The sequence below is a fragment of the Mchenga conophoros genome, linkage group LG11 (assembly GCF_057382185.1).
Source record: "Mchenga conophoros isolate Kocher_MC1m ecotype Shallow Benthic linkage group LG11, M_conophoros_male_GT1.1, whole genome shotgun sequence".
In the NCBI taxonomy this organism is placed as follows: Eukaryota; Metazoa; Chordata; class Actinopteri; order Cichliformes; family Cichlidae; genus Mchenga; species Mchenga conophoros.
Window position 1 is genome coordinate 7,851,111 of NC_140536.1, and position 241,257 is coordinate 8,092,367.

General features: G+C 40.8%; 14 protein-coding genes across 30 annotated transcripts; 6 read left to right on the forward strand and 8 right to left on the reverse strand.

Moving 5' to 3' along the window:
- Positions 1–387: 387 nt before the first annotated feature.
- kcns2 (potassium voltage-gated channel modifier subfamily S member 2) lies at positions 388–46,166 on the reverse strand. 2 transcript variants are annotated; one of them, XR_014894337.1, is made up of 3 exons: positions 45,678–46,166; positions 35,733–35,903; positions 388–906 (listed from the first exon to the last, which is right to left on the reverse strand). XR_014894337.1 is itself a non-coding variant. In XM_085290676.1 (2 exons), the coding sequence occupies exon 2, from the start codon at positions 45,396–45,398 to the stop codon at positions 43,953–43,955; it is 1,446 nt and encodes a 481-aa protein (XP_085146802.1). In that variant the 5' UTR covers positions 45,399–45,400; positions 45,678–46,165; the 3' UTR covers positions 43,479–43,952. The 2 variants fall into 2 exon arrangements, 1 of the variants encoding a protein (XP_085146802.1); XM_085290676.1 differs by lacking the exons at positions 388–906; positions 35,733–35,903 and adding an exon at positions 43,479–45,400 and having other exon boundaries at positions 45,678–46,165.
- nipal2 (NIPA like domain containing 2) lies at positions 45,854–80,551 on the forward strand. The gene is made up of 12 exons (XM_085290680.1): positions 45,854–45,996; positions 54,468–54,742; positions 62,605–62,673; positions 63,667–63,835; positions 72,007–72,066; positions 74,359–74,480; positions 76,314–76,410; positions 76,650–76,785; positions 76,981–77,069; positions 79,541–79,604; positions 79,697–79,794; positions 79,980–80,551. The coding sequence occupies exons 2-12, from the start codon at positions 54,647–54,649 to the stop codon at positions 80,084–80,086; spliced, it is 1,107 nt and encodes a 368-aa protein (XP_085146806.1). The 5' UTR covers positions 45,854–45,996; positions 54,468–54,646; the 3' UTR covers positions 80,087–80,551.
- A 573-nt stretch (positions 80,552–81,124) lies between these two features.
- On the reverse strand, positions 81,125–96,779 carry pop1 (POP1 homolog, ribonuclease P/MRP subunit). The gene is made up of 16 exons (XM_085290675.1): positions 96,645–96,779; positions 96,319–96,448; positions 94,087–94,236; positions 93,547–93,722; positions 93,154–93,414; positions 92,962–93,049; positions 92,625–92,803; positions 92,227–92,489; positions 92,012–92,105; positions 91,812–91,920; positions 91,592–91,711; positions 90,020–90,141; positions 89,717–89,908; positions 83,640–83,794; positions 82,775–82,990; positions 81,125–82,126 (listed from the first exon to the last, which is right to left on the reverse strand). The coding sequence occupies exons 2-16, from the start codon at positions 96,443–96,445 to the stop codon at positions 81,430–81,432; spliced, it is 2,949 nt and encodes a 982-aa protein (XP_085146801.1). The 5' UTR covers positions 96,446–96,448; positions 96,645–96,779; the 3' UTR covers positions 81,125–81,429.
- Positions 96,780–96,978: 199 nt separating this feature from the next.
- Positions 96,979–101,498, forward strand: LOC146563527 (2-iminobutanoate/2-iminopropanoate deaminase-like). The gene is made up of 6 exons (XM_085290681.1): positions 96,979–97,136; positions 98,349–98,454; positions 98,882–98,936; positions 99,046–99,114; positions 100,903–100,958; positions 101,060–101,498. The coding sequence occupies exons 1-6, from the start codon at positions 97,072–97,074 to the stop codon at positions 101,117–101,119; spliced, it is 411 nt and encodes a 136-aa protein (XP_085146807.1). The 5' UTR covers positions 96,979–97,071; the 3' UTR covers positions 101,120–101,498.
- A 713-nt stretch (positions 101,499–102,211) lies between these two features.
- LOC146563528 (uncharacterized) lies at positions 102,212–109,515 on the reverse strand. Of its 2 annotated transcripts, none has more exons than XM_085290678.1 (4): positions 109,149–109,515; positions 105,456–106,604; positions 103,672–103,737; positions 102,212–103,431 (listed from the first exon to the last, which is right to left on the reverse strand). In XM_085290678.1, exons 1-3 carry the CDS (start codon positions 109,234–109,236, stop codon positions 103,676–103,678), a joined length of 1,299 nt encoding a protein of 432 aa, XP_085146804.1. In that variant the 5' UTR covers positions 109,237–109,515; the 3' UTR covers positions 102,212–103,431; positions 103,672–103,675. The 2 variants fall into 2 exon arrangements, with proteins under 2 accessions (XP_085146804.1, XP_085146803.1); XM_085290677.1 differs by having other exon boundaries at positions 105,453–106,604.
- A 235-nt stretch (positions 109,516–109,750) lies between these two features.
- LOC146563529 (matrilin-2-like) lies at positions 109,751–119,053 on the reverse strand. Of its 2 annotated transcripts, none has more exons than XM_085290248.1 (14): positions 118,910–119,053; positions 116,856–116,994; positions 116,189–116,761; positions 115,967–116,089; positions 115,433–115,555; positions 114,669–114,791; positions 113,904–114,026; positions 113,302–113,424; positions 112,770–112,892; positions 112,098–112,220; positions 111,596–112,006; positions 111,350–111,502; positions 110,851–110,943; positions 109,751–110,127 (listed from the first exon to the last, which is right to left on the reverse strand). In XM_085290248.1, the coding sequence occupies exons 1-14, from the start codon at positions 118,910–118,912 to the stop codon at positions 110,072–110,074; spliced, it is 2,289 nt and encodes a 762-aa protein (XP_085146374.1). In that variant the 5' UTR covers positions 118,913–119,053; the 3' UTR covers positions 109,751–110,071. The 2 variants fall into 2 exon arrangements, with proteins under 2 accessions (XP_085146374.1, XP_085146375.1); XM_085290249.1 differs by lacking the exon at positions 118,910–119,053 and adding an exon at positions 118,368–118,420.
- Positions 119,054–120,382: 1,329 nt separating this feature from the next.
- LOC146563530 (lysosomal-associated transmembrane protein 4B-like) lies at positions 120,383–132,610 on the reverse strand. Its single transcript, XM_085290682.1, has 7 exons — positions 132,339–132,610; positions 131,386–131,497; positions 129,417–129,490; positions 129,167–129,289; positions 128,969–129,067; positions 125,194–125,289; positions 120,383–121,575 (listed from the first exon to the last, which is right to left on the reverse strand). Exons 1-7 carry the CDS (start codon positions 132,459–132,461, stop codon positions 121,495–121,497), a joined length of 708 nt encoding a protein of 235 aa, XP_085146808.1. The 5' UTR covers positions 132,462–132,610; the 3' UTR covers positions 120,383–121,494.
- Positions 132,611–134,394: 1,784 nt separating this feature from the next.
- Positions 134,395–141,600, reverse strand: LOC146563531 (protein LYRIC-like). The gene is made up of 13 exons (XM_085290683.1): positions 140,949–141,600; positions 140,606–140,725; positions 139,898–139,979; positions 139,392–139,565; positions 139,119–139,169; positions 138,846–138,983; positions 137,695–137,778; positions 137,526–137,594; positions 137,261–137,406; positions 136,659–136,775; positions 136,429–136,527; positions 136,173–136,299; positions 134,395–135,413 (listed from the first exon to the last, which is right to left on the reverse strand). The coding sequence occupies exons 1-13, from the start codon at positions 141,276–141,278 to the stop codon at positions 135,349–135,351; spliced, it is 1,602 nt and encodes a 533-aa protein (XP_085146809.1). The 5' UTR covers positions 141,279–141,600; the 3' UTR covers positions 134,395–135,348.
- A 5,663-nt stretch (positions 141,601–147,263) lies between these two features.
- ubr5 (ubiquitin protein ligase E3 component n-recognin 5) lies at positions 147,264–177,812 on the reverse strand. Of its 11 annotated transcripts, none has more exons than XM_085290685.1 (59): positions 177,454–177,812; positions 173,482–173,526; positions 173,281–173,362; positions 172,680–172,756; positions 171,016–171,135; positions 170,114–170,381; positions 169,815–169,974; positions 169,405–169,554; positions 168,533–168,744; positions 168,213–168,329; positions 167,982–168,092; positions 167,652–167,806; positions 166,914–167,031; positions 166,392–166,576; positions 165,719–165,828; positions 165,132–165,244; positions 164,859–165,005; positions 164,613–164,724; positions 164,375–164,529; positions 164,077–164,274; positions 163,166–163,376; positions 162,348–162,474; positions 162,062–162,213; positions 161,431–161,526; positions 160,926–161,049; positions 160,709–160,806; positions 160,180–160,337; positions 159,931–160,022; positions 159,669–159,815; positions 159,375–159,493; positions 159,117–159,243; positions 158,798–158,927; positions 158,467–158,627; positions 157,369–157,608; positions 157,097–157,220; positions 156,772–156,883; positions 156,562–156,693; positions 156,174–156,206; positions 155,301–155,558; positions 154,947–155,215; positions 154,493–154,704; positions 154,155–154,400; positions 153,173–153,246; positions 152,886–153,058; positions 152,459–152,608; positions 151,913–152,130; positions 151,490–151,610; positions 150,819–151,191; positions 150,545–150,632; positions 150,321–150,465; positions 150,052–150,182; positions 149,823–149,883; positions 149,434–149,612; positions 149,220–149,304; positions 148,964–149,119; positions 148,644–148,757; positions 148,397–148,541; positions 148,205–148,290; positions 147,264–148,025 (listed from the first exon to the last, which is right to left on the reverse strand). In XM_085290685.1, the coding sequence occupies exons 1-59, from the start codon at positions 177,513–177,515 to the stop codon at positions 147,813–147,815; spliced, it is 8,577 nt and encodes a 2,858-aa protein (XP_085146811.1). In that variant the 5' UTR covers positions 177,516–177,812; the 3' UTR covers positions 147,264–147,812. The 11 variants fall into 11 exon arrangements, with proteins under 11 accessions (XP_085146811.1, XP_085146814.1, XP_085146813.1 ...); XM_085290688.1 differs by having other exon boundaries at positions 149,434–149,615; positions 168,533–168,726; positions 177,454–177,811; XM_085290687.1 differs by having other exon boundaries at positions 149,434–149,615; positions 154,155–154,388; positions 177,454–177,811.
- A 6,259-nt stretch (positions 177,813–184,071) lies between these two features.
- LOC146563533 (Krueppel-like factor 10) lies at positions 184,072–186,734 on the forward strand. 2 transcript variants are annotated; one of them, XM_085290701.1, is made up of 4 exons: positions 184,072–184,242; positions 184,734–184,880; positions 185,098–185,965; positions 186,131–186,734. In XM_085290701.1, the coding sequence occupies exons 2-4, from the start codon at positions 184,743–184,745 to the stop codon at positions 186,325–186,327; spliced, it is 1,203 nt and encodes a 400-aa protein (XP_085146827.1). In that variant the 5' UTR covers positions 184,072–184,242; positions 184,734–184,742; the 3' UTR covers positions 186,328–186,734. The 2 variants fall into 2 exon arrangements, with proteins under 2 accessions (XP_085146827.1, XP_085146826.1); XM_085290700.1 differs by having other exon boundaries at positions 184,078–184,242; positions 184,734–184,973.
- A 202-nt stretch (positions 186,735–186,936) lies between these two features.
- LOC146563534 (antizyme inhibitor 1-like) lies at positions 186,937–197,867 on the reverse strand. Of its 3 annotated transcripts, none has more exons than XM_085290698.1 (12): positions 197,662–197,867; positions 195,992–196,113; positions 194,728–194,938; positions 192,955–193,128; positions 192,070–192,242; positions 191,693–191,827; positions 191,440–191,521; positions 191,213–191,287; positions 189,236–189,401; positions 188,903–189,015; positions 188,217–188,437; positions 186,937–188,129 (listed from the first exon to the last, which is right to left on the reverse strand). In XM_085290698.1, the coding sequence occupies exons 3-12, from the start codon at positions 194,827–194,829 to the stop codon at positions 188,015–188,017; spliced, it is 1,356 nt and encodes a 451-aa protein (XP_085146824.1). In that variant the 5' UTR covers positions 194,830–194,938; positions 195,992–196,113; positions 197,662–197,867; the 3' UTR covers positions 186,937–188,014. The 3 variants fall into 3 exon arrangements, with proteins under 3 accessions (XP_085146824.1, XP_085146825.1, XP_085146823.1); XM_085290699.1 differs by lacking the exon at positions 197,662–197,867 and adding an exon at positions 196,954–197,180 and having other exon boundaries at positions 188,217–188,434; XM_085290697.1 differs by lacking the exon at positions 197,662–197,867 and adding an exon at positions 196,954–197,180.
- Positions 197,868–201,273: 3,406 nt separating this feature from the next.
- LOC146563535 (V-type proton ATPase subunit C 1-A-like) lies at positions 201,274–209,023 on the forward strand. Its single transcript, XM_085290702.1, has 13 exons — positions 201,274–201,432; positions 201,860–202,020; positions 202,607–202,674; positions 203,585–203,670; positions 203,861–203,955; positions 205,601–205,692; positions 205,915–206,013; positions 206,116–206,184; positions 206,386–206,478; positions 206,733–206,826; positions 207,521–207,618; positions 207,789–207,915; positions 208,359–209,023. Exons 2-13 carry the CDS (start codon positions 201,889–201,891, stop codon positions 208,455–208,457), a joined length of 1,152 nt encoding a protein of 383 aa, XP_085146828.1. The 5' UTR covers positions 201,274–201,432; positions 201,860–201,888; the 3' UTR covers positions 208,458–209,023.
- A 7,831-nt stretch (positions 209,024–216,854) lies between these two features.
- LOC146563536 (chemerin-like receptor 1) lies at positions 216,855–219,298 on the forward strand. The gene is made up of 3 exons (XM_085290980.1): positions 216,855–216,981; positions 217,810–218,839; positions 219,226–219,298. The coding sequence occupies exons 2-3, from the start codon at positions 217,824–217,826 to the stop codon at positions 219,296–219,298; spliced, it is 1,089 nt and encodes a 362-aa protein (XP_085147106.1). The 5' UTR covers positions 216,855–216,981; positions 217,810–217,823.
- A 2,988-nt stretch (positions 219,299–222,286) lies between these two features.
- Positions 222,287–224,048, forward strand: LOC146563537 (chemerin-like receptor 1). The gene has a single exon (XM_085290250.1). The coding sequence runs from the start codon at positions 222,287–222,289 to the stop codon at positions 223,376–223,378; it is 1,092 nt and encodes a 363-aa protein (XP_085146376.1). The 3' UTR covers positions 223,379–224,048.
- Positions 224,049–241,257: the final 17,209 nt, after the last annotated feature.

The following is a 241,257-nucleotide window of genomic DNA, read 5'->3' on the forward strand; positions in this document are numbered from 1 at the left end:
CAGTGGCCAACACCACGGTCCACCCTTTCCAGCCTCTATAAATCACAACCCAGCGTGTTCCCTCTTTGCTCCCAGATAATGTTATCAGAGCTGATAATGCCCCTGAGCCCCTCCTCACTTTGAAACTCTGGCATCCCCCACGTAGTGGGCCACTGGTATTCACTGGGGTGAAGGAGAAAGAGGTGTCCCCACCCCACCCCAGCCCATTTGATCCCCATCTATCCTTTAGCTCCCATGTCTGTCTGCACTGGCCAGACTGCAGCATCGATAGACCCCAACATTAAAGCACTTCACCACCACCACGCCCCAACTCAATCAGCCAGCGAGATTCCCCAGTATACACCCCCCCTCCCCACCCCACCCCACCCCACCCCCCACACACTCTTGTTTTGATAGCTGCTGATGTCATTCCACAAATTTTTTCATAAATTAGGGGGCTGAAATTATGGGGCCGCCTCGCCTCACTTTGACTCGCCATGTTGTGCCATCCCGACGGGAGCTTAATCCCTAATATCAAAGTCTGGCTGTTGGCTCGGGCATTGTCGGATTCCGTGGCCTCCATCCAAACCCATCTGCTCCCTCTGGCTGGTATGAAGTGACAGAAAGTTGAGTCTAAACTCCGGCAGCCGTGAGGGGTGGGTGTACGGGGACTTCGTAGAGTTGTTACAAATCACCAAATGATTGAAAAGAGTTTTGAGAGGGCGAGTTAAGGGCAAGGCAGTCTCAGGGACGTCAGTCCTGGCTGGCTGCTTTTTTCCGGGGGAGAGGGGTATAATGATGGGACATGATAAGATTACCAGGGGTTAGTGGTAGTTGTGGTAGTGGTGGGGCTGAAAAGGAGCAAGGATGGGTGACTGCTGGGGCACTTGAAACTTGCGTTCGTCATGGGGGAAAGCCCTTGGTTGCCTGGAAACAGAAGGGAAACATATGTAAATATAGCCATCCTGCATTCTAGATCTTACCGCTGATAGCTGACTATTTATGTGAATGGTATTCACTGTGTGGAGCACAAACTTTAACCGTGTGACTGTAGAATGACAAGACAGTTGACAATAAGGAACTGCAAAGGTGACACTAGGCACGTAATTTAGGGTGATTTAAAATACTTTAGATAAATTTTAAGGCAAGCACAAAGTACTGGTTAAGCCCCTATAACTCAAAATAAAGAGAAGAGTTCATGGCATAAATGTGACCACACTTCCCAGGAAGACCAATGACTCCTTGGTCCCCTGAAAGCCTGTAATTGCAGTCATCTTCAATATTGACTTTGTCATTTTTACAGCTCCTCTAGATGGTTCTCATGAGCACCCTGCCAAGAGAGCCTCATTGGAGGCAATGCAGTTAATGATTTGAGACATTTACTCTGTGTGCCCTGCTACACAATGTCAATGCCAGACCTGCCTGTGTGTATTGTGTGCCTGTCGAATGTGCATGTGTGTATGTTGGAAATGGCTGCCTCAGTTATTATCAGGGTAATCCTGAAATTGGAGACAATATTAGAGTTGGGCATGTCATTCTAGGGCGGGATCCCGCCTGTGTATTGACTACCGTCGCTTCCAATTAGACAAAACATTTCCTCAAAGCCTTGCAGATCGAGAGGACTAACACGCTTCATTTTTTGGATGTTCAATACAGACAAACAGACCTTAACCAGCTAAATGAGATCTCTAGGTGATTTCAGGAATACAGCTTTGTCCTGCCTAACGTCCATTCTTCTCATTTCCCTCTCTTCCCATCTTCACCTTTAGCCCAGGCTGTTTTTCCATGAATCCTCGTGTAATAGGTATGGATATTAGTCTGGCTGGCCAGTGTCGGGTGACAGCGGGCTCAGCATTGGGCTGTACAAGGCTGCAGGCCTGTCACCGTGGCCCTTGTAGACACTGCTGATGGAGTCATTTGTTTTTGCACATTAATTCAATTCTGTCCCCAGACCAGGGTCGGACACCTGCTTTCCATTGCGGTGGAACAGTGGGGGAAGGCAGAGAGGATGGGGCTGGTTGGGCCACCTGCCGATGTTATTACAGTAGAGAGGCACCCAGGCGAACAAGCGGGTGCATGCATGCACACACACACACACACACACACACACACACACACGCGCATGCATGCACACACTCTTGGCCGCTTTGGAGAGTTGTTTATGTGCTTGTCTTCATGTTTGTAATAAATCACCAAAACCTATGCCCAATCTTGGCTTATTGTGTCTTCATGCTGTAATTAAATTACAGAGCCATTTTATGATATTCATTAAGGCCTGTGTGGAGTGTGACAGACAGTCCGGGCTCACATATGTTTGGTTAACCTTTTAATTTTTCATGCACCACTGTAGCTGTGTGAAGTGGATGGATTTTATTTTAAAGGCGTGCTGAGGCTGCCTCACTCAACACTTTGCCAGTTGTAGAAATTCCGTTGGTGATTTCCGCTGGTGGAGGTGAGGAGAGCTCTGGCTCTTACACTGTAACAGTCAGTCTATTGTTGGACCCGCTCACCCATGTAGAGCTTGATGGGCCTTGTGGGTTGATTCAGCCCTACAATACACTGCCCCCCAGTGCTCAACATGCCCCTGTGCCAGTAAAATATGACAGAAAATGAGATCCATGGGCACCTCCTGTTCACTGATTTAATTATAATCATCACCAAATCTCGCTGTAGTCACCCACACACACACAAACACACACACAAATACACTAAAGCAAACACAAACACACAGACGGTTAAATACGAATGCTCAGAAATGTGAACCTGTAGGCTTGTTAGAAATGTCCACATGGCGGTGTGTGTGCACACACAGAAGAGACACACACATGCACACTGGGAGTCACACCAGGATTACCGCATCCATTTGCATCCATTAGATATGAATCGGCTCATCACCAGTAACCTGCAGCTAGAAATCCAATAGCCAGTCATTTGATTGAAATCTGGCAGCACTTAGCAGCCTGGTCCCAAGCTGCCCAACAGAGATGTGTATGGGTGTATACTTTTGCACATGTTCTGCAGTGGATGTATCTGTGATAAGTATTAAAACTTTTAAGGTCTCGTGCACGAAATGTCAAGAGACTGAGCAAAAGATGTGAAAGAGAAAGCTGCATTTTTAATCAAGCCCTCCACGAGTGCAAAACAAAGAAATGAATCAAGTTTAAGGTTAAACATCCACACTCATGAGGTGCTGAATGTGCGGGTAAAGTATTTCCAGGTTCCCCCACTTCATTTGTGTGTGTAAGATTCTGTATACCTGTTGTATATGCCTGCAATCAACAGATAGTTATACACACAAGTAAACTGCGGTTATACAAAGTTCCCCCATTACAAAATACCCAATACAGAGGAGCTATTCCGTCCAGACTTTACATTAAGGGGCCCAAGGACTATAATCAGTAGCATCAGTGACTGTGTGTAGTTTCACAGTCAAGGACACTGTAATTGAAATGCTTTCAGTCCGTCTCCCTGCCCGCTTACTTTGAAGTTCCTACAGTATATACCTTTCTCCTCTGACATAAGGTAAATAGGAAACCAAAAGCTGATGTAACGTGTTGCCTACTCTGCAATCAGCTCCCTTACTACTGGGACGGACCCAATCAATGCCTCCCTGTTGGCTTGCCTGCCGCCCAGATGTAGCCTCTGCCTTAAACCCCTGCTTGTTTAAGAAAGCCCCATCCTGGAAGGAGGTTTTGCAAACCAAGGCTTCCCCTGGAAATGACCAATTAGGGAGTAATATGGACCTGGTTTCCTCCGTGCCAGTTTGAATCGGTGTGCTGGTGCTATAATGTGATACGATCTGAGAGATACATGAATGGAAGTGGTTTGGAGTAGCATGAAATGGTTCCCCGGGCTTCTCTGCTTTCCTCTCTTTCTCTCTCTGCAGCCCCAACTCCCCCCTCTCCCCCCTCCAGGAGTAAATTGGAGTACATAATTACTGCAATACCATGTGAGCCTAATTGATTACTGCTCCCCCTTGGCCATTGGCAATGGGTTGTGTGCCTGAACAAATCTTTAGTGACCACACATTCAGTTGAGGCTGCACTGATCTTCCTCGGATGTGATTTCAGTTCCAAAGTTTCTTTTCAAAAACATTCCTTCTTCCCTTTAGGAAGTACAGAGAGATACCTGTCGTCCAAATAAAGTTGTGGTCAAAATGCGCAATATTGAATTTGGGACCAAACTTGTTTTTAAGAGAATAAGATGTATAATAATAATCATAATAATAGTAATAATAGACCCAAAAATCTCTTATGCTGCAAAACCAAAACTGAAAACCAGCAAGCATACAGGATTGGGTTGCATATTTATATTTAAAATGTCAGTTTTTCTGAAAAATCACGTTATTGAAAACATTCATAGTTCACGGTTGAACATACATGGTTCAACAGTCTGCACACCTTGCACATATCAAATTGTTCAGTATGTCAGCCTTTGCACAACTTTGTGTGAGCTTTAAGACAGATGTGTGTGTGTGTGTGTGTGTGTGTGTGTGTGTGTGTGTGTGTGTGTGTGTGTGTGTGTGTGTGTGTGTGTGCGAATGTGAGGAAACTCAGGTGGCAAGAGAAATGAGGTTTCGTATCCTGTCCCTGATTCTAACGACGTGGCAGGCATCTGTTCAGACCGTCGTCCAGTCAGAGCTGTGGTCCCTGAGCCCAAAGCGGCTCCTCGGCTTTGAGCCCAGCACCGGGTGAAGTCGGCTGGTGGCGCAGGCAATGAGGCGAATCTCCCCCTTCCAGATCTCTTACACTTACACACACAGTCATGACACGCACACTGATGCATGTGTGATCTAACAGAAGCACAAGCCTGTGTGTGTACATACACATGGGCACATCAGAGGCCCGTGGAGTAGCCACAGCTGTTTTAATGGGTGGGTGGGGGGGTGAATGCATGGGAGGTGTAGGATTTTTATCATTCTCAAAGGTATTATAATAAGGAATTTAGAGTTTTGACGGATTTCTGCAGCTTCCTGTAACCAGTGCAAGGCTCAAATATGTAGCCTCAAACAGTGACTGCTGTTTCTATGACGATGACATCATCAGGCCTGTTCTGTCATCCCTTAAGAGGTGAAATGAACTTCTTTTGTGAATCACATCAACCCAGCTGCGTGCAACCTAGCTAGCGTTACCCCAGTCCATCCCAAACCTGAAAGGCTGTAGCTCACTCTGCACCACTTTATTTCGACTCAGCCATTTACAGTTAGAACCTTTTCTGTCGACTCAGCGCAGCTCTGGCCAGATTATTCAGCTAAAGTCTTCTCAGCCCAAAACAAACAAAATCACTTTACCTCTGTCACCCAGTCAAAAAAAATACCAACTCATTAACCCAGGATCTTTCTTTGTGCATTTTTTTAAATGAAGCTCAGCCTCAAATCCTGATCATATATCAAATTCCAGGTCAGGTTTACCGTCTTGATCTTGGACAAACAAACTCAACCAACAGCAAACTATCTCCCGATCCCTGCCTCAACCACAAATTATGTTTACAAGGCAGATCTTCACATCTATAATTACTTTTACTGTCTGTCACTCTCCAACAGACTCAGTGAATAGTGCGAGCTGCTGCACAGTCAGAGTGTTTTCACACCCTGATTGAGTTTCCATTTGAAGTCGGATCCAAGCCGCCTAATGTCCTTTAAATGTTTTTTTCTAAACACAGCAGCAGTAGTCCGCGCCTCAGAACAACTTCAAACAGCTGTCAGCACAACCTTGTTGTTGCATCTAGTCAGGGGAGCAAAAATCCCCCTACTATCCAGAGAGGACATTGTGATTGAGGCTTGTGGCTGCCATATGAGATACGGGAGACAGCAAAGACCAGTGTGAATTTTGCTAAGCACAGAGAATGATGGTCATGTCTGACCACAGTTTACTGGATTAGGACAGGCTTTAAATCTGTGCTGAAATCGCCAAAACATTTGTGTGTGTATTTATGTGTGTGTGTGGGATTTGGTTGGGGCTTGATTGATAGGAAGGAAGTTGAGAAAAGCAAGGCAGTGGACAAGAAAAAGACATGTGGCATGACTGATTCAGAATGGACTGAATGGACTTGGTTGCACTAAATTGTCGGAGAGAATAGAAAAGGCAAGGAAAGTCCTGTAAGTCACCAATGCTTCCTTGTTGCATTTGTCATGTGAGAAATAAATCCTCATCCATATGAATTTGTAGCTCACAAAAACACATATAGTAATAGCAAGATAACAAATCCAGAAAGCCAGCAAGTGAGGAAAAGTTGATGAAGCAGCACTGAGTCAGAGTGGACAAGCAGTTGCTACTTGGATGAGACAGAGTCTGGTGACAGCAGCTAAAGATGATGACTTAAAGGAAAGTTTACCTTGAAGAACTTTGCAAGTCAGCATAGATACATGAAGGAAACAGCCTTGTTATGAACTTGTTTTGGAAGACCCTGCCAAAGGAGAGCCAGGAGTCAGGACAGGCAGGCACAGTTAACATGAGGAGTCATGGAAAAGTCACTGCTGCCTTTCCACGGCCCATTGGGCTTATGATGAAGTGATGCTAAATAGCTGCTTTATTCCTGTTGAAGTCATCATCTTGTTCTGGACACATGGGTGCTCACAGCAGCTGAGATTCTGGATGGAAAACTAGGAGGCTCAGTCATTTCTTGCTCGTGGTTCAGCGGCATATGCATGGGAGCTGGTGTTGGTCTATACATGGATTATCCAGGTGCAATTTCACCTTACGCCACTAGATGTAAGTGTTGCACCAGCTGTTTCTATTACCCCCACCCCACCCAATAATGTTTCTTCTGCCTAATTTGAGGTGAAGTGAGTTTCACATTTTGACTGTGATTGCCCCTTCCCGACTACGTTATGCAGAATCAGTGTTAAACAGCAGTTTGTGGGTGTTGTGATTAAAGCAGCCTTACAGCTGGAAAACAGAGTAAGGAGGATTTTAGGGAGGAAAACAGACAGAAATGAAGGTTATATTGAAGGAGGATAACAATTAGTAGAGGATCATAAGGGAAATGGAACAAGAAGGAAAACAGTGAGTAAGAACAAAGCTGGGACACATTTCATCTGTCATCACATCGTCATGTTACTCTTCCTTTGTTCTTGTCTGTTGGCCCACAGCTGCTAGCGCTGTAGGCGTTTCCTGACAGTGCTGACCTGACATGTGTTAGGAGGCTCTATTAAATGTTAAATAGGAAGTAGAGCGTGTTTGTTAGCGCCAGGTGTAAATGACCCATTTAAGCAATCAGTGTATCCTCGTAAGGATTGGATAGCTGCAAGAACACGACTTCACTCGCCACCTCTCATTTAGGAAAACAAAAGTTACCTCATGTTTCAGAAATGCCACCCACAACCACTCTACTAGCCCACATAATGAAGCTGTATGATTTGCAACACACACAACACAATGACTTAATTGTCCCGTTTGATTGGGGACTAATGCTAGATGATGAGAGACAACATGACAAGGAACAGAAGAATTTGAAAGATTTTGGTGTGTTGAGGTTGTTAGAAACAGCTGGATGACTTATTCATCAAGCAGTCAGTCTACCCTGCCTGATATGAAACTGGCCCTTGGACAGCAGCGTTATCAGTTTGTGAAAAAATGGACATTGACAAACTGCTGGAGTGTTGACGATGTGATGGAGGATCATTCTTCTGCATTCCAAAAGTGCAGGCAGTGTTTATTAATTGGACAACAGCTATTCACCTGGATTTGGCAAGGTCCGGAGAGACTGATTACTTGGTAGAGATAGCCTAATGAAAGTATTAATCATGCAATTATGCTTCAGGGAAAATAATTTTCCAGACTGTGTAGCGGCATGCAAGATGAGCTCAGTGGTAGCCTGTGAAAATGCCTCATGCAGACTATGTATCATGCGGAGGAATGTGCACACAGCCTTACCCTTATCTGATTATTTTGGCTTGTGAAATGCTGTAATTTTGATTGCAGCAACAAAAAAAAAGTGTCTTTAACCACTGATTGCAGTAAAACAAATTTATAAGTGGACAGCCATGTGCAGCATGCCATCAAGTAGATAAAGTGTTTACCATGTTCACCATTCTTGTTCATCGTTTAAGCAAAAAGCACCAGAGACAGCAGCTGCTGCAGACAGCAGTCATCAAATTCAGTGAAACTTTGATGCTGTATTAGAGTACAGCAAATTCAGTGACATACATTTCACTCACTGGAGAAAGGATTAGGCGAATCACCAAAGTTATCCTGATGAATCTTCTAGATCCATAAATTGACATATCTGTTCTTTCTATCTACGTTTTCATGACATGTAATCCAATTTGATCTAATTATTTTTAAGACATTTCAGTATAGATTATACTGGCAGACTTAACAATAGACTTGGACCCACACCCTCTGAAAACACCACAATTGGTAGAAAAAAAGCTGCAATTCATCATCACTTTTGTAAAAATAGTCTTTGAAAGAGGATGAATCATTCATGAGTAACATCACATTAGGCCAGTGTACCTGCTGTGATCCTCAGTCCCTTTAGTCAGGTACATCTGCCCAGCACATGTCAGTCTGTATCTGCCCAGCCCCTTTCTGAGTCTATCCTTTGGGAGAGGAGGGTGTTTCTGGGACTGTGGGCCCATTACATCCAGGTGAGGGAATCTCAGACCTTCATAATCGCCCTAGGACCTGTTAAAGCCACTCAGCTCTGCGCTCCGCTGACATATGCTAAAACTCTGGGGCCCCTGAATGGATTACCAGCTGGGCTGTTTATGGTTATGGGATTTTCACACACAGATGGCGAAGAGAAAGAAGATCCAGTTTTATGGCAGATAGTTTGGGTTATGGTGGAGCTGTTTAATTTGTGTTGTATTCCTTTGTTTTATTTCAAGTATCGCTGTTTATGTTCCAGCAATGTGAAGCGCATTTGGAGAGTGCGGTTTACAAGTTACTGGAAGAGAAGGTTTATGTGTTGAGGGTAAAATTAGACTGTACCCAAGTGAGAGAGCAAAATTACTGTGGAAATGTGTTCGTGTTGCTGACCGTGCTGCAAATACATACGATCATTTTTAATTTTCCCTTTTTTTGGATTATTGAAATCTTATTTACAAGACTCCCTGGAGAGATGCTGGTGAGAGTGTTTTTCATTCTGCATCCGTTAGTGTGAATGAGATGGCATCTGTGGATGCACACGCTGTGTGTGTAAGTCAGTGTGGTCGTGCACAGTTTCTCTTTCCTTTGCTTTATGTGTGTGAATACAGCTGCGTGTTCATTTATGCTCTTGCTGAAGAATCATCAGCTTTGCGGAGCCTCTGCCCTTGTGAGTCTGAGTCATCATTTGAGGTGCTCATGCCAAACGGCTGTGGAAATAATGTTGATGTTCCCTCTAGAGAGATTTGGTGCCCAGGCCAGCTAACACCTTCACTGTGGAGTTGATCCAGCCCCGATTACGTCACATACCCCCAATCCATTTCCCAGCTATCAGCAGAATTTTACCACATACCAGCGTTACCTCTATCACATTAATGATACCGTCACTGGCTGCTTCGTTAGGCACATGTGTCCAACTGCTCATTAATGCAACTATCCAGCCAGACACATGTTAGCAACTTAAATCATTTAGGGAAGCAGACGTGATCATGACAACCACCTCAACTTCAAGGCTCGAGTGTGAATTTGGAAGAAACGTTGTTTAGGTGACTTTAAATTTGGTTGTTGGTGCTGTTCTTAGTCTTTAGAATTTAACAACCTCTAGAATTTAAGAAGGATGGGCAAAAAAAGAAATTATCCAGTGAGTGGCAGTTCTCAGGGTGAAAAATGCATTGTTGATGGCAGAGGTCAGAGGAAACATTGGCTCAAGCTGATCAGAAGGCAACAGTAACTCAAATAGCCACTCGTCAAAACCAAGGTATGCAGAAGAGCATCTTTTAAAGCATAAGGCTCAAACCTTGAAGCAGATTGGCCGCAGAAAAAAAAGGACCACACGGAGTGTCTGTCCTGTCAGATAAGAAAAGGACAATGGGGCTACATTTCACATGGCTTCATCAAAATTGTACAGTATGAGATGGAGGAAAGACTGATGATTTCTGGTGTGACATTCAGTGTCAGAATTTGGATTAAACATCATGAAATCATGGATCCATGCTGCCTTGTGTCAACAGTTCAGACTGCTGGAGATGGTGTCATTTTAGGCTATTTTCTTGGCACAATTGGTGTACATTTGTTTACATGGCACAGTCTACCCGAGTATTCTTGCTGTCCTTCCCTTTACCACCTCAGTGAAACCATCACCTGATGGCTGCTCATATCATATTAAACTAGTTTCTTGAACATGAAAAAGATTTCCCTGTACTCAAATTTTCTCCACAGTCACCAGATCTCAATCCAGCGGGGCAAAGATATATTGATTTGCATCATGGATGTGCATCCGACAAATCTGCATCATGTCAACATGGACCAAACTCTGTGGAACATTTCTAGCACTTTGTTGAATGTTTTCCATGAAGAATTTAGACGGCTCTGAAACCCAGTGCTAGCAAGGTGTAGCTAATAAAATGCCCAGTGAGTGTGTATGTCTATACGATTTAACCAAGCTATCGCAAAGTCACAAGTTAAAAAAAGAAGGAAGAATTCATTTCAAACTCTTGTCTAAGTGTATGATTTGAATAAAAGTGCCAGATGGGTTTAGGAAAAGCACTTTTTGAGCTGCTCTCCAGCACTGATTTAAAAGCCAAGGTCAAGGGCAGTCTGGATGAAGAATGGTTCTTTAAAGCTGCTGGGCAAGAAAGAGAAACAGAATATTTATTATTCATTGTTATTTATTTGAGGACTTGGGTCTAGCTTTACAAACCTATCTTCAAAGCTAAATGGCCTGTATTTGTATAGCGCTTTTCTAGTCCCTAAGGACCCCAAAGCGCTTTACACAACCTGTCATCCACCCATTCAAGCTACATTATAGCCACAGCCACCCTGGGGCACTGACAGAAGCGAGGCTGCCGGACACTGGCGCCACCGGGCCCTCTGACCACCACCAGTAGGCAACAGGTGAAGTGTCTTGCCCAAGAACACAACGACTGAGACTGTCCAAGCCGGGCCTCGAACCGGCAACCTTCCGAACTCCCAACTCTTGAGCCACGATTACCCCCAATACATTTTATTCCATTATGTTACACATAATCTTATTCCATTATGTGTAATTAAAGTACAATGAAATTTTTTTTGCCCCATTCCTGAATTCGTAAATCATATATTAAATCATGAATTAACTGTGATTAAAAACCATTTTTATTGTTACAATAATTGGTTGAATTTCACTATCCACAGCCAGGCCCGATTACTGCCACACCAGATTTCTCGAATAAAGGAATCACTTAAATGTCTGACAAAGTGGAGTAGGCTAAAAGAGCTCAAAAAGCAACAAATCATGCCAGCTGAGAAACAAAGTCATTGACATCTATTAGTCTGGAAAAGAATACAAAGAAGACTAAGGCTTTGGGACTCAGGTGAACCATGGGGCGAGCCATTATCCACAAATGGAGAAAACCTGGAACAGCTGTGAACCTTCCTATCAAAATGACTCCAAGAGTGCATTGACGACACATCCAAGAGGTCATAAGAGAACCCAGAACAACATGTAAAGAACTGCAGGCCTCATTGCCTCAGTTAAGGTTAGAGTTCATGATTCAACACTAAGACAGAGACTGGAAAAAAATGGCATCAGTGCTGAACAGAAAGAACACAAAGGCTCGTGCCATATTTGTGAAAAATGTTAGCCTTTTTGGAAGATTTGTGTCCTGTTACATTTGGCATAAAATACCAAGAGTCAAACGTGGTGGTGGTAGTATGACGGTCTGGGGCTGCTTTGTTTGTTTAGGACCTGGAGGACTTGCTGTAACTGATGAAAAAAAGAAGCACTTAGAGAGCACAAACCTTACTTTGGAAGTAATAGTATTGTATTTTTTGACTCTTCTATTGTCATTTTCTTTTCCTTCTTCTTTTTAAATGTACTTTAAGAGGTTTGTAGTGCAATCAGATAAGGAGGTTTACTTTGATTACACAAACATTATGTAATGCATTGATTTGCAAATAACTGGGCATGAATAAATAGACTTCTTACCACCCTGATACAGGATTAGACACACGATTCCTGCCAGCTGCTCCATTGAAAACCATCAGTATGTGTTCCTAGAGCCTGAAAAACTTCAGATCAAGACATCAGAGATTTCCGATGAATTTGAATTCGATGAAACGAATTTGTTTCACCTCGATATAGATAGGCACAGATGGGAATCTACAGGTATAGCTGTGGTCTTAGCCCTTTGCAGAGTCACGTTTCCGTCTGTGCTGGAAGAGTCTTAGAAAGTGTGACATTCAAGTCCATTTTTCACTCTGTGACACACTGAGAAGCTGGGGGGAAATCCTGCACGTATTACCTAAATGTCACTTTTCCAGGAAAAGAAGTTTCTTTGTTTTAATATTGACAACTATCCATTTCTAGCTTTCTATAATGAGGTGTGCAAGGTGTTCACAGGCCCAGGGCGTTTTAACATTTTCTATATTTTCTATACAAGAACAAAGAAGAGGAGATACACAATTTTTACCTGACAGAGCAGAAAAGACATATTTCATTTTTTCCTTATACATAAACATTAACACTGACTTTACTCTTCACTTCAATCATCAGTTTCTCTTTTCTTGAGGCCTTTTGGGAGGTGTTGTGGCAAGTGAGACTAAAAGTTTCTGACTGGAAGGAAATGGGACTCCAGACAAATCAAGTCAAATAAAGAGGGAGTAGTGGAGACTGAGAGGAGGTAGGTGGGCAAGCGAGATTTAAATAGGGAGAGGAGACATGAGAACAGAGGGAGCACATGAGTGAGAGGGATCATGGGAGAGTGGTAGAAGAATAGATGTTGAAAGGAGCCATTTGTGGGGAAGAATAGACCGTAAAGTAGGCCATGGGTGGTGCTGGGTTTAAGGTAGAAGCAGGTGAGTCATTACATCCCTCTTCTAACCTCCTCTGTTGCAAAAAATACACAGCTGCCTCATATATACAGTAACCAGCACACTGCAGACCAAAGATGGATGATAACAAAAACAGCTAGACTTCAAAATCGGGTCAAACAGTAGGCATAACGTGGGAGGTGGAGTAGGAGACTGCATTACATACTTTCTATTTCCTTGACTAAATCTGAACCTGCTGCTTGCATGTTATCCAGGCGTGCTCTGAGGCACTTTGAAGTCGTTTTATAATTGGACATGAGAAAGAAGGCATAATTTTACTGACACCAACCGATCCACGATGTCAAATTTCTCAGAGGAAGAAATTCTGTTTAAGAACTACTTCTAGCATCATATTTACACAGAAGGTTTTATTTGGCAAGGATCTACAAGGCACACGAAACAGATTAATGATGTTTTATGATCACATATCCTCGGCTGTTCCCTGCTGACAATGCTGTGAAGGCCTGATAAATTCTGGTTTTGGAGTTGTTGTTTGCATAATTTGATGCCCACCTGTGAGTAATAGCAAGATTGTTTGTTTTCAAAATTTTCTCCTGACCTCATATAGACCTCTGTTGCACTGCTTTTGTTTATCTCACAGTTTTCCTTTGTGTTGTGCTTGAAAATCAGATGAGATAAACACACGTAATCAGTTATCACGAAAGTGTATTCCTCTTGAAGAGTTACAGTAAAACGGAATCTCTTAAACTTGCCTGTATGCACTATAAACTCTATTAATTTACACTTTTTCTAGATATTTACATTAAATGTGCCCTCAAAGTGTAATCTTTTCCTGTCAATGTATGCTTCTGCAGCAGGCCCACGTAACCCACAGATAATTTCTCTACCCATTTAAATGAGTTTATTAGGATAATATTATAACTGACAGTAAAGAGCAAGAGTGTGAGGCTGTTAGCTTGTAAAGCTAGTTTTCACTGTCAGACCTCTTTTCAGAAAAAAATACCCACGTTGAAATGATTGAGGCAGGTGGGTGATATGTGCCCATGGTGAGTTGTTTAGATTTGCTTAAAAGACTGGAAGCTTTTTTTACCATTAAATGAGAAAATGCAACCGAAAATACAGGGCTTACACAAGGGAACGACGAGGGAATGGGAAACAGGAGGGAAACAAAGCTGGGACTAATCAGACATTATGAGACAAGGGGAAGAAAAGGACTATCAAAGTAAAACAGGAAACAGGAGGCAATCGCAAAGACACAGACTTGACACTGAGACATAGAGACATGACTGACTGGGGAGACAGAACTAGAGTGACTAGACAAGGAACAGGGGAAGGCAAAGTAACAGAAAGCTAAATCCTAGGAACTGAGAATAAACACAAAAAGAAAACAATGAAGAGAACCAAAACCATGAATAACAATAATCAAAGGATATAAATTAACCCACAAACACAAAACACAGGGTCAAAGACACAGTACCATGACATTTCCCCATTACATTAATTAAAGACGATAAAACATGTTATAAGACGATGGACTGCTCATGCTGTTCATCAAGATTTCCGGCTTGAGTGAACGCTGGCACGTCTGGCTGCCGCTACTCACCGGTACATTTTTCGATTATTTGGATTTATTTGGATTAATTGGATTATTTGGATTCAGATTTGAATGAACAGGAACATTCACACTCAGGACCAGATCGATCTCTGCCAGGGATTGATTTGCAACGCTTGTCCGCAACTTCTGTTATTTCAGCTGAATGTGTTCTCACGTCTTCTGACCTGTTAACCACCACCTGTTCTGCCCGTTCACTTCGTTCTTCTTCTTCTATCCAGCTTACTGTACCTTCCTTCCGCCTCACCACCATGGGAAGCAGAGCTTTCAGCTGCTCTGCTCCCAGGCTGTGGAACTCTCTGCCCCCAGAAATAAGAAACACTGGTTCTCTCCCACAGTTTAAATCCCAACTCAAAACTCATCTGTTCAAATCTGCATATTCACTGTGAATCCACTGTTTGTTAATTTTATCTTGTGCTTTTATTTTATTGTTCTTATTCTGCCATTGTTTTACTAAGTGTTTTATCCTATTGTAAAGTGTCCTTGGGTGACTTGAAAGGCACTCATAAATAAAATGTATTATTATTATTATTATTATTATTATTATTATTATTATTATTATTATTATTAAAACATAGAAAATAGTCTTGTGTGGATTGCTCTGCATAAGAATACTAGACTGAACACTCGGAGGCCTGTTGTTCAGTCCATACAGTGTGCCCGTAATAGTGTGTTTTCACAAAGTGTCCTGTGAAATGCAGATAGTTTCATGTTTCCAAAACATAAAAAAAATTATATTTTACATGGACTACCAAGGCATTGTGCACAATAATATTTAATATTTAAATGCCATACTGAATTTCTCTTGTCTTTGGCTCTTGTGTCCTGAATACTCACCATCTCTAGCCTGTTGTTTTGTAGTGAGTGGGCAGTATGCAGCAGGAAATGTGTGTGGGTTTTGGTGGGCAGTAGTTCTGCTAATGCTCCTGTATATGTAGGCAGAATGAAGGCTTAATAAAATAACCTCAGCACTGCTAGTGTTGAGCATGATTGCCTCTCATCATGATCTGTTCATAATAACGCCCTCTCAGGCGAATTCAGTGCAGCATGGAACGTGGCATGTGGCAAAGACTGGAAACTGCTGACCGGGCTCTGTAGGAAGGCAGTGGAGTCTGGAGTCGGAGTGAAGACGGATATCAGTCTTTGGAGGCTACAGTGCATGGAGTGATACTGTTGCTAATTTGAAACATTAGAGGTCCTCGTTGCTTTTGTTCCTTTAGAGGAGCTTCTTACTGCTGTGCCCTCCTCCTCTCTCTCTCTCTCTGTGTGTGTGTGTGTGTGTGTGTGTGTGTGTGTGTGCGTGCGTGCGTGCGCGCGTGTGAGAGAGGGTGGGGGGTGTATGGTTTAAATCTGTTGCCTGTTAGCCTTTGTATTTCTGCTTCCCGCTGAGAAAAAAGTCCATCTCTGCCGTGATAGCCTTCAGCTAAGCCCTTCATTCTGCTGTGTGTATGTGCATGTGTATGTAGGATGTGCTATACGGAGTGTCTGGAATAGTTGAAAGAGCTTCAGTGGTTTTTGGGGCCACAGCCTCAGTGTCTGATGTTTAAAGTAAACTGATAAGAATGTGCAAACATTAAAAAACAGATCGGGCGCCTACCTGATCTGCATCTCATAGTATGTCTGCGTGTAAGGGTGGGACGAGAAACAAATCGATGGACTTTTCATTCAGTGAAATTTACTTAACTGGAGATAAGAAATGCGGTGATGCCAATTTCCTCTGCTTTGCAGTATATGTTCATTAAGCAGAATGGAGACATCATCTGCAGCAGTGAGTCACTAAACACCCACCTGATGCTACTGAAAGTATTCTTTGAGATCAACCTCATAAACCGTGAATCCTTTGATACACTCGGAGTTTCCCTGGTAACTATAGGGGAAAGAAATGAATGAGTTTCATGAATTATACTGCATCTATAATTTATTAGAGTGATCTAATTGTTTGTGGACACTGATTGAGAACCTAATTGAATATCAAAGCCATGAGGTAATGTTTCCATCTTCAACACTTGGGCCAGTCCTGCACCGATGGAGATGAATACACAGGAGAAGTGCACATGCAGCGCACAGTGACTATCGACTGTTGGCACTGTGATACTCTACAAATGAAATTAGTGCATGAAGAGATAAACTGATCACTGATTTGCAGAAAATTAACTGGCAACATTTTTTATAAGTGACTTATCATTTATTAAGTATAAACAAGAAAATATGACTTGTGCTATTTTCCGTAATCTTCTATAAGATTAAACTCACTATATCACATTTTTTAAAGCATTTTGAACAATAACCTTCTATGAAGATTCATGTACTAAGTGGTAACTGTGGTCTGGAAACTGAAAACAGACTATGAGCCAGAAGGCAACCCCCTTTTTTTTTTTTTTCCAGTTTTAGTCTTTTCAACATGCTTTTCATTCATAGTAGCTGAGATGACACAAAATCAGGATTGAACAGTCACAAGCGGCAAATGGAACAAATGACCTAAACAGGACTTTTAAAAGCTGTTAGATTACTTGCCAAATAAAGAAGAACAGTGTGTGTGCTGGGACATATCACACTGTGGTAAAGTACTTCCAAGTAATTAGTTTCCTTTTAAACAATGTCTCTAATCCTCTCCTCTCTTATTATTTTTACCCTGTTGTATACTCTCTTATTCCCTCTGCCCACACAGCTTTTTACACCTCTTACAGGGTAATTACCAGGACTATCATTTTATCTTTAAGAAAGAGGTAAATAGCAACATATGAGAAAAAGAGGAGGACTGGAACCTGCAACAAAGTGAGCAGGCCCACGTGGTACGAATAAAGTGAGAGCATGGTCAAAAAGCAAATGAGCGAGCGAAAACAAGGAATGGGCTCAACCACGCAGTAATTAAACTAGAGAAATTCTGTGAAAAGAGCTGCAAAAGAAAAGAGCCACAAAGGACAGTTCGTGAGACAGCTGACAATCGATGCTGTCATTTATTTGCTGTGCCACCCACTTTCCTATCTGCTTGGGTGTTAAAAGATGCTGCAGCTTTACTGCGCGTCTTTGATTTACACTACAGAGACATGCAGCTCTACACACTTATACGTTTAATTCACTCTGAAACTTTACATCTTTTCATGTCAGACTAATAGTCCAAAGCAGTGAATTCTCTTTCACAATCAGTGGACAAGGATTCCCAGCAGCCATCACAGCTAAAAGCCTACAGCGAGGCTGTTGAGGGGGTCATTCGTTATAATTACAGATGCTGAGAGGGGCACACAAGTACAGACTTCCATTTGTGAGCACCTGAATGAAGACAGATGAATGGAAGAGCCTAAACAGTTTACAAACATTATCTGCTTTATTGCCTGTGACGTTAGAAGTGAATGAATTAAGTGATGCATGCAGCGGAGGAGTGATTTTGTAACTGAATCAGTATAGATGAGCAGGTGTAGCAGGATAAAAGCAAGTCATGTCCTTATACAGTATTTAACCTCAATCCAAAGTTAGAGATCTCCATCCATCCATCTTCTTCCCCTTATCCAATTCGGGGTTGCAGGGGGATGGAGATTATCCCAGCTATTTTAAAGCGAGAGGCAGGGTAGACCCTGGCTAGATGGTGGGTTCAAAACCAGAGCCTTCTTGCTGTGAGTCAATAGTGCTAACCACTGTGCCACCGAGCTGCCCTTCCTTATAGATCTTATGTTTCAAATCTTAGTTGTAGGGGTCCAGTTTATCAAACTACTAATACGTCATAAAGTGCACACACCTAAATCTAGACTGAGATCTCATGCAGAATGTAAAGTGTAGGTGTAACAAATGGATCCCTCTAATAACAGTTGTTTTGTTGCATTAGGCCTATATAACCACATAGGACCCTTAACTGCATCCACTCTGTGTACAGCCACGCTCTGCACTCACCTAAGAGCATCTTAACTCTTTGTTGAACTGTTGAACACACAGAGCACATTACTACTACTCCCAAATGTTTTAGAGAAGTGTGAGACTGAGATGTGGGTGACCCAGAGTTCACTCTCAGCCGTTATACAACAGTTCTGTGGGTGGGTAGGCAAGGCCAGGCTGCATGAGCACTATCAAAGAGTGGTCTTATGGTATTGTGGGGATTTTACTTGGAGATATCCTCTTCTTTCAAGCTCAGGCGTGCAAGGCGTCCTGGGCTTTGGTTGACAGGACAGTTTAATGTTGGTCTGCACTCTCTTCTAAGGACATGAATTGTGTTTTTGCATTTTTAAAGACTTCAATATCTGATGAAACACAAGGAAATTGCAGAATTTTCTTTAAATATGAAACCATTATGGATGCATTGTTGGTTTGAGACACTTCATTATACAGCAGGTGTATAATTGACTAGATCTGGGAATAATTCAGTTTCACGTTATTCTCTGCCTCGTCCTTCCTTTTGAAGCTCGTTGTGCTAATTGGAACAGCCAGCATGAATGTTGCATGTAACATCTGTGACTGTGGGAAAAAAATGATAAAGATTGGTCTTGTGTTGGTAGGGTGTGATGGAACTACTGTAACATCATGATCGCTACTATAAAATGTATCCAGGTATTTATACCTATTGTCAATACAGATAGTTAAAATCCACAATTTGCAAGAGTTCCTCAGTACAAAAGAGGAAAATAAACACCGTGAAAAAATAAAACAAATACAAAAGGAAGAAAATTGATCCCATCAAAAGTGCCATCATTTGATATGGATAACAATGATGTCGTAAAACTGGGGGGATTAGTTTTAAAAGATAACATGCAGTATTTCACTTTTCTGCAGTCACTTTATATAGAGAACTGGGTGAGTGACATAGAAATATTATATTTCATTGTATATGTACAGTATCAAACGGTTCAAGTTAGAGTCAGGATTCAGAGGTCACAGCAAAAAGGTGTTGCTGCCTCCACAACAGCTGTGATCAGTGTTCATTTTGTTCATTACACCCTTCTCTGTCAGCTCCTCAGCACAGACCGCCTGAGAATCATATAAACTCTAATCATGTAACAAATTCCCCTAATCTTCACAACTAAAGTGAGTTTATTTCTGTATATATTTTATATTATATTTACATTTATATTGTATATATCTGTATATATTCTCTCTCTCTCTCTCTCTCTATGTATATATATATACATAAATATATATATATACTCTGCTTTTTTTCCCCTCACAAATGTTTGCTGAATTTGCAGGGGCTATTTGAAGCTTCTATGCTCAGCATTCTCCGTATGATTCATAACATAGAGGACATCCTGCTCACTGTTCATTGTTCAAAAATAAGACCTGTGTGAGTTGTAGTGAATAATAGCCACAGATCATTAGTCAGCTGGAACTGTGATGAAATATCGGTGAAGATTTTGGCAGATATGAAATACAGCAGCTGACCGTGTCATCTTAGACTTCATCCGAGCTCAGATACTTTTTTAGGCCCCTTATCCTGCTGAGTAACAGAAAAACATGTGCACATTAATCATCAGTACATCAGTGCTACGAGGTGCATTTCCATTAACACCATTAATCCATGTATAAAAACTGCAAAGTTTTTAATTTAGATAATGTTTCTAATCATTAGTAACGTTATTGTTGCTTTCTCATTAGTTTGTGTGATGTTTAACCTTTTAACTTTTTTAATCATATATAGCACTGTATAGTACTATACATATATAGTAAGTCTGTTTTACGGGCAGCTGACGCCTGTTCCCTTGTTATTTCATGCTGAATGACACAAACAGAAACTGATGTTGACTCTAATTTTAAATTTATACAGTCATGATAGAAAGAAATTATACCTCTGTCAGTTTTAAAGTTTCACATATCAAGACATAATAAAAAAGTATCCAGTCCTTATCAGGTCTTATGCGCTGTCTCATAGCTATTGAGAGAAAATCCCAATTCCATTTGGATGAGCTCAGCACACATAACATCTTAGGTGCTATAGAATCAAACCAGACGATAAGATCAACAAATAGTAAGCAGTGAGTCTAGACAAAACTAAAGAGTGAGCTAAACAGAGCATGCAGTGCAGAATCCAGTCCCACCTGTCTACTTTCATGTGGCGTGTAGCCAAAGCCACGCTTTCTATACTTCATTTGAGTGCTGAATCATTCTAAATTGGAAGTTAACCAATCGAGAGGTCACAGACTGGAGATGAACACTCAAGAGAAATATCTATGTGCTTTAGGAACCATAAGAGAATCTTTTACTCCAAGTGTCTGTTTGTCTTTCCACAGCTCTCTTCTGTTCTCTGCTAAGTGTAATATGACATGTTTTTATGTTATCAGATATACAGGAAATAGGTGATGACAGACCTGATCAATATTTGTTTTATCCAAGCAAAGAGCTTAAAAAAGTCATTCCAGCTAGCGATGGAGTGGGAAGCAGTTTCCTAGGGAACACGTCAGATTACAAGACTTTTCTTTCTGTGTATTGTGGGATGGTTGAATGTATGCAGCTGCAGTGATGAACTGACTGCCTCATGAACTGAAAGAGGTGCTGACATCCTATTTTTAAATGAATGAATGACCACTGAACTGGAATGCCTGTGGAGATCTACTGATGGGTAGTTGTTAGTGGAGGATGGGGCTAAGACCCAAAAGCCCAAAGAACAACTCTACGTACACATAAGTGTGCAGTATATTTTTGACAGGGCAATGTTGCCCTCAACTTGCCAGAAATGTTGTTGCAAAGCTTGAAAGCTACTATTCGTGCTATCCACCACATTTTTGGAATATATGCAACTAGAGATGGACCGATCCGATATTACGTATCGGTATCGGTCTGATACTGACGTAAATTACTGGATCGGATATCAGAGAGAAAAAAAAATGTAATCGATCCATTAAATATCAAAAAAAGCACCTCACAAAATTTGCGACAGGGCGTAACTCGGCTCATAACTGTAGCACGTTGCAGCAGTACTTGTCACGTGATAGAGCGGCTGTGTGTATTTGTAGCCTCGCTACCAAACCAGCATTTCATCTCCGAGGAAGTGATCCCAGAGAGAAGTAAAGCAAGTGTGTAAGTTTATCTCTGAATGTTTGTAAAGCATTCCCACGTTAAGCTTAACAACCGATATATGGAGCGAGTGCCTCTGTCTCCCTCCCTCTCCTGCTGCTACTTCAATCAATGATCAGCTGATCGGCTTTTCTGTCGCGAGTCCATCTCTCTTGTTTGTTTTTGGTCCACTTTGCACCAGAACGAGGAAACCAGCGGCTCAACAACAGCAGCACGTTTAACCTTGATGAGCTGTTGTTAGAATTTATTTAATATTACTTTCTACACCAGGATCTTTTTCTAGTAGCTGACGGCTGGTAAATGTGCAGGGGCGGATCTAGCAAAGTTTAGCCAGGGGGGCCGATAGGGCATGAACAGGGAAAAGGGGGCTCAAAGACATACTTTTCTTTCTTATTCTCATTTAAAATGTCTAGTTTTTAATAAATAATTATCTGAATCTTACACCCAAAGTTTTAATCTGATGTAAAATACAGCGGGGAAAATAAGTATTTGACACATCAGCATTTTTATCAGTAAGGGGATTTCCAAGTGGACCATTGACACAACATTTCCACCAGATGTTGCCATCAAGCCAAATATTGACGTCATACAAACAAATCAGAACATATAAGTATACAAGTTAAACCACAATAAATAAAGTGAAATGACACAGGGAATAAGTATTGAATACATGGAGATAACAAGGGGCAAAATGACATAGAAAGCCAGGAGATCACCTGAAATCTGTCAGTATTGATAGAGAAATCCTGTCCCCTATCAGTACTAATTGATATCAGCTGCTTTAGTCCTAATTGATGGCCTATAAAGGCTCCTCATTACCCAGAAGGCACACAGGAAAGACTTCATGATGGGTAAAAGCAAAGAACTCTCTCAAGATCTTCGTAATCTTATCGTTGAAAAGCATTTTGATGGGAATGGTTATAGGTGCATTTCCAGAATGCTGAATGTTCCTGTGAGCACTGTGAGGGCCATTATCCGGAAATGGAAAGTGCATCAGTTCACCATAAACCTGCCACGATCAGGTGCTCCACGCAAGATCCCTGTCCGAGGAGTCCAAAGAATAATCAGGAGGGTTCTCCAAGAGCCAAGAACCACTCGGACAGAACTTCAGGAAGACCTTGCATCAGCAGGTACTGTTGTTTCAAAGAAAACTATAAGCAATGCACTGAACCGCCATGGCATCCATGCACGCTCACCACGCAAGACTCCATTGCTGAACAAAAAGCATGTCAAGGCTCGGTTAAAATTTGCGCAACAGCATTTGGAGAAGCCTGTGGATTATTGGACGACTATAGTATGGTCAGATGAAAGCAAAATTGAACTTTTTGGCAGTCATTCTACACACCATGTTTGGAGAAGAAATGGCACTGCTCACCACCCCAAGAACACCATACCAACAGTCAAGTTTGGGGGTGGAAGCATCATGGTTTGGGGCTGCTTTTCAGCAAGGGGTACTGGCAGACTTCATATTATTGAAGGCAGGATGAATGGAGAGATGTACCGGGACATTCTGGATAAAAATCTGCTGCCATCTACCAGGAAGCTAAAAATGAAAAGAGGGTGGACATTTCAGCAAGACAATGATCCCAAACACAAGGCCAAGGAAACAATGAAGTGGTTTCAAAGAAAGAAAATCAAGTTGCTTGAATGGCCCAGTCAATCACCTGACCTAAATCCCATAGAAAATCTATGGAGAGAACTGAAGATTAAAGTTCATAAAAGAGGCCCAAGGAACCTTCAAGATTTAAAGACCGTTTGTGTGGAAGAATGGGCCAGAATCACTCCTGAGCAATGCAGACGACTGGTCTATCCATACAAGAGGCGTCTAGAAGCTGTAATCACCAACAAAGGCTTTTTTACAAAGTATTGAATAAAGTGTGTTCAATACTTATTCCCTGTGTCATTTCACTTTATTTATTATGGTTTAACTTGTATACTTATATGTTCTGATTTGATTGTATGACTTCAATATTTGGCTTGATGGCAACATCTGGTGGAAATGTTGTGTCAATAGTCCACTTGGAAATCCCCTTACTGATAAAAATGCTGATGTGTCAAATACTTATTTTCCCCGCTGTATATAGAAGTCCATTACTGTATATAGTAACTGTTAAGTCTAATATACCCTAGTAAGCTATAGTACTTTTTCCTTTGGGAAGGTACCATCTTTGCAGTCTGCAATTCTGTTGAAGAAAGATGTTGAATCTATTTAATTATTCTTGAAAAATAATTTATTTCTGTGCATTTTTTTCCACACTGCATCAAATTAAAGTTGATTACGTAGATTAAGCATCATGGGGCAGAGGGTGGGGGGTGGTTCCCTATTTTTTTTTTTGCTGGGAGTTTGCAACCCTATTAGTTAGGTTGCGTACTCTTTAAAATACCAGAATAGGAAGGATGGAGTAGGTTTAAGTTTATTAGATTGATCAGTATTGCTGAACTATGAAATATTTTGGGTGCAGTGTATTTTTTACATACAGGTATAACAGAATAGCTTTAGTGTTGTTGTTTATTTAAACTTGAGTATGAACTTATACAAAATGCAGCAAGATATTAAAAAAACAGTTTTATTGACTAAAAAACACACTATATCGGATTCATATCGGTATCTGCAGATATCCAAATTTATGATATCGGTACCGGACATAAAAAAGTGGTATCGTGCCATCTCTATATGCAACACAATGATCCTCTGACGACACATATTAGTGACTTCACTGCAATGAAGAAACAATTTAACCAGCATAAACACCAAATAGCACCACAAAAAATGTCGTCAGTGAGTGAAAAAATGGTTTGCTAGTTAGCATTGCCACCGGCTATAGCAATGTATCTTTTTACTGGCTTAAAACTGTTTAGTGGTCCCTCCATTTCCGCTAGATTAGCATCTTAGAAGAGTGCAGTATAAATGGTGGGATGAGAATTTGGTGGAAGAAATCAAATTAGCGCTGGTTTCAGGATAATCTTACTTGGGTAAAACTGATGTACGTCGTTCTGCTCTCACCTGCAGGTTTTGGTACTGGTTACAGATTCGGATACACCTTTGAAGAAGTGTGTTTAGCCAATGTTATTGTTCTTTATGGTCTTCAATGTTGTGAAATAGTTGACTGTGACTGTTTAATCACAGAGCTGAAGAAAATATCCGTGTGTCTCCGTACAAGTACAGCAGGTTCTGCCAGCCCCTCAGTCAGCCAGGACTGGTCAGGACACACGAAGTTATTCCAGCCAGAGGGCACAGATGGGCAGAGGCAGGCAAAGATAGATTTTAATAGCATATTGATTTTGCAGACCTCATCAAGCTGCTCTCCTCCGGTGCTTGTGTTCTGCCTAATTTGTTTGGAAACGAGGGATCAGAAAGTGACTCATCAAAACATACAGCGTTCTCTGTCTGGGAGCAGAGAACCACCACCCCTTAATTCATCCTTGATCATCATTTTCTATTCATTTCAGTTCTCTGTCTAGTTAAACTGTACAACATGCTAACAGCTCAAGCCGCATGTCATATTTCATGTTGTCATGATCAATATTTATCAGAATAACTGTATCTCAGGCACGAACAATCCAGCTATGATTCCTTGCAAATGCCCTTTTGCTAAAAAAAAAAAAAGTAGTATTATGTCACCACAAATTCTTTTTTTGTAAAAATCAATATTATAGGCCCATGTCCTTTGTGCCAAAAATGTCCTTTCATGCTCTCATTCCTGGTATCTGCATGCTTCTCTAACCCACAGGGAAAGAGGCTTCCCTACCTAACAATATTAAATCTTCTCAATTATATGGTTGGGCTGCTGCCGGTTGCTAGTCTTGGAGAGGGCCTATTGTTTTGATGAAAAATGTAATCAAGATACTGTCTTTCACTCTCAGCGGTTGCCTTCTTGGCACGTCCCTTTGGAAAAACTATGAAAAAAGAGAGGTGGCTGATTAACTGTCTTTCTGCCCTAACTGCTGCCAAGCACACGTACGAATTGCATGTGCTGCATTCTTGAAGTGCACACTGCATACTTTATATATGCATATATTTAGACCTGCTGGCCTATGCTCGTCTGGTTTGATTCTATGACCACCTCCACGGCTAGTCATTCTACACCAAAGTAATTGAGTAACAGATACACAATTAAATAACACTTTTCTTCACTGCAAACTATAGAAATTCATGTTGTTGTTCTTTTAATAATGTGTCCAAAAAAGAAGGACCTTTCTTGTAAATTAACAAAAACTTGATGATATAGGATTATTTTTCTGTAATTTTACAGATTTATTTCTTACAGTTTAAACCCAAAGAGTCATGCTGAAAGATTTCTTTCATGTACTACAGCAGAATTTCATTATCATAAGGAAAAACGGAGACAGACTGTTGCACTTCTCTTTCTCTTATTAAGATTTAAATGTATAATTAAACTTCTTTTCACTGACAGAAAGCAGAGCTTGACTGATCAGGCTCACTTAAGATTAAACTAAAATGAGTTTGGCAACCCTGCTTTCTCATATGCTTCTGCTGACATTCATACTTGCATGCAGATTTAAACAATGCCATACAACATATTAATGGCAACACAATGACAAATGATTATATTCATCCATCCATCCATTTTCTTCTGCTTATCTGGGGCCGGGTCGCAGGGGCAGCAGCCCAAGCAGAGAAGCCCAGACCTCCCTCTCCCCAGCCACCTCCTCCAGCTTGTCCAGAGGAACACCAAGGCGTTCCCAGGCCAGCCGAGAGATATAATCTCTCCAGTGTGTCCCGTGTCTGCCTCCTCCCTGTGGGACATGCCTGGAAAACCTCACCCCGGAGGCGCCCAGGAGACATCCTTGTCAGATGCCTGAACCACCTCAACTGACTCCTTTCGATGTGGAGGAGCAGCAGCTTTACTCTGAACCCTTCCCGAATGGCTGAACTTCTCACCATATCTCTGAGGGAGAGGCCAGTTAGAGCTAGTAACAAATATTTAAATACTTCTGTAGATGTATTTAATTTCTTCAGTAATTTAGTTCACTAGTTTGTATCAGTCATTTTACACCTTCTTTTATATGAATATATAACCGTGAATTCAGCATTTTTGGCTCACATGTTAGATTAGACATTTAAACATACAATGTATCAGTTTCATCATTGTATTCTGTTAAAAAATGAAGTATGTGTTACACAAAGTGGTGGCTGATATTGCCATTCAAGTCATTTTCAAGCTTGTTTCACCTGTTCACCTCCTAGGACCTGGCGTCCACATATGTGGACATCACATTTTGGGTTATTTAGACCAAAATACTCAATTTTGCTCTACAAGGGCCTGATATCCACTTACGAGGACATTATACTGCTACTGTTCTATCGAAATTTAAACGAATATTCTCATATGTGGCTCTCATTTTTCTTAGAAACAAAAATCAGCCACTGGCAGGGAGTGTGGTGAGGGGAGATAGGCCTCCATACCTCGGAGAGCCTGAGATGTACCCAGAGAGGTGGAGTCTAAGACCCAAGCTGACATATAGACACAGACGAACAGGCGCACGCAGACACAAACGTGCATTCCCACCCCCATATACACAAACAAATACTCAGCACTCACTCGACGCGGAGACAGACACAAATAGACACTGTGCACACATTCACACTCCCCAAACATACTCTATATCCCAGGTCTGGGTACCCCTGCCCCCAGATCGGCAAACTGTACTCGGACCCAGGAGATGTAACCCTTCTCTCTGGGGTGGAGGAAAGCAGACCACCTCCTTATCTGCAGTAGCAGGGAGGACCCGCATCCCAGACCCCAATCCGACGGCCAGCACCTCCTCCCAGCCCCCCAGCCCCAACTGATGCCCTCAGACGTTGGTGTGTTGATGGTTCTTTGTGTCTGGGGCTGGGCGCTCATGTATGTACCGACTCACTCCTGGTGGCCGATTGGTGGGGCCTGGCGCCTGTGGCCCGGCTGGGCCCCTTCCGGGGGGTAGGGTGACCTCAGGCCTCTGACCTCTGGGCCTGGGGCCCGGTCCTCTCTGGCACAGCTGGCTGCCGGCAGAGCCCGCTTGCACGTCACTGCAACCCTCTCTGGCTTCTGCTCCGTGGCTGCTGGGTGACCTCTCATTTGGGGTTCTCCTCAGCTCTTCCCAGGAGGGTGGCACGATTGCCCCCCTGGTGGTCCTCCTTGGGTCCTCGTATTCTGGGGCCTCTGGATGTCTGGGGCCTGAATCTCCTCCATACCTGCTTCATGCCCTGGGGGACGGGGCTATGGCTCCCCACACTCCCTAGCAGATCGTTACATGGAGAAACCTTTTGAATACAAGCGTGCTGATGCACACAGGTGTGCACACGGGTGTTCACAGACGCGGACTACACCTTTCTTGGCTGCTACCTCAAAGCACCTTGTGCGCTGTCGATCTTGCATACTGCACAATAACATATAATATTTAGTATCTACTGTTATCTACTGTTAGCTAGTTTATTGAGATGGTGTTGTATTTATTATGTTGCTCTTTTTTGTTTGTTTTCTCTTCTGTTTTTTCTTATCTCCATACAGGTGATCCAGGTGTTTTGTTTGTTTTTCTTTTTTCTTTTTTTCTTCCCCCCTTCCTCACCATCTCTATTTTTCTTTCTCTCCCTCTCTTTCTTTCCTTCTTTCTCCCTGTCCTATCCCCCAGTCATGTCTGTCCCGTCTGTAACAACAGAAAATCAAATCAAATAAATACATAATTATAATAAAGGTCAATCAAATGGATCAATATGGCAAGGCCATGATAATCCACTTGGTAAAGTAAATCTGCTTGGCATCTTTCTTGCCCTTCAGGCAACAATTCTGATGGCTAAAGATCCAAACAGGACAGGCAGAAAGAAAAAAGAAAAAAAAGAAACAAAAATCAGGTAAAAAAAATCTGGTAATTCATTGTTTTTACATTCATCGGGTCCCAATATCAAAGAGAAATAAAAAATGCATGCCGTGGAAGAGTTTGGGTCTCAGGAGGTTAAGGAATAATAAGTGATTTTTGTTAAAATAATAGTGGTGCTGGCTGAGGTGTTTCTGTGTGGAGTTTGCATGTTCTCCCCGTTTTTGTGTGGCTTCTCTGTGGGTACTCCGGCTTCCTCTCAGAGTCCAAAGACATGCATTTAGTGGGGATAGGTTAATTGATAACACTAAATTGCCCATAGGTGTGAATGTGAGTGCGAATGGTTGTCTGTGTGTTAGCCCTGCGACAGACGGGCGACCTGTCCAGGGTGTACCCTGCCTCTCGCCCTAAGACAGCTGGGATAGGCTCCAGGCCTCCCCCACGACCCTGAAAAGGATAAGCGGGGGAGAATGAATGGATGGAATAGTGGTGCTCTCTGAGAAGAGTGAAATTCTTGTCCAGGTTTATGGAGAGGTTGTTGAACAACCATTGGCTGATCCTGTGGATTCCTGTGTGGTTCATCTGTAAGCTGTGAAACAACTGATCAATCTCTGTGGATATCAGAGCAGCCAATTAAAGCCATGGAACAGAGATCCGTCCAGCTCTAGACAGCATGTCGATAGCTGTGACAAAGCAGTGACAGGCTGTGCCATTTTTAGGTCGATAATGCTCTAGATCTGCATGAACTCCCTGTGATAAAATGCTCCACATTTCTCCTCTAATGAGTCAGTCAGTCATTGTGTGTGTGTGTGTGTGTGTGTGTGTGTGTGTGTGTGTGATATTAGTAATATGCATTCTGACTTGTGTTGGTGCTCAAAGCCCTTCTAATCAATTCCTGTTCACATAAGTTGTTTCTAAATACCAAAATAAAAATAAATTACCTTTTTCTAATGATTTGACTTAAATCAAAAATATCATGTGGAAAGATGTGAAGGAGTTCTCAAGTAAAGAGAAACGTAGTACTCAGAAAATCAGACTGCACTTGCAATAGGCTCTTTAATAATTTATCAGTTGATGTTGTTGATGACATGACTCTACAGCATTGAAACAATGCAATTTTTTGAAGATGGACTACAAAAAGTGCATCTTAGGCTTCCTCACCTCATGTGTTCGCATTGGGTTGTTCCATGCGGGTCGTATAAAAGCATAAAAGAAAGCAAAAACCCACTTCATTAGGCTTAAAGTTAAATAAAAAAGTAATATACAGCCTGTAAGGTTAAATTAAATCCTTGTCACACTGAGATTAGCCCCTCACACTTTCTCTTCTAGCTGGAGTGATGATCCGGTGTAAGACTATGGCTTTTAACATTTGTGATTGAAGTCAAATTAATCAGTGATAATCCTAAAGGCTGGCAATACAGCAAAGCTCAAACTGGGGAAATAACTAATACATACTAAATTATGGTAAACCTTGAATTCACTTTGATCATTTTAATATAGCGCTTGATATTTATTCATGCAGCATTTGTACACAGAAATCTGTTCTTCAAACAACACAACTATCTAAGAAGCAGAGTTTATTACAGCAGCATAATGTTCAGAGTTCACCTGATGTGGCCTTTCACTGGAGATTCAAAACATATCAGCAGGATATGGCATAAAACAGAAAACAGATTACTAACTAATATTCAGTCATGTTTACAGTTTGCTTTCATTAATGGCCTAATAGTGCTTGTAATGGAGAATAGGGATTCCATTAACCTACATTTTTACTAGTTCATCAATGACTGATACTGGAAGCTAAGTATACACACATTTATTGTTTGGTGATTCTTTACTCAGTTTATTTGATATTCTGGGAGTATTAGCTTAGTGAGTTTATGGAAGGTGAGGGAGCAGAGGTGGACTGGCTGTCCCACCTGTGTTGGAAAATAAAATAATCATAACTCTTCACACGGTCTAATTATTTGTCTTGTAAGCCTAAATTCTATGTTACATAGTTTGTTGTGGAGCAAAAAAGTTCAAGGAGCTCAGTGTGCTAGCCGTATATCTTCTTTATTTTTATACAGTATAGTCCAGTGCATTTTATGTTTAAGAAAGTTATCTGTATTGATAATAATTTAAAATTTGCAATACTTCTTAAAAGTATTGTGTAATGGAAGCATGCACAAGGTTAAAAAAGCACCGGTCTTAGTACAGAACTTGGTGGAAGTCACAAGCTCTGAGTGACTTTTGTTTTCATGGAAAACTTTTTTTGTGAATTGTTGCAAAGAGCTACAGGAGCCTCCCTGAATCATGACCTTTTTCAGAGAGGCAGCAGTTAGCCTGCAGCATAATAAACAATATCAACTTATGTGGGAGTTAAGTCAACACAGCTGCCCTCCGTTGTATTGGCCTTTGTAAAGTTAATACCAATAGATTCTATTAATTTAAATGTGGTTGGTGCATTTTCAGGTGGGCATTAACTGTTATGTAATAAAATGCTGTCAGCATCTGCAACACTTTAGGTTCACCCAGTATATTTACAATTTCTTCATTAACACTGACAGGTTAGCCAATATGAATTATTCTCATTTAATTGTCCCATTTAACAGCTTCACTTTAAGTAGTGGTATTCATTTTCATTATGTTCATATGAATGACCTCTCTAGCTTAGGTGAATGGGGAGCAGACACAGTGTGTAAGGAAGCAGCTTTAGAGAATGCAAGTCTGCCTCCGTGTTGTCAGAGCTCACGTAGGTGGGATTCAGGCTGTCTCTCCTTTTAAACCAGGTTTTCCAAAACAAACATCTCAAATTGTCTCTGCATAACTGTCTGTGAATTATCTGTAACATTAAAAAAATGATCTGACACTTTAGATTTGACATGCAATTCAAAAAGTCACCAGACCAATTCGCTTACAAAAAGTGTGTCACTGATCATAAAATGTGGATTTTATGATTCACAAAGAATTAAGTGATGGAATGGTTGACCCCATTCAGTGGACTTCACCTTCTGCAGTACAACGAGTACGACCCCTACACCCCTCAGAGACCCTGATCAAATTTGTAAATGTATGACTTTTCACCAACTCAAGACATTGACTTTTTAAAAACTCATTATAGAATTTTACCCTCTGATACACCGCATGCTTTAATCCTCTGACCTTTTTGCCCGGTTGACTTGGATCTGTTCTTTACTCTTTCCATTCCTCCATGCAAAGTGAATAGTGTAGTTTGTAATTGTCTGTATTGATTATAGCATGTTGTGTCTGTCTTGCATGATAGGATTCTAATTATTCCCAGCAGCCTTGAGCTGAAAATTAGCACTGACACTGTGACTACAGTAACTTCAACTCGTAATGACTGCACTGTCTTGGAAGAGTGTACAGGTTGTGTGCCGTATTCATCTATTTATTCATCCAGAATGAGTTGACTAGTGCTATTTTGTAGCAGCGCCCTGAATTACACCTTGTGGGTAACCCCACAGCTGAGCATATTTCTAACGCTGTTTGATTTTTTCTAAAAGCAACTCTTTGACCATTAAGGTTGGCTTTGTGTCTGGTTATCACAAATTAGTCACACACTTCCAGATTATATTCAAACAACCTCACAATGAGAATCACTGCAACCCTTATGAACTGATAAAGCCAATGCTACTTTGTGTCAATTCTTCCCAGTGTTCTACTTAAGAAATCTTCAAAATATGCAGAAAACATCTCATGTTATTGTGATCAGGCAATGAAACATTAAGCTAATAGCACAGTATTATAAAGTAGCAAGGAATTGACCTCAACGGCTTTTATAGCTCAAAATTGTGTGCCTTCGAATGTATGCCTTCAACCCTACAATTACATGTAAAAAATTTAAAATGCAAGCTTAGGTAGTGGCTGAAGAGAAAAGCTGTCAGGATAATCTTCAGAGCATGCTGCTATAAACCCTGAAGCAGCGTCTTCTGCAAATGCCACTGAAAGCAGTACCACGGACATGAGTGTCATCCTCTCATTGGTTTGTGTAATTATTCTACAAAGGTGTCACATTTAATTTGACAGTGATACGACGGTGTTTGGGAATGCTGTGCACAACATCCAGAACTTCTACAGCTTAATTGCGGCTCTATTTATGAGAACATATTTGTTGTTACTAATTGCAACTCTTACATTTTAATTACACTGAGCTAAATTAGCTTTGCTAGTTGAGCTCATTGTTGTGAAAAACTTGTCATTCAAAGACAATATTATCTGCTCCAAAAGATTTTAAAGCTTGGTTGCAGCTGCATACTCGAAAACACTTTTCTGAAGCAAAATGGACTACACTGTAAAAGACTTCATATTTTATAAGCATTTTAATTATTACTAGGATTGTTATTGGACAGTAGAAATGAAAGGGAAGTCTTGGAATAAAAACTTGATAAATTAAGTAGTAACAATATTGCCTTGTAAATGAATAGAAAAGAGTGAAGAAAGTCAGATGACATAAAAACAAAGCCCTGTGGTTGAGCATTTAACGGCTATATACTTTTAGTCTGCTTTTACATTGTTTTAGTTTTATGTAAGTATTAAGTATTATGGCATGGGATATGCATTTATTTACTTTAGCAACTTCACTCATGTTTTCATCTGGTTATTACAGAATTTGCATGATACTGTGTTATGGCCTAGTTAAAAGTTTAATAAATTGAACATTTTTTTTATTTTTACTCATAAACATTGATTAGAGTGTAATTACTTCTTCAGACAAATTGATGCATTCTCATGAACTTAGAATTTATCCATTAAAAATACACAGATGAGGGCGCTGGTTTGTGGAAGACACTGTTGCGACGCTATCTTGAATACAATGGGTGAGATGGACGGCACTGTTCTGCCTAATTGGGTTTTATGTATGTGGCTAAATATTGAAAATTTGTAGTATGCTTGTAGCACACAAAAACATAAATAAATATAATATAAAAGTATAAATAAGTTATTTTAACCCCGATATTGTCGCAATTTTTTATTGGCAGCAGCTTAGATATGCAACACTCCCATGTCCGTCTCAATCTTCCAGGTAAGGAAATTCCAGAAATCCCATTTTCAGCTGGAAAATGCAAAGTCCAGATGAAAAGAACCAGCTTTCTTGGAGTCAGCTAACCAAAAATACCATCTGATTATAAGTTTTGTTAGGCTCAAGTCTCCTAAAAATCACACTTTCCCTTTAATAAATAGTGTGATTCTATGAGAGTTTGTTTGTTTGTTCAAACAAAGTTTTATTAATGCTGGCTAACAGTAGCTAACAGTGGCTAACAGTAGCTAACAGTGGCTAAAACAGCAGTGCTTACTGACATCGACGTTTAGGACATCCTAAACAACCCGTCTCCGTATCGATGGCATCAAACAGAAGTGACCTTCACTGACTTAAATCACCTTGTATCGATACTTTCAGCTGAAAATATGGTCACATACTGTATTGCTGATATATATGTATAGCTGAGGTAAACTGCTGACTGACAGCCTACACTCGTCACAGATGAAAGGTGGCCAGATTGTTTGTCCTGGAGTTACACTTTCAAAACAAGTTACTTTTGGCTTGACATATTTGAGGCGAGTTATTACTTCACACCACTGCGAGCCTTCAAACATCAAACCGATTTGAACCTTAGCAGTAACGCGTGCAATGCAATCCTGTTTGTGTATTAATCACCAGAGGATGTCACAAAAAAAGAGATGAAAGAGGCAAAACCTTGTACAATAGTCAAGGGTTATAGTAGGCTGCTTTTATTTTGTTTTATTTATTTTTTTGGCACAACACCGCAACAACCGCAGGTGTCCTTAAGTTGCAGTTGGACCACTCAATCAAAATTATTGTGAGTTGTGATTCTTTTCTCCACGATGAGCCATTTCAACCGATTTGAGGTATTTTTTTAGGCTACTCATTTTCCTGTTTAGAGTCAAAGTCACCCGCGACAATGCAGGAAACAGAAAATAGAGATTTTTTTTTTCACTACTTAGAATTAAAATTTAGGCTAAAATAAAATTTGTATTCCCACGTATTATATTATTTATCATTACATTAATATAACAAAAATAGCTGGCACCTTGAGACAACTGTTGTTGTGATTTGGTGCTATATAAGTAATTGAACTGAAATGAATTGAATTGAATAGAAGCACGTCCTCCGAAGAGCTACTTTTTACTTTCTTACTTTGAGTACATTTCATGAATCAGTACTTCAGCGTTTACTGGAGTATTTTTAAACACTCTTATTTGTACTTCTACTTCTATGTCTGTACCCCCCGATCCACACATATAGTGGTTACAACCTGCCACTACCAACTGCCATACCTTACATTTATCAGAAGACGCACATCAACTTGACTTACAGCAGAAATAGTGAGTTGTTGTGAAAAGACTGCTATATTTCTCCACAGGAACTCCCTGCCTGCCTGAAGTTTTTCCTTTTTCAGTGCGACAAGGAAAAGATGACAGAAAAAAAATGACATTAGACTGAATGGATGGGTAATTAGGTTCATGGTGAGGGTGTGTCTAGAAACCTTTACAGTTCAAGATGCAGCTGTTCAAGATGATGTGTTCTCTTTTTAAAAGGTTTTTGAAAGCATTGGCTGAGGTTTCCTGAAATGAGTACACACCTACTAAAGATTTGAAACCTATAACTTAAGTGTTAAAAAAAAAATAGTGAAATGGGAAGGAAAATAACAAAACGTTCTGAAAAATATGAAAAAGAAGAGGAATTAAGAGCAATACAAGTGATTTTATGGCTAAGTGTGTGACAATGAGTGAGAACAGCGTTTTTGAAAAGAAGAAAGCACAATTGCAGTGATGGGGGAATATACTTTAGATCCTTTCTGTCTTTGCTTCCTCCCATCACGTCTGAAGGAGGGGATGAGTCCTTAGCGGAGTCTACACCATATCAGCCGTGACAGAATGTCATTAACTCCACACCCACTCAGATGTCATTCGCTTTGTTGTGTTTTGAGCCCAGTGGCACCACCAGACAGAAGCAAATAGATTCATGCCCCTGGATGAAAGAAAATCTGATTCCTAGCTGACTGATGGAGTAAAGCCTTTTCCTGGCATCCACAACAAAGTGTGCTTTCTGAGGAAATATCAGCCATCCATCACCATCTCCACAAGTCTGAGAAGCTAAATTAATGGTGACCTTATGAGTGAATGCATGAGAGTCCTCTCCTGGGTCTGACTGGGAAAAGGTGTATGCGTGTGTGTGTGCGTGTGTGCGTGTGTGCGTGTGTATGCGTGTGTGTGTGTGTGTGCATGCGTGCATTTTAAGTACTAAAAAGTGTCCATGAAAGAATAATGAGCTCCTCCAAATGATGCATCAGTCCCCAGTGGCTCTGAGATACAGAGTAATCCAATCTTTTACGCAAGGAATATTGGTGTGACATTTCAGCAGAAAGCAATCGCCACCATCTGTTTCAAACAGACAGCATTGCTCCCACCTGTGGTCCCAAGAGCGCTGGTGAGAGCATCACGACAGTCTCCCAGAAGGTGGGTTGCTTAAAGGACTGCAGAGGTCCTGTTGTTGTGTCTTCACTCCACTGCACTCTCCTTAAGCCTCGACACAGGCTGGGCTATGGGTACTCAGTGCGTCGCTGCACACAGAGATGTGACTGGAATACAGAATACAACAGTGTTATGGAGGAAAGCTAATCCAGAACCAGAACCAGCATATTTAGAAATGTTGCAGTGGACACACCAGCTGAACAGCGGCGGTCTCTGTGGGATCGAGCTTACTTAGGTGTGTTTGCTCAAATGGAGTTGACATGCAGCCCAGACTAATAGATTAGAAGGGCCTGGGTGAGCAAATCTCTCTGTCTCTTTCTCTCCATTGCTCCCTTTTCTTCCCCACCAGTGAGCCTATTTGATGTGACAGAGCTTGGAAGTTTGGATTTTGAACTTGACTGTGTGACTGTGTCTGCAGTGCCAAGGACATTATTTTGCAGTTAAATAAAGGGACTTTTGCCCCTTTTATTTGGCTGCACACTCTCTATGACACATCAGTTCATTATGATTTGTAGCATATGGTTTATGTTGATTTTAAGTCAAGATAATGTTTATGAAGCAGCTCGTAAAACCACTTTAACAACTTTTATACTGTTACAACCTCCATAAAAAAATTCTAAAAGCACAATAAAATATATATATATGCATATACTATTCCACACTCACATTAGCAGTTACAGTATTTGGCTCATAGGAAGCTATAATGATCCATAATGGGAAGCTATCCATCTGTATTCTTCAGCTGTTTTCTCATATTCACACCCCTGTTGCCTCCAGTGGGATTGCAACGAACACGAAGCAGCATCTCCCAGCTGGTCCCTCTTTCATCATAGGTTGCTGAATCACCCACATCCACTGTAACAAAACCTTCTCACACTCATTATATCCCTTGTTTGTTGAGTCTGTATGTCCTCCACTTGTCACTAGATAGATAGATAGATAGATAGATAGATAGATAGATAGATAGATAGATAGATAGATAGATAGATAGATAGATAGATAGATAGATAGATAGATAGATAGATAGATAGATAGATAGATAGATAGATAGATAGATAGATAGATAGATAGATAGATGGTTGTGTAAAAAAACGTTGACATATTTGCCGTTGTAATCTACAATATAAATGTTTGTCGCACTACCCCTCAGAGCTAAAAACATCATTTAAATCCATATGCAGAATAATTTAATCACCAATTATGAAAATGATTTATATTATTCAGCAATAATAAATTATAACAACTTTGTAAGAGTGACTATACTTGCATATTACACTCTAATTTCCAGATATATCACTGTCATTCCAATACTATCATTTTCCATTACATCTAATTTACTGGGAAATAACTTTTCAGCTGTCTATTTGAAGTCAGTGACATTCAGTTTTGGGACAGCAAATAACTGCTAGCATCCGCTAATGTTCATATTAACTTAAATTAAACACATTCATTGCCTTGGGATAAAGAGGACAGTGTTTATTTGATAAATGAAGGTTTAAAATGGCAACAAGCTGTCTTTTAAAAAAAATAAACAACACAGAAACCTTTTGACCAACAATTGCCAGCTGTGACTAACATTTATTGGACATAAAGAATCATAGGGCACCTCTACATTTACCTTGGCACACAAACCACCTACACTAGTAGCTAACCTGAGATTAGTTAAAATGAAAAGTATACAGCCACTCCACCAAACGCAGAGAGGCAGGCCAAAGCTCAGTTTGTTTCTATAATCAGTCTCATTTAGCCAGCGCGGTCCCCACAGAGCAGCTGCAGCACAGTATAATTCTAACACAGGTGGATTTCAAAGGCAATTAAGCACACCAGACAAGTTACATCACTGCATTTATAACAAATCTGGCAATTATCACCATTCCCTAACATGATGGTGGGATGAATGTAGCCCTTAGTATTTAGCAAGTTGATGATCCAGTAAGATAGATGGAGCAAAACGGGTTTAAAAAGAGAAAAGGGCTGCCATACTTGTGAACAGAAATAGACTCATTATGCTATTATATTCACATCATGTCTCACAATATGCTATCACAGCCCCTGTTATTTTCAGGAAATCAGTTTTCATGTCGCACTCCTCGCATGTTGTGTGTGTTGTCTCTTGACAACTGCTCTGATGACACATTCCACCAACAGCTGAAATTTTCTTTTTGTCCGTGATCTGTATTCGTGTCTTTTTTTCTTCGTCTCCTCTCGTTGAGTCAAAACACATATTTCCTTGTGCCTGTGGCCCTGACTGACGTAAGTCATTCCACCATTTCTTTGTCTTTATTTAAAGTGAAGAATAGCTTTAGTGCCTCTATGCATCTTACAGATAGTTTTCACCACGCTGTCAAAAGCCTGTGGTTGAAGAAATCTCAGTAGCCATGCACATTCATTCACATTTTCTATCTTATTGATGCAACATTTTCCACATAATTGTTTTGTTTTTGTTTTTTCTAAAAGTGCACACATGAGATGTCAAGGTTTTCTCAAGGTGTTACTGACGTCATCCTGTTGGGCTCAGGTGGACTGGCACCCAGGCTCTCAGACACCCTCCTGTTCAAGCTTTACAAATCAAACTGTCTACACCCATGTCCTTGGCACGTCCCTGAGGAAATTGATTATGGAAGGAAGAAGTGGCACACGCATGCACGCACACAAACACACACTAACTCTGCACATACTTGAAAAAATACGTGGCCACACAAGCACATAAAGAGACACAGACAGAAAAGTAATCTATATGTATCTCCTCTGACTTTGAACTTTGAAAAAGTCCGATTGAGTCTGTCTTTTTGACTGGACCCCTTGTCTCCCAGATCCAGCTGTAATAATGGGTTCAATCTAACCCTGTCACCTACGGGAGTTGCTGTGCCTGAGGAACAGGTGTAGTTTAATTTACCTTGAGCTGTGTATGTGTATTGACATTAATGTTCTTGCATTTCTGCATGTTAGGAGACTTTCCGTTTCTATGTGTTAATGAGAATATTCATTGTCTTCCCTCATCAATAGCCATTGGGAGACGGTGCCTGCATACAGAGATGCCATCTCACGCTGAGCTTTTTTGTGTTAGCCATCGCTTTATTGGGTTTCTCACTACCAGGGCCACTGATTTAGCCACACTGCTACTGAAATGCAGTGTCGCACTACAGGCAGAGAGAAGTGTAGTGACATGTGTGAATTATGAGTCAACAGAAATTAAGGCATTGTCTGTGTGCCTGTGTGTACATGCATATATGTGTGTCTGTTTTTCCAAGACCTCTTTTTAGACCTGGATGATTTCATGCATGATATCATAGGTGTGTGCAGTCTATTACTGTGGTTCTCAAAGGCCTTTGGGGTAATTACACAGAGCTGCCTTCCAGGGAATCTGCAGCATATGAAAAATGATGTTCAGTGTGCTGTAGCTCTAGTAGAAGAATCCATGGCCTGGCTGGAAAAGTAGGGATGTGCGCAGATGGTCATATAAATGAAAAGTTTCTGGAAATATCCAGGAATGGATATAATAATAAACAAAAACTACAGCACCGCTAGAAGCCATATTTTTCCGTTTGGCTCTGTGAAATCTCTCAAATGTCAGATTTGCTCTTGAAAAGTCCTGAAATAAACAGCATGTTCTAATTAAAGTGTTTTCCTCTCAGTGCTGCCTCTGTGCCATCCTGGCAAAACTGCCAAGGTACACCATTACCCTTCTTGGCTGCGGAGAACAAAACTGCATTTACAGTCCTTTCAAGCTCTTTAAACAAGACAAGACATGAGGCTCCAATAAAAATGTGGGAATTGATTTTCATAACAGTCTTTGGTAAAAGGTAACACTCCCCGGGTGTTTGATTGGCCCATTTTGTGCTATTCATTAAAATTCAGTGGGAACACCATTGTGATTTAAATCCAGAAACATCTGTCTCTGTGGATGAGTCACTTAACAGTAGCAGACTGAAGACTCTGTTAAAAAGAAGGCACATTGATGGGTTGTCTTTCAGAAGTGGTTATTTTAGTGATTGAGAGTTTTCCGGTGGAGGACCAGCACCAGTTATAGTAGCACAACATTTTGTGTAAGGTCACAAATCGTTATGATGTTATATATTTTTCAGAAATGTTCATTTAGGCTTCAGGAGAATGAATATAATCCAAGGTTGCAACAGTCTAGAATAAACTGAAATAATCTGACTGACATATTTTGTGTGTGTTAATTACTCCATGTGGAAAAAGCAACAAGGAAGCTTAAAGGAATTAAGATGACAACAGTCGGTTCAATGCACTTAGTAAGGTAAGGTAAAGACGCTACAATAATACAGTGAAAACCCCAACTATCAGAGGACCCTCTATGAGCAAGCACTTGGTGACAGAGGGAAAGAAAAACGCCGTTTTAACAGCAAAAACCTCCAGCAGAAGCAGGCTCAGGGAGGGGCAGCCGTCTGTAGCGCTGCCTTAGTGGAGGTTTTTTAAACTGCAAAAAACCTAAGCTTTAACATATTTGTGATAATTTGGTGTAAACTTGGTGTATTTGTGTTGGTACTTGGTTTAAATTGTAGCTGGTCCATAGAGAGTCCATAAATTCACTACCAGTTAAATTCTAGAAGTAAGTCTACAAATTTTGTTCTTCAATTGCATTTTTTGTGGCTTTTTAGGACTCGACAAAAAGGAAACGATTAAAACTAAAATGTAGTCTCAAAATTAAATGTCAGCAGAGTTCATAATGCAGAGTCCAAACATGAAAAATATCTCCCTATTATTTCCCATAACCCCGAAACATCAGTTTGATTACAATTTCTAATCCTTTCATTAAAAAAACAAACAAAAAAAAAAGCAATCAGCCATCCTTAACCATTACCTGGGTTTGATGTTATCATGAGATCTGTATGTGATAATTAGCTATGCTGCGATCCATGTAATGAAAGATTATTTTTGGAGATGTTCACAGATCACACATGGTGGGAAGTATGGAGGGAGAAAGAAACATGCACGCAGAAAAGATCCAATCTTCCCACACTGTTTAAAGCAAACGGATAGTAGCAGATGGTAATGTGCAACAACACGGAACGCCTGCTTAGTAACAGAGTTTTATTTCACCAATACAGAGCAGCCTGGAGATGAGCCTCGTGCTGCCAGCTTCGATAAGTTCCCCATTAGACTCGCTGTGTGGTGTGTTTGTGTACAGTACGTTTGCACATGCACACTGGGAAGCACGTACACCATTTAGTTCTGATTCCCTGTCGGCGCTGCATTAATAAGCATAATATTCTTCCCAGATTTCCACAACCTTTTTTATGCTCATCTTCTCTTGTCTTTGTTCACAGCTCGTGTGAAAGGAACCAAATGAGCACGCTCATTTAACTTTATAAGAAGCTCATTTAAATCAGAAGTCCTTTGATCAAAAGGAACTCTTTTGATTTAATGATTAACATTGAAATAAAATAATAACCAAACCTTATTACCAAGTACACCTCTAAAAGCGTTGATGATTACATGTCAGACAAATTACAAGAAAAAAATAAATCTCCCTCTAATGCAACTGTTCCTTTCACAATGTTGAGTCACAGGTTTCAGTCACGATGATGGTTGGACTGGATGTTTAAGCTCTGCTGGTTACTGGAAATGAGGAAAGCAGATTTTATTTTGCCACGGTCGCCCTCTAATGACCTGAGCTGCCTCCTGTACTGTGAGCCAGGCAGGCTGGGGGCCTTTCTTACATCTATCACCACAGTCAGAGGGTAATGATACAGGCGAGCCAAGGGGAGGCAGCTGAAGGGCCAGACATCTCCATCTTCCTTCTCAGGAGTCATGCTGACCTACACACACACACACAAACACACACACACACACACACACACACACACACACAAACACACACATACAAAACCCAGACACTTGGATGACATTGTGCAAATCTACTCTCTTTATTACTGTTTCCCCTTGGCCCGCAGTCCTGGAGTACATTTATACATTTCAATTTTCTCTCAGATTCTATAATTACTTTCTTCTCCCTGAGATGGAAAAGATTGACTGTTGTTCTTATTTTGGGTTGGCCCTTTGTTGATATTTTAAAATGTCACCCGCTGTCACTGTGTACTCATTTACTGATTTTTCCATGCTGGTTGGGTGCTGCAGTGGCGTTTTGGATTTTGTCCCAGGGGGAAAAGTCTTTAAAGGTTTAGGAGTAAACAAAAGCAGACTGATATAATTGGACTCTGAGGGTAAATATTATTTCAAATGAGCTCCCCAGAAATCCTGGGAGAAGATGCTGGATATACGCAGGTTTCTCATTAGGATTTGAAATGTGAGCACAACTTTGTGGCTGAAATGCAGTGAAATGATCTCTGTGTCGCTCAGTTATTCTGCCAAATGTGTGCCATAACCTTATTTGTACACCTGAAAGCTCTTTGATATTTGAAGACATGTTTCATTATTTAAACTTGTACAATAATACATAATTCTTTAAAAAAAAAAAAAAATTTGGTATTGTTGGGATTATCCTTTACACCAGGTGATAGTGACTGAGCTGCAATGTGTGGTTTTTCTGTGCTCAGACTAATTAGTTATGAGCAGCAATATGTAAAATCCTTCTGCCTGTCTGCTCAAATTAATCTTGAGACAATGAATTTCAAATTATCTCTCTGCCACAGGAGCAAATGAGTCTGATTGTTCGAGTCACTGAAATGTGCATGCATGTATGAATTATTTGTACGATGAATAAAAACAAACAAAATACTGACACTGATTAAGTGACAATTTTACCAGTCACAGCTACACAATGATGTGGAGAGGATTCAGCTCAAAGCATTAATGATCATTTCTCATTTTAAGAACTGGTGTCAAAATAAAAATGGCCTTCAAATTAAAAAGATGGAAATCGATGCAGTTAACTGTTCTGAAATATGAAATGATGCAAAACTGACTTTTTCATCTGGTTTTATTTTTGTTTGTTTTTTTAAAGAGCTGCTGCCTACTTGTATCAAATAGCTCTTTACCCTTTAAACTGAAATCAATAACACTAAGTGAGTGTTCTCTGTTGAATTTCTGCTGCTGTTATTGCGTCCAGTGGGATAGCTCCTTATCGCAAATGCTGACCAGAAAAAGGGAGAGGGGTCCAAACAGCTGCATGCTCCCCCTGTGGGATCATAAAACTTGTTTTTATCTGGACACAGTAAGAAGAAGAGGGAGAAAAAAAGAAAGAAATATGCAGGTTTGTCACAGCCATTCATCTTCTGAGTTTACGGGCTGGAGACAAATTGCTTTCTTTTGAAAAAATTTATTGAAACGTAGCACTGAGATAAGTAAAACTAGAACTTTATCTCTATGGTGTATTCTCCGGAGAGCAGTGATAACCATAAACTAACTACTGAACTTTCTCTTCAGTTCTCCCTTACTGTGGACTAACTTCTATTTTATGACCATAGTTTTATAGTCTTTTTAGAACATGTACTGATTAATATTTTAAAATTGTCTCTTGGGAACTGAAATGGTGATGCCATTAAAAAAAAAAATCAAATCCTTAGCGAATAGATTTATTCAACATGTCAGCTCTGAATGGCTGTTGCCATGCCTGTCAAACTGTTTCAGATATTGTGTCAGTCACTTTGCTGCTATAAATCCCCCTTCCAACCCTCGGGCTTACATGTGTTCCCTCAATCAGGATCGGAGTTAGACCCTAACTCTCGTATTAAAAAAACAAGGAAGTATGTCATGTATTTTTCTGTTTGTTTGATTGTATATTTAATACACTTTGCTTTAACCACACATCTGAAGTACTGTTGCAACACCACAATTATACATCGAGACTCTTTTGAAAGAGATACAGTTACTTCAGACATACTTATACAACATGTATAGCTGGAAAGTGGACTACAGTGTGACACTGTAAACAACTACAGCATTCTTTGTCTTTTTCATCAGATGGGGTCAGATTTTTAGCCTGTTTGTTGAGCGGCCGTATTAGTGCACAGCGAGACGTGATGTTCAGGCTGTACATTTGCTTATTTTTTCATTGTGATAGACACAGAAATGAACACATTATTGCACTGAGCTACAGAGAGGCAAACGGTCAGACATCAGTGGAAGGAAGCAGGCTCTCAGTCCAGAGAATTTCAGCACTCTGGAGAGCTCCTCGGTAGGCCACATGTATTGAACAGCGTCACCCGACCTGACTGACAGAGTGTCCTGTTTCAGTGTATTGATTCGTTTAAACTCTGTTCACTGGGTGAACTCCGGCTCATGTTTGACAAGCTCGCCATGAGGGATTTGACTTTGTGTGCGTAATAATTCCTCAGGTTGACCGAGGGCACCTCTTTTATCCCCTCGTCGAAGTCGCAGCTTCTCATTGCGATCTCCAGCTGTTTCTGTCTCTTGTAGAAGAGGGAGAATTTGTTGAAAATGAGCGTAATCGGAAGCACAACTACTAAGATCCCGGCCAGGATGCACGCAGAGGCGGTTAGTTTGCCGGCAATAGACACCGGCACCACATCACCGTATCCCACGGTAGTCATGCTGACCGTGGCCCACCACCAGCATGCCGGAATGGTGGTGAGATCCTCGTTATCCTCTTTCTCCACCGTGTAGGCCATTACGGAGAAAAACGACACCCCGACTGCCAAGTAGAGGAGCAAAAGCCCCACTTCTTTGTAGCTGTTCCTAAGTGTGGCTCCCAGGGAGCGGAGCCCCGTGGAGTGACGGGCCAGCTTCAAGATGCGGAAAATTCTCATCAGCCGCAGCACTTGCGCAACGCGTCCTAGATTTGCCAGTGCGGGGCTGCTCTCCACCACCAGGTTTATGAGAAGTGTCAGGTAAAACGGAAGTATGGACACCAGGTCTATCACATTTAACGGATGATCGAAGAAGTGCAGCAGATCTGGCGCCACAACGAACCTGGCCACCAGCTCCAGAGTGAACCAGCCGATGCCAAAATGTTCCACAGATTCGAAACGTGGGTCCTCTGTTGGCTGGCCTTCGCTGTCCAGCAGGCTGAACTCACTCATACTGTTCATGCACATAGTGGCTATGGAGCCGAGCACCACCAGGATGGAGAGGATGCTGATGATGCGGCTGGCCACGGAGTAGCCGGGGTTATCCAGCATCAACCAGATGCGCCTCCGTGCGCTCCCGAACAGCTGCTTATCAAACTTGGAGGCGTCGTTGTAAAACTCCAACAGCTCGTCAAAAGATGAAGTGGTGCTTCCTTCATCGCTGCGGTCATCCCAGTCTTCCCGGTCCTGGTCCTGGTCCATTTTCCTACAGTGGTAGGAGCTGCTGCAGCAGGAGTCGATGAAGAACTCGTTAATGCCCCAGTACTCGATCTCCTGACTGAAAGAGAAGATGCACAACTCTGCCATGACGTGCAGCCGCCCCGTGTTGTAAAAATTCAACACGTAGGGAAAGAGCGCTGGGTTCCTGTCGAAGTAAAACTCTTTCTCCGTGTCGTCGTAGTCATCGCACAGTTCCAGGATGGACTCTTTAGACTGGCAGTGGAGCAGACGCGCGAGCCTCGTCTCGGGAAACCGGGAGAGAGTGTCCGACTGGAGACGTTTCTTGAAGCCGCCCACGTTGATGCGGATGGCGGCGTTTTCATCCGTGTGAGCCCCGCCGCACGGTTCCCCCAGGACCTGACCTGTCATATCTGGAGAGAGGAATACACAGAGACACACGAAACACAGAGAGACAGAAAGAATGGGCGACAGACGGCAGACACAAAGCGGAAAACACAAGAGGAAGTTTTTGTTTTTCGAACTGCAGTTTTATCAATTCACAGGCTAATAAACCTTGTTTTTAAATGTGAAAGACCAAAGTGATGAGCCTTTGTTAGAGCCACGTGGGTTCTATGAAATAAACGAGAAGAAAACAGGAAGGATTTCGGCTTTAGCCGCGCCGAAACAAAGACAACTGTAAGAACTTACTTTAAAGCGCGTCCAGTTCACCGAATCCTCCGGAAAGAAGACTCAACAGCATTTCAGCTCCAGTGATGGCACGTTTTAGTTTGTGGGTAACCTGCGCGCCTGCAACAAACGCCGAGACCTTTGTTCACTGGATTCCAGAGAAGCGGCTCTGTGCCAGGTTTATTTGGTAGAGGTGGACGCCTATTTCAAGCGCAGTCGGCGCGATATCAAATATAATTTCGCCTCCAGGCAAAGATCTTCAAATATACCCGAAGGCTTGTTGTAGATGGCAGCCCTTATATCCTTCATCCATTGGGCTTTCCCCCTCCTCCTGCTACAGGTATCGGCTACACTTATCACAGGAAATTCTGGGAACCATAGGAACTGATACACGCCCTGGCAGACGCTTTTATTTCTGCGAGGGAATTCCTCTCTCTCTCTCTCTCTCTCTCTCGCCTTTCTATCTGTTGCTGAGCAGCAACACGTAGCTCTCCCTCTGCACCGCCCTCCCGAAGTGATCTCAGCATCACTGTGCTGAAGGGCGAGGTGCAGATTCGGGTAGAGAGGGAGTAGCCAACCAACGAAGGCGCACACACAGGCAGACACAACATCACAATAACTGGAGAGTGGCTTTTTGGAGCCAGCAAATGTGGTAGCATATAGGTTTGATGTTGTTACCGTAATAAAAATAGACACACACACACACACACACACACACACGGTATTCATATCTTGTGGGGACATTTAATTGACATAATGCTTTCCCTAGCCCCTTACTCTAACTCTAACCATGAAAAATGGATGCCTAACCGTAACCGTAACCTTGTCACTAAAACCATATTTTGAGTCTTAAAAATCCCTTCAAACTTGTGGGGGTTGGATTTTGACCCCCATAATGGCTGTTGGTCCCCACAAGTATAGTAAACTTCCAATTTTTGATCCCCACACAGATATAAATACACGCTCACAAACACACACACACACACACACACACACACACACACACACACACACACACACACACACACACACACACACACCATTCAGCTAACATAAATGAAAAAACAAAGAAAACAAACAAAAATCTTTAAATGGCCAAAATATCCATAAATATGTCCTGATTTTTATGACTGCTATAGCTCCAGCCTCATTTCATGTGACTCGTTTTTGTCTTGCTAACTAGATAAATGCACACACCCTAAAATTCACTTTCCGATTTTGTAAGAATTCTCAAGGCCCAAACTGAGAAAGCCAAAGTAAGGCCTTCAGTTTCTAGTGCATCAAATTTCTAAAGCTCCATCAGCATCACAGAAGACACCAAAATAACAGACTGAGAAGAAACTATCATGATGAGTAAAATGAACTGGGTTTCCAAAATCTCGAGGCTGTCTGCTCATGTTAGGCTGAAATAGCCCTTTTTGAACTAGAGAGAAACCTTGTACGCGTCCTGAATGCCCTCTGTTGTTATTTTTGCGCAGATGTATGTAAGTAAGTAAGTAAGTAAAATTTATTTATATAGCACTTTTTAAGACAAAAACGCTGTTACAAAGTGCTTCACATGAAGACATGTCAAACAAACAATATAGCAACATAGAGGAAATATAAAAGCATATCAAACAAGCAATAGTACAATATAAATATAAAATAAAACAACATATTACGCATTAACATTACCCAAATGCCTGTCTAAACAGATGAGTTTTAAGCTGTTTTTTAAAAGAGGCCACCGTGTCGATGGTGCGTAGTGAGGAGGGTAAACCGTTCCACAGTATTGGAGCCAGGGTTTGAAAAGCGTGATCCCCCTTTGTTTTCAGACGAGTCCGTGGAATAGATAGACGACCACTATCAGTGGATCTAAGAGTCCGCTTCGGAGAATAGGGTTTGAGAAGCTCCGAGATATAGATGGGGGCCTCACCTTGTAGAGACATAAACGTAAAGGTGAGGATTTTAAACTTATATCTATACCCAATCGGAAGCCAATGCAAGGATTTTAGTATAGGAGTGATATGGGAAAATTTATTGCTGTGGGTTAAAAGCCTTGCTGCAGCATTTTGAACCGCTTGGAGCCGATTTAGTGAGGCCTTAGATACACAGGAGAAAAGTGCATTACAATAGTCTAGCCGGGAGGAAATAAAGGTGTGGACAAGCATCTCCAGTTCGGTTGTGGAGACAATAGTCCTGAGTTTGGCAATATTTCTTAAGTGAAAAAAGCAGGAGCGGGTCACGGATTTAATATGAACGTCAAAGGACAAAGATTGGTCGAAAATTATCCCAAGATTTCGAGCAGTGGCTTTTATTGTCGATGAAAAAGCACCCAGATGTTGACTAATTTGGGGCTTGATATTCTCTGGGGCAAGGATTAAGCACTCGGTCTTGTCTGCGTTCAGTTGCAGGAAATTGTTTGTCATCCAAAGATTAATTTCCTTAAGACAGTCCATAAGAGTGGATAGCTTGTCTAATTCCCAAGATTTAAAAGAAATGTATAATTGGATGTCGTCTGCATACAAGTGATAAGAAATATTTTTGAAACCGCTAATGATCCGGCCTAAGGGAAGAATATATAGTGAAAATAACAGGGGGCTTAAAACCGAACCTTGTGGGACTCCACATAGAAACTTCGCCACGTCTGATTGGAAGTTTCCCACTGAAACTAGGAACGTCCTGTCTTCCAGAAATGAGGTGAACCACTTTAGAACAGATCCAGATATCCCTACCATGCAATTTAAGCGATGGATTAAGATCTGATGGTCAACGGTATCAAAGGCTGAGCTAAGGTCCTTGCCCAGCATCCCTGGTTTTATTGATTAAGAGCTGAAGGTTTGGTCTCACACATGGCAGCATGTCTAATGAAGGCGATAGTGCCTGCAGAGAAAAAGCTGCCTTTTCTTGGGCGAATTCTTAGTGGTATACCATCAGTTAGGTCTTTGTCACGAGAGATTTTGCACATAAAAAAGGTTTGATGCAGGTAAATTGTTTGTGACTAAGCTGTCGAATCAATCCACAAGAAAAATAGAGCATTATTGGTTTGTGCTGTTTGAAGTTTTCCATCGCAGCACAAACTTATAAGTTGCCGCTATAAAGCTCTGTTGAATCTAGTGAAAGCTTTGACAGCATCTACTTCTCCCCCAGCTCGTGCCACTACCATCGTTTTAGCTTTCGTTCTTTCCAGCATCATTTACTGGCCATCTTGTTGAAGATACCGGGCCTTAGTTCCAATTTGAAATACATTTAGGAGCATTGGATGCAATTTCCTACTCACTGTATTGTATTGCAGCACTTGTTTGGAAATATAATGGCCACAGGCAGCACTGGAACTGTTTACAACTAAATAAGATCTTTCCCTGCCATATTTTTCCCCAAGCAGGCAGAACATTAATATTTCATCACGTTTTTTTTGCCCAACAATTGGAGCTTAACATGAGTGTGCAAACTCATGAGACTGCCATAACAGATTGGGTCTTTACAGTTTCTTTCATGCACTGCATTGTCATTCTGCTTTTAGGGTTTTATGAAAACCAAAAAAAGTGCTCTATATGACGGTATTATAGATCATCTTGTGGGCCTCTGCAGATCCTTGACACCCTCTCACAGCAGCTCTGCAGGATTTGGAAAGCTTAACAAGAGCCTAGAAAGGACAAACAACCACTCTCTGCTGATTACAATATTGCAAAATTACAGACTTTCTCTTTTCGCTTGTGGGATCCATCTGTGTTTGCATGGGAATGTAGTGCTGTGGGTATAATCCTATTTAGTCTATCATTATCATCATTCAGCAGGATCTCATTGACTGCCTCGGTATCATCCTCTGTTGACTGTGATTCCTTGTTTTTTGTAGTCTGTATTATTTGATTATTTCTTATAGTATTTCCTCTCACTGTGCAGGAGTGCCTTTTAAAGCTAATGTATTCAGCAACATGTCTTTGCATTTGGATGGCTTTAGATGTCAGCATCTTGGGATTAGAGGGCAGTCAGTTTTATTTGTGTGTGTGTGTGTGTACACGTGTTGGAAAAGGCCCATTTTCTGTGCAGGGTATCTGATTTAGGTGATAATATAGGTGCCTCCTCACTCTGCAAGCTTGATCGGTCTTGAATGCTATCTCCGACAGCACACACATACACCTCCCTGGATTTAATTAACGTTGGTGAGCAAGCTTGATGTTTGTAATAGCAAATGACGTTAGGACTTTGTTCAGGATTACTGGGGCGGTTTTGTGCTAAATTATTTGTGATAAAAGACTATCATCTGCCGATTATTCACCTTCTGCTTTTCATCAGAACAGGCTGCTTTTGGTTCATTTTTCACTCGCATGGTTGGGTTTAATGTGCCGCTTTTGTAGCAGATGAACTATTGCCCGTAACTTGTTCCTCAACAAGTCTCTTTAGATCTTCTGTCACGATGAAAGCAGATCGCACTTTCTAGATCAATCCTTAAGTCTCATTTTTCATTCCATGTTTGGTTTAGTCAGCTATTAGAAACCTGCAAAGGTGGAGGAAGTACTATCCACTCCCAGTACACTGAAGTAACGATACACAAGTGAAAAAGTGAACGATCTTTATTTATGAAAAGTATTATCAGAGTATGAAGTGTAAAATCTGCACAAAAAATGTCTCTTGCAGTTGCCTTACATCGGGATATCGGCACCAGTGCATCTGTGATTTAATAGTCTTTGGTGTTGTTGCAGATCGAGGTGGGAATTATTAGACCGCTGTTTACAGTTAGGCAGTTTAGCCTAAAAGGTCAGGCTGTCTCCAAAGGCTCACAAGACACATGAGAGGGCTTCTGACATGATTAATGACAGCACATCACAGGGACATGTTTGGGGATTTTTGTCTATTTGTTGCATTTGCTTGTAAAATGCAGAAAATGTGCTTTCATAGGCAAACATATTTTATAATCACCTAAAAAAGTTTAGAGAATTGTCTCCCTGACATCCAAAATATGTTCACCTTTTAGGCCTAAAAGGTCAGGCTTTCTCCAACGACAGCTACTTTTTTGGTAAGAGATAATGAGCTAAAAGGTCAAAATCCACTCATAAGTCTGTGATTTTATATGAATTCACATAAAATCATAAACTAGACTGTTTAAGAACTGTCAAATAAATGATGTGAGGTACATATTTTGCTCTGAAATGCCATACTCGGATAAATATATTTCTGTACTTTAAACTCTGACAAACAACAGTTCAAATATCTAGATACAGTGCACTGTAGTTAGTCAGCTGGCTCTTCAGGAGGAGCAAAAACTGTGACAAAAAACACATATATACACATATATGCAGGCCTTTGTTTTTCAAAGTCTCAATAAAATGCCTCCTGAACTTTAAATCACTCCCATTTTCATTCTGTGCACTCTTGGTGAGCTTTCATTCACATCTCATATCTTTTGATGGAGCTATAAATTTAATCATAAAATAATAGACAGCTTTATTTTTATGTCTTAACCAAAACAGCTGAACAGTAGATAAAGAAAATAAAATGTCCTCTGCATTAAAATGCTTGACAGCTTGAATTTTAAGCCACGACTTTAAACCTTTGAGACAATTTACAGTGTGTCTGAATTAAATACAGAGCTGTTAATCATTCTGCCAGTTTCAATTCTTCAACTTTGAATTTCATATTCAGTAATCATACCCACATGGTCGAGATGAGGCGGTACATTTATCTCCTAAGAGAGACATTTTCTGCTGCCTATTGGTAAGCGAGCTAATTTGAAGAAGATAAAGCAAAGTGTACATAAAGCATGCATAGAGAGGAGAGAATGAGAACGAGACAGACAACAAGGAAAGAAAAACATATGGCTGCCGTTATCTGTCTATTCTTTCTTTTAAAGCCTGAGGTGCAGGCTCAAGTGTGAGCGTGTAGGAGTTTTTGTGTGTCTGTGTTGACTAAATCTGCTGCTCCCTATCTTTTGCTTGGCTGCCTTTATCTCTCTTTCCTTTGCTTTCTTTCCCAAACCTCGCTGTTTTTATGTGTCTCTCTTAACATTTTATATCCCTCTTTTCCCCCTTCACATATATCTTTTATTCTTCATCCATATCTTTCCCCGCTTCAGTCTGCCAACATCTTTCTCTATTAGAGGTCAGAGTTCAACAGTGTGTTGACCTCATCTTTGACTGAAAACATCAGTGTGTCATCTGAAGCCTCGCTGGGCGGGGGGGGGTCAGCAACCACTGGGGAAAATGTCACGGCCCTGTATCCATGACAAAGGTTGTCATTCAAAGCTCACTCGAAATCTCTGCCAGCACTGATGGATAAACCAGCAGGGTCCTAGGAGATTTATGGAAATAGTAAAGAGGGAGAATCTATTTAGTCATGTTATTTCAACATGTGAAATAAAATGTGCTTTCAATCGTCTTCCACTTCACGCCACAGTAATCACATCAAACGGCTCTTGATTATTATGGCAGAGAGAGCTGGCTGACTCCGGACAGAGCGCAGACAGAGAAGGAGCAGGATGAATACAGATGGAAATCGGAGACGCTTATTCTTCTGCTCCCAGCTCTGAGAGTATGAGTGTAAGTTGAAGTCCAGTAACTATACATAAAACATATTAAACACATTACTAAGCCTGTGTCCATCTGGCTGGAGTCTACACGCTGAACATGGCAAGCACAAATTGGCTCAGGTATCAAGCATTAACATGGAATAATGTGGAACACTTGCAGCATGTTGACCTACATACAGACTCAGATACATGATAGTAATTGGAACAATAACATATTGTGCACATGGTAGAGGTCTGCCCACACAAGGAAATGAGTGTTTAGTGCACAGATACCAGTGTTTATTTCTGCGCTTCACCTTTATGTAGTTCTGGGTTTAGTCAGATGGGAGCTGGTCCACCGCATCTTTCACATTAAAACACTGACTGTCCTCAACCCTTTAATGATGTGGAGACTTCTCGTATTTCTATGTTTTCATCTACTTTGAGTCCATTACTAATGCTGCTCAGTGTTATACTGATGATAAACATTACCAGTAAACTACACAGGCTCTGCTCGGGAATCTGACCGGCCACCACAAATTACCAAAGTGAGGAGGAGTAGATAGTTGGTGTGTTAGTATCACTTATTTCTGTGTAAACCATTATTATTTCTTGACAACCAGAATACTTCAGAATAACTTTATAATACATCTTATTGAAACTGATTTGCACAAAAAGCTTCTAAGTTGTTTAATTGCCTTTAAAAAAAAAATCAGTTATAAGTGTATTGATACCAAGAATGAGTTTTTAAATTGTACATTTTATAACTGTTTGTAAGATCTGTCTCTCAATGCAAGTGTCCAGTACTGGATATCAAGATGCAAACTGCAGTAATTTGTCACTAATTGTGTCTGATGTTAGCAATGTGCCAATCAATATATGAGGTCAACCTGAGAGTTTTAAATGTGACCATAGGTGACCATATTAAGGATACCCGGTCTCACTGACATCACACAGTGAGAAAACCATGTCTGGAAAAGAGCAATCTTAAGTGGATTATGTTCAATATGAGAATCCATTATTTTAATAGTGTCTGTAAATGACAGGGATGAAAGAGAAACAGCATATTCAGTCCATTTTAAAGACGTTTTTGCAGCTATAAATATCATAGTTCCCTCTGATCATGAAAAGCATGTATATGTGTCAAGACAGACTGCTCATACTCAAAAGAAGGCAGCAGCCCCATCTGCACAAGCTAATTTTGTTTGTGCAGAGACAAACACTCTTCTCTTCACAGACGCGGATCAGAAAGATGCCACAAAAGACGACACAGCGATGTATCTCAGTTCAACCCTTTGACTGGGATGTGGAGCTACTCACAGCTGGACCCAGACTGAATAGAGATTAGATGCGGTCCTACTGATGTAGCCGGACTTGTCTGCATGCCCATTTGTTATGATGATTCTTATTTATTTAATTGGTCTTTCTTTCAGCTGCTGATGAGGTTTCCAAAGGGGTGATGAAGAGCGAATAGGAAGAGATTGCAAATTCAGGCACAATGACACACCTGTTGTCTGTAGGTGAGAACATTACCAGCCTAATTAGAAGAGGGACATCATGTGGCTCTAATCAGATGCGCTGTCGAACCATCTGCAAAACTGCCACTCTCTCTCTCTGTGTGGCCAGCAGGTGGCAACATGTTTAACAAAAACTGGAGCGCTGACATGCCAACTTGTTTGGATTTCAGGAGAATTAGTATTTCAACTTGTACCCCATCTTAATACACATTTCGACGCACTAAACCAAACAGGACAGCGGCTTGGTGTTTGTCTTCGTCAAACTTCTATCCTTTAACTAGAAGCTTGCGCATGGCAAGTCCCGATCCAGTGGGTTCAATACTACTGCCAAGCAGAAAGTTAAATTCACTTTTCATTTAAACCCAAACACTATAAATCTTCAGGTCATGGGGCCATTTCAGTCTAGCCTGAAACAAAAACAAACGAAATCTCTAACTTTACAATCAGTTGGATTCTGTTTACTTCCATTCTAAGCCATCTGATCGATAATGACGCTCAGTCTCGCATCAAAGTGAATGTGTCCCAGTATCTGTGGTCAGTGCGCTGCTTTGTGTGCGCGACGATAACTGCGGCTTTCCTGATGCCTACTTCAAGTCCACAGTTATGTCGTACATCAGAGCGTCTAACTGCCAATGAACATGAACGCAGCGGGGCTCGAAACAAACAATCTGCTGTTTGTCTTGCTGCTTCCAATCCCATCGTCACAGAAGTGATGAGCACAAGTAAAACATAAAAAAGATGCACATGTTTGTTTGCTTTTTTCTATGACTTTGTTAATTTAAGATTCTATTTTCCCGATCGTACCTGAAGCCATCACCAACTCCTGATTCCTGTCCTCAACAATGAAGAACTTTTACCCTCCGAGTTTCCACTGAAGCGACAAGGACGTGTGGGATGCCTGGGACGGGATGAGGTGAAAGTGAGATGTAACGCCAGACATGTGAAGAAGGAAGGAATCGCGACAAACAAGTGTTTCCTTTTTACGTGATATGGAAAAAATGGCGAATTCAAGTTCTTCTCATGTGTTTCCTTCCTTGACCCCGGCCCTGGCTCACCGCGCAGAGGTCCTGGAAAATCCGCTTCAGGTGAGTTTGTTTAACTTTGAAACGTTTTGGCAAGGTGAGATTAAAAACTAATATTTAAAAAAAAAACTTTCATAAGATGTATAAGTGACAAACTTACAGGTAACTTGTTCTAATTTAACAAAAACCTAAAAACACAGAATGCGTCGTAAATTTAAAAGAAAACCATTTCTTTTTTGAGCCATATTCTGTGCACCGTAGTTATATTTTTGCCCGCTTGTAATATAAATGATATTGAGCCTGTTCCAGCTGCAGCTGCGGAGATGAGAGCAAAACTTTTTTAATTTTCAGAAACTTCACTTTTTAAACTCCATTTAGAGCAGAAATTTGCACTCCAATATCCAAGAGAAGATTTAGTTAGTGCCTAAAAAATAATCTTGAAAGTCAAAGTATAACCTCAGCCTCTAAAGCTCTTTAGGTAATGAGCACTCAGTGTGGATGAGGAATCTAGACAGGGCAGAGATCTATTGGTGCTGGCACCTGTCACAACTATTTTTTAAAGCAATCATGACTAAATCATTGCGTTGAAAGGCTCTCTCTTTCTTTTGAACTTTTTAACTTTGTCAAGTGGGTTCGATTAATCTGTCCATTAAACAGAGTATGCAGACTGCGTGCACTTCTGTTTGTGTGTGATAATAAAAAGCAGTTTCCTTGAATGTGTGTGTGTGCAAACGTCCTGTTATGTTATGCCAGTCCTCTTTCCTCCCACTCTTATGTAACCACACATTCCTCTCACCCTCATTTTCCCCTGTCACTGTGTTTCGCCATGTTTCCTAAGTGTGACATTACCACTGGGGGCCAGAGAGAGAAAGGGTAGCAGAGGAGGACTGAGAGGCGTGAGTAATGAGTAATGACCCATTGGTGGGTTGTGAGAGAATAGATCTACTGTAAGAGTCCTGAACAGCTGGCTAATGGTCCCAGCTCCCCCTCTGTCCATGGCTACCCACCATCCCACAGAGCATCTCAGGATGGGGACAATATCTGTCTGTGTCACACTTTGACAGCGTTTTAGAAGTGAAAAAATGCTGCTGAAAAAAATGATGATGATTTGTCATCTTGGTTATACTTCACAAGTGAGACTTAGTCCCAGTATCTTTGAAAGATAGCTACTTCCAGTGACGTGATCCGTTACGTTAGGTAACAGAGGGTGGGTAATATTTCCTAAGAATTTCTTTACCAGTTTTTGCCTTATTGGAGTTAGTGTGGGGAATAGCGGGCAGCGGAGCTTCCAGGCTGATTCAGTCTATGGACAAAGCTGTTCACTTTAAGCTTATTCAAACTCGACAACTGTATTTTATCTTTGAAAATTGCAGAATGCATGTGCTGCTGAACTAAATACTGCCAATTTCTATTGGAGGTAAACGAGGTGGGTGATGGGAGACCTGTACAGAATCTGCTGACAGCAGATAGCACAGCGCAACAGTAAACCCAAAATTAGTGTCCAGTATACAAGAGATTAGATTTTAACAGATAGGACTTACACATTTTCTCCCTCAAATAATAAAAAAGAATACATTTTAAAGATCTAATTCCTGGACCTCTTCTCAGCACTATTACTTGCAGAGATCTATAGCCAGCTGTGTTATTTATCCTGGCTCTAGATCCCGATCAGAGCCTTTACTCAGTAAACATACGGTTTAAGGTTAAATATGACGCAATCCACAAATACATTTTGATAATGGTATTAAAATGTCTGTTTTCTTTCTACTACTGGTATCCATGTTTCTTCTGTACCCACCACTCACCCGGAGCAGAAACTGAAGGGCTGCATCCAGAGATCAGCCCATCCCAGTGAGGGACAGATCCCTATTGTCAGTGGACACAAAGGACCGTGCTGTCTGTACGTCTGTCGGTCTTTCTCATTGTTGGTCAGTGTCCTAGTGAGGAGGAGGAGGAGGATCAGTGCTATCAGGCCCTTCATCAGCCTTCAGATCCATTCAGATTTAAATTATTTTACTCAGAACAGTCACATGTAGTTTCCGGGTTCTGGTCTAATCCACTAATTGGAGTTTGCTCTGTGCTTATGAAACGTTCCTGAGCAAAAGAAGCTCAGGCTGTCTTATCTCTGACATTTAAGTAATGGAGTTTATACAACACACGGCCCACAATTGGTGGTAAATTCCCTCATTGTGTCTCGATGATGAATGTTCTCACGCACAGAGTTAGAGCCCACTTTTCCTTTTGCTGATAGCGATATTCACGATATTGCTGGACTGCTGCAGTGGGAATCCTTCTTGAGTTTGTGTCATTGTGACTTTTAAAAGCACAAGAATCTTTATTTGATGCTTTGCCTTTCTCACAGCCAGTATCAGTATCAGCTTATTGAATCCAGCCCTCACAATAATCGTAGCACTTCTTGTTAAATCTGGCAGCAACATTAAAAACTAAACATGCTGCTCAGGGGCTGCATTATTGTGTTGCTTGCCAGTTAAGTTGTCAGGTCTTCAGAATCATTTGCTCTGAAATGATGTACAATCGAATTCCTTGACTGTAACAAACAAATTACATTTTGAGGAAGCTAAAATAAGACCGCAGTAAAAGCAGATTTCTATTTTGGATGGCCTCAAACAACCTGTAATTACAGAGGACGGGAAAGACAAGAACTTCTGGATACCTGCTATTGTCCAAACATAGATGCAGTGGAAGGAGGCGTATATAGATCCTTTACTTAAGTGAAAATAAAAATACCAAAATGTTTAATTGCTCTTTTATACTGATAAAATCACAAAGACAGTCTTACTGCTATTATAATCATTCAGCGATGAAAACCTCACAACCATATCCTAGAATTCCTTGAGAGTAGCCCACTTAATATATGGACAGTACAAAAATACTCTGCTCAGAGGCACTGTTAATAAAACTCTGGCCAGTATAATTAAGCAGCTGATATTACTATTACCCTGCTGATAAACATCATTACCAACATGGGAACCCATCAGCCAAGATTTCAGCTCTTCCAGAAGAGATTTGGGCAAATAATTCACATTTTATGCACCCACTGTTAGGATATGTTTTAAAAAGCTAAATGGCTGAAACCAGATGATAGCCAGCACTTCCTATATGGCTGTTTTTCAGATGTTTTTCCTCTTATTTTCCCTCTACATTAAATGTTTAAACTGCTCAAACGTGATAAATCAGTACTGCCTGGACAAAAACAGAAACCAAAAGCCTCCAGTATCAAAAACTGTTCCTTGCCTACAAATTCTGCATATTTATGTGCAAATATCTCTTCTTAATGCACTTGGATATGAATGTAATACAGTATAAGCAGAGCACAAAATGGACAGGCTCAACTAAATTCAGATATTTTAAATAATGTAGTTGAGTAAATATAAGTGATTATTTCTACTTCTTTACGCGTTAACTGTCCTTATATTAAAATAAAGTAAGATGAAGAATGTGCAGCAGTTTAAACGGTGCTGTGGTGTGAAGTGTGTCGCTTTCCTTAAAGTGTGTAATGTTTGCTAAGCAAGTCAGCCAACAAAAGACGCTCCCAGTATACCAGCCTCGCCTGATCCAGCAGCTTTGTTTGCTCTTCCTCTGACAGGAAAAGTCTCTCCCTTTTAACCCCCCCTCCCTTTCTCACTTGCTCTCCTGCTTCTCTTCTCTCACACTCTCGCATGAATTTGTCTCCCTCGGTGGGAAGAGCGTTAGGCTCCTGCAGCCTTGAGTCTTGGCCTTGATTCCCGCAGTGACCACCTGTACCGCAAATGCACACCCTCCAACTTTACACCAACAAACGAGAGGAATGATTTATTATAATAAGGCTGAAAACACTTGCTGGTCAGCTTAATATGAAGTGAATGAATCCAATAGAAGTTAAGATGAATCCTTCCTCACATTTCAAATTGCTATCTCCTGTGTAAAGTCTGTGGAATGAACTGTCCTCAGGCTGCACATCCACCACCACATATTCTTAACACACTGTTTCTCACGCACGCACACACACACGCACCCACGCAAAGTTAAACACCCTGTTCTGCCCCCGGCTTCTCTCAGCATTAACCTGCAGCTTCCCCATGGGCTCAGTAACAGCAGCGGCAGGGAGCCACTCACACTCTCTCCTGCAGAGCTTGACAAGGTTATTGATCTTGGTTTAGTGTATAGACCACAGCTGCCTGATAGGTGTCTGATCATAAATTACTAGGGTCATATTCTTCTTCCGTACAGTCGGGAGTCACAGTCCACTCTCCCCGTCAGTCTGTATGCCATATCATTAGAGGACGCCGTCTATCACTTCACACCCACACACACAAGTTCAGGCTTTTTACCTATCAGTCCCCTAGGAAACCCATCAGCAAGCCGCCCATCTCCTCCCCTCCTCCTCCCAAATCCTGTTTACCTCTCCTACTCTGCAATCATCGTGCAAGTGTAGGAAAACACACATGAACTAAATCCGGTTTAGCACTAGCGTCCTCGCTGTAGGTTTCAGGTGAGTGATCTCATCCAGCTTGGTGCCAAAGTGAAAAGGGAGAGAGAGGGTGAAGAGAAGATGGGCTTGGAAGAGAGACGCGAGAGAAAAACTGGACTGTAATGTGGTGGTTTTGAATGAAAAATTACCCATAAGTCCCCTAGACTTCAATTTCTTATCAAGCTGGCGAGGAGCTGATATGCTGAGTTATGCAATAAAAAGTTGTAGTTTTACTTTATAGTGAGCTGCTGGATGGAATTAGGAGTGCCATGAGCAGATAAATCAAAACTAATTGAAAGTTGGCTGTAGGTTTTCTTATAGCTTCATATCTACTCTGGTGCTTAAAAGCAAGGAACACACTTTTGTCTTTTCCTTGTAGACTAACAGCTGATCAGAGTTTTCAAAGGGACCCATGTTGTAATTGACCAGTCTCATCAATATGGATTTATTATAGACTTTATATGGATTCACTTGACATTTTATTCAGACATCAGTGTCGCTTTAGGGTAACATTGCAGTATCAATCCTCTGGGTTTTCTTCAGGCGCCTTTACCAATTTAAATAGTTAATTTGCCCTCCAAAACCTCTCAGTGGGACTTTGCGTTGCTTTCTTACTTGCTCTGACTAGTGTATTTAACTAGGGTTTGCAGCTGTGAGTTGTACTGAACCTGACTGCTGTGTCAAGGGCAAGGACAGCTGAACCGCAAGGAAATCAGGTGTGTGAGCTTGTCGCCACATGTGTATCCAAGACACGCATCATGATGCAGTTCACTGGGAGTAGGAGTGGCTAATGGTTCATTAGATGGGCAGAGGGGTTGTCAGGATGATCGTGGAAATATCTGTGTTGCTCTACTGTTCCTGGTGTCATTATTATCTGTAATGTGCTCTGCGGTGTTGTTTACACGTCCACACTGTTATACAAATAGTCAGTATATGTGAATGATTACCGATAAGTGATGTGCATGAAGCAATTTAGTCAGACATTCCTGACAGTTTTCTGGTAAGTCGGACACCATTAATAGAGAAATGAAGTCCGCCAGTGAATTCCATGGAGCGAGAAACAGTTTTTTAAATTTATTTTTGTGCCTAATTCATTTGATCATAAGTAAAATCACAGTCAGTCTCCATTAGTCTTTAAATATATAAATTACACTAAAAAGGATGCTCTCCTCAGAGCAGCTGCTGTTGTTGTGTGAGTGCATTCAGTCTCAGTTAGTTATGTTTATCTGATTTTGGTATGAAGCATGATTCGAGGATGTCATTACACCGTCACTAAATATTTGAAAGTTAGTGATTAATAAAAGGATCTGAGCTCTATTATCTTGTTCAAATATTAAACTTAATGAACCTATTTCAGGTCTGCAGCAGGCTCGAGTTAAATCTTAGAAGAAGTGACGGTAGTTTAGGTTATTTGTTGTGCACACAGATAAAACTAAACCACAGTGAGCAGCTTTTCTGACAACAGAGCAAAGGAGCGCTTTGGCCTAAAAGATGCAGTATAAATTCATGCTCCACATTAAAACTGCAAACAAGCAGCATTTTATTGTCTTTGCTAGAATACAGTGTTTCTTATAACCTCGGCCTTTATTGCTAAACAAACATGAAAGTGTATGACTCATAATTGTGCTGGAGTCATATTATATATGATATCCCGTCGACCTTAACGCACCACTTTATGTTTTTATAGGATTTTTTATTTTTTGGTTTTGAACTGGATAGGTAGCACACTAAGGCAGGTAAGGAAAACATCATTTTAACCTGTATTTCGTGGATGTTTACTCTCATGTTTTCATGTGGTGCTCCTGTGTACGCTTCCGTGTATTCTCTGAGCCTGGCAGTAAGAGTAGAGGATTGCTGATATTTCCATTGTTTGCACGATGAATTGCGACTTATGCTTAAATCATCACAGCTATTCCCTCTCAGTCTGGCAAAGAGATGCTTCATATTGTCACTGAGGATTTCTAATGATGCGCACTGATGGACAATAGGCGACCTCTGGATCGTGCGGTAGTGAGCAGCTGTTTTTGGAGCTGTGTTTGGAGACCAGAGGAATTAATTTACACTCCATTCACTCCCGTGTCCTTTGACCACGGCGGTGTTATCTTATTGTCAACAACATCACATGGATAATACTGACAATAACCCACTGTCTGTCTTATCAGACAGAATGGACCACTGAACCTGAACATTAATACTTATTTCCTTTTTTTTAATCTATTGTTGCTGCATGTGATTAAATTTCCCTCTTATTCTCCACCTCACTGTTGTTTCTCATCCTGTTGTTTTAACTCCCATCACCATCCACCTTCTCCTTGTCCATCCTCCACCTCTCTTCCTTAAAGCAATTTCAAGGGATAAATGCTTGGCTGCACTTTCTTTTACTTCTTCAAGAGTGATTGAGTTCTCTTCTTTAGGTTTTATCCTTCACATTCCACCCCCACTCTGTGCTATCGTTCCTTTATAAACTTTGTCCACCCACAGCCAACGGTATGTTAATAACCCAGAATTCAATTTTCTTTTGGCAGTCATTTTCCTGGGATATATCAGGGACAAAACAGCCAAGTATACTGTTCCAGCACTTTAAGTGAATGTATCTCGTTTCTCCCTCCATCACTTATACACCTACTCTGAGGAAAATTTGCTACAAACATCTGATGATACTTTTTTTGTTTTAATTAAGGTTGCACTAAAATTGAATTTGGCTGTTTTATATAGCAGTTTTACTTTGGATGTCTCAAAATCTTTGTATTTAGTTACCCAAAAAGCCCTGCATAGTTTGAAATTATTGTATTTATGGTGTACAGTGAGACATCCACTTTTCCTTATTGTTCAGGATAAATTGCAGCTTTTGCTAAAATGCTAGTTTCTTGATGTGGATGCTATTTGCAAGTCAGAAAGTCCTAATTGCAGTATTTACAATATGAAATGAATCCTGGGAAAGTGTTACTGTGAGTATGTTGGTATGCAAACACTAAAGATGGTAAACATGATAGTTATAGTTGAGAATCTCCATTTTTGCCTTTGTCAGCTTGAGTGTGATATTCCCAGAACTTTGTGCGTTTATTTGTCTGAAGGTGTGCACCAGCCTACATCCAGATCTTATTGAGGTGTCAGATATTGTGTGAGAACTTGGATTGTTTTCATTTTTTGGCATATTTGTGTCAAATGTCTGTTTGCTGTTTTTGTTTTGTTTTTTTACTACGTGTGAGAATACAGATTTCGGTGTTACGAAGCCTTAAAAGCCTCTGTTCCACAGGAGTACAAACAATATCTACACACGCAGTTGTGCCTTTGAACACAACACCAATGGAGCAATGCTCTCTGTGGTTGTCATGGAAATGACAGATGCGACAGCTGGAGGGAAGACTTGCGAGAAGTATTATGGGGTGTTTGGAGTCGTGTGACAACTAGAGCGTCACCTAATCCTCTGTCTGTTTACTGTTTGTTTCCACAGACTTATCTCCTGGGAATCATCATCTCCATATGTGGGAATGTCCTCATCAGCATCTCGCTCAACATACAGGTAGGAAACACTGGAATCCAGCTGTGTGACAGACACTCAGCACAGTAGGCGTTTAGCGCCTGTAAAGTATTTCTAGACTGTCTTTCTCCTCATGGTTTGCTCTCTTTAGCAAACTCTGTGTGCTCATCAGGATTTTAGTGCGTGTACCCTCGGGCACTGTGGCTGTGTGATGTTCACAGCAGGCAGTGTGCATTAGAAATGACTGCATTTCATGACAGAAAAGCCTGTTTGAATTAAAACGAATAGAAGTGGGTGTTAAAATATTGCAATTCAGTTTTAATATAGTGCAATTAAGTATTCAAACAACACATTTTCTGCACAGTCTGGACCTGAGTAGGGTATTAATAAGCTGCCCTTAGGTTGATAGCTCTAATTCAGGTGAAGTTTTACCATTTTCTGAGCATCACAATGTTAAAAAATAAGGACTTCATTGATTAAATGTAATGTAAGCCTACAAGCGCTAACATTTACCAGTCTGAGAAGATTCATCTAAAAACATTATTTGTCTAAAGTGATCTTTTTTTCTGGGGAACTGATAATATGAAATAAAGTCTGCATGGCAGCAGCATGCAGAGCAAACTTGGATGCCGTGACAGCTTCAAGTAGATGTGAAAAAGTGCTAAAAGAGGTTGATAACCCTTACTTAGAAGCCAGTATAAGCTTCCAGAAATAGAATTGTTAATGATTATGAGGTATACTGTAGACTTGTGTTGGGATCATACAGCTTCTTAATTGGTGTCATGTCTCTTCTGAGATGAAATGGTAATCAGCAGAGAGTGTGATGCTGCGTTTAGAGTTGTGTGACAGTCGGTGTAATGCTATATTAAATTGATTGATTAATATGTTAAGTTGCACCTACTTTTTTAGGATTTGCACAGTGCGGTGAAGTTATTGTCTGTGTTGTGTTGCTGTAGTTTGTACAGCTCTGTTGGGCCCACTTTATCTGACTGTTCCCCTGGCTCCTCTGGCTCCCGTTCCCTCTCTTCCTGACAGAAATATGCCCATGTACGTCAGGCACAGCGTGGATCCAAACCCTACTACACATCCGCCACATGGTGGTGCGGAGTGGTTCTCATGGGTGTTGGGGAACTGGGAAACTTTGCTGCCTATGGCTTTGCTCCAGCATCTCTCATAGCCCCACTGGGCTGTGTGTCTGTTATAGGTAAATATAATCTTTTTTGTTTTTTTAGTGTCATGCATTATCCAAGTGTGAAAGCAAAACTAACAGTGGAAGGTGTTTCCATGCAAGGCCTGTGTTCTTTCCTTCTGATCCTGTTGACAGTGTCATGCCAACCAAAAACTAATGATGTTTTATCCAGTCATTTTCTATTAAAAAATTTTTTCTATAGACTTTATTTAATCTGTAGCACTTTATAATGCTTATTTGTATATTTTATGCATTAATAAAATTATATGTGCGAATAGTAGTCTCTTAACCAGAGGTGGCAAAAGAACAGACATTCTGTACCTAAGTACTGATACTAGTGTTGAAAAATACTCCAGTAAAAGTTGAAGTACTGATTCAACTTCTTTACTCAAGTAAAAGTTAAAAAAAAAAGTACAGGCTCTGAAATGTACTCTAAGTAAGAAAGTAAAAAGTAGCTCTTTGGAGGACATTTCTACCAGCTGTTTTTATGCAAAGCTAACTGAACCTTGTGCTTTATTAATGTAACAATAATATTAGAAGAGCTCTATTTTCTGTTACCTACATTGTAGAGGGTGACTTTGCCTCTAAGCAGGAAATGAGTAGAGAAGAGATTAAAGTGGATTCAGCAGATGGGGGAACCCTAAAATTAGTTGAAATGGCTCAGTGTGGGGCAAAGAATCACAGCTCAGTAATTTCTATTGAGCGCTCCAGTAGATTGTCTTATTGTACAGGCTGTGAGTAGCAGACCTGCTGCTCTTTGTGAATGTACACAACGTGTTACAATAAACACGTTACTGTAATCCGATTACTTTTTTCAAAGTAAAGTAAGGGATTACTATTGCAAAAATAATTACTTTCCCGTAAGCACACTGCATTTCTGCGTTACTAAACCGTGATTTTGTTTGTGAAAGGGTCTCGTGACAATGACGTAAACACATGCAACGTTCGTGGTAACAGATGTGTGCAGATCAACAATGGATAATATGGAGAGCAGGAGCGAGTACGACCATGCAGGGTTTAAAGCTTGGAAGTGCTGACATTACTTTGAGTTTGATTCTGTAAAAAGTGACAAAAACATTAATGTATGCTGTACACTCTGCATGGGAAGAAAACTTCTTTTTACCGTGAAAAATTAAACTGCAAATCTGAGCAAGTACCTAGCACGCTGCCACGGGAATGTGAAATTCACAGAGAAACCCCCCCGGATCCCCCCACTGACATGACCGGGCAGACCTCCACCCGCCCCACTCCTGCTAAACAGGTGAAAAAGAGCAACGGGACTTAGTGCCACTGAGACTTTGATTTTATTTATTTTTTTGCTGTGTTTTACTTGCATCTATTTGAAAGAGAGTGTAAACACAAAACATTATTTTATTTCATATGCTGGAATATGCAGAAAATAGGTTTAAATGTTAAACAAATTTCTTTCTGTGAGAGACTGTTGCATATAATTTAATTTTTGCTTGATGCAATGCGCATGAAGGTAAAAGATTAAAACTAATAAAACAAGTTTTAAAAAGAGATTTTTTCATTTGATTCAATTTTATATGATGGATTATGCAGAAAAAATAGAATTGGGCTGAAAGGTCTATTGCTTTATTACTATTCAGGTTATGTGTCATGTTTTAAAAACTAACTGGTCAAATGTGACCGAAACATTAAGTAAGGCGGTGGGGGTGCACACAGCCACAGGGTTAAAAAAGTAACTAAGTATCGAATTACTTTTGAAAATAAGTAATCAGTAAGTAAAGGGATTATTTTTTTGGAGAAGTATTCAGTAATTGGTTACTAATTACTTTTTTCAAGTAACTTGACCAACACTGTACACAGCTGAATTCAACCAGATGTCAGCAGATGTTTCATGAGTTGTCCTGGCAACACTGACAGTACGCTGTTTATATTAACTTTATTCTAGACGACCACTGTGCACCAGTCACACACTGTTCCTTTCTTTGAATCCATCACAGTACAGCAAACTAACCTGTTCATGCTACACTAACCTGCTGAGGATTTTCATGCAACCTTTAAATAGTGAAATACAGCAGCTGTATCTTTAGCTAGCAACACAGTGTGCGACAAACTGCACACAGACAGTTTGTGTGCTGAGCTCATAGAAATGCTGCGTTTGACAGTGACACCAGCTCAGGTATTTGGATTAGCATCCGAGTGGCTTCCAGATACGGGTTGGTTGATTTCCTTAGAACCATTATTGTTATATTTCACTGTAACACCACAGTAGGCTGACTGGGTTTATTTTTCCCACTTAGCTAGGTAAGCATTGATAACTTAGCTAACATTACCTCTATCACTATATTAATGGGAATATGAATCATTGTGAGACTTACTGCTGGTAAAAACAAAACAAAACAGCTTTCTTCTTTTTGGTACTGGGAATTAAATCTTTTTGCTCTGTCTTTATTACTTGCAGAAGAAATCTCCTAAGAAACGTTGTAAAATGTACGGTGGCAGACCTGGGTAAAGACTTGTGTGTTTCACATTCATTTTTATTCCAAAGTTGACGTTTGCTGTTGTTTGTGGAGCATCTGAGAACTGCAAAGACTCTCTAGGATTTAATGTATATTGTTTGCAAAAGAAGCATTTGATTCAAAATAGGAAATAATAATCATCTTAAAATAGCTTGCATTTAAACATACACAAGAAGACTTCACGGCAGTAATGCAACTTATCGATTATACAAATTCTTCCCCACATTCATTGGCTTTCAGTTTTAGAGGGATATATAATAATATATAATATTAGGGCCTTTATAATAAGGATGCAGAACATATGATGTATTTTTTAGATTGGAGGCATAATATTGGCCTGTATTATTTATTTATATGAGAACCTTAACTGAAACATGTGAAATTCAACACATAGACATTAGTTAGTAAAGGTTTAAAAGTGACAACAGAGCTAAGTTACTTAGGTTTAGTAACTGTACTCCTTTTATTAATATTTTAAATGTAGAAGCATTGCAAGGAAGTACTGAAAAAGTACCTTAATCTGTTTCTATAAGACATTGTTTTTACAGAATCACGTAAAATCTATTCTTATCACGTAGTAATGTTTCTTAATAATCATTATATTTAAGTCCCTTATTGCCTAATAACCATTACATATTGTAAGGACATTTATATTAAATGTCACAATACACTGGTACTTAAATGTGTCTATTATCCTATTATTTTGTGCTGTACTGCACAATACTAGTTTCTGCTCTACCCTTGCGTGTTAAATAGACCTTCATATATGGTGATATATATCACTTCATCAGCTCATTAGCTCAGCAGCAGTATGTTCAAGTGCAGGGCATAAAAATGATCTGTATGTATCAGTGAAGTTCTCCATCTGCAATAACAGTTTTATTTCTCTCCTGTGTTTCCAAGCTACACAACTGCTTATAACTGATGAGACTAACAGTCTTCACTTTATTCACTGGAATCTTCAAGCTTACAAACCATTCTTTGTTATTTAAGGTGTTAATTCAAAAGTAAATTTAACAAATTTTAAACGAGCAGAAACAGTGGGTCATTGTGTGAGAGTGGAAGAGTGGTGGCGGCGGGGGGAGTTCATGTGTCATCGTTTCAATTCCTACCTTATACCCAGCACTGAATCCAGAAGATAAATCTCTACATTTTAGCTCCAGAGATTAAATTACATAGGAAGTCCAATTATTCCTGACATTATGAATCTAACACCACACTTGAGAAACAATCATTTTTACGGCCCACAGTTGAGCTAAAGATGTCACAGACTAAGCCGGACTCATTAGCCAGTCAAAACAAAGCCTGCCCCATTGCTACAGCTGGCAGCTGCTCAGTGCAAACACTCTAAACGCAGGTTAAATATTGAACAGGTTCACTTCTTACCTTCCACCGCGCATCACTCACGGCGCTGGAGGTGGTGGTGACTCATGGATATTAATGACAGCTATTACCTCCACGCTTCCTATAGTCACGTCTTGCCAGTGGATGAATGGTTTGAATAAAGCACTAAGCGAAACCACAAATCTTGCTAAGAAGGCTGCACCTCTTGTTCATTGTAGTTTTGCTTGCCACTGTATTTGCTTCAGTGAGCACTTACCAAAGAAAAAAATGCTTTTAGCAGAAAAATAAAGCCTCAGTTCGGTGTTCTGTTAAGACCAGCAACCTCCAAATGTGTTGTCAGTGTGTGTAAATCTAACCTTGTGATGAATCTCTTTAAAACCACAACCATTAACAATTACCGTACTCATTTCCATTTTACTATCAGATCCTCGTGAAACCAGCCGATTGCTAGTGTTGCACTGGAGTTTGAATGAATATTATGCAGCTGAAGTGCGTTTTCAAGGAGCCTTTTAAATAATTAATGCATCTGAGATTACGAGGTGAAAGGAAGAGAAAGAAGAGGAAGATGTCTGCAGTCATGACACAGTCTGTCCTCAGCTACAGGGGAGAATCTGCAGGTTGGCTCCTTTCTTTGACTGACTGTACCCCTCAGCTCACACTGACTCACACGATATGCAAATGTTTAAAGCACATACATACACATACATAAAATTTATGCATAACTGTAGCGGTGTGTAAAAGGTCTAGAGGATTGTGTCGACTTGGGATGCTCCTCTGACATATGCACACACAACACACACCCTTCCTGCTGTGCTGTTGTGCCTGTTTTCCGAGAGCTGTGTGAAGGCACAGAAGGGGGTACAGACAGCAGGATGCCTTCACTGGGTAAACAAGAGGGAAGTGAGTGGCTGGCTTGGAGAAAGGCTGAGGTGAGAGGAAGAAAATTTCAAGGAAAGGAGAGCATAAGTATGTGAATGAATAAGACACAATAGGCAGAAGCAGAGGAGTAAAGGGCCGGGATCGAGAGAGCTGACGATGCCGCTGTCATCCGCCTGTCCGTGCATGTCACGCTGGCACTCGTGACGTTCCGGGGAGAGCAATTACTACTGTCCGCGTTCACAGAGCCCAGTCCTCTCTATTAGGAATGACAGCATCAGCCCAAAAGCTGTTGTGTGGAGCAGAGAATCAGCTCTCTCGTTCAGATACCGATGTCATCGCATGCAAAAGAGGAGGGGAAGCTGGCAGTGTGGAAATGAACAGAAACCTGACTGCATCACTCACGGATGTCAGACCTGCAGCACTGTATTATCCATTAGGATGCGGTGTTAGCGCAGTGTGAAGAAGTCAGGATGTAATGTAGATGTATAAATAACACAATGATTTTAAAGAATGACTTTACAGTGTGACTGTATTTATTCAGGGTCAGGACAAGATCTCATTTCAGATTTCAGAACTCCTTTACAACGTTTGTGTAATGTTTTCTTGAATAGCTTCTGAAGGACGGTTTTGATTCAAGTTATCAAAAGTTCCTGTTTGGGAAATTGTGAATACAACTTTTGTTTTCTTTTACAAATTACACGTGCACAGCTCCTATATTTGAGCTTCTCTGGGTGATGGCAGTCAGACTTTTGTTGCTTTCATCTTGCTCATGACAGATTTGTGTTGCACAAGAATGATTGACACTGTATGTTTCGTCCTCACTGGTAGGTACCCATTACTACACATCACAAAGAGCATGTATAGAGGTGCTGCGCACACAAGGACACAACGGCAGTGACAAAACTGCGTACCCCAGAGGTTCCCGTTGCCACATTTCTCATTATATCAAGCCGTGCGAAGCTCACTTTGTATGGAGTTGCTATGGTTACTTGTTAGATCCAGCTGGTCCCAGAGGCAAAAGAGTCGTCCAAAATGTGAGTGCGAACATGCTCTCAGTATGAAATATTTAACAACTAACTGTTTCATCAGAATATTAAGGAGAATCTTTATAAACTTCCAATTAGAGCGTAGGGTCCTTGCGGCATTGTGCACATCCATGGCCTGTTCTTTCGGAAAATGTGTGTTTGGAGATACATAGCCTATTTGAAAGAAAGTGTGGCTTTAAATCATGGTTTTAAAATGGCATTTTTGCTTATATTTGATTTGTTTCAGATAAACTTGCAACTATATATCTTTAATATCCATGTTAAGAACCTGTCACTGCCTGTCATCCAACACTGTGTCTCTGACACATTGAGCTGTTTACACTCTGTATCTAATCTCCTTATGGCGGAGGCAGAGCCCATACACAGACTCAAATGCTCTGTCTGTTTCTCTTCCAGTAATTTCCAGCAATTTCTTCCATTCAATTAGTCCCCGTGTCTGTGTGCCATCACCTGCTCACCCAGATTGCTGTCTGGCAGTCGTGTCGGCAAAACATAGCGCCCATAGTATGCTCTGCTGTGATATTGGTGAAAAATGCAACATCATAATTCCAACTGGTTATATAAAAATGAGCTTTCCACTTGTGTTGTTTAGTGAGGAGACCTCCAGCACGGCAGCGTCAGCGTGTTATGCAAACTGACCTCTTCACTGTGACAGGCCGCTGTCACTTGCATGTCAGTTTGCCTCTCTGTCCACTGGCCGTTTGTCTCGCAGTTTGTTTTTCTGTCTCAGCCAGTTAGCGTGCCTGTGTGGCCATCCATCTGTGTATCTGCCTGTTTATCGGCATGGCTGTGAAGTCTGCACGCATTTCTGCCCGCCTCGCTATTTGTCTCCGTGACAGCCGAATGCCGTGTTTCTCCCTTGGTTCGGTGCAGATCCCGGGGAAACATTAAGAAGATTAATCTGAGGCTTAGCTGATGTGAGACTGATTGCTTTTCAGTGTCGCAGTTTTTGACAATGATATTGATGGATGGGTTTGCAAAAAACGTGGCGTGGAATATCATAATTTCATGCTGGTGCTATGAAGTCCTAATGAGTTCCATTTATCCAAGCATACGGACCGATTTATGTTGGTCTAATATAAACATGTCAAGCATTGTGTACATGTATTTATGTGAACACGCATTTACATATAATAATATAGTGTCACTGTGTGAATATGTGCATAACTAAATACTTGTATCACTGCTGCTTGTGTAGACATAACACCTTAAAAAAAACCTAAAGATGGCTTGTTCTGATGTTAGTAGCCTATTTGAATATGGCTGCCATGAAGGGTGTGTAAGTGGTGGTTGGGAATGTTTAGGAAGGAGGTACATGTCAGTGAAATATCCACACGAATACCAGGACCCAAGGTTTTCCCTCAGAACAATGTCCAGAAATCGCCTTCCTTCCATAGTGCGTCCTGCAGCCTTCTGTTTCCCAGGTAAACCATGCAATCAACGTGATGTAAAGCAAAGCACAATTTTTTTTAGTATGTGCCTCTGTACACTGCAACAGTGGATTTTAAATCAAACAGTCAATGTGTGACTGAAGTGTAGACTTTGAGATTTAATTCAAGCAGTTTAGGAAAATTTTCCATGAACTGTTTGGGAATTACAGTCATTTTTATAAATCGTTTCAGAGCGTCAGGAGTAATTGGACAAACTAACATCATTTTAAACATGAGGATTGTTTTTAATACTTCGATGAAACTGCCTGAAGTCTCCAATCCGTGGACATCATCACATGCGTTGTTTACTCCCTTGAGATGTTCTGCAGTCACCCTTAGATGCAGCTTGTTTGTCAGTCTCTTCAAATTTGTATTTAATAACTAAAAAGCATGCTCTATAGGGTTGAAATCAGATGACTGACTTAGCTGTTGAAAAATATCACATTTTTTTGCCTTGAAAAATTCTTTCTTTGGTCTTGCAGCACGCTTTGGGTCATAATCCATTTGCTCTGTGCAGCGCTGTCTGATCAGATCAGAAACATTTGGCTGAAGCAGAAAGCGTAGCCCTGTACGCTTCAGAATCTATCCCTCTACTGGCCAGTGCATTCCTTCTTTGTAAAATATTAGTGATTTGGCAACTCCCAAAATCTTTGATATCTCTATTGATTGATTGATTGGTTAATTGATTGATTGATTACTTTATGCATTATGATTACTTGCATCAACATCTCCTTTGACTTCATATTGAGCATTCCAGTAACAACCACCAAAAACAACTCTATACAAATAATTCTCCTTCATTATTTTAAGACCTCACTGCCTCACAGATGCTTTGATGTGGTTGACGTGTGTGTGTCTGCAGTCAACAATGTAGACTACCTTCAACATTACTGATGTCATTCTTATGGAAATATAACTATGTTGGTATTTACTTTCATTGTAGTGGACTGAATGGTTTGAATTGCAGTTAAACTAAGAGACTTTTTTTTTTGTTGTTACAGCCAGTGCTATCATATCTGTGGTTTTTCTCAAGGAGACGCTGTGTGCCTCTGACATTGTTGGTAAGTAAGCATTCAGTAGCGATGATGGCACTTACAGTATAAGTGTCCTCTTGCGATGGTAGTTTGAGTTCAGAGCAAATCTGAATGTAGTTTGTATATATGCCAAACTGAGTTTACAGATGATAATTCAGTCACAAGAGAAAAAATATCCTGAATTCCAGTTATGTACTAGTAAAAATGCCCTCTTGCTTTTTTATCTTTGTAGCTTCGGGAAAGCGAAGGCACACTCAGCACAGACATATTTTTTGTTTTATGAAAAGCTTTTGTTTGTCATAACAATTTGGTGATTCTGCTGCTAAATGGCATAATTGTGATGACCATTCCTACTCCTGGACTGGAAATTCATATCAGCATCACACAGCTCTGTTTATTGTTGCTTTCTTGGATAAATCGGCTGCAATGTGTTTGCCATTTTGTTTTACAATTGCCGAATGCCATTATCAACCGCATATTGGAAACAGTTAAATGCATGAATGTTTTATTCATAAAGGGGCATATTAGTGGGAACAAGCTCTGTTTTTCTGCCTGTGTGCAGCCAGCGGCAGAGGTAAAACCTCGAAAATGATCATTTAAATAACAAAAATAAAGATGAATATTAAAAACCACTGCAAGAATGAACACAGTAACATTTTAGGCTTCATTTCAAGTTCATTTTTCAAGTTGAGTTCATTCTTGTGTCAGAAGTTAGGAACAAAAATATGACACAAAATGTGTTTTAAAGTGAAGCCCATTGGTAAGATATATAGTCACTGGATCATTTGTAGGAAAAAAAAGAGCATTCATACCATTTCAATAAATGTCCCGTTTATCTTTTTAGCAGGATGCCTATCGCAAACAATCAAATAAATGTCAGTGTGTGCTGCAGGGCTGTACCAATTTAAGGAATGGAGTGTATAATAAACAAGAACTGGGCCAGTTCTTTTCTTTTTCTATCAATCACTGCACTACTCATTTTGCATCTTGGACAGCTCTATCAAAAAATACAGGGAATCTCTATATTCACTTCGCTTTTTTAAAAAATGACATCAAAATGAAAACACTTCTTTAAATAGCCATATGCAGTCATGTGGAAAAGAAAGGAGGCCCTCTTTCTGTTGTAAGGTTTTACGTCTTAGGACAAAAAAAAAAACCGTGTGGTGAGGTGTTATATGCGACACTGTGTCAGTACTTATTTAACAAAAATGAAGCCAAAGTGCAGAAGCAGCGTGTGAAGAATTACTGTAAGTACGATCTTACTGTTTCCATGGGGATTAAGAGGGGAAGTGGCAGCCAGGTGCTGATAATCAAATTAAGTTAATTAACTGATCATCAGCAAGTGTGAGCGCTGCTAAAAGAAAAGCTTTGCCGTTTTCTAGTCTCAACCATTCACACGTGTTTTAACAGACTGCCAAGAAGAAGAGAGATCAGTAAAGATCTGAAAAAGGCTTTGCCCATCACTGCCCAATAGTATGAGTTATAAAGCCATTTCCAAACAATTAAAAGTCCATCATGTACAGTCAGAAGAACTGGACACAAGTGTAAAACATTCAAGACAATTGAAATATTCCCAGTAGTGAGCGTCCACACAAATTCACCCTAAGGTCAGATCGTGCAGTGCTCAGAGAAACTGCAATAAATCCGAGGGCTACAACTGAGACTCTACAGCTCTTAGTTAGCTGGTTGCATTTTTAAAGATCATGACATTACAGTTACAAAAAGACTGAACAACTATCACTTGTTTGGAAGGGTTGCTGGCAGCGTGACATCTGAACAATCCACATGACTTCTGGAATAATGTCTTTTGGAAAGACGAGACTAAAGTTGAGATGCACAGCGCTGCGTTCGGCATAACCCAAACAGTATATCAGCACAAACACCTCACACCAGCTGTCAAGAACAGTGATGGAAGGGCGAGGATTTGGGCTTGGTTTATAGCCACAAGACATGGGCACCTTGCAGTCAGTGAGTTGACCATGAACAGCTAAAGTCAGGTGTGAGGGCATGTGTCCAGCAGCTTAAGGCAAAAAATTGGCTGATACAGCAGGACAGTTTAAATGTTTACATAGTTGTTCAAACACTGCTTCTGCAGTATGGCTACATTTTAAAAAATTACACTGTAAAATGTGATGGGGGGGGGGACATAAAACCTGAAGAGGGTACATTTTCTTTCTCACATGACCGTAGGTGTTATGGATTTTAGCTACTCCCAGTAGTAGTAGCAGAACTACTTGTAAGATGAGGTCAACTGAGCTGTCAAATCAATATAAAAACCACCTCCAATAAACTCACCACTCTGCTGTCTTTCTTTCTTAGGTGGTACCCTGGCAATAACAGGAACATACGTCCTGGTGACCTTTGCCCCCCACACCTCCACACACATCACAGCCCATCTGGTCCAGTACTACACTATCAGCTGGCACTTCCTGCTTTACCTGGTGTGTCCTTTAAAATGCTCCCTTATAAGTCAAGTAATACACATTAATGTGTATTCGTTTAACAATATTTTTTATTTATCAGTAACAGAGAAACCACATGTAATCATAGAATGCATCATTGTGAGCTTTATTGCACAACACCGTGGTCATGTCACTGAAAATCCTAATGTAGCACACCACTGTTGGTCAAAGACAAGGTCACTCTTTACAACCAGCTGCTGCTTGGTAACTTTTTCCAAATGAGACGAGGTCTTTTCTACCACTACTCTTAGGGGTCGTTCCCTCAGCTCTGTTCTCTGTTGTGTGTCTCTGTTGTGAAAGTGGTCAAGTGGGAGAGAGTCCTTTTAAGCTTAGATAGCGTTTTCATACTCGGTAGTCACGAAATACTCCCTCCAACAAACAGGCTGTGAGTGCATTAACACTTACCCATGTACCCTCCTAGTCCAGTTTCACCTCAAGCAGCAGTGGCATAAACATAGCTGTTGCTATAGTGACCAATCAGAAGACAAGTACAGAGCTAAAACAACATTTTTTGTTTTTGTTTTGTTTTTGTTTTTTTGTCCAAACCCACTCATCACAAACGTAAATGTTGGCTCAGAGCTAGTCTTGATTGAAAGCACTTCTTAGACGCTTTTAAAGGAGCATTTCTGTAGACTGGGGTCATTCACATCCATCCAGCTGTGTCTGAGTCATTCCCTGACTCTCATGCACCTTGCATTTCATGTTTCAGGTTAAATGTCTCCTGTACCAAACACTGCGTTTTGTGCCTTTTAGCTGTGATGTCTCAGTTAGTAACTAGTAAGTCCTGAGCACCACATAAGACCTATAGGCTATCAAAATACACTGCATTTTTTTCATTTGTTTCCTATATTACAGAATATACCACAAATACAAAAACACTTTTCTACTGACGCTATCTTTCCAAATCCTAAACATTTAATTTACTTTTTTTGAACAACTTTTTTGAACAACTGCACATGATCTGTCAAGCTAAGTAGAAATAAATGTAAAACGATGCTAGCCAATGGCGGAGAAGGAGAACGTGCCCCAGGTGGCAGTGCCATCATTATTCAGGGCACAGCAGGTCACTCACGATTCTTTTTCTATTTAGTAAACCATTACAAAAAAAAATCCATGAAAAGTGCATAAGAAGATATTGGGCAAATACAAATGGATAACTAGAAACGCAGAGGCTACGCTGTTTGTGAATACTCATCAGCCTGCAGAGGAACAGCCTCCAACAAGTATGGGATTAACTTTAGTGGGTGATTAATCAGAGGGAATGAAATACCCATTGCCCCTTCTTCTTATTACCAAAGCTCATTCTGTTATCAGTTATCATCTGGAAGGACCGCTGTAATGTCAATCTGAACATGGATTGGGGTATCTGCCACAAATGCCTGAGGTCTTTGTTAATCCATTTTCAAATCATAATTAATCATTTTATTTAAAATACATACAGAGATACATGGATGATAGCTGGAGGCATTTTAAAGGTCAGCTTGCCCTTTTTCCCCACTTTATTCTGCTTTACACTCTGTTGTTGTTCTTTATCTACTCGAGCTGCATTAGAGGATCCTGGAACAGCTGAATGCTATTTGACAACCCCGAGCTCTTTTCATTTAAAACCCAGCAATTCATTTCATTTTTCCGCCATAGTCATTTATTTCAATTAAAGTGTCCTGCTCTCTGGCTACATGCTGCACTCTCTTCCACTAATAAGACAGTCAGTAAAAGTACAATTCAAGTGCAATTCAGATTTTCAATTTCTGTGCAGCTTCGAGGAAATGGAATCTGCATTAATGATTTGTACGTCTCTTTCTCTCTCAACAGTTTATAGAGATCGTCATCTTTTGCCTTCTGCTTTATCTGTACAAGAGGAGGAACATGAAGCACATCGTCATTGTGATGCTGCTGGTGGCCCTGCTCGGTACGAAAGAGTGGAAGTTGCCCAACTGAGGGCAGATGCTGTAGATTAAGTTGGAGGTTGCTTTTGTTGCTTGGCTACCGTATAGAGCTGTTATCATTTTTGAAGAGAACCAAGTTGAGAACAATAGAAGGAAATAATTCAGCGTGTTCACTAAATTAACCGCCTCCACGATTTAGCATGAACTTGTGAGGTGCTGCAGCTAAATGTTAAAGCGATGTCTTGCTTGTGTGTTGTTGCAGCCTCTCTGACAGTGATCTCAGTCAAAGCCGTGTCAGGGATGATCACAGAGTCGATAAAAGGCCAGCTGCAGCTCATCTACCCCATCTTCTACGTCATGTTTGTTGTCATGGTTGCTTCTTGCGCCTTCCAGATCAAGTTAGTCAAAGTTTTCTGTCTCTAGTTCTCATCTTTAAGCTTTTTGTCATCGCTTAGATCTCACGTTTGTCACTGGCTCGATGGCTGTTCAGTGAAGAGTGAGGGAAATCACATATTTTACATGATGACCCTGTACCTGCTGCATTTCATTCACCAAACTTCTCAAATGTTGCTTTGTTCTCTCTCTCTCTACAGATTTCTCAATCAGGCGATGAAAATGTTTGATGCCACAGAGGTGGTTCCTATCAACTTTGTGTTTTTCACTGCAAGTGCCATCCTTGCAGGTCTGTTAAACAGAAAGCTGTTGAACAGCTATGTGGCTAAATGAGCAGAACAGTTGCTTCTCTGGGCCTCAGGTTTACTCTGTGGTCCAAAAATCTTAATGACCTTATAGCACCATATCAGCCTATTAGAGCACTTCGCTCTCACACTGCAGGCTTACTTGTTGTTCCTAGAGTATTTAAAAGTAGAATGGGAGGGAGAGCCTTCAGTTTTCAGGCCCCTCTTCTGTGGAACCAGCTTCCAGTTTGGATTCGGGAGACAGACACTATCTCTACTTTCAAGATTAGGCTTAAAACTTTCCTTTTTGCTAAAGCATATAGTTAGGGCTGGACCAGGTGACCCTGAATCCTCCCTTAGTTATGCTGCAATAGGTGTGAGCTGCTGGGGGATTCCCATGATGCATTGAGTGTTTCAGTTACCTTTCTCACTCACTATGTGTTAACAGACCTCTCTGCATTGAATCGCACTTGTCAATAATCTCTGGCTGCCTTCAAAAGCATGTCTCCTATCCTGTCTTCCTTCTCTCTCCCTAACCGGTCACGGCAGATGGCCCCGCCCCTCCCTGAGCCTGGTTCTGCCGGAGGTTTCTTCCTGTTAAAAGGGAGTTTTTCCTTCCCACAGACGCCAAAGTTCTTGCTCATAGGGGGTCATATGATTGTTGATTATTGTAGGGTCTACCTTAAAATATAAAGCGCCTTGAGGTGACTGTTGTTGTAATTCTGCGCTATATAAATAAAATTGAATTGCATTCAAAAATGATTTAAAAGTGCAAGATTTAGCCACACTCGAGCCACAAAGTGACATATTCCTTTATGGCTCTTATCAGTGCCAGCTTTTTGTACTGTGGACATTGTTGTGGTGTCACGAACACTCACCACCAAACCAAATATATATTCATCGGTTGCTAGGAATTGCAACTGCATACTTCATTCATTATTTCTTAAAGCTACGGAAGCCTGTTAGACAGAAGTGTTCTAAACTGGACCAGTATAAGTACAGAGTAATGACCTAGTTTAATAAACCAACAACTTCCCTGGTTTTTTTAGTATAAAAGAAGTATTCTCAAAATGTTTGCATTTAATGTATCATACAGTGTGGATGTTGAAGAGCCTGAGATGGTAACTGTGTGTCACAGTAAATCTATGCACAAAGCCTTCACATGTAGAACATCTGGGAACTAAACAATAGCCCATTAATCCCCCTACATGTCAACATGTAGAAATACTCGTGGCCTGCAGGCTTTGTTTGTCACATCAGTTTTACTGCCATGCTAGCAACATTGTCTGCACTGGATAGATACTGATCACTGCAACGCGGGAACACCTCATGAAAGCAGTTTTGGAGATTGATTCCTACTAAAGAAGCAAATTAAAGGGTTTTAGATGTTTCATAAGATTTACTGGCAATAACAGACAAAGATGTGCTCCAGCACTACAATAGCTGAAATCGGGTACACATACATTACACACACAGGGCACGATCAAGACAGTGACTCACTGCTGTGAACCACTTAGGAGTCCTTGCTCAGCAAACGCTGCAAGGTATTTATAGTGTGTGTGTTCTGCCAGGTCAGGTTTTTAATATCTAATCAATAAACCAGAAAAACAGACAAAAGTTTCCCCCAAGTATTTTGGCTTGAAGAGAAAATCCAGAGTAAAACACTTCATCACAATGTAAAACCCTTTTTGGCAGGACACCTTGTGTTACAAAATCCATTTTCTTGTTTGCTTTACTTCTGGATAAATTGCCCGAGTGATGTCATTTCAACCCATTTGCAGCATGGCTTCAGTGGAGTGTAAAAGAAAAAAATGTTCCAGCAGTACAAAACATCAGGCTCAAACAAGATCAGCTCCGGTGTCGCTCTCATACTGCAAATGAACAGCAGCGTCTTTCACAACGCCGCCCAATACAGAGAGACGCCTGTGATAGAGGAGGCACAGGCACGAGATGAGCTGTAGTTTGAATTACTCTTTACTTTCTCCGATATTGCTCTCAGTATTACTATTGCTCTGTCCGCCTACACGAATAACCCACAATTGATTGCACTGAACAACAAATTGCTGATGTATTATATCTGGCGGTGTAAGAACATCCGTGGGCGGACTTTTACTTTAAGATTAGTTTAGCTCCACATTGAGGAAAAATATTGTTTTGGTCCTAACCCGGTGACGGTCACAGCTTAAGACAGTGAAGTGAGCACTGGAAAAATGAACTCGCTCTCTGAGCCAACAGTGGCTCTCCTACAGTCTCTGCACAGAGGACATTGTTTGTTTTTGCATTCTGTCAATATGCTGAGCAGTGTTTACTATTCATCTCTCAAAACTGCACCCTTTCACTTAATAATTCTCCCCACTCATTATCCCAGTGTAATGCATGCTTAGGGTTTTAGGGCCATGTTTCACAAAGAAAGCCGCAGAGGTGATGTGCATGTTTTGTTACTCTGTCACATTAAATGGACTTTTTCATTTTGCAGGGATTGTATTCTATCAGGAATTTGAAGGCTTGGCCTTGCTGAACATCGGTATGTTCCTGTTTGGGTAAGTGTTCAATAAGCTACCAGCCACTGCAGCTTATCAAATTATGCTTATTGCAAAATGTCAACAAACTTCTCAAACTGTTTCCCCCCCAGTTGTCTTCTGTCCTTTGTTGGAGTTTTCCTGATAGCCCGAAACAGGCCAAAGATAAAGCAGCAAGATCGCAATTTTATCGCAATGAATAAAATTCCTGGTAAGATCTATTTATCGTTTTTTATTTTGTTGCCTTAGAACCTTTTTTGGTTTTTATGGGTCACTTATTAGCAGATAGCTTTTGAATTATATCTAGTGGCAGTGATCCTGGAATCACCCAGCTGCTATTGTCTGCCACCCGGGCAGCAGACTCCATCTAATGAGCTGCACTGTCCATATTCACAGGGAGAAGGCACACAGACAAAGTTCAGCCTGAGGCAAAGACTACAACATACGGATCACTGGCAGCCAAACTTATGTGCAACAGATCGGGCCAAACAGACGATTCATAGGCCCAGCTCCATCTGTTGAGACTGTCATTTTGATGCGTTTGTGTGTGCGCGTCTCTCTTCTTGGTTCATTTAAAATGTGTTTATAGAAAGAAATGATGGCCATCAGTTAAAACCAGTGCCAGCTGAGCATCAGAACTGGTGGCCATATTGATTTTACATTTTATGCTCCAACTATTAAGTACCTCTCATTAGGTAAAATATCTATTTGTGTCTTAGCATCATTTCCCACACAGGTATCAGAAATACCTCAAGAGGAGTCACTCCAACATAAGGAAACACCTCAGGATGAAAGGTCAATATTAGATTGTTCACAAGCAACAATTTTTAATTGTGAGGAGAGTAGTGGTTGAACAAAAAGGTCCAGGAGGGCACTCTGACCGAGCCTATCAATATAACATAAGGTTATATGTCAATGAGCTGAATAAACCGCTCTGTGTTGTGTGTAAATAAATAAGGACAAAAAAAGTGTTCCTGTGGTCTGAGGGTTTCATTTGTTACAGAAAAATAAGTGCACTACTGCCCTCTAATGGTGGGGGAGGGACTCCCAAGAAGACTAGCCAGCCCAGTTTGTGCCATGTTGATCTGACATGGCCTAATTTTAAAATGGGGAGAGAAAAAAAAAAAAGTGCTTCAGGAGCCATGTTTTTAAAATCTTCTGTCACAATAAAGTGGCTCGCACCGAGGCATCGCTCCGAAAATCTGTTACCAATAAAAGCAATAATGTTCACCTCGAACTACATACTAAACTTTAATGTTGCCAAGCAACTATGCTCTTATCTTCCACCTACATATTATGGGATGTGCAGGAAACTGCTTTTCCTGCCAGTGTGACTATAAAAAGAATGAATGTTAAAGCATCAGTTGTTCTGAGCACTTATGTTGATTGTAGGTTAATGGCTGTGGTTTCCCACAACAGCAGTTCTGTTCAGTATAGTACGCCTATTTCATAGCATATACTCAAAACCTCTTCAATGCAATGGAAGCTGCAAACACCCTCTTAAACACAAAGTCTGTAACATAACTCATCAAATCCATTCATTCAGGAAACCCAAACTTAAAGTTTTAATCTTTCTGAGACAAACCAAGGCTCTCATTCATTTACAGTATTCAACCGATTCTTTTACAGATTACCTTTTGTTTTGTTTTTCTTAGTTAAATCAATAAAGATATATCTCAGAGTATACGATACTCCACTAAAAAGTCAATTAGTTGCTTGTTGTGATGCCATGCAAGTCAATAAATCTTCAGTCAAGGCACACAGATTCCATCAAATCACTGAACAAATGAAACATCAAACAATTTACTGAACTCTTGGCATTAACTTGCATAGACTAAAACAGACCTCAGACCTCTATGTTGATCTTAGCAAAGCGGTAGTGCAAGGAGGTGGGGTTCCGAAGCAGCAGCTTTCCTTTGTGTTCGCAGGTCTGATTGAGGAGGGTATTAAGGAGCCCAGCAACGCTCACAAATCCAAGAGCCTCCCCGCAGCCTGCAGACATGGAGAAGTCACCCTGAGTGACCCAGCCCACGGTCACCCGGGAGCAGTGAGAGGCAACACTGGGCAGAGGATCCGGCCACAGCCCTAGGACGAGGTCTGAGGAAGACTCCGAGAAGGATTTAGGGTCTTTGGATGCATTGGTGTCTAAGTCAGAAGCAAAGATGAGGTCTGCCTTCTTGCCATCAGGCTTATCAGGAGTTACAGAGGGTGTTGCAGCCTTCTTAGGGTCCTTTTTTCTGCGTTTAATTCTGCCTTTAAAGTGGTCTCTGTGTGGTGGCTCCTGAGGACCGCCAGTTCCTTGTCGATTTCCTAGCGCCTTTAGGTCATCTGGAGTTGGCACGCATAACATGGCATGGTACTCCGGTTTGCCCTTTGACGGCAGCGACACATGCACCCACACCAGACTCATCGCATGTGCTGACAGGAACGACGTCACAGCTTCACAGCTGATAGGCGGTAGCTCGCCAACACGGCATGGCCTCTGACCTTTGGATGTTGTGGGTCTGCACCAGGCAGAAAGCAGCTTCAAAGCCTTTCTGTTCCTAGGAAGCAAAAAAGAAATTTGTTTAAAAAGCCCCATTTAAATCAGGTGATTAATACTAAAAGGAAAAGTAGCATTTTCATTGGCCCCATTAGCCATCCTCATAGACCAAATTTTGTTGGAGAACATTTTTAATGCCTAATGTTGAAAACAAAAAGGGAGCCAATGGACGGTGAAAATCAATCCAATTTTTTTCCCATAAAGTCAGTCATTACTCAAAGCTTATGTGATGGTTTTATGAGGATAGATGCTACTTTTCCCCTCCACTAATCACAGTGATGTATTGCAGCAATTTAAGGCTGGATGTACTTTGGGTATTCTCATTGGGGACATTATGATGAAAGGGGGGTAAGACTGGAGAAGCAGCATGCATCAAAGCTGTCAAAAGCAGCGATTGTGTCTCTTAATAAAAAATACAAAGAGGAGGAAAGAGATGATTGGAGTCCACGGCCTCCCAAAAACACAGCACATTAATCTCAAGGGACTCTAAAAAGTCTGCTGCATTAATATTTCTAAAAGTGCGATTTAGACGTGTGTGATAAAGGCACTTTGGGAGCACCAGTGCGTGTATGTTAGTGTACACGTCAGTACTGATAAAAGTTTATCTTCACTCTAAGAAAAGAACACCACAAACGTTTAAAACATGTACCTCAGTACAGTGAATCGGCTCGGAGGTTTTGTTATGCTGATCGCCTGTTGTGATGTCCTCTCCTCGGTCACAGCGTCAGCCTGCGCTGTGGTTCGTGTCTGGGTGCCTCCTTCCCGCACGATGATCTCCCACTCCTCTGCCAGCTGTTGCCAAGGGCAACAGAAAGGAGCCACACAGCCATGCTTAATGTAATTGGTCCTCTTGGCGGGTGGATGCCTACGGAGAGGTCAAAAGGGCAAACCTTGTCAAACCATTGGGCAACCTTGCCAATTTATGCAAGACATCACAAGTGTCGAGCAGTGGATAGAAGGGGACAAGCGACTTTATTAGCATCTCATCTGCATGGCGACAGAGATCCGCATTATGAAAATTAACTGGGTCACATCTTTGGAGTGCTTCCTCTTATCAAAACCTCTAATCTACTGCTGATCTCACCACTCAGGCTGTAGATTATGAATATTATTACCCCCGTTTATGACTTTACACTAAAAACAGAACACGGCGAAGAGTTTTTAGTTCCAATAAAGTCTCATTATCACCTCAGCTAATGTTTATGTAACTAAAAATATTTTACCATCACATTTGAAAGATTGCTTTTAACGTTGCCAGCAGTTAATTAAAACAAATTGGAGAAACATATCCAACATGTATAAACGACTTTGAGATTCTGGGCAAGTTCTTAAGATTCTGTTTTCTGTCTGCAGGCTGACATAGTAGTTAGACGCCAGAATAATATTACAAGATACACAAAAGCTTTGGCAGGACAAAACGTCCCCACTGAAAACGGACCTCACCATGTTTGATAAAAATTAATCACACACTGCATTAATATTTTTCTTCCTTCCCTACTCAGTATCCAGCTGACCTTTTAAACTTGTTCAGCAGCTCGGCCTCCTGCTCCTCCTGAAAACGCATGCCTGCGGGGCAGTCTGGATAATCACGGGGAAAGTGAGGCGCTGCTTTGTTTTGAGAGTGTTTCAGACTCATATTGAGTCCACCTATGCGAACTCCTCTGTACACCTGCAGGAGGGAGAAACGACACAGAAGAGATGGATTTTTAGCCGACTTCAGAGGTAAAGCAAATCTGAGGGCTTCAGTCAATTCAACTTTATTTATATAGCACAACAGTCACCTCAAGATGCTTCATTTTGTAAGGTAAAGGCCCTACAGTATTATAGCATATCTTACCAACATCACTCTACATTTTCAATAAAATGAGGAAGCAAATATAAAGTGAAAGCCTGAGAATCTCTGATATCACCATCTGGCTTATTTGCAACCAGTCTAGGTGATCCAGCCTTAAGCAGTTGGGTAGTAGGTTATCAGATGAAGGTGGTGTTATCGACATGTCAAGTGTGCTTCCTTTCATGCAGTTTAGGTTATTTGGGGGGGTTAAACCAAGAAAAAGATACATTGTTACATTTTTCATCTGCAAACCAACAGACAAACAAGAAAAAGAAGAAGTGACCATTATTAAATGTTTCTGCTTCTAATGTGCACATGTATGTTCTGTGGAGTCAGGATTCAAGGAAAAACAACTGATTATTAACTCTCAGAGCTTACAGTCCACAACAACTTGATGGCAAACAAGTAAAGTGGAAATATAGTTACCAAGTGACCCTTTATTGTATTTTTTTTTTTTTTTTTTTAAACAGGCTAATTATAAGATCATTTCTTGAACAGCTGACAAGCAGATGTATTTTTCTATTCTATAGTTTTTTGATTTTATCATACACAAAGGGGGAAATGGTCATTTGATCTCCTGCAGAAACTGTAAGTTAGTTTAATTACAAAGAAATTAACAGCCTTTATTTTCATGGAGAGAGTTGGAACATGAACCAAAATCCAGAGGAAATAAATTACAAAAGTTATGCACCATTTTACTGATTTACGAGTGAAATAGATGTGAAGTAAAACAGAACTTGCTTACTAGGTTTGCACTCATCTTTACAGCAGCTCTAAATGCTTTACATTTCTTGGCTGATTCTTGGTAACTCAAAGCATACGCTTCCTCCACAGACTTCATATTGAGGATTGAGAACTGGTTAGCTGTGATCTTAATGAGCTTCTTTTTTAGCCACGTTTGGGTAATGGTCATGCTGGAAGACCCATCCTTTAGCCGTTTTCATCCATGATTTTTAAGCCAGAATTCTGGATCAAATACCATTTCACTCAATGACATGTAAATCAATTTATAACATATGTAATGCATTTATTCTTGATTTTTGGTTGATCTCCCTCCATTAAAATTAAACTTCCATAAAAACTGCTAGTACCTAGAAGACACAACTATGGTATCAATTTTAGATCCTATGTGGCCTCTGTCTCTCTTCCACAGCATGTCTTTATCCTGTCTTCCTTCTCTCACCCCAACCGGTCGCAGCAGATGGCCGCCCCTCCCTGAGCCTGGTTCTGCCGGAGGTTTCTTCCTGTTAAAAGGGAGTTTTTCCTTCCCACTGTCACCAAAGTGCTTGCTCATAGGGGGTCATATGATTGTTGGGTTTTTCTCTGTATCTATGAAGCGCCTTGAGGCGACTTTTGTTGTGATTTGGCGCTATATAAATAAAATTGAATTGAATTGAATTGTTGTCAAGTTACCACATTCACAAGATTGTCAGAAAACTTGACCTCTGAACTTGAGGTCAAGATGAGCCATATTCGAACTTGTCCAAGATTTTAATGGTATCAATTTATCGGATCCACACTGGCCACGGCGCAGGGTGATGACAAAATCCCATAAGTGTTTTTCAGCTGTGGAGGAACAGCAAAGAGAGCAAAGCTACAAATTCAGTATGGGATCAAATAATCATTCCCCCCACTGTATCTGCTTTTGCCCCACTCAGGGTTCATACACATTTTTCAGGGTCAAATTCAAGCACTTTTTAAGCACATTCCAGGTCAATTTTCAAGCTTTTCCAGCACATTACCAAAATAGAAGAAAGCATGTTTCACTTTGCATCACCTCAGTAAGACCTTGTAAAAATTTTAACAAATCATCTTAGGTCGACTTAAATGTCTTTTGTCCCCCTTTTGTTAAAAGAGAAAAATGCAGCACACAAAAATAGTGAAAGAGGAAACGGTTGCCTTACATGCATATAGTGCACAAACTCAAAAATCACATTCCTCTTAAAAATTAAGATGTGCAAATGTGAACAAATCAACTTGTTAGAGATCTTCATCTCCACTGTAAATAAACAACCCAGAAAACAAGAAAACTGCACCAAACACCACAAACACCAACAAATTAATGTCTTCTCATCAGATATTGAAGCTTCTTTCCTGTGTGACATAAAAAAAATAGGAGACAGATGTTTGTTTGTTTTTTTGTTCTTTTTAACTAGTTAAGCACCCACGCCCAGAAAAATGGTAAATGGCCTGTATTTGTATAGTGCTTTACTCAGTCCCTAAGAGCCCCAAAGTGCTTTACACGTTCAGTCATCCACCCATTCACACACACATTCACACACTGGTGATGGCAAGCTACATAGCTGTAGCTATAGCTACAGCTATGTAGCTATAGCTACAGCCACCCTGGGGCGCACTGACAGAGGCGAGGCTGCCGGATACTGGCGCCACCGGGCCCTCTGACCACCACCAGTAGGCAACGGGTGAAGTGTCTTGCCCAAGGACACAACGACCGAGACTGTCCAAGCCGGGACTCGAATCGGCAACCTTCCGATTACAAGGCTAACTCGTGAGCCACGATCGCCCAGTGGGGACATTTCATTTTCGAGCAGGAAGCTCCCCCTTTTTGTTATACCCTTTAGATCAGGGGGCGGCTCTTTAGTCCTTATAGTGCGGCTCCGCGTGGTTTGGGAAAATAAATTAGTATTTAGCTGAAGTGTATTTTATTTATGTTAGTTCTTTTTTTTTTTTTTTTTAAACTTGTAGTTCTAAATTGGAAGATTATTGTGATTTTGCAATATACAAATAAAATTATATTTTGTTATTTTTTCATAGCTCAAAGTAAGCGTCACACTCGCGGAAGCCGGGGTACCCGGTGAAACGCCGTGCATTTATCGAGACTTTCAACCCCAGATAGGCCAATTATGGATCTTCGGCTCTTTGGGTCTTAAAGGTTGCTGACCCCTGCTTTAGATGAACAGAGTTTTTTAATTAAATACATATTCTTTAATAAATGTTCTCTTTTATAAAAAGTAGGATAATTTAAAATAACTTTTATTATAGCTCTATTGCATAGAAAAAAAAAAACTGTCTTGTTTTCTGTTGTCTGTTATATAATATTAGGGATGTTTGTGACAATTAATTTCATAATCGGCTGGACTAACCAATAGTCCACAACTAGGAAACACTGAAATTTTAAGTTAAGTTTGAAAACAGTTTAAAAAACAGTTTTAAAAAAATACCCCATTCCAAAATGTCTTGTGACAATCTCATTGGCTTAGGGAGTGATGATTAGGGGTGGGTATCATTTAGGTTTTATCCGATACCGGTGCCAAACCGGTATTTTTGAAACGGTGCCGGTGCTTAAACGGTGCTCAAACCGGTGCTTAAAGAATGGAGAACACAAACTTTGTCCAAAAACCTCTCATGTTTAACTGTTTTCCACTTTTTCTTTGGTCATTTTAGCCTTTTTGGCCAGGGTGAAGGGAGTATCTGCCATCAAACAAGAAGACAGCCGTATGTAGCTATGATGATGTTTGCTAGTTCACCTTACATGCATTAACGTAATAACGTGGTTAGCCTACTCAACGTAAATTACACACGAACAACATTAAGCTACTCACGCAGAGAAGAACGGCTGCTGCTGCTACACTGGCAGGGCTAGGGGCCAGGACTCTACTCTTCGGGTTTTTGGGGGATGTTGCAAACTCCAGGTCTGATAACAGGCAACCCACGCGCAGTAGATGTGCACGGTGTGAGGTCTCGCAGCAAGCTATCAAATACGGCGCATTTCTCGGCTTTTAAAAAAAACCCGCTATGCGTCGCCAGGTGTTTCATCGGATTTGAGGTGTTACCTCCTTTGCACAGTATCACAGTATCAGCTTAAAGCACTTGTTGCAGGCTGCTGAGTTTGCATCTTTTGCTGTGAAGTACAGCCAGACTTTTGACCGCTTCGCCTTGGGCATTTTTAATCTGTAGCTCTGCTCTAAAAGAACGTACATACCTGGGCCCGCCTACTATCCTCGGAAACGTAAAATGATTGGCTAGAATCTAAAGTGTATGACATCTCAGGAAGAAAAAACACCGAAATAAAGCACCGAAATGTGCGCTGCTTTTCGGTCTGGTTACTACCGTTTATGACAGAACCGGACACCGGTACCCATCCCTAGTGATGATGTCATAGGGAGATCTTAAGAATCTTAGGTCCTTTGATGAGTTTCCTTATGTAGGGGTGAGAAACAGCAAGTTTTAGTTCGTTTTAGCAGCATCTGTGTTTGCAGCCTACAAACGTTCACCACAGAAACAAAGTCATCGTATTGAAACTCGAACATGTTTCCAAGAAAAAAAAAAAAAAAACAACCAATTCAAAAAGATTACGCCGCCTCTCCTTCCTGGCGTGGCCGGCCAATTTCCCCAAATGGCGTGTCATCCTTCCAAAGGGCGTTAGAGGAGAGTAGGAATGAAAACTACCTTCTCCAGAAAAAAATGCAACAAATTGAAGAAGAGAAACTTCAACTGGAGAACAAGTGTAGACGAATGGAAGCCCAAAATAAAGAGCTGGAAGACAGACAACAGCGCCAGCCGGACATAAAAATTATTAATGAGGGCTGGGGAATCAAGTTTGCTCAAACCCGAGAGCAGATTGTGCACCTCATTAAAGAAAACAGGCAAAAGAGTGCAGAACTAAAAGAAATGACCAACCAGCTCAAAGACAATAAAACGATGACTGATAAGATACAGTCTAAAACTGCAAGAGTTTTGTAATCAGCTGGAGGACAAAGCAACTAAAGTGGAAGAAGAAAAGGACAAACTGGAGAAACGCTGCTCACAGATGCAGCAAAGGATCGAGCAAAATGCGAGAAACAACTCAGAGCTCGTTAAGGGGATTTTGGTGGAATATAATAACTTGAAGCGTGAAAACACTCAAATGCAGGCACAAAAACAACAACAAGACAAAATACATGAAGACCTGCAGCTCACGCTCCAAGAAATCCAGAAAAGAAACGAGCAGTTAGAAGACAAGCACAAAGAAGTGCAACAGAGAAATGCAGACATGCACAAGGACAAGCTGATACAGGAGGCAACATCCAAACAACTCCAAGACAAGCTTGAAGAACAACAAGCAACATTAGAAGAGGTGGAACAAAGATGTGAGAGACTTGAAAAGCAAAACACAGAAACAATTGATGAGTTGAGAAATCTTATCCTGGAGAAAAAAAGCGCTCGTGGAAAAGTGCCTGAAAAAAAAGAAAAAATGGTTCCACTTGTTCCGGAGGAGAGACGCTACTGCTTCCTCACCTGATGTAGCCTCGTCTTGCTCCACCTCTGTTAACCCCCCCAACCAGTCCCAGCAGTTGACTGTCCACTCCTGGTTTCTGCCCGTTTAAAGGCAGTTTTTCCTCCCCACTGTCGCCAAGTGCTTGCTCAGAGGGGATTGTTGGGGTTTTCTCTCCTCTACCTTGTTTCTTCATTTACTTGCTTGTTTAACTTTTTTTTCAACTTATCTAAATAATAAACCATTTGAATTTATCCTTTGAGTATTTTTCATCTCATCTTTACAGAATTTTTCCAAAACACTTTCAAACATTCAGATCGGTCTTTTATTTTCTTCTTGAAACCTCCACTGTAACAAAAAATAAACCACACCACAGTGCACTGTGAAGCAAACTAAAACTCACTATATGAGTTCACAGTACATCAACCCAACAACACAGTAAATAAGTAAACGTGGCAGCATTCGATTTAACCAAACCAAGTAGTGTGAAAGCACCCAAACCACTCCAAGGAAAAGTAAAAAAATACTCCAAAACGTATTACCAGTGGGATCCAGAAGACCATCCCCCAGCCTTTGGGAAGCAACAGGTCCCATCCAGCACCCCACGAGCTCATCTCATGCCCAACTTGCTTGCCCGGCTGCTCAACAAGGAGAATGGGGACACGACCCTGCAGGGGAGTTGGGCTCAGCCTGGAGCCTGGCACCAGCACCTCACTCCTCATACGGTTCAGCTCCTGCAGGCGGTAACAGAAAGTGTAACAAGTAAGAGCCACATGTGCTCTTTCAGGAATGGAGAGGCTAACGCACGATACGACGACAATGCTAGTGGCGGGAGAATAAGCTACCTGCTCAGATATCTTGTTATCGGTGACATTGTCTCGCACAGACTGTTCCCAAATGAAACTCTGACAGCAAGGCTCTGGTACTCCCTCCAACATCAGCTTCCGCCTCTTCTCTTCGTCCACCTCTGGAAGAAACACACATACATGGCATACCCCTATATAACCAGCATCACTAATGTGAGGTGAGACAGAGTCCCTCGACCTCTGCTTTATGATCTAAAATTTTGATAAGCAGGTGATTTATCAATGATTTAATAAAAACAAAACAAAAAAAAAACGTTGTTACATCTGCAGAGTTTTCATTTATGCAGCCAAAGTCATGTTTGCATCTCTCACACTGGGTTTGGCCTTAATAGAACTTGATTTGCCAAAATAATTCAAAACACAGAGCATTAAAGTAATAACATATCACGCTGCAATGCAGCGCTCTGCTGGGAAACCTTGGGTCCTGGAATTTATGTGGATGTTACTTTAACATATACCACCCACATAAGCATCGGTGCAGACTAGCACACACCACCATGGCAACAGCAGGGCAGGTTGTTTTAATGTTGCAGCTGATTAGGGATGGCCACAGAGTGATCAATCATAATGTTATGCCCCTGTGGGTCCCATTTCACCACCGATTTACCAAAGAGAAGCAAAACACCCATCTAGTACAAGAAAATCTGTACTGTGTCTAGTCATCTGTATAGTCAATAAAGTCCAATATGAAGATTTAAACCTGACTTAGTTCAGATGCTAGACATCAAATATGCATTTTCTATAATAACTCAGTACTCCTACTGTAAAGCAGGATGAGGCAAAGAAAAATAGTACTGAGCAATATTACCCAGATATCACAGCAAACCTGTTTGTCAGAGCTCCACCCACATGAACAATAAAAGGTTCCCAATTTACACATATTACAGCCTCATGATGCTGCGAAGCCATTAAGGCTGAGGGAAAATATAAAGGCATAAATTTATTAGCCAAGCAGTTCTATTTTTAATTGTAGAATTTTCCTGTTTATTCATATGTTCACATATTTTTTGTTGCTTTTCCCTCACAGTCTGAAATATGCCTGATGATCAACTTCCTACTGAAATTTGATAAAAGAAAAACTAGAAACTAACAGCTTGATATAAGACATTGAATATCAAGTATAATAATTATGTTAAGATAACAAAAGAGACTTTTATTCTATTTTTCCATTTATGCAATGAGAATGGATCATGAATATGGTACATCCGATTTAAATCACTAAAGGGCCCTTTTAAAAACAGACCTCTTTCAAGCATCTTCTCATAAGTCAGCTGTTGTCAGTCACTAAGGGTGTGTTTCGAGTACAGGGTTCTGCCAGGATTCGAACCTGGAACATCTGCATGGCGAAGCAGAGGCTCCCCGGAGCACAGAACCAGATGTGTACTCACTGAAACAACCTCAGGACCAGAAACAACAGACTGACTCTCTGCTATGTCAGATTTTGCGGCAGGAGAGAAGCAACAGTGTCGATATACTGTGAGATGTACAAGTACTCGACTTTAAAACCCCTTTCCCCTCCTCCACCGTCATATCTGGTATATCTGATTTTACCTTGTGCCTGCTTTACACAAGGCAAAGCTTTAACTCTCTTTCTTGGTAAAGTGAGCCTCGGGTCATCCACAGTCAGACCCAGCACCGTGCCTGAGGGGAGCTCGGCGGTCGAATAGATGCCTATGTGAACGACAGTCAGGGTGAGACAGAAAAGCCTGGACACACAATCAACTAGCAAAATAAGTAATCAGGGATTTTAAAAAGTAGAGGAAAAACAAACCTTTCAGGATGTTAAAGATATCAGCTTGTTGTTGATGCAGAGTCATCTTGGCCTCATCTGAGCAGTGCTGAGGCCACCAGAGGGAGCACGTCTGGGATTTCGGCACTTCCTTGTTTACAAAAAACAAATTCAAGCATGAAGTGTAAATGAAAAACGCCTTTTGGGAACAATTCAAGTTAATAACATAGTACAGTTCTTACATCACAGCCTGTAGCAGCTTCTAAAGTGTCTACCAACACCGAATGGGACTGTGGTCCAATCAGCCGATAGCGTACAATCTCCATTGTGAGATCGCTGCACGCACACACACAAAGAATAAAGTGAATGAAACAATCATCAACATCTACAGTAAAATCCAATCTCCTAAATAAACGTTCAATCAAACGCTTCGGTTTGTTCCTGAAATGACACAAACTTTATAACTATTCCATTTGAGCTGGACCTCCAGCTCACTGGGGTGGAGCGTAATCTTGTTCCATCACCCAGGATCTTCTTTGCAGGGGGTCCAGTGGCATCTTTACAGCTACGCTTTCTCTTGGTTCCAGGTACCGGCTTGGCCTCAGGTGTGTTTTCAGGCTCTGACTCTGCCTCCAAGGTGGGATTAACCTCTACTGGTGCAGCCGGAGGTAATACAGCCTCACAACACTGACACACAGTTTGTAATTCAGGCAGAAGATCCTGGAAGGAGGATACCGTATATGGAATTAACAGTCCTGCTGGAGTCATTTGTAAATGTAATAATATCAAGTAAAAATTCGAAAGGCCAACCATAAAAATAATTTACAACCAGCAGACCTCTAAAACCAGTCACACCTGCTTAAGAGTGGGATGAGCCCAGATCCACAGCTGCCTGTGCACTGAGCCCTGTGTGCGGGGTCTCCAGAGGAAGGTGACGGGCCCCAGGGGCTGTGAGGGGTACCGTCCAGCTCTGTACACCATGACACTGCCCTGTCTCCTTCCTGACAGACACAGTGCTGCAGCAAACGTAGGGCCTAGAAAAGAAAAGAAAAGGCATATAACTACACTACTTAAACTAAATGTGTAAGCTAGCAAGAGTTGCTGATAAAAACCCGTCTGGTTCTTTTGCCATCAGAACTATTGTCTGAAGGCAAAGAGAGAAGCCCAACGGAAAACCTCAATTATTTCTTACCTGCTTCCTTGCTGGTCAGCTGTGAAAGAGCAGCTAGAAGCTTGTCTTCGTCCCCCTGCAGCTCTATGCAGCAGTAATAAGAGAGATCCTGAGCAGAGATAATGCAAAATGTAAGCTGATGTTCCAGACAGCGACATTACAGTACGTAAAAACAAATTATTCACAGAGTCTGTGTGAACAGCAGGTGGTTACCTGTAGGAGGCAGTGGCTGCTCATTGCTCTGTAGCAAGCCCGGTAGCATTTGTATGTGGGCCTGTCCCCGAGGCAGTAACCCCACTTTTTAACCATGTGGAAGCGCTTGGCGTGCCAAATGTGCGTTTCTAGCCAAATGTTCTTCCGCTGACGGCGATTGAACTCCAGCAGCAGGTTTCCGTGACGCCGCCGGGCCTTGCGGCTCTTGCTCTTTGCTTGCTCCTTCTTCTTTTTGGAGCCAGCCTGGAGGCCCTTCTCCCGCTGACAGAGGAAGGACAAGTGAGTGGACATGTCCCAGGTACTCAGAGTGGAGGACTTTGTATATAAAACAAGGGTATGGAGGTGTTTGTGAGACATTCAAGTGCTGAAAATAAAATACGTCCAGAAATTTACCATTCTGTTGGCCACCTCTCTCAGTCTGTGAGGAAGCCGCTTGGTGTTGTGGCTCATGGCTCGTCTCCTCATGTGTTTGGGCAGAGCTTCAAACACACGGCTGCTGCTTGTGGTCTTTCTGACAGCTTTCAACATGGCGCTCACCTCTGCAGCCCTGGCCCTTGCAAAAGCTCCAGCTAAGTGAGGAAGGTAAAGATGGAGATGGAAGTCATTCACTGGACGGTCTCTGTTCATGAATACCTTTACAATTCATTTCTTTCATGACTGTCTATGCTCTGAATTAAACTTAATATGTAAAAAATGGGGATAGGTTAATTGGATAATCCAAATTGTCACTAGGTGTGAATGTGCGAGTAAATGTGAGTGTGAATGGTTGTCTGTCCCTGTGTGTTGGCCCTGCGACAGACTGGCGACCTGTCCAGGGTGTACACTTCCTCTCGCCCTATGACAGCTGGGATAGGCTCCAGCGCCCCCCGCGACCCTGAAAAGGAGAAGCGGAAGCGAATGGATGGATGGATGTAAAAAATGTTGAGATTTTACCAGTGACGTATTTGGGCATCTCCTTAGTGTAGCCACCACCATCTTTATGATGTCCACGGACCCATCCGCTCTGGTGGGGAGTTTTCTTCTGCCTTTCTGTAGAGGGGTGCACCTCCGAAAGACCACCTTTGAGAGGATCAGCATTTTTTCCTGTCGGGGTCAAACAAAAGTGAGAGTGAGTCAAGTGTGGTCTGCCTCTACAAATGCGTGAAAACTCGCCCAACTTAATAAGGCATCTAACATCTTTGTCCTCTTGTTTATTCTGTTTTCACATGAATCTCATAGAAACAACCTTAATAAGAAGGGATTCCTCCCTTGGAAAAAATATGTTCCCTATATTCACTGTATGAACAACACATGACAGAGGAAGATGAGGAACTAGAAAGACAAAAATTTGGAGGGCACTTAAAAAAAGTTTTAAAGAAAAAAAAAAATCATAAGAACCAAGTGACAGACAGTCCATAGGGAAGACTCACAAAATCTTGAGATACTCCTACCAGAGGTGCAACAAAACAAAGCAACAGTAATAATTTTCTCGAAGGTCTCTTACACATGAAATAAATTCTTGCATAAAGTTATTAATGTCAATTGGAAAAAGCTATGTTAAACAGGAGGTGCTAGACCTGAACTCAGGTTATTTCACTATAAATGCTCTGATTTGTCCCAAATTAAGTGTGACCATGGACAAGGGGGTCCTCTAGATGCCCGAAATGCCCTCTAGATGTCCTTTGGACAGAGGCGGTGCCTTACGACACCAACTGTCTGCCATCCATAATCCAGTTTTGAGATCCCTTTCCAGACGCCCTAACGCCCACTCACATCCTTGGTCATCTGACCTCAGTAAATCACATGACAGGGTGGGGCTAGTTTTCACAGTGGGTTCACCCAAAACCTTGGCTGATTGTGACCCACACCCGTTTTCACACCTTGGCTCATGTGATTACGTAAAGGATTAATAGGGGGTCAATGACCCTCTTGGGGGGGGGGGGGGGGGGCACTCCCATAGGGCTTAAAATCTGGGACTCTCCACCATTTGACCCTAGAACTGAAAAAGCTTCTCAGATGAAACGTCTTCAAGAAACTTAAAGAAGTCCAGACGCTTTTCTTTCCAGGCTCCTTAGACTATGATGAGCTGGATGATTGAGAACCTTCACAGACAGATGCAGTCCTATAAATGCATACATGTACATAAGTACTCAAAGCCTTTGCTCAGGACTTTGTTGAAGCACCTTTGGCTGCAATTACAGCCTCAAGTCTTTTTGAGTTTAAGCTCTGCACACCTATTTTTGGGCAGTTTCTCTTATTCTTTTTTGCAGACCCCCAAGCTCCATCAGGCTGGATGGGGATCAGTTATGTTTGTTATCTTGGATGTGTGCTTAGGGTTGTTGTCCTGTTGGAAGATGAACCTTCATCCCAGTCTGAGGCCCAGAGCGCTCTGGAGCAGGTCAGCATAAAGGATGTCTCTGTACACTGCTGCACATGTACAAACATCCCCCAGCATGATGCTGCCACCACCATGCTCCACTGTCGGGATGGTACTGGCCAGGTGATGAGTGGTGAATTTACCACAGGTGGGCTCCAATCAGCTATGAAAACAGTCGATCAGTTGAAACAGGATGCACTCGAACTTGACTCTGTGTGTCATGGCAAAGGCTGTGAATACTCATCTACAAGTTATACCTTCGTTTTTAGTAGATTTGCAAGAATTTCAAGCAAGCTGTTTCACTTTGTCATTATCAGAGATGTCATGTACAATTTAGTCCATTTTGGAATAAGGCACAACTAACATGTTTTCATGAGTCTTCCATGACAACACATGGAACAAGTGACACACTGTGAATACTTTCTGGACGCACTGCATGGCAAGTAGCAGAAATATCAGATATGACATATATCCATTTACTTAGACAGGAAGAATGTTCTGTTGTGTTTGATATTTAATGTATAGCTATATCAGATACAGTCATGTATGACCTTATCTTTCAAGTATGTATGATACAGTCCAAGGAGAGCAAAACTGTTCAGTTCACCTTGGCTTTATTCTGCTTATGTGGTTCATATTATCTGCCGATTTAACTATTTTGGCAGTAAATTTTTATACAAGAATCCATTTCATACGTGGAAGAAAACACATGTGTGCTTTGTTCTGCATTACTGTAGGGGACTCGCTGGCCGTTCTTCCAGTTTAATATGTAATAGGCTACGTGAAATAACCAGGGAAGGCAAGAGTACCGGTGCCAGGGGCGTCTGCTCCATTCTGTGTGCTGCTCTCCACGTTAGATGAAGAAGATGGATACTGCACACTGGCGGGCTGATTTCTCATCTTCTTCTCCCGCATTTTGACTTTAGCCGCAGACATTTTCTGTAAGATACAATAAGACGCTTGAGACCTCGCTATGTGAGCACCTTCTAACCCAAACAGTTGAATGCTGAGCTAAAACGCAGGCTTGCTAGCAACGTTACCTGGCGTAAAGTTGGGGAGTTGTTTTAACTAACAAAACCAAAGCAAAAACATTTCTATACCAAACGTACAGAGGAATTACACTTCATAAGGTTACCTCAAGGTTCCCCAGTGTGATGTGTGTCAGAAACGCTGTTCCAGCTGCAGGGACCCTCTAGTTTTACGTTTAGCAACCATGTGAGGTTTCCTCACGCTGGTGCTGGTCTTGTTTGCTTCCGGATATGACGTGTTCAGGGGGCTTTGTAGAGTATTCGCGCGTCAACAAAAAAATCCAATAAAAACCAAGGTACGTTTTCGTAAGATTATGTGATATGTTGTCACTATTGTCTCTTACTTGAGTTTTAAAATGTCTGAAGTGACCAGTTTTGGAACTAAAATCTGTAAAGGCAAATGTGTTTGCGCATGTGATATGTCTTTTACGGTAAAGTAGCTCTGACGTCCTTCTGACATCAGCGCTTTTTCTGCTTGCAGCCTTCTGTTGTACAACTTACTTCTTTCACTTGGGCCGATAGATTTCCAGTGAAATGGCTGCACTAATCAGGAGGATTATCAGCACAGCTAAAGCTCCTGCTGCTATCGGTCCGTACAGGTGAGAAGAGCTTTGAATCATTGCCCTAAGGTTAAAGTTGCAGCTGGCACACACCTGCCGCAGCACCAACCTACATTACATTTGGACTGTTAATAGCACTGACTGCCAATTCATTGATGACACACCACGACTTTTTTTGCTTAATCTGGTAATACAGCTATACTGAGTTCACTGTTTCGTCCATAAGATTGCTGCTGGGAGAGGTGGGTTAGCATATGCTCTCAGAGCTTTTGGGAGCAAAGTTCAGATTTTTGGATGCTGCACTTTAAACTCTACACACCACTAAAATGTTAAACAGCAAACTGTGCCCGAGGTTTTTCAATACTTTAGTCTGCCATTAATTAAATTCAGTTTAATTTTATTTATATGACGTCAAATCACGACACCAGTCGAGTTTTTTTTATATTGTTATAAATGGTAAAGAGCCTAAAATAATACAGAGAAGACCCCAAACAATCAAACGACCCTCCTGATCCAGCTCTAACTTAAGTTTAAGCCTAATCCTAAAAGCAGAGAGGGTTTCTGTCGCTCACATCTGCACAGAGAGCTGGTTCCACAGAAGAAGGGCCTGGAAGCTGAAACCTGTGCTTTGAAACATTGTAGGAAACACAGTTATGCCAGTTGTCTGAGAGCAAAGTGCTCTATTGGGGTGATATGATACTTTGATACAATGATCAACTGAAGGCTTTTTAGGTAGTTTTTAGGACATCCATATAATAATGAGTTACAATAGTCCCACCTAGAAGAAATAAATGCATGAATTATTTTCAGCATCACTCTGAGACATGATGCTTCTAATTTTACAGTTACTGTACAAATGCAGGTAAGCAGTCCCAAACATATGTTTAATAGGGGCACAGAAAAATGACTTCAAGACTCCTCACAGGTATAGAGAGTGTTCTCTTTATCGAGAAAAGAAGCTGTGTATATATTATTAAAACAGGGAAGATGCATAAATGCAATTTTATGAATCTATTATTCAAAAGGAAATAAACGTCAAAAAACAACCCTCAGTTAAAACCCTACACATGGAGAGATAAGTGACGTAATAGTCAAGCAAACATACAACTTTTTTAACCTCACTTCCTTCATTATTAGTAAATCTTTACTTAGCAAAGATCAGCAGAAAGGACAATAAGATTTAACACTGTGAATGAAATAAACCCAGAGTAGCTAAGTCTTTGTCTTTGCATGTTTGTGTGTGTTTTCCAGCCAAGCAGTGGTGGTGGATCGAACCATGTATATTTCAGGACAGCTGGGAATGGACCCTGCCAGTGGACAGCTGGTGGAAGGTGGTGTTCAGGCTCAAACCAGACAGGTGACACTGGAATCCCCATCATCACTGATTCATTCTTTCATTCATTCATGAACATGGAGTACAGCGACACTTGAAAGCGATCCAGATATCAGTAGATGTTCCTAATTCCTAACTGCTGAGATAATTGCAATGGAGTTGAGCTCACAACCAAGCCATTGGGAGGCTGCTACAGTGTGAATAAATGCAGTCCATTATTTAAAAGAAAATCTAGTGACAATGCTTTTAAAAATAGTGCCTTTTGAAAAAACCCACCAGTTTTCCTGCGGGAGACCAATTCCAGGTTAATTCCTTAATTCTCTGTAATGCTGCAGAATAAATTTAAGACTGGTCTAACGCATCCTTCCTGCAGGCTGAATGAGGATCTGAAAGTCATCCCAAAGTGAGAATTACTTTTGCACAATCGTGTACATGACTTCTGTTTCTTCAGGCTCTGGTGAATATGGCTGAAATACTCAAGGCTGCTGGGTGTGGTTACACCAACGGTGAGAGAGCCTTGCCTTTCTTTGCATGTGCACAGGACAATTCTTTCAACTTTTCAACCACAGACCCGATCATGCACTATTTTCTTTCTTTTCTTGTTACTTCCTGAAGTTGTCAAAACCACAGTGCTCTTAGCCGATATGAACGACTTCACCAGTGTCAATGACGTGTACAAGCAATGTGAGTATCAATGATTCAGTCATTAACGTGTATCAGTATGTGTTTGGAGTTATCTGCTGCTGTTGGCTTTCATTTTGCAATACAACGTTAGCCACCAGGTGTCAGCACAGTCCAGACGACGTACAGCGCTGCTGCATAACAAGCAGATTTTATAGACTCTTTAATTTTCCAGTAATGTATTCACCCAGAAGGCCTTTACAATAACTCAACTAGGGCTTCAATTTGCCTCTTTATATTCTAAATATGCTGTGGAAACTCCAGAGCAAGTTGAATTATGAAATAAATATTCAGAAACACAGGGGCAGAAACACTCGCAGGGAACGCTGACATTTGCTGAGTCACTTAGCAGAGTGAAACCTGAGCTTCCCCCACCAACGGGTCTTAATCTTAATCTAAATGTCAGACGACAGACTGCCACATCTGACATTCCATAGATTAAATTTAAAAAAAAGTTTAAGTCTATTCACAAAGCCCCCATATCCATTTCATTGTTTAAGTAGTATGGTAGAAAAGATAGCTGGGCATTTTTCTAATGCCAGTTAATTCAGGTATTGCTCCTACAATCAACTGATCCAAGCACCCAGGTTGATGCACTCTGTGTTGAGTCCATTATCCGTGATTACATCAGTACAGTCAAATCAGATTATTCTTTCAGTCCACCTCTGTCTTTAAAGGCCCTGCACCAAGTCACAGGTGTTTTCACTTTATTCTGGTTGATTAGGCTTTTGCTATGGTTGAAGTTGGGTGCAGCTATGCTGCTGTTACATGAACCGACAAGAACAACAATGGCATAAATTCTGCTGCCTGAGCAGAGGCCTGTACTACAAAACAGGAACTCATCTTATCCAGGTAGCTTTGGGGTTAACCCCAGGTTTTCTGTACCACAAATGTGGTCACTTCTTACCAGGGTACATCGCCATGGTAACTTGTGCTTCCATATTAGAGGTCAACAGGTATGAAATCACCACCTACTGACCAGTCAAGTCTCCAGAAAATAGCGTCACCATTACTTGAAGATCCCTCAGACCTCTGAGAATAGGAGTGTCTAAAGTTTTTTAATAGCATCAGTAATAAATACCTCGATCGGGAAACCCTTGGTTAACTCAGTGAGTGGATAACCAGCTTTGTGATCACGAGTGTTAGGTTCAGTGAATCCAGATAACAGAGAGATAACCAGAGATAACTTTGTAGTGCAGTGCCCAGCACAATCAAGGACACTCTGTAGTAACTCATTAATGTGTCTTAATTATTGCTGCGGCTTTTCATTGTAATACATTTCCCATTGTGCATCTAATAATGTGTTGTTTTGGTTTTTGTACTGATGAAACTGTGTGAATATATATGATAATTATACACTGAATTTTAGATATTTGATGTATATTGTGTCTAATATGTGTGAACATAGTTAAATTGTTGTGCAGATTAAAATTGTCACAAAGACAAATGTTCTGTTGATTCAGTGCTATTTGCAGGTTTATGTAAATCCAAAAGTGTAACTAATAAGATGAATAACTGCTTGTTCAAGCTGACTGATGATGACGTAGAGCCCTGATTTGTGTACTCGCACACCTGTGTTTCTCCTACTCTGACAGTCACTATAAAGAGCTTGCTTGGTTTATCAGTTGATATAAAGGCATGTCAGACAAGGACAACACTATAAATGCCAGGTACCAGTAGTTAATTGGCTGCTTTGCAGTCCTGTAAGCTTCTGTAGATTCTGTATCTGTGAGTCATTGAAAGTCTGTATGTGTAAATGTGTTGGTGGCCTAACTCAGCTGCTTTCTTTAGTCTTTAGCACCAACTTCCCAGCCAGGGCTGCCTATCAGGTCGCTGCTCTCCCTCGAGTGAGTACTTGACAAAGACTTTTTATGCAGTTATTCTTTTGTGCTTTGAACCCAACAGAAAACCACAATTCTCACCGTACTGATGCTGTCTCTTTCTCCAGGGTGGACTGGTTGAAATTGAAGCAATTGCTGTTTTGGGCCCTCTGACCGACACTTCCTAACAAGTACATTAAACAAGCAAAAACTAGAAAGAGCTAAAACCACTGAAAAGTGTGAAACTGATGTAATTATAGGTCTAGTATCATCAGCGATTTAGCGCTGTTTTAACATGCCACAGGTCACCTAGCAGACTAACAGCAGTCAGGTGTGGAGCACTTTCTCCTCCCTCACTGACAATGATGAAATGTATTTGAAGACAGCACTGCATTTTAAATCCACTCTGCTCACATTTCACTTACAATAGCTGAGAAGTACCTAAGCTTGTTTGTTGGATTGGATTACACTACCGTCCTGTGTTGTCATCATGACAGTGTATCCTCTCTCTTTGTACCAGGTGATAGATGATCGAGCATAACTGAATAATAAAAGGTTTTAATTTTCCTTAATTGCTTCTTAATGTCAAGAAAACCGCCTGTAGATGATCACTGTAATCTCACATTGTCTCATGTACACTAAAAAGTCCTCAGCAATTCTGCAATAACTATGAACAGAGTTTGTTTAACAGGGTTAACCCATGCCAGAATGGGTTGTTTATTTGCAGGCTTGCAAACCCATAAAGAACTATATGATTTGATTAACTCCTGTTGGATTAATGTGTCTGAATCACTCAGTATACTTTGGGGCTAAATAAAAACCTTCAGCCTGTTGGAACTGCACAACGCAAACTGATTTTTAAAACAGCAGTTCAAGTCTTCATGTGCATACTAAGTATTAAATATTCCAAAATAATCATTTTATTTTCAGAGAGACTTAGCTTCTCATTCTGGTACTCCGTGTTCACATGCTTCATTACATGCATGGTGCAGTGTGTCAGCAGGTGAGTCAAATATCGGTATGGGGGGGAAAGAAGAGCAGCGAGCAGCTCGTATGCAAAGCCTGAATTCATTTAAAGGATGTAGTCGGACCAGGGCGCATTTTATCCCCAGCGCCACACTCTAATACAGCAACAGAGTATTGTGACTGTTCAGATGTCTTATGCTTGAGTGGTTTTAAGTACGTATGCTTCTCTAAACACACTACAGTATGCACTGAGGTCTTGGAGAGACTGTGGTCACCATATACTAAAAGCCAATATAATCTCCAGTCACAATTCAGTTACAGAGACAGAGTATTAGTGAGTAAAACTTTATTCTGTACACTAACAGGTTAGCAGAATCATAGACACGGTCAGAGAAAATGAATATATTACAGGGAGTGAGAAGTAAAATGAAAAAGATCAAAACAAAATTTGTTCCCAAAGCATCATCACATCTTATGAGGTTGCAGTAATTTTCTAATGCCCTTACACTTTTAAACTCAGCATGTAGAACTAATTAGTTACATATTCTGCCCACTAGGCAATGCAGTGTAATGCCCTCAATCTAAAACTGACAAGCGTATGACATCAGTGTTACCCCGAAGTTCCTTTTGTTGGAAGGTTCATTACTTTAAGAAAGAGAAGTTCACAAACACCCACCAGCTACGGAGCAACCACAGAAGGGTTTCATAGAACAGCAACATGGCCTCGTCTGTATCCTTAACCCGCCAACGACTGATTATAAAAGTATATATAAGTGCTAACCCTCTGCATACGTGATCTTTGCCCACTTTTCATTTAAGCAAATCAAAACACTTTAATGTGAACCAATTAAATGTTGAAATATTGAAACCATGTGTGCCGAGTTACTCAACACTTATTACTGTCATTCCTATTGAATAAATGAGCCCCTTTGGAAAGGCTGCAATTAATGTGCAAACAGTTAACAAAAATATATGGTTTAATGTCAGAATTATAAACTAGAAATTCAACCAATTACAAATCAGTTTAATACAGCCTAAGTACAGTGTACACCTAGCCAGTGTGTGTCATTCCAGGTTTGTATTCTTGTCAGTTTTGAGTTCTTTAAGTTTTTTTATTCACAGCTGTATTCCTCAGAAGCAGCTTCTTTAAATAACCGAGTATCCTTCCCTGTATTTCAGCACACCGCCATTCGAAACTCAAAAGAGTTGCTAGCAAGAGTTGACAGATTTTACAGAGGATTGCACCCTCTTGTCACAGGCCACATGTGTAGTACGTGGATCCAGAGACTTGATTTCCCATTAAAAAACACATACTCCTCCCGTTCCTCTCCTGAAAAGGTTTATATACAAATATGGGAAAGATTCTTAGGAAAGCTTTTAAGGCACAGTGAATATTAGGAAATGTGGTGTTTGGTGAGTGCTGATGAGACAAAACTGAAAATCAGTTGTTTTATTCTTCTGTTTACTTCATCTTGTCCTCCTTCCAGTAGGTTTACAGTGGTAGCTTTGGGCGTTTTGTTGCATTCTTTCCTCTCTAAAAGGAAAAGAAAAAAACATGTCAGCACTTCAGCATCTGACTCACACTTTCACTCTTCAAGTTTATCTTTGTAACTGAGTATAAACAGAATTCAACTTAATTCTGTTTTTTCTACCAAAATGCATCCAGTCCACCTGTAGGAGACTATTTTTTACAAGTATGCACTGACTGCAGAGAAAAGTCTAATCCTTCAGAGTTTGCACTGGATTATAGTTTGGTTTGTGGCTGTGCTCTTACCAACTCAGTCCTCCTTTTTGGCTTTCTCACCCTCTGTATCCTGAGACACCTCGCTTGCAGACTCCACTGCATATATATGTAGACACAAACATTAGCATGGCATTTTCATTAACTATGATAATGTCAAAACTGACTGGCTCTGAGGATTTATAACTGCCAAATTTATAACCAATACAAAACAGCATGAGTCCCTCTGAACTCGTTTACAAGTTACTACAATGTACACACACATTTGCTTCTATATCCTTGTGGAGGGTATTCAGTGAAATAATGCATACCTTAGTGTCTTACCCTAAAACTAATTCTTAACCATTAAATAAACAGCTTTTTTGTGCTTTTATTGTCCTTACAGCCCCTCTCATTCTTACATGTGCAGTTAGATTGAAGTCCCAACCAGGATATATAAACGTGAAACACAGAAACTAGTACATAGCCTCGAGCAAAAAATTCTCATAAAAATTATGCAGTACAGCACGTCTTCCATACCAGAAGTCCATTCGTCTCATGCTGCGTGGAGGCTTGTTTCTATCCTGAAAGTACAACATGTTCTCTGAACATAAAGAGTCGGGTGACGGTCAAAAAAGAGATCGTGTGTGCAAGGCCTTGCAAAGCACTGGTGACAACTGGAGGTGCACATTATGATTTAATATGCAAGGTTACCCAGTAAAGTGTAGAGAAAGTGTAGAGATGTAAAGGCTTACTTTCTGAAGTTTTAACTCAGTCACTGCACATTGTAATGAAATGTATAGGTATAAAATCCTGCTTGTTAGAGTGGAGCAAATCACCGTGCATTCAAAATCAAGTTGACTCAATTTTTCTTTCAAAATGAGCCCTTAAAATGATTTTTCTTCACAAATTTGCAGGATGAACTTCAGTGTGTTTTAATAGTCGTATAATTGAAAGCAGCAGGGCATGATCGGTCTGTAGACAGTGCATAACAGAGCACAATGAGTGAGAGTTGCCTGACTGGAGCTGTTGTGCAATAATTGACACTCTCAAGACGAGCCTTCATTTCTCTTTCTGAGTGTGTGTGCTTTCTGTTTCTCACACTGCACTATCTGTTCGGCCTCACAGCCCAACAATAGCCCGCTGATCCTGTCAGCTCCAAGCAGTCACATTAGTACACAGAGGAGTGTGTGGACGGTTGATTAGAATATGGAGAGTTTGGGGTTATTAACCACATGTGTGTTTAATTACCAGAAGTCTCTTGCTTTGGCCGAATGTGTTGCAACAAGATAGATCTGGTGTTTGACCACCTGACAGACCGTTAATTGTTTACTTGGATGCAAACATACTCTTGTCCATTTGTTACTCATTACCAGGTTTGTTTCTGCTCAGCTTTTTCATCCCCCTCTGAGCTTGTTCCTACATGCTCAGCATCTATCACATGTTTGCATAGAGTTCTGCAGCTATTTCAACCGGCAATAATGCTGCTGCGCCTGACCTCCACCCAAAAACTGTCTCCAACATCAGGATGATGGGTTGACGTGAAATTTAGCGTGACAGGTTAATCAGTGAAACAACTCTGTGTTTAGTCAAGTAAATAAATCAACAAGAAAACCTGTCATTATAAACTCCCTCAAGAGGCTCAGTGGCAGCTATCATCCTCTAAAACCCAGTTGTAATCCTTCAGCTCTTATTAGTTTTACTCTGCAGGGCATGTGGCCGTGGCAAATTGCAGAGTATGAACTGTGCCAAAACTGTGCCAAAAATCTGTTTTGACAAGTAAGAAAGAAAAGGTAAGTAAGAAAAGGTAATCTGGAGCCATTAATGGTCCATACCACCTGGTGAATCTTCAGGAGCTGGATCGGTAGATGGGGCTGGTGCTGAAGGTGCTTCAGTTTCTGTAGGGGTGGGCTCAACCACAGGAGCCTCCACTGCTGCTACACTGTCTGCAGTGGACTCTTGGGTGACACAGGCTGGTGGAGCTTCTGAGGTTACCCCAGAAGGGGTTTCTGAAGCAGCTGGAGCAGGAGCTGGAACCTCTGCATTCTGGACCGGCTCAGTAGCAGCAGGTTCAACTCCTAAAGCTGGAGCAGGGGCATCCTCTGCGGTGCCGGGTGCCTCTGCTGGAGCAGGAGCTGGAGTAGGTTCTGTCGGCTCCTCGGCAGCAGGCTGTGGCTCAGCTTTGGTCTCATCTCTGACAGAAGGTAACGCTGGCATCTCTGGGATAGTTGCAGCAGCAATCTCTGTGTCTATTACCGGCTCTGCAGCTTCAATAGGCACCGAGGGTTCAGCAGGTGGTGCAGCTTCAGTTGGTTCTGAAATTTCAGCTGGTGCTGAAGACTCAGCTGGTGTTTTTGTTAAAGCTTCGCTTGGTGCAGGTAAAGCAGCCTCTGGTTCAGAATTGTCTGCTGAGGCCTGCACAGGTGCAGCCACTTCAGCAGGCGCCCCCACAGCCTCGGCTGAAGCCTCTTCTGTAATAACTGGGTTCACAGTTGGCTCAGATATAACCGGTTCAGCGACAGGCACTGCAACCACCTCCTCAGTGATGGCAGAGGCCTCTGCCTGCACCGCTTCAGCTGATGATTCAACAGCAGGGGCCTCTTTTGCAGTCTCAACAGGAGCTTCAACCTCAGGAGGGGCTTCTGCCTCTACAGTTTCTACAGGAGCAGCTTCTTCAGCCAGGGGTAGTGCCTCAACAATTGCTATAGCAGCCTCAGGCTCAGCAGGAGCAGGAGCAGAAGCAGGAGCAGAAGCAGCAGCCTCTGGCGCTGTCTCTTCAGTAGCAGTAGGTTCTTCCTTTACCTCAGAAGCAGCTAGAAGGTCCTCCCCAGAGCCAAGGTCCTCTTGGGCCTCCAGGGCCACTAACACAGCCTCAGCTTCATCATCAGCACCCCTCTGAAGATCATCGGGTAACGCAGTCTGCACAGGAAGCTGCATCTGGTCCTCGATGGTTTGAGGATCTTCTGCAATGATGCCGTTTTTGACTGCTGTCAATGCAGAGATGACAAATGAAGAACTCAGTTAAGACTTATGACTGACACAAGTTCAGCATTGATCAGCAGGCTCAGCTAATGATTATCATGTTAGTGTGTAACACTGAATTCATGACAATACTGAATAACAAAAGAAGGACTGTAGAAGGTTCTTCAGGTAGTTACATGTTTAATGGTTCTTTCCCAGTTGTTTTAGTCCCACACAAAAAATGTTTTGTAAATGTATTGCATCTATATGTGGACCACTAAAACTGTAAAAAACCCTAAACCTATCAATAGAGCAAAACTTTTAAATCAAGTTAACATGAAACGCAGGGGAAAGGAAATTAGCAATAAGGGGCACACAGAATGCGTGCTGAGGAAAACTTCCTTTCATTTCCGTAGTTGAGAGCTCGTGTTTGTCTAGAGCCCTGAGGACACGCACTCTCAGAGGAAGAACAATACACGCGATGATGATTTGCTGAATTTAAAGAGATGTCTCTACCTTTAGTCTCCCTCCCCAGTCTCTGCTCTTCCACACACTTTGGGTGTGAACAGGCTGCAGTATGCAACAATAGTGGGCTTGAATACTTGGACTCAAATATCAGAAATGTCAATGCACATCTCAGTTACGGGACTCGCAGAAGCCTAACAGCTTTTGCCCTGTCTTATTTCACAGCTAAAACACGAAAAGGATATTGTTCACAAGCAGAAGGGTTCAGTTAGCTGAATGGGTGGATAGTTTGGAAGCTGCAGCTTCCTGATTTTATTTGTCTGTCAGAAGCACAAAAAGGGCTGAGAGTGATGGGTGGAAGGGAATGTGACGGCCTGGCAACTTGAATGAAAATGAGCCAGTGGAAGAACACGCAATGCATAGAGGTGTTTATGTGAGCTCAGTGTTGTTATTAACATGGTGACTGAGGGAATAGTGTAAAACTGCATAAGAGTGAAGGTGTTTTCAGATATTTTTATCGGTTTTCCACCAGGTCCTACTGTTTAATCAATGGCACCCACTATCAACAGAGACTAGAAAGCTGTTGTCCGGACAATAACCGAGAACTTGTGTTAAAAAATATGCGAATGTGTGTGTTTGGGTTGAGACAGACACAGCCACTCCAGGCATGGATGACTTGTGTGTCAACATGATTTCACAGCCAAAGATGACAGAGATCCCAGTCAAAACAGTGCCATTAGAGGGAGGAGGGGGGCACACAGACCAGGGGCCCAGACTGGGGATGGGACCATTGGTGGCTTGGATGGTACACAGCTGGTTTGTCAGACAGACCGTATACTGTACGATTTAAAACCTCCACCCATTCAGACACATTTAGAAAAAGCCCGCCCAGGCAAGGAGCACAATAACTGGTTTTCTTGCCGGAATGATGTAAAAGCCTGGAAAAGAGACCCATGCTTTTCCAGGTGACTCAAGCTGGTTGGCAGGAGAGACAATACTGTGACACAAGAGCAGTGCAGTGGCACTGGGGAAATGGAACACCTCACAAAAAGAAACTGTGGCGGGCAGGAATATGTTTAGAACATTTCAGGTTACTTCCTCAAAAGTGAGATTACATCTTTCGACTGCTGTCACACTCTCTAACAAGGCCTGCGTGTGTCCTGCTGCGTGTGTGTATGTGGGGAATGTCAGTGATAACATGCCGTACATGCAGCTGTGCTGGCATGGCCAAGACATGTCTCACAAAGTTGTACGGAGCCGTGAATGAACAATCATGGGCTGTGGCAGGCCATTTGATGGGTTTCTGCACAGGCTTGAATACGGAGCACATATACTGTATGCAAAACCTGTCAAACCAAGGCAATTACACAGAGAGCAGGACTGCATGTTTTGGATGCAAAACTTTTTAAGAGCTCTGCTGTGCAGAATATCAGAACATCAGTGTCCAGGCTTGTAAAAGAGCAACTTTCAGACACTCCTTAATTATAACTGAAGTGTTGCATGTTTTGATAAAGGAAATTTTTAAACATCAAGCAATCATATCTGTTTGATTTTATTTCTTTAAACTACTGTTTGAAATATCAGTTAAAGATCCCATTACAGTACAAAACTGTCTGGATTTGCCTCAGGCTGCAAATAGGCCTCTAAACACTCCCAGCTGGCTTTCACACAGCGATATGCTTTAAGAGCTGCACTCAACCCCCGATGGGTTCAAGCAAATCTAAACGCTGAATTATCTTTAGGGAACGCTTTTTGAGGATTTCTCAAAATTTCTCAGGTCACATTTCAACAATAAAACATAGTGATGTTCACTGTTTTGTCCTGATACATTCAACCATCATTCTGATGAGTTAAAAATGATTCAATGAAAAAAGAAATAATAACAACCACTTATGGGTTTGATAAAGTGGATAAGCGTGAATGTTTCTTCCGTGAGGTACTAAAGTATGCTGCCTAGCAGAGTATAAGTGAGAAAGCACAACATGTACTAGAGCAACCAGCAGCAGCACCCCTGAGCAAGACCTGACTGAGTAAAGTAACAGAGCCTTGGAGCAACCACTGTATACATTTTATGAAATGCATACATACTCATGATCACTACTTACCCACTGTGTCTCCATTGCTCTCCTCAGGCTTTGTGCCTGGTCTTTTTTCTTGATCAACGGTCTGTGCACTGGATGAGGAGCACCCCATGTTTGAGGGGAAAAATGGGTTGAGATGAATCAAAAACTTGGAATAGGAGCAAGCAAACACGAGTCTCAGCGCTTTCTGTTTTCAGAGACTGTTTGGCAGTGAAAACGTGGAACGCTGAACTCTCTCCAGTTCCTAAGAGTAACTGAGCACCATTATATCCCCTTGTCTGTCTGTGTGTTCATGCATGGCCTGCTGCCCTCTTGCCCCAGACAACGATGTGTTATGACCATGCAGCTAGGCAATGCAGGCAGTACTGCTGAATGCTCCCTGACTGCCTCCTGCTCACAGTCACACTATTCATACAGGAGGAGGAGGCAACATGTGCATGAAATGTGTGTGCGTGTGTCCTCCCCTCTATAGGAGTGCCCCCTCTCGATGAGATCCACCACCTTGTGGTCATGTTTATAATAGCAAATTCTTAATAAGTAGATATTTTTTTAGTTTTATTGTTGTAATATTTTTCGTCAGCAAAACCAGCAAAAGTTTAAAAATGCTGAATGAATCCATTGCTTGCTTTTTTACTTTTAGTCAAAAGTTTAAGTGCCGTAGATGACTGCTTAGAATCGTTTATGGTGAAAATATCATTTTTAAAAAGCCAAAATTATGAAGTGTAAAATGTTTATTTGTCAGTCTTCTGTACAAAGAGTTAATTATGCGATATTCCATTACATAACATTAACAATACTTCAGAAGGAATACACTGTAGTTTTAGAAGAGCTTATAAATATCTTCAGTAAGAAGAGCTGCATTTGCATATGTTCCATCATAGCGTGTTGAGCAGGATTAAAGGGATCCTGGAGATGCCGCAGAGTAGAGACTGATGAGTCTCGACCTTTCATTTATGCACAAGTTGATTCTCAAGAGTCTCCAGCCTCTTTGACATGGCTGCAAGTAGGCATGTTAAGGAGTTACTTATACCTCTCTGGCCAGTGAAGTTTTAGACCTGTTACTGGGAAATGATTGGATTTCCTGATGTAGTGTAAGTAAAATGCATTTGCCACCCTTAAAGCTGTTTATACTGTCATGTCATCAGTGTGATTGAGGTAACTGAGAAATCAGCTGACAGATCTGGTATTTATCAGCCTCTGCCTGCTCCTAATCAAAGTTTTAAAACCTTCTATGAAGCAACAATTATGCTGATTACCTGCAACAATAAATTTAGTCTTTTGATCACAAGTTATATATGTATATAAATTTGATCTATGCAGACTTTTCCCAAAAGGCTTTCCCTCTACCAGCTGCCGTAAGATGAAAGGAGGGCTACACCCTGAAAATGTTGTCAGCCTATTAGAGAGCTCCCAAGTTTAATATGAGTAACCAGGGTCCCTTTAAAAATGTGTCATAATTGAAATTTTTGACGCATAATGAGAGTTTTCTGAGATCACAGGACAAAAGAGACATCGTGGGATTAACCAGCGTCTGATCCCCACTTAACCTACATTTTAAAACTTGTCCTTAAGCGAAAGTGAGCATCAATGGAATAATCCAATTTAGCTGCAAACTGTGTTCAAGGTTTTAAAAAAACACATAACAAAACACATGAATGACACATGAAATAGTTTGTCAGTGGCAATCCTGAACATTGGTATCTGTGCAGTGAGCACAAAAGGATATTATTCTGAACCAGGCTCTTCAGCTTCTCTGTGACTTGGTTTTGAAACATTATCATGTTTTCACACTGGCACATGTTTTCATCAGATGGTTTATCTGCAGAAGAAAAGTTGATAGGTTGTGAAAGACTTTCGGTCCCTGGATTCTTTTTCTTATCTCGTCCTTTCTCCCCTAATCCTTTTCTGCTTTCTTGTCTCTGCCTGTGGAGAATGTGAGGGACATGCAGGAAGGACATATGACTGCAGAGCATAAAAGACTGATGAGTTACTTGATATAATACAGTAGACGGTATTGCACAGAGTGGCTGCTCTGCTCACAGGTTACCATGGCAGCAGCAGATAGGTGGCAGTAACGCTACATTTTTTCACCAATCTGCCCTTATTATAGCTCCACTTTACCTGAATAGCCTCAAACATAGCATTAGTTTCATCTATTAAGAAAGATCACACATATTTTTGAGACCCTTGCAGGGATTCCTGTACTTCTGCCTTGTGTGGAGTACCTGCACATATCCTGGACTTGAGTTTCTTTGTAATTTCTGCCATTTTTTCAAAATCCTCAGCGTAATACAAGTGCTTCTCATCTGGCTCCGACGCAATTTCTCTCAGCTCCTGTTCGATGGCTTTGCCAACTCCCAAAGCGTATATCGTGATCCCTGAAAAGTATCAGAAAGCATCATAACAACATGAAACTTGTATTAGGAAGAAGATACTCTGAGGTTGTCGTACATCAGGATGACTAAAAATACCGGAATTCTTTGCTTTAGTGGCCCATTCAGAAACATCATCTTGTGATCGTCCATCAGTGAACACGATGCTGACACGGGGAATGTTGAACCTGCCGCCTTCTTTGGTTGAAAAACTAGACTCAAACATGTGGCGCAGGGCTGAGCCAGTCATGGAGCCCCTTCCCATGTATTGCATCCTGTTCACGGCACTCTTGATGTGTTGTGCTGTGGAGTACTGGCCCAAGGTGAACTCTGTGCGTACCTTTGTGGAGTACTGAAGAAGACCCACATGAGTGCCCATCTTAGAAATGTCCAGCGAGTCCACAATGCTGTTTACAAACTGCTTGACCAACTCAAAGTTGTTGGGGCCCAGACTCTTGGAGCCATCGATCACAAACACAAGATCCATGACTCCCTCGCTGCACTCGGGTTCTGCCGGAAAAAGAAGGATATTTAAAATATATACCTTTATTTATTTCACATTTTATTCTCAAGAAAACAGTCCATATAAGAGTAATCCTACTTTTGCAGCTCTTCCCATCCTCAGCCAGCATGAATCCTTCAAAACATCTACAGATGTAGGAATCATTGGTGCTGACACACTGATGCTCACAGCCATGGTGCACTGTCTGACACAGATCCAGACCTTTCAGTTTAATTACACAGAATCAAAGATTACCATGATGTTGCTGTAGCAATAGTAGTGTAAGTGTATGGCAGAATTAGCATTTATATGATATATTGTGAGGCTACAAATACAATAAATGGTCTAATAACTCTCTGACATTATGAATGCTGTGTGGTGGTAAACAGAATATCCCTTAATCCAGGGGAGGGAAAAGATATATCTTTTGGTGAGCCATGGATTAGCACTGACCTCATAACTGGGTTCAAAAACACACTCAAAGTTATGCAACACATAAATACCCAAATAGGGGACATAAACAATCATAGAAACATTTGAAAACATGCAGATGAAAAACGTCACACTCTGAATTTGGTTTATTTTTGTCTCGTGTTGTGCATCATGTATGTGATGTTCACTTAACACTTACCCCCAACAATGATTCCGAAGTATTTCGGCAATCAGTGTTTTCACATTACAGTTGTGATTCATGGGTCACTAGAAAGTGTTAAACAATTCTCTGGTGGAGAAACTGTTATTATTTATGACACCGAATGAGCTCAAACTCACTCTGACATGTTTTCCCATCAGGTCTGAGTGTGTAGCCTTTCCTGCATTTGCACACACAGCTGTCTTCAGTGCTCATGAACTCCTGCTCACATCCGTGGGTGCCATCGGCGCAGTGATCGATCTCTGCAGGAGAGCAGTGCTTCCATTATTGCCAAGTTCTTTTAATCAAATTCAGATAAAGCTGAATTCAAGACTCAGTTCAATGCAGTGAATCTATAAATCTGTAATTAATCTCTTGCTGTACTCTTACTATAAGTGATGAACGGTGGAGGATAAATGTGTTGCATCATCATGACTACAGCCTCTACTGTTATCAGAATGTGAAAGAAGTTTATTCAAGAGTGGGTAACCCTAATTATTACATTGCTTATTGTGCTTTAACAACATTTTTACAGAGGCATGTGGATGTCAGTTTGCAGCATAACACATGATATAAATCATTCAAGTGTTGCCTCACATTACAGGTATAAGCAAAAGTGTTTTTGTGACAAACCACAGCAATGACGCGGAAACACAGTTTAGCTGCACTTACTTTTGCAGGTTTTCCCATCAGGTTCGAGTGTGTAGCCTTTCCTGCATTTGCACACACAGCTGTCTTCTGTGCTCATAAACTCCTGCTCACATCCGTGGGCGACATCAGCGCAGTGATCGATCTCTGTTAGGAATCGTTTTGACGGATCACAGAGACAAAGGAGAAATTAGGTAACAAGCAAAAACAGAAGGTTTTAACTAAGTGTTGAATTTTTACATGAAAAATTGTGGATCAAACTGGTTAAACTGGTTTCTATTATTTGAAAAATACGCAGAACATTTACATCTTGCAGTTTTTATGTTTGTTTTATTTTATTTTATTAGTGAACACAGAAACAGAGGTAAGTTCACATAACTGAATAATCCTCCCAGACATCAATGTGACACATTTCTATATCAGCCAGTCGAATTCCTTCCATATGCTGAAACATGGTTAGAATTATATGAGACAATAGATGCAAATGTACACATCATTAGACAAGCTATGAATCAATACTTGGGTGTTTTTATGCTCTATACGTATGAAGAATATGTGGAATAACTTTAAAAAAAATATGGATAAAAACAGCACCAATAACATGGAAACAGCTCATTTAAAATTACTTTTGCAGGTTTTCCCATCAGGTCTGAGTGTGTAGCCTTTCCTGCATTTGCACACACAGCTGTCTTCTGTACTCATAAACTCCTGCTCACATCCGTGGGCTCCATCAGCGCAGTGATCGATCTCTAGAGGAAGTCATTTTATCAGTACAAAAAGACAGGTAGTGATTACATTTACTAACTTGCAAATTTTGCATTAAATTGTAAAAATAGTTTCCGTTTTCGAAAAATACTGAGCACATAAGAGCCTGCTATAAAGAAAGAGCTCTTCAGGCTTTCCTGTATATTCTTTTATTTCTCAGCTCTGAACAAACAGAAGCAATCCAAAGACCCAAAAAGCTAGATAATCATCCTAGACCTCATGTGACACTTTTACATCTCAGAATCATCCACCAATGTGTCAATTTCTGTACACTCAAAGTTGGCTGGAATGGTATCAGACAGTTGTTGTAGATGTACAAAGCTTTACATGCGTTGTGCAATGTAAAACAGGCGGCTTTCTATGCTCTCTATATGAAGAAAATGTGGAGCTTTTTTTTTTTTAGTTAAATATGAAAAAGCACTAAATTTACTTTGGCACGTTTTCCCATCAGGTCTGAGTGTGTAGCTTGTGATCGCAGTGATCGATTTCTGCAAGGACGCATTGGGTGAAATTTATGTCGTGGTTGCTGTAGCAGCACCGTTTGAATGTTTCATAAGATGCTGTATATTTGCTGTGTTTTCACTTTATTTTGCCGCATTATGAATGATAAAAAAAAAAGTACTTACTGCTGCAGGTCTTGCCATCGAGATTGAGGACGTAGCCCCTTTTACATGTGCAGATGTAGGACTCTGGAACGGTGACACAGTTGTGCTCACAGCCATGATTTCCCAGGTCACAGTGGTCTATTCCTGGAGAGGATGAATCTCTTATTAGATATTCCACTTTTTCACTGGTTATTTTGTTGTTGTTTTTTATGACAAGACTTTTCAGATTAATAAAAACATGCCCAATACAGAAGAATAAGACTGCTAAATCTAATTATTTCGTTTAAAAAAAAAAAAATCCACTCTAAAGGTGCAGAGTGTGAACCCACTGTGATGATTGAACTCATTCTTGTTTGGATTGGGATATACTATGACACTCCAGATACACCTCTACATTTCAGCAGCTGCACTGCACTGATGATTGCAAAAGCACACTTCCTTCAGGAAATCGCCCCCACTTTGCTTTTTGTTAACATCCACCGAAGGAGCAAAGGGAAAATTTTCCATCAGTGGGTTAACAGACATCACTGGTAGGAAAAAAACTTCTCACGGTGACTGTGCCTTTGGGCAGTGTTGGCTTCATGACGCTGAGTTCCTTTATCCAAGACCAGATAAATTATTGTACTTTATTCCTACTTGCTATATATGATGATTTAAAGCCAACACTTTACTCCACAAACACAACATTGTGGCAGGAAGCAAGTTGTGTTTCCATTATGACTCTAACAATAAGTCATGAAATTTGAATAAAACAGTTTCTTATGAGTAAAAAAATGTAATATTACTGTTGCACGTCTTCAGGTCTATGGTGAGTTGATATCCTGGACGGCACAGACACTCATAACCACGAGGCAGGTTTGCACAGATGTGTTCACAGCCGTGATCCACCACAACACACGTGTCCTCAGCTGCAACAGTGTGGAGAACAATCACCTACAGTTCAGTGTGCAGAAGGAAACCTGCAGTAACCAGTCAGTCAGGGACAGCAGAAACTAAATATAAGCCAACGAGTGAGACTTTTTAAACTGACACTCCCATTTTACTTTGCTTTGATCTGAGTGAAACTCATGAGTCACAAGTTGTGTCAGTCTGGTGTAAAAAGGCAACATGAGGGTTTCAGTGATTGTTTTTGCAGCCAAACCGTGAGAGTAAACCAAAAATGAAAATAAGGTGGCCAGATGGGCAAAATCTGTTATGCAAAAGGTCACGTGATCCATTTTTGGTCCTTAAGCCATCAGACCATCATCAGGTCCTTTGTACAAGTTTTGGGCAGCGTTAAAAGACTGTAGCTATGTAAATAACAGAAGGGAGGGGGTTACCTGTGCACGTCTTGCCATCAGGGTTTAGGATGTATCCTTCCCTGCACTTGCACCTGTATGAGGCAGGGCTACTCACACAGATATGCTGACACTGATGGTCCACCACCTCACACATGTCTGAACCTAATACACGCAAAAACATTCACAAACACTCAAGCATGATTAGACACATATGCATTTTAGAAATAAAGAGAGACATTTAAAATAGACGGGATTATTCACCTCCACACAGTTTGGACTGGAACACAGAGATCAGGGTTTCTATCTGGCTAAAGTTGGCCACCAGATGCACATGCTCCGAGTGCGGCTCACTCCCTATGGCCCTCAGTGTGTTCATATCCACCCTGCCTACTCCAATAGCAAAAATCTGGATGCCAGCCTGTCTTGCCTGAGCTGCAATCTCCTCTACTGTGTCCTGAGGTCTTCCATCAGTCACAATCATAGCAATTCGTGGGATGTGTAGGTTCATTGGTCGGGCTCCATGTTCCTCGGTGAAGGCTGTCTCCATGGTGTACTGGATGGCCAGACCCGTCATGGTCCCTGTGGCGAGGTGCTCCATATTCCTCACTGCCTGCTCTACCTCGCTCTTGGTGGTGTAGGTGCTGAGGGAGAACTCAGGCTGGACCACGCTACCATACTGCAGCAGACCGACCCGTGTTGCATTATGGCCAATCTTGAGGAACTGAAGCAGGTTGATGATGAAGGTCTTCACTTTCTCATAGTCATTGGGACGGATGCTTCTGGAGCTGTCAATCACAAAGATGAAATCCAGCGGGATGGCTTTACATGGATTCTCTAAAATCAAAGACAATGAGGAAGTTTGGGATGAGTTTGGGATGAAATGGCAAAACTGATACAGAAATGCTGTGGTAACCGACTAATCACCTACCAACTGCTTTGATTGGGAAAGTTGTGTTGCTTCTTGCTGTGATGGGTCTGGGGCGGCGTCTGTACGTCTGCGCTGCGTTACAGCACAACAGGCAGAAAAGGCCAAGAGCCAGACACCTCATTGTGATGAAAGACGACAACTGCAGCAGAGTGACGTAAGCACAAAAACAAGAGCTGATCCAGAAGAAACACTTCCACAGCGCAAGTAGGGTACAAACCTGATCACCAGGGAGCAAAGATGGAGAAGAGAGAGAGAGAAGCTGCCAAATAGAGGAACCTACTATTTATTTTATATATGTTTGTCTACATGTAGAAACATGGCAAGAAATCTGCATTATAAATGGACTGGTTCTTATAAAGTGCTTTTCTACTCTACTCGAGCACTTAAAGCACTTTATATTACACACGTCATCCACGCATACATTCATACAAGCACTTTTTCTGTGTCTAAGTCCTCTCTATCTGACATTCTCATTAACACTGAATGAGATGCAGGGATCCATATCTTTCCCGAGGATACTTTGGCATGCAGTCTGGGGCAGCAGGGATCAAACCACCAACCTTCCAGTTAGTAGATGACTCGCTCTGCCACCTGAGCTACAGCCACAGCGTTGTGTTATAATAAACACAAAATCTGACACATGACTCGCACACATGACGGTTGGTTGTGATTAGGTGAAGCACCTAGTATCTGGGAATGATTTGTACTGGGACCAGCTGCACACGAAAGGTAAGGCTGATTGCAACTGATACATTGCACGTTGAGTAATTTCAGTTTAATGCAGTTTAAATCAAATAAGTTTTGGCATAAACTTACGATATGGCAGAATGAAAATGTACTTGTTACATTTTGTGACATTTGCAATACATTTGTGGAAAGAGTGTCAACAAGAGAATAAAAAACAATTCCACCAATATTCTGTATAGTGTTTTGCACTTTATATTCTTCATATGCTTGTTATCTAATTTCCTTGAAATATGGAGATTGTTCTCAGATATTCAGCACTTTAAAATAGCATCATCTGTTCTATAAACTCTGTTTAAAGATGTGGGCTGTACAGTACACCAGTGTTGTGCTTCCTAAAGCATTCAAAGAAAGTCAGTGAGCTTCTGTGAATGAGAATGCTTTGCTGCATAGGAGGTTTACAGTGATTTAAGAGAGGCTGAAAAACACCAGACTGCTTCCCTATCCCCTCCCCAAGAGACCCACTTGTTACCCGTCATATTCAGACTCCAGCCTTTACTACTGTCTTAGAAATATCTGTGATCAGTGCAGAAATTACAAATATATTCAAATTTGAAAAAGGAGAAAAGAACAATACAGGAACAATCTTACGTGAAGGCAACATAAAACTTTTGTTTTGGATTCCCAAATGAGAACTTCAGCAGCTTCCGTGTGTTCAGTTAATAAAAAATCAACACTTCTACACAGAGCCAGGTTTATATGGTTGACCTGAGACCTGCAGAGGTCACACATGCAAACCCTCATGGAACACTTGCCCTCTGAACTCACATGTGTTTTACGTCTCTCTGCCGCCACCCTGATAGTGTTTTCATCTTCAGATGGCAATCCCAGCAGCAAAGGTAAAATCTTGTTATGTGCTGTAGAATTTCATGACACTCCACAGCGTCCTAAAATGTTTTTTTTAACTGGCATTTCCTCTAAACACATGAATCAAAGAAATGAAGAAAGTTTAGTAATTACAGCATTTTGGTTATTCCACAAAAGAGCAGCTCCTTTCATATTTCCCCCCGTGAGTGGAAGCCAAAGTTGTGTGTTTACTATGAAACACAAAAACATCATGTACTGAGCAGCATTTATGACACTGTGTCTGTTTTGCACATCCAAGTTCTCTGATGAGTTTTCATGATGCAGGTGAAAGGAGCACAGGATGTGTCCTAACGCAGATAAGAAGTCAACACCACACAGGTGACTGGTGGTGATTACTCTTTCTACCCTGCTATTAAAACGCTAAAGAAAAAGGATCGGTTCTTTTAGAAAAGGGAAAACCCACAGTATAGCATTTTCAAGATAACAATTTGAAATCTACTCACCATTATATAAAAAATTATTTTGGAATTTTTAATTCAGCGAATTAAAATCTCTGAAAATCCAAAAACTGAGCCAACAGTTGAGCTCCAGCAGGAAAAGTCTGTCAATGCCTTAGCTCCGCGTTGCAAATGTACATATATCCCAGTCCTGTCTCTATCTCTGGAGGCTATTGCATTGCCTAGTCCCTTACTCCATCCACTATTTCTCTGTATACTCCCACTCTGACTCTGACTTTGGAGACGCCTCTTGTTCTGATCAGTCTGCTGGTAAAACAATAACTATGAGTGTTTTATTCCCATTCAGATCATCTTACTCATATTTATTCCAGATAAGTGGAACTAAACTCCCAATTTTACATATTGAAAACACTTTAAACATTTATTATTTGGAGGAAAGTAGAGACAACGTAAATGTTTCATGTTGTTCTTACATTAAAGTTTTAGAGACGTGTACTTGGTCAGCCTGGCTCCTGTTTTCAAACTAAGGAACATGAGTAGCTCATCAAATGATAGATAATAATGTAATGGAGTCAGACTGTCAGAGGCCTGATAGATTTAAAGTCTAGTGTAGTCTAATGGGTCATCACTGCTCTGAAAGAGGCGGATTGTACTTTTACAAATTATGCTCAGAAGAATTGTACAAAGCCACAGCAGCAGTTTATGGAAAGACCTGGTAAGTAAAAGTCATCACAATTCCACTCTGGGGGTCCCTGCCTCCCACACAGTAGACACATTTATACACAGACATGTCTGTGAAGGTTCTCAGTCATCCAGCTCATCGTAGTCTAATGGGCTTGGAAAGAAAAGCGTCTGGACTTCTTTAAGTTTCCTTGAAGACGTTTCACCTCTCATCCAAGAAGCTTCTTCAGTTCTAAGATCAAATGGTGGAGAGTCCCAGGTTTTAAGTCCTATGGGTGTGTCCCTCTTAAGAGGGTCATGGACCCCCTATTGATCCTCTACCTAATCACACTAGCCAAGGTGGGAAAACGGGTGTGGGTCACAACCAGCCAAGGTTTCAGGTGAACCCATTGTGAAACCTATCCCCACCCTATCATGTGATATATTGAGGTCCATTTGACCTCAATAAATCACATGACCCTCTTGGGGACACTCCCATAGGGCTTATAATCTGGGACTCTCCACTAGTTGCTCTTAGAACTGAAGAAGCTTCTCAGATGAGAGGTGAAACGTCTTCAAGGAAACTTAAAGAACTCCAGACGCTTTTCTTTCCAAGCTCCTTAGACTATACAGTCACTGCTCACTTCAGTGACCAAATATATTTTTCGACATCACATCTTCCATTTAAGCTAGAGCTTAACTCTTAATAGCAGAAAAAAAAACCCTAACCAGATTAATTTAAATAATTCCTGCAAACACACACACACACACACACACTGAGCTCCATTTGACCCTTGAAACATGTCTGCTCAAGTTCATATACATGTTTGACAAAATAAAACACACAACATCTATCAGTGAAATTGGATTTTAATAGATAAATATATGTCACATCTTTGTTTTCCATACAGAAGGTTTGACATTTGAGTCCTTGCAGGACATTTTGTGTCCAGGGACGAGTGGTTTGCCAGTAACTCCATCTGGTGGAACAGACTTGTGTAATGTTTACACAGACAAGAAAGCTCCCATTAGGCTTAACTGAAAAAACACAACCACAGTCCATATTTATTGGGCTCCGAGTCCTCTGTCCAGCAACCAACTTATAGTGACTTCAAAGAGCAAGCTGATTCCAGATCAGTGCTTCTAGATAAACAGCAATCCAAGACATTTGTCATCAATCAGTAGAAAGACACAATTACATTAGAAAGTTATGAATATCAGTCAACGCAAATCAACACTCCTAATTTCTAGAACACGAGACCGTGATTATGTCTGTGGTAGAATACGCTGATATGTTTGATATACACTAGGTTGCTCCTTGATCATGTCAGAACACAGGCAGGTGCATTTCTTTGGGAAACTTCCCGTCAAGGTGACACTTCACACGTGGCTCCATGAAGTGCACCCCATGAGAGAGAAAGCTATGAATGAAGGCAATCCAACCCTGATCACGAGCTCAGACGAGACAAACAGGAAACACGCAACGGCTCCTCACTCGTTAATGTGAGCCATGCGTTGGGTTTTTTGCATTTCTGCACAAGTTAAATATGTTTGTGAAAAGGTAGGACCCACAGAATACGATTACAGACACAGAGAGCATAAATAGAATTAATAAAAATATATATCATCTATCGAACTTTCTAGTGCTTTTGTCTTGTTTCGCTTCAAATGCATAAAAGTGCACATCGTTTCTGGATGAATACTAAGACACAGAGATACACAGAGAGCTACAGGAGAGAAATACATAAGAATAAGTAAATAACAGGAAGGGATGAGAGGTCACGGTGGTGTGCGTCTGTATATCTGTCCAAGGTGTTTTTGTACATATGCGTGTGAATGCATTAAGAGAACGGTAATGTGTGTGTAGCTACAATATATCCAGAAATATACTGTACAGTGGAGAGGCAGTGTGGTGCATCAATTCTGCTGTGCTTTTATCAACAGCAGTCGGCAGGATCCCGGGAATGTTTTCATGCTGTAACAGTGGTGTAAGGTGGAGGAGCCTGCTTGGGAGGGACACTGACACTGTCATCATAAGGAGGTAACAGCACCTGGAAGACAAAGAAATGAGGACATGACTCAGAATAAACACCATGAAAATCAGTCTGATCAATATGAACATGTTTTTGGTAAAGTTGCATAATATTACATCACTTTTGATGTAACTTGAAACAGAAAAAAATGAAATATTAAAAATGTATTTTGGATTAAGTGAAATATTTGTAAGCCCAGAGAGAACAGCTTGCACAGAAATCAGTCTGATTCCCCAATAAAATAGGCTAAACTGCAGGGCTGCAGTTAAATATGATTATATAACATGTAAAATGCAAGTATGGCAAGATGACCAGTCTTATTTGCACTGCACATTACATAAGCAGTTGGAGCGGTTGATTGGAAGCCTTCTTAGACAAAATATTAAAATAAATGTCATACATAAGAAAAAAAGGCATGCAAGCAGCAGGCTGTACTTCAGCACAGTGCGGCTTTGACCTATATACTACCATGCTTACAACAGCAGTGCTAACATGTAGTAGCCATCAAGCTTCCCATGCTCATTTTTGAATTTATTTGCAGGACTTTTCCCTGTTATTTTATGTAAAAAAAAAAGTTTTTTAAATCTACTACTGAAATACTATTACTATTATATCAGGAAGGAAATGTAGTACATGAAGCAAGTGTCCTAAAATTGTGCCACGTGAAAATCAAAAGCATCTGTCAGCAGCCAGATTTAGTTTAGAGCTGTATACAGATAACTAGAGAGGACAGATCTACTTGTTCATCTTTTATTATTCATCCCCTACACCAAAAGTAAAAGTAGGATAAGTGGGGAGTTCCAAAATAAATTTGGCTAATGGTTGTCTATATGCATCACATAAGGCACAGTCTTAGCTGGACTGATGTCTCCACTCAATGCTGAGTCCCGTTATGTGATATGAAAAAGCCAGAATTGAGGTCCCACCATGAAGGAACTTAAAAAAAAAACCTGATGAATTTTAAGGCTGTATAATGTTTTCCTGGATCTGAAAGATTTCTTTCAGCATTCCAGCACTCATTCTCACAACAGAAATGTGGGCTTCCTCAACAACGCTATGTGTTTGACCGGCATGTGGTATTAAGTATTTAACAATGAGTCAATGAGGGTACAGTCTTGCCTTTGTGACAATAAACTTTAATGATGTTGAAATAAATATGTGGGATATTAAGTAATCAATAACTTCCTTTAGGCCTGTACTTGCATATATTAGATCATTTTAAAGAGTTTCAGCACATACTGAAATCCTTTTAAAGTGCATACTGTAGCATGTGGTATGCATATCATGAACTTTAAGGTTACTACACAACTTCAATCATCTGTCTGTGCCCTGCTGTGACACATGTGACATCATCTGTTGTCCAGAAAAAGAACAGTGCATTGCATCTGGTCACATCTGGTGCATTAGATTATAAATAAAAAAGAATTGACCGAGTGCAGGAGAGCCAGCACAAGAGTCGGCGAAAACAAAGTAATTCAATGGAAACAAAACACACCATATATAATTTAAGGGAAAGGAGAAAGAAGGTACAGGTGGATTCAACTGAGACAATTGTGAGCTGCAGAAAGGGAGGGTACTAAAATAAAGAGAAAGGAATATAAGGATGCTAAGCCCAAAATAATAAAATAGGAAGCAAACTGACAGAGAGGGAAACACAGGAGTCAGGATTACAACCGGAAGCAAGCAGCACAGGAATCACTATGGCAATATTGGGGTATAATAAATCTTCTGCTGCATTGTGTGTGTATTGGAAAGCATCTATGGATACACAGTGGATCAAATCTAACAGTTGCTATTCTATTCTAGCTAATAAATCCCCAGTCTGTGTGCCATGCCTGAACGACACCGTGATCTGTGGGGAGTGGGGCCAAGCAAGAGTCAACACCCACACCAACTCCATGAAGAGAAATTAAGCATGCTTTCTTCTATGATGCATTTATTTATTGTTCCAATAAAGCACCTGTGTGTAGGTGTCAATTACTTTTCTTTATGCCCAAGAATACAGTTCACATGCAATGCATTAGTGGACCATCTAGACCTAACCATCATATAATTGATGTAACACCATGCAAGCTGCTAACCAAAAGCCACAAACCCGGCTGTGGTATGTGGGGGAGCTTCCATTAAATATGGCTAGCTCTAATTGAAAAAGCATCCCTGCAGACGTGAGGCTGATGTTAGGAAATAAATGGCTGCTGATATTCTGGCACTCCTCACTGATGATGTCAGTCAGCTGGAAAGTTGCCTCCTGGGTCTCTCTTTACAGCCCACGTGTTTTACACATCAGGAGCGAGTGGAACTACAGCGCGTAGACCATCAGGTGCTGTTTTAAATTGTGTGCAGTGTTACGCCCTGAGGGGTCCTAAGTTGCAGACTGGGAGCACAGGTTTTGTCAAAATACTTGTGAAACCCAATATATTGCAAGGTCAAATATCAGTCCTGATGGGGCCAGTTACTGGCAGCTCCTTATGTGTTCAGACCGAAAACCACGTTTTGCAATAGTCAAAACAGTCATTAGTGTTTCTATAGCTCCATTAGTCTTCTCCCCTCTGTCAGAGTCAAGCAGTTAGCTGTGTGGGCAGTGGGGTAACAGTGAACTGAGAGCCAGGTCCGGTCAATAAGACACCAACATGAGGCCCTAAAAAGAGCTTACTGTACCCATCTAATGACTTCACCAGCATGGATCCTCGTCTCTCTTTCCAAGTCTGTCCATTCATCCATGCTACTGTAGCTTCTGTAAAACTACGCGCTACTACAGCACAGCTTTAAATGTTCTTTCTCCCATCAACATAGTGACTTTATGGCTGCCAGACTGGCCTGAGCAGAGGAAACCTACGCAGACGATCCAAACGTGACCTGCAGTCTGGATTGCACAGAAGCTGCTTTTCTACTTCTTGGAAAATTTAGAAAAACAGCAAAGATCAGAAACTGTTTAATGTTAGTTCCCTAAATGATGATTTAGACATGAAAGAGGGTTTAATGGACTTTGAGTATAATATATTATACTTATATTTGTATAAGTTTATTCTTATTTGTCATACATTAATAACTGCTGACTTGTAAATTACAAGTATTTGGACAGCTGTACACTGCACGTGAGGAATGAGTGCATTATTAGTGTTGAAGCGAGAACCCTCACATGTCTGGCGAGCTCTGCACACAGGCGTTTGTAGCAGCTCACTGGAAACATTTGCACAGGTGGTCTGACAGCAAAATAAAGTGCTGCTAAAAAAATACTTTTTTCTTCTGCTAGTCTGATTTATTTCATTCTTCTGTGCTGTAGAAGTTCAGTGTTGGCTAAAACCCATTGAGAAAAACACATAACGTTGTGTTTTATGACCTTAATTAGCACACACAATCATTTACTCTGGCTCAGTCCCACAGAAAGTGTGCTGCTGTTGCTGTGAAAATGTTTGGAGTGCCAAATATATATTAATTTCCTGTTGAAAATAGTTCCAAACAAATGCCAAACAGACCACTGTATTTGTCGCAAACTGTTACAAGTACAACTGGAAAAAGTGGGCTTGATGCTAAATGCTACCAATATGCATGGAAAAGTCCTGAACGGACATGATATCATGACATCACCAGTCTTATCATTTAAACAAAGAAGTCAGCGTTGTTCTCAGTACTTACGGTGGTGTCATTGGTCGTGACGTACAGCAGGATTTCAGAACTGCCCCGTCCGCTCACATATCTGTAGCAGTTCCACACGCATGCTATCAGGTATGCCTGAGAATGGGAAGAAAGAAAACATAAACACATGTTAGACACATGGACTACGTAACACAGTTATGGTAAATAACAAATCATAGACAAATTATTATCAGCCCCGTTGGTAGCACGGCTCAGTGGATGCTTGTATTAAAGCTTTAAGTCAAGCAGCTTCTCCTCGTTACTATGCAAATGAATTTTCCAAGGTGTTCCAGATATAACTGGGTCATCTTGCCCCCAGAGAATTCTGATGGCATCACTGTCACCAGAATGTAAGGCTGGAGTAAAATTGTTGTTATTCTAAATAAACTCTCGCTCTTCTTTAGATTCAGATTGTGTTTGCAGAATCTGTCTGACGATTAGACGTCTCTTTATAGTAGCAAGTTCCTGTTGTTCTCTGTCATCCAGAAATCATCTGGCTCTCAGCAGGCGGCTTGCTACTGAAATGCCTCGGCCAAACACAACACCATCTGCTACATCCATCCGCTAGCAGGAACCAAAGCCAGGCTGAGCTCTCAAACATTCTTACCATAAGAACCAATTAAGTATCAGCCCTAATGCTCTGACAGCTCTGTTATTCAAACAACCTCCACAGGAAGGTGCAGCAATCGCTTAATTTACTTCATGGTCCACTGCAAAACCATGCTGACAGTGTGATAATGATGCTGATTGTGCAAATCCAGTTATTTGAATCAGAAATTATTCAGACAGTGGTGCTGATTAAAAAGATGGATTTGGGGTAATTACATGGGGTTTGCAATCTAAAAAGGCCCTGATCGACTATAGTATGAAACATATGAGCTTCTATTAACCGTTACAGTTTATTTTATCTCAGTTTATCTCAGGGTTAACCTTTTGTTGTTAAAGACTACAAATGTTTTGGTTTTAAGCAGAATCACAGCAACTATCTGACAGAATTACTGGCTTTAGATACATAATACAAACAAGTTATTTTTTAGGATTTTTCTTATGTCTTCATGGCTTTTTAAAGTACTTTGCAACTTTTTTTAAGAGGCTAAATATTGCACTGACGCTAAAGCGCCCTTTACCTTACACAGGTTTATGTCAGAGCACAAACGTCAACTGCATCTGGACCACAAATTAAACTATCTTTAACCTGCTCTCAAGTACAAAGCCTGTGCGATGTCCAACTGCACCCATGTAAGAATAAGGCTGGTGAATGTGCAGTGAACTCACAGTGAGCATATGAGCATCTTGTGTGACACCTCGTGCAAGCTCTACCCAGGCAGCACGCTCACCTAAGGTGAGCTAGCTTGCCCCTCCTATGTGCTTAAAGTGAGAAATGTCAGCTTTGGACAATGGCCTGACCTGATTCCGTCCGAAGTTCATTAACAGCTCAACTCCACAGGATTTAACGGGTGCGCCCACACTTTGCAAGTGGCCAAGTGCCTGCTTGTTTTGTGCACATTTCCAACTGCCACACTGCCCAAGTGACCATTAAGAGGTTTATTCTAGAGCTCCCAGGGACACACTTGGATAAATAAGGAGTTTGCTACTGCAAACACACTTAGTGTGCATGGCACAGGCCAACTTAGATGATGCAAGGAAGTAATTGGTTGCCTTGGAACCATAAATGTTTGCTTAATTTTACTAAACAGTGTTCAGTAATTGAGTATCAGAACACACTGACCCTCAAAGAGCCACTTTAATAGTGTGGCTGAAAAAAATTAATAAAAAAAGAGGAAGTAACTCGTCCCTAGGGCTGGTCGATTATATCGGTATACAGTTTTACATGATAAAAAAAATATTGCAGCGTCAATGAGATTGCAAAGCAAAGAGTTTACGTTTAGGCACAACAACACGACAAGCCCAGAACCTTCTGGAGCGAGAGCCGTATGTCAGCCAATGATGATTTAGTAAAAAGTGAGCTACTTCAACAACCTTCATCAAACTCTGCAAAACATGCAAGAAAACTCTTCCTGCTCCTGGTTGAAAAAACAAACTTGTTTCACCGCTACAGGTTTAAAACGGCCCAATTTCTTGATTTATCGGCTATGGCAGTAATCAGGCCTGGGTGCAGCTAGTGAAAGTGAACTCCTTTCCAAAAAACTGATTTAACAGGGGGAGAATTACTTTTTCACGCAGCACCGGGTCGGGTTGGATAGGTCTTTCCCCTTAATAAATGAAATCATGAATGAAAAACTGCATTTTGTGTTTACTCAGGTTATCTTCATCTAACATTCAAATTTGCTTGAATGTGACAAATATGCAAAAAACTAAGAAATCAGTAAGGGGACAAATATTTTTTCACAGCACTGTATATATGAGTTATGCTGTGTCACCACTGTAGCTGCTGGCACCTCGTGGGAATAATTCATACTTTACATTGCATAAATAATTAAAGCTCATTGGAAAAGAAACATTAAACATGCCTCCTTGTGTTTTTTTCACTGCAGTCACCACATTGTTCAGCCTTTCTTCTGTGTTGTCATAAATACCATCATCACAAATTTCCTAGAAACACTGTAATATAATTTTGAGACTACACATATGTACACTCCTACACCCGACTCTGACTTTAAATCTTTCAGAAGGAAAGCTGAGAGTAAACCTTATATTACAAGTATAGTACTACACTTCTTCCTTCTCACTTTGACATATAAATAATAAAAGAAATGGTGTCTGAATTCAGTGTAGCTGCTTTGGGGTTCTGGTATTGTGCTCTCCGCTTTTCCTGCTGTGATAAATCAAATATGTCTGCTGTGAAAAATACAGTCCCATTTCCAACAACTGTTGGGATCATGTATAAAATGAACCAGCAACATTTTTCTAAACATTTGAGACAGGGGCAGGACTGCATGAGCAAATTCAAAATAATATACTTAAAAGAGAATCTGGAAAATCTGCCTGATTACAGTTTTTTGCCATCAGTGCCTGAGTCCTAACGGGATCCCATTTTTGGGCCCGATCTCAGTCAGGCTGGACTGAGACTGTGGTCTGATGAACCAGAAGCTAAAATTCTTTTTGGAGCTTTCAAAATGTCTAAATCCTCCGTCAGAATGAAGAGAACAGCTAGCTTATTATAATAAAGTTCAAAAGCTAGCATATGCAATCGAATGGAGGTCCATTGGTGCACATATTATGTGAGGGCATCATTAATACTGGATGACAAACAAAGTTTGGAACAATAAGAGTCCAGAGTTAGGGGCCATATTGGCCTACTGAGAGTCCAGACACATTACTCACTGAAAACATTTGACACAAAATACAACAAAGGAGGCTTCAAACTGTTGAGCATCTCAAATCCCACAACAAGGAGTGGGAAGCACTTACAGAGTGGTGTAAAACAAAAAGGTGTCCAGACACTGAAAACGAGCACAGTCAAAACAATACAAAATGTCTAAAGTGTCAACATTTGACATGTTGTTTTGAAGGTTTGCAAATCATTGCATTCTGAGTTTTTACACAGCTTCTCGGCTTTTTTGGAGCGAGGTTTTATCCACAGCACGCTTTCAAGATTCATTCCTGGGCTCTACTTTACCTAGAACCAGTGAAAGCTAATCAATTTCCACCTCACTTCAGTCACATCACAGAGCCACATGTGAACAGAGGGTTACGTAAAAAGGCAACAGCCTGTGTAACAAGGTTGCATAATATTGTCAGCAGACCAGGAAACATTTCTAGGTGCTGCTAAGCATATGAGACAAATATGTAAACTGGGCGCAGAAAACTTTACCTTAAAGCCGAGAATACAGCCGATGAAGAGCAGCACGATGACGACCAAGCACACGTTACTGAGAGCAGCAACTTCCTCTTTGTAGGGAAAGTTCTCAGGCTGAGGAGGAATCAGAAAGACAGCAGTGATGTTTTCATTTCATGTCAAATTATAAATGATGAGTAAAATAAATATATACATATATCAGATGTTTCTCACCAGTTGCTGCAGGTAATCCTGAATGGTGTTTGGGTAAACTACGATGCTAACAGCCACCAAGGTGTTAAGGGCAAAGTCAAATATTTGGTAGCAGAAAAAAGGGATGATCCAGGCGGGACGTAACTGAAATAAAGACCTTAACGTTAGATATTTGGGACACAATGGCTTATTTATCAAAGAGCAGAGAATCAACAGGGAAACAGCAACACGTGAAATACAATTATGAGAGTAAAATAAATGTTTTTTTTACCTTGTAGGCACCATATGTTGCCATCCCACAGATAAGTATCATCAGCAGAGAGATCGCTGAGGCGATGCACATGTCTGAAGCAACAGGAGAAAAGGTAGAAATTCAAAAAAGCTGTACAGATCTTTGCTTTCTATTTAATTCAGGCTGTAGTCACATTGGCTGTGGCGCAATCAATCCTGAATTACATTTATGAAAATGTTTAGAACATGGTGTCATCAAGGGACCACAAATGGAGAGCAGAAGAAAACAATGGCATGATGCATCTGTCAACTAGAAAAGGATTTAACCTCTGCTCTGGGATACACATCGTGTCAGCCTGACCTGAAATCAACTCAACAGAACAGAACTAATCATTCTGTTACATAAGCGCAGGGCCGAGCAACCTTAAAATAAAAGTGGCACTACAGGGAAATAATAGTCACTTCAATGAAACGCCACTTTTTTTTCCTGCCTGACCCATTATTTTCCATATTCTTTTAATAATGACCTGACAATCAGTGTTTCACAGCTCTGAGTCACAGGATGGATCAGATTTGTGGTTTAAAAAAAGAAAAAAGACAACTCAGAAGTGTGACACTTTATTCCCAGAATCTAATTCAGGTAAATGGCAAAATACCAGCATAAAAAGCTTTTTGATTTAATGCCATCTGGGGCAGCAGAAACAATTTTGCCGCCTGGTGATGTTCACCCCTTTTTGTTTTATTTTACCAGCTAATGAGTAAAATATCTGGCAACAGCTGAATTCTCCATTATGTTCACAGGCTTGTTGCTAACCTTCCCTTCTTGCTATTTGGTGGTGAATGCTTAAGCTATTATACATTTTACACATAATTTCAGAATATAATAATATTTTGTTGTATAATGACTGGAAGCCAGGAAACTGTGCCCCAAATCGATATAGCAACAAGTATAAAGCTCATCCATTAGCATGTTATATCTTGTCTTTAAGTGCCACCACAAAACATAAAAATGTGGCTAAACGAAGGTTAGCTAGCAGAAAGACTAGCTTGTCTTTCTTCCCCCAACATTTATAAATATACCCAAACATTGATTCTGTTTGGTAGATTATAGCTAACCAGAAAATTTGAGCTTAAAATCTATCACAAAAGCTCAATATTTATATCATATACCTCGTGTTTAATTTGGCCTAAAAAACATTAAAATGTGACAAGCTAGTTGTTAGCTTCAGCGTGTTTATAATAAGCTAATGAGCTACGGTAATTCCCCTTCAACTCCAGTTACACGCTGAAAAAAAACAAATGGAACCAGTAGCTTTCTTCTCATCTAGAGTCAAAGCCCTAAGGATAATGATGTTGTTTTTCTCAGGGGAGAATTATTTTACTAAGAAAAGATTAAAACAAAAGATGTTTACTGTTATTGCACAAAAGCAAGCGTCAGTGCATGTTACTGAGTGAACTGATACTTATAAACCTCAGAAATCTGAACATTCTATGCATGTGATTGTAAAACTGCAGTGGCACCGGCTGGTCCAGCATGTACTAATGGGTCACAGGACAACGCTCATCCTCTGGAACTGGGACAATAGTCGTTCCCAATCAGAGACTACCAGCACCATGTGCTGTGAGTCACCCCTGGTCAGACTGTTCCAGCACACACCTGGTGTGTTAAGAAGGCTTTTCAAATGCTCTGCACAGATGGACATTGGGTTTTTGGGAGGCTGTGGCTTTGGGTGTTTTTACTTATACAGAAATGAAGACTGTCACTTTAGACAATGTCTGAGGTCCTTATAATAACACAGTAAATTATTCCATTAGTTACATGACGGATCTACCTACACGCAAGAGTTTAAGAAAAACACCACAGAGCCCACTGGGTTTTCTAGCAAATCTCCATCAAGATTTAACCCTCGTATACAAAAAGATACATGGATGTAAAAACTCCTAACAATAATCTACTTCATAACTCTTAGAGACAACTTATGATACATTTACTGCAAAACACTACTTACTGGCATCATCCATGACATCCAGGTCATTAGCCAACTCTGCACTGGTCAAGTGGTACTGCTCAGGATCGTTGAGGGCAGTGAGCAGGATGAGTAACACCACAGCATTGATGAGCTTAGGGACAGAGAACATATGGACAGATGAAGGCAACAGTATGCACAGATGGCGCACCAGAAATGTAAACCTCTTCACCTGACATTCCACACATAATTAATAATCTGCAGAGCAGTGTCTGTTAGTGCTCTTTACATTACTTAACTTTTTATCATCACAGACTGCAGCCAGTAACCATCCTTAAATTCTTAAGTCTTGGCGTGGAGACAGTGCAGCTATGTTAAATGAAGTACCTACAGTAGAAGTCTTTGTTTTGCTCTGGCCAGCACCTCTCATTATTCAGGTGACTCATACATCCCCATTGATCAGGTGAGTGTAATGGAAAATTCTCCACAGTCAATTGGCAGCCTGACACAAAACCCTACCTGAAGAGGCCCACTGCTTATTTATTCATAGGGAGCAGAGAGAAGCTTTTTCCACATGTGGTGTTTGGTTTAGTCAGTCTGATATACTCAACTACACCAGCATTAATTCACAGACATGCTCCACAAGAGCTTAGTGCCACAACACAGAAAAGACAGAATTGTTTCATTAATCAATTTTAAAATACTTGATTAAAGTGTCTATACTATAAGTAATTTCTTAAATTAAGTATTATCAATAATCCTGTATTTACAAATAAAAGTTTGGATAAAGTAATTTAAAACAATGTCATCTTTATATTTTGATTCCAGCTATATAAATATCAAAAAGGCAAGTACAGATCAAGTCTGACGTGAAATGATTTTAAATGACAGATTATATACTCTTAAATCCTGTGCTCATATCATGTTGTCTCTGGCTCTGCTGTTTCTTGAAGTCTACACGCATGCAGTGAGTGACAGAGTTAGGCGATGCTCACCATGTACCAGACCCCCAGGATGATGGTTCCCGTGCGGACATGGCAACACAGGCAGCAGCGCGTGGAGTACCAGCGGTCCCACGGAGAGGCCGTCATCATCATCTTTTGTGTGTCTGCAGGCATTTACAAACGGTGTCGGTGTATGTGAAGGAAGAGTCCCCGCTGTCCTATCGACGTCTTCACCGAGCAAGAGTTGACGAACAGCCTCTGACTGCCCCTGACCCGTCCGGTACTTATCACGGTGAGCAGCTTAGCGGACCAGAACGCGACAAGCCCGCGTCACAGTTAAAATCACGACTTCCGTTTTTTCAAAATTAAACACCAGCGGTCTCACTGTGCTCTTTAAGGTGAATATTTATTGCTTTATTACAGCAATATTGCAAATACTGATGTATTTAGCAAATACATCACCATTTATTTTCCTTAATCTACGGATTCAGTAATTTCAATTCATTGTTCTTCACTGCGTTAAGCCAGTGTGAGACATTTACATTATTTTAAAGGAAGACAAACTCTGTCCCGCCCAATATGTGTGTCACATATTTTAACATGGATGTGATTTGATGTACATTTTGTAATGATAGCGATGACATACGGAGCAAATAGTTCCAGATTAGTAAAATAAGATTAGTTTGATGAGTAATCAAATCAAGCGGACCAAATTCAATTTGTCAAAGTCATCAAATGGCAGGCTAATGTGTGCTTGTGAAATCAGTCGTATAAAACTTTTTCCTCCTCTTTTCTGCACACTACCCGAATGACAACTTGAGCATGCTACTATTTTGAAAGGAAAAGGATCCCGATGCTTCCGGTTATAGTCTGATCAGCTTTTCCGATCCGCTGCAGAAGGATGCATTTACTCGTCCTGAGGATGATAAACACTGGAGCGTGTGACAGATTAGATCGGATCAAATCCGATGATGTAACCCGTCATTTCCAGAAAGTTATACAGCCGGGGATTAAAATAAGTACTTTAATCTGAAAGTTACTGGTCGCGTCTTTAAAAAGCACCACTGCCTTATGCAAGGGCGATCGTGGCTCAAGAGTTGGCAGTTCGTCTTGTAATCGGAAGGTTGCCGGGTGTTGTGCCAAAAAGTGATTGTCTGCCAAAAAGTGATTTCCAGTGTTTCTGTGTATTTTTTATGTGTAATATCTTTACGTATGTTCGTAAATAGACTTCGGTGAACAGGGGATACAAAGGGGTTACATAAAGAATTAAAAAATTATCTGTTTTTTAAGTATCTTTACAACTTGTACTTACATTATAACCAATCCGGTCCTTTATCCCCACTTAAAATATTTTTACAGAACTATTGTAATATTTGCTGCCATTTCTGCTGTCCTGTTGGGCAACTTACTCTTACAAAATACATTTTTAATGTTAATGAGATTTTTTTTTACTGCATAAATAAAGGTTATATAAAAGTCGCTGCCAAAAACTGATTGCGGCTTGTATCTTGCTACACGAATGTTGTTTGTGGCTCAAGATGACTTTATGTCATCCATAAGGGATGCATTTGACATATGTTTAACATATTATAGCCCAACAAGTTACTTATAGCACTTTAAATATGAGCAATCGCTTTTTGGCAAATACCGGAAATCAGTTTTTGGCAGACAATCACTTTTTGGCACAACACCGGTTCGAGCCCCGGCTCGGACAGTCTCGGTCATTGTGTCCTCGGGCAAGACACTTCACCTACCGCCTACTGGTGATGGCCAGAGGGGCCGATGGCGCGATATGGCAGCCTCGCTTCTGTCAGTCTGCCCCAGGGCAGCTGTAGCTGCCTCCACCAGTGTGTGAGAGTGAATGAATAGTAGAATTGTAAAGCGCTTTGAGGGTCCCAAAAAGCGCTCTATAAATGCAGTCCATTATTATTATTAAGGAGAAACCTGGCTACTTTTGATCCTTGCAAGTCCACTTTTATTTTTCCACTTCCACATAAAGTGAATCTTCTAAAGGTGAGGTTGCAGGCCTGAGGCCTGAGCTCAACAGCAGTAACACTGTTTCTCAGAGTGATGGGACAATCCACACTGTGCTATGAAGAAGCCCAAATGTAGAAAAACTGGCCTTTATTTAGTCTTTTTACATATGGCTTAAGCTTTTCTTTTGTTACAAACAGGTTTTACAAAAGGTTCTGAAGACTTCGGAATCACTCACTGGTGGAAAATCATGAGGAGGTTGATGACACTGCCGTGACACGTGTACGATCAGAGGCTCCCACGCGGCTGCGCTCCTAAGAGCAGTCACAGACAGTAAACACGGCAAGGAAACTGTTGTCTCGACACACTGCAGTACAACAACAGACAGGGGACAGACCAGATGGAGAGTGTGTCCATGAAGTGTTCAAAATTACATGGAAAAAAAAAAGTAAAATAAAAAATACAGTGCGGCTCATGAGTCCCTTTTCCATGGTCTCACAACGCTCACAGCTCATTTCATGTCACAAATGTTTACGTGCCGTCGAGCCCAAACCGCTGACACAAACATTTGATCTTCCTGCTCTTTTCACCGGTGCCACAGCTTACAAACATCAGAGCAATTTAAGAAAAGAAAAAAGAAAAAGAAAAAAAAAAGGACAGCAAAGCGAAGGCCTAGTGTCGTGTAACCTGATGCAACCGTTTGCATTCTCTACACAGTAATTCTGCGTTCGATAGCCACCACGATAACACACTTCTAAACATGATCAGTAATTTCTACACGTCTAATTACTACAATACAGCTCCTTCAGTTATTGGATTCAGTGGAATTAGAAGACACAATCAGTATCAAATGCATACTTAAAAATCATCAACACCGCATTACATTAGATTGCACTGCATCTAGTTTCAGTTTTCAACGATGCGCCTGCTGACACGTGGATGTGTATAAAAGTTGTTTCGGTTTCCACACGTTTTCAAGGTAGAGTCCATCGAGAAGATCTTTGTTCAGAGTTCCTGCCACCAAAGGTGTTGCATAAACAGAGTATCAAGTCTCTTGCATACAGAGGCCTGCAGAGTGGACTCCGTCTCATGTCTCTCTCCTCGCCTTCTTCTTCTTTGCTGGTTTGGGCGCTTGGCTCTCCTCAGGTTTTTCTGTGGAAACACACAAAGGTAGGAACACCTTTAAACATCTCTTTCAATGAGCATAACCCCACATCTGTTTGATTCACTGGTGAGAAAAAGAGTTTGACTTCCACTGACAAAATTTTAACCCATCATTCCCAGAAAAAGATGGCGTGGGTAATAGAAATGAGCTGAGCACAGATTTAAAGAGCTTGATCAAAGCATACAGTATCAAGAGCAAATGATCCAAGTTGTTGCAGATTAAATTTCCTAAGATTATTAACAAGCTTAACCTTGAAACACACACTTCAGCATTGTCACATGAACGTGATACTTGAGTAACAAGTTTATAGAAAATGTGATTGTACTCATTTTTCAACGTTATAATTACTGGAGACACTGGACACCAATAGTTGTCCCAACTTCAGCAACGGATCTACTTGTTTTTTGTTTGTATAAAAAGTAACATAAAAAAAAAAGGTTTAGACAAAAGTAAAGGAGAAAAGCTTTAAGACCCACATCTGGATTTGGATACAGATTTGTTAGTGAAGGAGATTCAGTTTGCTTTATATTAATTTGCTTTACATTAATAGCACGCTGCCAAACTGCTCAGAACCTGAAATTGTAAATGCTTCAAAATATGCAGCTTATGTGCATCTGATACTCCAATACAAGTAAATCAGAGTTAACAACTAGACAACTGGGAAAGTCATATTTAGCTGCACCAAATGCCTCAGTACCAGCATGCACAAGGTTCTGGTGTCACATCTGACAGTGTTTAGCGCTTACTTTGTTGTGTCGGAGCAGGAAGGTTGTTCTGCTTGGCAGTTGGTTCTCCTTCATTTGGCTTCAGTGGCACTTGTGTGACAGGGGATTTCTGGGATATGTTGTCTTTCACTGGACGCTCTGCTCTCACCTGTTAGGAAAGGGAAAACAGCAAGTTAAGAGCGAAAAAGAAACAGCTGCAAGGCTACGGGTCAGAGAACAGAATAGCCGCGTTTTTCAAGATCATCTTTGATTCCTTCTTGCCCGTCAGCCCACTGACCTCGACAGCTGCTTTGACAGGCTGGACGGCAGCAGCGTTCTCCTGAACAGGTGGCTGCTTCTTCACCGAGGCTGCAGGTGCAGTTTCCTTCTCCGGCTCCTGAGCCAACAAACAAACAAGTGGAATTTAGACAAAAAAAAATATCCAGGAGAATGAACATCTCACCACTCTTTGTTTTACACCTTTTAAGGTTACTACACTCAGCGGTGCATTTGCTCACAAGCTGTTACCTGACCAGCTGTTCCTCCCTCCTCAGCAGCCTTCTTCTTTTTCTTTTTCTTCTTTTTAGTTTTAGCCGCTCCATCAGCAGTGGTCACTCCCTTATCCTTCTCATCGTCACCATCCTCCTGTGAACCCATGAGGATAAAACATGACTTAAAAACGCAGGAACAGACACTATATTAGAAATTCTAGAGCAAATGGGAATGCTTTGGTAATTCCTTACTTTTCCACTGTCTGTTGGCAGAAGCAAGGCACAGTAGCACATGACAACATGTCATCGCATCAACATTTAAGTAAACTGCTATTCACTGCAACATTTATTACACCTGTGTTTGTCATACTGTAGAAAAATGTCCGCTATGAGAAAGGCCTTTGAAGTCTATATGATCTGTACACATCCACATACTGGTTTCAAACAGCCGCCATAATATGATAAACTATGTTGTCTATTCAGTCTACTGTGTTGAGCCACTGAGCTGCAGGGTCACAGTCAAAAGAAAGAACGAGGACAGCTCATTGAGTCTAAGCCCTGATGACTCATTAGTTAATGGGTTGTTATTTTTAAAACTTCTATAATGCTTATTTTTGTCCAGAGCTTGGCCACACTTACTGCCACTCCGATCAACAGATTAACCTTGGCTGGCTCAGGGAGGGGCTGCTCCTGTGCTGGAGGAGGCTCGAGGGTGGGCTCTTCATAGTTGCCCCATGCTTCAGAGGGGGCGTTCCAGTCAGAACTGGTGTCCACAGAACCACCGTCTGAGAGACAAAAAGGGTGTCACGAGACATAAACGTGAAGGAGTACCACAACAGAGATGACATCAAGCAACATCAAAATTAAACAGTGCGGTGAAAGAAAACCAGTAAATGGCACTTACTGAGTCCAGACCACTCATCATCTAGTCTGGGCTGACTGATCCACGGCAGGTCGTTCACAGGCTTGGGCTCTATGGAGACAACAATTACCGCGTTAATACAACCAAATCTGGGCAAGACAAACAGTGCCATCTAGTGGCAGGACTCAGTTTTGCTGCAGTGTATACTTACCAGCAGTACCAATTCCCAGACTCGGTAAAGACATCAGATTTACCTGGGTTGTTGGCATTCCCCTTTTACTCACAGTCCACGCCTCTGAAAGACACATTTCACAGAAGTTGTGTCATCACTGCTCAAAACATTGACCTTGGGGATTCTAAATTGTCTGAATGGGGCCTTTAAGCAGCTGTATATTTAAAGTAATAAAAAATAATAATTCAAGAGAATTTTACTGTCAAACTTTAGACAAAAACCTATCAAAAACAGATTTAACGCCGTCTGTGCGTAAATTTTTAAAAACATGTATAGCACTATCTTCTGTTAGTACAGAACGTGATGTCATGTTGTTGGTTGGTTGTTGCTAATAGACCTACATTAGCTTATGTTGGCTAACTAGTGACAAAATCGATAACTCAGGGGAAAATAAGGACTGGGTTCACTTTTGTGCTTTCCCTGGGAGCAACAATGAGTTTTATGTTACGAAACCAAGGATATATTGTCCACTTTCACTCTGTCTCTTTAGCAGTAAGTGGCTCTGTTGTTTGACCAGTTACACTCAAACGGGAAAAATCCACCTGGCAGCTGTAATGTTCTGATTTGTAAAGCACTTTATGAATGAGGACTAATGTGCCCTAACAGACTAGTTGGTACCGTTGGTACTGAGGGTGAGTTAATATTCAGTAAGCCATTTTTAATATGAAGCTCTATTACACTTAGTTTCTTTTTCTCCCAAACACAACAAATCTAAAGATGTGTTCAGGACAATAATGAAGAATTAATTGTTTTTTGGAAAACCCAATATAGCAGGAGCCAAAAGGAGAAAGAGTAGACTGGAATCAGGTTCAAACACCATCTTCAGAATTTACAAGAAGTTTTACAAATTCCCAGCCTTTTCTCTAAGCCCTACACTTTCTTTGTTCTGTCTCAAACTCAACGATTTATAGATCGTTTGCTAAAGATGAAATGTTTTCACACTTGTCTTTGCACCTGCTTTGTATGCACCTGCACCATGTGAAAACTTTGCTTTGTTTTTGATCTGAATACACCATGGGGGATATTTTGTAGATGTGTGACTTTTTAAACGAGCCAGTTAATTGTAATAATTATTTTAAAGCACTATGCTTAACAGAAGTCAAGATCAACAATGAAGAGTTTAGAAGTACCATCAATCCCCGTCTTCCACAGTGGTGGTTCCCTGCTGGTGGTACAGGAGGCAGTCTTGGGAGCAACAGTTTGAGCAGGAATCTTTACCGGCACATCAGGTACAGCAGAGGACACCTCCACCGCATTGTTGCTGTTAACTAATACCAAGAGAGAAACATTTGATTCCACTTGACAGGCTAGCGGCACATCAACCCAGACTTTGCTGTAATTTACTTCTAGTACGTACTAATATCAATGTGTGATGTCTTTCTCAATTTCATACTGATAATTACCTTTAGAGACAACAGCCTCCACCTTCTCAGGCTTCACTTTTGTGGATTCTCCTGAGAATAAAGAGCAAGGTCAAGAAAAAACACTGCAAAAACAATTCTGAGAAAGCTCACTCGAGACTCAAATTCCCATAATGCCTGTATTCATAGACTGTTTTGGCCACGAGAGACCAACGAAAGGCAACAACAATGTATACAGAAACAACATTTGTGCAACTGTCTACAGGATCTTTAAAAAGAACTCTTCAAATGCAGAAAGGACACTTAAAAAGCCACCTTTTTTCTTCTTCTGGTTGGTAGGTGCAGGGGCTGTGGAGGCCTTGGGCTGCTCTGTGGGAACACTCACAGGTGTTCCCCCTCCACCGGGGCTGGCTGAGCCATCGCTGGAACTCTTATCCTTCTTGCGCTGCTCCCGTTTCTCCTTGTTGCTGACCTTGGTTTCCCATGTGCCTGAAAGGTAGCACTAAGTTCAGTGTAGAATTTGTCACAAAATACTGCAGGAGTTCATTACAGGATTAGTGAGGGGGGAAAAAAATGGTACAGATTAAGCAGGGCGAAGGACTGGATGTAGACTTGAGGCTAAGTGAATTTTACTAAGACACCGATTGCATGTAACTAAACCCACGCTGTTAATTATTCCCTTTGTGGTTCACTGGTCAGGTCACTGGGTATGTCTTCCTTATGAGGTAAGCTAAACAAACTAAAACAGTCAAATACCACAGATAATACCAGAGTATCACTTTGAAAACAGCTAAATGATGACAGGACTCAGAACATTTTACCTTCTTCTGGTTCTTTGCCATCTGTAGTCACTGTCTTGGTCTCCTTCACAGCCTGTTTGGCCTTTTTCTTTGACTTCTTCACCTGGAAAACAAAGAGCGGACATAAAGTTGCAAACAAAAGCCAGTATATTTGACAAAGACATAAACACACAAGGTTATATGACAGTTTACAGAATCAGAAAGATGTTGATAGTATGCAGAACATATGATTTATTAAGGAGGGGGAACGCGACCACATGCTGAATGAACCATGCTGCACAGCAGGCTCAGGCCTCGTCTATTTATAAGTGAAACTACATCCACTGTACCTAAATCTTCTACATGTACTTTTCGTGAGCACTACTTTATCTCCTGCGTGATTCCACGTCTGACTGCCGAACCTTCCGGGTCACCAATACTTTTATATTGTGGTCTTTAGAAGATGACACTATGTGCTGTGATAAGCGGACATCTCCACATTTGTGCTGCATATGACAGCTGAAGACTGTAACCCAACACCAGTGGCCGGTTGCATCATTAAAGAGTGAAAGGGCGAAAATGTTCTTTTTTTTTTTTCTTCCTTGACTACATTCAGTGAAGACGTCAAAGTAGTAACGCGAATGATAGAAAATGCTACAAAAGACAAGCATTATCGTAGATAAATTAAAATAGAAAAATTAATTGGTTTGAGTCCTAACAGAGTGTGATTCTGGCACGATTTTAAATTACCTCAGCAACCTTCTCCGGCTTGACTTCTGGTGGGGGCGGTTGGTGATGTGGCACTATCTCTTCCGACGCTATGGCTTCTTCCTGTGGCTCAGCGATAGCTCTCCCGTTTGGCTGAGATTTCTGGAAAGGTCATTTAAAATTCACGAGTATCATTACAAGTTATACCGTTGTTACTTATGCATAAAACGCCAACCATTAACGGCATAGCCGGACAGAACACTAGCCTGAAGCTTGTTTTAGCCATGACATGAGATTTAGTTGTCACCGTGGCGTTAGCCTGACAGCTAGCCCTGCTAGCGGTATAGGGAAAAGCTGGAAATAAAACAGACTTCATTTTACGTGCCTTTTCCGCTTTCTTTTTCTTTTTCTTCGGTTCCTCGGATTTGACGGGTTTACCGACAGTTCGCTTTAGTTCAATTCCGTCGTCCGCATGGCTCATAACAGGGCGCTTCTTGAAGAGACCCCGACAGACTGAGGCCCACAGAGCGACCATCAGCAGCAGCCCAGTACCTGCCAGCAAAAGGATCATCCATGGCGGAATGAGCTCCGGCTTCAGCCCCAAATCCACGCCGAGTTCGGAGCGCAGTAGCTCCAGACCTCTGGACAACAGTTCATTCACACGATCAGTAAGCAGGCTGACCTGCCGAGAGGCCGCGTCCTGCCACTGCTCCATTCCTCCGGTTTCTGATAGACCGATTAGTCACGCTTTGCTTACCACTATTAGCTGCGCTAGCATGCAGTGCTAGCTAAAAATAACGGAACGATTTCGACATTATGAAAAACAACGAATTCATCCGCCAGCAACATCAGCCAAGCCGATCAGCCAAGCAAGCTAGCGAAATGTTGTAAGCGCTGCGGTGGCTAAACAAATTAGCTAACTGATATCATCATAAGATAATTTGCTACCGTTAGCTGACCACCACAATGAGTCCAGTGTGAGGAGCGCGAGTAAAGCAGGTTCACCTCATATGGCTCCGTTCTGACTGGAAGAGAGACACGCTGCCTTCACGACAGTCGTAAACCTGAGTTTCCGGGTTGTGAATTACAGCTACGTGTTATAGCTGTCTTAGATTATTTATCAAAAAATACATTATGAACTTGAATTGTTTTGATAGTTTTTTTTATTTCAAGTACAGAGTTGCACACACGTACTGTGTGCATGGTGTATTATTTCTATACACTTTTGTATCATATTTTTGTTGCCTTGGTCCTACAAATGACAGATCCTGATGTTGATACCTAAAAGTCTCTGGTCAAATTAACAGCTCACGAGTTTTTATTTTTTATTTTTTTCCGCACATAAAATCATTGGAAGAAATAAAAAAAACGGGTTATTGCAGGTCCGTTGAAATAGGCAGGGCTACAACTTTCTCCATGCTGATTGGTCAAAATTCTTGATTCAAAAATGTTTCCAGTACGCCTTTAACACAGACCTGCCCCACCCCCCTTGTACAAAGATTATCAAAAGGACAAAAATTTTAATGAAAAGAAACAACAACAACAACAAAGTAATAGAGGAAAAATGTTAAACAAAAATAAGTTAGTATATATATATATATTAGGGCAGCACGGTGGCACGGTGGTTAGCACTGTTGCCGCACAGCAAGAAGGTCCTGAGTTCAATTCCACCATCAGGCCGGGGTCTTTCTGTGTGGAGTTTGCATGTTCTCCCCGTGTTTGCGTGGGTTCTCTCCGGGTACTCCGGCTTCCTCCCACCGTCCAAAGACATGCAGCTTGTGGGGATAGGTTAATTGATTAATCCAAATTGTCACTAGGTGTGAATATGTGAGTGTGAATGGTTGTCTGTCCCTGTGTGTTGGCCCTGCGACAGACTGGCGACCTGTCCAGGGTGTACCCCGCCTTTCGCCCTATGACAGCTGGGATAGGCTCCAGTGCCCCCCGCGACCCTGAAAAGGATAAGCGGAAGCGAATGGATGGATGGGTGCAACGATACTTGTATCGATATTGAACCGTTCAATACAGTGCTTTCGGTTCGGTATGCATATTTATCGAACAATACAAAATTTGTAATTTATTTTATCAACTTTCCTTCTGACGATGCTGTCTGTGTTGAGCGCTCAGTGAATCTGCGTTCGACTACTCCGCCTAGGCTGCACTGTCGAGCGCAGATCCACTGAGCGTTCAACACAGACAGACAGCATCGTCAGAAGGAAGAGCGCAGGGCAAACTAGCGAGACAGAAGTTAAGCTCTCCTTGCAACATGGCAAATTGAACCTCCCCCACCCTCATTCAGATCTGGCGTTTGGAATTATTTTGGTTTTCATGTGACATATGACCCTGAAGGTAAGCGCGTCATGGACTAAAGTAAAACAGTATGTTGGATGTGCCACGCAATGCTCAATTACATGGGTGGGAGCTAGTGTGTTAGCGCAGTTAGCTCGTTAAGGTGTTGGCCGCCGTGTTGTGGCGTTAACGTCATTTCAACGAGATTAACGCTGACAGCACTAGTGGGAACACAACGAATATGACTGCACATTTACACCGACATCATCCTAGTGCAAAGACAAGTGGAAGCAGACAAAAACAACAAGCATGCATGCTACAAACTTTACCCGAGTCATTTAGACAGCCGTTAGCACATGATTCTCCTTATGGGGATCTGATATGTTTAATATTGTGGCGAGCTCAGACAAGGAGGAGACGGAGGTATCGTTTGTCTTGCTTCCCGTGAGCTAGCCAGGGAGCACAGCCGTTTATTGACATCTGCAGAAGAACACTGCCGCTAGCTAACTGCTCAGCGCGGCAACCGCACAGCAACAACAACAACACACAGAGCGCCCTCTGACTCCGGAAGGACACACCGTTGCAGCGAGAAGGCGTCACCCGTCACTATGGCAACATAAACAAAACATAACTGTACAAACAGAACCCCGAACAGCCCTGACCCGCTACATAGCCCCCACCTAAGGGGTCAGTCATCCCCGACGACCCCATTACCCCACACAAAGTCCTGCAAATGTCCAGGTGCCTTCTTTTGGCGCACCGGCTGGTCACGACCGGCGGGGGAAAAGTCACTCGGGTCAGAACATGGGGTGCCACCATCATCCCACTTCTGACACCAATGTGGCGAGCTCAGACAAGGAGGAGACAGAGGTGTCGTTTGGTCTTGCTTCCCGTGAGCTAGCCAGGGAGCACAGCCGTTTATTGACATCTGCAGAAGAACACTGCCGCTAGCTAACTGCTCAGCGCAGCAACCGCACAGCAACAACAACAACAACAACAACAACACACAGGGCGCCCTCTGACCCCGAAGGACACACCGTCGCAGCGAGAGGGCGTCACCCGTCACTATGGCAACATAAACAAAACATAACTGTACAAACAGAACCCCAAACAGCCCTGACCCGCTACAATATGCTGCTGGGAATATAGCCCAGAAGAAGCGGATAGTATAGCTTTTATTTTGGAAAGAGCCATTTCTCTGTAATAAACTCTCTTTTCCAAAGGTGAGTGATTCAATCAGATACAGGGCTCGCAAAATCGCTAGCCCCACGTCCCGGGGCTAGCGATTTTTCCAGTCGGACTGCCAAAATCTATCTCTGCCCTGCCCGTCGGGCTATTGTAGGAAGGAAAAATATATGCCAATGCTTTTGCATTCTTTCAGAAATGTAGCTGGGTAATTATGTCATTGGCATCGGTGAGCCACTGTCAATATGTGACATATTGAAATCGCGTTTGAATTTGCGCTTGTTTTTTGCTTTCACTTTGCAATCGCGCGAACTGTGTATAGAGAGCAACAGTACTGATTGGTGAGTGATGATAATTTGCGCACCAATTCCTCTGACATCGTCTTATCAATCGTTAGCTTACTATGCAAACATGACAAGTGAAATCTCCCGCAGCAAGCTTAAACATATGAGAGGTTGATTGAGCAGAGAATCGCTGACCGTTATGTGTGTGTATGTAAAAGCAGCAGGATATATATTTTAGTTCTGCTGAGCCAAATAAGAGAGGTCAGGGTGAAGAAGTGACAGCCAAAGAAAAGCTTACCACAAAACGGAAAAGTTATGACAAATCAGACTATAAGGCAAAAAGAAAGTGCAGCTTTATGGTTTCATGGACAAAAGAATTTCTGTGGCTGCAATATGACGAGCTAAATAACCAGGGCTGCACATAAGTGGTCCGCAGGTGCGCATTCGCTGTCAAAATAAAAAACGCGCACAAGATATGAAGTTGCAACGCGTGTTTGCATACATAAGATTTTCTGGAGGAGGACAGACATTTGTTTAGAACTCTTAAAGATGTCGAAGAAGCTCCTTTAAGCATTTACTTTGGTGTTCCTCCACCTCCAAAGAAATGTCAGAAGGAGTCCGAACCACAAAAGAAGCGCGTATTCTCAGAAAAGTGGTTGCAGGAGGTGAGCTGGCTTCAAACAAATGATGAACGCACAGAGATGTGGTGCGGAATGTGCCGTGAAAATCCCACTCTAGCGGACAAAAACAGTGCTTTTTATATGGACGCAAACGCGCGTTGCAACTTCTTATCTGGTGCGCGTCTTTTATTTTGACAGGGAATGCGCACATGCGGACCACTTATGTGCACCCGTGTAAATAACATAATGTTCTGCCGGGTGTGTTGTTGGTTTTCTCTCGATTTCTGAGTCGACAAGCGCCTTTGTTACTGGGACCAGTCATTTTAAGAAAGGCCCCCATTAGAACCCATGAGAAATGCAAGAAATGCATTATTGCTCAGTCTGCAATATCTTTCCCAGAACAAACACCAATTGCAAATAACATACTAAAAATAAACCTGAAAAATCTGTTTAGAACAGCGTACTATGTTGCAAAGAGTGAACTACCACTGGCAAAATTTAGCAGTCTTTGCAAACTTCAAAAAGCAAATGGCCTCGATCTTGGTTCCACTTGTCTCTTACCCGTGACTTCAGCGGAAATTTCAAAGTCAGGATCTGACACAGACTGATTCATGTCCTACAGTTCTTACAAGTTCATAGAAATTTCTGTTCAATTAGAACCAAGTATTTGAGTTGATGATTGTAATTTTTATACAATGTTGTAATTTGTTTTTCAACATTTTTTTGATTAATGTTTTGTTTCCTTTACAATATTATACTTTAATGTATAATATTGTAAAGGAAACAAAACAGGAAACAAAACATCAATCAAAAAATTGCTCTCTTTTTTTATTTGGGCTACTTACATTTATTTTGGGCTACCAAAAACTGAAGAGTCCCTGCCCGAAGGGCTACCAGGGATTTTGAAATTTTGAGAGCCCTGAGATATATTTATTTTTTAAATTACTTTTGTTTCAGCAACATTAAATTTAAAAACTGTACTTTTGAGTTAAAATATATATTTATAATTTTAATAAATGACAAATTAAAAAGGCATGAACATTTTTTTTGTATCGAAAAAATATCGAACCGTGACACCAAAGTATCGAACCGAACCGAACCGTGAATTTTGTGTATCGTTGCACCCCTAATATATAGCTATAATATATATAAACTGGTATGTATTACAGGTATTAACACACCATTCTGCAGCTCTGTGCAGCTGGACAAATACATAGTGGATGAGATTGAGAGCTCCACTGCTGGCTCCAACAAATGAGTTCACAGAGGCCAAGAGCAGATTCATCCACCTGATGGTAAAGAGGCCAAGTAAAACCAGTGACTGAGGAAGGTTTTTTGGTTTTTGTCCCACAGGAGCTGACTGGAGGGTAAGTAGTTGGATTAGCTGCACCTGAACCTGAAGTCGCTCACATTCACACTTACTGCCTGGTTGAACTGGCGTATGTTATTGTGTTGTAGATAACTGCACATTCCTTTTTAATGACATTTTTGCAAGTGAATATATCCGTTATCCCTCCTGTTGTCTTACAAGCTTGTCTTCCAAGCAGTTTCTGGATGGATGCAAACTGCATTTCTTTGCTTTGAACTTGTGACATGTGCAATGAAAATAAAGTTCAATTCTATTCTATTCATACCTTGTCACAAAAAGAAAGGAAGAACACTACAAGGATTTTGTACGATTTTTCTGTATATATTTTTGAATCCATGGGTGGGGAATTCCAGGCCTCTAGGGCAGGTGTCCTGTAGGTTTTAGATCTCACCCTGGGTCAACACACCCGAATCAAATGATTAGTTCATTACCAGGCCTCTGGAGAACTTCGAGACATGTTGAGGAGGTAATTTCAGAATCAGAATACTTTATTAATCCCGAAGGAAATTAGCCAGTAATTCAGCTGTGTTGGATCCAGGACACGTCTAAAACCTACAGGACACAGGCCCTTGAGGCCTGCAGTTGGACACTTGTGGAATATACAACTTTGACACTTTGTGTTTGCTCTTCTCAGGTCAAAGCCCTGAGAAGAGCATGCTAAGTTTAATAATTCAACATTATAACGCATGCGATAAATTTTGTGTTTTTACAACACTGCATTATACATTCTTTTTTGGGAGAAGTTTTCTGGCATGTGGATTAGTATGGAAGTATCATTACTGGAACATTAAATTTTTTGCTGGTGTTATTTACTCTTTATATTCCTATACTTATTGTGTACACCCCTTGGTTTGTAAGCTCATCAATCTATTAACTACTACTAATAAAATGTATTACCTGGTAGTCTATTGAAATAAGTAGTAACATAACTAGAGACCACACACAAACAATGACAATGTATTTGCATCCAAGTTTATTTTGAAATTCCCTACTCCCCCTGTACAAGAAAAAATGACTTTCCACAAAGGCAGCAGTGAACTGTCAGTGATAGTACGTTTCTAGGGAAGGAAAAGAACAAAACAAAACAAAAAAAACTTATAGTCACAGTGTGTCTTAAATATTTCTACTGCTGTCATCTTTGGCTGGGTTTTCGGCAGACAGCTTTTCTGTCAAGCCAAATTCCTGGGAAGCAAAGGTTTAAGCCAATAGAGCAGAGCTGTGGGCTTTACATTTTACAGTGCCAATGCAGGAATGTTCTGGACCGTATACCTCTTCTTCATTAACACAAAAGAAAAATAAACAATTAAAACTGAAATAAAAATAACAAGCTGTTTGTGTTCACAACACAAACATATTACCGCCCGGGGAGATGGCGACAGTATGTCGAATTTCATAAAATCGTTTAGACAAAAAATAAATCTACAAAAATGGAGCTAGGTAAATATTACACAACAGTAAACATGTTTTTCTTCTTTTCCTTTTTTAAACTCTTCTTTGTTGAACTTCTACACAAAACCAAAATTCTTGGTCTTAATGGCTAGCAGGAGTTTCTGTTTGAGTATCTGTTTTGAAGAGTAGAGTGGCACGTAGAGACGGGAGATGCAGGTGTTGGCTGTGGGGAGGTGCTGGTCGTCTGGAGGCCGGATCGTGATGGAAGGCATCGGCTGGAAGCCCTCCTCGCTGGCTGGCAAAGATGGGCTGGAGGTCCAGAAGTACACCTGAGGAGTACACAAACGACTTTTTTAATCCCGTGTCTGATACACAGGAAACCAAGTACTTGTACACCGAGGCTTTTTAATTTAAGACTGGTGTCTGATCAGTACCCTGTATCAGCAGATACCCACAGCCAAGGTATGGAAAAAGAAAGAATTCCTAATTATGATGGGAGCAGACTTACCAGATCTTGTCTCTCAGTCATGCTCATCTTCTCCACTATGGACCAAAACCAGCGTTTAAACTGGAGAAGTTTGTCTGCATTTTCCCCTGTTGAATGAAGAAGTCTTGAGTCAGTATATGACAGTCAAATGTACAATAGTAAATCCTTTACTGATTAAGATGGACATAAAGCGATGTAGACAGATCAACATACCAGACTCATCGTTGAAGGAGGTGAAGCTAATAAGCATCTGGACATTGACTTCTCCACAGCCGTTGACCAGCAGCCTGAAGTCTTCAGCTGTCAAGTCCTCTAAGGCGTTCTTGGGCAGTACATCGAGCAAGCCCTTCCTCATTGCCTATGAAAGACAGCCGGTGTGAATACACATTTTGATAAATGACAAAGCATTGATCTGCATTCACACAATTTAAGGTTCGGTAAAATTGCCGTTTATACTTACATGAAGCGGCTGCTCAGCAACCACCAGCATTCTGTGCTCTGCGTACCTCCTCACATATTCGTAAACATTGAGGGGAGTTACTGGCATGTTGACCCCTCCAGACAGGAGCTCAACCTGAACAAGGCAGAATGAGATATAAGCTTCACTTAAGTCACCACCTGCACATTAGTTAATTTAACTTGAAGAGAATTTTGAGATGTGCTGCCGCGTTTTTCACCTTGCATCACATACACATTTGCCAGCGCTGTTTTTCCATCTTAACAGGACAAGTGACATCTGATACTGCTCAAGTTTGACACTTAGACAACCAAGTCCATTACCTGTCCAGCTCCTTCCTCTTTGCAGAGATCAATGGCGAAAGCCAAATCCATGGCAGCAAACACTGCTTCGGCTTCACCAGCCTGTGAATGGCGGATTAGCTGCCGCAGGCTCTCATACATAACCGGGTCAAAGAACGCAAAGTCGTGCCAGTTCACCTGCAGTAAAAGAATAGTTAGCAATTGAATTATTTAAGAACCAAGCATTATGCAGCAGGTGCATTTTTTTTTTTTTTTAAAAGGCATATTTTCTACTTACCTTCCTACCCAGCAGCACCTTGATGACATGTCTGTTCAGTGTGATTGGACAGAGTTCATTCTGCAGCAGACATAAGCCCAGTATTCTGCACAGAGAAATACATTGTTTCATACTCTGCTAAGGACACAGCTGATTTCACAAAACATTTTCCTTCTTGAATTTCATTTTTATCCAACCGAACATCATGTAAATCTTTGATTTTTTTTATTATTACCTTCCAATATTACGGAAGCAGTTGAGTCTGGCCTCTGTATTTTTGCCGGGTCTAGGGGAGTAGAAGCCTCGTTTGCCAGGCTGGTAGAAGAGAGGAGCGTTGTCGTCACCGTCATCTGGGTCGTCCAGCTCCATGTCAACCACACTGCGTGTTGAACCGTGACGTTTGCGGTTCTCCTGCTGCTAAAAATGATTGAACGGAGGAGGGGGGCAGTGTTTATAACAACTTCGTATTAGGATGATCTGTGTTGTGCAAGTGTTTCTGTTAAGTGTCAAAGTCATTTTAGTGTGTCGTGGTTTAGCACACTTTGCTAAAATATGGCTAAAACATTTTTAGAAAACAAGAAACTAGTTAACAAATAATGGAAACAGGTTATATATTTTGTTCACTTGTGATTTCTCTGGAGCCTCTGGGAGACCGAGGTCCAGAATACTGTCAGCTCCATTTTCCCTGGGAAAGATAAACAGAATATAGTTAGTTTGCTAAATGGCACCGAGTATGAATATGAAAAAAAATACTGTTCTTAATGGATGTATATTCATTAACAGGTACTTTTTTTGCCAGCTAAATGAGCACTTTATTGTCAGAGGCACCCGTGGTGTTGGTGATTTGTCTTACCTTCCATGTGCAATAAGTAGCTCCATGGCCTCTTCTACTCTGGCTCTCAAAGAATCCTCACTAGCTAGCAGCAGCAACAGCTGGGCAGGAGACAGCTCCAGCAACATGCCGGTGATTTTACTGGCGAAAGCCTAAAGACACAAACACAACTCCCCTCAGTATGATCAAGGAAAAATTATAAATGCAGACAAGGAAGCAAAACATTATGGATCACTCAAGTTCCCTGTCTTAATGAAAGAAAACAAACAGATATGCTGATGGTTTATTACCGGCTGCATTGCATGGACTCGTGGATAGAGCCTTTCACCCAGGGCTTGTCTGTGTGCAGGCAGAGGGTCAGGCTCATCACTGGGGTTTCCCTCTGATGACGGCCTGAAAGGCCTGGTGTCTATGGACAGCTGCCTCCTAGAGTCTCTGTTAACATACAAACAGGTTAGCAGACATTTTCTCTAAATATAAAGAAAGGTCATATAGGCTACCAAATAGAGTTTACCTGTCTCGGTCTCTCCGAGATCCTGCTCGAAGCCCACCACTTCTCCTCTCCCTCTCCCGGTCTCTGTTCCTGAGACGCTGCATTAGATCTGCACAAACAAATCGACCAGGGCAAGTTCATTTGTGTTGAAAATATTTTTTGTCAAGTATCTTATATTGTTGCTACTTTAATGATTTCTTCCATCATCACAAAAACAAAAAGCAAACATTTATTGTAATAATGAACACAAATGTCATAATATGCAGTATGCAGTAGTTTCTATGTATTGTCATACTTGAATTGTAATCGTGATGACACGTACTGCTGGCCTGCATGCCCTTGCTGACGCTCTGAACACAGTCCAGGTTGGGCAGCTTTTCATTGGAAAGGAGGGCCAGAGCGATGGCCGTGTAGAAGCTGCGGGCCACGCCACTGCCCTCTCCAGGCTCATCTTTGAAAGTCACTTTCACCCGGTGTACCGCCATGGGTGTGGTTGTACAACGCCTGCCAAAGTGTGTGTTTAGCTGACGCATAGTCTGTTGTATTAGCTGGTCTCGATCACGGTCCACTTCCAGCGCCAGGTCACGGGACTGCAGGTTCCTCAACTTCTCCATCTCTCGACGGAACTTGGATTCCTTCACCTCAAAGCCGCCAAGCTCTGTGAGGATCTGGTTCAAAACAATGAGGGAACAACAACACGGTCAGTTAAAGCTACATTAAGTTTCATATGCTATATAAATACAGGCCATTTACCATTTACCATAGCAGCAGAGGAGTGTTTTAATTTCAAAGTCTGTATGATTCATTCTGGCTACTCATGGCTCATCGCCTCACACAAGCTGATTTTACTCTAAGCAGCATTTCATTTAAGAAGCCATCAAGTACAAAAACGTACAGGGACGAACTCCATTTAAGTATTGAAGTATATGTTGAAGGCATGTTAAAAAAAAATAAAATATTTTTTACCGATCCAGGCTCAGCTCCAACATCCTCCATGAAGACACGACCAAAAAGCTCCAGTGAGAGGCGCCAGCGGCCCAGCAGCATGTCGTGTGAGATCATCATCCCCATAAAACTGCAGTGAGGTCTGGACAGAGGACACAATAAACACTATTTTAAACTTTTCCTCATCTTCATAAACTCTTTATCTATAATTACATTTTCTGTGTTTGAGAGCAACAGACAGTTTTCACAGCAACCATTCTGACTGGGAAACAGGAAGAGGTTACATGTGCTAATAATGAAGGTTCTAATTAATGCGAGTACAGAGGCTTAATTAATGGGATGACAAACATCTATAGGTGATACCATTTCATATCAAGCTGCTGAGATCAAGGTCAGTCCTCTCTGCAAAAAAAATCAGCCCCACTAAATGCAATGACTGGTTACCTGAACGATGGGAGAGGAGGGCCATCACTCTCAGTGAGGCCAATCTCAGCAAGCAGGCTGCTCTTTAGCTGGGCAGCAAGGTCGTGGGGTGATGGGCCAGGTTTGGAAGCCTCCAGCTCCTGCTCTGCCAGCGACTGGTTCTCGGTGCTCCGCTGGCCTGTCTCCATGCTCATCACATTCTTCAGGTTAGCTGAGTAAGACATCTTAGTGGGCAGGATCTGTTTGAGCAGGAGTCAGAAGTGTCGTTTAGTAATGTGAACAAGTGAACTTCTAAAGATGATAGCAGTGTGGCCACAACAGAATGGAAATGGGACACCGAATACAAACTGTGCTCCAATATCCACACTCGTGTGAACACAAGAACACGACCCAACCTACCTGTCCTTTCATAAATCAAATAGCACGAAGAGATAATGAATCCTTAATAGTCAAGTTATTTTAACTGGGAAAATGCTGCAGTACTTTATTATTTCAGGGAGATTTGTTATGCATGGATATTAGAACACAACTACCAGCGTGATAGCACGGTGTAGAGGAGTGGTATACCTGAGAGGGGGAGGGTAGAGAGGAGCCCATGTTTACCTCCAGGCAGTTCCTGTCCATGGTTGCCTCAGCCAGGCCTTTGGTTGCCATGTAAGAGGAAGAGTACAGGCCCTGAGAGGGACGACCAAACAGATCTTCCTTTCTGGCATTGGGCTGTTGAAGAAGAAGCAAAATGTATTTAAAATCACAAAGGCTGACTTGCCATTCTATAATGTAAAGACAGCTAAATGTAACAGTTCAAGTGTTTTACATTCTCTAAATAGTGCTGTGATTTTCTTTGCTGCCAAATATCTCTGGCATGTAGTGATACTTGAAGGAGTTCGCACAGAAAACAAGATGAATAAAAATGCAATGCCACAAAGCTGAGATGACTCATAAAAAATACTTAGTATGACACGTAAGGAGGTTGAACATCAGCAGCAAATCTAACCTGCAGGAGGTGGGGCTGGTCTGCCAGAGGGATGGCCTCAGCCAGAGGAACATCGAAGGGATTTGGTGGGATGCACCCCAGGAAAGTCATCGAGTCAGAGCGACGGAAGAAGGGGTGGTTCTGACCCGTCTCAGCTGGAACTGGGTCCTCATCCTTGTCCTGCAGTGTTGAACCTGAAGTGAAAAAGAAACACAGCAGATCTTAAAACAACTATGTAGTTCTTTGATATTTATTATGGACTGACTATAGTTTAGTTGTCATTTAGTCGTTTTATTTTTTTGCCTTACTCTGATTGGTGTCCTCATCATTCTCATGCTCAGAATCTTCATTGTCCAACCCAAGCTCCAAAATCTCTCGATTCCTACAAGTGAAAGTTACGGAGGATAAACATCGTGTTAAGACTCACATTTATTCTGAAGGCCCATAAAACAAATGTAATTACCCCCCTGTTGTTTGAATGAACTGTATTTTTTGCTCCTAACAGCAGTTTATTTAGATAAGCTTTCACATAGGATGTGGCACGCATGCGCTGTGCTCTAAAAAACTTTGATTTCTATTGCTTGCGTGCAATGGTTTCTTGCTGCGCTGAGCAATCGTGCGACCAGTAGAAACAAAGCCTACAGCTGCACTAAGTTCAACCAAACGATGAGCGAAAACATTCCATGCGTGTCCAAGTTCGGTGAACTTTTTGACACAAGCTTACATGCATATACAGGGACCTCCAGAGCCCTTAAGCCATTCAACGGTTCTGTGGACCTCAGGAGAAACGCAATGTTGTGGAAACAACACAATCTTCACTAATCGGGATAATTAAAAGCTTTCTTTATGAATGTGCAATACATTTTTTTTAATTAAACATTTTAACATTATACAACACAAACTCTCAGAGGGGATGTCAGAGACGTGCATGTTTTTAAATGACAGGGAGCAGGTGCATCTAATACACGTAGAGTGGCTGCAAAAAAAATTGCGTATAAGCAGAGCGGAGCAGCCAGTGCAACACAAAATTTGTGTCCTTCGCTCTACCTAGTGGTCAGTGCAGCACATGCTGTGTCCATAACCTAGCTAATTAGCATCACTTAGGTTTATTTCAGCTGATTTTGCTACAAGTTACTGAAAGTCACACTGAAGCTAGTCTCTTTTAGTGTGGATCCTGTGAACTGTTTAATTAAATATTAAAACATTTACTGTCTTATGATTTAATAAACAAAGTATGCAGCCTCTGTGTAAATCCTGAATTGGCATTTTCTACTATTTTTCATCATTTACCTCTTTCTATCCATCTGTGGCGTGTCCAGGGTGGTCTGCTGATTCATGGCTTTAATCCAGTAGATGAGAGCCTGGAAAACGTAAGCCACATGCTTCAGCGAGCACACGTCCAGCACCGGAAGCACATCAGAGTGCTCATCATTGTGGGAGCGCATCAGTGACAGGGCGTAGTTCAGGAAGTCACCACGTGCAGACATCATTCCTTGACGAGCCGTTAGCAGTGTGGCTGCCCTCCTAAAACAAATACTAAATTAAGTGTGGGAAGCAATCATTTGTTTGCATCATGTAAGAGTAAGAGTTCAATTAATTCATTGACCACATTAAGTGAAAAAGCTTACCTGCGTCCTTCCAGAGTGCGGAGGCTGGCCTCCTCTCGAGCAGTCATGCGCTCCCTACGAGCTGAGTGCTGGGAGGCATGGAGCGGGTGACTGGGGTGACCGGGATCTCCAGCAGATGACAGGGCTGAGCCGTATCGCAGCTGAGCCTCAGTGGAATCCATGATGGACACCATCCAGTTCCAGGTGGGAATTAACTTTTCTTCTACATAGTTCTGGTTCACACAACAAACATTTCACTCTTTGCTCACATAATCAGCTTGATTCCAAATTTTGTTTTGCATTCCTTTTAAAAAGCACTAAATAGTATTTGTGGTAGGGTTGAATATTCTATAGTTATGCGTTATGTAAACTATTGCTCTTAGCATTGCACTGTTAATAGTGGAGACTAATCAACATGAACTCCTTCTGCTGAAAACACATAATGCAGATCTTAAAAGACTCCAAGCCATTATACCTGCAGGTTGACAGCATCCTGGTAGGTGAGCTTGACAGCAGCAGGATACTGGGAGTAGACAAGATGGTTATATTTGGGAATCAGACTCATGAGGTCTGAGATCTGCCTGATGACAATGCTGTAGGCGCGGGCGAGACTGCTGGCAGACGTCAGGTAGCTGCTGGAGTTGCTGGCCTCCAAAGCTGCCGCCGCTGCAGCGGCACTAGAGCTGATTGCACTTGAGCGCCGCAGGTTAGTGGGGTCAATATATATCAGGCCCGTGGAGCTTGCTGTGGAGGGGGGAGGGGAAATGTTAGTTCTGAGACAGTTTAAATTTTAAATTAAAACTGCAGAAGCAGGTGGACATTTGCTGACCGGCTGGTGTTGAGGTGCTGGAGGGAGCGCTTCCCGGTGCCCTTTGGCTGGGAGTGTTTCTCACAGCCCACTGCATGGAGCGAGGAGCCTGAGCTGCACTGTTAGCATGTGACGCATTAGTTGTCCTTTCCAGAGGCTCATCCAGCAGAAACGTCTCCTGGTCAACATCGTCACTTTGGCTGCTGCTGCTGTCTGAGTCACTGGAGTCATTGGACTGAGAGTCATCCTCTGAAAAGAAGGCAGGGACACTGCTGGCACCTTTAAAGTAGGGATGAAGAAAAAAAATAAAGAAGACCAGTTTAATGTTCTCGTATTCAATTTGACCTACCAGTCTTTCGCTTTCACATCAGACTTATCCAAGCAGGAGTGCGGGTTAGTGAATCACACCACTACAAGGCAAAACACCACCAATACGAAACTGGACACACTGAAACACCGAGTGAGAACAAAACTGGACACTCTGGTGTTCAGCTTGTGCTAAATCATACATGGTTTCATTTTCTAAATATTTTCAAGTAAAAAAAAAAAAAAAAAACTATTCAAAGAGAAAGAACATCAATCTCTAACTTGACAGAATAATCTACAAGAAAGTTTAACATCATCGTTAGTAGCAAATACACTCTTTAGATGACCAAGCAGGAAAAAACCCACACCACTTGGAAAAGCTACAAGTTGATTAGTGTGTTATTTGGATAAAAGACCAACAAAGCTACACTTGTGATGAGGCATTAGTTAAAAACGGCAGACAACAACAGAGAAATGTGAGAAGGGGACGGACTGAAGGAACTCTCAGCAGGAAACTGTGTATGCACTTTGCAAATTCACTCTTGCCCTGATATCTGTATATGCATTAAAGTAAAGAGGAGCTCATACCAAAAATAGGAAATGCCAAGGACACCCTACTGCCTGCAAATGAAATACATTTGGTATTCAGCCAGGGACCACTTTTCCTTCTCTGCTGTATCATTATCTCTCCAAATATAAAATCCCCACAATCCACAACGCTGACTGTCGAGCATTGTGACTCTGACTGATTTACAAACAAAATTTATTTTTGCAAGCGATTAGACCAAATTAGACCGATTCAACACAAAAATGGTTACGATTTCAGTCAAAGGGAGTGACAGTTTAAAAAAAAAAAAAAAGAAAGAAAGAAAAAAGGGCGGGGGTCATAAAACATTGAGATTTTCAGGGGGTTTTTTTTAACGCAATTAAGGTATTAGGTAAAAGGTGATGGTTTACATAAAAGCAGTTGACTAACCTGCTTCAGAACCAGCAGTAGCTGCTGTAACAACGCTCCTGCGACCGCTGGCGTTGTCCTGATTGCTGTGGTTGCTTTCGCTGTCGCTCTCCGTTTCAGCTGCTGCCAACAGGTCCAACTCCATGTCACTTCCTAGAAAACAGACATGACCCCATCCTAAACTCATCTGACTTTGATTCATAAAGATGAACAACTCCAACTATATCTTACCATCCTCATCGTGCTCATCGTGCTGGCCTTCTGCTTCAGCATTTTCCTCTCCCTGCTCTTCCTGGTCGTCGTGATGGTCTTCCTCCCCAGCTACACCCTCTACAACTTCAACCTGTTAGACACACAACAGATTGTCAAATAAAAAAAACTTTGTGGCAAGACATACCTGAAATTCTACAGTAACAGGAGGACAGAAAAAAAAATACAAATATGAATAGAGTAAGCTTGTGGGCTTTAGCCTCAGAAACAGTAACCAACATGCAGTGCACACATGCACATCCAGAATTCATTATGGCTCTAATGATTTAATAATGAGGCTCCCCACCTCTTCCACATCTGCTGATACAATGTCATCCTGCTCCTCATCTCTTCCTCTGACAGGCTGAGACTGGCTGCTGCGCCGGGGCTGAGGGTTCCTGATGATATAAGAGGCAGCTGTCTGGCTGGAGCTGGAAATGTTAAACACAAGCTCATTAAATGAAATAAATAAGGAAAAAAAAAAGGAGAGTGGATTCTAATTATCCATAATTTAAGTACATTTTACAAACTACTTTATCACTCCACTTGCAATGAGACAAAGTCAAGAAAACCAATAACCTGCTGGACTGGTCAGGTGAGGGTCGTGGTGGCAGCGGTTCAACAGAGAAAAGCTCCTCGCTGCCCTGAACAGCATCAATGCTGGTGCTGGCCAAAGTGAAAGGAGCGGTCGGTCTTGCAATACCCATTCGCACTGGGACAATTAGTGACTCTGCTACATTACACAGCTCCTCCACAGCATAGGGCAGCAGAGCCTGGAAAACACGCCGACATTTCCCAATGGGCTGAGGGATGAAATTGCTGTATGAGGAAAAATGGAGAAGAATTGAGAAATGGTTGTATTACATAAGAAAATCTTGTCTAACTGGTATCAAGTATGTCAGCAAATTATAAACAAGCTTTAGCCTTGGGCCGTTCTTTTCATTTGTTCTGGTATAACCTTAAGTGGGATTTATGCTTCTGTGTTAAGTCTTTGCTGTAGTTAAGTCTCACGTGGAAACCATTTAGAAACCCTACACCATAATTTGTGCTGAAACCTGATGTGCACCTCTCTAGAAATGTAACTAGATGTTGCATCGACGCAGCCCGCAACATCTGTGATTGGCGTGTTTGGTACCGTTGGACTGGAAATGGAAGAGAATGAATCATCTCAAAGGGAGAAAGTCCACTTACAAGAGATGTGTTGGCCATGACAATGCAGAGCAATTGGCACAACTATAAATGCTGGCAATATCACTGGCTACTTGTATAGGCCATTGGTGGCTCTACATAAATTTAACACAGACATTCACATTAGTCTAAAACTGAGCTGTTCTCAAAAACCTTAAAGTCGATTATCCAGTTCTTGACCACTAGGTCAATGATGACACTAAAACTGTCATAAAAGAAAGCAGGGACTTTTAAATGCAACTTCATCCCCGGCTTTTTACAGTAGATTACTTCAATGTTAAATCCACGACAGAAAACCCTTCTGAAACCCTAAAGCGTAACCCAAAGTGCTGCTACCTGCAAAATCAAACCGTACAGGTATAAATGCTGGTAACAGCTGCTTGATGGTCATGGATTCAAAGCAGAATTGTAAATTAAACAGATTAATGTAGACAAGAGAATTCTTTAAAAAGAAAAAAAAGAAAAGTGTTCGGCAAATTGTGTTCTTACTTTTTCTTTTTTGATGACGCCATCTCCACACTGAGGATGACAAAAACTCGGGCCACAGAGCGCAAGAACCTTCTGGTGACGTTGATAGCCTCCTCTCTCCGACCGGGTGTGTACTTGTTCTGCAGCTCCTTTACCAGAGTACCCAGTAACGTATCTATGAACTAATACAACAGGGAGATAAAACACCCGATGAGGATTGTCGTGCATGAATACAAGTCAGTAAGTTACAGAGTGACCAATCCCAATAAAATATGTTACCAGGGTTACTTATTTACACTGAATGTGAATTTTACACTGTGTGCACTGGAAACGGAAGACTAACTGCACTTACAGTGATGTCAGGAGCACACTTGACAATGAGGCAGTGAGTAAAACAGTCAAGGCGAATGGTGCCACTCTGCTGATTCAAGTAGACCTGCTCTTCAGGTAGGAGGTGAGCAATTCTGCTGCTGGCACTAAGTCTGGGAAACAAGAAATACAGGATTGAGATACAAGCTACACAAATTACTACATCACAGCTATAGTTGATTGAATATTTGATTTGGATTATAACACACCATTTAAAATCGGGTCTGAATAGTGCAATTAGTGGATCAGACTTGTTCAGGAAAAAAAATGCATTCTCAAACTCCAATGCTTCTGATACTTACGGGTCTTTATTCTCCTGAGAACCAAACATGATCATTGACTTTAGGGCATTCCAATCCTGCAGGACTCTCTCCAGAGCCAGCTGAGCAAAGCGGGGAGGTTCTAGATCGTGGTCTGGCATGTCAGAGTCTGAAACAAGAACACGACAGCTTTCTCTCAGGATCTGTGTTCTGCTTTCAAATGAACTCTTGTAAAATCTCTAATTAGCATGGACCTAAAGTTAAAAAGGTGGGTAAATGAGACAAAGGTCTTGAACCAACCTTCTGCATTAGCAGCCTTGCGGTTCCTATCTTCTCTGATGCGCGGTGGTCTGTACTGACAGTGCTCAACACTCTGCCTGGCAACAGTCTGCACCAGGAACAGTAATATATGCTCTCCCCTGCAGATAGAAACAAGTCAGACAGACCTACCACCTCTGCTCACTTATGTAACACAATGGAGCTTTAGCAGAGTGGCAAGTTAAATTCTAAATTCATTTGCCAACTATAAAGAACAAGAAGCACTTCTATATGAAGCAGACAAATTAAAGCCTGGGGCAGAGTTCACAGGCTCACCTGCTGTTTGGTGTTGTAACCAGGTTTGTGGTGGTGAGTAGCCTGTACAACAGATCCAGGCGAGCTGCCTTCTGACCAGCTATGAGCGTTTTACACTTGCATTTCTCCCAACAGTCACAGTACGCTGTAGGTGAAGTCCTTTTCAACCTGGGAAAGAGGATATACAAAGTCTAGTGACTTAGTTTCAAGAGCTGGTAACAATGGTAAGAGAGACGAGCATTAGCAAGGAGTGAAAAAGCCCACACTGAAAACTAGGACTTACTTGCAGTCATGTCCTTTGTGACACACCCTTGCACATTCAGTGCAACAGCAGAGGGACTCCAGCAAGCCACATGTTCGACACTCAAAGATATCCTAAATACAACGCAAGTGTCATGAAAAATGTCAACATCTATAGAAATATATTCGCAAAAGAGTTTGGCCATTCTAAAAGTAGACCGCTTACTTTCCAGACACACAACACTTCTTCTAGCGAGTACATTTTAGTGTAATGGGATTGTCACAGGCTGACCTGGTTAATGTGCTCAGCTCCAGTCCATGTAAAACTGCAGGTGTCGTTGCAGCAGAGAACATACAGGGGAGAATCATCTGGGTTTGTACCCGAGGGGCAAATCATTTCCATGAACACCGAATCAGCATCCTCCTTCTCTGTGATACCCAGGTCACCAACTGTGTTCAAGACATTTGGGGAACAACAAAAAACCATGGAAACACGGGAATGCCACTTATAACACTTCAGTTAGCTGCTGGAAGCAGGGCACCAAAATAGGTCAGGATTCACATAACTCATGGATAACCTCCAATGTTCCAGCTATTTCCTAACCACTTACAATGATATCAGATGTACTAAAAACTCTGCTGCTTTCCCAGAAACTGTTCAGAGATGGCAGCTGGTTGGTAACACAATATTAGTGCAAATGTCTCCATGCCTGCTCCGTTTGATTAGTGTGAAGATGTTAATGCAATACATGTTCTTGAATTTAGACACTTTAACACAAAGGTTTCCAGCGAACCAGTTCTCAGGCAGCTTGTTAACTCACCCTTGGCCATTTTCTGTGCAGCCTCAAGCACGGTGATAGCTGCTGGGTAAGCTCTCCCACTGACAGCTAGCATGAACGGGGTCATTCCTCGGGCATCCCTGTCAAACAAAGGCAACAATATGCATGAGCACTTCCAGGAGAGCACCTGAGCAAACGATAGCAGGGGAGAAATAAGCAGATTTTCAGTCAATTTTAATGCAGTAATAAAGACTCTTACTTCGCAGAGAGCAGCTCCCGTAAGTGTGGCCTCAGAACAACGCTGTCACACATCAGCTTAAGGATAAGGTGGGCATTGGCCTTCCTGTCTTTAGACTCAACCACAGAAGGCTCAGTGGACGGCCCTGCTCATATGGAAAACACATACAGTTAGTCAGTAGGCGTTACAAGATTTAAGCATAGAGCTGGCAATTCTTTTATATGATTTATTTATATTTATAGTTCTCATTGATACAATCGTTCTTCTGGTTTGAATTAGGCGGATGCTACTGTTGTGCCGTCCTTTTTTGTTAGGCGGTCACAATGTGACTTTATCCCCGTTCCTCCAAACACCCTGACACAGCATGTTATAGGTTTCTACGTTTCTAAGTTACCAAAGTGTTGGCTCCACTGCTACACAAGAATTTCCGGCAAAGACTTGGTTTTCCAAGTGTCAAAAGGTTTTCTTTTTAAATTTACCAAACTGCTTTAGTGGAAAAGCGGCACGTGATAAAGAAGGTATGCACCTGGTATTGTGGAGGTGCTCGGTCCCTGGCTGCTACCAGTGGAAGCAGTGGTGAGTGAACCCACAGCTGGTGCTAAAATGAAGTCGATGTCTCCATCTTTTCATGAAAAACAAACACAGTTTGTATTTTTAATAAAATCAGGATTATGAAAATCAAAAGACGGTTGTTATTGTAATTCTATAAAAGGAAGGGAGGGCACTTAAATTTTAAGGCTCCACTTTCCAGTAAGGTGGTGCAAAACTACCTCACTGATTAACAACTATGGTAAAAACAAAAAAAAAGACATTGCACTGGTCTGGGTGGATTTCTACAAGTACAAGTGAAAAGACAATCAAGAACTCCATAGTTGCTAAAATAATAAAAAACGCCCACACAATGAGTCAGAAATCTATTTATTTGGAAATCTCAAAAATGATGACTGTAAATTAAACAGCAAAATAACTTCTGCAATATTCTACAAATGGCTACCACTGTGTGTTTTACATTACATTGAAAAAAAATATCAAATTCGATGTGTTGCTGGAGAATGGTTGTGTCAGAAATAAAGATGCATTTAATTTATTTTTCTTTGTTCACTTTAAACACCACATAAAAATAATCTAACTCTACCATTTTTTTCAGATGCACTCACCAGGGTCCATGGGTGGAGGGTCAGGAACCCAACTTGGTGGAGCAATGGGTGGGGACACAGGATCCTGATGGTCACTGGATGACGGGCCAGATTCATGTCGACCAAGACCTGCTGCTCTTAAAGACCTCCGCATCATCTCCCTAAGACGAAGGCTAGTGACAATCCCCCCAAAGACAAACGAGTCAATAACTTAGATCCTGTTTCGGTGGTACTGCCAAAATGGACAGCCAAAACATTTCTTTGCTGTAGGGCATTTTTTGTTATACATTCTGTGGAGCTCATTTACCCTCTGCTGCTGGAGGAGCCGGTCCTATTTCCAGAGCTATTGCTTGAGACCACAGAGATGGCATTGGCAATCGCCTCCACAGCAGACAGACGCTCTGCAAATGTGTTCCTCTCTGACCTTTCAGCTTCTGAAATGAAATAACATGGTCACTGAGCGTGGAAAGGAATTAGCTGAAATACATATATTTACATATACATATATAATACATATAACATATAATATCTATATGTTGATGGATTAAAATACTTGCTTCATTAAAAAAATACTGTTCCTTACTCTGTGTATTTGTATATAGAAACTGCATGATTGAGGATCGTTCATGAACGTACAGCGTGTTTTTTAATGCATGGAAACTGCCTGCAGTTGCATGTTGGATTACATGTTACATATTGTTTTAAGAGTCACCACAGGGGTTAAAGTCTTTACATCTGGCAAGTTTTTAATTTCCTATCAGCCTCACTTTTCCCATTCTACTACATTAACTGAGGTTGAAAGATGGTCACAGCAGATGGCAGAGGAATCTTTCTGGACATTTGCAGGCTACTTCCAAAGAACATAAAAGGCGTAAATCACTGCAAATGGCAGGTGTGGCCATTCATTCTTTTGAGGTAAAGTATTGCCATGACTTTTCGGGCATTTCCAACTCCATTTCTATTTTTACTACTTCAAGTCCCTATTATTGATATTAATGTGAGCGTTCGAGTGAAAAGTCACCTTGCTATTGTATTTCTAACAGTTCCAAATTGGCAGGGGAGAATCTGATCGATCCTAAAAGACTTTTTTGTCCACACAGTCCACAACCACACACACCCGCTTACCTTCCTCTTCTTTGGTCTCCTTGTTACTAACGGGGAAGCAGACTGAGACGGCAGCATGGAGGATGTTGCGGTTTCCATCACATCGATGACCCAAAAGTGCTCCGAGGGCTTGGCTGCCCTGATCTAACAGGAAGGCCTGCTCAAGGTTGACCAGGTACTGCCGACACGCCTCATAGTCGCAGCGCAGCACATGCTGCATTAGCGTCTGCTTCTGAAAGTGAAATAACTTGTGTGAGTACTCGTTATAATCTACATAGCATTCTGGTCTTCTATAAAGGAGGAGAGCAGGGGCACAGAGCAACACTGATCACATTGACTTGTTCTACTTGGTCAAGTACATGTTAATGTTATTAGCACCCGAGCACTAAAGTTTATTCAGGCTTTTTGAGGGGTTTAACATACTCAAAAACTCCTGACATTTTGCACACAAAATGAAAATCGGAGTATTTTAAAACAAAATTTGGTAAACACGTGTAAAATGCCAAAATGGAGAAAAAAAAAAAAAAAAAAAAGTAAATGGGACCCCAACAGGAAGTCCACCATTTTGAGTTTAAAATGGCAATTTTGCAATTTCCAGGCGATGTAATTATGCAAACTCCTCACAGGGATTTTATCAGATCAACTTTATATTGTGTCCATCTAAACTACAGAACTGGGCCATATTAAATCGCAGCGCTTTTGAGCTTTGGTTGCAGGTGGCGTCTGTGATTCGACCATTTGTCATGAAAATTTAATTTCCTCTCATTCACACATAATGAATGACATACATCAGAGTGACAATTGGAAACGTTCAGCAAAGCTTGACCGCAGCATGCTCTGACGTACGCCAGGGTCCGATGGGCATCTCATCGCTGCTTGAAGCTTAAATTTTTTTTGTTTTCTATGAATGAATTAATAAAGGTTGCGTTTACCTCGATAGCCATAATAATAATAGCAGCTTTCTTTTTAATGGTGGAGTTTGAAGGGAGATTGGCCAGAGAGTGCACCCCCATTCCCAGGCTGTTTATAGGTGGGAGGTCCAACCAATCAGGATCTCGAATTCCACCCATGCAGTCTTTGGCCATAGGGTAGATTGTGCCATTTCCATCTCGGAGGATGATGGGAGACTCCTTGATAAAAATTAAATATTAAACATTTAAAGTGGAGCATTGGGTAAATATTTGTACAACGTGTAGTGAAAACATGCTGGTCCTCAATAGCCTGTCTCACCTGTCCTGCAGTAAAGATAGCCACATTGCGCTCATTCTGCCCGAGGAAGGCCAGGTTACTAGTAGGGAAGTTATTCTCCTGCTCAGCTTTGCCTGTGGCCAGGTCAAAGATGCAGTACCTTACCCAGTTACCAGTTTTCAGCACTGCGTGGACTCCTAGAAGATGACGAGATGATTAAGGTCAGGAGATATTGCAGATAAAGAACTCTATAGAAGGCTGACCTTCAGAAAAAACTCACCTTTGGAGTCAACATTTACAGCCAGAATCTCAGCCTTTTCTGGGATACAGAGCTTTTTAGGTGTTCGCTGAAAACAGTCTGGAACTTTTGGAGTGCCACCAGTTTTAACCACCTGTCAAGCAGATGGAGATGACAAAGTCAGTGAACCAAAATATCTGTAGATCATCAGTCAGATACATAACTCAGTGACTGAAATTAAGTTTCATTTACTGGAATGAAAACAAGCTGTGTTGAATCAGTTAATACCTGTAGCTCATCTATTCTGAGGAGCCTACAGTCCTGCAACAGTGATGACGGGTCTGAATCAGGGGGAGCGGCAGTGCTCTGGTTGCTCATGCTGCTTGATGTCCCAGGAAACTTGACAGCAACATATGCGCCATCGACTTTAAGCACCTACGGCATAAATAAAAGTAATAAATTGTTAAACTGAGATGCAGTTAAGGAAAAGCAAGAGTCAAAAAAAAAATAATCAAAGTTTGACCTTCTCTGTATTCAAATATTTGCTTCAGATGCACTTACCTTTCCCACAGGAACATTTTTAACATCTTCCACAAAGACTACCTCTCTAAGAGGCCACTGCTCCTCATTGACCTTTTCTTCCTCTTTGGGAGCTGGTGTGGAGCGTCTTCGCTCTACAAGCGGGACAGCACATTTAATTTTAGTCGTTTTATCATTGTATATCATTTACATTAAGGTACTATAAGCAGCTCAGAAAAATACTTCGAAATAGGCCTGCACAGTACAAAAGAAAAGAAAAACAAACAAACAAAAAGGTGAAGCTTTAGTGTGTACTTGTGAAAAGTAATTAAAACTGACAGTTTGCCACATGGTTCATGTGATAAGCAGTTGTAAGAAGGCAACCAGATATGCCACAGTATATAGTGCGAGTTGGCCACATTTCCTTCACAGGAAAACAGGCGGGGGGAAAAAAAAAAGTTGCTGATAAAACCGTGTGCACCATCTGTTTCAAAGTCAAAGGGACTAATGAGAGCACAGAGAGAGGAAGAAATTGGTTCTGTGCCTGGGAGATAGGAAAGTCAAGCCTTGGATGTTGTTGATACAGCAAATAGTTAAAGAGAGAGATGGTATGAGACAAGATTACATACTGTAGGGCAGAGAGGCACTGCTAGCAATGGAAGAGGTATCACTGCAAGTAGATGCTGGGGAGGGAGGAGGACCCATTTCAGTCTTCACCAGCTCTGGCTTGCTTTCAGTCCTATGAGAGGAGACCAAGACAAATGGATTCATTTTCCTGCTGTTTTTTTGAGCATACTACTCTCTGCAACGGCATGTGTATTTCACTTATTTCTATTGACACAGAATGAAAATCTTATGATCAAGGTAAAATCCATCTTGCCAGGCTTCAAGCTACACACCTGTGGCTGGCAGTTAATTCAGGTCTATTACTATCCTGACAAACTACTGACTAACAAAGCTGCACCAAGAACATACTTTCAGGTGCAACAGTACATAAGATATAATTCACCCAATCACCTACCAAGTCCTTTTCCCCCAATTTGACTTCATTTTAATAGCAAATTTTGCTTAGAAAGATGCCAAGAATTGTCTAATGATGAGCTTACTGCACAGCTACCGCGACTACCTGCTTGGTAACTTTCAAAACTAGCATATGGTAGACCCATCATTGGCTTACTGAACTAAGTATGTGTCCTTTTCCAGGCAGTTACCAACGACGACGTAACATAACAAACCATCTGCTGAAACACTATTCAGATCCAAACATGTAAAAGCTTTCTGCTAAATAAAAATGAAACTGACTTGATTTCCTGGGTCTTAGTGGTCTTCTCCATGTTCTTCAGGCTCTCTGGTGAGCGCAGCTGGAACCTGCAGCTGTCGTTCATGTTCCAGACAGACTCCAAGAGGACACCCACTTTGGGAATTCCAGCACTGACAGAAAAGGCCACTGCACCGGCATGGTAAAGGGGATTGTTTCTCAAACACACCTAAGGAAAAAGAAACTCGTGAATTGATCGGTGCCTAGTGTTTATTACATACTTTAATTCGACAAGCTATCCAAGTATATTTCGTTACTCATTTTAGCATTTTTTAAATATTCTTATTTGGTAAGGTAATTCCAGAGCTAAAGCTAGAGTAAACTTTGAGATGGCAAATTAACTGAGGATGAACTTGGGTCCCCATTTCCCCCCCCCAAAAAAAAAAAAAAATAATAATAATAATAATAAAGAAATAAAATCTCCTCAAAACAAAAAAGCTAAAAAAAACAACAAAACAAAACAAAAAAACCCAACAACATACAAACAAAAACAAGTTTCTTCCTACCTGTGTTCCCACAGTGATGTTGGGTATTGAGGAGATGCCAGCACTGGATTTTGGCTTTTTGTTCTTGGCTCTGGCCTTTTCAAGCATCTTCTTCCTTTGACTGAAAGGCACAACACCCCTGCAGAGAGATGGAAGCAGTAAACTTAAAACAAAAACAAACAAATAAAAACAAAAAGCAAAACACTTCACTGACATCTACACTTTTCCTATGATACAATATACAATGCTCTCATGCCGACTGTGACATCACTTGGTAATCTTTGCATTGTACCAAAGATTACCGAACTGTGTGACTCCTTTGTGTGTTTTGCCATAAGACAGAGGTTACTGAAGTTGATGTACAAATTTTCAGGATCTTTTGACATTTTAAAAATATCTCTTTAGCTTTTTCTTTTTTTGTGGGGTGGGGGGGTTAGCATAGAAAAAATCATTTCAATCAAACTATATGAACAGGGAACACAAGGTGTACAATTTTCAGACACAAAAGCTGGAAAAAATAATACATGCATCACTGGTAGCACTTAGTAATGTTATGGCACGTAGACAGTAAGTGCTACAACTAACACGGACAATTCTTGATTTAACCTATTGTTCTGCTCGTAATGAACAGTCCTGGCTCGTAAGACAAACTGAGTGGTACGACAATGTTATGGGGACGCTTTCAAGCGAATGTTGCCATTTCCCGTAAACAACTAGAAATCAATGTAACTTCACAGAAAAACAACATTTTCTTCTCACCACCAGTAGAGGCTATTCTCCAGCTGTGCACATGTGTAGAGTGCACAGCAATGCAGCGACACCATGCGTTCCCCCTGCAGCTCAGGGAAAGCCTGTGCACTGTGCTCCAGCTTTGAGGCTACGGTGCTCAGTGTTTCGTCCACCCAGGTTGCCACCTGCATGACATCCATACAAACATCAGCTAATGAACAGATGATTAAATAAATGTCAATTGTTAGAATAGTTCATGAACAATTAAAAAAAAAACCAAAACAAACAAACAGCAATAATTGTCTCAAGGCTGCACAAACAACCTTGTTCTAATGTAAAGAAGAGCAATTAAAAACCTACCTTGTTGGTCTCTGTAGCTACAGTGGCCCTGATGCTATTGGCAGACAGTAAGGTAATCTTCTCATTAGCCAGCCCCAGGAAGGACATACGTGGGTGATGAATAGCAGGATTCTGATGTGACAAATACCAGGAAGTTAGTGATTTAAGCTCTTGCTACAATAAAAGATACATATATATCTTATTTCACTAGATTTTAGTTTTTCTTCCAGTAACACGGGTTGAATTCATCACCTGTGGATTCCTGTAGGGTTCGGATTCACTCCACTTCCACTGATACAGTTCTCCTTTGGAGCTCACAGCTACCAGCTCTGAGAACATTGCTCCAATGCTCACAAACTTCACACCATCCTAGAAAGGAAATTGAAGATCTCAGCAAATGTAGGATCAAGAAAAACTTCAATCCAACTCAACTCCAATCATGATGCACAGACACCAGACGAACAAAGAAAACAGGTGAAATCTCCACTTGCCTTGCAATAATGACGCAACTTCCTGTTTGTTTGTTTGTTTTAAAAAGACAATCTCTGAACAGTCTTCTGTGCTTTTCTTACCTTGTCAGGCCACCACTGGAGCTCCTCTCCCAGGGAAACGGGGCTCTGCACAGGGATACTCTTCTTGTCAAGACTTTGTTCCCCCTCACGGCTGGTGGAACCGCGCTCCGTGTCAAAAGAGGCCCCGTCGAGCCACCGACGCTCACGTAACCTCAATACAGACTCACGTTCACGCAACAGCTCTGAGTCACGCTCTAAGGGAAGAAGGAGAACTGGTATGCAATAAGGTCACACCAGTGGGATAGAAGTAAGCCACTCTCTGGGAAAGACCCGTCAACATCGTTTTAAGAATAGAGAGAGAAAGATAGATTCTTTAGAATCACTATAATGAAAAATCAATCAATTTCAATACTTGAGATTGAGTGGGAATCTAAATTATACTGTGGTGAGTCACATTGCACGCTCATTAAAATGCGAGACAGAAGAGGAAGTGGATAGACAGAAAGAAAGCATGCATATGGGCTAAAAGTGGGCTAGGGAGGGTTTTAAATAGACCCTTGAAGGGTCCTTGTTAGGACAGGTGGGCCTAGCGGGCCTTTCTCAGAGAGCTCACAGTATGTACTACAGCCATGCAGCATAAAACACCAAACATTCATAATATAAACTCAGCTAAACAAACTAAAGGGAAATGTACACTGTAGACCACGAGAACCATTTCGCTTTCACAAGCTTTACAGAAACACCTGAACGGTGGTTAACTGTAAGTGCAGTATTTGGCATTATACCCACAGTCGCCTTGATTTCCAGCTTTTCAGTAGTATTCCCTTATAAAGCCATCCCCAGATGAACAAAAGCCATCACCAGTGCTGCCACCAAAGCCTTTAGAACACCCTGCCTTCCCATCACTAGTCAGAAGAGAGTTGTTGAGTTACCTCTGGAGGATCCCAGACGAGACAGTGACGAGCGTCTAAAAGAGGGATAGCCAAAGTAACTAATGTCCTCAGAGAACATGGCATCAGCATCAATGATGACGCTGGGATGGGCTGAATGGATATCTGCATCCAACAGGGACATCAGATCCTCTGTACAAGGGAAGCACACATAAAATTTCAAATTTTAAGACAGAATCATAAAACCCCTCAAATCTTTTTTTATGATTATGGTAAAACAATTTCAATTTACAATGATCAGAATTTAAAACAGCAAAACCTTTTGCCAAAAGCCTACTTATATCTTAATGTGCTGCACTCAAATTAAAAGTACACTGTTTCAGTGTTAAAGAGTAGTGATTTCACAAAACAACGTCATTACATATGAGCCATTTGCCATTTGTGTGACAAACCTCCAGGGAGGTAAGACTCGCTGGCAGTGTCATCGCCATCATCTCCATCTTCATCATCCCGGCTCAGCAGGTTATTTACGGCGAGGTTGACATCTAGGTTGGTTCTCTGGAGCTCCCTAATGATCACACTCCTGGATTTCCCTTGAAGAACTACCTGGGCCTGGGGAATGTACAAGGTCACAAAAGTAAAAAACATTTCTCATGAATATCACTGTTAATTACTGTAAAGACAGGATTAAAAGAGGCTACAAAAACATTCTTAAGAGGAAGGGTCTGTGTAAAGGCTGAGCGTGCTGTACCTGAGTAATGAGTTCTTCGGGGATGACAGAAGCAGGTATGACAGGCTGAGGCTGGCTACTCAGAAGTCCTGAGCCTCGGTCTCTTCCTGTACGGATGACCCTGGTCTGTCGACGGGAGTCGCGAGCTGCTGTTGACGACCTACCCGATGTGCCTCCGCCTCCTCCGCCTCCTCCTCCACTGCTTCCACCTCCTGCTCCACCTCCTCCTGCTCCTCCTCCACTTCCACCTCCACCACTGCCTCCATTTACACCAGAGCTCCAGCGACTCCTGTTACATACAGTTTAAAGCCACAATCAGACACAACCGCAAAAACACACCACCTGACTACAAACACGCACACATCTGATTACAAAGGAATTTGGTCTTTGTGACAGCAGAGACGGGCTAGTCCACACTGAGATGGAATCAGCAAGACTTAAAAAAAAATTTAAAAAAACCCCACAAAATTCTGATTAAACTGGTGCCCCTTTTCCTCATTTAATTAGGCAAAGTGAAAGAAAAAAATTTCATTGTAGAATAATAGCATATACACAGATTAATTTCCTCCAAGAGGAAGTAATAGATTTGTTTATTTGGGATGTTCGAAACCATTGTTCCTAGGCATTGAATTGTATTAAGGTCTTACAACAACAATATTTTGTAGTAGCAAGTGGTTCTCCAGTGGTCACCAATATGAAAAGCAGTAAGAAAACCACAAGGATAAAAAAGCTGATGCTTTTTGATGCGTCCGCTGGGGATACATTTATTTACATTTTACAACACCCTAAAATGTTCTCACCAGAATGTGTGGCAGTGAAAAAAAAGCAAGGAAAACACCACTAACTCACTGCTGAGCCACTGTTAAGCTCTATACACTGAGCTTTCACAGGACCATTCGACTGTCAGCCCTGCCAGAACTTACCCAAGGGTGTTGCCTGCCAGTCTGCCCAGTGTGTCAGAACCAGACAGGAACCAGGGTGGATCACTGGTCCTGCCTGGCCTGGAGCTCCTTCCTGTCCCTGAACCACTGCTCAACTTTGAACTGGAAACAAAAGATGGGAGATCAGTTACAAACCTACAGATGTCCCAAAAGGACTAAAAAACAAACAAACCAAAAAAATCCTCTCGCTTTTTTATATATATATATATTTTTTTTTTAACCTTTATAACCTGGGTTAACAAAGTAAATTTACCCCAGGTATTAGTTAATTTACACCCCTTGGTTCAGGATTCATTTTATTATTAAACTATGAAACAGGAGGGGGTATTTTGGAGACTAGCATGGCAACACCCTTGGGAATCAGAATTGGCTGCAACTCATTCCTCCATCAAGACTTTCCATTTTTAAAAGTTCTTGGGTTTTGGGGCTGCGAGTGCTTTCTCCTAATAATTGAATAATGTATGAGTCTAAACAAAAGTAGTTTGCTGCAATATTCCTAAGTGATGTGTTGTACATTTGTATAATTTGTCTTTTGAATGAAAGAAAAAAACCCTTTAAACGAAACATAATCAGGTATTACTACACTGTTACAGAAGGAAATGCAATACAGAAAAGGAAAGTCAAATGATTCAGATATAATAGAAGCAAACAACAAATTCAATCCACCAGTCAACAAACTGACACAATCCATTACAATTCAAAACCACACAAATGTGTTTGTTGAGTATGCTGACAAACTTCCCAAAGACAACTTGTCAAGGCTCTTTTCGTTGGGCTTCCCAACAACCCACAATAGTGCCAAATGAATAGCTAAGCCATGTCCTGTTGTTCTGCGAGTCTGTGGCAGGGAACGAAACATATGCTCTACAGCAAAATCTGGAGCAGAGGGCTCCTTAGTCTCTTACTGCCCAACTCGCATGCATATTGAACAGCTAGTATATGAAATCACTGTTGGATGTTGGTCTGCTGGCAGGACATCAACAACTATCAATGAGACACTCACCAAAATACATGTTCATAGCCAACGAGAAACAAAGCAGCTAGTGAAAAGGTATTTTTATAGAAACATACAAACAAACAAACAAAAAAAAAAAAAGTTGTGGCAAATGGCACACACTTGCTCAGCCAAAAAGGGAACTGGCTTTCAGAACCTTACAAAACAATTTTAGGGCTGCTATGTTTTTAGTCTATTGGTGTCAAAAAAAAAAGAAAAAAAAGAAGCTTTTTCTTTTTATATTCGAGGTACAAAAAAAATTCCTAAGACAGAGCTATACTGAGAAGATTTGATTTGAATTAAACTAAAACAAGAGCATCTGATATTCAAACAGCAGTTTAGGTAAGATAATGTATAGAAATACATGTTTACAGCTATAGATTTAAGACTTTGGAGCTAATCTTTGTTGAAACAGACAATACCAAAGTAATATGCTAGAAATGAAACCATGTCCAAATGTGTTATACTCGCCAAAAAGGGCATAAGTATTGACTAGAATTCACATTACAGCAACCAAGATCCATGAGCCTGAGCATATTCGCTGCATCTTGAACGAGACGTCTCCACAAGCAATCTGTTTTCCAATTCAGTGCCAAAGCTAAAAGCTAAAAAGGTTTCCTGGGACAGATCCCATCATAAACAAGTCTCTCACCCATCGCTGCCATCCGGCTTGTTGAGCTCCAGGCGATCCGGCTGGACAGCAAAGCTGATTCTGCATACACGTCCATCCTGAAAGAGTCGCAACAGTGACTTTTAATGTATTACATTAATCAAAAAGGGAAAACAAATACATTTACATTAATTTATTACATTAGGAAATGAAAACAAAACTGAGTAAAATACAGTCTTTTCTTTAAACTATTTTTCTAAGCTAGTTAATTAGCATGTTAACTACACCATACCAACTCATTTATCACAGTGCAATCTATAATTCAACATCATCATAATGTGGCATCAGCTTGACATGAATAAACACACTCAACACTTCAGCTAAGCATCTTTCACCCACTTGCAATATACAAACTGAGGTCAACTAACTAATGACTCTTCACTGCAGTGTTCAAACTGAGCTGCACCAACTGCAGAATTATGACGGATATTAACAACATATTTAAAAAAAAAAAAAACCTAGTCCATATCTACATCTATTGAAGCATATTATCTCATGTTGTACAGCAAAGTCAGAGGGCATCTGATAACTGTGACCTGGCAGCAGATCAGCAGCTGTTTGATTTGATGACTTATAGCATTACCTCAAGGAGAAATCCGGCATGGTTTGGACCGACAACACACTGTTTTAGGGTGGCCTGCTCCAGCAGACTAAGGTGTGGATGACTGCATTAAAGGAAAAAGAAAAAAGTGACCCAACACAGGACAGCAAGCAAAATAATGTTTGCAATAAGTGATCACACTGAATAAAACCACCTAAAAATACAACGCAGATACACACTCACCTGTTATAACTATACTTGTTGAGCTTCTCTGAGACTTCACGGAGTCTGAGAAAAAAACAAAACAAAAACAAACTACATTAACATATCACCCAGACCAATTTAAGACCTCAATACAGGTTCCTGTGTGAGAGTCAAAAAAGCATACTGAGAGAAATGCTGTAACATGAGTTACTGTTTATATACACAAGCCCTTTTAATTTGCATACAAATTACTGTAAAACATTTTTAAAAGCGCAAAGAATATAGGTGTATTTCAGAAGGCTTTAACATATATGCATCTTTTCAGTTTATCTGAATGATCATAATGATCTCAGGACAACTTGTTAATTCAATTCAATTCAATTAGGAACTAGGAAAACAAAACCTCTTTTCTACCTTATAGCAAGACAAGAAAGAAGCCCACGATAAAAGATGACAATGTTAAACACTTGATAATGTTTTGCTTTTAAAAAAATGACATACAATAGGTTGCTGATAACACACACAAAAAAATAAATGTTCTTGATCAGCACTGACGAAACATCTGTGGGAACTTGTATGTGATGATGTTTGTGCAGCAAGCATTATGAGCCTGTTTGAGTGTGTAGAGTCAATGGAATGACTCAGTGTTACCTTTTAAATTTCTCACTATTTGAGAATAAAATGTATATTATACTTAAATTAATGAATGGTTACAAACTGGTAAAAACTCTCTCTTATAGTTCTGTTGATTTTTGTTTAACTGTAGCTAAAAGGCTCTTTGTTAGGCTCCAAAGTTTCCTCTAAGAAGGACGATCCATAGGAAGATATCAGTCAGAGGCACAAGCCAGAGTTGTAGTATGCATTTGAAATACCTTGCAGCAAGTTCCCAGACATGGTTTAAGTCAATAACCTTCATTAAAAAATAAGTTTATGATCTGGGACTAAGCTTAATCCACGCCTGGAAAACTGGGCCTCAGTCAGTTTTTAATGTACTATATAGTTCAAAGGTTATGAATCCACAACCCACCATTACTGGCAATGTGGAAAAAATTACACTTCATTGATTTTCACTGCTTCATGCCTTTTATCAAATAGACACAAAGCAGTTTAAAGAAAATATAAAATAAATTATAACAGCTCTTTCAAGCTTTGCTTCGAGTTGCCCCAAGTGTAAAGTAAACTATTTTTGGTCCCTTTTCCACTTGACAATCCTGACAAATGTGCTGTAAGATTGCCTATATTAACATTTAAGATGAGTCATGACCACCATCCAGCTGTCTGCAGGCAACTGAATCTTCTATCTGCAACTCTAGTAAGAACAATGTGAGGATGGTATGAAAATATCACATGCTTAGCCCTACATGGTGTCAACGAGAAATTGAAATGGTCCAAATAGAAAACAGATACTGATTTTTTTTTTCCCCAGAACCACCTGACAATAAAAAAATAAAATAAAAATCTTCCACTGACACAATGAAAAGCAGTTGTCTGTCTTGCCAGTCCAAAATAATCGTTTTAATTGGTAAAAAAAAAAAAAAAAAAAAAAAAAAAAAAACATTCAAGGATTGCTGTAAACTTTTAATACTCTGTTTTATAACTTTCTGAAATAGGCAGCCTAACTCTGTGCTTCTGCAGTCCACTAAAAATCAGCACAGAAAAAGAAAGAAAGAAATTAGACATCAACTTCCATACTTAATTTAGAATATCAGTCTCTTTTATGAAGAAGTGTCCCATGTCATGAAACCCATTTGCACCTCACACACTCAAGGAAATGCAGTTATCCAATCATGCTTCAGCACACACGAGGTCTGGATTGCACAGTTTCCTGAACTCTTAAGTGCAAAAGATCACTGGTGATGTGATGAGTGACCTAACTCAAAATGCAAACTCCAAGATGTGAGAAAAACAAAAAGCATCACAATGTACATGTTACTGTCAAGGCCAAACATGCAAAATCACATAAATCTCACTACTTAGACATACAAAAAAAGATATGTATACTAAAATAGATGCACAGCCTATGCAGAATGTCAGAAAATGCCAGTAAATATGCAATCTAATTCCACCCTTTAGAAAGCAATCAAATGCAAGGTAGAATATAAACAGGAAATATTTTTAAATTACATCCAATGCCTCTAAACCACTGGGACATAACAACAGAACAGGCAGAATTCTCATCAGACACAGAACATATTAAAAGCTCATGCCTCACTCCTAACACTGCAAAAAAGTAAGAGAAAATGACTCACAAAGCATCCAGGTCAGCCATTCACTACCCTTCCCATCAAACAAATGGTAGTACCCTAGCACAGACAAGTCTATTCCCTTCAATGAGCCATTTAAAACTGTTTCACCGCAGCAGAAAAAACCCCCACATAAAATATCCATCTCACTACAGGGGAATGCCATTTGCCATTTCACTGTCCTAAATGAATGTGTGCAAGCAAACCTCAGGTCAAACAAAGAAATCTGACCAGATATTCATGCTAGGCAAGCTGGACTAAGCCTTTTTATGTCAGATAGAAGCACTTATCTGCTTTGACAACTGCAAATTCATGGAGGAGAAGAGAGAGAGAGAGTGAGTGGAGGAGGGGGGGAGGGGGGGCATAGCACCACATGGTGACAGCAGCATGCAATGACATGAATGCCTGGGGATCGAAAAAGCCTGACCTCTTTTAAGGAAGGAATAGTCCATACAATCAAGATGTTTCAGCGGTGCCTCTGACCATCAAGAGCAAACTGCGCTTTCCTGTCAATCAGACCAAAGCTGATCCCCGCAGATTTGGACCGTACATCAACCAACAGAGGATGTTTAAATCCTCCCGTGCCCATAACCAGTATTTAATCTCAAGGTCATTCTAAAAACACTTTGACTTCTTGACCTCTTTGTCTTTAAGTAGTGCAGCTCATTAATCAGTTAAGTCTCAATGGGTGTTATAAATAGTTTTATCATAAATCGCATGTTCTGCCAAAAAAAAAAAAAAAGGGTCGTAAACAATCTCCTGGACACCCTCGCTAAACCCACCGATAAGGGACCGCTTCAGTCCAGAACTAAAAATCCATAAAGTCAGAGTGATGCATAACAGCACTTTGTTCCAAGCAACAATGTAGTATGTGGCCAAATACACTGTGCAGTGCCACATTGTATTAAGGCAACAGTGAAAAGACTTAAAATGTCGCGTGTGAGCACTCAGGGCAATTTAGAATCCAGCACAGACCGTAAACTTTAAAAGCCTTGGTTTGCCACCTTATTAAAGTCAATAACAAGATTAATTTGAATGCGATGGTGCTAACAGTACTTCGCTGCATATTTTAGATATTTATCTCAGTGCGCAATGCTAAAAGCAGACAAGCGGTGACAAAATTTCAAATGATGTTAGTAATTAAATGCTTAATGAAGCGTCAAGAAAAAGAAGACCCTTCCACAAACGCCCGGAAATGCAAATATTTGGCTTTCTTAAGAGCGTGGTAGCGAATTAACTAGGTTGCTAGCATTAGCAGCTAGCTATCGGTAAGCTGACGTTAGCCGCTGCATAGATCACGGTAAATCAACAAGACGCTCGCAAAGAAAACAATGACACTTGTCAAAGAGCGTATATGGTAACAGTAAAAAATTGAAATCTTTTTCGTGTACAAAGCTGTGTTTTACAACCTTTAATACCCTCTCTTTACCCCATCCCCCAACCGCGGAACTTTGACTAAGAGCCAATCCATCCAGAGAACCAAGGAAACCGACAGCTAGCGTTAGCTATTCGACTGAAAGCCAGTTAACAGGTTAGCATGTTAGCAAATGACTCTGTTTAGGTAGCAGCAAGCTAACAAGGATCCCTCAAAATGCCGGGCCTCGTTTTACCCCCCGAGTGGGGGGGTCATTTAAATAATTTAAACCCGAACATATTCACATGACAATGTCAACATCGAGCACAAATATTACCTCGAATACTAAGCAATGCTGCCCGCACATAAATATTGATTTCAAGTCTTCTTTTTCTACGGGCCGCAACAAAATACCTGTCATTGAGCTGATCCTCGGTCCCGGGCAACGGGTGAACCACGAAGTGTATAGATGTCATTGGGCTAATCCAAAATCACACCGAGACGTGTGGAAATGGGTACTCTTTCGATTACTGTATATATGAGGATTCATAGGAATCTTTTAAGGGCGAAAAAGCTCGAGTTAGATCCCAGCCTCCTCACCCACATGCCGCCATCTTAACTCTAACCAGCTTCTTCTGTGTGTGTTGATTAGTGCACATGCACTCGCTCCGCTGGTTGGACCTCTAGCACAAACAGGAAATAAAAAAATTGGATGGGGCTGGCCTCGAGAAGAAAGACATCTGTAACAAAAAGCCAAGCGTTGCACTTCCACACTCCGAAGGCTTTGTTCTAATCCAGTGCACCTATTGCATCTTAGTATGTTTTGTCTGTTAGGCAGTCGAGGTGTTCATATGTTCACTAAAGCACTATGAAGGTCAAAGAAAGGGTTAAATTTTGCGAGGTTACCTCTTTAAAAGCTGGAACAATAGAATAGAAAAAGATGAGACAATTGGTTTTAAAATAGAATATCAACGAAAAAGAAGCAGTACAAATTTGTGCCTTTTGTGCAGTTACAAGCGGTATAGTTTTTTCTATTAAGAATTGCGTCATTATAATCTAGCTTTATTGTCTGCTTCCAAGTCAAAATGTTTAATCATAGATAAAATATTCTTTCTAAAGCCATTCAGTTAAAAAAGGTATGTACAATGCATAACACGGTAACTAATCAGTGGTAAGAAATGTATTAATGTCAGCCTAAAATGCTAACACGATGAACTGGACTGCTGTTGTTATAATAATGTTTCACAGCTAGCACTATTAGCTTTAGCGTTTAAGCTACCCAACTTGAATTCTTTGCTACCGTCCACTGTACTGTGGCTATTTTCTCCCTGTGAACACGTGTGGTTATGCAGGCCTCTGTGCGTGTCTGTAACTAGTAACTGAATTGAATTCTTTGCTTGTATGTTGTTTGCGATTTGCTTTTGCTCGCCTCTTTGTAAAACGATATTTATGAATAATAAAATATTAATGAAGAAATTAATGACAAGTATACTTTGCCCCTACTTGCAAAATTTCATCCTTGAGTTAAATCAAATGAAAGGATGATGAAAAAACAACAAAATAATAATAATACTAATAATAATAATATCAGATGTCATTCTGCTAGACAGATAAACTGTATTATATAGAGTGATAGCACGAGGTGTGAAAGATTTCCTGTTTCTGTAATAGGTGTGTATCTGAATCAGCTCCTTGAAGCCCCTCTGCTTCCTGTCTAGTTAAGTGCTGCAGTCGAGGATTACCTAAGACTGATAATAGTTTGTTCAGTGATCTCCTCACCACCACAGTTTCAAAAGAGCCAGCCTCTCTAATCATTTTATGCTACCATCAGAGGTAGCATCACCACCTCTGATGCTACTCCTTCAGCCGACCACACCAAAGTACACTGCACTTGCCAGTACAGACTGATATCTCGAACAATTTGCTGTGGACACTGAAAGCAAACAGAGCCTCATCATCCCCTTTTGTATATGGCCTCTTTATTGGTCTTCCAATTCAGTCTGTTGTTTATGTGGATCCCCAGATACTTGCACCCTGGCACCACACCAACGTCTTGTCCCAGGATTGGGTTGTGTGGCTGTCCTCTTCCTTCTAAACTCCATCACCATCTCTCGGAAGCAGATGATTCCTCCCAGACCACTCCACAAAACCGTCCACTACTGCTCTGTACTCCCAATACATCCAACCACTGCTGATGTTTCTGAAAAATGTTTAAAATTGTGATTTGTCCTGTTAATTTACCGTCAGCTGGTAAACCAAATATTATTTGTTGCAGATAAAGTAAGAGCAACATCAAAATCTGAAAATAAAATTATAATTTTTTATATAAGTAATTATTTATTACTCAAAAGTACTTGCAATATGGCGACATGGGGATTGTTGTTGGGTTATTTGGGGCCTCTTAAAAAGATTACGCATTTTGATTTATAATAGCAAAGTATAAATCTGTTATGACTAAAGTAAAATTATGACTAAATTAAAAATAAGAATAATTATTATATTGAGATGCAAAACTACATTTTAAGACCTTCATAAATTCTGCTCAGGGATAAAAACAAAATCAGATTATACTCTCAATCCATTTGGAAATAGGTATATTTAATCCTGTGTTTGGTTTTTCATTTTTTTGCTATATAACAAATATCCAAAACAACAACAGCAACAAAAAAACCCAACCAACACTTACTATTAATCCATTATTTTGGCATATAATGAACATTATTTGTAATAAAAGATCAGATGTACTTTATTCATCCCTAATTCTGGGCAAGATCATAAAACAAGACAGCTCCTAAATTAAAAAAAGAAAGAACTCAATTAAAAATAAAGATGAAGAGCTCATTAACTGACAAATGTAAGTAAATAAGTTAATATGTATTTATTTAAGTAGTATCTAAGTAAAATTAATAAGAATACCCATCTCACTACAGGGAAATGTCTGTTATATAATAAAGTAAAAGTAAATATACATTAAAAATGTATTCATTAATAGCAATAATGTTGATAAAAAATGCAACTGAAATATATCAAATCAAATGTTTTTTGTTTTTTTTTTAAATATCTAATAATTAAGAAAAAATATGCTTGGTATAAACTGAATGTACACCAATCAAGTAAATGTCATTGTTCTATTATCATTTGTACATTGCTCTTATGTAACAAAATTACTTGTAAGATTTACATTATATCAAATTAAAGTCAGCATTTTGGGCATATTTTATTTTTGAGTGTATAAAGCAGGAACTCCACTTTTCTTCTCCTCATGCCACAATACTCGTATCTGTATTTGTGGCAGCAGAGATGAAACAGATGTTAAAAAAAGTGAAACAAAAAATCATGACCCTCAGATCATTGCTGCTATTCTTACACTGGTTTATATTTCAAACTGAACCGCCTAAAACCTGAGCTCTATAAATGGAAGACCACTGGGAGTCTGTGCACAGCTGATCTCCCTCCCATAGAAAACTGTGTTAGTGCGGTATTCCCAGTCTATTTAAGCCCTGTTGAGTTAAGGAAATAATTTTCTGTTGTTTGAAAGAAAGAAAAAGTAGAAGACTCTAATTTAAGCACAAGGTTACCATTATAACATTGTCAAAAGGAAACTCTAGTTTAAGCAGAGCTTAAAACTTGACCCATGCATGTCCTGGATGTGAGCAAAGGAGCTATAGTCAAGAGATAGCCATTTGGGAGAGGAGGGGTGAATGAGCCTCTGTTCAGTGCATGGTGCAAATGATAAGATTAGAATTTTCCAATTTCCTGAAATACAGATTTTGTGTTTCCTGTCCCCTCCCAAAAATTGCATTGTTAAAAGACAAATAAATAAATGAAAACAGCCTATACAAAACAATGATTTCCTACTCATATTTTGGTTATACACGTACAATCCCCCGAAAGCTGCAGTTTATCTCACCAGTAGGTGGCATGGTTTACCTTTGATAATAATGTGAGACAGTTGTAGTGATGACAGCTGTCCTTCCTGCGCTGCTCTTCTGATTATTTGCCAACACAAAAATGCTGCAGAGTTTTTTCAGGATATTTATGCATTCTGATAAGCTCATGGAGAGTTGCCCTTCAAAGCTGGAACTGAAAATAAGAGTTTGCACTTCTGCCCCAAGTCAGGTTCCTCTTTTATCTGCAAAGTACAGCACAAGTTTCCACTCAGCTCTAGCAAAGAGAAATGCAACCATCTGACTCAAAATTACCCACATGGATGTTACTGCATATGTAAGTGAGCAAATTTTCACTAGATTATTCGATCATACGTTGTTCTTCAAGTTTGTATGCACCACATCAACCAACCAGATGAGAGAAGAGCGTAACTTTTATCTGTGTTTACTGAATTCAACACAGAGGTTATTTAAACCAAGGCCATTGCTCCAAAAAAAACACCCTGTACCTTTTTTTAAGGGAGTAGACAAACAAACCAGAGCTATTTTTAGGTAGGAGGGTACTGGGTTATTAAATGACCCCTGGAGTTCTTAAATATGGGTACAAAGAGTCAGGGCCAGAAAACTGCATTATCATCAGAGAAAGGTTAGCAGGTTTGAGGATTTAGAAAGTGTGCACATTTTAGGCTGCAAATTTAACTCAATGAATAAAGTTTTATTGCACGCAGAGACACCAGAGACAAGATATCCTACTCGGTATAATCAGAGGTTTTCCAGTTGTTACACCTTAAAACTAGACTGTTTTCATCAGTGAACCCAGACAAGCTGCTGTCAGTCAGCCCACAATCACTTCAGCCCATGTTTTACTGACTGGGGTAACATGATCAATAGCTGAAGAGTATGAGTTTAAAATAACTTCTCTTAGTGCTGGCAGAAGCATATCTTTGCAGGACTAGGGAAGGACAGAATGTAGCTCTACCTCTTAACATGCACTCGCCTGCACAAACCAAAAAAAAACTATATAAAAAGAGAGAAAGAGCATTCAGCCAGTCCTGAAATGTAATCTATGAGGAAAATCCCACACCAGCACAGATAAGATGGTGCTTTATTTGGGGCACAGTCTTCAAACTATTTTAAGCGGTTTTCACCTGATTTGACTGGCGACTATTAAAGTACTTTATAATGGTTCAGAATAACTGCCCATTAAAGGTTTCAAGAAGGGTGATGAGCGGTGAAGGACTTTGCACAAACTGTGTGCACAACCTACATCAAATCATAGATTTCTGCACAGCTTACAAGGCAATATATTGTATATGGCTGGTGAATAAAGAGATGTAGTGAGTAGTCTCTTTCTGGACATAGCAACACATCCATTTCTGAAACAGCTAAAGAGAACCCAAAGTCCTTGGTAATCTAGTCGAAGTGGAAACAAGCTAACAAGCTCCAGTTATCCATTTGTTACTTGCCATCTAGGGGTCAGGTCATAATATGAATGAAGCACTGGTCGTAACACATTGCACAACTGTATACACATGTTGTGAGGCTCTGCTCTAAAGAGCTATTCTATGATTGGTCCAATGCCACAGGATCCTCTTTTATGCCATAACCTCTCACTTAAGCTGAGCTGTTTTGCAAACCAAGGATGAGGTGGAATTAAACTGCATGCTCATGCAGCAGCTGCTTGTCAATCACAAAGTACACCCACCTTAGAGAGTACCACATTTATCATACATTTCTAATATAATGAAGACCCCTGTGTACAACAGGGGTCTTCATTATTTTTCCTCCTATCTTTCATCTTTAAATTGTTTGCAATAAACTCAACATGCAAACATGATTCATGTAGATTTATGAGCTGCGGATTGGCCAGTTGCAATGCACTATAAGTTGGATTACTGATCAGAAAATACTTAATTCATATTTTTTTATTAGTTCTGAGACACTGAATGCAAGTTTCAGGGAGCTTGATAAAGTTACAAATGAAATCTTTATGCATTGCATGGTCACACTTTTATTCTGTTCCAGCAAATATGCTTTTGAGGAACATCCCAACAATGCCAGACACAGTCAAATGGGCTGTGTGTCTGTGTGTGTATTTCCCCATTGTGTGTCTACAACCAGCCTTTTGTCCCGGTTCTCTGTGCTGTGCAGGAAGGTCTAGACAGCTGACACTTACCTAATCCAGAGGGGTGGCTGAACCCATCTCCTGTTGGCTGACCTCTTTCCACAAAAGACAAGGGTCTGCTAATTTAAACACCAGTCACATTAATATATATCTATATTGGGGGAGATTTTGAGAAGAAATAAAAAACCAAAAATTACTCAAGAGATGTAGCCTATTCACATTATTCACTGGTAGCATTTAGTATCTTTAATATGTGAAATGTATTGTTGTTGCTTTAAGCACCAAATTATCTGAACCTTCTTCCTGTCAGGTGAAATGATTAAAACACAGCTGCCTTGCAACAAAGTGGGGGACGAGATTTACACACAAAACATTGGCACTAACAAAATGTAGTCTGGTTGCAACTCTGAATGAGATTAATGGTAATGAATAATAGTAGAAATTATTTGGTGTTATTTCACTTTTGAAAAGTAAAGGAGGATTAATTAATTGCAGTGAAGGGGTGGGGGTATTATACAAAAAGGGGGTGGGGGGGTCTGAAGCACTTGTTCACATAATTTCCACTAATGGATGAATTAAGAAGATATATTAGGAAATATTTCCACCACAGGTCCCCCCCTTTATCCATGGCCCTGCCTCTCTACTTTAATTAAATAGTAGCTTCATTTAGATAGATTTATCTGAAGATTGTTAAATAGTAACAAGTGCTATATTAATTACCTACCTGTTGCTATCTCATAATGAGCATCTTTTCTCACTGTCTTCACTCCAAGTGTCATAGTGATGATTAGCCAAGACAGATGGTGAGCGTCTGCTCGTCAGGGCAAAGTTACTCATTAAAAACGCCAGTTATTTGCAAGGTGGGTGTGTGGGTTGGGGGGTGGGGGTTTTTCTCACACTCCCTTGCTGTTGTGTACCACGCAGTCTCCACGGTGCCTTCAGCCCCTGATCACGCACGGTGCCCCCGCACCATTGGTCTACCCTAAAACACACCTTTGCGTCCCATTGGGCGCGGCTTCGGGCCACGCCCATCTGTTCCCCCACCGCATTTGAAACGATGAATGGAAACGAGGCTGTGGAGGAAATTAGGAAACATACTTGCCTGGTCTTAAGTTGTTCGCACGAGACTTGTGGACGCGCGTCTAGGGATTAAACCTGTTTCCTGAACACTTGACGCACTCATACATATATGTAAGTACATATTAGCTTCGTCATATTTACGGTTTAGCATAGTGTTTTCTTTTCTTCTTACGTGTTTAATGTTCGTGTAGAAACACGTTGATAAAGTGGTTGTCAGCAGCTAATTAGTCAGACAGTCTGGTGGGCTTCATCAATAGTTATTGAGGAGTTTGATTACGGGTGCAGCTTGTGTGTGGTGATCCGGGCCTGGGCAGGGAGGAGTTCTTACAGTAGGTGTTGTGTGTCTGTTTTGTAACCACCACACATGCTGCTTTTGTCCCCCAGCAAAGTAGGTGAAAGGGCAACCGCGCTGATGAGCAGCAGCTGATCATGCTTATCTCTCATGCTCTTTGGCAAAATCTTTAAGGCCCTGAGATAATGGTCATAGTGTAAATTTGATCGTAGGTGATGTATTCACTTATTTTTAGTGAAGGCTATCATTGTTGGATTACGTTGCGTGAAATGTTATGAATTTAAATTACAGTTAATTTGGTCTTTGCCAGAGTTACACTATGAAGTCTGAGGAGCATCACTGTAACATCTCAGACGTCCAGGGTGAATCCCAGCCAACTGACATGGGTGCAGGTGATATGGAAGCTGTGCGGGCTCTGATGTCCATGACTAAGCACTGGAAGTCACGAAACTTCAGGGTGAGGCACTACAGACCTCTGTCTCCCTCCTCAGACTCCTCAGAGGACGACCAGGTCACCACCAGTTCTGCTGTGCTGCAGGACTCTCTGTTTGTAAGGGATCCTTGTTTAGGATGAAATGGTTTCTATGTAACTGCGTGATTCTAGTAAATGTAGATGTATTGGGACAGAAGAGAAACTTTATTACTGACTTTGATAATGTGACTTTTCTTCTCAGTGCATGACACCACCATACAGCCCGCCCCACTTTGTGACGGCCTGTCCAGGTCCAGCTCTGAAGCCTCACCGACCTACAGAAGTGACGTCTCTGCACAAACACGCTGCTCAGCAGAGCTTCCAGTGCACCAGTGTGATCCGTCACACTGCAGATGGCCTCCACTGCTCCTCCAACCTTAATCGTTCCTCAAAGGAGGAAGAGGTCGTTCGGGTTCACATGCTGGACTCTAAAACTGATGTGAACTGTAAAGATGAGCCGAATAGCAGAGACTCTGAGGAGACTGTTACAACACAAGCTTACACTGAGACGTCCCCAAATGTTGTTCAGTCTGGAGACAACCCAGGAAGCCTTTTAGGCTTAAATGAAAATAAAAATACGCCTCAGTCTGTCCCAGCTGGAGATGCTCTGGTCTCGCCTGTGCCTGTCTACTGCCACATTGTTCCTGTCTCTTCTTTGGCCACCCTTGTGCAGAACGCTGTCACAAACTCGCACAGTCAGCAGCAACACCTACTGCCAGCAATCACCATGGTGCACACGCCACTGCAGCTGCAGCACAAACAAGAAGGACACACGGCTTCTTCTGCTCAGGTCTTCCTTGTAGGGGGTCAGGTGGCAAAGGGTCCCGTCATGCTCCTTGTCCCTCAGCCGCCTGTTCCTCCTGTCTACATTCAACCAGCACCGGTGACCAATGGTGGACCAAAGTTCGCTGCCATTGCCCCGGCGCCTCATCGCACCTTATCGGAGCAAAGATGTGTCCCACAGCAGCCAGAGGTGGCCCGCGCACGCAATCACGTTTGTCCCCGTGAGAACTGCAACAAGACTTACTTCAAGAGCTCTCATCTCAAGGCCCACATGAGGACGCACACAGGTAAGAGATAAATGAATTAAATGTTAATATAACGCATATGTATTTGAATGCTATGGCAGTTTTTAAGCAAATGGCACAAGTGTGATCTTCTAGTCATGATAGCAATGTTTTACCCGTTGGAGTATGTTCAGAAAAGTCCTTATTCCTGCCTCCACTATCCAACAGGTGAGAAACCTTATAAATGCAAGTGGGAGGGTTGCGAGAGGCGTTTCGCTCGCTCCGATGAGCTGTCCCGGCATCGCCGAACCCACACAGGAGAAAAAAAGTTTGCCTGCCCAATGTGCCTCAGCCGCTTCATGCGTAGTGACCACCTTGCCAAGCACGCCCGAAGACACCTGGCAGCGATGAGGGGACGCTGCTGAACTCCCTGCATGCAGTATCGTCTTCAGCAACAATAACAAACAAACCCCACTGTGAAACCAAATGACATGCTCTACGCTGTTGAGACTGACTCACACAAGACTGTAATGTTTTTTACGTCACCTTATGAAAGGGCTATTGTGCAAACTTTGCTATACTGCTGTTCTGTAATCATTCTAATTGAATATAAACGAGGTAATCAAAGTGTTTACATTTAACTACTGCATTAGCATAAGCTGAGTAGTTAGGTATTTAAATGTTACTGAGTTTACTTTTTTGTCAGTGATATTTGACCAAAAAATGTTACATGTTGTTCTTTTGTGCCATGACAATCAGTATAAAATATTTTTGCACTTTTTCTTGCACAAAACACAGAATTCCTTAATAAACCTAAACACATTTTTTTTAAGAGTTGTAATTTAAAATCTTTTCTGTGGTTCCCACATGCTTCTGATACCTGAAAATGTATCCCACTTCAGCTCATCACATGATAACTGTATAAAATTATCAGGCTGTGAAACTGAGGGGTACCAATTCTATCTATGCATACAGCTGGAGGAAGTTACAATTTACAACATTTGTGCATTTCTGATAAGACACACACACTGGGATTTACAGTCCACTCAGTGGGGTGTTTATTACTCTTCATTTAGACAAGCACAGCTACACGTTAAAAGCAGGCAAATGCCTGATAATTTATCATGCCTTAAGACAGATTTATGACAGTTTCACAGATATGATACACACAATGCAAGTATACTTGGTGTCAGGAAATACTGCTATATTCTATCAACACAGATGTTGGAAGAATATTTCAAACTATATGAGTAGAAAAAGAACTTGCAGTAGTCTTTTAAATCATTTTTTGTAAAGAAACAATGTCATTTTCAGTGTAAGTCGATTCATTATCCACCAGCACTTCCTGTGTTCCATCTGCAGCACATGCTGTCTAATAAAACCTGCTTGGCTGTCAGGTAGCAGAGCACTCACCTGCCAGTCTTGGAAGCAAGACGCTCAGCACTTTGGAAAAGCACGCAAACACCACCTTATTTAAGGACACTCACCTTTTAGCTTTCAAATAATTTTCAGAAACTGACGCCACGGTGATGCCAAACATTTTGTATGTACAGCAAAGATATGCTGCAAGCTCTCAATTTAATATGAAGATGCCACTTTTTAAATGTAATAATGGATTCTAGCCTTTGTGCACACACAAAAAAAACCTACACAACAAATTAAAATACAAAATACAAATCTTTTGGCAAAACTTTCTATATAATCTCAGAAGTGTTTCTTTTTATAAATACACTGCTTCAATCAGGGATACACATAATATACAAGACTGACAACAGCAAAGGAGATATGAATAATAATATCTGTCAAATATAATCATTTAAAAGTATTATATGTCTACTGTAGGGGTGTAAACTGTAGTTCAAGAGGAGTCCCCAAACTGTCTTTTCTGGACTCATCCATTTTGTTGCATACTAATTAACACCTACTTAGGGTTTCCAGGGCTGACCACACAGAAGTGCAGTGCACTGGGGTCTGTGAGATGAATATGGTCTGGTCCAGGCAATTTCAAGCACTACTGGGAGAGTTGTCCCCAGGGGAATGTGAACCAAAGGAAGCTAGCAGCAGAAACAAGTGAGAAAAGTGAAAAGACTTCTGGTCCCAGTCAGATGTTTCCTAAGCTGGGACCGACAGTGCAGCCTCTGTTTGGCAGGAATTGAGGAAGTACGGGACCAGGGAGAAGTTCTTAAGCATAGCCTCGTTGGTAACACCAGTGTCCTGCATCTCAAACCTGGTGAATGAAAATAAACAGGAATCAAGGACCATAACCTCCACATTCTTGCACAGAAAAGATTTTCTCCATCACTGCCAAACTTACCAGTCTCTAGAGGAGATGACGTAGTACACAGGGGGTGGTGGTGAGTCAGTGGGGGAGCACAGTGGTTGACCCAGACTGTAGGAGCCAGCATGTGTGAACATGAGCCAATCTCCAATGTTGAGCTCAGGTAAAAGACAGTGCTCCAGTACCTGGTCCAGATCATCTCCAGAGGGACCCCACAAGCTGCTGCTGAACACCGGTACATCCAGGGAAGTGTTCTGCTAATAAGGCAATAATTATTTTAGTCATTTTACAATGTGTATATGTGTGGGCAGTAGCTGATTAAGATGTTGTTCCTAATTTAATAATATAGTCCGTATACACATTGAGAAGTATAGAGAAAGTATTGTGTGTTGTGGTTACACATTCAACTGGCCCTTTGTTAGGTAAAGGTCCTTTGTTGGCTGGCTGGATGGATGCGTCCGTCTCGCTATCCATCCATCCAACAGAGGACCTTTGTGGTGGAACAGATTTGCATTATGAATTTGCAGCCAACAGATCTACAGAAACTGCTTGCTGCGATCTTGTCAGTGTGGCCCAAAAAGTCTTGCACAAGTTTCAAGCACCTTGTTAAATCTATGCAACAGTTTTGTAGATAAAAGTAGTCCAACCTGGTACTGCCAAAGTGTACCTATTAAAGTGTCTAGTAAGTGTATACTGATCCATTGAGAATCTTTGAGACTCACCTTGTGAACAGATGGGGCAGATATCAGTCCTTCAGAGAGTTTGCTGGCAAACGATCCATACACTCCTTCGTTCATAGTGTACTGGAACGCTGGCTCTTCATTGGGAGACAGATCTGTTCAGAAGAGGGCAGAAAAGTTTCTGAATTACATTTTACTGTTTGATTCATAGCTGCACTGCTAATTCCCAGTATAATAATACATTTCATGCTGTACAACACTGGTTTCTGCATGAAAATGCATTGTGTACTGCTCGAGTTACAGCTGGAATGCAGTTTTTACAGAGTATGTCCTTAACAATCATTACCGTTCCTAAGTGAGTATCTTGCCACTAACCATGATCCTGGTCCTGGGGATCACGTGCCACCACCTCCTTGGAGATGACATTGACAGCTAGTGTGAAAGCAGAGGACACGAAGAAGTTACCAGGCTCAGCAATGATGGAAACTCCTGAAGATGGAGGGAAGTATAGGTCCACCATAGACATGACTGCACTATTAATCTGCAAAAGAGATGACAGAAGCCGTTACAATTAACATTAAGACATTCCTTCCTTTTCCCCCCACATGCCTCTGAAAAGTAGTTTAAATCCAGCTTCACAGTGAGCAGCTAAAGCATGAATCTATATTAGAATATTCTCAACATTTAAGACAGACACTTTTATCTTACTGTTCAGCTAGTGCTTACTACAGCTACAATGTACAAAGCTTGTCTTTAGCACCCATATGGAAAAGAAATAGTAAAAAGATATTTGATTTACTCATGAAAGTGGCCACTTTCTCATTACTTTCATATATTTTTTTAGTAAGTATACAAAACATACAAGTTTCATTATATAATTTTTCAAGGGATCTTATACACTCAACAAAAATATAAACGCAACACCTTTGTTGCTGCTCCCATTCCCCATGGGATGGACGTAGAGACCTAAAATTCATTCCAGATACACAATATAACCATCCCTCCCAAACAGTGATCACAAATCAGTCCAAATGTGTGGTAGTGGGCACATCTGCTATATTGAGATAATCCATCCCACCTCACAGGTGTGCCACATCAGGATGCTGATCTGACATCATGAGTAGTGCACAGGTGTACCTCAGACTGCCCACAACAAAAGGCCACCCTGGAATGTGCAGTTTTGTCTCACAGCAAAATGCCACAGATGCCACAAGCAATGAGGGAGCGTGCAATTGGCATGCTGACAGCAGGAATGTCAACCAGATCTGTCGCCCGTGCATTGAATGTTCATTTCTCAACCATAAGCCGTCTCCACAGGCGTTTCAGAGAATATGGCAGCACATCCAACCGGCCTCACAACCGCAGACCTCGTGTAACCACACCAGCCCAGGACCTCCACATCCAGCAGGTTCACCTCCAAGATCGTCTGAGACCAGCCACCCAGACAGCTGCTGGAACAATTGGTTTGCACAACCAAACAATTTCTGCACAAACTGTCAGAAACTCAGGGACGCTCAACTGCATGCCCGTCGTCCTCATCGGGGTCTTGACCTGACTCCAGCTCGTCACCGTAACAGACTTGTGTGGGCAAATGCTCACATTCGATGGCGTCTGGCACGTTGGAGAGGTGTGCGCTTCACGGATGAATCATGGTTCACATTGTTCAGGGCAGATGGCAGCTGAGAATGTCCCAGTTCTTGCATGGCCAGCATACTCACCGGACATGTCACCCATTGAGCATGTTCGGGATGTGCTTGACCGGCGTATACGACAGCGTGTACCAGTTCCCACGAATATCCAACAACCTCGCACAGCCATTGAAGTGGAGTGGACCAACATTCCACAGGCCACAATTGACAATCTGATAGACTCCATGCGACGATGTGTTGCACTGCATGAGGCAAATGGTGGTCACACCAGATACTGACCGGTTCTGGGTCCCCAGACCCCCAATAGCGCAAAAAACTGCACATTCCAGGGTGGCCTTTTGTTGTGGGCAGTCTGAGGTACACCTGTGCACTACTCATGATGTCAGATCAGCATCCTGATGTGGCACACCTGTGAGGTGGGATGGATTATCTCAATATAGCAGATGTGCCCACTACCACACATTTGGACTGATTTGTGACCACTGTTTGGGAGGGATGGTTATATTGTGTATCTGGAATGAATTTTAGGTCTCTACGTCCATCCCATGGGGAATGGGAGCAGTAACAAAGGTGTTGCGTTTATATTTTTGTTGAGTGTATGTGTTTTCATTCTTGTATGCTTTTCATACAAGTCAGATAAAAACTTTATAAGATTTATATATATCTTTTCCATATGGGCAGTATCTGATAGAAATGCACTGACCAGTTCCAGTTGGGCCTCAGAGCCACTGAATCCGCCTCCAATGTCCAAGATTTTCATGCTGAAGCCAATTTCCTCCTGAAGCAGACAGAAAATTGTTAATAACTTGGGTCTATACAAAGTACCTTGTGTTTATGGAGCATCCAAAACATAAAATTGTATTCAACAGAAATGCAAATAACAGTCATAGAGCTGACTGCAAATAAAATGCATCATTTAACACCACATACCCCCATATCAAAGACACAACGGGCATCGGAGATGGCATGAACATACACCTGGTCATCGTCACAGGAGTTGGAAATGTGAGACCTGAGGAGTAGAAGAGGTAGTCGGTGATCAAACTGGCAACTTAACGTTTAAATTTCATTTGCAGACAAACTGACTAAATAATTTGTTCAGGAGAACTGTGCCATCCTTGCAGTGGTCTAAGTACAAAACCTGGATTTGCATTTCTCTTCATGTCCTTCCTGTAGTCCTTACCTGACCCCAGCTACCTGCACACCCAGCTCCTTAGCACTCTCCAGCAGATGTCTGCAGTCCTTGAGTGAGCAGCCAAATGTCATGCTCATGTCATCGTCCGGGTTTGACGCTTCCGTTGACACCTGTAGCAGCAGCCTAAATTATCACAGAGGAAATAGATAACTTGGTTACTGTTTTGGGGAAACAATCGATCCAGATTAATCTATGATATAAAACCAGAGCAGTAAACTACACAGAACCAAACAGTTTTGCAGGTAGATTTCTTATCAGAATGACGGTCGATAGTGTAACCAACAGATAATTACTATGGACTGATAACATGGTCAGTTGTTTAACATATTCACTGGCACTTGGACTGATGCTTATCAAAAACTTACTTGGCATTGGGGTGGCAGCGAGAAATCTTGCGCAGCTCTGCTTCATTATCACACACCAGGAGGTCAATGCCATTTTTAGCAGCATATTTAATCTGGGAAACTTGTTTGCAAACACCACTGTAGATGATATCTTCAGAGGGAATACCATGGCTCTGCACCAATTCCAGTTCAGACTGAATTACAAAGATACACAGACAAAGCAATATTCCATTAAAGGGAACCTATTATGCTTTTTTGTCATCTTTTGCTTATATTACACTTAGTTTGAAAATTTCAGTGTATGTACAAAGAACTGTGAGCTAGAAGGTCAGTCTCTAAGCAGTTTTTTTCTACTCTTCATAGGATATCCTTTAAATGATCATCTCAGGATCATTGCTCTGGCTGTAAGCATAGAAATCTAATCCACCTGCTGTCCCAACCTTCCATTTGTAAGGGGTAGGGAGCCAATCCTTTGTCAATCCATTGCCAGACGGCGGCTTAACAGTGGGGCCGCACCAAAGCCAAATATAAGATAAATAAGGATTATTTTCAACTTTGAATCAGCCAAAGCTGCTCTAGAAGAAAGAAAATAGAATTTGAAATAAGTGTAATAGATCTCCTGTATCTATCTTGCAATGCCCATCAGGCAGATGCATTAGAGACAAATATTTATTAAATAATGTTTACAAGGTGGGCATTGACATGTGGTGACCACTTGGTGGTGCTTTTAAAAATATTTAAAGATCTTGGAAAGACACACATTAAATAGCCTTGGGGTGAATTCGTACCAGGGCCTCAGCCTTATGAAACACGGGTCAGCTTGATGATCAACACTAGTGCTAAATGTGCTTTTATATTTAGCAGAGAAAAGCCCTAATGACAAAAACACACACTGTCAAAGAGTACCTTGTTGGTGCATATGAACCCAGTGCCAAGGGCAGCAAGGACTTCAATCACAGCTGGGCTGCTATTGCACCTGACAGCATAGTATGGTCTGATCTGGGACATGTGGGTCCGCCAGCGAACATGCTGCCTCATTATGACTCCCAGATCTGCTACAAAGAATGCATTTTTCTCAGACTGGAGAAGAGGGAAACAAACAGGTGTGGAAGAGTCAGAAAACACATTAAGATTGTATATCCATTAATCTACAATACAAGCATAAACAAAAGTGTGCCTGTATGTCAATTAACAACCTTTAGTTAACAATGCATTATAATTAGAGATGGACCGATCCGATATTACGTATCGGTATCGGTTCGATACTGACCTAAATTACTGGATCGGATATCGGAGAAAAATAAAAAATGTAATCCGATCCATTAAATATCACGAAAGTACCTCACAAAACTTGCAACACGCCGTAACTCGCCTCAGAACGTTAGCACGTCGGAGCAATATGCATCACGTGATAGAGCGGCTGTGGCATGCGGGACCTGTCGGTGGTCTGGATAGCATTTGGAGCTTCGCTAGCAACCTGGCATTTCATCTCCGACAAAGTTATCCCGAGAGAAGTAAAGCAAGTGTGTAAGTCCATCTCTGAATGTTTGTAAAGCATTCCCACGTTAAGCTTAACGAGTGACTGCCTCTCGCTCTCCGGCTGCTACTTCAATCGTGAAACTGCTTAAATCAGCTGATCGGCTTTTCTGTCGCGAGTCTCTCTTGTTTGTTTTTGGTCCACTTTGCACCAGAAAGAGGAAACCAGCGGCTGAACAACAGCAGCACGTTTAAGCTTGATAAGCTGTTGTTACAATTTATTTAATATTACTTTCTACTCGAGGATCTTTTTCTACGGAGCTGACGCTGGTAACTGTGCAGGGGCGGATCTAGCAAAGTTTAGCCAGGGGGGCCGATAGGGCATGAACAGGGAAAAGGGGGCACAAAGACATACTTTTCTTTCTTATTCTCATTTAAAATGTCGAGCTTTTAATAAATAATTATCTGACACCCAAAGTTTTAATTTGATGTAAAACGAATAGAAGTCAATTACTGTATATAGTGACTATTAAGTCTAATATATATACCCTAGTAAGCTATAGTACTTTTTCCTTTGGGAAGGTACCATCTGTGCAGTCTGCAATTTTGTTGAAGAAAGATGTTGAATCTATTTAATATTTCTTGAAAAATAATTGATTTCTGTGCATTTTTTTTTCACACTGCATCAAATTAAGGTTGATTACGTCGATTAAGCATCATGAGGTGGAGCGTGAGGGGTGGTTCCCTATTTTTTATTTATTTATTTTTGTTGTTGCTGGGAGTTGGAACCCTATTAGTTAGGTTGCTTAATATTTACGCTAAGTACTCTTTAAAATACCAGAATAGGGAGGATGGTGTAGGTCTAAGTTTATTAGATTGATCAGTATTGCTGAACTATGAAATATTTTTTTTGTATACAGGTATAACAGAATAGCTTTAGTGTAGTTGTTGTTTTAAACTTGAGTATGAACTTGCAGACTTGCAAAATGCAGCAAGATATTTTAAAAAACAGTTTTGTTGATTAAAAAACACTATATCGGATTCATATCGGTATCGGCAGATATCCAAATTTATGATATCGGTATCGGTATCGGACATAAAAAAGTGGTATCGTGCCATCTCTAATTATAATACAATTGTTGGTTTTGAGACAATATTAAAACATTAAGAAATAGTACATATTATTAAAGATGAAGCCCATACCAGTGTTTGCTCATAAATGTGATTGTCAATAACATCACAGAGGGCCATGCCTCCTTCCAGCAGGTCAACAGAATACTGCGGTTCATCAGCGATTCCTTTCATCCTCTCAACCGTTTTCTTCAAATCCAACAGGCATAAAGAATGTGGCTAGTGCGAAGTGGTCTTGCTCGCTCCCTCTCGAGCCCCTGGGGTCCTAGACTTATGCAACAAACTGTACAAGGAAAAGAGAAAAGCCAACATAAAGCACCAAGTTCAGCACCAAAAATCACTTTTGGATAATGCATATTCCATGATGTTCTCTGCTGCTGAAACCTAAACGCCTCTTTTGAAATCCTGAACTGAAGTCATTTTCAACTCAACGGGCATCCAATCAGAGCAGAGAACAGGTTCTGCGTTATGGGATAGCTTTGTGGAAGAGGCCTATTCTTCCTAAAAGCCGCTGTGAAAACACATAGTCTGGGGCACAGGGTTCATTTACTTTATCATCAATTACCCCTTACAATCGCCATTAATCCCTGAGCCGGTGACCCGAAAATGTTCCGTTTGATGGCATTAACAAAGGTACAATACTGGCGGCGTCTGTGCCACAACTTTACTTTCAGTACTGTTGCACAGTACTTCAACCAGTCATGGTAGTTTGGACCAGACCAGATGTAGAAAGGTTACATGGGGAGACTAGCAATATGCCAACAATGACTGCTGTGGTGTACAGTAAAAAATAAATACATTTAAAAAATTTAAATAAAATCACTGCTCAAACACTGGTTAAAAACACAATGGAACAAGGCTGAACACTAATATCTCTTTGAAAATAAACCAAGACCTTATGTAACTTAGAAAATGCTTAACTGGGTCACTTGTTCTATCTTCACAAAACATACAATATACAATGCAACCCAGCTTTAATCTCAAGGAAAATACATGCATATTAGTTGGGTTATAGCTCAGATTATTTCTCTCTGTTCCTGAAAACAAATCTAACAGCAAAGCCAGTGCAGATAAAAGCAGTCCTGAACAGTGTCCTGTTATTTTAATACAAGTGCTGAAAATAGATCTGAAACAGTAGATCTAAAATAACTGAGTGATCTGGGACATGCTGAATGTTTACTCCTTTTGTCAGGACATGACAGTTACCGTAGAACTGCAATAATTCTTCACCATGCAAACACAAATACTGTACCACACATTCAACGTTTTTGCTATGAGATTTTTCTCAGCCCTCCAATTAAAGTGGATACATAAATTCCCCAGCTAGTTTACTCACATGGATGAGTCCTGGGATGAACTCCTCCACTATCAGCTAGGATCCCAAGGTGGCTCGGCGTTGAAGTCAAATGGCTCTCGGTATAGAGCTGCCCCTAGATCCTCTGGGTAGTTGTTGTACACCTGCAAAGGGGCAGATGAGGACGTGAGGCACAGCAGATTCAGTCAATGATCAGTCAATTGTTTCCCCTGCTAACACATGTTCCAGTGGTACTCCAAAGTACAATCAAATCTGTAAATCTGTAGAGGAAACTGGGTTTTTTCCTGGCTCCAAATGGATCTTTGGGTTATGACTACACACATTAGCACGATAATCCAGAATAGAAAGGCATTCCCTGATTTCCATATTTTTCGCCATTTGACAAAGACGAATTGTAAGCTCGAGTTAACGAATACCCGCATAAAGCACTGATACAGAAAACAGTATTTACATGCTGTACTTAATATGTGTTTTTTAAGGTGGTTTTTAATGTGTGAATTGTTAGTCTGAGTTACTCTGAACCAACCACCGGAACTGATGCAATGATGGCCAGATTAGCAGGTTTGAATAAATTAATTAGCAATGGCTACAACAACACTCTTGCCCCGTGTTATTTATCATGCTGCCCCTTATAACCACGTTTAACTACAACTTAACATTCATTACCAATTACTTCAGAGTCAAATTTCTTGTTACTGTAACAGCTTGCTTTCAATTCATGGAGCACATTAGCATTAGTGTCCGCGGTAGTTACACAGTAATATACGATGTATTCCTTACGCAGTAATATACGATGGATTCCTAGTACCAACATGTTTTATAAAAACAAAGTTTTTTTTTAAGAATGCTACTGACAACAACGTTATAGCTAGTGTGTTTTATTTAGTATTTAGCTAGACAATGACACGTTACTCAGTGCATTTAGCTAATAACATGCTAACACTCATAGGAAGCTAACAGCGCGGTTAGCTAACGTTACTTACGTCCGCTGAAAACCCAAAAGAGGGGACAGAACGCTTTTTCTTTTTAGGCGGAATTTTTAAAGAGTGGTGGGGAGACTAGAAGAGAAAACGATATTTGCCATGGAGTAGTTCAAGTTATTGTCGTTCGACGTTTTCTCGATGGCACCTATAGCGGACCATTTGTTACAACCGAGCAGACGACAGCAGCGGAGGGCGAACGGCAAGACCGACCCACAGACAGAAGCGTCATATTAATGCTGACACATCCGGTTTAAAATGTCAAAATAAAACCCACATTAACCGTCATATTCGTTTTGAGTAACGGAGAAACCGTCAGAGTGAAATTAAACAAGAATTACAGCTTTTATTAACATTTTCCGGTTTGGCTCAACTGAAGTATGGTGAACTTGACAAACACTTGCTCGGAGCTGTCAAACCCTCACGCAACGCGATATTAGAGCTCGCATAGGAAGATGTGGAGCATTTATTAACATAATTTAAAAAAATCATTACTGACCTGCAACAGCCACAATAATAACAGTTAAAAAAAAGATTATTTTTTTCTATGCTGCAATATTTTGTGCACACAATTTGAAGACATTCTAACCAACTGGAAAAACAAAAACAAAACAATAAACCCCACAACTTTGTTGATCTTAGACTATATTTATAACAGAATAGCTATAAAACCTATGCTCCGTGGTAAATAGGTAATTTCCCAAAAATTACCTGTGTTATGTCTTCACTGGATCCCCCATGGTTCAGTGATAAGGACAAAATATTGTCCAACAAAGGTGGCACAGTCCTCCTTATTTTCTCTAGTCTCAGTCAGCACTCGCAGACATAAGCCCTAGACGCAATGGCTAGATGGAAACATGCATTTTGTCCTAAAGTTCAAGCTCAGACTATACTTTCCCTTCCTTTTGCCTTTGTTGTTGTGAAGTTGTGAAGTTGTGCCTGACTCTGAAAACGCTTGGTATGAGGCAGTTTTTACCCCCTCCAGGAGATAAATTTGCATGTCTCCCTCCTCAGAGCTGAAGGGGGAGGGTGCAAAGAAAAGCTCGGCAACTGTTAGCTGAAGGGGAAATCTTTTTTCTGGGGCTGTTTGGACTCTGTGCTTACATTAAACATAGGAGAAAATACCCCTTTATCATTCAAATATAAAGTGTTTTACTGCACAGTATCAGCATTTCAAGGCTTTGGGATTATGTTTGCCATTTCTAAAATAATACAAATAGGTTATAAAAATACAATTGATTTTCAACTATGTTCAGAAAAAATAAAAACAAGTATAGGAAAATAATTTTCAAATGCAATCCACTAATGTCTGTCTTCTACAGTAAAAGCCCATTTTCTGCAGCATCTCTTCAGTCTGTGACCCTCATAGTTTAATTTTCACTTCATTTTTACAGAGTGACATACAGACACAAGTTCTCCATACCTGCTGTGAAGTTTAGGATCCAGGAATTTGTGACCTAGGACTACTGTTCTTGTATGAAAACCCTGTTTACCAATTACAAAGCATTATCCCTTAAATCCCCAGCACCCTGGCTGACCCACATCATATTTTTCTCATTTCACAGCAGTTCATGATGTCTTGTTGTTGTTGGGATTTTTTTCTTCCACATATCTATAAAATTCCTCAGAGTGTTAGATGAGAGTTGAGTGCTCCTCAGGGAAAAAATAAACAATAGCAGTGCCTGTTTCACTAATAAACCTATTTCGTGGAGTCCATTGTAAAGGCTGCGGAGGCGATGTACTGCGACACAAAAAAGTTGTTCCGTGTTTTGTGCCTGTTCTCTCTAACACTACACGAGTTATGTATATATAAGGCTAATCACACATAGCATCTAAAGTGGCTTCCAGTAACGCACAATGTTTGATTTCCATTGTTTGGATCATAATAGCCATCGCTGCCGTTGGGTATGCGACAGGGAGACATGTGTACCACCCACTGTGAGGGCAAATACTCTAGTGGCTGCATTGTGCAGCAGGAATTCTTATTTGCAAACATTGCAAACAGATTACATCAATGGACCGATATAGAAAGACCCTGAATCACCCCTGAGTGACCAAGGCAGGCAAAAAAAAGGAATAAACAACATGTTCCAAGAATCAAAAGGTCAGACAATTACATACAGCCAACAATATTGATTCCCTTCATTTTTCAAACAGAAGAAGTTGTTATGGGTATTTGTTTAATGAATATTCGTAAACAATTTGAATTTGTTAAGAGAATATACACATTATCTATTAATTTTCCATAACAAGCCATGTGCATTTTACAATATGTAAAATGACTCATGTAAAATACACTTTTCTAGTGCTCAGCTCCACACAATTACAACCCCCATATATACATATATATATATACACATAGCATATAAATAACTCATCTTCAGTGAGGCTGTGCAATATTAACTCCCAGTCTTATATAGCTGACAGCTTTCAAATACCTGTCAGTAAATGAGTTTAAATATTGCATTTATATTATGTCAGTACATTTATGGTATTTAAGCCTTTTCTTCTTCTTTTTTTGCACCATGTGAGTGAGTGTTGTCTGTTATGCTTGTATAATCACAATGACAAGTCATAAATTTACCATTTTGGTGGACATGAATAGTTGTTTAAAAACACCATACATTAGTCGTATGCAACAGGCACTTGTTAAGTCTCTCCCGAGTGGTTTCCCCTCTTTTTTTTTTGCCAAAGAATGTTGCTAAGTAAAAAGAGAACTCCAAACAAACTTCTCCTCACACTGACCTGAATGTTAAGCAGGGAAATATAAAGCAGCTGACTGCAGGAATATAGCAAATATTCAACAGGTATATCTTTAGAAGACTTAAAGCAGCAATATCAGATTAATAAACACCCTGATACTCCTTTTTTCATAAACACCACAGCCTTAGGTCTCACATAGCACCAAGAGGACCCACGGTAGTCTTATGAAGACTAATAGATACTTGAGAAATGTTAATGCACCCAAAAATAAACTGGAAAAATGGCTCCATATTTCTGTGATATGCCATGAAATGGGAATAGTCTTTATCACTGGGCTTTCCCAGGACATGTCATGTATAACAATAGTATCAAAGAGGTGGAGAGATACAACGCGATACCATAACGACTAAACAATAACAACGCCCAAAAAAATGATGCACATTTCACCCTCATTTCCCTTCTTGCAAAGATAGATTGCACAAAAATTATTTATCATTGTTACAGAACTCTAAAATGACTGGAATACTTTTGAAGTGCATTGTTTCTGGGGAAACCAAATCATCAGGTAGTTCCCATGAATGACACTAGAAAAGCTGCTTATGTAAATGCACTGAGTTTGGTGTGTGCATGTTAAAAGGCTACATGGTACAAGCACACCTGTAAGCATCAGTTACTTTGGACCAAGCCGAAACAGGTGATGTGGAATGTACAGTACACAAAGCATTTAGAGAGAGACCTTCATCCTTCACGTGTAGTTCTACGACACACTTGTGTGGCCTGTACTGTTAACATGGTTTTTATTATTAGCATTTTCTAAAGAAGCTGAAGGAGGGCAAGGGGAGAGCAACACGCTTGTTACAGGAGTTTTATGCTTCTATACTTTATCACTTGCCTCTGTTTCTGAACCTCCAGAGATCATGCAGCTGAATCTAAGCAGTAGCTGGCCTTCTGCAGACTGGCTGATTGTGGTGTGTGTGTCCCCTGATAACATCCAGGGAGACTGGCCTCTAGCCAGCTATGGGCAAACTCAACCCTGTCGTTTGATGTTGAGGGTTGGCTCCAGGCAGACCAAGCATTGTGTCCCAAAACAATGAACCCCAGACCCACTGAACTATAAACATGTCCCTTTGGGGGGCGTTTTCCTCAGTATTCTGTACAGGAGACACCCAAAGTCAGGAAACCTGACCCAGCTTTCCTAAATTTAGTTACTCTAAAGGCTCAAATGCTGCTGACTTGGCATCCAACATTGTCTGCCTTCTTGTCTAATAGGGTAATAATGAGTTTGGAATGTTGACCCAGGATCAAGTCTGAGATTTGGGGTTTATAATTAAGGAAATCTGTTGAAAATCCATTAAAACAATTATATTTTTTCTCATCAAAACTTACATTAATTTTGTTTGCTGTTACATAAGTGTCAAACAATCTTGGTGTTTTATTTCAGAATGTGGCCTAGCTAAACACACTCTCTTTTATCCGGATTATAGTCTAAACTATCCACATAACTCAAGCGTTTTTGAGCCTGAGCACCACCACCAGTCAGGGTTTTTGTGGGTTCAAGCTGAGCCAGGCTGCAGTACTCGCTCACCGCCAGCTGGGGTCGTTGGTGGGTCTCCGCAGCGTGTGTGAGAGGCCTTCCGGTTCCTCTTGCAGATCAGCTGACTGGTACTGCTGTCAGGAGCTCACGAACTGTACTGAATGGCAACTATGAACGCTGTCAAGCTATAGAAACACTATAAACACCTTTATTTTCACTAACAACTGTAACGTTTTAATACCCCGGTGAGTGAACAGTTAAAACGATATCAAAAAGTACCTGAGTTGTTGCCGTTAATAACAAAGCTAGCGAAATGGCTAACGATAGCTAATCCCAGCTGGATGCTGCTTGACCTTAACCATGTTTTTGTTTTGCCAGCTGCGGTTTATGTAACATATTGCTTATTTTTTTTTATTTACGGTATTGTAACGTTAGTTAGTTGTCGGGGAGTGAAGATATGGACTGTTGGTGAAAGAGAAACGTCAGCATGTAGTTGTCTTGAATGAATTGAATGAATTGTTGCTAGTGTAGCATCACTTGTTTAGTGGGGAACGGTGTCCCTGTAAGCAAACAGTCTTTTACTTGTAATCAGACAGACAGTGTTGTTTAACTAAATGCTGAGGCTAATAATATTAGAGAAAGCACTAGTCTAAGTCTGGATTTCCTTTCCAGCTTTCTCGAGCTGCACCAGTGCTGGAAACATGACAGAGTTTTGGTTGATCTCTGCACCAGGAGATAAGACCTGCCAGCAAACATGGGACAAAATGATGGCAGCCACCACGCGTACCAACAACCTCTCCACCAACCACAAGTTCAACATCCCAGACCTTAAGGTTAGTATGGGTTTATACACTTTTCAGGACAGTGTATAAACCCTGTGCTTGCCACGCTGTCCTGCTGTTCCCTCCAGTGCTGCAGCGCAGAGCTGTTACACTGTAGTAATTCATAATGATTTACCCCATTCATTTCAAAAAGTCATTTAACAATCGTTTAACAATCAAAATCACTCACCTTCTGCATCCACTGTCAAGAATAAACCGATTCTGTGTATCGGAAGCAGTCTGTACACAGATCTGTTGCCTTCATGTTGAAGCAGCGGGTAGAGGAGTGTTTCATCCACAGAGCAGCTCTGCTTTTCTGAATTGGTCACTCTCCGTGCAGAAGGTGAAGTAACCCCGCTGACCTTGGTGCTACGCGGGGTTCTAATGTCCCACTGCTGCTGTTAGCAATGCACGAACGCCTCTGGACAAAGAGGCGCCGTCCAAAGCGCACAGGGGCCCCCTGGATGTCACTGTAGGCAGACTGAACCCCAGACGTCCCTGTTTAAACACAACCCTGCTGACACTGCTGAAAAAGACCCAAATCTCAGCACTGATAACTCAAAACATGTTTAATTTTTGTTTTTGTGTCCAAAAACAGGTTGGGACACTGGATGTCTTGGTCGGGCTGTCGGATGAACTGGCCAAATTAGATTCCTTTGTTGAAGGGTATGCAACCTGTTAATTTCTGATTTGTACCGAACATTATTTTTCTCATTAAAAAGTTATTTTCTGTTTATAATGGCTCTTACTATTGACCTATTAATGAGAGTTGAACACAAAACCTGCATTCCCAGTCCTCTGCCACTCTGTAATCTTTCCTCTACTTTGTAACAATGAGGAATTTCACAGGGACCTGAGGCTAGTGGGCCCTGCAGTCTAAACTTGGCAATTTACAGTTGGGTGATACACCCGCAGCTCCTTCTGTAGTCATATTTATAGCAGATGACTTCACTCTCATGAGTATGTTCGACTGTAATCTCTAGTCTTTTGGAAACATTGACATCCAAAGCTCACACACAGCTCTTAGTGCCTGAGCTCTGATATGCTTCCTCTGCTGACTGTGGGAAAGGCCAACCTTGCAACACAGTTTCACTTGTTTGCCTACAGCCTCTCTTTAACCCAGTTCCTTTTTGATGTTTCTGCACGCCATATCTGAAAAAGAAACTGCTAAATTCTTAATTTCTTTCAGTTAAAACGTTAAGTTGATTTTTGACACTTGATATTATAATAACATTGCAAAATAGATGGGTAAAAGTTGAACATTAGTGGCTGATGTAGTTTCTTAGGAACTTTTAGCCATCAAATGTGACTTGGCTCTTGGTGTTTCCATGGCTTCATGGCTGCTCTGATGAGCCATGGAACAGCGTGGTTAAAAATCTTGAGGACTGAAAGTCTGCTGTTTTATAAATGACCTTGTCAGGAGATTATCTTTACACGAATATGTGAAACCCTTTGATGTGTGCGTCAGTTTGTGTTAAATCTGGTTGGGGGAAATCAGTTCCTGGGGGTCATGTGATGCTTAGTGCATGCAGTTTGTGTTGAGATGGCATTTTTGCTCTCTCCTGGGTGTTCACAGTGTGGTGAAGAAGGTGGCTCAGTACATGGCTGATGTGTTGGAGGACAGCCGGGACAAAGTGCAGGAGAACCTACTGGCTAATGGAGGTACGCTGATGGTTACAACACTCTCTGTTCGTATTATGTAAAAAAAAAAAAGGAAAATATAACTGTATTTTTGATTGGGGTAATGCAAAGAATGGTTAGCTGCAGAATAATGATATTAACTTTAGGCTGCCGTGAGATAATAAGCAGGTAATAGTGTTGCTTTTACAGCTTTTGTTTTCTTTCCCTTTAGTTGATCTTGTCACCTACATTACAAGATTTCAATGGGATATGGCAAAATATCCCATAAAACAGTCCCTTAAAAACATCTCTGAAATCATCTCAAAGGTAGGTCTGTCACTTACACTTACTTACTTACACTACCAGTCAAAAGTTTGGACACACCTTCTCATTTAATGTTTTTTCTTTATTTTCATGACTATTTACATTGTAGATTCTCACTGAAGGCATCAAACGTATAAATAATAACATATGGAATTATGTAGTAAACAAAAAAAGTGTGAAATAACTCAAAATATGTTTTTTTATTTTAGATTCTTCAAAATAGCCACCCTTTGCTTTGATTATTGCTTTGCACACTCTTGGCATTCTCTCGATGAGCTTCATGAGGTCGTCACCTGAAATCATTTTCCAACAGTCTTGAAGGAGTTCTCAGAGATGCTGAGCACTTGATTGATTGGGTTTAGGTCAGCTGACTCTGGAGGCCAGGCCATCTGGCGCAGCACTCCATCACTCTCCTTTTTGGTCAAACAGCCCTTGCACCGCCTGGAGATGTGTTTAGGGTCACATATCCCCCAACAGTGTCACCAGCAAAGCACCCCCTGACCATCACACCGTTGGTGGGAACCATGCATGTAGAGACCTTTTCTGCATAGTACAAAGGCACGGCAGGTGGAACCACAGATCTGAAATTTGGACTCATCAGGCCAAAGCACAGATATCCCCTGGTCTAATGTCCATTCCTTGTGTTTCTTGGCTCAAACAAATCCCTTCTGCTTATTGGTTTTCCTCAGTAGTCGTTTCTATTTGGCCATAAAGGCCTGATTCGTCTTCTCTGTACAGTTGATGTAGAGATGTGTCTGCTACTGGACCTCTGGCATTTATCTGGGCTCTAATCTGAGGTGCTGTTAACTTGCGGTTTCTGAGGCTGGTGACTCGGATTAATTTATCCTTAGCAGCAGAGGTGACTCTTGGTCTTCCTTTGGTCTTCATATGAGCCAGTTATATCGTGGTTCTTGATGGTTTTGGCAACTGCACTTGGGGACACATTCAAAGTTTTTGCAGTTTTCCAGACTGACTGACTTTCAGTTCTTAAAGTAATGATGGACTGTCATTTCTCTTTACTTAGCTGATTGGTTCTTGGCATAATATGAATTCCAGCAGTTGCCAAATAGGGCTGTCAGCTGTGTACCAACCTGACCTCTGCACAACACAAGTGTGTCACCCAATCCCATTAAGAAGACAAGAAATTCCACAAATTGACCCTGACAAGACACAACTGTGATGTGAAAACTATTTCAGGTGATTACATCATGACGCTCACTGAGAGGCCAAGGGTTTGCAGCGCTGTCATCAAAGCACAGAGTGGCTGGTTTGAGGAATCTAAAATATAAAACATATTTAGAGTTATTTATCAATTTTTCTTTGCTACATAATTCCACATATCTTGCTTGCATATATTTGATGTCTTCGGTGAGTATCTAAAATATAAAAAGTAGTAAAAAATAAAGAAAAAAATAGTAAATGAGCAGGTATGTCCAAACTTCTGACTGGTAGTGTATGTATTGTTTTATTTATTTTTTTTAATTTTATATACTCATGAGTAGCTGCAGAGTTTAATAATATCTTCTCACTCATTTAATCGAGGTCCCTCACTGCAGTTATTTTATTCTGTGGTCTTTTGTTGTATTTTACTTTGTCTGTCATTAATATTTTTTGCCATGTTTTTTTTGTTTTTGTTTTTTTTTTACAGCAAGTAACTCAGATTGACAATGACTTGAAGACCAGAGCATCAGCGTATAATAACCTAAAGGGAAACTTGCAGAACTTAGAAAGGAAGAATGCGTAAGTTACTCACATGGACAAAAGTGCACCTGTAACATTACATGAAGGCTGCAGTGCCGACCTGGAACATCCTTTAGGATGACCGTTCGCTTCCTTTATTTTCCTCTACCTCATTATGCTTTACCTTGACCTTGTCTGTATACTCTGACTCCAAAAAGCTTTTATCAACAGCAGGACCCTCATATGAGTCTGTGTTGTTGTAATGCTATTGTGTGCCAACAGGGGGAGCCTGTTGACCAGGAGCCTGGCTGACATTGTCAAGAAGGATGATTTTGTACTTGATTCAGAGTACCTCATCACTTTGCTGGTTGTCGTACCAAAGTGAGTCAGCCCCAAGTAAACACAGCTATGTCCTGATTGATTTTGTATTGAATGAGAAGGAATATGAGCATTAATGAGTTCTGCGCTGTTTTGTTTGTTCAGGACGGGATACTCTGACTGGCAGAAAGCATATGAAACGCTTGCTGAGATGGTGGTCCCACGGTCTTCACAGTAAGTCATGTCATCCATGAGACAGATATTTTGTTAATGCCCTTATCAAGCATCTATTGTTTAAGTTGCTCTTTGTGACAATTTAATTTATTTTTGTTCATATTTCTGACCACAAGTATTTAGAGACTTAGTATGCGATTAATTTACATTATGAACTTCCTATTATTATATCACTAAAATAGTACCTGACCTTTCTTCTAGTCTGCTATTTGAAGACAGTGACAGTGGGCTGTTCAGTGTCACTCTGTTCAGGAAAGCTATTGATGACTTCAAACACAAAGCTAGAGAGAACAAGTAAGTGATGGCATTGTGTTATTATAACCACCATTCTTCCCAGTGAATATAAACAGCTCTGTGTATATAAATTATATACGTGTCACATATCTAAGTGATTTTCTTACGTATGTAGATGTGTCTTGCATTATGTTCTCACAACTGATCTTCAGACATTTAAATATGTGAAGGATATAAGCTGGTGTCTCTACACATAAAAATCACTTTCTCGTTAAATGAAACTGGTTTTTGTGTCCTCTTCACGATGTTCATAGGTTCACGGTAAGAGACTTTCAGTACAATGAAGAGGAGATGAAGGCAGATAAAGAAGAGATGACACGGCTCTCCACAGATAAGAAGAAGCAGTTTGTAAGTTCTATAGTTTTTTTTCCTCTAATGTCATGTATTTGTTCTATTTTGTGTTTGCTGTGGAAGTAATAGAAAAGTCAAAAGACCCAAATGGTTTGGGATGTTCTAGCCCATGAGGTGCTGTTCACATAAATGTAGTACTTATATGTTGAATTATTAGCCTACTGTGCGATTCTGTTTAATTTACTGTCGTCCATGTGGTTAAGAAAAAGGTTTGGATGCTCTGTGTGTGGTAGACTGATAAGATTCTACCAAATATCACACTAATTTGTATTTGTATTGTTTATACTTGTTTTCGCTGGATTGATCAATATTATTGTATGCATATACAATCTTTTTCTTTTTGTTAAGCCTGATAACTGTGTGGATTTCCCCCCACTGTGTTCTGTGGAAGAAAACTTGAGTGTGTGCTTGCATCACAAACAACCAATTAAAGGCTGAAGCAGTTCACAGAAATTCAGTTATTGTGCAGCCAGCAGGGGTCAGAAAGTGCTGAGTGCACACGCACCCAAAGAAAGTTTGTCAGTGGCTACAGAACACAGCTGTTTAGGAGAGAAAGAGGATCTGTCAGCAGGACTTTTATAAAGCACTTTCATTAAAAAAAACAGATATTTTGAAGCACTTACTGTGAATGAATTTAAGATTCATGACTCTGACACATAAAACTGATGGTTACTGTTGTTCATCTCTGTAGGGTCCACTTGTCCGGTGGCTGAAAGTGAACTTTAGTGAAGCCTTCATTGCATGGATTCACATTAAAGCACTACGAGTCTTTGTGGAATCTGTTTTAAGGTAGGCCTCTTGAATAAACATCGCAGTGCCAACAAAACCAACTATTACAAAGAGAAAAATAAAAGCTAAAACCTGACACTGCTTGCCTTGTTTTTTCCCCACTGATGACCGTACTCGTAGTTTAAACATTTTAAGTCTGAAAGTGGAGTTGAACATGTTCTGGTTTGCAGATATGGGTTGCCTGTGAATTTTCAAGCCATGCTCCTGCAGCCAAACAAGAAGACCATGAAGAAGCTGAGGGAGGTGCTCAATGACCTTTACAAACATCTGGACAGCAGTGCAGCAGCTATCATTGATGTGAGTGCTTCAATAATCCTCAACACTGAGTAGGAAGGGAAAGTAGATGCTGCAATCTCTCCATCCATCCTTGTGTCAGGTTATAACAGCTGCTCCCTCTCATGGCAGGAGCTGGTTACTGCAGATGGGATATAGGTTAAGTTGTGCAGCATTGTTTCTGTTTGTGTAATGCATTTATAATGTGACAGTGGAAAAGAATAAAAAAAAAAAATTCTTCTTAAATATTTAAAATCTAAAGTTTCATTTGGTCAAACCTCGGAACAGGTAAGTAGCACATTTGGTGTAGCTGTGTCGGTTCCATTCCATGTATTTTTTTTCCAAGCATTTGGATTGTGAGGGCAAATTGGATTTGGTGTAAAGTTTCATTATATGACACACACACACAGATATTGCATTGGCTGCTCACACCCACTAATATCCTGCTTCTTGTGTTTTCTCTCCAGTCTGCAATGGACATCCCAGGCCTGAACCTGAGCCAGCAGGAATATTATCCTTACGTCTACTACAAAATCGACTGCAACCTGCTGGATTTCAAAGTTTAACACTTTAACTGATCGTTTGTCTTTCTGAGTGTCTATTAAGTTATGTTTTTTCTTCATCGGTCAAACCTCCGCCTCCTCCCACTCTCTCTCTCCCCTCCCTCGTCAGCTGCTTGAATGACAGAGCTGCATGTTCATTCCTTGTGGTGAAAAGGCTTCAACCACTTTTACAACCAAGTCAAAAAAAAACAACAACAACTTTTGAAATGTTTTTGTTTACAGTTTTTCTTTTAAAGGCACGCTGATAATTAGCTTTTTCTCAACGTGAAATCAATTAAGGAAAATGTACTGGAGAGCTAAACGTATTTACTGTGTCATTCCATGTGTGCTGGTGTGAAGTGATTGCCATCTTCTGTAGCTGTGTTCAGAGATTTGTGTTTACATTTGGGCGATTTCATCATTGTAGCCATGGCCACCACATCTGGTATATGTTTCTGAGATTCTGCACACGTTGTGAAACACAAATGACTGTATGTTGTCGTCTCATGTTGTGTATTTACTGTAAAACAAAAGAAATCTATATCTGAGTATTGTGTAAGCCATTGATTGAATAAATGTGATGGAGACCACAGCATTTCAAGTGATAGAGACAGAAATTACAGGGATGGTCCAGGGATGGACAGACACACCAGATGACACCGGGATTGCGGTAAGGGTTTATACCATGTTTTTGGAATCTCTCCCATTGACTTTATGATTGAGGTTCGAAGAATTCCAAGGAAAGTATCCCCTTCCAATTTCATACATTGGTGGGAATATGGAATTTGGAATCTGAATTCCATTCTTACTCTACCTGAAAATCTTGTACTGGGACGAGGTTACAATCCTCAGCCAATCACTGATTGTTACAACCCGTCTAGGGGCCAGGTCCTAGCATGAATGAGGCACTTGCTGCCCCCAAGACCCAAACAGCCACAGACAACAATCGCTTGTCATTACACGCCGTTTATTTACAAAGTAGTGAGGAAAGCAACAAGACATGAGGGGTGAAAGGAAAAGTCGTCTACAAAACTGTATATGGTTGCACTCTGTGCCCATTCATCCTTAATACCATATTGTGTGAAAAGCACTGACTGTACGTACAGATGGATGGCACAACTCAACTTCATCACACTGTACAAAATATCAAGCGCAGCCATCATTTTCTTGTAACTGAATCCATAGTCTGCACAGCAGTCGTCACGTAATGGAGCAAATCATACTACTACATACTGGAGTATGATTACAATGAACCCAATAGAATTCTATTTGAACACTTCATCCCATTGTCTTGCTCCTCACCTTAAGCCTCATCCTCTAAACTGAAATTTAAGGCTCTAACATACAAAAACACTGGTAAACATGCTCCTTTATTCACAATATTGTCGCAATTACCAGCAGATTAGACACGTGGCACTTTTCCCTCCAACAACAGCTCAATATAAGCTTTACATTATGTCAACTGATGTTAGTCTGAAGTGTTTTTCCCCGTGGTAAACAATTTGATTATATTCTCACATTGTATGAGTTTATTCACCAAGTTTCAATAATGACATCTAACAGCAGCTAAAACAGTGCTTTCAAAAAGTACATGGGGCAATCCAGATGTTTTAGTTTTGTTGTAGTCATTTAATCCATGTTAGTTACAAATATAACATACCTGATGCTGAGGAATATAAAGAGGAGTCTTTCCACATCTCCTGCACTTCCTCTGCAAAGCAGTGATATAACAAAAAGCAAACTTCATAGTACAAGACATTTACTCTGAAACAAAGAAAACTGAGATCAATCTGGATTTGATCCAAGCTCATTCCATTGAAGTCTGACAAGCGGGCAGCCTTCTTCTAGAGCAGGGGTCCCCAATCCCAGTCCACGAAGGTCGGTGTCCCTGCAGGTTTTAGATCTCACCCTGAGTCAACACACCTGAATCACATGATTAGTTCACTACCAGGCCTCTGGAGAACTTCAAGACATGTTGAGAAGGTAATTTATCCACTTAAATCAGCTGTGATGGCTCAAGGACACATCTAAAACCTGCAGGGACACGGGCCCTCGTGGACTGGGATTGGGGACCCCTGTTCTAGAGCAATCAGCCCTTTTGTTGACTTTAGGCCAACTTGATAAAGCCGGTTCCTTTAGGCAACCTATAATACTGTCTGTGGACCCAGATATTATGGCCTAGAAAATTTGCAAGAATGTCCATCACATTATCTTTCAGGGTTAGGACTGTAGACAGTGTGGATACATGCCTTCTCAACTTGGTTGAGGACAGTGTCTCTCGATGCTTGGCTCCACATTCCCTTGTAATCTGTCTGGTGGGACCCGATCCTCTTAAGTGGGTCTCCCCTTCAGGTCTGGAGAAGAAAAAGGGATTTTTATCAGGCACACCACAGGCCTGCCAACGTGCAACCAAGGCTTCCATTGAGGAAAGCGTCCCAGGCATTAAAAGGATAGGACCTTTCCTATTCCTTTTTCCTCTTATATGAATGTGCTCAAAATGTTTTTGCTCAAACTGAAAATCCTACTTGCCAAATCCAAATAAACTCCCAAAGTGTCACATAGACTGAATGCAGTCATTGGCATTTTTGATACCTTACCGTCTCTCCTGTGGTTAAACAGGATTACTTCACAAAGAGTCAAATTGGCCAGCTTGGACCGGTTCTTCTTATTGGGATCATTGTTAATTTTGTTTTGGTATTCCTTTTCTGTACTTATCAAGATGCACATGTATGCTTCTCTCTTTTAGAGTCTGTAGAGGATGGGATGAGACACACACATCCCATTTCATCTCATAAAGACCTCTGCTTCTGTCCAGATTCTTAAGAAATTCCTTGTTGTCCAAATCTAACATTTTGCTTTGTGCTCAAAAATAACTGCAATCTTCTTGAGGCTATGCCCCAATTTTAAAGGCAGCGATGGAGTTTTGTAGATGTTTTTGTCTTCATCGAAGCCATCTTAAATGGGGATTCATCATAATCTTCTTTGTTTAAAAAAAATAAATAAATAAATTGTTTTTGTTTTCTTTGTTTTCTTTTTTCTTCTGTTATCGTTTTTGAATTTTGTTTCCTTTGGTGTTATTTTCTGTAATTTTGAAGTTAAAATATTATAAATAGACTTTTTAAAAAACAAACAAAAACGAAACACTCAAAGGGGGAAACCCGATCCAGGCACGGGTCCGCCCCGCTGCAGTTCTTGGCCAAGTGATCCAGTGGGCCCACTCCACAAAGTTCTCCTGTCACCTTGGTAAGAACCGCACCTGCCCACTTATACAACACTTCTTCTGGTGGCCATCTCTGGCTCGAGACGTCCAGGAGTTTGTGTCTGCTTGTCCCAACTGTGCACAGAAAAAGGTGTCCAACTCCCCGCCAGCTGGTCTCCTCAGACCACTACATGTTCCCTGGAAGCCCTGGTCACACATCGCACTGGATTTAATAACTGGACTGCCACCATCTTCAGGTAATTCTGTCATTCTCACCACTGTTGATTGCTTCTCAAATGCTGCCCACTGCCTTGGAGAATGCGAAGCTGTTGACCAACCACGTGTTCCGCCTACATGGCATCCCAAAGACATTGTGTGTGACAGGGGTCCACAGTTCTCGTTGCGGGTGTGGAAGGAGTTCTGCTCGGTATTGGGAGCCCAAGTCTTTCCTCCGGATTTCACCCTCATACAAACAGACAGACTGAAAGGACCAATCAGGAGCTGGAGGCGATGCTCCGTGTGTTGTCCTCAAATCAGTCCCAGTGGGGCTCTCAACTGGCGTGGGTGGAGTACGCACACAACTCGATGACATCCTCAGCCACGGGCCTATCAACCTCCTCTTCCTTCCATCTCTCACGAGGTTCCTTTCACCCAGCACCATGTCCGTCGCTGCTGGTGTATGTGGAGAGCCACTTGAGCAGCCATCCTCCAGACCGGGGAGCAAAACAAAACAATGGCCGACCGCTACAGGATTGCTGCTCCACCCTTCGCTCCAGCTCAGAAAGCCTGGTTATCCACTGCTAACACGGAGTCAAAGAAGCTGGCTCCTCGCTTCAATGGGCTGTTCTGCATTGACACTGTGATTAATTCTGTGACGGTTGGGTTGAAATTGCCTGCTAAGAGTCATAACGTGTTCCATATCTCCCAGCTGAAACCTGTCTGGTCGAGTCCAGCCGTGCCTGGGGCATAATCACACGCATCTGCAGCTGATCAGCCTCATCTTTGGGAGCTACTTATCAGAGTAACTGAGCTCCCATCGACGCTGCACCAAGCACTGCCACTTGTTTAATCAGCTCATTTTAACCTCTACAGTCTTTTCTTTTTACTTTACTAAACTCTTAAAATTCAACAGACAGCTGGTGCTTAGAATTTCTGGACAGGCTGGAGTCTTCATGATCAACCTGGGTGGTTCAGACGCTGCTCCTCTTGGTGGATGTTGCATCTTCAAAAAATAAAAATACAATAACTGAGACTTACAATGAAGTATCGTTGCAACTGGTTCACTGAACCTTCTTTTCAGTGCATATACAGAACAGGAGTATCCATTTTCTACTGCCTCCTACAGGACACACTCTTCTTCCACTTCCTTACACATTAATGTAACACAGAACCACTACTGCCTCTCCTGGCATTACCATTGTAACAACACACTCATTCTGTTTCTTTCAGATGAATAACAGGAACTTAGGATGTAGGTATCTATGAATAATAACTATTATGCATACTCATATATTTATATAACCACTAATTTCTTGCGATACCACAGTGGAAATGCGCATTTCTCGTTCCTCCTTGTATAAACAAGACTTTTTATGTTAGTTTTAATTCAAAATTCACAGTTAAAAAAATCAATACAGCAGGGTTTGCTGATTCAGGAAACAGTGAACATTCAACAAACAGAAATATAAAAAATTTTAAACAACAAAATTGTCTATCAGCTAGGACTGAAATATACAACAAATCCAAAAAGTAAAAAGATAAAACTCTAGGAACAAACTAAAGGACAAGGCCACTTTTATATATTAATACTGTCCCAAAGCTTTGTGGAGCAGGCATGACTGGATGGAAATCTAAAAAAAACCCCACAGCTTTATCGCTTGAAAGAAAAAATATCAAACTAAACAAGGAGAAACTCAACATTACACACACAGAGGAAACCACAGCCAAAAGGGTGATCAGGACAACAGGCAGGGGGGAAGAGAGGGCTTAAATACATAAGGAATAAGAGGGAGAACAAGAAACAGGAGGGAATAACAGCTGGGGCTAATTAGACACAACAAGACAGAGGAAGCAAAACTAAACACACTGAAAATGGAACACAACACTGTCACAATAAAACAGGAAACACTGAAACGTAGACTGACACACCAGCTTGATGTTACAGGCCCCACTATGGTGGGCGCATAGCCAAATTACGATCCTGTAAAACATGAGAGAAAGTGAACACAGGAGACACGCTGCTGTTCGCCAGGTCAATCTTGCCAGAATGAAACACCCAGTCAAATGACCCAGAACCTTGACAAATAAAGACCAAAGAAGAATACAAGATAGCTGACAGGAAGAGGAAAAGAGACCAAGATTGCAAAACAGGATGCTGATAGTAGGACCCTGCTGCTATGAAAAGATAAAGATGTTCTAATTCTGGATTTTAGATGTCTTTTGCTAGTACAGAAATTACCCGTCTCCCTCTCCCCGTCTCTTTCTCTTGCTTTATAGGCAGTTATATTAACCAGTCAGTTTGATCAGACATTATGATGCTACTAAGCTTAAATTAGCAGTTGCTTTTCTTTCTTTTTCTTTTGTTTCATAATAATAATAATAATAATAATAATGGATTGGATTTATATAGTGCTTTTCAAGGCACCCAAAGAGCTTTCATGACCAATGTCTTTCTCCCAGTTATATATCTTCACCTGTATTGTACAGTTGTAAATACATTTAGAAATAAATGCATAACACATCTAACCCTGAATAATAATTTATCATTATGAAATACCCAATGACAGAACACAGAGCACATGCATTGTTAATATAGTCGTAACCTGTAGGGAGAGGTGTTTTACATAACAAACACAGCAATATGACAGTAGTCATAAACAAAGCTGCACACTGCGGCAACATTTAATAGATTTAATTTAGCAAACCTTACGGCAGACATGAAGGCTACAAATCATTCAGGGTGCTTTCTTAATCTCTTATTCTCCATTATGTGCTAACTAGACAGGCAGTAATGAAATCCTCTGTTATTCATGAAGCATAAATATCTTTGGTAAGAAGTACATAAGTGCACAAGGGTGTAAAAAAAAAGAGAGTGCTGATAACGTGAAATAAGGTATTGATATTAAACCTTGTGAGTATGACAGTGTCAACAAGTATGTCAGGTGTGCTGTGAATGCTGGGGTGCTCTTGTTCTGGATGTTAGACGCTCCCAATATGTGTTGGTGGTGGGAGTCAAAGAGGAGGTACTGGTCCTTGTGTGTGGGCTTCCGGTAACTTCAATGTTGAGGTTTTGATTCCCTTCAACAGTCCAGCAATGGCAAACAGTTATCCTTTATGTCTTCCCTGGTGAACTTTATGTTTTTATCCCCAGTGTTGATATGAGCAGTGAAGGATTCTACTTATATTTTGCATGGTTGGAGCTTAACAAGGTTACAAGTAGAGCTTCAACATTCAACAAGAAGAAATGGGAGTTAACAAAACATTATTTTGAGCACGGGGCTGCAGCCTGTTTCATTTCAAGCACTGTTTTCAATAAACTGCATGCTCAAAATAATGTTCTGTCTCACTCCCATTTCTTCTTGTTGCATGTTGAAGCTCAACCTGTAACCTTGTGAAGGTCCAACCATGCAAAATATGAGTTTTTGCCCTTTTTCAGGTGGTCTTAAAATTTTGATAGGGACTGTGCTTTCATTAACAACAGCAGCCATCTGCTCTGCATACAATTTTAAAACAATTAAAAGAAAAAGATTTAAAGTTTTCAAAAAAATGAAAAGACAAAAACATCAAAACAGAAAAACAGTGATAGATGATGCATCTGTTGATGAACTGTGATTTATTATATACTTTTGTTTTTGGTAGCAATCAGTCAGACCTAGTAAAACTTTTCTTTTCTTTTCTTTGTTTTCTTTTCTTTTCTTTTATTGATTTGAGAAAACATCTAGTTTTCCACTCAGTGAAATAGAGTTACCCGTCCACTGCACAATCAATAAAATTCATCTTCTCACCCAGCATCAGACAGCCACCATTACCGTGTATGGCACTGGCCACAAATAATTTCATATTGTAATCCTTATTTCTTTATTGAACTGAAAACCTACTTTTATGGTTCCGTCAACAGAATGAAACAAAACTGACAACGGTACAGGTGCTTCTCCAAAGGCTACAATATTGTAGTCTATACTTCCTCTGCCATACTGTTCAGGTAAAATTTTACCAATTTTTATGTTTGACAGTAGTAAAAAAATACTCTGTCATTCTTTTAGGATGAAATTTGGTTACTTTTCTCAACGTGACTCAAACACAGTGACTTAGCAGAGTATCTACACACTATGTTCCCCCCAGTCCCCAAAAATCCAGGCACCTGCCCATCTTTCAGAGATCATGGGAGAATCTGATACATGATGAATGATGATACATGGTGCATGAAGAAGAGAGTCAGAGAATGGTTTTAGAGTTGGTGGCTTAACACAAAGCACTATCACTGTCACGGTGCTGAGTCTTTGACACAGTGTTTGGAGTTTTGTGTGGATTTATTATTTTTCTTTCCTTTGCGTTAAGATTATTTAACTGTACAAGGCTTGTCCAGTTTAGTTCTTTTGTTCTCTGACTTTCAAATAAAACTTAATACTTACCACACACATGAAACAACAAAATAGTTGACCTCAGAGTTTCACAACTTTGCAAAATTCTGACAGAGTCATACTGTTGCAATACAAACTATATACATATCCAAATTTAGTCATCTTCAGCCTGCAGAGAAATTCAACAGTCTTTTTTGTAATGACTTTGTAATGATACAGTGACAACAACAGTCAACCCCCCACCCTTTGCACAGAGTTATATTAACCTGTCAAATCTTCATTAGGTATTTTTCTACAATCAGTCCATCCAAAACCAACAAGGCAACTTTACTTAAGGTACGTAACCTTTGTTATTTTGCTGCAGGATCTGTTAGGCAAAAATGTTAACCACTAAACTCTGCAGATACAGATATATTTTGATTACCCGTCTCCCTCTCCCCGTCTCTTTCTCTTGCTTTATAGGCAGTCATATTAAGCAGTCAGTTTGATCAGACATTCCTCTGCAGGGAATTCCTCAACAACTATTAAGAAAAAGGTACATAATGTTTGTCTGTGACGGTTCTCAGTCATCCAGGTCATTGTATTCTAAGGAGTTGGAAAGAAAAGCGTCTGGACTTCTTTAAGTTGCTTGAAGACGTTTCACCTCTCATCCGAGAAGGAGAGTCCCAGATTTAAACCCAGTGGGAGCTTCCCCCTATTTCAGGATTGTAAAATCATTGGTTATTTGCTATGGAGGAATTAACCAGCGCTGGATTTTAATTAAATTAAGGTAATTTATTAAAATTAAGGAAATGAGTTAAATTGATTTATTTAAGTGACAGTACTGCTTTTGTCTGAAGTTATGGAGTAATTCATTGTATATTTTGTCATAATTCTAATTTACAACAAAACTCTGGTTAGACAGTGACAGTGTAGAAAATGTTATGCCTTTGCCTAATAGCTGTAAAACCGCTGCTATAGCGTATTAAGGTGCCCTCAAAGCAAACATGAAGCAAAGTTTTAACGCTTGCATATTACAGAATAGGTCAATGTAACGAGTGGGCATGATGTAAAAAGAGGGCAATGTGAGTTTGAATTCAAATATTTCAACGTCTGCAAATAAATTGCATCAAGCTGCATTATAAAAACGGATCAACTGTGGATTTTTAAAAATAAATTCACATAAGCAATCATTCAGGTTGGTTTAAAATTACATCTTTTAAATCTTTTGAAAAAACCGCTGGCAACCAAATTATGTCTCTTTTCATGCTTGTGTCTACTTGTTTGGAAAATGAATGCTTTGTTTTTATTTTCAAATGCCTCTCACCGATAACGTTAGTAGTTTAATGAGTCACTAGATCAACAACAAGCATGTCCCACACGTGGCCATTACTTTATAGTTAACCCTGTATTTATATTTTATTGTTTATCTCTACATATTAAAATTTCTGATAGCTTAATTAAAACCAAGTGCTGATATGGTTAGTCTTAAGTTGTGTTGGAACTTCAGCTCTACTAGACATCAAGGAGATATTTCATGGATTAGAATAACTATAAATGACAATGCATTGAAATTGTTTGTTTGTTTGTTTGTTTGTTTGTTGCATGGCTACTGCAGGTCTCAAGACAATCATGGAGATGACTACTCACTATTTTGATCAGAGAACTACAGCTACTGCTACTCATGGAAATGACTCTGAAAAAACTGATGACTACGACTTGAATGACTTTGCTCAGTTGTTTCAGTCATTTGATGCCATGTCTATCGCTGTTTTCTCCCTGGTCTCTGTTCTTGGCGTGCTGGGGAATGGAGTGGTTATCTGGGTGACCGGGTTCAAGATGAACAAAACTGTTAACACAGTTTGGTACCTCAATCTTGCTGTGGCTGACTTTCTCGTCGCAGCATTTCTGCCCTTTGATGTGACTTTCTTAGCTTTAGGGTCTCACTGGCCCTTTGGCAATTTCATGTGCAAGCTGAGCACCACTCTAATCTCTCTGAACATGTTTGTCAGTGTCTACATTCTGCTGGTGATCAGTGTGGACAGATGTGTGTCTGTGGTGTGGCCCGTGTGGGCTCAGAACTACAGAAATGTACGCAAGTCATCCCATGTGAGTCTGTGTGTTTGGATACTGGCTTTGATTCTCAATGCTCCGTACCTTTACTTCATGGACACCGAGCAACATTCTGGAGACAAAATAATCTGCTTTGACACTCTTTTCGACTACAACATACGATTTCAAGCCATTGTCATCACCAACTTCCTCCTAGGATTTGCAGTCCCCTTCACTGTCATTGTCTCTTGTTATGGTGTCATCATCCATCATGTCAGGAGAAACCGCAACCTGGCTAGCCAGTCAAGTCGCGCCTTTAAAATTATTGCTGCTATTATCATCTGTTTTTTCGTGTGCTGGGCTCCCTTTCATATTATAGGTCTAATTGAGCTGGTTATCTTCACAGCTGATACTGAGAGTAAAACATTACTCCACATTATTGCTATTGGGATACCTCTCAGCAACAATTTGGCTGTTCTACATAGTTGCATGAACCCACTACTGTATGTGTTCATCAGACAAGATTTTAAGGATGAAGTCAGAAAATCCATTCTAAAAAGTATGGAGACTGCCTTCGACGAAGAGAAGACACACCAGACAGAGCAAACAAAGCTTTGAATCCTGTGGTATAAGGCAGACAGTGATGTAACAAAACTATTTTACAAAAATACAAAACGGTAAATAATATTTAAAAAAAAGATGTCAAATTGCTTTTGGCTGTAAATATTACTCCAGAGTAAATCTTTATAATGAATATAACAATTAAACTGTTCTTATTAATCTAATGGAAATGGCTAACTGTACAAATGCTGTGATACATTAGATCGGTGCTGTCTTGCTTTTGGTGTCTCTTTGACTCACAGTGTGGATTTGTGTGTTCTTATATGAAACTAAAAGGATTTTCCAGCAATTTCCTAATGTTGTAAACCTGCTCAACATTTGGCAATAAACCCCTTTCTGATTCTGATTCTGATTCTGATTTGGAAAAAGACGTAAAATCAGCGAACACCAATCATAGTAAGGAGATGTCCCTTTTGAATACTGAGGTGAAATAGTATGAGATAAAGAAACAAAAGTGTAAGCAAAATGTGCAATTACTATGTTGTAAGTATAACTTATTTAGTCTGTATATACATTTTCATAAGCTGAATCACCCTGCTGGCACAGTGGCTAGCGGCGCTGCCTCACAGTAAGAAGGTCCTGAGTTCAATTCCACCATCAGGCTGGGGTCTTTCTGTGTGGATTTTGCATGTTCTCCCCTTTCTAGGTATTCTGTAAACAATAATGCAGTTAGTGGGGACATGTTAATTGTTGACTCTAACTTGCCTGTCTGTTAGCTCTGTGGCAGACTGGTGACCTGTCCAGGGTGCTCCCTGCCCCAAGACAGCTGGGATAGGCTTCAGCCCCCCCAGACAGAGCCAATCACCCCTTGGTGCTTTTTACCGATATCATATAAAAATTCACATTTTATCCAGCAGTCTAGCATATATCAATTTATAATCATTATGATGCTACTAAGCTTAAATTAGCAGTTGCTTTTCTTTCTTTTTCTTTTGGTTCATGACCAATGTCTTTCTCCCAGTTATATATCTTCACCTGTATTGTACAGTTGTAAATACATTTAGAAATAAATGCATAACACATCTAACCCTGAATAATAATTTATCATTATGAAATACCCAATGACAGAACACAGAGCACATGCATTGTTAATATAGTCGTAACCTGTAGGGAGAGGTGTTTTACATAACAAACACAGCAATATGACAGTAGTCATAAACAAAGCTGCACACTGCGGCAGCATTTAATAGATTTAATTTAGCAAACCTTACGGCAGACATGAAGGCTACAAATCATTCAGGGTGCTTTCTTAATCTCTTATTCTCCATTATGTGCTAACTAGACAGGCAGTAATGAAATCATCTGTTATTCATGAAGCATAAATATCTTTGGTAAGAAATACATAAGTGCACAAGGGTGTAAAAAAAAAGAGAGTGCTGATAACGTGAAATAAGGTACTGATATTAAACCTTGTGAGTATGACAGTGTCAACAAGTATGTCAGGTGTGCTGTGAATGCTGGGGTGCTCTTGTTCTGGATGTTAGACGCTCCCAATATGTGTTGGTGGTGGGAGTCAAAGAGGAGGTACTGGTCCTTGTGTGTGGGCTTCCGGTAACTTCAATGTTGAGGTTTTGATTCCCTTCAACAGTCCAGCAATGGCAAACAGTTATCCTTTATGTCTTCCCTGGTGAACTCTATTTTTTTATCCACAGTGTTGATATGAGCAGTGAAGGATTCTACTTTATATTTTGCATGGTTGGATCTTAACAAGGTTACAAGTAGAGCTTCAACATTCAACAAGAAGAAATGGGAGTTAACAAAACATTATTTTGAGCACGGGGCTGCAGCCTGTTTCATTTCAAGCACTGTTTTCAATAAACTGCATGCTCAAAATAATGTTCTGTCTCACTCCCATTTCTTCTTGTTGCATGTTGAAGCTCAACCTGTAACCTTGTGAAGGTCCAACCATGCAAAATATGATTTTTTGCCCTTTTTCAGGTGGTCTTAAAATTTTGATAGGGACTGTGCTTTCATTAACAACAGCAGCCATCTGCTCTGCATACAATTTTAAAACAATTAAAAGAAAAAGATTTAAAGTTTTCAAAAAATGAAAAGATAAAAACATCAAAACAGAAAAACAGTGATAGATGATGCATCTGTTGATGAACTGGCCACAAATAATTTCATATTGTAATCCTTATTTCTTTATTGAACTGAAAACCTACTTTTATGGTTCCGTCAACAGAATGAAACAAAACTGACAACGGTACAGGTGCTTCTCCAAAGGCTACAATATTGTAGTCTATACTTCCTCTGCCATACTGTTCAGGTAAAATTTTACCAATTTTTATGTTTGACAGTAGTAAAAAAATACTCTGTCATTCTTTTAGGATGAAATTTGGTTACTTTTCTCAATGTGACTCAAACACAGTGACTTAGCAGAGTATCTACACACTATGTTCCCCCCAGTCCCCAAAAATCCAGGCACCTGCCCATCTTTCAGAGATCATGGGAGAATCTGATACATGATGAATGATGATACATGGTGCACATGAAGAAGAGAGTCAGAGGATGGTTTTAGAGTTGGTGGCTTAACACAAAGCACTATCACTGTCACGGTGCTGAGTCTTTGACACAGTGTTTGGAGTTTTGTGTGGATTTATTATTTTTCTTTCCTTTGCGTTAAGATTATTTAACTGTACAAGGCTTGTCCAGTTTAGTTCTTTTGTTCTCTGACTTTCAAATAAAACTTAATACTTACCACACACATGAAACAACAAAATAGTTGACCTCAGAGTTTCACAACTTTGCAAAATTCTGACAGAGTCATACTGTTGCAATACAAACTATATACATATCCAAATTTAGTCATCTTCAGCCTGCAGAGAAATTCAACAGTCTTTTTTGTAATGACTTTGTAATGATACAGTGACAACAACAGTCAACCCCCCACCCCTTGCACAGGGTTATATTAACCTGTCAAATCTTCATTAGGTATTTTTCTACAATCAGTCCATCCAAAACCAACAAGGCAACTTTACTTAAGGTACGTAACCTTTGTTATTTTGCTGCAGGATCTGTTAGGCAAAAATGTTAACCATTAAACTCTGCAGATACAGATATATTTTGATTTAAATAATAAATGACGCTAATCAATTAACATTAAGTAACTTGACTTTGTGAAACTTCTTGCTTGTAATACAGTAAAATACTGTAAAATGTTGGAATTAGGTCTTTCTTTAAAGCACTTTGGAATGGATGAAATAGTTGAAAACATAAAAAAAAGCATTTTACGTGATCCGAGCACATATTTATCATGGTCCAGCCAGTGCAAAGGAGCAAAATGACTAAGGTGCAAGTGTTTCATTTAAATATTAAACATCTAGTTGTAATTTATTAATATAAAAATTAAATATAAGTATAACATGTATAAAAAATTAAAAATGACTTTTAATTACATTTATGTCGTAGGTCTCAAGACAATGATGGAGTTGACCACAAACTCCCTCAATCAAATCAATTCAACTGCTGTACCTGATGGAAATGGCCATATATTTAAGTATCCCGGGTTGAAGCAATCTCTCAACACCATGTCTATCATTGTTTATTCCCTGATCTTTCTCCTTGGTGTGGTCGGGAATGGAGTGGTTATCTGGGTCACCGGGTTCAAAATGAAGAAAACTGTTAACACAGTTTGGTACCTCCACCTTGCTGTGGCTGACTTCATCTTTGCGGCATATCTGCCTTTGAATGTGACATACAAGATTTTGGGGATGCACTGGCCGTTTGGTAAGATCATGTGCAGGCTGAACACCATGGTGCTCTTTCTGCACATGTTTGCCAGTGTCTACATTCTGGTGGTGATCAGTGTGGATAGATGTGTCTCTGTAGTGTGGCCTGTGTGGGCTCAGAATCACAGAAATATGCGTAAGGCGTCCTGTGTGAGTCTGTGTGTTTGGATACTGGCTTTCATTCTCAGCGCTCCATGCTTTTTCTTCAGGAACACTGAGAAAGTGTTTGAGAAAGGCAAAATCCTCTGCTTCAACAGCTATGCTATTTCTGATAACTATGAATTACCATCTGTTATTCAGATGCAAAAGTTTCGTCATCAGGCCATGATCATCACCCGTTTCTTCCTGCTTTTTGTTGTTCCCTTCACTGTCATTGTGTCCTGTTACGCTGTCATCATCAAGCATCTCAAAAGAAACCGTGTCCTGGCCAGCAAGTCAAGTCGCCCCCTCAAGATCATTGCTGCCATTATCATCACTTTTTTTCTGTGCTGGGCTCCCTTTCACATCATGAGTCTCATTGAGCTGGTGAAATTCAGAGCTGCTGCTCCAAATGAAACTTTAGTCTATGTCATTGCTGTTGGGAATCCTCTTACTAGAAGTTTGGCATTTTTTACCAGCTGCCTGAATCCACTGCTGTATGTGTTCATGGGACAAGATTTCAAGAAAGAAATCCGCAAATCCATCCTGAATTGGCTTGAGACTGCCTTCCAGGATGTGGAGGCACACTCTCACACTTACTCAAAGACCGAGGACACCAGTCAGAGCAAAGATAATCAGATTTGAATATTGACATGTGAAGCTGTCACCGACATGATACATTATTCATGTTATTTTTGGACTTAAAAAAACACATTCACACATCAAACCTTTTGCATAATCTTACAGTTTAATTTTAATATTAATATATTTAATATTGTTCTTTTCAATTAAAATAAGTTACCGTAGAATAACAACAGTGAATTTATCCAAAACCATAATGTTGAAAATTTACTGGGTAATTTGCATTATGATATGAGATTTGAAAACAAAAAAGATTGTACTTGGACTTAATATTTGATGCTAAATAATAAAGAGTGCAAAAGATACTGACAGGAGTAACATCATAAGCTTGACTTTAAAACTGTGTATTATAATGTCTCCTTCAGGTAGAGAGAAATGAGTTATTGATGACTGCAGCAGCTATTGTGACTGCCTTAGAAACAACAGCAAAACCGAAGGTTTGAATAACATAACATCTTGCACATTAACCTTACAAACTTGAGGGGTTATGTTTTTTTTGTTAGCAATAGCTAAATGTTCTGTATTCAAAAAAGTGACTGGGGTATACTCCCTTGGCATTTTAAAGGAGTGGCACTCCAGTTAAAAAAAAATGTATTGTCATTTTAAGGATTATCTCTAGCTATTCAGACCTATTTAGATAAGAATTTGTTGGTTAAATTTCATATCATTTTTTAAATCATCATCATCATTGTTGTTTATTCTAAGTGATATTTGATCATGTTAAATCTGTACTTACACAAATAAAACCTTAAATATTGCAAAACCTGTGTTTTTTTTTTAGGAAAAGCTTAAAGTTCATTCCCAAAAGGTTGATTCTGTTCATCTGGAAGTCGCGTTTTTTGTGGGAGAAGCGTTTCGTCACTCATCCAAGTGACTTCTCAACTTACTGCAGGCTTTTCCAACCTCATAAAGAGTAAATTGACACAATAACTGAAACTAGCCCACTGAATGAACATTGGGCTGTGAAGTCAGCTGCTTGATCAAAAATATGCACATAGCAGCACTGACAAATCCAAATATCTATAAAACAAAATGCACATTTCTTTGTTTCCATTAACACAGATTTGGGAATTTTTCCAATTATGGCCTTCAGAATCAGTTCACTTTCACACTCACCGGTGATCTTGAGACAGCGCGAGAAGGCCTGCAGTATACTGCAGGCCTTCTCGCGCTGTCAAAATTGGTCATTGTAGCAGTTTGTAGCAATCGTGGTCTTAACTTTTGATCTGGACTCTCAAACTGCTACAATGACCAATTTTCAAACAAAAATAAAACAACATTAAGAAGTAAAAAAAATATGTTTACAGCATTTTATAGATGAGAATCTAAATTTACTTCATTACAGATTGACAAATTTGCATTTGTTAAAAGAAAACCTAATAATATTTCCATTAAAATATTAAAATGTAAAATAATCATCAATCTTGCACAAAATCCCAAAAATCTATTTATGCAATTCCAGTTGCCTTTTTCACTTCTAACACAAACTTCAGAGGGCGCTGCTGTTCACTAAACGGAGAGAGCATCAACAAATACAGTCCTGATCAGAAGTTTCAGATCAAGCGCTGTTTTTTTGTGAGCATTGCATGCTCACAAAAATGTTTCTCTTTGGATGTTGAAGCTCTACTCAGAACCTTTTTAAGATACAATCATGCAAAATATGATTTTTTTTGCCATTTTTCAGGTGGTCTTAACTTTTGATCTGGACCGTATCGATGGGATCTTAACAGTTGTGGATTTTGCTTAGAAAAACTACAAATGACAGTTTAAATATTGAAAGTAGTTTGAGCCACTCTTTTAGACAGTTTTCTAGTCGAGGTTTGAGTTGTGACTTCTACAAAATGAACACTTTCATAGATGCTGTTATGCCAAAATAATGTTGTGCACATAAACTCACCGACATATGACAACTTTGTGGCATTAAATTTGTATTGTAATTTTAAAAAATGTAATACATACATTTAATAAAGTTTTAATAGACACCTTTCAAAACACTCAAGTACTCCTTATAAGCAAATCAAATAATAAATTCAAAGTCTGGATATTAACAGCTGGAAGACACAAAAACTCAGAGGACACAAAAGGCAAGAAGTAAGAAAGAGGAAAATATCCACAGGCAAATCCAGTGAACTGCACCTCAACAGTGTTTGTGGTCTTATAAGCTCTTCTGGGATTTTTAGTTTGCATACTTGGATGATTCAAATGAATGATTCATATATTATGCTAAATATATACAGATCTTTCTATTAAAGTCCCCCTCTACAGCCTGTTGTTTCTTAGATTCAGCAATGAAACTGAGGCTACGTCCACACGTACGTGCGATCGTGGCTCAAGAGTTGGGAGGTCGCCTTGTAATCGGAAGGTTGCTGGTTCGAGCCCTGGCTTGGACAGTCTCGGTTGTTGTGTCCTTGGGCAAGACACTTCACCCGTTGCCTACTGGTGGTGGTCAGAGGGCCCGGTGGCGCCAGTGTCTGGCAGCCTCGCCTCTGTCAGTGCGCCCCAGGTGTTGGCGTTGGGCTCTTTTAATAAAACTCCTCATTTAGGCGATAACGTGGAATCCCACCATCTTTATTCCAGCTCACTCTATGTTCATGACATAGCATCACCTCCTGTCTAGAAGGGTAAGTACTGCCCCCTAGTGGCGCATGATATTCACCAATATAGATTACACCACATCCCCCTTACTGAAGTCAGACTGGTACATTCTTTTGTTCTTCAAACAAAACATAACTGCATATAGCTTTTTCAATACAGGCATACCCCAACATTTCAGGAAACATAAAGTCAGTATTGTCATAAAAACTTTCTTTTCCTCCTGTAACAGAATAAACACTTTCTCTTTTCTTTTCAACCTGTAACAGAATAAACACTTTTTTTCTTTTCAACATGCTACTCTTAAAACCACAACTTAGCATTTGAAACACACTTTTCCGTTTTCAAACAATCAGCGTCACAGATCAAGTCTTTTCGGTTTAATCACCTCCCTACCAGACCGGGTTCTAACCACACCTGGTGTATGGGGTGCGCTTGGCTCAGAAACTGTCTCTGTAGGAGTAGCTTGGATCTGTGTGGCTTCGGTTTGAGCCTCTGTTTGCGGGATCGGCACAAGATGACTGCGGTTCCTTCTAATTGTCCCTTGGGGCCCACTGATGACGTACGATCGTGGAGTCGGGTGGACTGCTGTCACTGTGCCCTGTGCTCTTGCGTCCGTGATCCAGACTGGTTGTCCTGGCACCAATTTATCCAGTTCTCTTGTTCTATGTCTCTTGTTAAAACTTTCGGTTTGTCTCAGCCGTTTCTCTCTCTCCGAACAACTAACCTGCTGAAAATCAGGCAAACGGGGCTGTAAGGTTTCAGGAAGCATTGGCAAGGTAGTACGAAGCCTGCGCCCCATGAGAAGTTGAGCCGGGCTGTAGCCATTTGCCAGTGCTGTTGTTCTGTATGCCAGCAACGCCTTGTATGGATCGCTAGCCTTTTTGAGGAGATTCTTGACGGTCTGGACGCCTCTCTCCGCTTCGCCGTTGCTCTGCGGGTACCTGGGACTACTGGTAACATGCTCAAAACAGTAGTCCTTTGCAAAGTCTCTCATTTCTTGACATGCAAATTGTGGCCCATTATCGGTGATCAATACTTCAGGGATTCCATGGCGTGCAAATATTGACTTTAAATGCACAATCACATTGGCTGAACGAGTTGGACTGAGTTGAGCAATCTCGACATATCTCGAGAAGTAATCCACTACTAACAGATAGTTTTTGTCTTTTAGTGTGAACAGATCAGCTCCTAAGTTCTGCCATGGCCTCTCAGGTAAACGTGTGGGCATACGAGGTTCCCTCACATTAACTCTCTCCTGAATGCACAGCCTGCACTTAAGGACAAGTTCACCGATCTGGTTACTCAGGCCTGGCCACCACACTGCTTGTCGCGCACGTTCTCTACACTTGACTACTCCTTGGTGTCCCTCGTGTATTTTGTCCAGAACTGCGTTTCGCATGTTTGCAGGTATGACCAACCTTGTACCTCTCAGTAGTAGTCCATTGTGTACACTCAAAACTGCTCTTTCAGACCAGTAGTGCTTTACCACTCCCTGCAGCTGGTTCCTGTCCGGCCAGCCCTCTGCACAGTACTTCATGACTTGCGAACAGACGCTGTCAGACTGCAGCTGCTCATGGAGATCTGAAAGGTTTTTGCTGCTAGTAGGAAGGCCCTCCAGCACTGTGTCAACGTAGATATCAATGTCCTCCATAAGGTCATTGTCTCTGGGAATCACGTTGCCTGCCAACGGCAACCGTGACAGCGTGTCGGCTGTGGTGAGGCTTTTGCCTGGAATGTGCCTTATAGTGTAAGAATACCTCATCAGGCGCATGCGGAATCTCTGTATCCGCGGTGGAAGCAAATCCAGGGCTTGTCCTCCGAGTAGGCTCACTAGTGGCTTATGGTCGGTCTCAAGCTCAAAGTGTAGCCCTAGAATAAAGTCACTGAATCTTTCACAGGCCCAGGTGAGCGCTAGCGCTTCTTTTTCCAGCTGAGCGTAGCGCTGCTCTGTGGCTGTCAATGATCGCGAGGCATACGCGACAGGTGACCACACGTCATTGTCTTTCTGTAGTAAGACTGCCCCCAACCTGTATGAAGAAGCATCTGCTGAGATCTTCTGGGGTTTGTTTGGGTTGTAGAGCTGTAGCACTGGTGCAGATGACAGTTCTTGTTTTAAACTGTTAAAGGCGTTTTGTTGCTCATGCCCCCAGTACCACATGTTTTTAGTTGAAAGCAAGTCTCTCAGTGGTTTGTCTTTTTCAGAAAGGTTTGGGATGAATTTCCCCAGCTGGTTCACCATTCCTAAGAAGCTCCTAAGCTCACTCACAGTGCTTGGCTCTTTCATCTTCTGCACCGCGCTAGTTTTGTCAGGGTCGGGGCTCATGCCTTCAGATGACACAATGAATCCTAAGAATTTCACTGTTCTTTTGCCAAACTCACATTTTGACATGTTCAGGGTGACGCCTGCCTTCTCTGCACGGTCGAGGACAGCGTGGAGTCTCATGTCGTGCTCCTCTCTCGTAGATCCCCAGACCAGGATGTCGTCCATGTGGCATACGACTCCCGCGAGGCCGGCTGTCACTTCTGTCACCATTATGTTTTGGAAATGCTCTGGTGCACTGGAAATACTAAATGGCAGACGGTTGAAATGGTACCTCCCAAATGGCGTAATAAATGTGGTGAGGAGAGCAGATTCTTTGGACAGCGGTATTTGCCAAAAGCCCATGTTAGCATCGAGCTTGGAGAAATACTGCGCCCCTGTGAGCATGCCTAGTGTTTGGTCGACAGAGGGAAGAATATATCTTTCACGACACACCGACCCATTTAAAGGTGTCATGTCCACGCAGATGCGGACTGTCTCTTTGTCCTTTTTAGGGGCTACGACCATGCCGCAACACCAGTCTGTGGGCTCCTCCACACGACTGATCACCCCCAACTGTTCCATCCTCTGTAGCTCTGCTTTGACTTTGCCCAGTAGTGGGAGCGGAACACGCCTGGGCACTTTCAGTGAATAAGGTTTAGCGTCGGGCTTCAGCTTAATCGTGTACGGTTTTTGAACAAGCCCGAGCCCATCCCATAGCTTCGGGTACGCTTTCTTCACTGTCTCAAGGTCAACATTGTCCATTCGGGCAATTAGTTTCAGTCTCACAGAAGCTGTCCTGCTTAAGAGAGCTACACGCAGATTTCTGACTACATAGATTGTCTCTGCAGTGCTCCTGTCACTGTAGGAAATGTCCTCCTTTGTGGACCCAAGCACGGTCAGTGCTGCACCTCCTGGTCCATACAGTGGCTTTTCAGCTTTTTGCAGATGCTCATTTGGCTGCTTAATGTCTTTGAATGTCTCTTCTGAGATAGCTGTGACATCTGCCCCCGAGTCTAATTTGAAGGTCATGCTTTTGCCTCTCACGCAGATGTTAGCAAGCCACGGGTCTTCTCCTGAATCCAGTTCACCTAGGAAGAGTCCATCTGCACAGTCTGCCACCTCATGCACAGCTGTAGACCTACAAACTCTCCCGTAGTGTCCACGTTTCCCGCAGTTGTGGCATTCTGCATTTTTAGCTGGGCGCATCTGTGTTTTTCCACATTTAAAACACGTTTTATTTTCTTGTTTTGTTATTTGTGGTTTTCGTGGCTTGAACTGCTTTTGCTCTCTGCTTCTGAATTTATTGGGCTGTGACTTTCTGACATGCACGGCATCCATGGCTGTTTTGCCTGTGCTGCTTTCGCCTCTGAGGTCAGTTTGCTGTCTTTTTATTTCCTCAGATTGTCTCGCCATTGTGATAGCTTTGGTTAGCGTCAAATCTTTGTTGAGCTGCATTCTCTCCGACAGTGATGAATCTTTAAGACCCACAACGAGCCTATCCCTCAAAAGTTCATCGTGGAGTTCACCATATTCACAGTTTTCAGCGAGAGCATATAGAGCTGTTATGAAGGAGTCAACTGTTTCCGCTGGCTGTTGTACTCGCTTATTAAACTTTGCTCTTTCATAAATCACATTCTTTCTGGGGACAAAATGTCTGTCAAATGCGTTTCTGACCGCATCGTACATCGTCCCATGCAGTATACTAATGTGTTCACTTGGTTAGCATCAGTTGAACCATTCAGATTACTTGCCATTCTGAAACGCTCGAAACGTCTGATCCACTTCTCCCATTCTTGGGGCTTTGCGAAGTCGAACGGTTCCGGTGGCTTGATGGTGAAAGTAGCCGGGCCAGGAGTCGCCGGTAATGCTGCTGCTTGCTCCGTCATTTTCGTCACTAGCCGTTCGCCAAGCTGACGGTTATTTTTTTCCACTGTCTCTCTTCGCCGCTTAGAGCGAGTGCACTTCTGACACCATGTTGCGTTGGGCTCTTTTAATAAAACTCCTCATTTAGGCGATAACGTGGAATCCCACCATCTTTATTCCAGCTCACTCTATGTTCATGACATAGCATCACCTCCTGTCTAGAAGGGTAAGTACTGCCCCCTAGTGGCGCATGATATTCACCAATATAGATTACACCACACCAGGGTGGCTACAATGTATGGAACGCCAGGACTGCCATAATGAATTAATTAAATACACCATTAAATAATTAATTAAATTATTATTAACCTTTATTTAACCAGGAAAAGTCCCATTGAGATTAAAAACCTCTTTTGCAAGGGAGTCCTGGCCAAGAGGCGACAACACGTTGAAATTACAAAGTTACATACATATTATAAATAACAATTACATTTTAAAAACATTTTTCTCTGGCTCTCTCAATCTGGACTTAAAAGCATTTAATGAAATAAGATCTGCTATCTTCCAGTCTTTTTGCATCATGTTCCATGTGAAAGGGGCAGCATAAGTAAAAGCCCTCTTTCCCAGTTCAGTTCTGGCAAATGGAACATTGAGCAATAAAAGATCGCTTGAACGCAGGCTGTAAGAAACAGTACTTCTCCGTGTGAGCAGATCGCAAATGTAGGTGGGCATTTGTCCAAGCAGGGCCTTATAAATAAAGATGCACCAGTGAGCAAACCTCTTGGAGGACAACGAAGGCCATCCCACTCGAGCGTACAGATCACAACAATGGGTCAAGGCCCTACAGTTTGTAATAAACCGTAAGGAGGCATGATAAACTGAGTCAATCTTATGAAGACACTGGGCGGAAGCATTCATGTACAGCAGATCACCATAATCTAAAACAGATAAAAATGTAGCATTTACAAGACGCTTTTTTGTCTCAAAAGAAAAGCAAAATTTGTTTCGAAAGAAAAATCCCAATTTTAGTTTGAGTTTTTTCACAAGATTGTCTATGTGAGGTTTAAAGGTCAGAGAATCATCAATTAAAAAGCCAAGATATTTATACGTATGCACCACTTCTATGAGGTTTCCCTCAAGAGTGGACACCAAGGGGACAGTTTGAGGAAATCTCTTCATGTTTGAAAACAACATTAGCTTTGTCTTTTCAGCATTGAGAACCAATTTCAGCTCCAGAAGTGTGTGCTGAACCACGTCAAAAGCTTTCTGCAACGATTCTATTGCCTTTTCAAAGTTTGAGCCAAAGGAATAAATAACTGTGTCATCAGCATAAAAATGCATACTAGCATTGGACACATTTTGTCCCAAATCATTTATATACATGATGAACAGCAGAGGTCCTAAAATTGAACCCTGTGGCACCCCAGTGTGAATATTCAAAAGTTCTGAGCACAGATTTTCACATTTAATGCATTGAGTCCTGTCACTCAAATAATTAGTAAACCAGGAGACAACATGTCTAGACAGCCCCAAAGAAAGAAGCCTATGCTTTAAAATGGCGTGATCCACAGTGTCGAAAGCTTTTGACAGGTCAATAAAGAGAGAAGCACAGTGCTGTTTTTTATCCAGAGCAAGTATGTCATTTATCACTTTTGTGGCAGCCGTGACAGCACTATGCTGTTTTCTGAACCCAGATTGTAGTTTTGAAAGAACTTCATTAGAGTACAAGAACTCTTTTAATTGCTCACTGACGAGAGACTCAAGGACTTTTGCCAAAACACACAAGTTTGATATTGGCCTGTAATTAGTCAAAATGGCCGGGTCGCCTCCTTTTAATATTGGCGTAACAAAAGCAGACTTCCAAACAAGTGGAATTTCTTTATTTTGGATTGAAAGATTAAAAAGGATCGTAAGAGGTTGTGCAATGTAATCAGCTGCTATTTTCAGAAAATAGGGCTCTATTAAGTCTGGCCCTGGGGGTTTCCTGTGATCTAAGGCTTTAAGAGCTTTATGCACTTCCTGGACAGAAAAAGGAGAAAAATCAAAAAGCTCCCCAATATATGTTTGGGGTTCTGTGCAGGGAATCATGGGGGCTGCTCCAACAGAGTTAAATAAAAAACCAGTAGCTACAAAGTGCTTGTTAAAGCTGTTTAAGACCTCAGTTCTGTCATAAACTGGGACAGAATCTTTTAAAATGAATTTTGGAAGAGCCTGTGATATTTTATTTATAGATAAGGACTTAATTACTTTCCAAAATTTCTGAGGGTTATTGAGGTTTTCTGTAGTAACAGATAAATAATATTCTGACTTAGCCTTCTTGATAAGTGTCGTGCATTTGTTTCTTAATTTCCTGAAGTCTAACCAGTCAGTCAGGGAATCGTTTTTCCTAGCTTTTGCCCATGCCACGTTACGCTGATGGATGGACTCTGATAATTCCGATGAAAACCAAGGGTTCTCCCGTCCCTTGACCCTAAATTTTTTGGCAGGTGCATGCTTATTTAAAATCTTCATAAAAATTTCTTTAAAATAAGCCCAAGCCAGATGGATGTCTGGTATCAGACTCAAGTTTTCCCAATTTACCATAGACAAGTCATAATGAAACGCTTGCTCATTAAATATTTTAAAATTTCTTTTACAGATGATACGCGGTTTACATTTAGGGATTTTAGTGTTCCTACTGGTAGCAACTACACAATGATCACTTAAATCATTACAAAACACGCCTAGAGACAGAAACTTATGAGGGACATTTGTTAGAATTAGGTCAATCAAAGTAGATTTGTCAGGACTCTTTATATTTGGCCTTGTAGGTAGGTTGACCAACTGGCTAAGATTAACAGAGTCACAGAAGGATTTAAATTCATCAGAAGCTATATTCAGCCAGTCCCAGTTCAAGTCTCCGGCCAATAGAAGTTCGTTATATTTTAATTTGGACAGAAGATGCTTTAGAGACAATTAAAATTGGAATTAATTAATTAAATAAATAGTTATGACACATGTAATTAATTAATTATTGACACATTTAATTAATTATTTATGTATTTCACATTTTAATTAATTATTGACACATTTAATTAATTAATTATTGACACATTTAATTAATTATTTATGTATTTCACATTTGAATTAATTATTGACACATTTCATTAATTATTGACACATTTAATTAATTATTTAATGATATATTTATTTATTTCATTTTGGCAGTCCTGACGCCTGGCTCTCATCATGAAATAATTTTATCTGTCAGCCTCACCCATCAAACTCAGGGGGCGGGGTTAACGCTGATCGAGTCAAAACCATTGCTTTGGCCTGGTGGCCATTGTTTCTAGCACACAACAACCGGCATGTGGAAGCTAACAGAACTGAGCTTTGAAAAACCCTGTTTGTGTGTTACCAAATACCGTTTTAATATTTTTTTAGCCGAGAATGTAGTGGTTTAATCTTCATGTGTCTGGTCGGTTTGTCAAGATACAGCCTCTTTGCAAAAGTGTTTCGATGATTTCGGAGATGTCTGCCCAGTCTCACGGCAAAGCGTGGGATAGACCCGCTCGCCTCGCAAGCAATCCCACCGACAAAGCGCAGGCCCCGGTACACAGCTGTAGTAACCCCCGCTGACTTCTTTTACTGAGGTTATATTTATCGATGTTTTATTTCCTGATGTTCTTATGTGTCCTACGTGTTTCAGTCGCCAATTCTGAATTATAACTAACATTAAAAACATGTTTAAGGAGGAGAGAGAGCAAATAAATCTGTTTAACATCTGATCTTTGGGTTTTTGTTCAGTAATCAGCGTGACCTGTGTATAAACACATAAAAGAGATAACGTTGGTGTTTCCGTCATGTAGTAACTGCTGGCTTTAACTGTACAAAGGTTGTTCGACACTATGAAACACATACAGACTTCATGATGTTCGGCTAATATTTTTATTGTGAATATTAATCATGCTGACCTCGCTCTGTACACCACGCAGCGAGGTCAGCATATCCACGATATCCTCAGCTCCATGAGTTAACACAAAGTTTCCCAGCTGACTATCTCACTGCCAACTATTCCAGAGACGTGAAAATATACAGCATAAAGAAAAGTGTAAGAGACTCAGCAGCAGATTAGAATAACAGTTATACATTTAATAAATCACCAAATGAATCCAAGAAACGAGCAAACCTGTTCCGACAATTTGAATTTGTATTCCCTCAGCTGCAGACTCGCTGCTGTTTAAATGTTTGAAAAGGAAGATTAGATATAAAAAACGTCAAACATAGACTCAGTCTGCCTTCACATTTGATATGAGGCCAGCACGTATAGTGGCCTCAGCAGGCTATTACTGAAATACACGTGCTATATCATAAACTATGTTATAAACAGGGAGGTCCTATTAACATGTTTAGTTTTAAAGGACACCTTCCTGCCTTTAGTCTCATTCATGAGCAGTATTAGTTTTCTTCTAACATCCAGAAGTCTGCACAATGTGTTTCATAGTTTGTAACAAGCCTTTGACAGGTAAACATAACATGACCGAAAAAGCAAAAAAAAAGCAAAAAAAAAGAGAGAGAGTGTTGACATAAGAAGAGAAAATGCTCTCAATTATGGAGACAGACAAATGGTTCATTTATGTTTGATGTGTGTTTATTCCTCCCTAAATATCGTCGGTGAAGTTTGCCATGCATGTCAGATTTTCCTGCGCATTTTTATACCTCTGCCAACAGAGAGAGAAAAAAAATCACATTCTAACAGACAGCTGGTGCTTAGAATACAGTTGAATAACTATTAAAAAACAGATGATATTTAGATGATAGTTCAGTCTAACACATGTGCCAGTGAACCATTAAACGTCTGTGAAACTATGCAGTTATGAAACGTAACTTTAACCTCAGCCAAACCGATTTGCTCAGTTGTAAATAAAACAGCGAAGTAAACGTGACCCGACAGACAGAACCTGAGTGAATGAAGTCCAGCGTTTAACCACTGAGAGCTAAAACTCAGCTGAGGTTTGAAAGCTGTGTGCTGGTGATTGGACATCAGCCGCTGATAAAGCTGTTCGCCTATAAAGTGCTCTGTAAGGAAACGAGCTCCAGCAGCTCTGCGCTCGGGGAAAACACTATATTTACTTATCTTGTGCAGAAAAATGCGCTGACATTGCGTTATATCGAGCACCGGCTGCCCAGTTAAACTGTGACTATCACCAGGTAACTAGGCGTGTTTCTTGAATTAGCAGCAGGTGTTAAACAGCTGACAGATGAGGAGGAGGATGCATGCAGGTAAACTGAGGGTCTGTTGAGCTGATCGCTGGTTTCGTGAGAAAAATGTCAGCTCGTTCTTTATGTTACAGAAGCACAGAGACACAAGACCAGGCGGAAAGAGACGATCGTTCGGTGAAAATGAGAATCTGCGAATGCAACATGTGGAACACGGAGAGTGGAATATGTAAACAAACCAGTTAACGTAACCCCCTCGGTGCACTCTGCATGCTAACTGTTAGCAGAGCTAGTGAAATCTCTGAAAACATCTGAGCACTTTTGCAAACATGTTCTATGTTGACAACCTGACCAGACATACGTCGCGACATTCGCGGCTAAAACACTGTTAAAAGTGTAGCTGGTGACAGAAAAACGGGGTATTTTAAAACTACACCACCACCATTGCTGCCTGTGATTTGATCTGCATTCTGGGATAACTGGCTGCCCCAAGTCTACACAAGCAATCGATTTTCTAGGATCGACCTGTTTTGACTTACTTTGCACGGCAACCAATCAAATGTTAGAGAAGCTGCATGGGCAGCGTTAACCCCGCCCCCTGAGTTTGATGGGTGAGGCTGACAGATAAAATTATTTCATGACGAGAGCCAGGCGTCAGGACTGCCAAAATGAAATAAATAAATATATCATTAAATAATTAATTAAATGTGTCAATAATTAATTAAATGTGTCAATAATTAATTAAAATGTGAGATACATAAATAATTAATTAAATGTGTCAATAATTAATTAATTACATGTGTCAATAATTAATTAAAATGTGAAATACATAAATAATTAATTAAATGTGTCAATAATTAATTAATTACATGTGTCAATAATTAATTAAAATGTGAAATACATAAATAATTAATTAAATGTGTCAATAATTAATTAATTACATGTGTCATAACTATTTAATTAATTAATTAATTCCAATTTTAATTAATTATTGACACATTTAATTAATTATTTAATGGTGTATTTAATTAATTCATTATGGCAGTCCTGGCGTTCCATAACAATGTAGCTTGCCATCACCAGTGTGTGAATGTGTGGGTGGATGACTGGATATGTAAAGCGCTTTGGGGTCCTTAGGGACTAGTAAAGCGCTATATAAATACAGGCCATTTACGTACATAGGTATTTTTGAAAACGGAGATTTTCCATTTTCGTAACAAAACAAAAAAAATCCCATCCACATGTGCAGTTTTGAAAAAATATCTCCATCCACATGTCAACACTAAAAACGAAATGTTGGCCAATCAGAAGCAGCCTGGGAGGGAAAGGCTAAACAAGGTTTTGTACACTCACAAAACCTCAAGTACTTCCAAAAAGTTTTTGTTTTCCTGGAATGGCAGATAATTTTGCGTTACTTTTCAAGTGCCTTCAACATTTCAAAAGTTAATAACTAAAGACAGTATTTTGGGTGGTGTAGACACACAACTTGGGAATAAACTAAATGCATACAGCATACATGAATTTATTTTTTAAAGAAAAGTAAATTTATTCAAAACCGATGTCGGGATTTGAGTTGTGACAGCAGCAGTGTTGAGTGTAGAAGCCACGTTCGAAGTTCACTCTGACGCCTCTGTCTTTGTAAATGGAGGGACAGTAACTGTGTGTGTATATGCAAGTGTGTAAAAACTGCAGATAGTCAGATTAACAGCAACAGTATTTTGTCTCTATCCATCATTGTGGAAATAATCTCATGTAAACAATAACGTGGCGCACAGCGTCACGTCAAATTAGGTGCACACCATAAACGAGGGAGGGCACCAAGATGGCGGCTTGAACAGTCGTGTTTTTTCAGGAGCTCCAAAAGACAGTAAAATTTGCTGTAACTTTGTTCTCCCTCCACTTGAATTACAACCATGGATGCCCAAAAGATTATTAAGCATGCAAAGCTGCAATTTGTGCCGTCAAACTCCAATGCTAAGACGTTTTCTAGTGCTGGGCGATATATCGAGTTTTTAAAAAATATCGATTTTATTTTTTATAAATATATAAATATTTTTATACAATACATAAGATGTGACAATATCGTTTATATCGATATAGTCTATGTTGCGTTATAATTACACTTGTGGAACCCCTATTTTGCCTCTCTCTCGTCTGGGTTTGTCTGCCCTGCCTCTCTCCCTCACTGAACACAACACCCGCCCCATCGCTACACCTCCAGTTGGTGAAACACGTTACATTTCATGGAAGACTGGGAACTGAAAACTGCCTGTCTCCAGACCAGCTACTTTCCTCAAGACCACACCGGATAGCATATAGCAGAAGCCCTGCAGGATGTCCTCAAAACCTGGAAGCTCAACCCAGCGGGACTGGTTGCTATAACAACTGACAACGGGGCTAATATTGTCAAGGCAGTTCAACTGAACAAGTGGTCGAGGATCCAGTGTTTTGGTCACAGGCTTCATCTGGCCATTGGTGAGTGCAATACTGAATTTGTTGATTTGAAAAAAAAAATGCTAATAAATGTAAAAGTCGATAGAGTCACTTGCAGAGCTAAACATGCCTATGGACCACAAGACAAATATTTTTACAAGTCATAGCCAGTAGAGGTGGGAATCACCATACATCCCTCGATACGATATTATTACAATACTTAACGCACGATACGATTTTATTGCAATTTTTTAAAATATTTTAGCTATTCTGAACTATGCAATTTGTGAAAACTATGCAGCCCTTTCAGCAACTGAAGAATTTTAAGTAAATTAAAACAAAATATAATTTTACATTAAATAAAAAAGTTTTAAACTTAATTAAAATAAAACATGTCTTAAATTAAAATAAGTAAACTGTCATGTTTATTGCTGCCATAAAAAAAAGTTAAACACATTTGGACAGTGCAGGAATGTCAGGATTCTTGCTCAGAAAAAGGATCAACATGCTCTGAAGTCATGTTCCAGTCCACGAAAACTTTTTTTGTAACAAAATATCAATTTCTGCTGTCCCTGTATCGATACATTATTAGCAAACAAAATATCACGATACTACACAGTATCGATTTTTCCCCCCACCCCTAATAGCCAGCATATACATCTATCACTTAGAAATCAAAAGTTAGTTGAATAAATTAATAAACTATCCCTATTAAATCCAATAAACGTATTGGGGTGTATTTGTGCTTGTATTAGATTGAGGATTGTGACACTAAATGAGGACCCCAGCTGAGACAAGACAGGGATACATTTTTAAATACATTGTGAGATTAAAAGGTGTAAAAAAAATAGACGTTCCAATCATTTGCTGGTGATTTTACCAAGATAGTTTAACTAGAACCATTTCTAGGTTATACAATACAAGACACATTTTGCAAATATTGTTAAGTCTTATGCATCACATTCTATACAACTGAGATGGATATTAATTTGCCTTTGAGTGATTTGCATCTTAACATAACAATTAAAGTGATTTTAAAAGTTTGTATTTTGTGTGTCACAGGACATGCTATGGATGATGCCCGCATTACCCGGGCTATTTCTCGGTGTAAGAAAGTCATCAGCAGCTTCTCCTACAGCTGGAGGAAGAGAAGAGAGCTGGCTGAAGTGCAAATACAGCTGGGTCTTCCAAGTCACCAGCTACTCACAGAGGCAACAACTCGCTGGGGATCAAGGCTTCTGATGATTTAGAGGGTTCTGAAGCAGGAAAGAGCACTTTCTAAAGTCCTCTCTGTCGACATGAAAACCAGACCTCTAGTCCCTACTTGGCAGGACACAGAGGTCCTGGAAGCAGTTCAGAAAGCTCTCAAACCCTGTCAGGACTTAACTGATGCACTTTCAGGAGAGAAGTATGTGACCCTGTCATATGTCAGACCTGTGCTACACCTGTTTAACACTAGCCTCCTGGCAACTGGAGAGGAGGATAGTGAGCTGTGTAAATCCATTAAGACCCGCATTGTGGATTACCTCAACAATAAATATGCAGATCCATCTACCAGTGACCTGTTGGACATTGCTTCTTTTGTGGATCCATGGTTCAGGGCGAAATACACCCCAAGTGAGAAGATTAATGCACTAAAACATAAACTCATCTTGGAGGCAGAGTCTCTGCTCAGCTATCAGGGTACGTGTTTGTCTGAGCTGCCTGATCCAGCCGTGCCTGAGTCTGCAGACCGAGAAGAAGCAGCAGTAGAACACAAAAGAGATCAAAAGAGATCACTGGCAAGCTTCTTCCAGCACAGCACAGCCACCAACACTGGTTTCACAAAAAGGGAGGCAATCGAAAATGAATTTTCTAGCTACCCGTTGTCAGTTTGTGTAGAGAGTGATGCTGACCCTCTCAAATGGTGGAAGGAACATGATAGACCTTTGTGTGCCAGCTACCAGCTCCCCTTCTGGAAGGATTTTTAGTTGCAGTGGAAACATTGTAACCTGCCACAGGGCATCCTTGAAGCCTGATAATGTTGACAGATTAGTTTTCCTGGCACAAAATCCGTAAACTGTACAGTTGTTGGCCTTGCCAATTGTTTGTGTTCTTTCTATATTGTTATTGTCATTGAAGATTTGCACAAACACCCACTGACCAAAGAATGGAATTTTGTTAATTTCATTCAATCTGTTTACATGTTTTGTTTTTTGCACAAAGTACCAGATGATTGTTCAGGAATACACACAAAGAAGCACTTTAGAAAACTTTACTTCAGTGTAAGCACTTTTTAAAGAGCAAGTTGCCTTTGTTATTTTAGATCTGCATCTTTTTAGTTTACATTTTACATTTAGTTTACAATTTTTAGCTTTTTGTTATGTATGAAAAGAAGAAATGGAGCATTATTACTTAATAAATGCTGACTATTTATTTTTGACTATTTTTTTCATGTACATCTACAGTTGTATCTTAATAAAAGTTCCATGTGTGACATCTGGGACAAGTACCTTTGACCAAGAACTCTCTTTTTGTTCTTACTTTATGGGATTAAAAAATATCGAGATATATATCTTATATCGCCATCTAGCTAAAAAATATCGAGATATGAATTTTGGTCCATATCGCCCAGCTCTAACGTCTTCGCATGCTAAAGTCAGTGAACATGGCTATGCTAGCATCGAAGCTGCTAATGTGGGCCTAAACAAATGAGAACGTGGAGCAGACTCAGCACCGCCAACTCTATCACAACAACCACCAGAGAATAAAAAAAGAACAAAATCTTCAGAGAAGGAAGATGATATCTCCAATAAAACTATTTTTGAAGCCATTCTGGGACTCGAGAAGAAATTTATAACAAAACTGGAAGATATCAAGGGACAAAACATACAAAGTGCAGGTATGGTTGCCAGTAGGGCTGCCACAAACGATTATTTTGGTAGTCGACTAGTCACCGATTATTTTTGGGATTAGTCGACTAATCAGATCATGCGCCAATACAGCTTATTGCACCAGCATGCCTCTGCTCTTATATAACTATTATTAGCTTGCAGCTTGATATGTTTAAGGTATGTGCTAACTAAAAATAAAGAGCAGATGACAGTTTATTGAACTTTCAATGAAATTTGTAGATTGTCTCGGTGGAGTTTAATAAACTTGGTCGTCTGTTCTTTCTATGTAAAATATAACAGGACACTGGAGTAAATTCTCTACCATTTCACACTTCTGTTTAATATGTTCTCTGTTTGACATTTATTCAGCTGTGTAAAAACTACAACTTTAAACTCAGCCAAACCGATTTACTCAGGAACAAATAAAACACTGAAAAAAGCCAAACAATAACATTTATAAGTTATCTAAGTGACTTATATATCATGTTTAACCTGAGTAGTAAAACACCACGGGGGGTTTGAAAATGATGTGCCGGGAGTTCGCTGTTCTCGCTGGCTCCAGTGACCCTTGAACCCTCTAGCTATCGAGCTGGTGTGTAACAGACGTCTCTGAAAAT

What these genes read in the sequence shown, in the direction of transcription:
- LOC146563534 (XM_085290698.1), bottom strand. Translation starts at nt 194,829, where the DNA reads ATGAAAGGAATCGCTGATGAACCGCAGTATTCTGTTGACCTGCTGGAA. An exon ending in GTTGTGTCTTTGATATGGGG is followed by an intron (nt 191,288 to 191,439) that starts GTATGTGGTGTT and finishes TGTCTGCTTCAG; the next exon opens with GAGGAAATTGGCTTCAGCAT. An exon ending in TCCCCAGGACCAGGATCATG is followed by an intron (nt 189,016 to 189,235) that starts GTTAGTGGCAAG and finishes TCTTCTGAACAG; the next exon opens with ATCTGTCTCCCAATGAAGAG.
- LOC146563527 (XM_085290681.1), top strand. Translation starts at nt 97,072, where the DNA reads ATGGCTGCACTAATCAGGAGGATTATCAGCACAGCTAAAGCTCCTGCT. An exon ending in TTCAGGCTCAAACCAGACAG is followed by an intron (nt 98,455 to 98,881) that starts GTGACACTGGAA and finishes CTGTTTCTTCAG; the next exon opens with GCTCTGGTGAATATGGCTGA. An exon ending in CAATGACGTGTACAAGCAAT is followed by an intron (nt 99,115 to 100,902) that starts GTGAGTATCAAT and finishes TGCTTTCTTTAG; the next exon opens with TCTTTAGCACCAACTTCCCA.
- ubr5 (XM_085290684.1), bottom strand. Translation starts at nt 177,515, where the DNA reads ATGACATCTATACACTTCGTGGTTCACCCGTTGCCCGGGACCGAGGAT. An exon ending in ATGCCGGATTTCTCCTTGAG is followed by an intron (nt 172,757 to 173,280) that starts GTAATGCTATAA and finishes CGACTCTTTCAG; the next exon opens with GATGGACGTGTATGCAGAAT. An exon ending in TGTAAATGTTGACTCCAAAG is followed by an intron (nt 164,530 to 164,612) that starts GTGAGTTTTTTC and finishes GTCATCTTCTAG; the next exon opens with GAGTCCACGCAGTGCTGAAA.
- LOC146563531 (XM_085290683.1), bottom strand. Translation starts at nt 141,278, where the DNA reads ATGGAGCAGTGGCAGGACGCGGCCTCTCGGCAGGTCAGCCTGCTTACT. An exon ending in GGAGGCTGTTGTCTCTAAAG is followed by an intron (nt 138,984 to 139,118) that starts GTAATTATCAGT and finishes TCTTGGTATTAG; the next exon opens with TTAACAGCAACAATGCGGTG. An exon ending in ATCTGTTGATCGGAGTGGCA is followed by an intron (nt 136,776 to 137,260) that starts GTAAGTGTGGCC and finishes ATGGGTTCACAG; the next exon opens with GAGGATGGTGACGATGAGAA.
- nipal2 (XM_085290680.1), top strand. Translation starts at nt 54,647, where the DNA reads ATGGAAAAAATGGCGAATTCAAGTTCTTCTCATGTGTTTCCTTCCTTG. An exon ending in GCATCTCGCTCAACATACAG is followed by an intron (nt 62,674 to 63,666) that starts GTAGGAAACACT and finishes TCTTCCTGACAG; the next exon opens with AAATATGCCCATGTACGTCA. An exon ending in TGCAAGTGCCATCCTTGCAG is followed by an intron (nt 77,070 to 79,540) that starts GTCTGTTAAACA and finishes TTCATTTTGCAG; the next exon opens with GGATTGTATTCTATCAGGAA.
- LOC146563535 (XM_085290702.1), top strand. Translation starts at nt 201,889, where the DNA reads ATGACAGAGTTTTGGTTGATCTCTGCACCAGGAGATAAGACCTGCCAG. An exon ending in TCAACATCCCAGACCTTAAG is followed by an intron (nt 202,021 to 202,606) that starts GTTAGTATGGGT and finishes GTCCAAAAACAG; the next exon opens with GTTGGGACACTGGATGTCTT. An exon ending in CACAAAGCTAGAGAGAACAA is followed by an intron (nt 206,479 to 206,732) that starts GTAAGTGATGGC and finishes CGATGTTCATAG; the next exon opens with GTTCACGGTAAGAGACTTTC.
- LOC146563536 (XM_085290980.1), top strand. Translation starts at nt 217,824, where the DNA reads ATGGAGATGACTACTCACTATTTTGATCAGAGAACTACAGCTACTGCT. An exon ending in GACGAAGAGAAGACACACCA is followed by an intron (nt 218,840 to 219,225) that starts GACAGAGCAAAC and finishes TGATTCTGATTT; the next exon opens with GGAAAAAGACGTAAAATCAG.
- LOC146563529 (XM_085290248.1), bottom strand. An exon ending in TTTCCCAATCAAAGCAGTTG is followed by an intron (nt 116,762 to 116,855) that starts GTAGGTGATTAG and finishes CTTTGATTTTAG; the next exon opens with AGAATCCATGTAAAGCCATC. An exon ending in TGATGGCAAGACGTGCACAG is followed by an intron (nt 115,556 to 115,966) that starts GTAACCCCCTCC and finishes ACACTGTTGCAG; the next exon opens with CTGAGGACACGTGTGTTGTG.
- LOC146563537 (XM_085290250.1), top strand. Translation starts at nt 222,287, where the DNA reads ATGATGGAGTTGACCACAAACTCCCTCAATCAAATCAATTCAACTGCT.
- LOC146563530 (XM_085290682.1), bottom strand. Translation starts at nt 132,461, where the DNA reads ATGCCTGCAGACACACAAAAGATGATGATGACGGCCTCTCCGTGGGAC. An exon ending in GCTGTATTCTCGGCTTTAAG is followed by an intron (nt 125,290 to 128,968) that starts GTAAAGTTTTCT and finishes TCCCATTCTCAG; the next exon opens with GCATACCTGATAGCATGCGT. An exon ending in TCACGACCAATGACACCACC is followed by an intron (nt 121,576 to 125,193) that starts GTAAGTACTGAG and finishes TTTGTCTTCCAG; the next exon opens with GTGCTGTTACCTCCTTATGA.
- LOC146563533 (XM_085290700.1), top strand. Translation starts at nt 184,743, where the DNA reads ATGAAGTCTGAGGAGCATCACTGTAACATCTCAGACGTCCAGGGTGAA. An exon ending in TGCTGCAGGACTCTCTGTTT is followed by an intron (nt 184,974 to 185,097) that starts GTAAGGGATCCT and finishes TTTTCTTCTCAG; the next exon opens with TGCATGACACCACCATACAG. An exon ending in CCACATGAGGACGCACACAG is followed by an intron (nt 185,966 to 186,130) that starts GTAAGAGATAAA and finishes ACTATCCAACAG; the next exon opens with GTGAGAAACCTTATAAATGC.
- kcns2 (XM_085290676.1), bottom strand. Translation starts at nt 45,398, where the DNA reads ATGACAGGTCAGGTCCTGGGGGAACCGTGCGGCGGGGCTCACACGGAT.
- LOC146563528 (XM_085290677.1), bottom strand. Translation starts at nt 109,236, where the DNA reads ATGGGGTGCTCCTCATCCAGTGCACAGACCGTTGATCAAGAAAAAAGA. An exon ending in GAGCAATGGAGACACAGTGG is followed by an intron (nt 106,605 to 109,148) that starts GTAAGTAGTGAT and finishes CTGCATTGACAG; the next exon opens with CAGTCAAAAACGGCATCATT. An exon ending in TCCTGAAGATTCACCAGGTG is followed by an intron (nt 103,738 to 105,452) that starts GTATGGACCATT and finishes ATATATATGCAG; the next exon opens with TGGAGTCTGCAAGCGAGGTG.
- pop1 (XM_085290675.1), bottom strand. Translation starts at nt 96,445, where the DNA reads ATGTCTGCGGCTAAAGTCAAAATGCGGGAGAAGAAGATGAGAAATCAG. An exon ending in AAGCTGCTACAGGCTGTGAT is followed by an intron (nt 91,921 to 92,011) that starts GTAAGAACTGTA and finishes TTTGTAAACAAG; the next exon opens with GAAGTGCCGAAATCCCAGAC. An exon ending in TATCTTTAACATCCTGAAAG is followed by an intron (nt 91,712 to 91,811) that starts GTTTGTTTTTCC and finishes TCGTTCACATAG; the next exon opens with GCATCTATTCGACCGCCGAG.